This window comes from Prunus mume, linkage group LG5, assembly GCF_029339155.1.
Source record: "Prunus mume cultivar Tortuosa linkage group LG5, ASM2933915v1, whole genome shotgun sequence".
Classification (NCBI taxonomy): Eukaryota; Viridiplantae; Streptophyta; class Magnoliopsida; order Rosales; family Rosaceae; genus Prunus; species Prunus mume.
Genome location: NC_142702.1, coordinates 24,261,704 through 24,512,360, shown reverse-complemented (window position 1 = coordinate 24,512,360; position 250,657 = coordinate 24,261,704). Strand labels below are relative to the sequence as shown.

General features: G+C 36.7%; 22 protein-coding genes, 5 long non-coding RNA genes and 3 pseudogenes across 42 annotated transcripts; 13 read left to right on the top strand and 17 right to left on the bottom strand.

Moving 5' to 3' along the window:
- Positions 1 to 1,785: 1,785 nt before the first annotated feature.
- On the top strand, positions 1,786 to 4,035 carry TET6 (tetraspanin6). Its single transcript, XM_008235118.2, has 3 exons — positions 1,786 to 2,335; positions 3,029 to 3,345; positions 3,785 to 4,035. Exons 1-3 carry the CDS (start codon positions 1,844 to 1,846, stop codon positions 3,822 to 3,824), a joined length of 849 nt encoding a protein of 282 aa, XP_008233340.1. The 5' UTR covers positions 1,786 to 1,843; the 3' UTR covers positions 3,825 to 4,035.
- Positions 4,036 to 6,723: 2,688 nt separating this feature from the next.
- Positions 6,724 to 10,746, top strand: LOC103332384 (MLO-like protein 6). The gene is made up of 15 exons (XM_008235117.3): positions 6,724 to 6,947; positions 7,243 to 7,300; positions 7,415 to 7,638; positions 7,723 to 7,839; positions 7,945 to 8,005; positions 8,222 to 8,304; positions 8,458 to 8,532; positions 8,636 to 8,730; positions 8,815 to 8,864; positions 9,006 to 9,046; positions 9,176 to 9,349; positions 9,480 to 9,515; positions 9,649 to 9,716; positions 9,836 to 9,896; positions 10,051 to 10,746. Exons 1-15 carry the CDS (start codon positions 6,825 to 6,827, stop codon positions 10,498 to 10,500), a joined length of 1,716 nt encoding a protein of 571 aa, XP_008233339.2. The 5' UTR covers positions 6,724 to 6,824; the 3' UTR covers positions 10,501 to 10,746.
- Positions 10,747 to 11,402: 656 nt separating this feature from the next.
- LOC103332380 (uncharacterized) lies at positions 11,403 to 13,587 on the top strand. Of its 2 annotated transcripts, none has more exons than XM_008235113.2 (5): positions 11,403 to 11,686; positions 11,772 to 11,799; positions 12,378 to 12,608; positions 13,265 to 13,328; positions 13,407 to 13,587. In XM_008235113.2, the coding sequence occupies exons 1-5, from the start codon at positions 11,550 to 11,552 to the stop codon at positions 13,469 to 13,471; spliced, it is 525 nt and encodes a 174-aa protein (XP_008233335.2). In that variant the 5' UTR covers positions 11,403 to 11,549; the 3' UTR covers positions 13,472 to 13,587. The 2 variants fall into 2 exon arrangements, with proteins under 2 accessions (XP_008233335.2, XP_088908798.1); XM_089052672.1 differs by having other exon boundaries at positions 12,378 to 12,417; positions 13,407 to 13,466.
- Positions 13,588 to 33,414: 19,827 nt separating this feature from the next.
- On the top strand, positions 33,415 to 36,299 carry LOC103332378 (zinc finger CCCH domain-containing protein 40-like). Its single transcript, XM_008235112.3, has 4 exons — positions 33,415 to 33,677; positions 33,980 to 34,359; positions 34,468 to 34,691; positions 35,229 to 36,299. The coding sequence occupies exons 2-4, from the start codon at positions 33,985 to 33,987 to the stop codon at positions 36,124 to 36,126; spliced, it is 1,497 nt and encodes a 498-aa protein (XP_008233334.2). The 5' UTR covers positions 33,415 to 33,677; positions 33,980 to 33,984; the 3' UTR covers positions 36,127 to 36,299.
- Positions 36,300 to 42,138: 5,839 nt separating this feature from the next.
- Positions 42,139 to 43,926, top strand: LOC107881194 (uncharacterized). Its single transcript, XR_016127434.1, has 2 exons — positions 42,139 to 42,977; positions 43,301 to 43,926. It is a non-coding gene; the product is annotated as an uncharacterized LOC107881194 (long non-coding RNA).
- Positions 43,927 to 45,801: 1,875 nt separating this feature from the next.
- LOC103332494 (putative serine/threonine-protein kinase) lies at positions 45,802 to 48,332 on the bottom strand. Its single transcript, XM_089052427.1, has 5 exons — positions 48,094 to 48,332; positions 47,551 to 47,877; positions 47,079 to 47,319; positions 46,812 to 46,962; positions 45,802 to 46,170 (listed from the first exon to the last, which is right to left on the bottom strand). The coding sequence occupies exons 1-5, from the start codon at positions 48,158 to 48,160 to the stop codon at positions 45,802 to 45,804; spliced, it is 1,155 nt and encodes a 384-aa protein (XP_088908553.1). The 5' UTR covers positions 48,161 to 48,332.
- Positions 48,333 to 51,789: 3,457 nt separating this feature from the next.
- On the top strand, positions 51,790 to 60,285 carry EMB1997 (para-aminobenzoate (PABA) synthase family protein). The gene is made up of 14 exons (XM_089052974.1): positions 51,790 to 52,546; positions 53,225 to 53,614; positions 54,023 to 54,154; positions 54,620 to 54,687; positions 55,165 to 55,229; positions 55,420 to 55,486; positions 56,230 to 56,490; positions 56,578 to 56,710; positions 56,842 to 57,164; positions 57,476 to 57,555; positions 57,766 to 57,868; positions 58,139 to 58,221; positions 58,788 to 59,405; positions 59,593 to 60,285. Exons 2-14 carry the CDS (start codon positions 53,284 to 53,286, stop codon positions 60,071 to 60,073), a joined length of 2,745 nt encoding a protein of 914 aa, XP_088909100.1. The 5' UTR covers positions 51,790 to 52,546; positions 53,225 to 53,283; the 3' UTR covers positions 60,074 to 60,285.
- Positions 60,286 to 61,400: 1,115 nt separating this feature from the next.
- On the top strand, positions 61,401 to 67,968 carry EMB1144 (chorismate synthase, putative / 5-enolpyruvylshikimate-3-phosphate phospholyase). Its single transcript, XM_008235110.3, has 13 exons — positions 61,401 to 61,845; positions 62,400 to 62,550; positions 62,935 to 63,011; positions 63,135 to 63,193; positions 63,449 to 63,532; positions 63,622 to 63,714; positions 64,667 to 64,747; positions 65,414 to 65,545; positions 65,613 to 65,715; positions 65,880 to 65,974; positions 66,081 to 66,146; positions 67,260 to 67,344; positions 67,551 to 67,968. The coding sequence occupies exons 1-13, from the start codon at positions 61,698 to 61,700 to the stop codon at positions 67,706 to 67,708; spliced, it is 1,332 nt and encodes a 443-aa protein (XP_008233332.2). The 5' UTR covers positions 61,401 to 61,697; the 3' UTR covers positions 67,709 to 67,968.
- A 4,234-nt stretch (positions 67,969 to 72,202) lies between these two features.
- LOC103332375 (patatin-like protein 6) lies at positions 72,203 to 78,616 on the bottom strand. Of its 2 annotated transcripts, XR_016127350.1 has the most exons (4): positions 77,065 to 78,616; positions 75,166 to 75,461; positions 72,996 to 73,333; positions 72,203 to 72,296 (listed from the first exon to the last, which is right to left on the bottom strand). XR_016127350.1 is itself a non-coding variant. In XM_008235109.3 (3 exons), exons 1-2 carry the CDS (start codon positions 78,193 to 78,195, stop codon positions 75,192 to 75,194), a joined length of 1,401 nt encoding a protein of 466 aa, XP_008233331.3. In that variant the 5' UTR covers positions 78,196 to 78,616; the 3' UTR covers positions 72,342 to 73,333; positions 75,166 to 75,191. The 2 variants fall into 2 exon arrangements, 1 of the variants encoding a protein (XP_008233331.3); XM_008235109.3 differs by lacking the exon at positions 72,203 to 72,296 and having other exon boundaries at positions 72,342 to 73,333.
- Positions 78,617 to 93,142: 14,526 nt separating this feature from the next.
- Positions 93,143 to 94,213, bottom strand: LOC148917401 (uncharacterized; annotated as a pseudogene).
- Positions 94,214 to 104,849: 10,636 nt separating this feature from the next.
- Positions 104,850 to 105,296, top strand: LOC148917400 (uncharacterized). The gene has a single exon (XM_089052426.1). The coding sequence runs from the start codon at positions 104,850 to 104,852 to the stop codon at positions 105,294 to 105,296; it is 447 nt and encodes a 148-aa protein (XP_088908552.1).
- Positions 105,297 to 106,315: 1,019 nt separating this feature from the next.
- On the top strand, positions 106,316 to 112,162 carry LOC148917399 (uncharacterized; annotated as a pseudogene).
- A 6,459-nt stretch (positions 112,163 to 118,621) lies between these two features.
- Positions 118,622 to 121,091, top strand: LOC148917398 (uncharacterized). The gene is made up of 3 exons (XR_016127257.1): positions 118,622 to 119,239; positions 119,563 to 119,910; positions 120,641 to 121,091. It is a non-coding gene; the product is annotated as an uncharacterized LOC148917398 (long non-coding RNA).
- A 3,830-nt stretch (positions 121,092 to 124,921) lies between these two features.
- LOC148917397 (B3 domain-containing protein Os01g0905400-like) lies at positions 124,922 to 130,003 on the bottom strand. Its single transcript, XM_089051602.1, has 7 exons — positions 129,865 to 130,003; positions 128,623 to 128,786; positions 127,125 to 128,208; positions 126,891 to 126,998; positions 126,629 to 126,709; positions 126,362 to 126,507; positions 124,922 to 125,273 (listed from the first exon to the last, which is right to left on the bottom strand). Exons 2-7 carry the CDS (start codon positions 128,752 to 128,754, stop codon positions 125,019 to 125,021), a joined length of 1,806 nt encoding a protein of 601 aa, XP_088907728.1. The 5' UTR covers positions 128,755 to 128,786; positions 129,865 to 130,003; the 3' UTR covers positions 124,922 to 125,018.
- A 510-nt stretch (positions 130,004 to 130,513) lies between these two features.
- Positions 130,514 to 132,125, bottom strand: LOC107881462 (uncharacterized). The gene is made up of 3 exons (XR_016127328.1): positions 131,777 to 132,125; positions 131,075 to 131,171; positions 130,514 to 130,942 (listed from the first exon to the last, which is right to left on the bottom strand). It is a non-coding gene; the product is annotated as an uncharacterized LOC107881462 (long non-coding RNA).
- A 908-nt stretch (positions 132,126 to 133,033) lies between these two features.
- On the bottom strand, positions 133,034 to 138,600 carry LOC107881223 (ABC transporter G family member 24-like; annotated as a pseudogene). The gene is made up of 8 exons (XR_016127296.1): positions 138,132 to 138,600; positions 137,843 to 137,919; positions 137,670 to 137,704; positions 137,428 to 137,501; positions 136,873 to 137,220; positions 136,065 to 136,360; positions 135,033 to 135,533; positions 133,034 to 134,882 (listed from the first exon to the last, which is right to left on the bottom strand). The product of XR_016127296.1 is annotated as an ABC transporter G family member 24-like (transcript).
- A 6,271-nt stretch (positions 138,601 to 144,871) lies between these two features.
- On the top strand, positions 144,872 to 147,833 carry LOC148917396 (uncharacterized). Its single transcript, XR_016127302.1, has 4 exons — positions 144,872 to 144,924; positions 145,003 to 145,084; positions 146,603 to 146,647; positions 147,757 to 147,833. It is a non-coding gene; the product is annotated as an uncharacterized LOC148917396 (long non-coding RNA).
- LOC148917395 (uncharacterized) lies at positions 145,500 to 161,803 on the bottom strand. Of its 5 annotated transcripts, none has more exons than XR_016127301.1 (8): positions 161,565 to 161,803; positions 158,406 to 158,467; positions 150,731 to 151,357; positions 150,441 to 150,517; positions 150,026 to 150,302; positions 149,423 to 149,828; positions 148,683 to 148,978; positions 145,500 to 148,579 (listed from the first exon to the last, which is right to left on the bottom strand). It is a non-coding gene; the product is annotated as an uncharacterized LOC148917395 (long non-coding RNA). The 5 variants fall into 5 exon arrangements; XR_016127299.1 differs by having other exon boundaries at positions 145,500 to 148,978; positions 150,026 to 150,154; positions 150,268 to 150,302; XR_016127298.1 differs by having other exon boundaries at positions 145,500 to 148,978; positions 150,026 to 150,098; positions 150,268 to 150,302.
- A 2,279-nt stretch (positions 161,804 to 164,082) lies between these two features.
- On the bottom strand, positions 164,083 to 168,156 carry LOC103332492 (WPP domain associated protein). 4 transcript variants are annotated; one of them, XR_016126724.1, is made up of 6 exons: positions 165,376 to 168,156; positions 165,162 to 165,288; positions 164,969 to 165,070; positions 164,756 to 164,824; positions 164,428 to 164,672; positions 164,083 to 164,220 (listed from the first exon to the last, which is right to left on the bottom strand). XR_016126724.1 is itself a non-coding variant. In XM_008235234.2 (4 exons), the coding sequence occupies exons 1-4, from the start codon at positions 167,991 to 167,993 to the stop codon at positions 164,759 to 164,761; spliced, it is 2,913 nt and encodes a 970-aa protein (XP_008233456.2). In that variant the 5' UTR covers positions 167,994 to 168,156; the 3' UTR covers positions 164,300 to 164,758. The 4 variants fall into 4 exon arrangements, 1 of the variants encoding a protein (XP_008233456.2); XR_016126725.1 differs by having other exon boundaries at positions 164,428 to 164,650; XR_016126723.1 differs by having other exon boundaries at positions 164,428 to 164,824.
- A 150-nt stretch (positions 168,157 to 168,306) lies between these two features.
- Positions 168,307 to 169,627, bottom strand: LOC103332374 (caffeoylshikimate esterase-like). The gene has a single exon (XM_089051732.1). It carries the CDS (start codon positions 169,471 to 169,473, stop codon positions 168,478 to 168,480), a length of 996 nt encoding a protein of 331 aa, XP_088907858.1. The 5' UTR covers positions 169,474 to 169,627; the 3' UTR covers positions 168,307 to 168,477.
- A 350-nt stretch (positions 169,628 to 169,977) lies between these two features.
- Positions 169,978 to 172,212, bottom strand: LOC103332373 (uncharacterized). Its single transcript, XM_008235108.3, has 2 exons — positions 171,743 to 172,212; positions 169,978 to 170,163 (listed from the first exon to the last, which is right to left on the bottom strand). Exons 1-2 carry the CDS (start codon positions 172,032 to 172,034, stop codon positions 170,129 to 170,131), a joined length of 327 nt encoding a protein of 108 aa, XP_008233330.1. The 5' UTR covers positions 172,035 to 172,212; the 3' UTR covers positions 169,978 to 170,128.
- A 4,584-nt stretch (positions 172,213 to 176,796) lies between these two features.
- Positions 176,797 to 180,086, bottom strand: LOC103332372 (putative aquaporin PIP2-5). Its single transcript, XM_008235107.3, has 4 exons — positions 179,661 to 180,086; positions 179,148 to 179,443; positions 177,408 to 177,548; positions 176,797 to 177,297 (listed from the first exon to the last, which is right to left on the bottom strand). The coding sequence occupies exons 1-4, from the start codon at positions 179,965 to 179,967 to the stop codon at positions 177,178 to 177,180; spliced, it is 864 nt and encodes a 287-aa protein (XP_008233329.2). The 5' UTR covers positions 179,968 to 180,086; the 3' UTR covers positions 176,797 to 177,177.
- Positions 180,087 to 184,812: 4,726 nt separating this feature from the next.
- DCP2 (decapping 2) lies at positions 184,813 to 189,279 on the bottom strand. Of its 2 annotated transcripts, none has more exons than XM_008235105.3 (9): positions 189,140 to 189,279; positions 188,348 to 188,456; positions 187,891 to 188,042; positions 187,491 to 187,618; positions 187,139 to 187,234; positions 186,257 to 186,409; positions 185,762 to 185,865; positions 185,605 to 185,672; positions 184,813 to 185,245 (listed from the first exon to the last, which is right to left on the bottom strand). In XM_008235105.3, exons 2-9 carry the CDS (start codon positions 188,425 to 188,427, stop codon positions 185,061 to 185,063), a joined length of 966 nt encoding a protein of 321 aa, XP_008233327.1. In that variant the 5' UTR covers positions 188,428 to 188,456; positions 189,140 to 189,279; the 3' UTR covers positions 184,813 to 185,060. The 2 variants fall into 2 exon arrangements, with proteins under 2 accessions (XP_008233327.1, XP_008233326.1); XM_008235104.3 differs by having other exon boundaries at positions 188,968 to 189,226.
- Positions 189,280 to 189,950: 671 nt separating this feature from the next.
- Positions 189,951 to 192,262, bottom strand: LOC103332370 (CASP-like protein 5A1). Its single transcript, XM_008235103.3, has 3 exons — positions 191,762 to 192,262; positions 191,076 to 191,208; positions 189,951 to 190,273 (listed from the first exon to the last, which is right to left on the bottom strand). The coding sequence occupies exons 1-3, from the start codon at positions 191,983 to 191,985 to the stop codon at positions 190,073 to 190,075; spliced, it is 558 nt and encodes a 185-aa protein (XP_008233325.1). The 5' UTR covers positions 191,986 to 192,262; the 3' UTR covers positions 189,951 to 190,072.
- Positions 192,263 to 194,256: 1,994 nt separating this feature from the next.
- On the top strand, positions 194,257 to 200,658 carry LOC103332369 (Zn-dependent exopeptidases superfamily protein). Its single transcript, XM_008235102.2, is given in 14 exon segments — positions 194,257 to 194,650; positions 194,742 to 194,980; positions 195,274 to 195,430; positions 195,894 to 195,971; positions 196,616 to 196,690; positions 196,783 to 196,902; positions 197,260 to 197,424; positions 197,550 to 198,072; positions 198,194 to 198,350; positions 198,743 to 198,852; positions 199,062 to 199,174; positions 199,696 to 200,053; positions 200,185 to 200,355; positions 200,358 to 200,658. Coding segments are annotated over 14 exon segments (2,733 nt in total). The 5' UTR covers positions 194,257 to 194,338; the 3' UTR covers positions 200,513 to 200,658.
- A 386-nt stretch (positions 200,659 to 201,044) lies between these two features.
- LOC103332367 (Acyl-CoA N-acyltransferases (NAT) superfamily protein) lies at positions 201,045 to 203,692 on the top strand. The gene is made up of 3 exons (XM_008235101.2): positions 201,045 to 201,321; positions 201,679 to 202,075; positions 203,209 to 203,692. The coding sequence occupies exons 1-3, from the start codon at positions 201,132 to 201,134 to the stop codon at positions 203,495 to 203,497; spliced, it is 876 nt and encodes a 291-aa protein (XP_008233323.2). The 5' UTR covers positions 201,045 to 201,131; the 3' UTR covers positions 203,498 to 203,692.
- Positions 203,693 to 204,438: 746 nt separating this feature from the next.
- LOC103332366 (phosphoglucosamine mutase family protein) lies at positions 204,439 to 210,208 on the bottom strand. 5 transcript variants are annotated; one of them, XM_008235097.3, is made up of 18 exons: positions 210,070 to 210,208; positions 209,108 to 209,332; positions 208,838 to 208,904; positions 208,529 to 208,712; positions 207,902 to 207,954; positions 207,647 to 207,735; positions 207,223 to 207,459; positions 206,898 to 206,962; positions 206,698 to 206,758; positions 206,489 to 206,606; positions 206,335 to 206,416; positions 206,166 to 206,238; positions 206,032 to 206,093; positions 205,629 to 205,724; positions 205,308 to 205,462; positions 205,114 to 205,210; positions 204,932 to 205,009; positions 204,439 to 204,863 (listed from the first exon to the last, which is right to left on the bottom strand). In XM_008235097.3, exons 1-18 carry the CDS (start codon positions 210,074 to 210,076, stop codon positions 204,753 to 204,755), a joined length of 1,860 nt encoding a protein of 619 aa, XP_008233319.2. In that variant the 5' UTR covers positions 210,077 to 210,208; the 3' UTR covers positions 204,439 to 204,752. The 5 variants fall into 5 exon arrangements, with proteins under 5 accessions (XP_008233319.2, XP_088907856.1, XP_088907855.1 ...); XM_089051730.1 differs by having other exon boundaries at positions 209,082 to 209,332; positions 210,070 to 210,203; XM_089051729.1 differs by having other exon boundaries at positions 209,909 to 210,094.
- An 8,273-nt stretch (positions 210,209 to 218,481) lies between these two features.
- On the bottom strand, positions 218,482 to 221,895 carry LOC103332365 (auxin response factor 18-like). Its single transcript, XM_008235096.2, has 4 exons — positions 221,585 to 221,895; positions 220,055 to 221,233; positions 218,961 to 219,844; positions 218,482 to 218,837 (listed from the first exon to the last, which is right to left on the bottom strand). The coding sequence occupies exons 2-4, from the start codon at positions 221,153 to 221,155 to the stop codon at positions 218,798 to 218,800; spliced, it is 2,025 nt and encodes a 674-aa protein (XP_008233318.2). The 5' UTR covers positions 221,156 to 221,233; positions 221,585 to 221,895; the 3' UTR covers positions 218,482 to 218,797.
- A 9,054-nt stretch (positions 221,896 to 230,949) lies between these two features.
- On the bottom strand, positions 230,950 to 234,260 carry BME3 (Plant-specific GATA-type zinc finger transcription factor family protein). The gene is made up of 3 exons (XM_008235094.3): positions 233,706 to 234,260; positions 232,745 to 233,002; positions 230,950 to 232,174 (listed from the first exon to the last, which is right to left on the bottom strand). The coding sequence occupies exons 2-3, from the start codon at positions 232,982 to 232,984 to the stop codon at positions 231,359 to 231,361; spliced, it is 1,056 nt and encodes a 351-aa protein (XP_008233316.2). The 5' UTR covers positions 232,985 to 233,002; positions 233,706 to 234,260; the 3' UTR covers positions 230,950 to 231,358.
- A 9,287-nt stretch (positions 234,261 to 243,547) lies between these two features.
- On the bottom strand, positions 243,548 to 249,793 carry LOC103332362 (protein ENHANCED DISEASE RESISTANCE 2-like). The gene is given in 22 exon segments (XM_008235093.3): positions 243,548 to 243,801; positions 243,905 to 244,006; positions 244,130 to 244,225; positions 244,319 to 244,462; positions 244,552 to 244,602; positions 244,742 to 244,843; positions 245,204 to 245,379; positions 245,484 to 245,547; positions 245,734 to 246,047; positions 246,143 to 246,289; positions 246,548 to 246,577; positions 246,580 to 246,618; positions 246,709 to 246,773; positions 246,851 to 246,946; positions 247,310 to 247,410; positions 247,496 to 247,542; positions 247,620 to 247,750; positions 248,271 to 248,332; positions 248,413 to 248,478; positions 248,559 to 248,612; positions 248,725 to 248,799; positions 249,326 to 249,793. Coding segments are annotated over 22 exon segments (2,208 nt in total). The 5' UTR covers positions 249,479 to 249,793; the 3' UTR covers positions 243,548 to 243,708.
- Between the last annotated feature and the right edge of the window lie 864 nt (positions 249,794 to 250,657).

The following is a 250,657-nucleotide window of genomic DNA, read 5'->3' as shown; positions in this document are numbered from 1 at the left end:
TTGGTAATTTCATTATCTGACGACTTTGACTTATTGTTAAGTCTAAAGACGAGAAAAGTCTGTCAGTTATAGATACATACTGTAAAGATTTATTGAACTCGTTAATGTTCGTTAATGTGAGGCCTAAACTTCTAAAGTTGACTGGGAAATTTTGAATTTCTGGACCTGAAAATACCTAGCCAAAAAGGTTGTTAACGAATTGATGAAGCCGCTGGTTGGCTACTATAATTTATACTCAACTTAAGTGGAGGTTCTATGGTTGGCGCTGTCCGCGGATCTACTCAACGTGAGCCGCTGGTTGTGGGATAACCCTCAACATTTATGATGGACTACTTAGCAAACGAGTAAGTCAAAAGCTTTATTTATTGTTCTTCATTGTTTTATCAAGACAGCGATTGATTTGCTTTGTAAGCACAAGACCACTTGTGATAACGAAACCATTGAAGTGCTAACATATTGTAGTGTTAGTCCATCAAAGACTTGCAAAAATGAAATTAAACTGTGCACAGAGTACACAAGTGTGTGTGCCTGCGCATTTACTCTCAGAGAGAGAGAGATCAATGGCCTATCTTACATTATTGTTATTTTTATCTTACTGTAGATTAATTCTTTAGTTATTGAAGTTATATTGCTATATTTGGTTTTCTGACAAACGTTAGAGGAGTTTCATCATTGACTCATCTTTTTAATCACTCACTAAGGAGGCTTGTTGTTCATTCCTTGTCACAAAAGTCTATTGGTCTAACCCTAGGCTAGTGGAGCCTGTTATTTGTCTTAGTTGTGAAAATTGAAAATAATATTTTATTATAATATTATTGAGTATCAAGATGGGAGCTTCAGTATTAAGCCCAATATTGGGATCCATACTACAACAAAACTCAATATTACTAAAGGATTAGAAACTTAGCGGGAGGCTATGATGAGGAGTTTAAAGTGAGAAGGTTATTTGAGGAGGTCAATCTTACCATCAACAAATGTAAAGAAATCATGGACCTTAAACATTTTAAATGCTTTGATGAGGGGATTAGCCTCCTCAAATAGCTTCCTCACTTTAAGCTCCTCTTCTAGCCCTAGAAACTTAATGGCAAAGTACATGTATTATTATTCTACTATTGACGTACCAAATAATTAAGGATTAGAAACTTAATCGGAAACTTTTCCATTAAGAAAACTGGTGTCTAGTGGAGCCGTAAAGAGAATCAAACAAAGACACTGAATAACTACAAGTCTAATATATATTGGCTGAGACTGAGGAGGATAAGAGGGATTGCTAGGCAAACCCTCCATTCTCTAATATTCTAATGTTCTATTCTAATATTCTAGTATTCTAATATTCTATTCCCTCCCGCCAAAAAGATGGCCTAATATCTCCTGCAGCTGTTGCTCAATGTGATCACCATGCTTCAAAAAGAAGCTCAAATGGGGTCCATTCATTCACCACAAAAGCAAAAGCAACTCACTTCTTCTCTGAACAACATTCTTGCAATTACCCAAATTGCCTATCTAGCCACCATATTCTTTTCTTGCCTTGAACAATGCTTAACGAATCAAATTCAATCCAAGGGCATTTTGGTCATTCAACCACTCAGAGTGTCAATAATTTAGTAATTATCATGCACATACAGTACTTCTATTAATAAAGTTTATGAATGAATATCTTAATCTATGGAAAGCAAATAGGGTAACAAAAAAAAAAAAAAGGGAGATAAGCATTTTGAATTCTTGAAGCTTTCAGCAGCACCAACACAGAGTAAAGCATTGCCACCCATATAAAGAGAGAGAAATTAGGAGTTAAAAAACACAAGTAGAAAACAACAGAGAGAGAGAGAGAACAGAGAGAGAGATGTATAGGTTCAGCAACACAGTGATAGGGTTCTTGAACCTTTTCACTCTCTTAGCATCAATACCCATAATTGGAGGAGGTCTATGGATGGCAAGGAGCAGCACCACATGTGAAACCTTCCTCCAAACCCCGCTTCTGGTGGTGGGTTTTGTTGTGCTCATCATATCTCTAGCAGGCTTCATTGGTGCTTGCTTCAATGTGGCTTGGGCACTTTGGGTGTACTTAGTGGTTATGTTGCTCCTAATTGCAACCCTAATGGGTTTAACTGTGTTTGGGTTTGTGGTCACAAGTCAAGGTGGTGGAGTGGATGTGCCTAGTAGGGTTTATAAGGAGTACCATCTTGAAGATTACTCACCATGGTTGAAGAATAGGATTAAGGATCCTAACTATTGGACTAAGATTAGGAGTTGCATATTGGGGTCCAAGACTTGTGCTAAGCTTATTGCTTGGACACCTCTTGATTATCTTGAGAGAGACATGTCTCCCATACAGGTAATTAGTACATATGTGTTCTTTTTGCTTGGTAATTTACAATTCATTGCTGGCTACATATTCAAGTTCATTTGGGTCTTGTATTATATGTGATTGTAAGCCTCTACCTATATAGGATTGTTTTTCTTCTTCTAAATTTTCCTAAACATCCTCAAGAAATCAATAGAATTGCAAATATGATAATAGAAGCTCCCTTCTTACAACTTTTCTCCTTTTTTTTTTTCCATGCTTAAAAAAAGAGAGTAGTTGAAACAAATATTAGAAAAGGATACTTGTTAATAAAAAAATAATTTTGCTTGTGTTTGTTTTCTTAAAAATTCGATCGATTCATTCACGTTTCTTAATTAGGTTGATGTATTGTAATTTATAATTAGATAGAAGCATAATATGATAAGGAAAATACTTAAAATCCCAACTTTTTCTCTAAAACTTTCTTTCTTCTTGTTCAATTAAGTTTACCCTCGTACTCTTCTCATGTATGAACCATAGAATTCTTCCCATTGTATGTATTTCAAGACGGCTTTTCCCAGCAAAAGTAAAAAATAAATATAGCAAGAGCTTTTCTTTGGATGATAAAGTAGAGAGAGAGATATATATGTATAAAGTTCATGTCGTGTGTAAAGACTTATTAGCTCATTCTAAAGCTTGTAATAATTTAATGATTTGGGGTGCATATATGTATATTATATGCAGTCTGGTTGTTGCAAGCCACCAACATTATGCAATTACAACATGGCAACCACAGTGAGTCAAGACCCGGACTGCTACCGGTGGAACAATGCGCCCAACTTGTTATGCTACGAGTGCGATTCATGCAAAGCTGGAGTGCTTGAAGACATCAAAAGAGACTGGCACAAGCTCTCTGTCCTCAACATTGTCATGCTTGTGGTCCTCATTGGAATCTATTCAATTGGGTGCTGTGCTTTCCGGAACACCCAGAGAGCTGAAACGGACCACCCATATGGTCAGAACCGGATGTCCAAAGTTCGACCCAGATGGGATTACTATTGGTGAGTTACGTGTTCATTAGTAAAATGTTATCTTGTCAAACTGTGAATATGAGTTGTTGATCACATTTATTTTGGTTTTAGAGTTATAGTACTCCTCCACCTAACTGTTATGCTTTTGATTTTGAAAATTATAAACAAAGAATGTGAAAAATTATGTAACAAGTCCAAAAGAGCCTTTAGTTGGCCAATAAAAAAAAAGGTAAGATAAATTAACCATCAAAGTTAGGCTGAAAAAGGAGAGTGGTAATTCTGAAACTTGTAAGAGTGTGGTCTAAAGTGTTTGTCAAGACAGCTTTAGATGTGGAGGACCAGTTATATTAAAGATTTCAATCTCTCTCCCTCTTATTAATGCTTTTTTTCTTAGGTCATAAATCTCTCTCTCTCTCTCTCTCTCTCATTGCTTAATGCTAAGCCAAGCTTTTTTGGTTACTTTTTGCAGGTGGAGATGGTGGCATCACAGAAAAGAACAGCTTTATTAGTTGAAGAAACTCTATCTTCTTTCTGTTACTGTGAATCTTGTTCTTAGGTGTGCTCTAAAGATGGGACAATTCAGTTGTTTTTTCAATGTATGGGAATTGGAGGTCTCAAATCCTCTTTTTGGATAGACTTTTTATTTTTATTTTTATAAATGTAGTTGTGTTTTTTCTGTACAAAGATGGATTTACTTTTATTTCAAAGATCATACCTCTATCTTTTTCTTCTTTCTACTTTTCTGCCATGTATGGATTTACACAACTTAATCTACATACTTATAAACAGACATAACCAAATCTACAGAGATATTACACCTCTAACATAAAAACAATGATCAATGTAAGATTCCTCTACCTTTGCACATATATAATATATCAAAGACTGAAAATTGGGTGACCTTAAATTGGGTCAGCCTAAAAAACCAGATATGTATGTGTTCAGCCAAATTTCAGACTACACATATGTATATATAGCAGATATGCAATTCTTAATTTAAATGATGAAATCTTGATACATTTTATATATGACAGAAAATAACAGTTTTATTAGCTTGAGATGGGTGCTCTAAAGAGATGGGACAAACTCAGTTGTATATATAATGTTCTTGCTTTTGAAAATCTCATGGCTTCATTTGCTGCTTTCTCTGTACAGAAATGGATGATGCCATTACCACCATACCTGCCTTTTGACTGGTGTAGTTTTTAATACAGAAAGCAATAAAAGCAGAATGAAGTACATATATATATGTATATATGCAACTTGCTCATAGATCATAAGTTTGAATATGAACAGAAATGTAGGAGAAAAAGGGCCCTGGGTTTGGTCAGACAAAGTAAATCGAATATGATTATGCAATGTTAATTAGGTTAACGAGTCTGGCCTTTCTATAAGGAATATATTTTTTGATAAGACCATTATATGATATGGAGCATAAGAAATTTAGTATGATAAATTTAGGTTAACGAGTCTGACCATTATATGCAACAAGGATGATAAATTTTCATCACCAAGCAAAAAAATTTAATCTCATTAAAATAAATCACATAATCACATTCAATCGTGAAAGGTCTATTCCGGTGAAAATTTGTCTGGGAAAGAACAAAATTTGCCAGATCTAGTTTTTAGGCCGTTTCAACAAGTCTCAGGCTTCAAAATAACAGTATGTCTCTTTGCCACAACTGTAAGTTTGATATACATTGTTGGCATATTCCTACGACAACTTAAGTTTTTTAAGTTAACGATTGTCTAACAAGATCAAGGGTCTTTTTTCAAATAAAATCAAAAGTGAGAAGAGAACAAATTTGACATTAATGTCTGGATGACTGAACGAGTATGCAAGTATAAATTGACGTAGAGATTGTCTTGAAAAGTTCTAAATTAATTTCCTGAATTGATTTGTTTAACCGTACTAGTTATATCTCTTCAATGCAAACAAAAATATGTGATATAAGTATGATGACTTGGTAATGTTTTGAAAGGTGAGGCGTTTTATATCTCAAAAGCGAGGCGTAAGCCTTGAGGCGATAAGACGCAAGCCTTTTGAACATTCAATTATCATAAATAAAAATATATTAGTATGTTAATAATATGTAAAACATATGATCCATATATGTTGTGAGGTCATTGATTCATAAATTGAAACATCTCAAGCCTTTCTTTAAGCCCTAAATTGATTTAGACTGTTATAGACTGGATATGAATTCAAATTGATGCAGCCTGTTCGAATATATTGAAAGAGAGGCTTCCGTTAGAAATATGTGGGTGGATATGGCAGAGAGCTAGTCAAAATTTAAACAGAGGGAAATCTGATTTTTGTGAACCTTGTATTGGGTGAGGTGAGAGCAGAAGATAAAAGGCACATGAGGGACTAATTAATATAATAATTTTTTATTGTGAAGGAATAGAGGAAGTGGGACCTGAGCTTATGTTATGTTCTTAAACTTAGAAACCATGGATGTTGAAACGCTGGCGTTTTGCTTGACTCTTTAAACACAAAAGCTGTACCATACGGGATTGTTTTGAGAGAAATAAAGTTAGGTTTCATCGTGTTCTTCTCCGCTCTGCAACGCCTCTGCAATTTCAAGCGTACGCTTTTGGAATTTGGCGTACGCCTCCGTAACTTGGCGTATGCCTTTAACAACAATCTCTAAACAGAGGTACGCTTGAGGCGTTTTACCATCGCCTCACGCTCTCAGTCGCGCTTAGGCATGCCTTTCAAAACATTGGGTAAAACACGTTTGTGTATTGATGAAAATGCCAAGTTGCAAATACCAAATACCTGTAGGTCCTCAAGATGATTAGTTTTGTCTAGAATATCAAATACCATGAACCATTGCAAGGTCTTATCCCCCGTGGGCTTTGTGGATTATTGTTTAGTTCATTGGCTCTTTCAATCATATCATTTTTTTTAATTATGAACTGACAAAGGAGAAATTATACAGTAGTCTGGTAGTACATCATGGCAATTGACATATGGTGCTACGTCCATTCAACTTGCAAGTTGCAACACATGGTACTACCATGCTGTATAATTTCTCCTGACAAAGACCCGTTTGAATCTTGTAAATGCCCTTCATTTCAGTTCAGAACAGGAAAAATCTTAAGCTGTCTCTTCACCACGAGTTCATGATCTTAATCATTCGTACCAGCAATTGAAAAGTATAACGACCCTATGAACTAGTAGTGGTCTTTTTGGCAGTGTCCATTTGTCCCATTTCTCATTCCAAAGGATACGTTAATTATTGAAAATTATTTCCAAGTTAATTTGCTGATTTGCTTAATTTTGATAAGCTCTTGGCGATAAAGTCGGCATAGAATGACAGAGACTGCTACTTAAAAGTCTTTCATCATAACTGGTCTTAAACAATATCTTGAATTTCTTGTCCTGCCCTTTCCCTTCAACACGCATAATTTCCCTTATAAATAACAAAGAGAAACACATTTATATACATATAATATTTAGATTCACAGGAATATCTTGGTAGCGCTTTTGGGTAGAAATTCGAATGGCCGAACTAAGTAAAGAGCGTTCCCTAGAGGAAACACCAACATGGGCTGTTGCTGTGGTCTGTTTTGTGTTGCTTGCAGTTTCAATCTTCATTGAACATATCATACACCTCATAGGAAAGGTAAGGCCAAATTGCTTAGTTAACTAATTGGCTTCAAGCTGATTGGCCTCATTCCCATAAAAAAATATTGTTCAGTTAAAGATCATGCATGCAACCAAATCCAATGTAGTTGGGATGAAGGCTTTGCTGCTGCCTTCACTTTATTTGGGTTTTCAGTTTATTAAACTGGTGCAGATGAATCTGAGTGCACCAGAATTAGTGTTCTGGGCATTGGCTGCCTGCTTGAATTTACTTTCTTGTCTTTAAACATCAATGTTGATCATTGCACCTGACATTGTTCTTGCACCATTTTCAGTGGTTAACAAGCAAACACAAGAGAGCTCTAGTTGAAGCACTTGAGAAGATTAAATCTGGTACCCCATCATCTGGTCATTTAGTTTTTTTTCTTTTTTTTTCTTTTGGAATTAAAGCAATTTATGTTTGTTCAAAGCCTAACAATTTGTTTGTTCTCTTTGATTTCTTTGAAGAGCTCATGCTATTGGGATTTATATCCTTGCTCCTAACTGTGCTGCAAGATTATATCTCTGATATATGCATACCAAAAAGTATTGGAGACTCTTGGCTTCCCTGCAGTAAGGAAGCACGGTCAAAATCTGAAAACAAGGGTAGGAAACTTCTTTATTTCTCAAATCCTGACTTCAGTTACAGGCGCAGATTAGCAGTAAAAGGAGATGATTATTGTTCAAAGGAGGTAAAAAGCAAACGGTTCTGTTTCCGTACTGATATATAACATCCTTTGGCCACTAAAATTCTAATTGACTGTGAATTTTTGCAGGGTAAAGTTGCCTTTGTGTCTGCCTATGGGATTCACCAACTGCACATATTTATCTTTGTGTTAGCACTTTTTCATGTGCTCTACTGCATCCTTACCTTGACTTTGGGAAGATACAAGGTAAAGTAGCAAATTAGTACAACTTTGGAGACTCACTCTCTCTCTCTCTCTCTCTCTCTTTGTGTTTCATCTTTTCAGTGTATTTTTTATCTTTTTGGATTACAGATGAGAAAATGGAAGGTTTGGGAGAAAGACACAAGGTCAATTGAACATCAGTACTACAATGGTTTGTAATTTTGCTCCAGGTTGACTTTAATACATCATCTTGCTGGAACTTTTCTGTTGACTACTATTATTATTTTTTTCTTGTAAATTATAAAGTTTCTTCTTACAAACTTTGTTCACAGATTCAGGCTTCTCATGATTAATTATAAGAATATTTTCCAATTAACCATCAAGGGCACTTCTTGGATTATAACTCATTAAATTATTTGTATTGCAGATCCAGAAAGGTTTAGGTTTGCAAGGGACACATCATTTGGACAGAGACATTTGAAATTCAGGTCACCATTGACCCTTTGGATTGTAAGTAACATACTTCCGTGAAGTTGATCCTTGTTCCCAAGTTCTGTCAGCAAGAAACCTTGATGTCAACTTCAGAAACACACTCCTAAGTTTCTCAACTTACATAAAATTGCTTGACCAAATGTCTCAAAGTTTCTCTTTTTTCCCGTCCAGGTGTCTTTCTTCAGGCAGCTCTTCCAGTCGGTTACTAGGGTTGATTACCTAACCCTGAGGCATGGATTTATCATGGTAAGAAAAACAGTTGCCTAATTCATTTGCATACGCAAGGCCTTAAATGGGATTCAAGATGCAGGTCATAAATGGACTCAAATTCTATGCTTTGTGATTTCAGGCACATTTGGCACCAGACAGTGAAACGACATTTGATTTTCGGAAGTACATAAGCAGATCACTTGAAGAGGATTTCAAAGTTGTTGTGGAGATCAGGTTGGTGTTCTGTAGTGTCTAAAGTTATTAGGTTCTTTGTTTAACTCTGTCTTACAAACTTAACTTTATACTTCATGGATGCAGCCCAATTATATGGTTCTCTGCAGTGCTGTTCTTGCTTTCCAACACATATGGTAAATGAGATATTCTATTAGGTCTTATCTGTTTCTAGTGTTATTGTAAAATCCTTTATTTTTATTTTTATAATTGATTCCGAAAATTGTCATGAAAAGTTTGGGAATTTACTGACAAAGAAATGTTTCCTCTTTGGACAGGATGGTATTCTTATTTCTGGCTACCATTTATCCCTTTAGTTGTAAGATCAAATTCATCATCCAAGTGTCATGCATTCCCTTTTTACTATGGCCATTGCAGTTGCAGGCCACATAAATTTAAGGGTTGTGAGCAAAACAGAAAATCCTGATAGTGATTAAAAATCTTGTAGATAATCCTGTTGGTGGGAACAAAACTACAAGTGATTATATCAATGATGGGGCTGAGGATTCAGGAGAGAGGGGATGTGGTGAAGGGTGCCCCTCTTGTTCAACCCGGCGATCACCTCTTCTGGTTTGGAAGCCCTCGCTTCATGCTCTTTCTCATCCACTTCGTTCTGTTTCAGGTACTTCAAAATATGCATCCAGAATTCATTTGTATAGCTTCAATTCTCGGATATTATATAATCATATACAGTCATACTTGTTTGTATTTTTACATGCTGCTCTTTTGTTATTTCTTTCTCTTCATTGCAGAATGCATTTCAGCTGGCCTTCTTTGCATGGAGTACAGTAAGTAAAAATGACCACGTTTACAAAGATCTGCTTATACTTAGATTAGATGTTAACCAAAAGATACTTTAACCATTGAAATAGAGCTTTCTTTAGTTTTCATAGCCTAAATAATTGATTTTCTCTACTTCAGTATGCGTTTGGGATAAAATCTTGCTTCCACGAGCGCACCGAAGATATCGTGATCAGGATCTCAATGGGGTGAGCAGTGTGCTTTACACACTAAAACAAATTTTGTACAAATCCATATGTTAATCATTCAATGAGCACAATTTGTTTTGCTAATGCACACAATTCCTTTTTTTGGGTGATCTCCTCAGGGTCATTGTACAATTTTTATGCAGTTATGTGACTCTGCCTCTCTATGCTCTAGTGACACAGGTGAAAATGATCTCGCTTTCAATATCAGATTTTAAATTGTGCACATGAAAATTGAAAAAAAAAAAAAAAAAAAAAAGAGTCCCAGCAGGCTACAAGTGAATCCCAATTGATTTAACATCGGTTAACTTTGTTTTGTTTGATCAAACTCAAACAGATGGGTTCTACCATGAAACGCACCGTTTTCAATGAGGAAGTGGTAAGAGCACTGAAGAGCTGGCACAACACAGCCAAAAAGAAAACAAAACTCGGCCCTCATTCACACTCAAACACACCATTCTCAAGTACGCCGGGAACTCCCAGCCACGGCTTGCGCATGTCCCCGGTCCATCTGCTGCACAAGCACAAACGCAGCGATGCTGATGGCTATTATGTATCTCCAAGAGCATCAAACCTTGAATTAAGTCATTGGGAAATTGAAGGGTCATCACATTCCCTAAACAATAACAATGCTGGACCCAGTGACCCAGAAGAGATTAGGGAACTGGATCAAGAGCCTACTTCAACAACACAATTGCCTCCGGCACCGCCTGGGATTCATACTCAGCATGAAGTTAACATTGGTCTGTCTGAGTTTTCATTTGGCAAAGGAAAATCAAGAAGTTGATGGAGTTGGATCATATGACATGCTGCCAACCATTTTCTTCTTCCTCTTCTTCTTCTGTGTACATCATATATGGTTGAGCATTTGCAGCAACAGGGGATAGGATGATTTCATTAATTTGTGTTGCGTGTAGGATATTGTGTGCTGTGCATGATGGTAGTGTAATTTTTTGCTTTGTTAGGCATCACATATTGTACTTTACATATACAATTTCATTTTTAGAAATATAATTATACCCAAGAGACAAAAGACTACAAATGAATCCTACACAGTTGGGGTGTGAGTTCACGAGCATTGTTAGGATCAGTCGCGCATATACTCTTTTATTCATCCTAATCATTAATATTTACTTTAACGTTCTTTATGAACTTTGTAACACGCAAACACTAGCTTCTACTAATTTGGCTTGCCTCCCAATAACGAAAGAAGATCATTCCACTACTAACTAAGATGCTTGATTTTTTTTGGTTGTCAAAACAAAGACGCTTGATTGATTTGATGTTCGGATTTGTAATATGTGGTTTTGTGTGAGTAAGATTCCTTTCTATCCCCTTAGATCGTGTAGTGTCATTGTTGTTCACAATTATTTGCTAATGCTTCAATTTCAATCTTTAATAAGAACCCTTCTACACAAATGGCATCAAAAGATTCCTATTTTCCTCCATTGCCATCTTCTTTCATTCTCATTCCAGCTATGTGATTGCTATACTTGTACACTAACCTACAATAAATATTTGATATTATCTTCTTATTAATTTAGTCCAGCTTATTCTATAAAATAATTTACACCAAATTACATTATCACATTTTTTTGTTTTTTTATTATTATTATAAAAATTATAATATTATGATGATTTTATGAGTGATTATAATCAGTCACACCAACAGCAGGTCGTGCCCCCATTATAGTTCTCTCATTAATAAATTTAAAAACAAAAATAAATAAAAGATAAAACAAAAAGACAGCCTCATTACGATTTACCACCACCGCTGCAGAAACCGTTAAGTTGAATAGCAACCGTCGATCGGATAGGCTATTGATCACCGTGAGCATGGAGGTCCGCCCCAATCCAACGGCCGACAACTCGTCGGTCGCGCAGCCCCAGCGTCAGCGCCAAACACCCGCAACTACTCAGAAAAAGCCCCCTGCTTCTCCCATCCCCGTCGACACCACCTCCGTTTCACAAAGGTCAGTCCTTTTCTTGAATTCGCTGTTTGGATCCCGAGATAATTCAATTCGCAACTAAACTTGGTTTGTTTCAATGCTGTTGTAGGCTTCAGAAGGAGTTGATGTCTCTGATGGTATGTATGTTTCTCTCTTTTGTTACTTTGTTTGGAAAAATTCTTTGCTTTTGATTTTGCCTGAATCTCTGTTAATCTTTCATTTCTTGTTGTATTTGTTTATTTTTGTCTAAATCTTGAACTGGGTTTTCTGTGGGTTCAATCTTAATTTCATAAGCTGAAACTTGAAGCATAATCTAGAAGGAAAAAAAAAAAAGGGGGGACTTTCTTGATTCTTGATAATCCTGGGATGATGGGGATGTGTGGTGCAGAAGTTAGGTAGGTAGTTGTGTGTGTGTGTTCTCTAGGAATTCAATGCAAAGCATCAGATTATGGCTGCACTGCGTGTGTGGTTGTCTGAGAAGTCTTAACAATTATCACACTTCCACTTGTAGGCTTTACACACTGGAAGGATATGTTGTTCTGTCATAAAATTTTCTATGCTGAACAGTATCTTCTTGAAGTTTAATGTCTAATAGGAGTCCATTTGATGAATTGATGACCTTATTTCTTGTTACTTTTCATTTCAGTTATGAGACAAGTAACTCTTGGTTTTACTGACGTTTGTCCGTCCAACATCTATTGGTCCTTGTTTTCAGATGAGTGGAGGAGATCTTGGAGTATCGGCTTTTCCTGAAGGTGAGAGCATTTTTACATGGCTTGGCACAATTGAAGGTGGAAAAGGAACTATGTATGAGGGTTTATCCTACAAACTTTCTTTGCGTTTTCCTCTGGACTATCCTTTCAAGCCACCCCAAGTCAAGTTTGAGACAATGTGCTTCCATCCAAATGTTGATCAGTTTGGCAATATATGTCTTGATATTCTGCAGGTATTTATCGTTGTGTTAAAGAAACTGATATCAAGCTTTGTGCTAGTAAGGTCAAAGAGGATAAAGTGAGAGAAACAGCCTGTGTGTCTAATATGGAGAAGTTATGATTGACCATTATGATGGTGACAGTGTCTCTTGTATCAAGGAGTTTGCTCCACCATATGATGATCTTCACTCTATAGTACTTGAGGTGTCTTATAGAAAACTAGAATTGGTTGGATAAATCTAAATGTTTGTACACATGTCAATGCCCCTGACTTGGGGATGCTGGTAGTGCCCCTTAACCGGTGGTGCTGCAGTGCCCACATGTCTGTGCCCTTAATCCAAGGGCACTGCAAACTCTGATAGCGTTATAACAGCACTATTGCTGCCGTGGCCATCTTCATCCAGAACTAACAAATACAAAAAAAATGACAAAAAACAAAAATGTAAGATCAGTATTTATGGGTATTTTGAGAAAAATTGATGGAAGAGTTGCATGATAAGAATGTTACTTTTGTTGTGATGAGGATGGGGAAAACAGATGTAGGGCAAGCAATTGATTGGTGATAATAATGTCATTCTACGAGTCTTATATTAATATTGGATTGAGTTTCCTTTCTTTGACTTTCATGTACTCTTAAAAGCTTATGTTGTTCTTGCTATACGTGGCACAGGACAAGTGGTCTTCAGCGTACGATTGCAGGACTATACTTCTGTCCATTCAAAGTCTACTGGGAGGTAAACTTGCTCTTCTTTGCATGAAATTTCTTGTAAACTTCATTCATTATTTTCTGACATTTTAGTTCTTACATGCAGAACCAAACCCGGAGAGTCCCCTCAACAGCTATGCTGCTGCTCTGTGGAATAATAAGGAAGGTTAGAAACTTGAGCTTTAATATTAGATGTTCTTAAACCTTCAACCACCTTGCAATTCATGCTAAGTTCAAGACTTTGTAGCCTACGAATGCACCATGAGATTAATTGCTTTTACCACCTTAAGCTATAAAATGTTGTCTTGGTAAACTAATGTTCCAACTGGTATGCCATGGAATATGATGCCGGCGGGTGAGAAAGTGCCAATTCTTCCTCAGTTCGACTGTGCAAACCTCTAATGCAACTTCTGTTTATTTTCTTGTACAGAGTTACAGAAAAATGGTCCACAAACAGTACTTTGCCGGAGAATCACTTGAGAGTTGATTTGTAGAATTCGCAATGGATCACAAAATGTCATGTGGCCCCTGATTTCTCTGTACAGCTCTGTGGAGGGGAAATGTTTGCAATGAAAAGTATAGTTTCTTTCTCATTGAATCCCAAGGCAACCAAATCCTTCCTGTTGGCCAACTTTGTTTATATTCCTGTAATGTGATTGCTAAATAAACACAATAAGAAGTTGTAAATTTGTTGAAATGAAATGAAGGTGACAATTATTTCTTTCCTAAAAACAATTTAATCTGAATGTTAATTTCCTGTTGTCATCTGAAGTACTGGCCTTGGACAACTGAAGATGAATAAAAAGTTCTTATAAATTCCTAAAGGTGATGATCCAAGTTCTTAAACATAGTCAAAAGGCGAACAAGCCTATAATTACTGCATGTCACCCTGAGGCTCGAGATTGCAATCACATATGTGATCGAGTGTTCTCAACCTGACTATATGTGTGTCCAATCCAAACGGTGGTGGGTTGGGCTGGTGATGTTATTGGGCACTAGTGTTGTGTTGGAGAGAGAATGCCTAATCTAAATGGGTTTCCTAATTCCCAACGGATGAGACCAATTTCCTAATCCTTCGGGAATTAACTCTTAACTGATCCAGGTATAGGTAGGTCTCTCAATTAACTCGCTTGCACTAACTCCTAGTGGTCTTGGGTTCGAAGGTTGGTACCACATTATGGATATCCTAATCTCCAACGGATGAGATGGGACTAGTCTCCTAATCCTATGGGCATTGTAATTCTATTCCTTAATTAAGGAGGATAGAACACGAAATCAGGTATAAATAAGGGTAGTACGTTACGTTCAAAGCAACGTCTTTCAGCAAATAAGAAATTTTGGTGATTAATGGGCAGCTTCTTTCAATCTTCTTGGTGATTATTTTAGCAAATAAGAAAATTCTTCTTCTGGATTTTAGAGTATGACTTCAGGTAAAATTTTCTCAAACAAATTATTGTCTTCTTATATTCCTTATTTCTTTTAGTTTTCTTAAACAAATTCTTACGTAGCTATTGCAATTTGTACTCATTATTAAGTGAATAACACGGTTTTTATTTCAAGGGTGTTTTAGTTAACACATAAACCAAAACCTAGTTTGGACCGGTTCATTCTTCTTCCTTGTTATCTCTCTAACGTTATTTATTTATTTATTTTTTGGTTTTTCTTCTAGATTGGGCAGGATTGCCTCACCATCTTTTGAGTTCAATTTTTGAGAGATTAGCGTCACCATTAGACTATCTGCGATCCAGTATTCTTTGTATGTCATGGCACTGTATGGCAAAGGCTCATGAAGAACAATTTGCTAAGATGCAAAGTTGTCATCGTTCTCCTCCATTGCTCTTGCTTCCTACCGGCAAACATAATGTATGGAACGTCTACAACGTCATGAATGATAAGCTACTGGATTTGCAAGTAAGAGTCCCAAATAAGAGATTTTGTGGTTCTTCAAAAGGTTGGTTAATAGTTGTGGAGAGCAATTATGCAATAACCCTAATAAATCCATTCTTCAGGGTTATAGGGCGGACAAAGAAAGAAAAATCCATCATTCGTCTTCCTCAATTAAATATTCCGCACTGCGAGGTATGGGCTGCAGAATGTAACAATTTTGTCTTCAAGGCTTCGATTTCAGCAGACCCAATATTAAATGCAAACGAATGCATTGTTACAGTCATATACCAAGATAAATGTCAAGTGGCTTTTATTAGACTCGGTAAAGACACGACGTGGACTTTAGTTGATGAAAGGTATCAGTTGATTGAAGAAGTTGCTGCCATTGAGAATAAATTGTACGCAGTCGATTATTTTACCAGACTTTTATCTTTCGATATCACTACTCAGTCATGCTCAGATGTAAAGATTATCGCACAAGGAATGAAACTACGATTATACGATAAGAAGACATATATCGTGAATTTAATCGAAGGAGAAATTATAATGGTCATAAGGTATTTTGACTTTGACTTTGACTCTGAAGCGCACAAACGTGTGACGACAAACTTCAAGGTTTTCAAATTGGATTTTGAAAAATGCAAGTGGATTACGAAAAAAACATTGGGTGATGCTGCTATCTTTTGGGTGATAACCTCAATATCTGTGTTAGCTTCAGAAGTTCCAGGATGTCAGGCAAATTGCATATACTTCAACCATGACAATGAATGTGTGTTTGATGAAATTCGTAAACCTCATGATTTTGGTGTGTATAATGTCAAAAATCGAAGCTTTTCGCAACCTTACAACACATATGTCATGACCTTAATGAAGATGGTCAATCGACCCCCAATTTGGATTGTGCCAAGCCTTCAACTGTAAAAAGCTAGCTTATTATCCTCATATTATTTCTCTTACATTGTACTTGAAAATTTAATTCATATCGATACTCTCATCGTATATGCTTGTTTAGTTTGATGGGTAGGGACTGTTGCTCTAGGTTCCGGTGGAATCTAGCTATATATGTCTGACCCTGCTTTTGTTAGTTTGTTCTTGTGTTCTGTTGGCTCCTCATGGCTTTAGCCTTCTATTTGTATCTATATTCCCTGTTTTGGGGTTTTATGAATACAACATGAATTTCAGACCAAAAAAAAGTTTTGGTTCAAATAGTGAGTTTGGAATGAAAAATTCATAAGGTCAAACGGTCACAAGTACATTGGATTTCAAGAAATTGAACAAATTGAGCTTCAGTGAAGTTCACGAAATAATAAGATGGGTGGAGTTGAGAGGGAGAAATATATTAAGGGAAATTTTTGAAAAACTAGCTAAAACTTGCACATCCTAAAAGACTTCTAAACCTTTTTTCTCAAAATATAACCTTAATATAGTGCTCAAATTCCATTTCTTTGATACAGCTCGAAACCGAATTTTGGTTGAAATTTCAAGGGTCTGAAATTTTGTGGCATAAATAAGAAATTAAATGCTTTCCTGGCTTTTGTTCATTTGAAAGGATATATATGTTTCGGGTGCAAATAGGTACCAAATCTTAAAAATAAAATAAAAATGGTGCATTGTATATCATCTTATGATCCATAAATGCATCCAAAGATAGTCATGATCCATAAATCACATATTCTTCAAAGATTATTGTTACCTTCCACAGGGATTCCTTAGACACCAGGGTTTTTGTTAGTGCATGATTTGTCTCCTTATTTTACCTCTCCGTACTAAATTTCAATTTGTGTTTTTTCCTTTTTGTGTGGATTTCGTAAGGCTATAAAGTTTCGGGGTCAAATAGTGACATTGTGATAGAAAGTTGAAATGGTAACAGGTAATGCCTTTCTATCTTTAGGTGCATTGGGTTTCAAGAAATATTGAAACAAGTTGATCTTCTGTGCAGTGGGTGGATTTGATGCAAAGTGAGAAATTAAATGCTTTCCTTGGCTTTGGTTAATTTGAAGGATATGTTTCATGGGACCATTTACAAAACTAGGAAACTGAATCACACCCATCTTTGGTTTCAAAGCAGGTAACCTCCTTCTTTAAGAAGTAAGGGCATGAGACTTTCAATGGTGAACATTCCCAAGATTTCCACTCATACTCATACTATGTAGTAACATGCATTCATCTAATTGGCCTCCGGCCTTCAAATATTCCCAAAAGATCCAACAAAGTCTTTAGATGAAATTTCCTTAAACATGGCAAGAACAAGCTCAAACACACTTATAATTGCAAAGCAAAACTCATTTCCCCAATCCAACAAGCGAGGTTTTAACATGCATAAATTATCATCTATAAATTATCACCATTTATTCTCATTATATCACACACTTTATTCAATAGTACACCTACACAACCCTCCCTTAGCTATGAACAAAAATCTAAACATACCTCGATTTCAAACGAGTTTCAGGCCAACAAGGTCCGCATCACACTCAACAAAACACATAATTAGAGTTTAACTCAGTTACTTCAATTCAATCTAGTTCTTTCATATCAACGTCACATCTCCGATAATATACAATTAATTAGCAGAACCAACAAATCACATTTCAAATTTATCACCAATCAATTTCCCACTAAACACAATGAACACATTCTCAAACTCTTCCTTTACATCAAATCAACCTGCAACCATACCCTATCCAAGGCGTATGTTGCCGAACAACATCTCCCAACTAAACATTTATACATGTACAAGGTCCTCTCAAAGGACAATCTCACGATTTCAATCCCGAATCAAAAACCACATATACACATATATAACACACACCTCTCACCATCATCATGTACCAGAGGAAACAATCCAACAGGGGATCGTTTGACTAGTCCACATGGCAGAGCAATCCCTTCACCATGATCCTCAGCGGACTCTCTACCTGTTTAAGATCACTTCATCAACTTCAAGGGTCTTAACACCGTTAAGGTATGCCCGGGTATCAACACATTCATAGATCCATATCCATTTCATGTATCTATCAAGGGAGGTACATGTGATGCACATCATGTAAACAATCAGGTTGTTAACTAGCTCACAATGGTCAAGCGGCCATGTGAAAGCAACTCAGCCATCAGCGATAAAATCAAAGCATGCGTCAAAACCAATCCTACACGCGCAGACTACCACCCCTCAGGGTCCACGGCAACATCTCGTCAAGGATGCCCCGTATTTCAACATATCCAAACCATATCATAATATTCCCGGCATCCCACAATTCCGGATGTAACCCGAAAGAACAGCTGTATGATGGTGGAGTTCGTAACCCTTATCACAACATTATAAAATGATATTTTCTTCCTTAATTCAATTGTGCCAAACCTCTATATCTTTTGGATATATCATAATTCTAAATCAGATAAAAACACATTGAACTAGTAACACTTCCTTTCCAAGGCATCGTATTAAGAAGACATCCGAAGGGCTGGGCAAACTGTAGGCAAAATAAATCAATCTCCGATAATAAATCTCAAACATAAAACCCATAACCGAAGAGGTATTTAAGATAGTGCGTATAGCACTTCAAACTGACAATCTATACTCTTTTCATACCTTTATAAATACATACAAAAATGCATATATATTAATTTCTAATATTGTAAGCACCTCAACGACAATTCACAGGGTGGCACTTATAGTGCCCTCAAGCATCTTTATAACATACTAATATATATTTAAATATAATCCACTATTGCATCAACCTCAACCCCAAAATATAACATCCAATAAACCCCCAATTTATCACCATAAATTGATATCCTCATCCCACATAATCAATATCACTCAACAACTCCCAAGACCTGTCACTAGGGTCATTATAATCTTCCTAGGAAGGTAACACTACCTAGGAAGTCTCACGGTCAACCCAGGGTCAAACTACCCAGGCCATTCAATTTCCGATCCAACAGTTCCTATAGGTCCTACAAGGTCTAGGACACACGTGCTCCAAGTTTAATCCGGATCGGACGGTCAGATCGCCACGATCGGACGATCGAACGGTACTAAAACCTAACCCTAGATCCGGAGTATCAGGGAATCCGTGATCCTAACGTAGTAAACACAAAGCCAAGACACAGTCGAACAGTAAGGTTAAGTAAAGCTATGACAATTATCAGAATCTCATTTACCCTTAATGGGTCACTTTTGCATACCCCAAAAACTGACCGGAAGTGGCCGGAAATTAATTTGAAAATCCAAACCTAATTCCAAAATCGGTCTATCCAACAGGTAGATCAGAAAAATAGTCAGAATCATACCTCATTTGTCCAATTTGGTGGAGAAATGAGAGAGAACGAAGACTTGGAAAATCTGTCAAAATCTGTCCGGATCATTTCTTCAATTTCCGGCCATACCGGCAGTTCCAGAAATTGGTCGGGATGGGAAGAGGAAGGAAGCCCGGTCATTTTGGTACCGGCCCCGTCGAGTTTGGTGGCCGGACGAACGAACGGCCGGCCAAAACGTGGCCGGCTGCGCTGCTGTCACGCGGAGAAGAGACAGCACGCAGGAGAGAGAGAGAGAGATTTTCAGATTTTATTCAAAACCCATTTCGAAATATTTACAATTATGCCACTGAAGGTATTTTGATCGTATCTCTCTCGGTTGCAGATTGATATTCGGTCAACTCTAAACCTCACAAAATAATCTAAGAAAATGTGAAAATGGTGGACTAAAATAAAACAAATCATACTCATACTCATACTATGATCCATAATTCGTATTCTCCAATACAACCAATCTCACAACATGGTGTGCACTGTATATATACTCATATCCATTGCCTTCTCTTCTCTCATCATTTACATTTTCTGGTTCTCAAAATTCAACTATTTGTTCTCCTTTACAAATTAGCACATCACATAAATAAATTTGAAAGTTGAACATTATAAGCCTTATGCTCTAACTACCCATTATAAGAAAACATATACAAGTCCTACATGATTACATCCTGATCCTCAGTCTATGTTTAAGATCACTTCATCAACTTTTTTTCGCTCAAGGCTATAAGTTTGGTCAGAGGTTTTGCTCAATCCCAACCCAACAAAGATATATGGGTTAAATATTTTTACAAAAATTGTGCAGACAGAGGACCTTACTTATGTTATTTTCACTCATACCAAGTGTTTCCATTTTGCTCGCACAAAAGTTATGTTTTTTCGCAGTCACCATTTCACTCGGTGTTTTTTCACTCGCCATTTTCACCATTTTGCAAAAAGAAAAGCCAAACACTAGTGTTAATTAAAATTTCAAAGTTAAACTTATAATTTTCAAATTTTGAAATTAATCTTGTATCACCTTGCTGTTCTTGGTTGGCAGGTGATTCCCATAATCCACAGCTGTGAAGAAATGTGCCTTGTTGGTGAAGCATACAATGGTGTTATTCTTATGAACCTTGTTGGAGTGATCCTCAAATCCACCGATTGTATGAAATAAACGGATGCAATTGTTGCATGGAAACAGCTCATTTTCCCTACCCATTTTCTTCTCTCTTTTTCTCTCTCTTGCTTTTTCCCATGTTTGCTCACACAGTAAATTGTTGTTTGGGGACTGAGAAAATAGGGGTTCGGTTAAGTGATAATGCTATGTTTATATAATTGTAGCATGGCCGGAAAGAATGAAGTATGGCGCTCTGTTTTTTTCGCTCGCCATTTTGCTTTTATGGCAAATAGACAGACCTTGCTCGCGCTATATTTTTTCACTCGCCATTTTGCTCGCGTTATGTTTTTTCGCTCACCATTTCACTCGCACTGTGTTTTTTCACTCGCCATTTTCGCCATTTTGCAAAAAGAAAAGCCAAACACTAGTGTTAATTAAAATTTCAAAGTTAAACTTATAATTTTCAAATTTTGAAATTAATCTTGTATCACCTTGTTGTTCTTGGTTGGCAGGTGATTCGCATAATCCACAGCTGTGAAGAAATGTGCCTTGTTGGTGAAGCATACAATGGTGTTATTCTTATGAACCTTGTTGGAGTGATCCTCAAATCCACCGATTGTATGAAATGAACGGATGCAATTGTTGCATGGAAACAGGCTCATTTTCCCTACCCATTTTCTTCTCTCTTTCTCTCTCTCTTGCTTTTTCCCATGTTTGCTCACACAGTAAATTGTTGTTTGGGGACTGAGAAAATGGGGGTTCGGTTAAGTGATAATGCTATGTTTATATAATTGTAGCATGGCCGGAAAGAATGAAGAATGGCGCTCTGTTTTTTTCGCTCGCCATTTTGCTTTTATGGCAAATAGACAGACCTTGCTTGCGCTATGTTTTTTCACTCGCCATTTTGCTCGCGTTATGTTTTTTCGCTCACCATTTCACTCGCACTGTGTTTTTTCACTCGCCATTTTCGCCATTTTGCAAAAAGAAAAGCCAAACACTAGTGTTAATTAAAATTTCAAAGTTAAACTTATAATTTTCAAATTTTGAAATTAATCTTGTATCACCTTGCTGTTCTTGGTTGGCAGGTGATTCGCATAATCCACAGCTGTGAAGAAATGTGCCTTGTTGGTGATGCATACAATGGTGTTATTCTTATGAACCTTGTTGGAGTGATCCTCAAATCCACTGATTGTATGAAATGAACGGATGCAATTGTTGCATGGAAACAACTCATTTTCCCTACCCATTTTCTTCTCTCTTTCTCTTTCTCTTGCTTTTTCCCATGTTTGCTCACACAGTAAATTGTTGTTTGGGGACTGAGAAAATGGGGGTTCGGTTAAGTGATAATGCTATGTTTATATAATTGTAGCATGGCCGGAAAGAATGAAGTATGGCGCTCTGTTTTTTTCGCTCGCCATTTTGCTTTTATGGCAAATAGACAGACCTTGCTCGCGCTATGTTTTTTCACTCACCATTTTGCTCGCGTTATGTTTTTTCGCTCACCATTTCACTCGCATTGTGTTTTTTCACTCACCATTTTCGCCATTTTGCAAAAAGAAAAGCCAAACACTAGTGTTAATTAAAATTTCAAAGTTAAACTTATAATTTTCAAATTTTGAAATTAATCTTGTATCACCTTGATGTTCTTGGTTGGCAGGTGATTTGCATAATCCACAGCTGTGAAGAAATGTGCCTTGTAGGTGAAGCTTACAATGGTGTTATTCTTATGAACCTTGTTGGAGTGATCCTCAAATCCCCCGATTGTATGAGGTGAGCGGATGCGATTGTGAGCCCACTGAAGATCACTACAGTCAACACCTACTCTCTACCCTATGCCTATCCTCCTCTCATGATAACCTAGTATCTCTCTCTCTCTCTCTCTCTCTCTCTCTCTCTCTCTCTCTGCTTTTTCTCATGTTTGCTCACACAGTAAGTTGTTGTTTGGGGATTGAGAAAATGGGGGTTCGGTTTAGTGATAATGCTCTTTTATATAATGGTAGCCTAGCTGTAAAGAATGAAGAATGGCGCTCTGTTTCTTTCGCTCGTCATTTTGCTTTTATGGCAAATAGACAGACCTTGCTCGCGCTATGTTTTTTCACTCGCCATTTCACTCACACTGTGTTTTTTCACTCGCCATTTTAGCCATTTTCGCCATTTTGCAACAAGAAAAGCCAAACACTAGTGTTAATTAAAATTTCAAAGTTAAACTTATAATTTTCAATTTATTTCTCTTACATTATACTTGAAGATTTTAAAGGTATTTGGTTTACTTAAGCTTGTTCTTTCTCAAATTTGTGTTGCTTCAATCTTAATTCACGTATAAACGTCTTTTGAAGATTTATTAAAATTCTACATGTGTTTTACATAGTTAATATCATTTCATTTTGAAATTTAATTCATATTGATAGTCTCATCGTATTTCCATAATTTTGAAACATAATGTGTACGTATGCTTGAAGATGTTAGTGGAATATTGGACCTAATATGAAAATATAAAAATGAAAGTCTGACGCTCTTTTCAAATTGGCGTTTGTAGCGAAGGCGTTAATCCACCTCAGCTTTTGAGGGCGTGAAGGCTTCTTGCTCTTGAAAATAAACCTCAATCCCCTCAATGTATTGCAGTGTTCCTTATATTTAATCACAGAAGTGTTTTTTTACCCCTAAAAACAGTTTAATTTGAATGTTAATTTCCTATTGTCAGATGATCCAAGTTCTAAAACATAATCACAAGGCAAACAAGCCTATAATTAATGCATGTCGCCCTTAACTGAAGTGAAAAACTAAAACACAATCACATATGTGTCTCATAACACACATTAACGTGTTGTTGGGTGCACCACACCAGCTCTGGGGTTGACTTTGTGGTCAAGTGTTCTCAACCTGACTACAACCTTATTTCTGCTACATGTGAAAGTGGTACCTTTTATTTGTAAATATAAATAAATAACACAAAGTGTGTCAACTAATATGTACAATGGAATAACATGAATAAGAACAATTGTTACCCTCCCAAACCATATTTGGATAATAAATTCGACCATCTCTCTCTTGATTTTGAAATAACCATGAAGTCTTATCACACAATAGTAAAGTTGATTTTCTTTTTTCATCCTTCATGTATTCATACGTGGATGAAGTTTCAATTGTTAATTCATGTCAAATTTATTGTCAAATTATATCATTCAACAGTTAATACACTGAAATCAACTATTGATTCTTGTATTTGTCTTTCTTTTTTTAATAGTCTTTCTTTTTCAGTAAATTATTTGGCATGCCATATAAACATAATTTCATTACAAGTAGACTACCTTGATAAACCATATAAACATAAGAAACCACTCATCGGAAATGGTCAAAAAAAAAAAACAAAACAGCATCCATTTCTTTAAATTTAAAAATATAATACATTATATATCAGCACAAACCTTCGTGTTACTGAAGATGGTCAATCGACCCCCAATTTGGATTGTGCCAAGCCTTCAACTGTAAAAAAGAAAGAAAATGAGTAACTGCACTGAAGTCCATTGGCTTGTCAATAACCTAGAACATAATGTGAAACATATGCGGCCATAGAGAATCTGTGTAATGAAAGGAAGAACAGCATGGTTGTCGATTTGATCATTGTCACCAACATCTTGGCATTGAACCAATTGCCCCCAATGCACCAAGCTCAAAGCTAAGATGCCAAGTGAAGCAAATGTGCGAAAAGTGGTGCCTTTGAGGCTCTTGGAGCTCATTATGAAAAAGAAATACCAAATTTCAAATGGGTTTTGGAAATTTAGTGGAAAAAAGTGAAAGAAAAAAAAAATTGAATTCTGGGTTTAACCCCTTTTTCTCTGCTTAATACATTGACCCAAAATAAAAAATGGAACTTAGTGTGAGATCTGAATGTGGGCTTGGAAACAAACTGAAAGGGGTTTCTGGTTAATGGGTGATAGAGAGAAAGAGAGAAATAGAGGCCAAGAGCTTTGGGGTTGAGTTCAGAAGTCAAATGGAAGATAGCTTGAGAGAAGCAAAAAACGTGGGTGAGAGAAGGAAGAAGAAGATGCAGCGGGTGGGGCCTGAGAAAGAGTAAACAAAAGCACGTCCGAACTAGTTTGGTTCGAGCCGGCTTTCAGACATGTCTTGTCTTATTGTCTCTGTCTGAAACAATTCCGCAGGACAAAGGTTTGAGGGTTTTGTTAAATCCACCGATTGTATGAGATGAACGGATGCAGTTGTTGCTTGGAAACAACTCGTTTTCCCTACCCATTTTCCTCTCTCTCTCTCTCTTGCTTTTTCTCATGTTTGCTCACACAATAAGTTGTTGTTTGGGGACTGAGAAAATGGGGGTTCGGTTAAGTGATAATGCTATGTTTATATAATGGTAGCCTAGCTGGAAAGAATGAAGAATGGCGCTCTGTTTTTTTCGCTCATCATTTTGCTTTTATGGCAAATAGACAGACCTTGCTCGCGCTATGTTTTTTCACTCGCCATTTTGCTTGCGCTATGTTTTTTCGCTCGCCATTTCACTCGCGTTGTGTTTTTTTGCTCGCGATGTGTTTTGTCGTTCGGTAGGCAAATAAACAGACTTTGCAATGCTTTGTGAAGCTTTTGTATGAGGCAAGTCCCACTCTAAGTGAGTTATTTATTTTCTTTTAGAAAACTTGTAGTATGGTAGATGCGTAATATTGCCGTGGAATGGTCCAAGATTGGATGTCATTCAATGTTTCTTATTTGGCACGTGATACTCATAATCCACCGAGTTGAAGAATTGTGTCACAAAAAATATTATTTTTCATTCCATGGACTATCTTTAAGTGATCCTCAAATTGTAAATCCTCTTATTGTATGAAATAAACTATTGTAGTTGTTGCATCGAATGATCTCGTTTTGCCTAACAACTTTTTCCACTTACAGTTGTAGTTGTTAAATCACTTAGGTTAAATTATGGAGAGTGCCGCAACTCCTAAGTCACCCAACCTCTGCCATATCACGAATTCTCATTTCACTTTTCGCCTCCACATTTGTGCAACAACAAAAACCAAACACGACAAGTGTTAATTAAAGTTATTAATTTCAAAGTTAAACTTATCATTTCAAAGTTATTAATGCAACAATACAATTAGCATTATGATATATATATATATATATAATGAAACAAATTGATGACAAAATCACAAATATCAAAACAATTTGCAAATTCACTCAACATCTGCCAGAAAAGTGTGAAAGGCAAAGATGACTTGATTAAGCATCAAAAGATGAGGCATAGAAAAGTTTCCAAGTTGATGTGGGATCTGGTTGAGCATAAAAAGAAGTGTGCCTTGCAGCTACAGCAAACAATGGTGTTATTGTGCATTCCATGGACCATCTTTAAGTGATCCTCAAATGTTAAATCCCCTGATGGTATGAAATAAACGATTAAAGTTGTTGCATCGAATGATCTCATTTTTTCTAGCAATTTTCCTCTCTCGCTTAGTTTTTCCCATTGTGGTTTGTTTGCTCTCTCATAAAGTTTTTGTTTGGTGCCTGAGAAAATGGGTTGGGTGAAGTGCTTTGAGTTAAATCCTTTGTTTATATAGTGGGTAGCCATAAACAATGAAGGGCCACGCCATGTTTTTTCGCTCGCTGCTTTGCTTTTATGACAAACAGAAAGACCTTGCTCGCGTTGTGTTTTTTCACTCGCCATTTTCGCCATTTTGCAACAAAGAAAGCCAAACACTAGTGTTAATTAAAATTTCAAAGTTAAACTTATAATTTTCAAAATTTGAAATTAATCTAGTATCACCTTGTTGTTCTTGGTTGGCAGGTGATTCGCATAATCCACAGCTGTGAAGAAATGTGCCTTGTTGGTGAAGCATACAATGGTGTTATTCTTATGAACCTTGTTGGAGTGATCCTCAAATCCACCGATTGTATGAAATGAACGGATGCAATTGTTGCATGGAAACAGCTCATTTTCCCTACCCATTTTCTTCTCTCTTTCTCTCTCTTTTGCTTTTTCCCATGTTTGCTCACACAGTAAATTGTTGTTTGGGGACTGAGAAAATGGGGGTTCGGTTAAGTGATAATGCTATGTTTATATAATTGTAGCATGGCCAGAAAGAATGAAGAATGACGCTCTGTTGTTTTCGCTCGCCATTTTGCTTTTATGGCAAATAGACAGACCTTGCTCGTGTGTTTTTCACTCGCCATTTCGCTTGCTATGTTTTTTCGCTCGCCATTTCACTCGCGCTGTGTTTTTTCACTCTCGATGTGTTTTGTCATTCGGTAGGCAAATGGACAGACTTTGCAATGCTTTGTGAAGCTTCTGTATGAGGCAAGTCCCACTTTGAGTGAGTTATTTATTTTCTTTTAGAAAACTTGTAGTATGGTAGATGCGTAATATTGCCTTGGACTGGTCCAAGCTTGGATTTCATTCAATGTTTCTTATTTGGCACATGATACTCAAATCCACAGAGTTGAAAAATTGTGTCACAAAAAATATTATTTTTCATTCCATGGACTATCTTTAAGTGATCCTTAAATGTTAAATCCTCCGATTGTATGAAACAAACGGTTGTAGTTGTTGCATTGAATGATCTCGTTAAATCACTTACAGTTATAGTTGAGAGGTTCATGAGGGCCCAATGAGTAATATGGAGACCCATTAGCCAAGTCACTTTCTTGGTGGTGAGATGTCATCTTTTATAAGTGAGGCGGACTCCCTTCCTCTTGTATTTTATCGCGGTGGGACTCCTTACCCTTGTTTGAGTTTGCTTGGAATTGCTTGGCCAGATATGGTACAAACAACATTCATAGAACATAAACATATATACCAAATCTAAGAACATACATAGATAGAAGAATGAAACAAACTCAACAAACCTATTTCATCAACTTATAAACCATATATGGAAAGAAAAATTCAACAAATTGTTGAACTAGAAGCAGATAATGATCCTCTGAAGCCGCAACTCCTACGTCACACCTTCTAAGTCACCCAACCTCTGCCATATCATGATTAATTGTTTGATGTATTATTTTACATTTGCTTGATGTTATTGCTTCTATGGAAAATGTGCATTCCATATTGTAAATTTGCTAGGAAATTTTTTTCCTTAGAAATAGACTCTACTCCTACCATTAGCTTATCATATGTACATCACATTTTCTCGATACCTATGCTAAGGCTTGGGTGACCATATTTTTCTACTTCTGCCATATTACATGGCTCCCATTTTTAATGCAGAAGCCCATATGACTTGGTAGGAGCCTCATTGAATATGCGTGGTGATGAAGGTTGCTCTTGCACAAATCCATCTTGAAGTGATCCTCAAAATGTTACATCCTCCGATGGTATGAAACAAACGGTTGTAGTTGTTGCATAGAATGATCTCGTTTTACCTTCTAATTTTCCTTTCTCATTTACTTTTTTCACTTACGGTTGTAGTTGTTAAATCACTTACAGTTAAATTATGGACAGTGCCGCAACTCCTAAGTCACCCAACCTCCGCCATATTACGAATTCTCATTTCACTTTTAGCCTCCACATTTGTGCAATAACAAAAGCCAAACACTATAGGTGTTAATTAAAGTTATTAATTTCAAAGTTAAACTTATCATTTGAAATGAATCGACTATCATCTTGCTGCATTTCTTATTTGGCATGTGATACTCATAATCCATCGAGTTGAAGAAATGTGTCTTGCACGTAGAAAAAAAATATTATTGTTCATTCCATGGACTATCTTTAAGTTATCCTCAAATGTTAAATCCTCCAATTGTATGAAATAAACGGTTGTAGTCGTTGCATTGAATGATCTCGTTTTGTCTAGCAATTTTCCTCTCTCACTTACTTTTTCCATTTACGGTTATAGTTGTTAAATCACTTATGGTTACTTTTTCCAAATCACTTTCTTGGTGGTAAAAGGTCACCTTTAATAAATGAGACGGAGTCCTTTCCTCTTGTGTTTTGTCGATGTGAGACTCCTTACCCTTATTTGAGATTGCTTGAAATTGCTTGGCCAGATATGGTACAAACAACATTCATAGAACATATATATATATATACCAAACCCAGCAACATATAGACAAGAATAATTCAAAAAATTCAACGAACATAGTTCATCAACTTATAAACCAGATCTAGATAGAAAAATTCAACAAATTGTTTAACTAAAAGTAAGGAGATAGTGATTTTTGGAAATGAACTGCTTCATGGACGATGCCGCAACTCCTAAATCACCCAACCTCCGCCATATCACAGATTCTCATTTCACTTTTACCCTCCACATTTGTACAACAACAAAAGCCAAACACTATATGTGTTAATTAAAGTTATTAATTTCATAGTTAAACTTATCATTTGAAATGAATCGACTATCACCTTGCTGCAATTCTTGCTTGGCACATGATTATCATAATCCACCGAGTTAAAGAAGTGTGCCTTGCAAGTACAACAAACAATGTTATTGTTCATTCCATGGACCATTTTTAAGTGATCCTCAAATGTTAAATTCACTGATGCTATGAAATAAAACGTTGTAGTGATTGCATCGAATGATCTCGTTTTGCCTAACAATTTTACTCTCACTTACTTTTTTCACTTACGGTTGTAGTTGTTGAATTACTTAAGGTTGTAGTTGAGAGGTCAATGAGGGGCCAATGAATAATAAAGAGACCCAAGAGCCAAGTCACTTGCTTGATGGTGAGAGGTCTCCATTTATATGTGAGGTGGAGTCTCTTTCTCTTGTGTTTTGTCGATGCGGAACTCCTTACCCTTGTTTGAGATTGCTTTGAATTGTTTGGCCAAATGTGATACAAACAGCATTCATAGAACATGAACACATATACCAAATCCAAAAATATATAGACATATAAGAATTCAACAAATTCAACAAACATAGTTCATCAACTTATAAACCAGATCTAGGTAGAAAAATTCAACAAATTGTTGAACTAAAAATAAGTAAATGGGGATATTTGGAAATGAACCGCTTCATGGACGATGTCACAACTCTGAAGCCGCAACTCCTAAGTCACCCAACCTCGGCCATATCATGAATTCTCATTTCACTTTTACACTCCACATTTATGCAACAACAAAAGTCAAACACTACATGTGTTCATTAAAGTTATTAATTTCAAAGTTAAACTTATCATTTGAAATAAATCGACTCTCACCTTGTTGCAATTTTTGTTTGGCACGTGATTCTCATAATCCACCAAGTTGAAGAAGTGTGCCTTGCAGGTAAAGTAAACAATGTTATTGTTCATTCCATGGACCATCTTTAAGTGATCCAATCCCCTGATGGTATGAAATAAATTATTGTAGTTGTTGCTCGAATGATCTCGTTTTGCCTTGCAATTTTCTTGTCTCAATTACTTTTTTACTTACGATTGTAGTTGTTAAATTATTTACGGTTATAGTTGTAGTCTTCAATGCACTGGGCGCTCAAGATTTTAGATTTGCTTCCATATAGCATAGTGCATCACCTCCAGTCTGCCAAAAGTAGAGTGCAGAGCGACATCGTGCTGCTGGACATAGTGGCGAATTGCATCACAGCATACCGTTGGGCATGGTACCGACAACGCAACACACCATAAGGGCATGGTGCTGATGGAATCGTAATGCGATATAAGGGTGGTGCCGATATCACGTGCCGTTGGAATTATCTCGTTTGGCAAGCTCCTGCTGGTGAGACATTTTGGTGTTGAATGTGTACTGATGATGTTGTTGTATGTGTTGTTGTTGTATGTAGAGAAGTGTTACCTAGGGTGCCATTATGCAATTGGGGAGGTGTTGTTTGGAAATTGGGGTGAGTCCCAGAGATTGAGGTGTCATTTGGTAATTGGTGGGATGTCATTCAACAATTGACGTATAAGGAATATTGTATGGAAGTTCTACTGGTACGTTAAACAAGATTTCTTCGATTGCAATAACGCAAGGTTAATCCTTATATATGAGGCATCATGGTTGTCTTATGGATGTGTAGTTGGTCTCTAATTGTATCATAATGTTGAGTGTACAACAAAGGATTTTGACTTCCAGTAAGGGGGAGATAATGTTTTGAGATATGATTCACGAATCTCCGGCGGAGTCGGAGCGCAATTAAGAAAGAGTCTTCTAATTGTGCTCATATTCAATCATATAGCCAAGAGCAATCACGTTAGAAATTTAACTTGTGTTAGTGCCCAAAACTAGACTAGTAATAGTGGGACAAACTTACAATTGAGGTGGATGATCGAGGTATCGAATCTACCTTCAATAAAGGCTTCCTTTCAGTAAGTAGAGCGTGATCTACGCAAAGAGATAGAAGAAAGTGGTTGGTAAGACCTAAGGCACCAGCGTGATACTAGCCGAATGCCCTCTGATGCTAAAGTTAGCCAAAGGAGAGAAGAGTTGACTATTGACAATGCAGGGGCATAAGTGTCAAGTAGAACTTTTATCTTGTACCATGGGGCAAATGGTTCTTTTATACAGGTTTTTGGTGTCCTATTGGTGTGAAGTTTCGATGTAGGACTCGTGGGAGTAGCATGAGAGGCTGCCACATGTCTGAGCGAATATACCAGTGAAGAACTCATGAAATTCCTACAAGATACCTTCTGGGAGGCTGAATAGGCAGGGGTGCTGAAAGCGTCTACCAATTGCTAGGCTAGGCTTGCCAGCGTGGGCTAGATGGCCTTGAGAGGCTGGTCAGTTATGGTACAAACAACATGAATTATGTATCCTAGAGGTCCATTGATCATTCTATCTCCTAAATGGCTATGATGAAGACAATATTGATGAATGGTTTGAATAGTTAGTGGGCTCATATTGGGCCCGTTGGTACAACAATTGATATCATAGCCAGGTTTGGCTAAGATGCACTTGGTTATAGGTGGAGTCATTGACATTTTCAAGGACGCGACTCAAGTTAAAATTCTTAGACGGGCATAGAAATGTGGAGTGGTCTAGTAGAGCAAAGGCTCAAGGAAATCATTATAATGGCTAACTAGGTGGAGCAAGGACTCCTGACAAAGCTCAAGAAAATCTTCGGCGTAGTTGGAGTGCTCCTAGTAAGGGTCAAGAAAGTACTTGTCAGAAGAGGTGAAGTTGTGGGGACTCACTCTTGAAAAGCGGGGGGATTATGGACGGGTGAGTTATCTTGGCTTAGATCTCTCAAGGTGGAGATTGTTGGTGTAGATGGCTCGATATAAGCCATGATGTGTAAGTTCCACATCGAAGAATACAACAATAATCTACAGGTTAAATATATGTGGTCCACTCCTAATTGCATCGAGAACTTTTATGATAAAACCCAACCTAGAGGTTTATTGGGCCTTCTCTTTCTTGGGTGGTTAAGGTAGGGACAATATCGATGCATTGTTTGGACAAGTAGTGGACTTCTATTAGGCCTATTGGTACAACAATTGGTATCAAAGTCAAGTTCGGCTAAAACACATTTGGTTCAAGGTGGAGCCATTAACATGTTCAAGGAGGCAACTCAAGTAAAATTTCCTGGACATACAAGGAAAGGTGGAGCAGGCTAGTGGAGCAAACGCTCCTAGAAAGACTCAAGAAAATCCTTGTCGAAAGAGGTGGAGTTGTGGGTGGCTCATGCTCAAAAAGTTGCGGGTGTTGTGAACGAGCGAGTTACATGGGCTGGAATCACGCCAAGGTGGAGATTGTTGGTGTAGGTGGCTAAATATAAGTCATGATGTGTAAGTACCACATCTGAGAATACAACAATAATCTACAATTTAAATATAGGTGGTTCACTCCTAATTGCACAGAGGCCTTTTGTGATAAAACCTCACACCTAGAGGTCCATTGGGCCTTCTCTCTCCTAAGTGGTTAAGGTGGGGATAATATCAGTGCATTGCTTAGACAAGTAGTGGACTCCTATTGGACCCGTTGGTACAACAGATATTGCTAGTAGGAATCAAGAGCAATAGAGGCGAATTATGACAACTTGACATCTTAGCAAATAGTTTTTCATTCGCCTTTGCCTCAGAATGCCATCTATGTTGCACATACACAAATATGCACAAAAATTTACAAATATATTTAATAATACTTATATAGATATATATACAGTTCCCTTCTATTGAGGGATCTCTCAAATAATTTTATTTGAGGGACGCCCTTTAGGGTACCTTACAATTTTTTTCCCAAAGATCCAAACCATCTATTTTTTAGGTTTTCATTCATAGATCATCCTTACAAAAAATTAGACAAATCGGAAACTGTTTCAACATCCAATTGTGTCTTACAAAATCAATGAACACAGTGCTTCAAGAAAGTACTAAAATTTGAATAACTCAATTAAGTGGTCAAATGATATCGGATTCAAGTGATTTTTTGTAGAGGTGATCTTTGAATGAGTATCTACAAAATAGACTGTTTGGATTAGTGAAATACAATCCGGAGTTGGGCCTACAATGGGCGTCCCAAATAAAACTTATTTGAGGGATCCCTCAATGGAAGCTCTTTATATCATGTGATGACTAAAATTAAAAAATTAAAAAAAAATTATAAGGGACTCGAAAAGCAAATGGTTAAGAACGTTTATCTATGCATATTGTGTTCTATTTCGCCTCCTCAATATCGATTGCATATCAAAATTTGAGATTTTTTTTTTTTTTTTACTTCTCTATCCATGATCAAATATGCAGATTGCTGAACGGTTCATAAGAGAAATTTCTCTCTCTTCTTTTTCCCTTTCGAGTAAAAATAAAAATAAAAAGAGAGCGGTTTGAACACTTAAACAAAAAACAAAAACAAAAATATAATTTTTTTTTAAAAAAAATTATGTGAAATCTAATGGGCTTCCGAAGGATTCAAAAGGAAATAAAATACACTGGGCCGTTAAGTCCTGGGTTCCAGCGAACGAGCCCGCGTCATCTCCGAGGGAGCCGAAAGCGCGAAACAGCGAGAGCGGAAGAGCTGTACGTTTCGGCTTGGCTTGTGAGTGGACCATCGATGATCTCCTTGTTCGCACCTCTGAAATTTTATAACCCTCACGCTTGAGCTCGCACCGTTCGGCCCTACCCAAGCGCGCCAACCTCCAGCGGCGACCGGTGGTCTTATCCGGCTATCTCATCGCGACAGCAGTCAGACCATCTCATCTCCAGGTAAATTAGGGTTTCTATTTGGTTCATATTGGTTTGCCTTCTATGTCTGTTATTCATTGATTTTTTATTTTTCAGTCTTTTAAATCCAAATAGAAGCAATGTTTGATGATGTCGTGTGTGAGAGGGATGTAAATGATTACCTCATTGGTTAAGGATTTAGTATCTTTTTCTAGCATTTGGCTTTGTATTTATATTGTGTGTGAGAGGGAAAAAGAACAGTTATATTCTGTTTTAACTCAGCTGAATTTGAGACCAATAAATTGACGAAATTCTAAGTGATTTTGGGAAATTTTGTTTGCTAGGTTATATGGCGCACAGGTTGCTCAGGAATGTGGAGGCGGATGGTTGGGAACGTTCAGACTTTCCCATCATCTGCGAGTCATGCTTGGGCGACAATCCCTACGTCCGGATGACACGAGCTGATTACGACAAGGAGTGCAAGATTTGCACTCGGCCATTCACCGTTTTCAGGTGGAGACCTGGTCGTGATGCTCGATTTAAGAAGTCAGAGATTTGTCAGACGTGCAGTAAGTTGAAAAATGTTTGTCAAGTTTGCCTCTTGGATCTGGAATATGGCTTGCCAGTTCAGGTTCGAGATACTGCTCTGGCCATCAGTTCCAACGATGCCATTCCAAAGAGTGATGTAAATAGGGAGTTTTTTGCTGAGGAGCATGACCGAAAGGTAACTTTTCTGTCTTTGCCTTGAACAACCAGGCTTAGTTAGGGTACTAAGTTATGTAAATCTTTTGGAATCCTTTAGTGACTAATTTTAATTTTGATTGGTGTGCAGGCTAGAGCTGGTATAGACTACGAATCTTCGTACGGAAAGGCACGACCCAGTGACACTATTCTGAAGCTTCAAAGAACAACACCCTATTACAAAAGGAACAGAGCACATGTTTGCAGTTTCTACATTCGGGGTGAGTGTACACGAGGTGCTGAGTGTCCTTACAGGCACGAAATGCCCATAACTGGGGAGTTGTCACAACAAAACATCAAAGATCGTTACTATGGGTATGTCCAATGCTTCATATTTCCTGTTCTCAGTATGGCAATGAAGCATGAATTTCCAGTTGCATGTTTTTTTCTTATAGTTACAGTTGGCTACGAAAACTTGTGAATTTGTTTGTTGATTAGCATTGTTTCTTATGTTTAGTATTTTCCACTCTATTATTTCCTCATATTAAAGTCTACTTTTTTCAGTTGGGAATGAAATTCTTGTCTGAAATATTGGTAGATGTAATTTCCTTGCAAGTAGTAGATGAAGCCCCCTTTTTTCCCCTTCTCCTGTTGGTTATTTTGTTTAAACATTTTTTCATGTTCCTCTTTCAATATTTCATAGTTCAAGATATTTATTCTGAAGATTGTAGCTTCTTTTTCAGTTTGGGAGGTGATAAGAGTACTACTGCAGCCTCTAGCTAGCATTTTCGGCCAACATTTCACAAACCTATATCCCTAATCTTTCTGTTGCATGTTTTCACATGCCTGTGTACTGTAATGTACGGATTTCTGAAGTTTGTGACACTCACATCTCATCTTAATTATCTGCAGAGTCAATGATCCAGTGGCGATGAAGCTGCTTAACAAGGCTGGAGAGATGCCCTCCCTGGAACCTCCTGAGGATGAAAGCATAAGAACTCTATACGTAGGTGGGCTTGATGAGAGAATTTCTGAGCAGGATTTGAGGGATCAATTTTACGCTCATGGTGAAATAGAATCTGTTAGGATGGTACTCCAACGAGCATGTGCTTTTGTAACCTACACAACAAGAGAAGGTGCAGAAAAGGCTGCAGAAGAACTCTCTAATAAACTGGTAATAAAGGGTTTGAGATTGAAGTTAATGTGGGGTAGGCCCCAAGCACCAAAACAGGACTCAGAGGGCACAGCTGAAGCTAGGCAGCAGGCAGTGGCTCATAGTGGGTTGTTGCCTCGAGCAGTCATATCTCAACAGCAGAACCATTTACAAGACCAACCTGCACCAGTGCACTATTACAACATGCCACCTCCACCCTCACAGGAGAGATCATTTTATCCGTCAATGGATCCTCAAAGAATGGGGGCTATAGTTCCATCCCAGGAAGGGGCTCCTAGTGGGCCTACAGGGTCAGGCGAGAACAATTTGAGTGCAGAAAGGCAGCAACGCAGTCAGCATTATGCTTTTCAAAACATGCCTCAACCACATGGCCAATATCGGCAGCAGTTTTATCCTCCTCCCTACGGGTATATGCCTCATCCACCAGCACCGTACCAGCAATACCCTCCGCAATATCATGCTGGAGTGCGGCCACCACCATCCTTGCCAATGAACCAACAGTACCAGAATTCAGCAACACCAGGACCTGCACACTCGGGCTCTACATCATCAGGATCTGCACCATCAAATTCTGGACCTTCGGGGTCCACACCATCTGGTTCTGGGTCTGCGCAGACGGGGTTATCACAGCAGTGACACTATGAACTATCCTTCTGTTGTGATTTTGTAAAAGTAATATCTTGGTTTATTAATTAAATGATTTTGTTCTTTATATGTTACGCGTTGCAATTATATTTTTGAAATATGTTTTCTTGAACCATCTGTAATGAAAATGATTGGTCGTCTCATAATCTTTCTCTAGCTTCAAAGATGGTTGTCTCAGCATCATTTTGAAACTGACCAAAGAAAAATTATCTTATAGCAAATAAATCCAGTGACATTTCCTTGACCAGTTTAAGAGGGTGTTGACTTTCCTAAACGTAATAGTTTGATCAATCATCTTGTGAATGATCGATGTTTGATGTGATTTTGACTGTCAAGAAAAAAATTGTGTGATTCTGACTGTCATGAAATAAAAAAAAGAGAGGAGAGGAAAATTTACGTTTCCTTTTGCGCTAATGGGCTTCCATGGACCAGCTCCCCAACGTGGCTCAACAGTCTTGTCTTGAAAATTTGGGCTCCCATAAACCAATTTTTTTGTTTTTTTAGCACACGCATAGTTTAAATTATAAGGAATGAGGGTTACTCACACACACACAACTAAAATGTCATGGGGTTCAAACCTGAGACCTCAAGTTTGCACACCAAGACCATTTTCCACTCTAAGTTTTTATTTGGACATGTTGAAGACCTCCAGTTTAGGGATGAAGCATTGCTCGACAAGGCCTCGAGTGATTATATTGTTAAATTCAGAAGAAAAACAAAAACAAAAACAAAAGCCTTAAAGTTTTTAATGTATTAGAGAAAATGTTAGCTTTCCAAATCTCCCATATAAATAGGAGGGTATGAACATTCTTTTTTTTCATATTTTTGTTCATGGTATTTTATATAAAAACTGTTTTACTTATAAAGACTAGAACTTTGTGGGAAAGACTGAAGGAGTTCACCTAGCTAGCTGATAGCCCGAATCTTTCCTTCTATTGTAGTTCATAAGCTGCAAGTCTATAGAGTTGTTCAGTTATTGTCTCCCTGACCAGAAACTTCATCACTGTTTGAAACAGCAAACTGTTTGAAAGAAATTTATCATCTTCTTTTTATACCACAGGATTAGAATTTGATTCTCCTACCTCCCCTCTATTGGGTCCTAGGCCTTTTCTGAACCATTTAGAAAAATAAACGTAATTCCCTTTCACAAGCCTTGTAAAAGCCAAATCTACTATTTAAAAAAAGGTTCTGTTTCTTACTAAAATTTGCTTTCGGTTGATTCTTACTTTGTTCTTAAATTAATTATGAAATTTGGTTTCATTATTTTTGTTACCATTTTACTATTTGGCCCCATTTTTTATACACACCATCAACATCTTCAGATTCTTTACTAGGAATCCAAAATAATATATTTTTTTTCAGTACCAATTTCCAGCAACTTGCACCCTTCTTCTTTTGCTTGGAATATTTCTCATGACACCACAAAGAAGAAAGAAACTAGGATACGCATTATCATGTCGGAAAGTTGCATTGTTATGACTGAAACTTAAATTACATAATTGGTTTGGGATACTGCCACGATCAGTGGCGGAGCCACCTAAGGACCAAGGTGGGCCTAGGCCCTCTCTCATATTTTTTATTTCCGCATATTTTTACTTATATGTGTTGTTATATGTTTGCTTCTTGGAGTAAAAACTGTGTTTTTTTTTTCCCTCTCATTCTCTTCCTTTTTGATTAACTTAAGCTTTGTGAATTCCCATCTCCCCCATTTTACATGTCTAAGTAGGGCATCTTAATATTGGGATTTATGAACATTTTTTGTATTTCTTCTCTTATTGAAGTATAAATTATTAAATTTTGAGTCTTTAATAGTGTAGATGATGAGATTAATATTCACCCATGTTAAAATATGAAATTCGGGACAATTATGATTGTAATAAGTGGATAAATTATTAATCAATATGAAATGATATTATTAATTTATTAATCCAATTAAAGCTTGAGGGCTCCTATTCGAATTATTTTTAAAATATTTGTGAATAGCTCTCTCTAATTTGAAATCCTGACTTCACCACTGGCCACGATGGCATTTTGATTAGATGTAAGTTTTTCTCATCAAGCTTTTGCTTGCGTGCTGAACATTATCAAATAATATATTGTAATATTGTAATATTGCAATATTGAGAATATATATATATATATATATATGTGTGTGTGTGTGTGTTTGGTAGCTAGGGTTTTGAGATTGCAGAGAGAGCCGGATACAAATACAAAGCGTGCTGATTAAGAGGAATAAGCGCGGCGGAAGAATATAGACATTCTCAAAAGGGGAGAAGAGAAGGGCAACAGGCCATGTATATACATATATTCACAATATATAATATGGGGATGAGGGCAAAGGCTAAATATAGTACAACAATAACAATATGTCCATAACTACGACTACAACATGCGTACCAGTCTTTGTATCGCGTGTTAAATTCGAGAACAAACAATAAAAACACTTTGGTTTTATTTTTTTAATATTATATTTTTCATAAAAACAATATATATGTATATATATGTATTTCATAGATAAATTAAATATATGAGAGAAAGAGAAGCACATGCATGACACTCTGCATCTGCAGCAGGAGGAGGAGCAGGCTCATGATGATGATGATCCTCATACACTAAAACCCAATAGCTGCGTGCGTGAGTGAATGTGTAAGTGTGTTTGCGTGTACTTCGAGGCTTTTAGAAGAAGCACAGATCATCTCACTTCACTACCTTACAAATTAATCCAACCCAGTCAAGTCCATGCCATGCCGCCCCACTACTTTAATTACTTGGTTTTAATATTAATATCAATATCATCAAGGGCGTGCTACAAATTTTGTATTTCAATAGAATATAAACCAATCTAATAAATTGTAATTAATTTATATCTTAATGAAAAACAGAAAATTTATCGTTTCAACAGCTACAACCGAGTTCGCATACAATAAGAAGAACACGATTAGGAATAGCAGAAAACTCCACTATCAATATGAATGGTGTGGTTTTGTTGGGCAAGGGTACATGCATGTGTATGAAAATTGAAATTGTAAAAAAAATGTAAGAAAAGAGTTGGAGTAGAATCTAACCGTGAGACGAATAGAAACACACAGTACATACAAACAGCAAGAGGCAAGCAATTAAAACAGAGACTAGGCAGGCAAAGGAGTGAAGGAGGGAGGGAAGGAGGGGGCCTGTGGGTCTGATGAGTGCACAAAACCAAAGGCCCCAATATTTCTGACACCAGGATTCCCACACTTGTTGCTTCCAACACTCTACACGATAAAGTGAATTTTTTTTCTTTCCATTTTTAATATATGGGTTTGCTCTCCTTTTTCCTCTTTTCTTTTTCTTCGTTTACCAACTTCTCCATACAAGGAAATCAAAGCCTTTAAAGGAAGAAAATTCTTGCAGCCTTTCCTAGACATAGAAAGATAGATCGCTCTCCCCACCCCCCGTCCTTCATCACCCCACCCACCTTCTCCTTTTTTGACTATCATCTCTCTGTCTCTCTCTCTCTCTCTCTCTCAATAATACATTCATTTTTGTTACATTGCCAGTGGGCAAATGGGGGTGCTCCAGTTACTAGCTACAACATTTGAATATGCATTTTGCCACCCCTAGCTTAGCTAGCATTCTTTTTGATTTGTCCCTCAAAGCTTTGTAACACCTAATTTATTGTTCTAATACTATTATATGGTTTTGTTTAGTGTTCCCAATGGCATGTTGTGCATTAACCGCTGTCTCTAGGGTTTAACTTTTTGTGGCGGTCTTGTATACTGAAAGAAGCATCTGTAGTAACTAGAAAGGGGGTACAGTTTCTGCTTTGATCTTCCCCATTTCATGTATCCCGCTGGCTTACCAATTTTGAATTCTCTAATATTTTTCAGGCAGAGCCACAATTGGTCAGATTTCAGGTTTTATTAAGTAAACAATACAAGATACTTATTGCTTAATGTATATTCCAATCTAGTAATAAAACATTGTTAATTTCAAAGGATTTGTAAATTGATAAAGGTCGAATCAAATGCAACACTGCGCGCCGGAGTCACCAATAATCTGACAAAGATAGATGGAATTTGGAAGAGTACAAATAATTATAAGGAAATGCAATTACTCTTTCTTGTCTCTTGATTTTGTACCCCAGAAATTACTGTATGAGATTACGATCTTCCTCCGATGTGAATATGTTTTGCAATCTGTCTGTTATCTGCTCTTACTTTTGGAATTATGCTTTGATGGTGTCAATGTCATGCACAGATGCTTTGTATGTGAATGCGTCAATCCCTGTCCCCTTTTAGCTACATAGTTGCTCATCATCTATATGTAGCGCAGTTTGGTTGGACACTAAGAACACCGAAAAAGTAATTAATTAGTTAAATTGAGAAGATTAAATATGCTAAATAGAGTTTTCCAACTTTTAATTTCGCTAGAAGAATCTATTTGAATGAATATAACGTTTCCAAGAAAGAGCCAATGAGATTGCTAGAAATTAAAGTTCAATTTCCATCATGTGTTTCACTGGATCTTTAGAATCAAAATCTTATCTTTGTCAGAGTTTATTGACGAGGACTCGTTATCCTCGTGGAAAAATTTCTCCTCCCAATTAGCCTACTGATCCTAATTAATTGGTTTTCAATTCAATTAACTATATTTGTGAGGGCCAATAAAAACCCTCCACACAAATTCAAAAAGAAAAAGGAAAAAAGAATTGCAGGAAGATTATTTTCTTGAAAACCATATGGTTGTTGTTCTTGATCATCTTCATGATGTTTATCTACAATCCACATCAATGGTAATATCAGGTACTCAAATAAAAAGGAAATCCTTTCCTCTTTCAACACTTGGTCCTTTTGAAAGGTCGCATCATTGTTCGTCCATTTGTGGGCAACATATATACAAAGCTCTATTAATGTAATTATATAGTTTACAGTAATACAATTTCAAGGCTGGAGCTACGGATCTCAGTTCTTAACCCTAAACCTTAGTGAGATTAATTGGAATATCTATGCGTCTCGTGTCGGTGTTAAATTCACCAGATTTTACTTGATTGAGGTTTATTAAACAAATTAATGATAATGGTTTTAGTGTATAATTGAAATTAAGATCAATGATGATCATAAAGTAGAAATACAAGACCATAGATTCTGACAAGGCCTCTGCTTTTATATGTCAACCCTAAGATTTATTGTGTTGGTGGCCAATTTGGACAGCTAAAGAGATTCTTTGTTAGATATTGACTATTCGTAGAAAAATCGCATAAGGTTAGAATATCATTGCGAAATTTGGCCTTTGGTCTTGTGCAAATGAGGACATTCCACCGTGCTAAACCTTAACCCCATGTCTACACAATTGCAAAAGAACAAGAACAGGAAGAGAGAGAGAGAGGGAGAGAGGGAGAGAGAGAATTAATTATTTGCTATCAAAATCAAATGTCATGGTGGCAAGGTAGGTATATATAAGATATCTATGAGATAAAAAGGTTTCATCTAATCAGAAAATTAATTTATTAAAGTATGTATGAGCTCAGTTTTAACATATTCTGATTAGTTAATAACATGTGATTTAGATTAATATTAATATTAAAAGGGTTTTTTAAGTGGGATTATGGGATGCAACCTGTATGGACAGAAGTAAAGGTGGAATTAGGTAGAGCTATAGCTAGCAAACATATGTCATGGATTATTCTAAATTGAATACCTAAACAAAGAAGTTGGGGGCTAAGTACAAATCTATGTTGGTGAAGCAAAATAGTATAAGATAATGATTTGGTAATAAAATATGTGTGAAGGGCATGAAAAAGGAAAAAGCTAGGAAAGATAAAGATTAAAAGAAGGAAGTGATGGAGCAAAAAGGAAAGAAAAAAAAAAAAAAGAAAGAAAAAGATGCATCGATAAATTATGGTATTTTCTCCTTTTTCTCTTTTTGATCACTTTAATTATTATTTTTTTAATTTAAAGGGAAGAGAAAGTAGAGGAGGGGGATGAGGGAATCCAAGTGTTCCAAGCACTCCCAGACAAAGTGAGGTTCAGAGAAGAGAAAAGCAACCTCTGCTTTACGACCCAGAAAAGGAGATTTCAAACACCATAAGGCCTTGGAGCTTAGGAAATTGCGTGGTTATTAACCCTACCCAACTCACTCAACCCACAAACAATCCAATTTTTTTTCTCTCTCTCGCTCTCTCTCCCTCTTTGTGATCTCTTTCTCTCTCTTGGCTGGCTCTTGGTGCCTATATTTAGAGGCAGTAGCTGGGGGTGCAAATCCAACCCCACATTCTCCTCCTTTCACTCTGAAAATCACAACACAAAAATAACCCCGCAAAAAAGAAATTTTTTTTTTAGGCTCTATCTCTTGAAACCCTTAAGTTTAGGTCACTGGTTTGCTTGTTTTGTGCCAATTCAAATGGGTCTGAGCTGTGGGGCTTTGAAGCTCCATTTTGATTATGACCCAGCTCCCATCATTATCCCGTTTATCACTCTACCCTTTTGTGTGTGTGTGTCTCTCTCTCCCCCTTTTTATCTCTTTCTCTCTCCCTCTTCAATATAAAACCCCCTCTCTCTCTCTCTACCGCTCTTTATACCCCTCTTCCACTTTCCCTTGTCTTGCACACTATAGCCATGCCAAAGCTTCTCCAGGATACCTACTAGCTAGCTCTACAAAATCTCATTTGCTTCAAATCCATGCATTCTTAGTTCACTCTCTCACAAACCCATGTCATATCAACAAAAACCATTCATTCTCACATCACAGATATATATGTGTGTGTGTATCCACAAACACACACCTAACTAAATTCATGAAAGGTGGGATGTTGGGTTGGCGTGAGATGAGGTCTTAGGCTAGAATATATTGTCCAAACCTAGCTAGTAAGTTTGAGAGAGAGAGAGAGAGAGAGAGAGAGAGAGATATATATATATATATATATAAGCTTTTACATCAATTGATCTATGTCGTTTGTATATATTATATATATAGCATGAACATACGCATAGATATACAAAGTATATATGTGCCTGGCTCCCTGTATGCCATTTGCAGAGTCCCACCGAACATCGATGGCCTCCGTGGATGGCGTATGAGGAGCCATGCATATAAACCCATGTGTTTCCTGCGTGTGTTTCAGTACTTTTACATTCATTCATTCATTCATTTTGTTCTATATTTTCTTCCCAACATGCCAATTCTGCAGTCTTCAGGGGTATTACGGTCATGTTGGGCAGCATTGTAATTTCCCATGTTTGCAGATAGCTAATGTGTTTGAGAAAAAGGTACTTCATCTTCTTCCTTCTTCTTCTTCTTCTTCTTCTTCTTCTTCTTCACATGGATGTTAGGGCTCTTCGTTCTCTCTCTATGAAAGTGTGAATATCTGTGATGACATGCTTTACTTTTGCAGAGAATAATTATGGCTTCTGAAATATAAATTTGGCATTTTACTCTGTCACATGTATTTTCCATCATTTCACCGAACACATGTAACGAGGGCTTATGGCTTCGGCCCAAATTCCGGTAAAAATTAGAAGCAGCTGGTTAAGAACCTCGCTTGGTCCCTGACAACATGGAAGTTACAACTTTCCTTACATGTTGCCCATCATGACATCCATCCATCCATCCATGTCCATCGATCATGTTCCACGCTTATCTCATGGACACTTCTAATGACCTCTGGTCCTAATCTTGTTGACTCACCCCAAAAAGGAGCTAATTGTTTTTCTTTTAATCTGTTTTGTTTTTATCTTCAAGTTTTGTTCATCGGATTGCTCAGTTTTAAACCTTCTTCTTCCAAATTAACATGGTGATTCTCCCACTTGCGTACAATGGACAAAACTCATTCATTTTAGGCCGTTGGTTTATAAATCAAAGCCAAAAGGTTTTTTGTTTTTTATTGTTTTTTTTAGGGTGTAGATATATAATAAAAAAATGAGTTGTGTTGGACCTGTTGGAGATTAGATTAGCTAGATTACATTACCAAATAAAAGAATGAAGCTAGATCTTTGATTTGATTTGAGGGACATGTTCAATTCAAGGGCTTCAGATAAAAAAGGAAGTGAGAAGGCAAAGAAACCAAAAAAATAAAATAGAGAAAAAGAAAAGAAGGTTTGCCTTATCATCAGTAAATAAATAGATAAGATTTTGATTTTCCTAGTTCCTAGACAATTTGATCATATTATTCCTTGTCCTGCATGCGTACAGCTAGCAGATGCTATACAACGAACGTTTAGAGAATATGCATTTAGCCTCATCTGCCTGCTTGCTGCTATGTATCTTATAGCACATATCATATCATTTTGCCCATTTCCCCATTCACCCTCCCTCTTTGTAGTCTGTATAATAAAATTTATTACCTTGGAACTTTAGCCTCGGAGTATATGGGCCGGACCGTAGCCCCAGTAAGATTGTAGGGAGCAAACGACCTGGCCAAGATTGTAAAGCCGCTAGCTTATGATTTGCTCAACTCTACAATCTTAGTCGGATTCAAATGTAGCCCGGCCCAAGTTCTCCAAAACTAAAGTTCTTGTAACGCGGCCCAAGTTGTCGGAGACTAAACTTGCGTGGCTTGGTAGTTGGTATCTTCATCTCTATATAAAGTATGAACAGATAGGTAGCTAGAGAATCAGAGATCTAGAGTGATACAGAACCGTACGACTGGGCAGGGCTTCAAGAAAAGAAAAGCAAAAGTGTTTAGGGCAGCAGCAGGAGGATGATCATCATAATGGCTATTAGGAATCTCAAACACTGCAAACAGACTGGACCACATCTCTTCTATGTCTCTCTGTCTCTCTGTCTCTCTCTCACTCAATAATTTTTTTACTCTCTCTTTTCATCAATTGGCTAGCAGGGAATATAGTATACGGTCAAAGCAGGTCAAGAAAGGACATTTCGTCAGGCAAAGAAAATGGACCACCTTTGAGATCTCCTGGGAAATAGAAATCAATTACTTACTGCTGGCTGGGTGGGATTTTTAAAATTTCAAGTTCACTCTCTCCATGCCCCATGCCCTCAATTTTCACACCCCCAACATTCTCCTTGCGATTGGCCAGCCCAGGGGCGTAGGGCTTAGCTTAATTTGTTATAAATAAATAAATCAATGAATCTTCATATGCTTTAAATTTTTACAAATTTTAAATAAACTCAATTAGCTTGAGGACATAGATATAGTCAGATGTGCATGAATATGTACCAGCTAGTGTAAGTGAGGTCCAAACTAAGCTACCTTCTGGGTTATATGTGTATGTATAGATTGTACACTCCAAGTGTCTCAGGAATAGATTCTTTCCCAATATATCTGATTGAATTTCAAATGATATTCTTGCTGAGAAATAATATATATCATATGACCATTTTAATGGAACTGATATATGCTAACAGTAATGGAAAAATTAAACATTCTATGATCCAGCTGTGAATATATGGGAGAAATAATGTTTATGATCTCCCCAGCTATCTCACAATGTAAGATGTTTATATTGTAAGACCCGGAATTTGAACTAATTTCTTCTCTTTTGTTTCTAAAATGTGTGATCTAAATATAGAAACTTGGAATCCCCTGAATTCACATACCCAATTACATTGTATTACGAAATGTGAGATTTTATTATCATAGATATTCTTCATGACTACATGACAAATTTTGCACCACTACTTCCGTAGTTGCTAGGCTTCTAAGTCTACGTTAATGAATAATAATAATAATTAATAGATTCTAAAAGGGTAAGGTTGGGGGCTTGGCATGGTGAAGATGCTAAGTGGTGAGCTTCTATCAGTCCTGTGGGCTATTTTTAGGTCCATCTTATCAGTAATAACTCCTGGCTCACAAATTTCCACGTTCATAAACAAATTCATGTTCATCTCATCCTTCATGTTCACCTCATCCTTGATGTTCATCATCGTCATGAGCTTAATGGCTGTCGACATGCGGGGCCGGAGGCTGCATTTCTCTTGTACGCAAAGCAGACCCAACTTTAAGAACTCGATGGCTTCTTTTTCTGAAAAGTTTCCATCAACTTCAAGCCTAGAGTCCACCAGATCCACAAGCCTCTTGCTATTGTACATTTCCCATGCCTGCATCCATCATCCATGACTCACTTACTTTATTTATTAATTCACATTTTAATTCATTAATTGCATGTATAATTAACATATCTATATTATTAATTAGGTTAATTTTATCCAAATTCGGTTTGTTTTGTTGTTTTAGGTATTACGTGTACTTTTATTTTATGTGTTGATGAGATGACAGATTTATGTGTATGCACATGTATCACTTTCTTGTCGGAAAACCAAAGTTGATTCTAAGTTCAAAAATGGGTTAGGGCTCTTGAGCTACTGTTGTGAAGAGACTCAAGACTTCCATCCATTCAAAAATGGGTGAGGATTTAATCTTATTTAGTAATAAGAAAAATCCTCATTTTGTTTTTAATACAAGCAATACTCGAGGAGTGTGGATTCAAACATATTGAGTTAGATACATTAATAACTTACTTGAGCTATAAGTCCCCTACAAAAACCCTCATGATTTAATCAATCGATCATGGATATAAGGTATATAAATGTTTAGCGGTTTTAAATGGAAAAAGTCCAACTTATATAAATAAATAAAAAGTAGATAATTACAAATATATGTGCTATATATTGACTTTTTCTTTCTCAAACAAGCTTAAGATATGATGGATTTTCACATATAATTAGAGTTACATGCCTACCTTTTGGACAAGATAATGTTCTCCAAATTCTAGATCAAAGTCAATTGCAGATCTTCCACTGACTATTTGTAAAATCAACACTCCAAAACTGTATACGTCTGACTTTCGAGTTAGGTGTCCAGAAATGGCATATTCCGGAGCAAGATAGCCTCTAAATTAATGCATCAACAACAAAATTCACCAATTAATAATATTAATAGCAATCAAATTAAACCATGCAAAATGAATCTATTGGGTTGGAGCCAAACTTGGACATGTTTCACTTACAATGTTCCAGCCACTCGTGTACTGATCTGAGTAATGTTTTCTGGGAATAGTTTTGACAATCCAAAATCTGAGATTCTTGGATGAAAGTTCTTCTCCAAAAGTATGTTGCTGGCCTTTATATCTCTGTGCACAATGTGTGGTTTTACCTCCTCGTGAATGTGAGCAAGCCCTCTAGCAATTCCTAGACAAATTTCACGCCGTACCCTCCAATTCAATTTTGACCTAATTTTCTCCTCTCCTGCTTAATTCAACAATCAAAGTGATCAATTACGTATTTTCATGGTACTCGTGTATTGATATGTAACAACTTTATCATATTATTAATTTGGATCACACATTCAAATATAATTCTACTATAATCAAGTGCAAATTGATAGTTTAACAACATAACATGTCAAATTGTCCGATAAGAGAAGATTTCTATCTGTTGCCATATATAAAGTGAAAACAATGTAGCTTAATATATTTTTACCTTGCAACATGTGTGCGAGGTTGTTGTGCTCCATGTAATCATAAACAAGAATTCGACGGTGGCCTTCGATGCAGCCACCACGCATCTTGACCAGATTTTGATGGCAAATGTTGGAGAGTGATGCTAGCTCAGACATGAACTCCCTGTCTCCTTGCTTTGATTCAGCTGAAAGCACTTTCACAGCCACATCTACTCCGTCGTTAAGTCTTCCCTTATAAACAGATCCAAATCCACCTTCACCAATTTTATTGGATGGATGGAAATCATTGGTGGCGACTTTCAATTCTTTGTACGTGAAGGCGTGGGCATTTTGAAGAAATTGTAAGCCTAATTTAATGAGAAGATAGCCAAGACTTCCATATCAATACATGTGTACATTATTACAGGTACTAATTAATTATATATGTAAAATATAAAAATATAAAAAATTATTTGATAGTTGATAAGAAACCAAAAAATGAAAGCAGAAATAAGAAAGTGGAATTGGATTATGATTAGCTGATGAAGGTTAATTTTACAGAAAACATCGACGATTATGCTTACCGTGTGTGCTATCATCGACGATTCCAGGTGAAGAGAAACATTTTGTGCAGGGAAAAGAGAACTTCATGATTTATGGTTGCAGGAAAATTGAGCTGAAAATGTATGCTGTGTCCTTAACAACTGGGTTTGATTTTAGGAAATTTGCAGACAAAATCACTTCTGAAGTTCCATGTATTTGATTCGAAGGAAAAGTTGCACTTATATATAATTGTCTTATGAATCCAAATGAGAGGGAGAGAAGTGAGATTGTGTTTACATAAACATAATAGTAGTCATTGACTGCAACAGATTGTTCTTTCTTCTTGGAATGGATCGATGAAGTCACCACCAAATAAACATTGAAAGAAAAGAAAAGAAATGATAAGTTATAATGTCCTAAAATTTGGAGCACTTAGATCTCTTTCCATGATATTATTGTTTACATAATTTAAGTTTTAATTCCATGGAGATTGCGGGCGGCTGCAGGCGGAGGGAGCGTTGGAATAAATAATGCCTACAATTAAAGTCTATGAATTGTTTAACCAAAACCTTATGAAAGGACAGATTTTAGCCTCTTTGACTTCAAAAATAAGACAAATTAAATGGGGATTATGACTCTAATTCTTTGTGTATGTGTGTGTGTGAGTATGACTACATACAGTCGAGTGAGTGTGTGAATAGGGTTAAGTGATTTCTCCATCTAGAAGGGAAAGCATTATTCTTATTAAATAAAAAAATTAAGACAACCCAAATGAGCCATGTCACCCCGTTAAAGTTAAATGATCACATGGTCTATTTTTATTATTAATTTATTTAAATCACATGGTTAATAAGCTAATCAACGGTCTTAACAAGTTTCTCTAATAAGGATTTTTGTTAACAATTAGTTAAGGAGTTCTAATATTAACCATCTATTAGATATGTTGACGGATTAAATAATTTTTTAATATAACATACATACAATCCGATGGCTGCGATTAGAAGTCTTTAATAACAAACTCTTAACATATATATATATATATATTTTATACAAGCGATATTGAGAGAGGAGAATTGAACCTAAGACTTAGGGTACATAGGTAAATACTGTTAACCATTTCAGCTACAAGCTCATTTTCTTAACATAAAATCTTTAATGAAATCAAATTCTATGATAAAATGTGGGCAAACACACACTCTCAACCATAACCGAACATTTATATATAAAAGTTGCATACATTTTTATAGAGAAAAGGTTTGGATTAATAAGATTGAAGAGATCGAACAATCCTTCTCATTGTTAATTGGCTAGCAAAACAAAGCAATATTACATACATAAGTTGTTCTTGATGTTCATTGGTAAATGAATGAATGGAACTTCAAACTACAAGTTAAAACATTTGAAACACTAGATGATTAAGACTCAGAAACCAACTCACCCAAATCCAAATGAGTAAAATAGACCGGCGTGGGTTTAGTTTATTGCTCATCAACATGCTCCACCACCATTAATCAAACAATATAAAAATATTTAACTCAAAATATACAGTGACTGCACAATAATAATATCCGAATGTTCCCATAGAGAATTTATATATATATATATATATATATGCATGCATGGTGAAGGTCCAAGCGAGTCCCCCAACTTCGATTTCAGACAAATTAACCAAGACTTAATCAGATTGCAACTGAAATGTATATAGAACTAGCTTGATTATATCAATCGAATATTCTATTGATCTAATAAAACTTTGTACCATTTTTCTGCGCATGCAACTAAGAAATTAAATTTGTATAGTCCAGGTCAAATTTTCCATAAAACATCATTTCGTGGAACCCGTTGCGTATATATATCAATGCATGCAGGAAAGCCGCCTCAGCTGATGCTCATATATATATATATATATATATATATATATATATATATATATAAGCCTTTTATTTTATGAGTAATTATAGTGTGGTACTGAAATATAATTATATGATATATATATATAATTCATTATAAAAATAAAAAATTATGTCGTTTATTTATATTAAAACACGTGATCGTATTTAAGTATCATATAATAATTTATTCACTTAATGAAAATAAGTCACCCATTACGAATCAAGTTATTGGTCAAACTCCACAAATTTCTTCCTTGTTGCGGAGCTGTCGATTCTTGAACTTACAAAATAATGTAATTATTGGTTGAATTAACCTTGAAAAGGAGATCATATAATCAGATAAGTCTCAATCTTGACCTTGTGAAGTTTGTGGCCGCCATCTCCTTTCTTGTTCTTCTTCTTAATGTATTAATTGGCAAAATGAGACATGAATGCCTTTCTTTGTACGTCATTTATAATACTATGGTAAAATTTTGGATAGAATTTCCGTCAGCAATGATGATTATAACAAAACCAAGTTTTAGTTTATAGTGTTATAATAAGATGGATAAATTCAAAATATTTATATTAATATTCACAATATTCCAATGTAGTTTCCAAGCTGCCGAAAAAATAAATAAATAAATTGTAGTTTCCAAGATTTGCATAGGGTTTCAGAAGGGGCCAGCAAGCTAGATACGAGCTTTACTATTTCTAACTATGGGATTGCTTCAGGCATTTGGACCTTTGTTTTTAACAAGCCCCCTTTCCCTTTGGAAAACTACATTGGAAATATGGCGAGATACATATAGGCAGATTATGATTAACTTCTTTTAAAAGAAACAGACCATACAAAACTAGATTTTATATGTTCGATATATCACCTAATTGTTGGGATACCGACTAATTAGTATCATTGTTGAGTTAGAAAGATTGGGTTAAGGCATTCTTCTCTTGCTGAATTCTCCATGATTTTAGTGAAACTAATTATGTGGCTCATACATTTGAGTGACAAACTTATTCAAAACCAATAAAACAAGGCTGCTCTTTGTTAACTGGCATAACTCACATCTGTAATATATATATATATATATATATTTTTTATCAAAGAAGATGAATGATTTAAAATTAGAATATTTTTCAACAATTTTTTGTTTTTTGATTTGTTTTGTTTTTTGTTTTTAAATACAAGTGATATTGGGGGATTGAACCTATGATCTCAAGTGCATGAGTAAATGTTTTTTCTTTTGTGAAAAAAAAGTTTAGAGAGCGGGGAGGCTACCCTATTCCAAAATCATGGCATACCAATGCCTCTTTGAAGATTTATAGATGAGCTCTTAGCCCATTTTTAGGTTTTTACAGATTATCCATCAAAAGAGATTATTGGCAGTAGGACTCGAACCTAGGCCATGATAGTGAAGAAAACGATCTTTACGAACTCAATCAACTCTCGTTGATCATAAATAAATACATTTAACCACTTAAAAAAATACATTAAGCTTTTAAATGTGAACATTATAATAAGGGGACGGTCGATGTCATGTCGAAATCTAAACTAAAAGAATCTCGCATATATATTTTTTGATGAAGAAAGAGAATCTCACATATTAATTTTTGCACAAAAATACTAATAAGGTACAGTCCAATCCTTATCATCCTTAAAATATAAAATTAAAATTAAAATAAAGGGGGACAGTCCAAAAATTATGATAAATCAAACAAAATAGTATTTACCGGTAACGAATCTGCTGTCCCTCCATGTCTCCCCAATAGTTTGTTGACATATTTCATTCAACTTAACTTAATACACGCGTTCAGACCAAAAAAAAAAAAAAACTTAATACACGCGAGTCTTCTTCACCCTCCAATTTGGGGCCTCCTCTCCTCTTTCCCTTCCAACACCCAAATCAAGTATGGGTTTTCTCTGGGACAAGACCCCAACAAAGTGTACGCAAATGCCCTATGCAAAGGGGACCTTGCACTCAAAGATTGCCAAACCTATTTCAACGACTCTGTTTCCATTCTCTTGCAATGCAGAATTGCACGAATCAGAAGGGAAGCAATCATAAGGGCACAGCGCTGTACGATACCATACTCGAACATCTCAATTTTCGGTGTCGATGAAGATGAGCCTGTTAAGTTTGTGCTGAGCGTTTTGGTTTTTTTTCTAAAGAAAATTGCCAAATAAAAAAAGTTGAAACTCTGTTAAGTAAGATGACATGTGTCAACAAATTATTGGGGGATATGAGGGGACACACAATTTGGGGACAGCGGATCCGTTCCCAGTTTGCTCTGCGCCCTTTGAAGTCTTGAACTCGAAAGGAAGGAGGACCAAGCAACCCGCGATATGCGGCCCAGGATTCCTCTAAAGTATGAATCTTGATTCTGGGCTCGACTGCTTCTGTCCGTATCGGGTCATGGTGGGTCCCGCATCCCTCTTTCCATTTCCAAGTTTCCATGGGCAGTCTTCGCCTCTCCTCAAACCTCCACCACCACCAACCATGGCCCATTCAATACCAACCCACCACAACGTATGCCTCTCTCTCTCTCATCTCTTCTATTTATAAAGCTATAAATAACCCAACAAGCTTCACACGTCTCAGCTGCTTCCTCTGATTCTGAGGTTCGCTTCTCACTTTTCTTATCCTTTTTTTCCTTTTTGTTCTGTCCGCAAGTTTTATGCTTTTCAGTGTGGGACTTTGAAATATTTTATATGATTATGGATTAAGATTTGACATTTTGTTTGTTTCCAGTAATTTCAGCTGGTAGCTGTATGTAGTTTATCTTCTGTTTCAGTCTAATAGCTAATTCTGTAGCATAGTGATGGAAGTGCCGAAGTGAATATATTGATACTTGGTTGAGGAACTGAGTGAACCCATTTCCTCATTTAAAACATAGTTAGTATCAGCATGTATCTTCTGTAGGCCCTGCACCTCAGAAGTTTATATGTAAGGTAAATTTAGCCCACGCTATGTCTGTCCCTGCTCAAAAGTTCCTGTTTTGTATTGTTCTATTGCAGTGCAAAGTCTAGAACTAACCCATTACTGATTATAGTAAACACATGTGGATGTCTTTGTTGCAAAAATCTAACCATAGTTAATATATATTACACAGAACACACGTTGACTGAAGTGGTAATGCTATTGCATACTTAAGGGTGGTGAGTTATGTGGTCATGCTGGAATGACCACATTAGTAAATTCATATAGGTGTATAGAAAGAGACTTAAATACCATATTGCTTTGCATGGCATATTGAACTGTAGGTGGCACATCTAACTGTGTACATTTCTGTGCTGCAGAAGCTCTGTTTTGGGCGCTTGTGTACAACTTTTGACAATCTCTATCATAAGTAACAAAAATGAATTTCACTTTGTGTTCGTCTTCTTCTGAGCTCAGATATCCTTTTGTTGAGGGGTTACCGTGCACAAACAAGAATATGCTAGAGTCTGAACTTTATGTGAAAGTTGATAATTTCAATAACAAGGACAAAAATCGAGCATCTAATCATGATGCTAGAAAGCTGGTGATGTCTAGCAATTTGATGCCTCAGCCTTTAAAAGGATCCTATGCGGGAAAGAAACACCTGCAGGAACCTGGTCAGAAGCTGGAATTTGTGAGGACATTGTTGATTGACAACTATGACAGCTACACATACAACATATACCAGGAGCTGTCTGTCATTAATGGGTGTACGCTTTTCTCTTCCTCCCCCTCTATCTCCTCCATGTATGCCACTCATTATTTCCCAGGGCTATAATGTTTTCTTCATCTATAACCTGCTAAGGAATAACAAAATGTAATGTCTGCGTACTGAAGTGTTGGCCGATTATCCCCTGGTGAAGTACACTTAAAAGTATTAAAGCATGTGATTCATGCTACCAATATAGCCATAAGGACAACTGGACATTGCTTCTTATATGGGAAAATTTCTGCCTTGGCTAGATAAAGTGGTATATTTCTTCATGAAACCATATTGATAGATAAATAGGGCTGGGCCATAAGAGAGCAATAGAGTTGACTGACGGTTTATACAGATGTGTTTTATTGAAAATTTAATTTTGACTTGATTCTGACATTTTAGTTTCTGATTGTGCCAGTGCCTCCTGTGGTGGTGCGAAATGATGAATTGACGTGGAAAGACATCTGCTATTACTTGTATGAAGAAAATGCATTTGATAATGTTGTTATATCACCTGGACCTGGTTCCCCAACATGCCCAGCAGACATAGGTGAGAGGGAGAAAAATGAATTTATCTTTTCTGTTCTAGTTCCATCCTTATCATCACGATATACAGCAGAAAGAAGTATTGACTAGAAGTAGAGTTGAGATATTTAAGCCACCATCTTCTTTTTGCATTACTTGTTACTTCTAATTGCATCTCGGCCAAAAATAGATATATGAAGTCTTATTTAGATAGCCTTTATTCTGCAGAGCTAATAAGATAGGCCACTCTCAAGAGTTTTCAACCTTTTGGATTCTGTACAAGCACACACATTTTTGTTCTCTTGAGTGGTTTACTCTGGTATTCTTATAGATGACTTCCATTGCATTCTGTTGCCGTTTTTGAATGAAGTTTTACCTGGAAAAAAAAAATAGCTCTCTAGACTAGTGTTTGCAGCCCTTTTTTGCTATCTGCTTTAGGTGTTAAAGTTTATTTTGATAATTTCATTTGGAAACTATTTGAATCTGTCAGGAATATGTCTTCAGGTGCTGCTTGACTGCTGGGATATCCCTATTTTGGGTGTTTGTCTTGGACATCAGGTATTTTGCTTTACACCTTTTTTCTCTTCTGATGTAGCCTAGATGCTTAAGTTAAAATTCCCTAGTTACATTCATAATGATATTTTTAGGGAGAATTACTGACTACCCTTAAAATGGTATATACAGGCAGTGGTTTTGACACATTGTTCTAAGAATCTTATATACAAAGTTCCATGCCAAAAAGAAGAATATACGTACTACATACGTGAATACACACACGCACAATATGCTTAATATAAATAAATACAAGTGTTTTTTTTGGCTTGTTCTGGTGCAGCATGTAGACAGTTGTATTTATAGATTTATATCTGCATATATGAATCTTTGCATTATGTAGTGTATTTCACATAAACAGCATGTAATCTTGGTCTTAATAAGCAGGTGATATTAGAATGCATAGCCTCTCTCATCAAGAATGATAGTTCTCTTAATGTGACTTGGTTTTCACCCTTCTCCTGGATGACTTTGATGAAACAGGCTTTAGCTTATGTGCACGGTGCTAAAGTTGTCCATGCATCTGAACCAGTCCATGGACGGTTGAGGTATAGTTGTATATTATAACAAGATTTGGTTTTCATGGGTGTTTATTTTCTCTACTAATTTTATAATTATTAATGTGATATATGCTTTACAATTAAAAGGATTTTGGATTGAAGCTTTGCTATTGTGATTGTTTGGTTTCCCCATAAGTTCTTCTATTAACTTTATACTCTCCTTTTTTCCTCAATACAGCGAAATTGAGCACAATGGGTGCAGACTTTTCAATGACATCCCTTCTGGCCACAACTCAGGATTCAAGGTCAGTCTTCTCTTAAAGTTTGAAGTTGAAATTTATGCTTGTAACAAAAGAATAATAAGAAACTTAGTTGTCTTATACTGAAATCTCTTTGGTTTATTGCAACCTTTGTAATTCGTTTTACCATACCATGGAAGGGTTATCCTTGGAAGATGTCAAATATATCAAGGAATCTCTATGACACTGATCAGTTTCTCTGAATTTTCATATCTTGCTAAAGTTATTCACATCCTAGAAAAAATAAAAATAAAAGAACATTGCCAGTGTCTAGTTCACTTTCAGTTTGCTTCTAAACAATAGGCGATTGAGATTCTGACTTTTCATGTAGAAATTATATTCTGTATATTATGACAGTAAAAACTCTACTTGTGGGACGAAAATGTGATGGTAATTAACTTGTAAATGGGCAATGATTTTTAAAATTTATTAATATTATAATTTTCATGGGAACTTGAGATTGCAATCATTTACTTGAATAATGATTAATATTATCTAAGTCACATACTTGCAAGATCTGATCTTTTTATGTAGAACCGAAGTTGGTCATTCTTGAAATTTCAAATAGTATATCTACACTTGCTACAAAAAAGAAAAAGAAAAAATTTAATATTACAGAAGGTCAAAGATGATTTCTTGGAACTTTAATGTTTTAATTTGGTTTTGCAGCAAGTGCATGCTGCACCTACCATGGACCTTTAGGGTGATTCTGATAGTTATTCTTAACCATGGACTATACCTAATTGCAGGTGGTGCGGTACCATTCACTTGTTGTAAATGTTGAATCACTCCCAGATGAACTCATTCCTATAGCATGGACTTCCTCCGTGGATGCACTTTCTTTTATTGAAACCCACAAGTGTGATGTTCCCTCAGAGTTTGCTGCTGGATCTTTTTCAAGAAAAGTGAAAAATGGAAGTTATTCGCCGTTCAGCCATTCTGGCAAACTGCAGAGCGAAAAGGTTCTCATGGGCATTATGCATTCTACCAGGCCTCATTATGGTTTGCAGGTGTGTTGCATGTTCATTGCATTTGTGATTGTTGGGCTCTGGTTTCCAGTGCAATACCCTCTTGACTTTATGTGTTGAGCCTTACAGTTCCATCCAGAGAGTATTGCAACCTGTCATGGAAGGCAGATATTCAAGAATTTCAGAGAGATCACAGAGGAGTACTGGCTGAGTTCGAGGGCATCATTCCTCCAAGAACGGAATTTTGATTATACAGGTAAACTGGGGCTCTTTTCTAGAATTACCTGTTCATCATTCTTCTTCCTTGTAGTTCTATATATTTTACAACTATTATCATTTTCTCTGAATAAACTGCCTCTAATTTCAACTGACCAATAAACCTCTTTTAGCATGTGCAGATTCCCCATGTTAGTCGACTGTTCACAGAAGTTCCTAGACATAGGCATCTGGTAAATAATGCAAATGGTCAACTATATAGGAAGGCTTCAAGAAGTAACTTATTAGAGAACAGTGAAGGTAACAGAAGTTGTTCTGGTATGGTCGATATGGTTAACCTTTTGCATCCAAGCAATGGTGTAAAATATCTGAAGCTCAAATGGAAGAGATTTAAGAACTTGGCTGGTCAGGTTGGTGGAGCAAAAAATATATTTTGTGAACTTTATGGACATCATAAAGCTGAAAACACCTTTTGGTTGGACAGTTCATCAATAGAAAAGGTTTGTTGATTGTTCAGTGATTTCTCTTTCCAATTAAACAACTCAATATTACTTCTTCTACTTTCTTATGTGGCGTTGGATTTTACATTTTAATTGCCATGCATATGCCCATCTTAAGATTGATAATTTTTCCCCATCTCGTTTTATAAGTTGTTTGGTAAGTTTCACTTGCTTCTGATTGCTAGTTACAACTCTTAGCATGAGTTTTCCTTCTCTCATAGTTCTTGGTGAAGGTTTTAGTTGAAACATTTGGCATTATCATAGTCTTTACTTTTATGGTGCTTATTTTCTTTGTTTTCTTGAATGTTCAGAGAAGAGCACGCTTTTCATTTATGGGAGGAAAAGGTGGAACTCTTTGGAAGCAATTGACCTTTAAATTGTCTGATAGAAGGTTTGACTGAACAGTGATTTGGGAAAATTTTAGCATCAAATTTGTAGTTTTGTATGAATATTTGTTTAACCGAGGCTTCAAGTTTGAACATATAAGTATCATCAGATAACTAGCTTGTCATTCATAATGTTTTCTTATAAAACTAATCATAATTTTTTTAGAATAAAGCTTTTGTGAGTATTTCTAAGTTATATATACTGCATTTTTCAGCGATATGACTTTGAAAGGCAGAGGTTTTCTATCTGTTGAGGATGCTCATGGCTCTACCAAAAGCACCATTTTGGAAGAAGGTTTTCTTGACTTTCTGAAAAAGGTATTAGTGAAATTACAGGTTGTGTTGTAATCTTCTTGTATGTGCGACGATAGCTTCTCAAATGCCCTTATCTCCTTTTATTTCTGTTCTTGATATATTTGGGCTTCTATGTTTTTACATGTGTTATACTTAATATAGAGATCATCTCAATGGCCATAATGTCAGAATAAACTTTCTTCTGTTCGTTTGGAAATAATTATGTTTGTGATTATATTACTATGTTCAGTCTTCCAGCTTGAAGTGATATTTGCTGCTTGATCTGTGTCTCAGGAGCTCCTGTCGTTTTGTTATGATGAAAAGGATTATGAAGGACTTCCATTTGACTTTCATGGTGGATATATTGGCTACATGGGGTATGCAGTTAAGTTTATTTGAATGTAACATTCTTGGACAATCTTTTCCTTCTTATCCACTACTCCTCAGTGTATGGATTCAGTTTTGTTAATTTAGCTTGTGGAAAATCAGTTTCTCAGAAAGTTGGTCTCTTGTAAAAGCATGATTGGTGCCGTCAAACTCTACCAAGGTTTCATTAAGGCATAGAGCGTGGATCATTCCCTAAATAAGTTTTATACTCTGTCAAAAATTTAAAAAGAAAAGTTGGAGCTGATGCTTCAGTAGTAAAGGACTGTCATCTCCCAATATGGGATACTTGACCCTGAAGATAATGGACTGTCACCCCAATATGGATTGATTGACTCTGAAGATAATCAATTGAATAGTAGACATCTCTTTACTTTTTAGCTATCCTGATTCCTGATTGCTGTTCCGTCATAAGAAGTCATCATCACTCTCCCTTCGGTTTCTGCTTTTTCATATTTATATGCTTGGATTGAATGTCTGTCACTAGCCAAAAATAGTTCTTCTTCTTCTTATATGTGTCTTAAGTTAGCTGAGCGTTCACTGATTTCATGTAATGCAGATATAGCCTTAAAGTTGAATGTGGAGCATTATCTAATCGCCACAAATCCGGGACTCCAGATGCTTGCTTTTTCTTTGCTGATAATCTTGTAGTTATTGATCACTCCTCCAACGATGTTTATGTACTGTCTATAGACGAAGGATGCACAAGTAAGACACCATGGTTGGATGATACAGTACAGAAGCTTCTCAGCTTAAAAACTTCTGCTACTAAGGAGGGAGAGGAGCCAAATTTACAGGCTTTAACATCTTCGCAATGTCAAGCAAGTTTCCTTGCTGATAAATCAAGGGAGGAGTATATAAAAGATGTTGACAAGTGTATGGAATACATTAAAGATGGTGAAAGCTATGAATTATGTCTCACAACTCAGATGAGAAAAAAAATCGGGGAAATGGACTCATTGGGACTTTACCTTCACCTTAGAGAGAAAAACCCAGCACCATATGCTGCCTGGCTTAATTTTTCAACGGAAAACCTATGCATCTGCTGTTCTTCACCAGAGCGGTTTCTACGGTTGGATAGAAATGGTATACTGGAAGCAAAGCCCATTAAGGGTACTGTAGCTCGCGGTGCAACACTGGAGGAAGATGAACAACACAAACTACAGCTACAATACAGGTAAAATGAATCTCCTGTCTTTTTTTTTACAGGAGATTAAAACCATTATAGCATATTTTTCCCTCTGATGTAAACATGTTACTATAAATGACAATTTGGTCAAGTGAAAGAGCTGTTATCAGGATCTTAGTTTTCTTGTATTGGCTAAATTTATTCTGACTCTGAGCACTCTGCTATCTCTCTATAGTGAAAAGGATCAAGCTGAAAATCTGATGATTGTTGATCTTCTAAGAAATGACCTTGGTCGTGTATGTGAGCCTGGCTCTGTTCATGTGCCCCGTCTTATGGATGTGGAATCATATGCTACTGTCCATACTATGGTGAGCACAATTCGTGGGAAGAAGCGTTTGGATGTAACTGCAGTTGACTGTGTGAGAGCAGCATTTCCAGGTGGTTCAATGACAGGTGCACCGAAACTGAGATCTATGGAACTTCTTGATTCAATTGAAAACAGTTCACGAGGAATTTACTCCGGCTCCATTGGGTTCTTCTCATACAACCAGACGTTTGATCTGAATATAGTTATTAGAACTGTTGTTATACATGAGGGTGAAGCTTCAATAGGAGCAGGAGGAGCCATTATTGCTTTATCAAATCCTGAAGATGAGTACGACGAAATGGTTTTGAAAACACAGGCTCCAGCAAAAGCTGTCATGGAGTTTCTGTAGGAAGGGATTGACATATTTTGCACTCTATTTTCACATTTTTTCCCATTGTGATGATTATTTGTAGTGTCAAAGAAGAAACTCATACAGGCCCTGTGGAAAACAGCAGGCAATATATATATAGCTTTGGTTTTAGTTACCATTGAATTCATGATTCATTTGTGAAAACAATGAAAGGATGTTTCTTAATTATAATCTCATTCCAATTTGACTTCTTGGCAGACTGGTACTGATATTAATCTTTATGCAACTCCATGGCAAAGTCAAAACATACTAGAGGAATGTCTGATTCCGCCTAACCACACCTCACATTTCACCCCGACCGCCACCTACCTTTTGAACCAGCCCAGGTACCAGACAAAAGAAGATAAATAATCAAGCAAAAAATATAAAAATAAACAAATAGAAAAGACAGAAGGCCTCAGAGAGATATTTTGAGTAATGAGTATTTTGTGTCAATCTTTATAATCATGTGGCTAGTTTTAGTTTATATATTATTCAAGGAACGCTTAGACCAGTCCTTCAAATATGAGTAGGTGATTCTCAACTATTAATGCATAGGGAGCTCTCAACGATCAATGCTTAGCAATCGTCCATGTGGGCAGTACCAAAAAATACACCATGAGCAATGGATATGATATATGAAACTCATGACAGACATAGAGGGAATGTGATGTGTCTGTCTGTAGGCTGAATTTGAATTAAAATGAGTTCAGAATTAGGAAAACGCAATTGAGTTGAGTTAATAAAGAATACGCGTGCAAGGCAGCACACCCCATGTTTTTCATGATTTTCACTCAAAACACGACGAGACCCTGATGGCCACTACACAGAAATGCCACTCTTCAATTTGGCAGCACAACCACTCCATGTTTTTCTTGATTTTCTTGATACAACAATAATCAATTGCTTCAAAATTTACTTGACAGATGCTTTTAAATATTTTGACTCTATAGTTCTTCTGGCTTCAAAGCCACGTTGATATATTTGTTAAAATAACTTGAACACATCCTCTTATTTTATTTCTAAAAAATTTTGAACAGGACAATTCCCGACTACAATGCATCAGCAATAAAGAACCGTCCCACTCAACAAATAAGCGACTGTATTTTAGCAAAATCCATTTAATTTACTTCTAGCCCATTATGTGCCAATTGGGATTTTTTTTTATTTAAATTTTCTATCTTAAAATATTAGTAATTCAATTTAAGTTCTAAAAAAGAAAAATAAGGTGTAATTGTGCCCAAAGAAAATAGTACCCATGATCTTATTTTATTTTTTATTTTAAATATTTTGGTATTTTGAACTTCTTATCTCATTTGTATCTCTCGGTCTCGCTATCCGCACCCACTAGTACGATTTGCTACGTGTAGCAAGCCACCAAACAAAGAAAAATAAATAAATTGAAAGCTCGAAGGTGTGGTGGTGGCAGTGGTGGGTAGGTGAAATGAGTTGGTGGGTTCTAACTTCCATTGCATCTAAATTCGACCACCTTATTATTTACTCGAACCAAATCCAAAGCACCCACTTTTTTTCTTTAGTTTCTTCAAAGCTTCCATCGTTTTCTTCTTTCTCTTCTTCCTGGGTGTTGTGGTTGGTGGGCTGAGGCGCAGTGAGTTCAATTGAGATGGCTTCGTCTCTCTCATCCAAACCATTTCTCGGAGCTTCAAGGACCGATGGGCTTTCTGGGTTGTGCTCTATCTCCTCGGATCTTCGAAATCTATCGTCCCCCTCCGTACAGTTTTTGATCCGCCCTCGTACTCTCAGGAAGCTCCGTAAGTCTCTCTCTCTGATTGTTCAAATCATTTGCTTTTGCTTCTAATACAAACACTGTACAAGTTCCATATGTCTGCTTATGTTCAATTGCTTAAAATTGTTTAGCTACATCAATGAAGGCTGTATATGCTGTGTGTTAAGTGGTCAAATCTACTATTTGCTTCCCCTGTCCAATGTGTGAGAAGTTTGTTATGTGCAATGTAGCTCTTGAATTAATTGTCTGCTTAAGGTTATAAATCCCTATACTTTCCAGTGAATTTCTTTTATGCAATATTCATGGTTCGTTCTTTTAAAAGATTATTAAGTCATTGGGATTGTGGGGACTTTAAGTAGCTTCTGCAAGCACTACCCAATTTGTAAAACTTTGTTTTTGGTCAAAAGTTGTAAAAATTAAGTTCCCCTGTTATCACTCAGTCCAATTGATAACGGGATTAGAAGAAAAAAATTAGTACTTTCGAATGCAAGTTTTAAAATAAATGGGAATTTATATAATGTAAGGGATTGTAGTAAGCTAGGACTTCCAATTCTGAATTTTTTTGCTGTTAAATTTCAGAGGTGCAGGCAGCTGGGAATACTTATGGAAATTTCTTTCGTGTAACAACTTTTGGAGAATCACATGGTGGTGGTGTTGGTTGTGTAATCGATGGATGTCCTCCTAGGATGCCCCTCTCTGAAGCTGATTTGCAGGGCGACCTGGACAGAAGGTACTTGATACAGGGCTTGCCCTTGTCATGCTCATTTTAAAGTTTTTTGGGGAGTTGGAAGACTCTCCTAACTTGCGTTGTTGAATTTGTAACGATTGATATTTCTCATTTCATGTTCAATTGAATCTAATTTTACTAGTATATTTTCATGTTCAATTGAATGTTATTTTACTAGTATGTTTTAATGTTCATCTTAATCTTAAAGTCTCTGAGGTATTTTGATCCAGGCTCATTGTATGCTGACACAGTTAGTTTCCATGGATATGTAGACTGTTTATATTGTTGATATTAGTACAATGCGTTCCCTGTGATAATCACGGAAAGCTTCCTTTATTATTGCTGGTTTCTGATTTGTTTTTGTGTGAACTTTTTATGGGTTGTCAGGAGGCCAGGTCAAAGTCGGATTACTACTCCTAGGAAGGAAACTGACACGTGCCAAATACTTTCTGGAGTTCATGAAGGTTAGATCTTTTTGGAATTTTTGTTCAATGTAACAGGGTTCCTTTTGTAGTTTCCTCTTCAGCTAGGAAAATACTTCTCAACACATTTGTGTGCACTCTAAATGATTTTATAATTAACTGCAGGAGTGACTACTGGGACCCCAATTCTTGTGCTTGTACCCAATACTGATCAAAGAGGACGTGTAAGTATCTAGTGCTAGAGGGAATATATGAAGAGTAAAGAAAATGGAAGGGTTAAAAAACTGATATTTCTTTGCAATGTGTTTTTTTTCTTTGTTTATGATTTTTACTGATTCGTCATTTATACGGGAATTTAAATTGACGATCACATTTATGCTTTTTACAAGTCAATCACTTGTTCAGTGGAGCATTGTTATACTGACGATATTGTTTATCGTGCATAGAAAGTTTCCAATAATTATGTTGGTGGTTTTTAGGATTATGACGAAATGTCAATAGCTTATAGGCCTTCACATGCAGATCGAACTTATGACCTGAAGTATGGTGTCAGATCAGTGCAGGTACCATCTTTAAGCTTAATAATTAAAGGTTCATGATTACTTGTTTGGAATTGCAGATATGTAGATCTTAACCTAGTTTGTTAATGAAGGGTGGTGGTAGATCTTCAGCTAGAGAAACAATAGGAAGAGTTGCTGCAGGAGCAGTTGCCAAGAAAATCCTTAAGGCCTTTTCAGGAACTGAGGTGTGTGCGTACTTCTGTTTGTAGGTGTGTGTGTGAGTGTTTTGGTGCGAGGTGGAGAAACTTTCTCCCCGGGATTTTGTTTCTTTAACATGATGCAGACACATTTGCTAAGGCACATAACTTTCCCCCTTGTTGGGTTCTTGATTTTATATCTGTATATTTCACTACCTGTGTATCTGTGAATAGTTACATGATAATGCCAGAGACTCTAGTTTGTTTAATCATTGTGTTGCTGCTTATTTATTGAAGTTGATTTACCTTGAAGAATTGTGAATGTATCAGGCTAAGAGCAGTTTTAATTTGACTGTTAAATTCAAAATTGAGAGGTAGTCTTATCTTACTATTACTTGCTACTGAGAAACTTATGATTTGAGGATGCTTCTTTCATAAAATTTTGCTCTCTTTGACATCTAAGGACACAAGACTAGTATCCACCCATGTTGAACATGTCTTTGGACGCCTAGGAAAATATATATATTCATTTGCCTATAAATCAAGATCTTAGGATTTTTTTTTTTCTAGAAAATGAATCGCGATTATTATTTTCATAACTTTCTGTGGCAATATGATTCTTTTACAAGTAAAGATATGCTCAAGAATATCAAGAATAGATGATATTTCTAAATAAATAATTAAAAATAAACATGTATTGGCATGTCCACATGTCTAGATTTTTGGAAGTGGACTTGCCGGACACACCATGTCTGTGACAGTACATGACATTCATGTCTGTGTCCTCAAATCATAGTGTATAAGTAATTGGAATTTGGAGCTATTAATATCTGTTGTCCTTTATGTTAATTGAAAAAGTTTCAGAACTTCTCTGGCCAATCTTGCTGTTCATAATCTTATAAGATACAGTCTGTACATGTAGTATTATCTGCACTTATTTCTTTTTCTTTTTCTTTTCATAATTTCTAAACCTTTTCCCTTATGCTTGTAACATCTACAGGTTCTTGCTTATGTTTCACAAGTTCACAAGGTTGTGCTTCCAGAGGAGTCCGTTAATCATTATACACTGGCACTTGATCAGGTGGGATTATGGATATTAATTTAAATTTTTGTATAATAAGCTCTGCACAATGCATGTCAGCTACAAGGAACAACATTCAATATGCAGACTAGATATCTGAATGATTTAGGACTCTGGAGTACCTAATTTTGTAGCATAATCTCTAAGACAATGATACTGTTCTTACTCTCCAATTATATGATTTATCTGTGGTTGTCACATCCAGTAACATTTCATGAGTTATTATTGGCTACAATAGTACCCACACCCAAATGTGAAACAAAAATTACCCTCTTCATAAATATGTTTTTCCTAATTGGTTTCTGACCTGTAGCTGGCCATACAAAGCTCTACATTCCCCTTAGTACCTGATGGAACAGTATGAAAACCCAATAATTCAATGGAGTTGTTACTTGAGGTTTCAAGTTCTTGGAGAATCTTAGATGTAAATTGGTTTTAGAAATTTCAAAGTAAGGAACACAAGTATTACTATGTAGCTTACTCTTTTTTGATTTTACACATTCCATGTTCTCAATCATATGGATTATTGAAGTACTTTTTGACACAGAATTTAACTTTTATTATTCATAAAAAATTGACTTAATCAGTGGTGCCCTTATGATGCTCCGTTTTTAGCCATTCTACATGCTCATTAACTGTCCTATTATTTTATTTAAATATTGTCAGGTAGAGAGTAACATTGTTCGGTGCCCAGACGCTGAATATGCAGAGAAGATGATTGCTGCCATTGATGCTGTTAGGGTGAAAGGGGAATCCATTGGTGGTGTTGTCACGTGCATCGTTAGGAACTGCCCACCGGTAAAATCTCTCTCTCTCTCTCTCTCTCTCTGTGTTATGGAGTATTGACAATGCAGTTGTATCTCAGGGGCTTGGTTCACCAGTCTTTGACAAACTTGAAGCTGAATTTGCTAAAGCTGTTTTGTCATTACCTGCAACAAAGGGTTTTGAATTTGGAAGTGGATTTGCAGGTTAAGATTCACAAACTTATGATACTTTTGGGCAGTTGCCTGTAAAGTTCTTAACTTGGAATTGGTGACTAGAGAATGATTGCTAGAAATCTTATTGTCATGGTTTTTCTTTTTCCTCCCACTATATTATCAGTAAGATCTTACTGTTCACAAATAACTGGCAGGTACCTTTTTAACCGGGAGTGAACACAACGATGAATTCTATTTGGATGAACAAGGAAAAATCAGGACAAAAACAAATCGCTCTGGTGGGACACAGGTATTTGTTCTAGATTTCAATTTGTTACTTCTAAATGTAGAGTAAGTTGGTAAATATTTTTCTTGAGCATGTCTGGTACACTGAGATTGTATTTGCTGGCAATCAGGGAGGAATATCCAATGGGGAAATCATAAACATGAGAATAGCTTTCAAGCCAACAGCTACTATTTCAGTAAGTCTAACATCGACCCACCTCTCTCTGTCTCTCTCAATCCCTCCTCTCTCATAACTATGACACTGGAATACCAGTCTACTATTTTCAGCTGGCACTGCTCACTTCGTGAGTCATTTTCTGTTACTAATGTGTGATAAATCATGTTTAGGGCCATTAGAGTACTAATTTTAAAGGACTATTGATTCCCCTGGCCACATGTCCATTATCAAGGACTTGTCTCGTTTTATTCCTATTGTGTATATGCTTAGTAATTTATAAAGTATACAACTTTGGGTACAAAGCTAGTTAACAACGTGTGCTTGACTTAGATGATAAAATTAGCTCTGCTGTTTTTACTTGCAATCCTGGGCTTATAGGACTTTGAATACAAGTTTAATGTGGTTTTTTCTTTTGCATATTTGCATATTTAGTATATCATCTTATATAGATGTTCAAAAGCTATAAGCTTATAGCTTAAAGCAGATTCCTCTAAAAAGCTTGGTCATCAATGGTTGGAGAAAACAAACTAAACTTTAATTTGCCATGGCAACCAAACATTGTGCTAGATAGGTGACTAAACAATTGCATCTAGGCAAGCTTTTTCACATTTGAAAAAAAGAAGTAACTCAATTTTTTTTCTTTAGAAGGAAAAACCCCGACAAGAAAGAATATTATTTACCTTTAGCAAGGATTTGGAAACAGGTAAAATTTGACCTATGGTAGGGAGAATAGCTTTCAAGCCAACAGCTACTATTTCAGTAAATCTAACTCTCTCTCTCTCTCTCTCTCTCTCTCTCTCTCTCTCTCTCTCTCTAACTATGACACTGGAATACTAGTCCACTATTTTCAGCTGGCACTGCTCACTTCATGAGTCATTTTCTGTTACTAATGTGTGATAAATCATGTTTTGGGCCATTAGAGTACTAAGTTTAGTGGACTATTGATTCCCCTGGCCACATGTTCATCATCTATATTATAGCTCGGTTTCATTCCAATTGTGTATATGCTCAGTAATTTTGAAAGTATACAACTTTAGGCGCAAAGCTAGTTAACAACTTGTGCTTGACTTGGATGATAAAAAAAATTGTAATTAACTGACAAAACTGTCATGGTTTTGGGATATTTGTGCAGAAGAAGCAGAATACAGTGACTAGAGATAAACATGAGATAGAACTTATAGCCCGTGGTCGCCATGATCCTTGTGTTGTTCCTCGAGGTATGTCTGAATGATATGTATACTGTCGTAAAGCAATCCTTAATTTTAACTGCCCGCATCATAGCGATTTTGGAACCTGTTTTTTTCTTTTCTGCCATTAGATTACAATTGGTTAATAAAAAACGAGACAAGTCGTTGATTAATGTGATTTTGGTCTTGAATGGTCTTAAATGGTCTTACAAGTTTTGTTTGGTGGAATGGTGCAGCGGTGCCGATGGTGGAAGCTACGATAGCCCTTGCGCTTGTGGACCAACTAATGGCACATTATGCACAGTGTCATATGTTTCCTATCAATTCCGAGCTACAAGAACCCCTGCGCGTAACCGAAGTTGGAGCAGCTGAGGAAGCTGCTCTGCACAGTTGAAAGTTGACAAACTTTCTGTATCATTCAGTGTAATTCATTATCATAAAACGCGCTCTGTGGGAGTCCAAGAGGGCATTGTTTTCTTTTCCTGTTTGAGTTGTGACTATTTAGAGGATTTGTTGACATTGGTTTACCATTGTAGTGAGACACTAGAATATATGTTGTCAACCACTTCCTTTTTGGCCCAAGATGAGCTAACTTCAACTATTCAATTTGTATCAATAATTTTAAGCCAATAAATGTTTCAAATATTTATTTTATATATGGTTGTGAATAATTGGTTGCTTTGTTTCGTTTGAGAATTTCTAAGATTTTTTTGAAATTGAATCAAAGCTCATTCATTCCAAATGAAAGTGCGGCTCCAAAACTTTCCAGATTCACAAGACAGTGGATTTGTTTTTAACCCGCATATTCATTCTTTGGTATATATCATATACCAGAGCTGATATTCTTATTGTACTTTTAATAATACCATCTTCACCTCCTACTTTTTCTTGCTGTTTACTTGGTTCACCCTTTAGTCATATACAAATTCTGTTATCTTTCATTTTCATTTGGAAAAGTATCACACTTGTGCTAGCATTTTTGCCGATAGTTACATATGCCCGCTCAAATCCCATCAAGTGGTGAAAAACCCGTTAACTGAAAATTACTCACAACCGATTTCGAAAGTGAAATGAACACCATGACATCAAATATAGTATTATATATACTTAGTGGGAGTAGTTTTTTGTCGGGGCACTCGAATTTCGGTGCAAGGGGCGAGCTCACCACCTTGGCCAACTAGCCTAACTCACGTGTGCTCAATTATTTTAACTTTATTATTTTTTTCAAACTTTTCTTAACCCCATGCTAACAACATGTCTGCAACCATTGTATAATAATAGGAAAATCCCAAATGATTATTGTTGTCAATTTCGCTTAGCATCCCAATAGACTGGTTAACCACCTAATTTGATCTACAAAAACCATTCTCGTTTATAATAAGATGTTTTCGTCTTTAAAATAAGACTTTGCAGACATGGGGTGTTACGAAAAGGAATGCATAAAGCAGCAAGTATAATATGCACATTGTCTACATAGATATATGGATTAAATCATAAAGATGAGAATAAAGAAGCAGCATGGGTGATCACAAACCATTATTTTAAGATCATCAGCACCATCGACAATTTGTTTTCTACTAGTTGTCGTCACCTTCACATCCTAATCCATAATGTGAATCTTTCTCCAAACGAAATTATTAATTAGATGAAAAGGGGGACGAGATGTTCAAAAGCTATAAGCTAATAGCTTAAAGCAGATTCCTCTAAAAAGTTTGGTCATCCATGCTTGAAGAAAACAAGCTAAACTTTAATTGTGCTAGATAGGTGACTAAACAATGGCATCTAGGCAAGCTATTTCACATTTGAAAAGAAAAAAAAAGTAGTAGATCAATTTTTTTTTTCTTAAGAAGGAAAAAAAAAACATCGAAAAGGAAGGCCGAAAGAACCCGACAATAAAGAATATTATTTACCTTTAGCAAGGATTTGGAAACAGGTAAAATTGACCTATGGTAGGGAAAAAATGAAAATATATTGCTTATATAACATATATATATAGCCTTTATTCCTTTTATTTTCCTTTTTAGAAAAAGTAACTTCCTTGTTATTTGTATGAATTTGTTTTTTATATGACTACCGACAGATGCTATTATTTTCTGTAGGTGGTGTCAAATTTCTGATTTTGGTAAAAGAGATTGAGCTGCTTTAGCTCTTGTGGTGGAGTCATTTTCTGCCTAAGTGGTAAGATCCCCTTCGAGTTTTCAACCATACGCATATGCTCTCTGAATCTGACTGTTCAAGCATGCAAGCATATGTAAAGCTAAATTAGATATCATGTAAGTTACGTGAAAGAGGTTTAAGAGAATCTACTCTTTTCAGTTTTGAGAGTGCATTTTGGTTTCAATTGAATGTGAGACTAGACCACGTTTTATCTAAAGAGTAGTCCTGCAACTGAAGTTCTGTGTTTAATTCCGTCTTTTAGAACTTTGTATACTTGACACGGAGAAAATGCATGCATCTCTACATATGGTAGTGTTTTATCTTTCATTTAATTAGGGCTTCTCTCCAATATACGTAAGGTCAGAGTCTATTCCAAGCTTCTTTTTCAAAATAAATTTGAGATATTAGTGCCTTAATTATTATTGAATTGACGTGTTTGTTTCATCAACTAAATAATGATTGTATATAATTGTTTAACATAAATTTTTAGCGATACTGACGTATACGCCAAATACATCAATATATATATATATATATATATATATATATATATATATATATATAGTTGGATATATTATGGTTCTAATTCTAGATAGTTCCTTGATTATTTTTTCGGTCACAAGTATTGATCATCGACCGACAACACAACACAAACTTAGAATATTTTATGACTTTTTTTCTTTCGTGATTATTGAATGAGGGGGATTTGAACGTTGGTCATTTCCCAACGTTTTGAAGAGAAACACCATTGAACCGAGAACTATATACCATTAATTAACAACTACGATGTATACCTAATTAAGAGGAAGATACAACATATCTATCTTCTAGGTACGACCACAACCACATGTTTCTCATGTTTATATAATGTAATTAATTTGTTGTTGTGGTGAGATTATGAGCCCGATCTTTTGTTTAATTGTTCTAGGTCAAGTTATGGTCGTTCTCATCTTTCAGTTAACATATATCTTTTCAACTAATCAAATCACTAAAGACACATAGGGTTTATGATTGTTAGGTAAGCAAAAGGGCATAAGGATGATGATAAAAAAGCAGGAGCCTGGATTACATCAGCTTGTTGTCATTAAAATATGATATGTCTCTACTCTCTAAGCTAACAAATAGTATGTGGATAGGGAATGAGATCAGGCTCTAATAATTGATGCCAATTAGAAAGCTCAATTATAAGCAAATTCCATTATTAGTTAGTATTATATTGTCTTCCTAGTCCACTAATCTTGGGCTTTCAGGATTATATTATGAATGCATGCATATGAGAGAGAGAGAGAGAGAGAGAGAGAGAGAGAGAGAGAGAGAGAGAGCAATGCATCATCATCATGCATGTATAGAACACCAAGCATAAATTACAATATTTGGCAAAAGGAGAAAGAGCACATCATAGATGGGTTACCAACCAATCCCAAATAGAAAAGAAGAAAAGAAGAAAAGAAAACAATACAAGAGGGAAAAAAGAGCTGAGAAGAAGGTGACAAAAAGGAAACATCTAGCGTACTTTGTATTTTGCTTGGAAAAAAAAAGGATATTGCACCAAATGTTATATTCATCAACCCTTTTAAATTTTATTATTTTTTATTAATTGTTATTTTAGTTTCACTTTGATTTGATTTGATGAATAGGCCGGAAATGGAGGGTCAAAAAAGGTTGTGGAAAAGGAAAAGTGGGATGAAAAGAGAGTTTAGGCCGGAAAGGATGTTTTACCATAGGCCTAGGGCAGTAGTAGGTTAGGGAAAATGCACTTTGATGAATATATTACCCACCCAAAACGCAAAAGGGGAGGAGGCAGCCACTACCAACTAACCAACCACATGCATAAAGAAACCAACTAATTTTGTTGGTTTAGGTTTAGGAGGTGAAACTTAATTTGGTGGGTCATGAACCATGATTAGGTAAATCTTCACAAAAGTAAAAGCCTGCTTATGCGGAGTAATCTTGCTCTAATTAACCTTTTTGCTTCAATTTGCAGTACTAATTGTGCTTGAATTTGGGCAAATTGGATTGGATGCCTTGCTTGCTTCAACATAAATCCTCTGCAGTTGTGAAAACCCATTATGACCACAGTAATAAGAGCAGTGGTAAAAGAGGGCAGTAGAAGCTACCAACAAGAAATTATTTACCCCCAGATAATTAATCGTGGGCAACTATTAATTTTCTTGGCATGCCATTGGACATCATTTTGTTGGTTCTGAAAAAGATTTAGACAAGGCATGGAATGAGCAAGCATTAACAATTGTCCCCATGGCATGCATATATAATAAAACAAGTAAACTTTTTCCAATTGAGGAAACCCCTTACACAATTTGGCTTACTTGGTCATGACTCATGATAAAGTGGCAAACAATTTTTTTCTTTTGTCATTGTTTGCTTTTTGGCCATTTGATTAAACAGCTGGCTCCTCCTCTATAGTTTGGAAAACTATTTAAAAGCCAAAAGTCTATTTGAAGAATGACTGTTTATACATTTTTATCCACAATCACATAAATATATATATACACGTTCTTATACAAGTGATATTCTATTTTAATCTAAACTACAGGAAGGGAGATTCGAACTTGAGTGCAAAATGGAGAATACATCCGCTCTAACTATCTACTCCACAATCATATATTTTAGGATTTTGAAATGATGACTCATCCATGAATTTTGAATGGGGAGCATTCTGATGTGGACTGGGCATGGTGATGAATATTTGGGTGTCTTAATAGAATCATTCTTTTTATGAAAAAACAGTGACTTCTCATTGATTTGGTGTGCAGCAGCCGCGCTGACCCTTCTACATGAAGATACAAGTCATGCGCAGCAGACACCTCATTTGTAGGAAAAGTTTCAATAGTCAATAACAGGCAAAGAAAAAGCGAAACGCATGAAAGCTACACTCGAGAAAAAGTGAAACCGCAGCCATGAGAGAGAAGAGAACACCCACCACCAATCTCTCAAATTACAAGCATGTACAAAAAGAAGTTGGAATTTTTTCTCTCTTTAAACAAATCATGGAACTTCAAATAGAGGACCCAAAATCCTATATTATACACTTCAACATGAAGGAAAAAAAAAAAGACTACTTTTTCTTCTACCTCTAGAAAGGCTCCAAGAACTGGCCCCTAATATGAAGGCCCCCACTCTGGAGAGAAATGGTCAGTTGCTTGAAAAAGATAACCCACACTCTGAAAAACTTTTCTGCCAACACTACAAACATTCTATATTCAAAAGAAAATATATTGAAGAGGTAAAAAGCTAAAAGCTAAAAGCTAAAAGCCAAAGACAAACAAATAGCTTTGGCTATTTTTTTAATTCTGGGTTTTCATCATAAGCTTTAGCTAGCCCACCACCACCTACCCACCCACCTTCTCAAGTTTCTTGAGAGTGAGGATGAAAAGACGGATATTGGACAACCCATTTGGGGGAAAATTGAAACATATAAAACTGAAAAAGGGTAGGGGAAGAAATATGGAAACAGTTCTCTTCCTACCCCCTGAGTACTCAATCTGAAATCAATGGATTCACACCTGAATATCTGATTCTTGTTTGTTTGACCTCAAAATATTTTTGATCTCGCTTTTGCTTTTTTCTACCACCCTTGGTTCCTTGCCATTGTAGAAAGGTTAGAGTGGAGACCACAATGCATGTCCTCTGGCAGGCAAAGAATCCTATTATATCTTCAACCCTTTTCACAAACTACTAGTCCTTTTCACTCAATCCAATGACCCCCACAATCCCTCCTCTTCTCTTACTATCTCCACTTACAAAAGTAAAGCTGTTTGCTACATTACTTCTCTTTTCCTCTCTCTTTTTTTTTTTTTTTTTGGTGGGTGGATTTCCCTTCCTTTGATGTCTGTCTATTCACCTGCAAAATTTGGGAAAAATAATTTGCTGTTATATATTTCAAGCTACAAGTAAAAATGTACATTTGAGTTGCAGAAGATAAATGAAGAACTTGTAATCTACATGTATGATTTTGAAATTTTGAAGTCACAGTAAGATTAGAACTATAATGAGAGAAAATAGTTTGAACAAAAAGAGAATTGCTTAAAGCAACAATGTAAAACTTTAGAAATTTGACCCCTTTGGCTTTTCCAGGTTTACCCCTTGTCTGTTAAAAAGTTAGTTGGGAAGGAAGTGTTAAGTGCCAGTCTCTATCTGGTTACAAGCTCTAAACATTATTTTCTCCAATCTATTATAATGGATGATGCATCCAGCTTCTTGTGGACAGGAAAACCATCCAACACAATTTTTTTTAAAAAAAATTCTTTTATGTATAAGACTCCTTGTATGTACCTACAATTCTATTCACTAGGCTTTTACCTATCATATAGGTCTTTAAGGATGATTAAACAAGGCCTCAGCATGGCCCCAGTGATTTGTGTACACCAAACAACATTTCCCGTGTTTCAAGAAAAGACAGTTCTCCTAGAGCATTTAAAAAATCATGGACCGCAAGGCACTACGTGTACAGATAATGGTGCATGAGAGACATAAATCAGAGACTTGATTATTTGAAGGAATATGCTGCTTATTTCAAGCAAGGCATCTAAGTAATTTAAAGAAGATGAATGTTTCAGTGCCAAATGAGCTAATAGCTAGATAGTGTGGATGTGGTCTTCGCTCAAATAGGCATGTGTGATTCAGTAGGCCAATGCCATACAAGCAAAGCAATAAAATTTTGCCCCTAACATTCAAAAGAAACATGCATGCTCTCACAAGGAGAACCTTTTTTCCGGACTACGGAATTGCCTTTAGGACCACAAGGATTTGATTCTCTTCTAAATGACCACAACACCCCTCCATGCCTTTTTCTCATTTTTTGTTCGCTAAAAATATCCAAAATGTCCTTAAATATATTCCAAACTAAGTGTCGGTAGGCCGACAACAGATGGGGCTATAAGCAATCATCTAGTTTTACCTTCTTCTTTTTTTTAGTGTAATTTTTTTTTGTTTGTTAAACAACAACAAACTGGTTGTTATAAAGGAGGAAGAAAATGACAAGACCAGCCCACGGAGAAACAGAGATTAAGAAATTTCAATGCCTGCTCGTGACTACGTGTCAAGACACCTAATTAATCAATGCCACCATATTTGAAGGAGAAAGTCTAAGAAACAGTAGTTGTATACATGCCATCATGATAACATGTTGTAATTAATAAAATCAAACAATAAGATGACATGTAACCATTATTAGTGGAACCCCCCATATGATTAAGTAACTCATGCCATGTAAGTTTCAACAAATTCCAACAACATATCTTTATTAATTTGATATACCATGCTAGCATGATAACATAACATAACATTTGTGCCTAACACTTTCTCCATTTGAATTTTAATAAACTTCTGACAACTAATCATAGCACTGACAGGAGATCTAACCTAAATTTGAGGATTAATTAAAAAAAAGTACAAACATCAATGAAAACTACAGGGATGCACAGACATGTTTAGTCAGAATGCGTCAAACTCAAATGTAATACATTAGTGCCACTTGACCAATGTTGTACGAATCGAAAAAACAGTGGACATGGTATGTTCTTAATTTCAATGGACAGAATTTCACTGTAGTTTAATGATTAAAGGGGGAACATTGTTTTGAAAAGAAAAGTTGTTTTCTTTTTCTCCAAATTTCTGAGGTATGAACATAGTATAGAAGATGAGTGAGGTTTAAACATAACAGAAAGCACATACCTTTTGGTTTTGTTGCAGGTAGTAGGCTAAGTGGTTTTGGCAGCAGCTTGCTTGAAGGCAACAGTGGGAGCTATTCTGCAACTCCTCCTCTGATGCTCCAAAACCAGTTCTCCGGCAAACCAATCGAGCTTCTCGAAATTGCTCTGCTCACCAATTCTCTTACCACCGAAGAGTACTGATTCAACATTCTTCTGTTTCAGCATTTCCTCTGCCGCTCCTACCAGCATCTTCACGTTGTTGGGACTTGGGTCTGTATCTACATTTGGCCCGCACCGTCCCAAGCTTGTCCCATTTGCCTGATAAACACCATCCAATTATTAGCTATGTTCAAAAACTAATTTCCAGTTAGCATATTGATTAAGAACCTAACAAGCGAACCCACTTAGAATTTATAAACAGCCATGCATATTAGTCACAGGTCATATTCAAACCAAGCAACCCACAAATTGGGAAAGATCCAAAATTTATAGGATATATTTCTAATAAATAAATTGTTTTTTACCTAACAGCTGAAGCCATTGGGATTTGGGTGACAGCTCTAATTTAGGACCACCTCAGAGATAAAATAAACCGTAGGAAAACAGAAAATGACAAAAAGTTGTGGGTCAATGATAGTAACCTTTTACCCAGGAGTAAGAAAATAGATTAGAATAGTATTCATTTTGCTAAAATGGAGAGAAACAACGACAGTCAGATTAAAGGTAATAACCCCACATTCTTTCTACAGATATTAAGATTTTAAGAGCCTCAGACAGAGATATGTACTGGAACAGGAAAATCAGAGCAGTAAGTTCTGGTACTTTGACAGTACATAAAAATTGTCCTAGTAATAAGGGCTACACCTCTAAATTATAAGATACTTGTTTATTAAGATCAAGCAATTTGTGACCACCCCTAGCAACTCCATACCCCAGCTATCCAACCATTTCCATCTAATTACTACTTGCTGCAATATTACAGGGTCAGGAATCCACAATCAATAGCTACGTCCTTTGAAAAGAAGATTGGTAAGACAACAATGGGCATTACCCTCTTTTTAAAAAAAAAAATACAGGTCATGGTTTCCAAGTTTCCACACCAGGGGGCAAACCAAAGGCTAATAACTAAGAACAAAGAAACATCATTCTAGAGCCTGCCCCAAGAAGCAAACTTCAAAGGTATCAAATTGAAATCCAGCAAAGAAATAAAGATGAGAAAGTCTTTAATTTATCAGTGAAATCAATAGAATGCAATGCAGTGGGACCAAAACTTTAAAGCCAAGAACCCAAACCAATTTACTGAGACAACCCGCCAACTGTAGGCTTTAGGCCTAGTTTGTGTAAAAGACAGAAAGTCCTAATCAGCTAACCTACGCCGGACCAACCAAAATCTCCATTCCTTCTCTCGGTCCCAAAATGAATTGAGAAAAAAAAAAATCAGAGCTCACAGGCTCACAGGCTCACAGCCAAACCCAAAGCATAATCACGTGCAATCAATTCAACCAGGGAAACAAAAACCAAAGGTCCCCCATTTTGCTTCACTTGGTCTGTGCACTTTGCAGCATAGAGCAAGCTATAAAAAAAACTTGCAACGCTCCCCACTCCACTCCACACCAGGCCAAATGTTTTTACGTTACAAAACACCCGCATTTAATTGCATGAAAGCGAAACCTACACCCCCAGCGCAAGTTAGTACTGACAATACGTGTGCAGTCTGTATGTATGTACACATTTTACATCCTATTTCTGAACAGTACCAGCCTGGCTAACTAATAACAATGTCTCGTTGCACAGTTGGACTTGCCCAAGAAACGGCAAAAAACAACCAAACCCAAAAATTAACTCTATGCCAAAAAAAATTACACAAATTTAATTAATTGCGCACGGTGCGCACGTTAGAAATAGCCTAGCGTACACGTACCTGAATGCGCACGTAGTTACTGCTTCCGCACTGACCAAACGCCATGGCGACGGACTGGTCCACCAGGTCCGCTGACCCGTCGCCGGCAATTTTGGCCATGGGCCGGACCCATTCCTTTGCCCTCCACCTCTTCACCTGCTCGTACTCGTACCTCGCTTCTTCCAGAAACTGGCCGGTCCCTATAGAAAGGACCATTATGTCCTCGACCCCTCGCACGAACGGAAACTCCTGCTTGTTGTGCAGCACGTGCGTGATCGCCGAAGCCGCCGGGTTGCTCATGGCCAATCCGCCGTCCACGGCGAGGCACCGGGTCTGGTTGTTGACCGACCGCATTTGAACCGGTTCGAAGACTCCCGGCTCGGCTGACGTGGCGCGGCAGACCTCCCAGAGGCGGAAGTCGTAGCTGTCGGTTTCGAGCGCGTCGGCGCGGGAGAATAAAAACGGCGCCGTACTGGAGAGGTCGTAGCAGGGGATTAAAACCGGCTTGAGCGTGTCTTTTAGAGTCAGGGTTCGATCGTTATTGGCGAAGGCCTCTTTCATCGCTTTTTCCAAACCGGCCGTGGCGCTCAAACCGGAACCCGAACCAGAACCTCGGATGAACCGGCGGAGGAACCCGCCCGAACCAGCGGAGGAGGAGCGGTTGTTGAAGAAGCTCTTGCCGTGATCAGCGAGGAAGCGCCACGTGTCGTCGGCCTTGAACATAGGCCGGGCCTGGTCTCTGCTGGCGAAGAGCATGGCGGCAAAGATGCCTCCGACGCCGGCGCCGGCGGCAACGTCGAAGTAATCGGCGATTCTGGCGTCGGGATTGCCCGATTTGAGCTTGAGCGCGTGCTCGAGATACGCGAGGGCCTTGCCAGAGAGAATCCCCCGCATGCCTCCGCCCCCGTCGATGCTGAGTATGCAGATTTTGCCCCTCTGGTTCTTGATTGCCGAAACGGGGGTTTCGGATTGGGGCTGGGTTTCGAGTTTGGGGTCGGAGGGGGGCGGGGACGGAGAGACCTGCTTGGGGACCCAGAGTTTCTGATCGTCGTAGCCGAAGAGGAACTTGCTCTCCAATATGGAGAATATCTCGTAGCTGAGCTTATCGGTGTCGATGCTCGGCTCTTGCATTTCGGACCGAGTCGAAGTCATCTTTTCCCCCCAAATACAAAACTTCGGATTAAAATTTCGGCCACCAAACACCAACACACACACAGAGACACAGTCCTCACTTGGTTTCGATAATATCCATGAAAACACAAAAATGCTTATATATAGGTTAGACAAAAGGAATTTCAACTCTCATTTTAGTCTCCGATAAAGAAAAAGAGGGAAAGAGAGAAACGGAGTCGTTTTGGAGGTTAGTCTGTTTTCTTTTGACAGAGCACGCCACCAAAGCCAGCTAAACGCACAGAGAGGAGTAGCATGAAAAGCTCAACCAACAAAACCAACCAACCAACCAAAACAAACGCACACCAAAACCCGAGAAAGAAAGAAAGAGAGAATGGCAATGAAGAACGCAGAGGAAGAAGAAGAGGAGGTACAGGCAAACACACAGACTCTCTGCAGAGCATGTCTGTTTCTTATATACCCTTTTATTTTATTTTAATTAAAAAATACCACTCGCTCTTTCTCTCTTTTTCTCTGACATTAACTAAACGACGTCGTTTTTTAGTTTTAACCGAGTTTAACCCGGGTTAATGGTTATTAACTTTTTGTCTTTTACACAGTTTACCAATGGGTACACCGACGGGTGAGGCCGTTGGTTTACCCTCCTCGCTCAATCCGACGGTCAGGAGTGGGCGCTTGCTATTCGTCCGTGATCAACGGTCAATTAGGGGGGTAAAGAGAGAAAAATTTCTATATTTCGCGCCTTTGTCGTTACCGCGTGGGGCCCAGCGCGCCACATCCGTCGGTGAGAGAATGGAGACGCACTACTTCTACATGTACTAGTCCGCCTCTCTCCTTCTTCTGCTGCTCTTTGGTCTAAATTAGAACTTTTCTTAGTGACGAATTTGACCCTGATTAGACTAGATACGGTTAAAGGTCGTGGGGCCCATTTTTGCGTCTTACGTGGTGACGTTTAAGGGTGGGTGGGCCCCGGGTGTTGAGTCAATTGGCCTGGAACAGTGAGCTCTGCTTGCCGGTTGGGTTTGGACTCGTTCTCGGCTCTCATAGGTGAAAGGTGAATTTTACAACTGTCATTGTAATAATAAATAAATAAATATATGGATATAGTAGTGGATAACATTTGTTGGCCAATAGCAATTAATTAATTAATTTAAAACAAAACACAGAGAGTACTTGTTTTTGTTTTTGTTTTTTTGGTGTCATTTGAGATGTAGATGATTTTGGTGGCACATTGGTGGAGGGAGTTGACTGAGCCACCTTGTAAGTTGTAGCCCATGTAGGTGTTGTCCCTTTAGTTTTGCCACAATCCTCTGGGATTTTTTTTGCCACCAGGGGGCAATTGTAAAAAAATAAAATAAAATAAAATAATTAGAAATTATCCTGAAAATTTCTTAGGAAGAAGAAGCAGACGCGTACGTGTAGCCAAATTTATTGCAATTATTCTTTCAATCTCTGTCATGTTCTAATTATAGGTCTTGGTTGCTTCTTTAATGGTGTTATTAGAGTAGGAGGGAAGTTGTCAATCCTTTTTCTCAATTTAAACCTGGTTTGTAATAGTGTTAAGAGTATTTATACGATATTCTAGTTTATGAAGTGAAGGACTTAAATTTGGATATAAAAAAATATGCTCATGATTCTAGTTAATTGATCTAACCCACGTTTATTATGTAAACGACCAAACCAATAAACAAATAATGCCGGATTTCCATTTTAACCTATTATTTACTCTCTTCAAATGCTCTTCTGACTTTTCATCATTCTCCTGTTTTGTCTCTCTATCTATATTTAGAGACCAGAATATGTAAATTTTTAATTATGTCACAAAAGATTAACATTTATTTATTTATTTAAAATTTTTTTTTAAAAGGCAGTGTTTTTAAATACAAGCACACGTGTTCAAAAAGTGAAGTTGGTTAACGAAACTGTAAATAAGTGTAAACCTTTAGGAAGGTGAATCAATTCAACGCAGAAAAATGCGGGAAAATTGACTATTTTTTGTGTTGAGGTAAAAAAAAAGAAAAAGAAATTTGTTTATGGAATTGTTAGGCCAAAAGCCTGATTTGAAGATTTGAAGATTATTAGATTGATTGATTGGCTAGGTAGGGCATGGTGGGCACCTTTTTATTTGTCAAAGAGTTGACAATTATATATCTAATTAGCTTAATTTAATTACTTAGGGGTGGTTGATTCGGCAGTTTCATTATGTCTCTCCTCCTCTCCTCGAAGAGTGTTGAGATTGTTTAGAGATAAGAAAGGGAAAGTTGATTGATTGATGAACGCATGAATTGGAAAAGATTGATTTGAAAAGCCTCTAAAAATTCACAAACCATCGTTTTAGTGTTCCACTAATCTTTATTGCTTTGCTAGTGCTTATAAACTACTCCCACCATGTCGTTTCATCAAGCATACCGTACAAGATTTCAATTCAACAAAACAGACCTATATTGCGTTGTGCTAGTCCATGTAGAAGGGTGAGTTCCATAATTACTCAATTTGAATCTAATTTAAATTAAAACACCCAACGAGCGTTGATCAATTTCCGAATTGGTAAACGGATGTAATGGGTGCACCTGTGTCAAGTACGAATGTGGCTTGGCCTCTAGTGAGTGAGTATAGGGCTGTCAAGACATGAAATTGAAGTGAGTATTCATTCAAGGGGGGGCAAGAAACACAAAGTTTGTAGAAGCTCAAAGCTGCTAGCTTATATGTGTCCCAATCTCATGTCATTTTGGTAGGGGCTAAATTCAGGCACACCATACAACACACAATGACATTATGGCCCAACCTCTACCCTGCATCTCTCAATGGCCCAACGGAAGACTAAGGCTCAAACTGGCTTGAAAATCGGCAACACGGGTTGGCTTTCCTTTGTGCCTAATTCCTATTCTTTCCTAAAGTATATATGATATTTCCTAATTCTTTCCTAAAATATATATAATATTTCCTAATTCTCGTTGGAAAACTGCTTTCCAAATCCTTGTAGGGTTTGTAATCATATTCTTTGTATGTATAAATAAGAGGGTGTAGTTTCGTTCATTCTTGTTTTAAGTGAATTATACTCGTCATTGGTGATTAAGGTGCAACAACCCTAAATCTTCTTCGAAGAAAACAAAATCATGAATTCAGGTATATTTGCTAAACGAAGCTTCTTTTTTTTCTTTTTGGTATTACACGTTTGTTTGCTAAGTTTGAATAGATCAAATATTATTAATATTTTTTTAATTAATCATACATGATTCTTGCATGTTGTATCAAGCTCTTTAATTTATATATTTTCATTTATTCAATTTTCATTGGAAACCACCTCCTTCATCGTTCTCTCTCTAATTACTTTTTATTTTTTTATTTTTTATGCCTTTTGTTTTTAGATTGGGCAAGCCTGTGTCACAATCTTTTGGACTTAGTTTTACAGAGATTAATCTCTCCAACTGACTATTTGCGGGCAAGTCTTGTTTGCAAGTCATGGTATGGTGGAGCAAAGAATTACAAGGAACAATTGGCTAAAATATCAAGTTGTGATCGTTCTCCTCCAATGCTCTTAATTCCTACCGGCAAAAATGGTATATGGAGACTATTCAATGTCATGGATGACAGGTTATTAGGTTCACAATTAAAATTGGGGAAGAGGCGCTTTTGTGGGTCTTCAAAAGGATGGTTAATAGCAGTAGAAAAGGATTTCACAGTATCCCTAATAAATCCCTTTTTTAGGTACAAAGGTACGAGGATGAAAGAAAATTCAATCATTCGCCTTCCTCCAATAAACCCTCCAAATTTTAATAAACACGTATGGGCTAAGATAAGTGACCATTTTGTGTTCAAGGCCTCAATTTCAACAGATCCCATATTAAATTCAGCCGATTGTATTGTTGCAGTCATATATGAGGGGATGAAGCGAATGGCTTTCATTAGACTTGGTAAAGAGAGAACATGGATTTATGCAGATGGAAGGCATTTGATTGAAGAAGTTGTTTTTGTTGAAGACAAATGTTATGCTGTTGATAACTGGAGCAGATTGTTATCTTTTGATGTTACTACTCGCTCTAACCCAAATATAAAAGTGGTTGCAAAGGGCATCAAACGAACAGGTAATACCACAAGATATCTTGTGGCTTTAAATGAGGGAAAATTTTTGATGGTCCACAAAACATATTATTTTGATTATGAGCGTAACAAACGTGAGACAGGGAATATCAGAGTTTTTGAATTGGATTTGAAAGAGTGTAAGGCCCAGTTTGGGATTGCTGTCACTTTTAAAAAAAGTTGCTTCTGCTGTGCTTTGAAAATAATTAGCTGTAAAGTAAAGTAGCTCCGTGTTTGGTAAACAATATTTTTAAAGTGCTGTTAGTACAAAAAGCAGTGTCAAAACCGTTTGGTAAGTTTTAATATAAAATTGTTGTAACTGTGAATAATGACTAAAATAGACATGATGTTAAAAGTGTTATGTACTAATCATGTGGTAGTAGTGGTAGTGATGGAGTGGAGGTGGTGGTGGTAGGGATGGCGCTTGTAGAGGTGGTGGTAGTGACAGCATGGTGGTGGTGGTGGTGTTGGTTCTGGAGATGGTGGTGGATGTGGAGGTTTTGAAGAAGGTGGTGGTTGTGGAGGTGAAGGTGGAGTTGGTGGTGGTGGAGGAGGTGGTGGTGGTGGTGGAGATGGAGGTGAAGGTGGAGTTGGTGGTGGTGGTTGTGGTGGTGGTGGTGGTGGTGGTGGTGGTGGAGGAGGTGGTAGTGGTGGTGGTGGCGGTGGCGATGGCGGTGGTTGTGGAGGTAGTGAATGTGGTGGTGTAAGTGGTGGAGTTGGATGTGGAAGTGGAGGTGGTGTTATTTTTTAAAATGAATGATGGTATTTTGGGAATTAAAAAAATTCATTAAAGGTTCATCTCTGCTTCTTTTGAAAGCAGCTTTAAAAAGCAACCCATAGCCGCTTTTAAAAGCTGTCAAAAGACCACTGCTTTTAAAATAATCGAGATATTTTATTTTTACCAAACATCTAAAACTGCTTAACTTTAAAGTGAAGCAGGTTTTTTGTGAAAAAAAGCAATCCCAAACGGGGCCTAAGTGGATTGAGAAAGACACTTTAGGTGGTATTTCTCTTTTTGTGGGTGATAACTCTACAATATATGTGTTGGCTTCAGAGTTTTCAGGATGGCAGCTGAATTGCATATACTTGAACCATGATAATGATTTTGTGAGCAATGATTTAGGACCAAATCGACCTTGTGTACCTCATGATTATGGCGTGTATAACGTCGAGACACAAAGCTTTTCAAATTCGTATGGTGCACGGGCTAAGACCCAGATGGAGAACGCCCATAAACCAGTAATATGGATCGTGCCAGCGTCTCAATTGTAAAAAGCTTGTTGTATTTTTTCTTAATCTATTCTTACTTTGTTGTCACTTAAAGATATTTGGTATTCTCAATATTTGATATTATTGGTATTTTATGTTTGTCGTAATTCTGTTTGATTGGGTTTTGTTTAATGCACAGATTCCAATTATGCATTTGATTATTCATTGAATATGTCTAGTTTTTCTGACCATCTATGTATCTGAATGCTTCAGTGGGAATTGCCTACTTATGTAACAACCCAAAATAATATATTTGCATACAGGACAATGGCATTAGGTGTGGTTAGTTACAGGACATTGGCATGCTAATATCCCAAGCAGAGGTCCTATGGTCATAAGTTTCAGACAATGTAATATAATCTGGCAAATGCCCCAACTCTAGACTAAGGCCCAAAAATTAACACAAAAAATATGAATCATAGTCACGTCTAGAAAACACAAAATATATGAACACAAGGTCTGAAATAATAAACAACCAGTTTTGCATGATATGCTACTATAAATAAAATTCGTGATGCTCCTTGGGATTGGGTGTTAGAGCAAAATATTAATTTTGATTCTTTCTTGCACTAGATAGGTACAAATAATACTAGGAACTTTTTTTATTAAGTTAGATATCATAACTTAGGTAAGGTATTGGAGTGAACTAAATAAGTACACTATCATTTTCTTTGTTCTGTTATAATGGCTAACCAGAAGAGTGACGAACCCTCCAATAATAACTTAGGTAAGATATTGCTTGCTGCTTGCTTTTTAATCAGTTTTATTCTTACTGACTTTTATTTTTCTTTTATATTTTCATGCAATTTTTCCAACTTTCTTGTCATCCAAACACAAAGTCCAAGCCCAGTCTTTTATTTTTCTTTCTTTTTTTTTCTCTACCAAAATACGGCTTTCTTTTTCTTCTTTGTCCTATTCCATTTATGATATGCTTGCACCCCAAACAAACAAAACCCACTCGCCAAACACCCACCACCAATATCTCCCAAACGGCACCGCCTATGCACACCTCACCACCACCATCATGTTGTGATCGTTCTCCTCCAATGCTCTTAATTCCTTCCGGCAAAAATGGTATATGGAGACCATTCATTGTCATGGATGACAGGTTATTAGGTTCACAATTAAATCCATTTTTTAGGTACAAAGGTACGAGGATGAAAGAAAATTCAATCATTCGCCTTCCTCCAATAAACCCTCCAAATTTTAATAACACACAAATGGGCTAAGATAAGTAACCATTTTGTGTTCAAGGCCTCGATTTCAGCAGATCCCATATTAAATTCAGCCGATTGTATTGTTGCCCTCATATATGAGGGGTTTAGACGATTGGCTTTCATTAGACTTGGTAAAGAGAGAACATGGATTTATGCAGATGGAAGGCATTTGATTGAAGAAGTTGTTTTTGTTGAAGACAAATGTTATGCTGTTGATAACTGGAGCAGATTGTTATCTTTTGATGTTACTACTCGCTCTAACCCAAATATAAAAGTGGTTGCAAAGGGCATCAAACGAACAGGTAATACCACAAGATATCTTGTGGCTTTAAATGAGGGAAAATTTTTGATGGTCCACAAAACATATTATTTTGATTATGAGCGTAACAAACGTGAGACAGGGAATATCAGAGTTTTTGAATTGGATTTGAAAGAGTGTAAGGCCCAGTTTGGGATTCTTGTCACTTTTAAAAAGTTGCTTCACTGTGCTTTGAAAATAATTAGTAAAGTAAAGTAGCTCCGTGTTTGGTAAACAATATTTTTAAAGTCTGTTAGTACAAAAAGCAGTGTCAAAACCGTTTGGTAAGTTTTAATATAAAATTGTTGTAACTGTGAATAATGACTAAAATAGACATGATGTTAAAAGTGTTATGTACTAATCATGTGGTAGTAGTGGTAGTGATGGAGTGGAGGTGGTGGTGGTAGGGATGGCGCTTGTAGAGGTGGTGGTAGTGACATGGTGGTGGTGGTGGTGTTGGTTCCGGAGATGGTGGTGGATGTGGAGGTTTTGAAGAAGGTGGTGGTTGTGGAGGTGAAGGTGGAGTTGGTGGTGGTGGAGGAGGTGGTGGTGGTGGTGGAGATGGAGGTGAAGGTGGAGTTGGTGGTGGTGGTTGTGGTGGTGGTGGTGGTGGTGGTGGTGGTGGAGGAGGTGGTAGTGGTGGTGGTGGCGGTGGCGATGGCGGTGGTTGTGGAGGTAGTGAATGTGGTGGTGTAAGTGGTGGAGTTGGATGTGGAAGTGGAGGTGGTGTTATTTTTTAAAATGAATGATGGTATTTTGGGAATTAAAAAATCATTAAAGGTTCATCTCTGCTTTTGAAAGCTTTTGAAAAAGCAACCCATAGCTTTTAAAAGTCAAAAAAGACCACCGCTTTTAAAATAATCGAGATATTTTATTTTTACAAACATCTAAAACTGCTTAACTTTAAAGTGAAGCAGGTTTTTTGTGAAAAAGCAATCCCAAATCGGGGCCTAAGTGGATTGAGAAAGACACTTTAGGTGGTATTTCTCTTTTTGTGGGTGATAACTCTACAATATATGTGTTGGCTTCAGAGTTTTCAGGATGGCAGCTGAATTGCATATACTTGAACCATGATAATGATTTTGTGAGCAATGATTTAGGACCAAATCGACCTTGTGTACCTCATGATTATGGCGTGTATAACGTCGAGACACAAAGCTTTTCAAATTGTATGGTGCACGGGCTAAGACCCAGATGGAGAACGCCCATAAACCAAGTAATATGGATCGTGCCAGCGTCTCAATTGTAAAAAGCTTGTTGTATTTTTTCTTAATCTATTCTTACTTTGTTGTCACTTAAAGATATTTGGTATTCTCAATATTTGATATTATTGGTATTTTATGTTTGTCGTAATTCTGTTTGATTGGGTTTTGTTTAATGCACAGATTCCAATTATGCATTTGATTATTCATTGAATATGTCTAGTTTTTCTGACCATCTATGTATCTGAATGCTTCAGTGGGAATTGCCTACTTATGTAACAACCCAAAATAATATATTTGCATACAGGACAATGGCATTAGGTGTGGTTAGTTACAGGACATTGGCATGCTAATATCCCAAGCAGAGGTCCTATGGTCATAAGTTTCAGACAATGTAATATAATCTGGCAAATGCCCCAACTCTAGACTAAGGCCCAAAAATTAACACAAAAAATATGAATCATAGTCACGTCTAGAAAACACAAAATATATGAACACAAGGTCTGAAATAATAAACAACCAGTTTTGCATGATATGCTACTATAAATAAAATTCGTGATGCTCCTTGGGATTGGGTGTTAGAGCAAAATATTAATTTTGATTCTTTCTTGCACTAGATAGGTACAAATAATACTAGGAACTTTTTTTATTAAGTTAGATATCATAACTTAGGTAAGGTATTGGAGTGAACTAAATAAGTACACTATCATTTTCTTTGTTCTGTTATAATGGCTAACCAGAAGAGTGACGAACCCTCCAATAATAACTTAGGTAAGATATTGCTTGCTGCTTGCTTTTTAATCAGTTTTATTCTTACTGACTTTTATTTTTCTTTTATATTTTCATGCAATTTTTCCAACTTTCTTGTCATCCAAACACAAAGTCCAAGCCCAGTCTTTTATTTTTCTTTCTTTTTTTTTCTCTACCAAAATACGGCTTTCTTTTTCTTCTTTGTCCTATTCCATTTATGATATGCTTGCACCCCAAACAAACAAAACCCACTCGCCAAACACCCACCACCAATATCTCCCAAACGGCACCGCCTATGCACACCTCACCACCACCATCATGTTGTGATCGTTCTCCTCCAATGCTCTTAATTCCTTCCGGCAAAAATGGTATATGGAGACCATTCATTGTCATGGATGACAGGTTATTAGGTTCACAATTAAATCCATTTTTTAGGTACAAAGGTACGAGGATGAAAGAAAATTCAATCATTCGCCTTCCTCCAATAAACCCTCCAAATTTTAATAACACACAAATGGGCTAAGATAAGTAACCATTTTGTGTTCAAGGCCTCGATTTCAGCAGATCCCATATTAAATTCAGCCGATTGTATTGTTGCCCTCATATATGAGGGGTTTAGACGATTGGCTTTCATTAGACTTGGTAAAGAGAGAACATGGATTTATGCCGATGGAAGACATACTTTGATTGAAGAAGTTGTTTTTGTTGAAGACAAATGTTATGCTGTTGATAATAGGTAATACCAAATGTTATCTTTTGATGTTACTACTCGCTCTAACCCAAATGTAAATGTGGTTGCAAAGGGCATGAAACGAACAGGTAATACCACAAGATATCTTGTGGCTTTAAATGAGGAAATTTTTTGATGGTCCACAGAACATATTATTTTGATTATGAGCATAACAAACGTGCAATAGGGAAAAATAAAGTTTTTGAATTGGATTTGAAAGAGTGTAAGTGGATTGAGAAAGACACTTTATGTGGTATTTCTCTTTTTGTGGGTGATAACTCTACAATATATGTGTTGACTTCAGAGCTTTCAGGATGGCAATTGAATTGCATATACTTGAACCATGATAATGATTTTGCAAGCATTGATTTAGGACCAACTCGCCCTTGTGTACCTCATGATTATGGCGTGTATAACGTCGAGACACAAAGCTTTTCAAATTCGTATAGCACACAAGTTAAGACCCAGATGAAGAACGCCCATAAACCAGCAATATAGATCGTGCCAGAGTCTCAATTGTAAAAAGCTTGTTGTATTTTTTCTTAATCTATTCTTACTTTGTTGTCACTTAAAAGATATTTGGTATTCTCACCATTTGATATTATTGGTATTTTATGTTTGTCGTAATTCTGTTTGATTGGACTTTGTTTAATGCACTGATTCCAAGTATGCATTTGATTATTCATTGAACATGTTTACTTCTTCTGACCATCCATGTATCTGAATGCTTCAGTGCGAATTGCCTACTTATGTAACAACCCAAAATGTGAATTGCCTACACGGGTTGGCTTTCCTCTACCCTTCGTTTCTCAATGGCCCAACGGAAGACTAAGGCCCAAGCAGGCTTGAAAATCAGTAACACGAGTTGGCTTTCCTTTGGGCCTAATTCTTATTCTTTCCTCAATGGGGGCACTGTCTAAGTCCCGCATAAAAAGAGAACAGGTTCCTATAGATGCAGGGCTCAGAAAGGAAGGAAAATCATTGCAACCCTGAATTATTGAACGAAGCAGCCACTACTATAACCGACGCTAGCCCCTCTCTCAACTTCTCTCAAAGCAAGATAATAAAATTATAGTTTTGAATGGAATGCTACCAATTGCTACAGTAAGAAATAAAACAATTTTTACATGATGCCTAGTGCAAGTATATCTCGGTTGGTCTCCAAATCGAGATATTCTTTACTCTGATTGCATTTCTTTTTAAATGATTTCTAAATGATTTTAGCAGTGTGAACAACAACTCTGTCAACTATTTGCCAATGCAATAGGTTACTCTCTCCACTACATATCATATGGAAGTTACGTCCTAATAATTCTTAGTTATATTTTCAATATAATTAGCTTCTACTGTCTACATGTATGAACTAGCTCAACTATTATATTTTTTGAATTTCTTATTGTAATGTTTTTCTACACTAATGCATTGATAATTGTATATTAATTCATCAAGTGCTTATGTACCCAATTTGAGTCATGCAAGAATTCATTCTTCATTCCGTGGAAGACTCTTTTTTTTTTTGGGGTCAATCCCAAGTTCGTTTTTTAATTTGCGTGAAAACTGATTAAAAATCTAAGAAAATTATATTCTATGCTTCAATCATTCAAATGCTCTTCCCTTCCTCCAATAAACCCTCCAAATTGGGTTGACAAACATAGATGGGCTAAAGATAGTAACCATTGTGTGTTCAAGGCCTCATTTAAATTCATCCGATTGTATTGTTGCAGTCATATATGAGGGGTTGGGGCGATTCATTAGGCTTGGTAAAGAGAGAACATGGATTTATGCCGATGGTAAGCATACTTTGATTGAAGAAGTTGTTTTTGTTGAAGACAAATGTTATGCTATTGATAACTGGAGCAAATTGTTATATTTTGACGTTACTACTCGCTCTTGTTGGAAGGTGATGGACCCTCGCTCATAAAACTCACAATCATCAATATTTGGGAGAAGATACTTTATTTCATATTTCTTGGGTACAACCAACCGATTACATGACTTAGACATATATAGCAATTAAAGCCCCACTACTTCCTAGTCTTGAATACATGCACCCAATCAACTTCTAGAGTCTTTTCAAATACTTATACATTAACTAAATACATAACTCATGAATCTAATTAATAAAGCATGTTTATTTTCAACATTCCCCCTTAAACATGATTTTCTGGTTTGAAACAAACTCCAAGTGATCCTCGCAATCTTCTGAATGTCTCAAACTTCAAAGGCTTGGTGAAAATATCTGCAATTTGGTCTTCAGACTTCACATATTTCAGCTCTATCTCCTTCTTGCTTAAGCGCTCTCTTATGTAGTGATATCTTGTATCTATATGCTTGCTTCTGTGATGAAAAACTGGATTTTTGGCTAAGGCCAATGCAGACTTGTTATCAACATAAATTTTAGTAGCTTTCTTTTGTGGTAGAGTCAATTTACTCAACAAGTTTCCAAGCCATATGGCATGACAAACACAAGATGTTGCAGCAACATATTCAGCTTCACAAGTTGAAAGAGTCACAATGGGTTGCTTCTTTTGAGGGCCATGTGAAAGCAGCATCTCCCAAGTAAAAAACAAATTATGTAGTGCTCTTTCTGTCATCTTTATCTCTAGCCAAATCACAACCACTATAACCCACAAGCTTCAATTCATTAGATGCTGGATAAAACAAACCAAAATTAAGTGTACCTTTGATGTACTAGAGAATCCTTCTAGCTGACTTCATACGAGTGATTGTTGGCTCCTCCATGTGACGACTAACTAGGCCAACTCCAAAAGGTATATCTGGCCTTGTGCAAGTTAAATATCTCAAACTTCCTACCAAACTCTTCTCCTTTTTAGCTCCATCTTCAAATTTGGACAACTTCACTCCACATTAATTCAATAGGAGTACTCACTGGATTGCAATCACCCATCTTGAACTTCTTGAGGACTTATCTTGTGTAGCCTTCTTGTGAGATAAAAATTCCTTCTTCCATTTGCCTCACCTCAATGCCAAGATAATATGCCATGAGCCCAATACCAGTTATCTCAAATTCTCTTGTCATTGCTCTCTTGAACTCCTCAAACATTTGTGGATTATTACCTGTAAAAATCAAATCGTCGACATACAAGCAAACCATTAACATATCACCATATTCATTCACCTTTAGATAGAGAGCATGCTCATAGGGGCATTTCTTGAAACAATTTTCTTGGAAATACTTGTCAATTCTGCTATTCCACGCCCTCGGTGCTTGTTTAAGCCCGTACAAAGCTTTCTTGAGTCTCATAACTTTATCCTCATGACCTTTCACAGCATACCCCATAGGTTGATCAATGTAGACCTCTTCTTCAAGAACACCATTCAAGAACGCAGACTTCACGTCCAATTGATAAAGCTTCCATATGTTTTGGGCTGCCAAAGAAATCATCAATCTTACAGTCTTCGATCTCGCAACTGGAGCAAACACCTCTCCATAGTCAATTCCAGCTCTTTGGTTGTATCCCTTGGCACCCAATCTTGCCTTATACCTTTCAACTTCTCCTTTAGCATTCTTCTTAGCCTTGTAAACCCATTTTACTCCAATTGTTTTTTGGCTTTTAGGTAAGACAGCAGGCTCCCATGTGTTGTTCTTCTTGATTGCACCTATCTCTTCATCCATTGCTTTTCTCCACATGCACTGCATCTTCAAAGCCTATTGGTCAGCAAATAAGCAAAACAAGGTCAAATCATTTTGATTACTTGTGACGTCATAAATTTCACTTAGGTCTCTGAAGTGTCGTGTTTTTTCATTTGAGCTTTCACTTGATGAGGATGACGGGGATGAGAAATCTCTATGAACTGATGGTGGTGATAGAGGTGGAGTTTGTTGCTGCTCTTCAAATGTTTGCTCAACATTGTCTTTTTCTTCCAAGAGAGGAAAAAAGTTATAATCTTTCTATGGAGCCTCCCAATTCCATATGTCTTCTTCATCAAAATGAACATCCCTGCTAATAATAATTTTCTCCTTATCTGGATTATAAAGCTTGTACCCTTCGAAGGAAGCATCATAGCCAACAAAAATGAATTTCTCACTTTTTTCATCTAGCATGGAACGATTCTTATCTGGCACATATGTGTAGGCAATGCTCCCAAAAACTCTTAAATGAAACACGCTGGGCTTTCTTCCACTCCATGCTTCTTGGGGTGTTTTGTTCCAAAGGCTTCTAATTGGACATTGATTGGACAAATAAACAACACACTCAACAGCTTCAACCCAAAATTCTTTTGGCATATTTTTGCTCTTCATCATGCTTCGAGCCATATTGAGAATTGATCTATTTTTTCTCTCCATCACTCCATTTTGCTGCGGGGAGTAAGAGACTGTCAAGTGACAACGGATCCCATGGTCTTCACAAAAATTCTGAAATTCTTTTGATGTAAATTCACGTCCTCTATCAGACCTCGAAGCCTTGATCTTGTAGCCACTACATTTTCAACATAAACTTTGAACTTTTTGAATGACCCAAACACCTCAGAATTTTCTTTTAGAAAATACACCCATGTTTTTCTACTATAATCATCAATAAAAAGAAGAAAATAATTATTCTTACCAAACGAACTTGGTTTTATAAGGTCACACACATCTGCATGACTGAGCTCCAATGGCTCTCTTGCTCTTGTACTTGCTTCTCTAGGAAAGCTTCTTCTAGATTGCTTCCCACGTAGACACCCTTCACATAATTGATCTGGAGAATTGATAGATGGAAAGCCCTTTACCATATCTTTCTTGCACAGCAAAATCAAATCACTAAAATTCACATGCCAAAATCTCAAGTGCCAGAGCCAAGAAAGATCTTTGAAACAAGCCTTCGGACAATTTGCAACTTCACTTTGAATATTCAGCAAAAACATCCTATTCTTTGTCATTGAAACTTTAGCAATTAACTTGTTTTGTTCATCTTTAATTGAGAGACTACAATCAATCAACTGCATATTGTAACCTTTCTCCAGCAATTGACCCAAACTCAAAATATTACTCTTTATAGTAGGCACATAATAAACATTTGAAATAAATTCATGGCTGCCATCCTTCAAACGAATTAATATTTTACCTTTGCCTTGAACTAAAATCTTCGAATCATCTGCAAAAGTGATCTTGCCACCCAACTTTTCATCAAGGTCAACGAATAAATCTTTATTTCCGCACATATGGTTGCTTGCTCCAGTGTCCAAATACCATAACTCTCTATTATGTCTAGTTTTTTCTTCACATTTGTAGGCCAACATCAAAGTGGCTTCTTTGTCTGCTTTTGCATAATTAGACTTCCCTATGAAATTTCCACCACCACCTCTGCATTCAAATGCTTTATGCCCATAGCCTCCGCAGGAATAACATTGGATTTGTGATTTATCATACCAAAAATTTCCTTGCTGATTTGTATTGCTCCATCTTCCACGTCCTTTTGACGAATACTAATTTTGTTCATTTCCTTCATTGTGACTTGACTTGAAATCGCCTCTGCCACTTCTTCCTCCTCTTCCACCTCTTATTCCTCTGTCACCTCTTCCTCTTGCACGACCACGACTTGTTCCACTTCTTGAGCTTTCTTCATCATCTAAAGTGAGCTTCGTTTGTAAGACTTTCTCTACAACTGGTTCTTGAGCTTTCTTCTTCAATCTTTCCTCATGAGCTTTCAATGATCCAGAAAGTTGATCAACCGTCATACTGTCCAGGTCCTTGGACTCTTCAATAGCAACAACAATATGCTCAAATTTTGAATCTAATGAGCGAAGATTTTTCTCAACTACACGGGTGTCACTAATTTCTTCTCCATCTCTTCTCACTTGGTTGACATTCGCTTGAACTCTTGACATATAGTCTGAAATTGATTCGGATTCCTTTTGATGTAGGCTTTCAAACTCCCCTCTAAGGGTTTGGAGCCGCACCTTCTTTACTTTATCAACTCCTCTATAAAAATTCTGCACAATCTCCCATGCATTTTTTGCCGTTGTCGCATTTGCAACCTTCTCAAATGTGTTGTAATCCAAGGCTTGATGGATGAGGGTGAGTGTCTTCTTGTCTTTCTTCCTTGTTTCCTTCAATGCTTCTCTCTGGGTATTAGTCAAATTCATCTCCATGTTCGCCAATTCCTCTCTCTACGACCTCCCAAGCATCATAGCAGCCAATCAAGGTCTTCATTCTAACACTATAATTGTGATAATTATCTTTGGTCAGCAGAGGAACTTGAAATGGAGCCATCGAATTGTTCGCCATCTACTAAACTTCTTCTTATGGCTCTGATACCAATTTGTTGGAAGGTGATGGATCCTCACTCATAAAACTCACAATAATCAATATTTGGGAGAAGATACTTCATTTCATATTTCTTGGGTACAGCCAGTGGCGGACGCACGTTGGGACAAGAGGGGTGGACGACCCTTGTAAGGCTGGAAAGTTGGCAAGGGACTCCATAAAAGCCCCCTTGGACAGCTGCTGGAAGCCCTCTTGTATGCACACCAAGTGCTCGGCGAAAGTCTCAGGCGAGCTCTGCACTGGGCCTTCTTGCGCATTGTGCATCTTTTTTTTTTTTTAAATTTTTAAACGAGCCTTGCCAAGCGACGTTGTTTGGTCAAGGCTCACCAAATTTTTAATTGACTGGCCTCAAAGCAGCCGCTTTGGGCAAGGTGAAAAAAAAAAAACGACATCGATTCGACTTTGCCTCCAAACCCTTCATTCCCAATTTCACAGCCCCTCTTCCCATCCTCTCAAACCCTAACCTCTCCCAACCTTTGACCACCTCCATCAACTCTTCGCCGGTGGCCCATTGCCGATCACTACCACCTTCTGCCGCCCTCCACGCCCTTTTTTTTCAACTACAAGTAAGCATGGCAAAATTTATATTAATAATTATAGTGATAATATATTTTGTTGATATTGATATTTTTTTATGTAATGAAATTTATGGATATGAATCATATTGATTGATGATTGAGTTTATGCTTGAAATTTATGGATATGAATCATATTGATATATTTTTTTATGTAATTAAATTTATGAATATGAATCATAGTGATAATCATATTAATGTAGATTGATTGAGTTTATGCTTGATTGATAATATGAATTGATTGATTATATTGAATATTGATTGCTATTTGATATGATAATTTGGTATATTGAATATTGATTAATATGGGTTTAGGGAGTATATTGAATATTGAGAGTGGGTTATTAACATTTTCATATTCATATAATAATTTGGATAAAAATTAATGATTGATTGAATTAATTGATTTGTAGATTTATAGAACGATTCTTTAAAAGAAAATTATCTACGGGTAGTCCTTCTCCGTCTAATCCGGGTAGTTCAAATGCAAGACCAATTGAAGTAGATGAGATCTTAGCTAATCTTCAGGCAGACCATGCAAGGAAAACCTGCAATTGATGAGGGATAATGAGTCTGAAGAATTGTTTGAGCAAGCATATTCGTTTTGTTGCAAACATGATGAAAATACCTGTAGGATGTCTATATATGCCTAGAGAAGGTTAAACAGGCTAATTCGAATTTTTTGCAATAAATAATAATTAACTTTTGAAGCAAGATTGATATGGCCTATCAATCCTGTAACGTGCAGAGCTTAAATTAAAAGAACACACAGAGAATTATTTTACGTGGTAAAACCCCACCTCTGGGGAAAATCCACGGGACTTCTTAGTCCAACACAAATCCACTATAGAACGATGATTACAAGAAGTACTCACACACTTATCTTAGACACACTCTAGATAATGTTTACCGACTTCTTCATAACTCAACTTCGTCACAGGATGATCTTCTATACTCCTTCATTGAACGCACATACTGCCACGATTGCTTCAAGCTCACCGGAGAAAAACCGCCACCACGGTCTTGGTGCCCTCAACCGTATGAGTCACCGACATGCATATGAATGCAATATGAATGATTAAAGTGTTTAATAAATCACCAAGTAAACATTGAACACTTGATGATTTATCTCAAAAATCCGTACAATAGCTTTTCTTAGAACTCTATATGCTCAAAACAAATATCTCAAAAAGCCATTCAAGTAGGAGATGCAACCTTGGCTTTATATGACTATGTTGCTGTGTAGCAAGAGATGATTCAGAAGGCTAATATATCACCAACGTGCCAAATCAGTTTTGAATGAAATAAAGTCCTATTCTATTTCGTCATCTTTTGTACTATAAGGGATGATTATCTAATCATCAATTGATATCCAACAAAACAGTGTATATCAATATGTAAACAACGAAGCCAAATAGGATATTCATTCAAACATCCTTTCCAAGTCCAAGATGATGAAAACTTAATAATTTTAACTTAAACCAAAATAGAGTTTAACTAGGAAAGTAATCTCAAGAGATAAAAACTAATCCTATTAAAAATAAGATCAAGATAAAAATACTTTAAGTGAAAAATAACTCCAATTAAGAATCCTATAATGAATGCATGATTATGTCATGATTTACCTGAGGTCAAGATTCTCATATGGTCAGGGCATGCCTCGGAAGTGTGGGGTTTGAAAGAGTAGTGACAAAGCATTCAATAACAATTCCTCACAAACTAATTTTCACCCTATACTAAAATCTAGGAAATGCCAATACGAATTTCGTACTAACAATCTCCCCCTTTGGCATTTCCTGGACAAAACACTGGATTACATTTCAAATACGTTTACAAGAAAAGAAACCTACATATCCTACTTTGCTTTGTCAGACAGATATTCAGTTCTTGCAATGTCTGCACACCAACAACCAGACGACCAGTGAAGCATAATAGAATTGAGATAATAATAGCCAGAACTTAGCACAGTTAAATATTTCATATGTCAGGAGGTTAAGCAGAGTACCACAAGTTCTGATCCCAAAGACAGAAAACATTAACTCCCCCTAAACCTCATATGTACCACAAAATATTTACTCCCCCTAAATTTCATATGTACCACAAAATATTCTCCCCCTTTTTGTTTAGGAAATCCAAAGGGACACAGAGAGGACCTCAAAAGAAAAACAACCAGAAGCAGAACAGAAGAACCTTAGATGCTGCGAGCCCGAGGAGAACGGGAAGGAGCAGTAGGCTGAATGTGCCCAGCAACAGATAGCAACAGCTCACTATAGGTGTCAAGACGATTCCAGATGCGACGAAGAAGTGCATGCGTCACCTGATGGGATGCAGAGAGCGAATCCAAAAGAGCCTGTTGCGCGATGGAGAAACCACCAGAAGTACAGTGAGCATCGCTGCGGTGTAAAGTGAATTGGTTGTTGACTTTGATGGAGTCGGAGGAGCCAATATCATCTGTAGGGAGGGCCGGCACACGAGCATGAGCGGCCAAGGCAGTGATAATCCGAGGAAGAACAAGACTGGATGTCGGAACTGTGGCATTGGCAGCACCAGCGACAATAAGGCTTTCACGAACATAGAACTCAACACTGACAGATTGCTCAATCACGAGCTGGAAGAGAATATGAGCAGCTTTCCAACTCACTTTCCCATGTTGAGAAGTGGGATTCAGATAGTTTCGCACAAGCATATACAGAGTACGAGTCCACTGAGACATCATACCAGAGGAGAGTTCATTGGGGAGCACCTCCGGTGGTGACACATAGAGGCGATTCACCAGCTGACGACGCGGAAGAAAATCAGGAACTGGCTCACACGAACTGTCGGAGCGAATAGGAGGCAGACCCAGGGCAGCCGAAATAAAGTGGAAACTGAGCGGAATCGCAACCCCACGCACACGCACAACCAAACCAGACAATGCAACAGAGGCAGCGGATACATCAGGAAAATTTGCATAAAACTCCCGAACGATCTGAAAATTCGGTAGAGGCAACCCACGAACTAAGGGCAGGAGACGATGCCTAGTGAGAAAATCAACAAAAGTGGGGCCAAAACAAGAGAGGTCGAAATCTTCTTCGATTAACATAGGGCGATGATAGATTACATCTGTATACCGAGTAGCACACACCGGAGAAACGAAGTGGGAGACCGGTGGATGAGGGGATGCACGAGATGTTGTGCTGGAGCGCGAGCGCCGGGAGGAGGACGGCCGTGATGGGCTTGCAGTCGGCGTGACACCCGAGGGAGGAGAAGCAGCAGTTCGGCGGCGCACGGAGCGGGAGGGGCTGTGATCAGTGGCAGCGGATGAGGAGGTACGACGGCTCCGTGTGGTGACCATGGTGATGCGACAGAGCAAGACACGAAGGAGCAGACGCCGTGACCCTTGGGTGACAACAATGGGGGCTGAAGAGAGATCGAATCTGATTGAGGAAGAGGATGACCTAATCTGCACAGTTTAAGCACACAGAGTAAAACGCACCGTGTGGTTGCAAGGTTTTTTTTTTTTTTTTTTTTTTTTTTTTTTATATAAGAAAAAAACTGTCTAAACAAGAAGAAAAACAACACAACAAAAAAAAAAACAATCAACAAAAACCGAAAAGAAAACTAGGACACACTAAAGAAAGAAAACCAAGATATATAACACACATGGGATGCAGCCACAAAGCTCTCGGGAAGATGTAATTATTTTTCATTCAAAAACATGCCAGGTAAGTGAGCAAGACGAGACAGGAGGAGCAGACCCATTGTTGTCTGGAACGCATAAGAAGCAAAGCATAGCAGGAACAAAAGCAAGCCACTGAAGGAAACGCACAAATTCACAGATAATCAAGGAGGCAGACCACATGCAAGATGAAAGATAAACAACAAAAAATGAGTCTACCATCAGGAAGCAAAAGTGTGAAGTGAACTCCTTTCAATGACGCACAAAAATACAGCCTCCCAAGACTGATCCACCAAGGATGACACATACACTAAGTGCATTGTAAGTATAAGACGATTGGTTTATTTGAGACTTGAATTGTAAATAAAATTTTTTTATTTTTATTTTTATTTTTGGAGGGCTTACTTTATTTAGCTTTCGACATGATCCATGTAACGGATGGTCAATCAGTATGCTCACGTCAGATGATCTGGAAGCAACTGGGTGATAAAGCACCGGGGAAATATTGATCCGAATCATGAAGGCTCCAAAGATAAGCAAGGATAGGAGACCATCACAGCCTGTTGACTCGAACCTCGACGTTGGTTAGACAAGAGGCCCGGTTACTGAGCAATGAGTGGTCAACACCTTTTTTTTTTTTTTTTTTTTTGGTTATAAATAATATATATATATTTTTTAAACCAGATCAAGAACTTGCGCACAATAGTGTGAAGGCAATCCAAAGAGAGACAAGTGCATGAGAGGAGATATTCAAGGACTTCAAGAAAAAGAGTGTGGTGTGCAATATAAAGCTAAATAGATGGATAGATCATTTAATGAAGTTTATAATGCACCAAGACAATGGAAACCTCTGTGGAAAGCTGTGAGTGTGTGGCTTCAATAGAGTGCTGTACCAAAGCCCAATCTAAGATCAGCAAATACGTTCAGACAACTACAGGATTGATGCAGCCTAACAATCCTTGCACGAGCTGGACAGAGTTAGAAAAATAGAAAATAATTTAAACAGCATACAGCAAGAATAGGCTTTGGCATGCAGTAGACTCCGAATCAATCAAGAGCACAAATACCTAATGACTGTCTAAGGGTTTCAAACCGTAGATTGTCTAGAGGTTTTGTGAAAATATCAGCTAATTGTTTTGCAGTAGAAACAAATTCAAGTGAGAGCACATTCTCTTCCACTAATTCACGAATAAAATGGTGACGAATATCAATGTGTTTTGTGCGAGAGTGTTGAACCGGATTTTTCGAGATATTAATTGCACTCATGTTATCACAAAACGTGACCATTTTACCTTGTCGAATGCCATAGTCATTGAGCATTTGTTTCATCCATAACAACTGTGTGCAGCAACTCCCAGCAGCGATGTACTCGGCCTCGGCTGTGGAGAGAGAGACACACTGCTTCTTGCTAAACCAAGATACAAGGTTGTTGCCTATGTAAAAGCATCCGCCAGTTGTGCTTTTTCTATCATCAATGCTCCCAGCCCAATCCGCATCGGAATAGCCTGCAAGTTCAACATTTGAGTCAAATGAATAGTATACACCAAAGTTTGTGGTACCACTCACATAGCGGAGAATTCTTTTCACAGCAAGTAGATGTGATTCTTTGGGATCGGATTGGAAGCGAGCACAAAGTCCAACACTGAAGGAGATGTCTGGTCTACTGGCAGTCAAATATAACAAGCTGCCAATCATGCTTCTATATAATTTTTGGTCTACACTTTTGCCATGGAAATCCTTGGAAAGTTTGGTGCTTGTGCTCATAGGATTTCGAAAGGGCTTGGCAGATTCTAAACCAAATTTGGACACCAAATTTTTGGCATACTTTGTTTGAGAGATGAACATGCCTCCATTGAATTGTTGGACCTGCAAACCAAGAAAAAAATTAAGTTCACCAAACATGCTCATTTCAAATTCGGTTTGCATTACCGCATGAAATTCTTTGACGAGGATGTCTGAAGTAGATCCAAAAACAATATCATCCACATATACTTGAGCAACCATTAAATCTTGTTTGGTTCTTTTGACAAAGAGGGTCTTATCAATGCTACCACGTGTGTAGCCTTTTTGAAGAAGATGTGTGGATAATCTATCATACCATGCTCTCGGGGCTTGTTTGAGTCCATAGAGAGCCTTTTTCAGACGATATACATGATTGGGATGGATAGGATCTTGAAAACCTGCAGGTTGTTCCACATAGACTTCCTCTTGTAAAACTCCATTTAGGAACGCACTCTTGACATCCATCTGATAAAGCTTGAAACGAAGATAACATGCAATGGATAGCAACAAACGAACAGATTCTAAACGTGCAACCGGAGCAAAAGTCTCATCAAAATCCAAACCTTCAATTTGAGAATAACCTTGGGCAACAAGTCTAGCTTTGTTGCGCATAATTTGTCCTTTCTCATCTGTCTTATTTCGAAAGATCCACTTGGTACCAATTACATTTGAGTCTTTGGGACGAGGAACAAGATACCACACATCATTTCTTTCGAATTGATTTAATTCATCTTGCATAGCCAGAATCCAGTCGTCATCTGCAAGAGCATCTGTCACACTCTTAGGTTCAATAAAGGATACATAACATAAATTGGTTACCTCATTACAAACTTGCTGTCGAGTTCTCAATTTATCATTAACATTCCCAATAACATCTGAGGGTGAGTGATCTTTCTGAACTTGTTTTGCGCCAGGTCTGCGTATCACAGGATTGATAGACTGGTTACAATCCTCGAATTCAGCTTCAGTGCCATCTGCAGATTCGTGAGTTTCCAGATCAGTATCTTCACTCCTAGGTTCAACCTGCAATATAGAAGTGTCATTTACAACCACATTAGCTGATTCCATTATTATTTTAGTGCGACTATTAAACACCCTATATGCTCGACTATTCATTGAATAACCAAGAAATATTCCAACATCACTTCTTGCATCAAATTTTCCAAGATACTCCCTGTCTTTGTAAATGTAGCATTTACTACCAAAAGTCCTTAAGTGCTTGACATTTGGTTTCTTCCCTTTCCAAATTTCATATGGAGTGCTCTTGGTATGTGGCCTGAAAAACACACGGTTAGATGTATAGCATGCAGTACTGATGGCTTCAGCCCAAAAATGATCCGCCAATTTGGCACTTTTTAACAAGACACGAGCCATGTCAAGAAGGACTCTATTTTTCCTTTCAACTACCCCATTCTGTTGGGGAGTGATTGGAGCAGAGAATTCATGTTTTATTCCTTGTTCAGAACAGAAATCAGAGAAAGCTCGATTTTCAAATTCCATCCCGTGGTCTGTCCTAAGTCTCATGATACAAGAATTAGTGTCATATTTTTCATTCATGATTAGCTTGTACAAAACATAGAAGGAATTAAAGGCTTCTGTCTTATCATGCAAAAAAATGACCCAAGTAAAACGTGAGAAATCATCTACTAAGACAAGAATGTATTTCTTTCCTCCTAAGCTAGCAACTTGAATTGGACCAACCAAATCCATATGCATCAGTTCCAAAGTTTTAGAGGTGGAGATTGAGTTTGTAGCTTTGTGAGGGTTTTTGGTTTGCTTCCCCAGTTGGCAACCTTCACAAACACCCTCACGTTTACCTGAAAGATTTGGCAAACCTCTTACAGATTCACAATTTGACAATTTAATTAGGTCTTGATAGTTCATGTGTCCCAAACGTTGATGCCATAAATCAAGATGATCTTTACTTGTCCTAAAACACACTTGAGAAACTTCATTAGTGGAAAAACAATAACAATTGTCAGGTGATCTGTTTCCAATCATCACATTTGATCCATCTTTATCATTAACAAGACATTGGGTTTTAGTAAAACTTACCTCACCTATTTCATCACAAAGTTGACTTACACTGATGAGGTTTGCTTGAAGATTTTCAACTAATAAAACATTGTCCAAGCTAGGTGTACCAGTTGCCATAATCTTTCCTTTGCCCAAAATCTTGGATTTTCTTCCATCTCCAAAAGTAACCATTCCACTCACGCATTCTGGAGAGATTTCTGAAAAATATGATTTTTCACCACTCATGTGTCTCGAACATCCACTATCAAAATACCAAGATTTAGATTTAGAGTCAGAGAGAGCAGTAAGAGCAACAAAACATTTCACATCTAATATTTCAGGAGAATTAATTTGATGTGTATCACTTGAAATTGCCAGCAAGCTATTTTGATTATCCTTTCTTCTCCATACTAGATTTGAACTTGGTAAGGATAGGGAATGAGAGAGTTTTGACAGCCTACTTACCTCTTTTACAAGATATGCAATCTTGTTTCGAATTCTTACCTGTCCCTCCTTGGTGGACTTTTGACTTACAAACATCTGTTGAAACAGTTTGCATTTCGGTCGAATGTGTCCACGAGCTCCACAATAATGACATGTGGGTGTAAATCTCCAAGTTGTTTGATGAGTTGGAATACCAGTAGAAAGTGATGGTTTGACAAACTTTGTAACAGATACAGCGGAAGACTTGTTGAGTGAATCAAAACCTAAGCCACGTTTGTCTCCATCCCTTCGACCCATGCTAATCATTTTGTCAACCTTTTCTGCACCAATTGTCAAAGCAATAATCCTTTCCCTTGAACTTTTAAGCTCAATTTCAAGAGCTTGGTTGTTAGAGGTCAAAGAATCAATTAATTTATTTTTATCAAAGCATTTTTTCTGTAAGAATTCCAATTTTTCGTACATACCTTCACACATACCTTCACCAATTGTTTCTGGTTCAGCAGCAGAGGATTGTAATGTCCTGGCAATCCTACTGTTTTCAAGCTCCAGCACAGCAACCTTTTTGGCAAGCTCTTTGTTGTGTTGATTCAGTTTCTGAGAGGCAGCTAGAAGATCGTCATATTTTTCCAGCACATAACCAATATTTGGTTCTTCATCATTCCCTTTGTTTTGCTGTGCCTTATCCAAACTAACAGTGGTGATTAACGCAATGGTATTTTCTTCACTTTCAGATTCTGAATCGCTGTCACTCCATGTTACATTCAATGCTTTGGCTTTGCCATTTTGCTTCTTTTGTGTGTTGGCACATTCAGTAGAAATATGTCCATATCCTTCGCATTCATAGCACTTGACTCTGTCTTTAGTGGTCTTCTTCTCAGTAAACCTGCGAGATTTTAAATTACCATCAGTGTAATCACCATGCTTAATTTTTGAATTTATACCTGAGTGATTTTTGGAATCATGACTTCTCGAATTTTGATGTTTGAAAAACTTCTTGAATTGTCGTGACAGATAAGCAAATTCCTCCCCATTGAATTCTTCAGATTGGTGTTCACCATCTTCATTATCAACTACTTTAAGAGCAACGCTTTTATTTTTCTTAGGAGCTAGATGCTTCATCTCGTAGGTTTGAAGCGACCCTATAAGTTCACGAACTTTTAGAGTGTTCAGGTCACGAATCTCTTCAATGGCTCTGATACCAATTGAAAATACCTGTAGGATGTCTATATATGCCTAGAGAAGGTTAAACAGGCTAATTCGAATTTTTTGCAATAAATAATAATTAACTTTTGAAGCAAGATTGATATGGCCTATCAATCCTGTAACGTGCAGAGCTTAAATTAAAAGAACACACAGAGAATTATTTTACGTGGTAAAACCCCACCTCTGGGGAAAATCCACGGGACTTCTTAGTCCAACACAAATCCACTATAGAACGATGATTACAAGAAGTACTCACACACTTATCTTAGACACACTCTAGATAATGTTTACCGACTTCTTCATAACTCAACTTCTGTCACAGGATGATCTTCTATACTCCTTCTGTTGAACGCAATACTGGCCACGATTGCTTCAAGCTCACCGGAGAAAAACCGCCACCACGGTCTTGGTGCCCTCAACCGTATGAGTCACCGACATGCATATGAATGCAATATGAATGATTAAAGTGTTTAATAAATCACCAAGTAAACATTGAACACTTGATGATTTATCTCAAAAATCCGTACAATAGCTTTTCTTAGAACTCTATATGCTCAAAACAAATATCTCAAAAAGCCATTCAAGTAGGAGATGCAACCTTGGCTTTATATGACTATGTTGCTGTGTAGCAAGAGATGATTCAGAAGGCTAATATATCACCAACGTGCCAAATCAGTTTTGAATGAAATAAAGTCCTATTCTATTTCGTCATCTTTTGTACTATAAGGGATGATTATCTAATCATCAATTGATATCCAACAAAACAGTGTATATCAATATGTAAACAACGAAGCCAAATAGGATATTCATTCAAACATCCTTTCCAAGTCCAAGATGATGAAAACTTAATAATTTTAACTTAAACCAAAATAGAGTTTAACTAGGAAAGTAATCTCAAGAGATAAAAACTAATCCTATTAAAAATAAGATCAAGATAAAAATACTTTAAGTGAAAAATAACTCCAATTAAGAATCCTATAATGAATGCATGATTATGTCATGATTTACCTGAGGTCAAGATTCTCATATGGTCAGGGCATGCCTCGGAAGTGTGGGGTTTGAAAGAGTAGTGACAAAGCATTCAATAACAATTCCTCACAAACTAATTTTCACCCTATACTAAAATCTAGGAAATGCCAATACGAATTTCGTACTAACACATGATATTACAGTTCCTACCATGGATGAAGAATATGTAATTCCAGGAAGATCACGACATAATGCTCCAATGAAGACAAATTATCATCGTTATCGTGTGGAGATCTTTATTCATGTAATTGATGGGCAACTTGCAGAATTAAATGATCGCTTAAACGAGGTAAGTACTGAGTTACTTACTTGTTTGGCATGCTTGAGTCCGAAAAATAACTTTGTAGCTTTTGACAAACGAAAGCTAGTTTGTCTTGCTCAATTTTATCCTTATGATTTTTCGGATAGAGACTTACTGATGCTTGAAGATCAACTCGGTGTTTATGTTCATCATATGCGTTCGAGTAGTGATTTTTCTCAATTGGAAGAGATTAGTAGTCTTGCGGAAAAAATGGTGGAGAAAGGAATTCATGAAATATTTCCTTATGTGTATTTGCTTCTTACATTGGCTTTGGTTTTACCGGTTGCAACTGCTTAAGTGGAGATGACATTTTCCGCCATGAATATTATTAAAAATCCACTTTGCAATAGAATGGGAGATCAATGGTTGAATGATGGCTTGATTGTTTACATTGAGAGAGATGTTTTTGCTTGTATTGATAACGAAACTATAAGGCAACGTTTTCAGAATATGAAAACTCATCGTGGACAATAGTATCTTGTATTATTGGTTTTGTTATGAATTATGAATGGAAGTACTATCTTTCTATCTTTTTAGCATTATTTTCTTTGTAGAAAAATTTCGGAACTTTTACACTAAGCCCCCTTGGCCACATAATCCTGGATTCGCCACTGGGTATAGCCAACTGATTACATGACTTTGGCATATATAGCAATTACAACCACCGAAGGTAATAAAGCCCCACTACTTCCTAGTCTTGAATACATGCACCCAATCAACTTCTAGAGTCTTTTCAAATGCTTATACATTAACTAAATACATAACTCATGAATCTAATTAATAAAGCATGTTTATTTTCAATAGCTCTAACCCAAATGTAAATGTGGTTGCAAAGGGCATGAAACGAACAAGTAATACCACAAGATATCTTCCGGCTTTAAATGAGAGAAATTCCATGATATCAAACTTACAAACTGCACACAAATTTGATTAACAGGTTTACTACTAGCAATAGAGGTGCTGACTATTATGTTTGGAGGATAGTCAGGACTAGAGGGAACTGGAGATTGGGGCATGATAGGAACCCAATGGTCTCAACCTTGACTCGTGTAAGCAAACGAGTAACTTTATTGACTCAGAACTTTTACAATACAATTTAACAACAGAAAACTTTACAAAACCAACTTACAACTGAATACAATTGAAAGGTGAGAAGCTGCCACTTGGACCACTATTCTCTTGCCAATTGGGCCAATGACATGAATCCAACTAAACCAGCACCTATCAGGGCAAAGTCCCTGCTACAATACCTGTGATAATCTTTTCTTTGCTGTATCATGACCTTGCACTTGGTAAAGGAGGGCATTATTCGATGAATTAAACTTGCCCTTCTTGAGCAGCATAGACAATTTGGAATCTCCAATGTCATATTATATTTGACTCTCTTTGCAGTTCTTTGTGCTTATTTGGGTGGTGATCTTACACGCTTAAGGATTTTTCGGTATTTCTTGGTAGCCTTGTTCCATTGCTGGCATTGCTTTTTTGGGATGCAATTGCACTTTGCCTCTCTGCCCATGTTGATCAAGTTGTTGACCCTATTGAATTGCATATGAGGTAACCCAATATCTGCAAACTGAGTCAATTGAACATAGTTCTATTCATGGAAACGTGATCATGTTTTGACACAACTTGGTTTAGGGTGAGATGTAATAGGGTTTCATATAGGCTTATTTATGTATATGCCTCATGTGCTTTCAAACTTATCTCAAATTGCCACATGTGTTTGAAAACATCTCAAAGTACCCTCTAACCTTTTAAAAACCGTCTCACATTATCCCTTCCGTCAGTTTTTTTGACGCCGTTAACATCGCTTTTTCATCGCCTCCCTATTCGAACAGCAACCCCTCCCCTTTGTTACTGTTCATCACTTATTTACCCTCCAAAATTCAGAAATTTCTCCTAACTAACACAACTAGCAGCAAGAATAGCTCGAGAGATTGAAAAATCATACCTGGATCGAAGCAAATGGTGCTCGGAATCGCCCGAACGAGCGATGGAGATTTTGGGTAAAAACCGGCCAATTTCTTGCGTTTTCTTGCGATCCAAACGGCGGTTGGCAGCGGTTGAGATGTGAGGCTAGTAGAGGACAACGTGCTGGTTCTTTTGATACCCATGTCGTCGCTTGGAGTGGCCGGAGGAGGAGATGGCTGCCCAAAAACTGATCGGATGAACAGTAACAAAGATGTTCGGATTACTGTTGCTGGAATTGGAGGGGGGAAGGAGGAGAAAAAAAGAAGAAAAAACTGACGGAAGGAGTAACGTGAGATGGTTTTTAAAAGGTTAGAGGCTACTTTGAGACGTTTTCAAACACAGGTGGTAATCTTAAACAAGTTTGAAAGCACAGAGGGTATGTACATAAATAAGCCTTTCATATATGGTATAAGCTTTATCACTCCTTGCAATTGAAACATCACTAATTGGGACCCTTCTAGGCTTCTCTTAATTTTTCAAGGAACAGCTTAATAACCTATCATGGAATTCTCCCCTCACACAACCACCTAATCAACAAATAAGCAAAAACTTCATCATACATATAAATCATAAATTTCATCCAAGCAATTACGTATTTGATTTCCATTAAATTAAAAACAACACACATCATCCTTATTTTGATTTTGATTTTAAGATTTAGAAATAACTTGAAATGAGAAATATCACGATAACAATAATAGGTGGTGATTGGGGAGCTTTGGGTTTGGATCTGAGAAAAGAATAATAGCAATTGGAAGATGGGAAGGGTTTTTGGGATGGGTCGAGTGGTCAGTGGAAGGGTACGAAAGGCATTTTTATTTTAAAATTTTCCCCGGGCCAAAACGACTCGCAAACATGTAGAAACTGCAAGGTGGATTTATGCAAGAGCAACCTTCATCATCACGCAGATTCTATGAGGATCCTACCAAGTCATATGGACTTCTGCATTAAAAATCGGAGCTATGTAATATGGCAGAAGTTGAAAAATATGGTCACCCAAGCCTTAGCATAGGTACCGAGAAAACGTGTTGTACAGATGATACGTTAATGGCAGGAGGAGTGTCTGTTTCTAAGGAAAAAAATTTCTAACAAATTTACAATATGAAATACACATTTTCCATATAAGCAATAACATCAAGCAAATGTAAAATAATACATCAAACAATTAATCATGATATGGCAGAGGTTGGGTGACTTAGGAGTTGCGGCTTCGGAGGATCACTATCTACTTACTTCGAGTTTAACAATTTGTTGAATTTTTCTATCTAGATCTAGTTTATAAGTTGATTAACTATGTTTGTTGAATTGTTTTAATTCTTCTATGTATGTATGTTCTTGGATTTGGTATATATGTTTATGTTGTATGAATGTTGTTTATACCATATCTAGCCAAGCAATTTCATGCAATCTCAAACAAGGGTAAAGAGTCCCACATCGATAAAATACAAGTGGAAGGGAGTTTGCCTCACTTATAAAAGGTAACATCTCACCACCAAGAAAGTGACTTGGCTAATGGGTCTCCATATTACTCATGGGGTCTTCATAAATCTCTCGACTATACCGGTAAGTGATTTAACAACTACAACAATAAGTAGAAAAATTAAGTGAGAAAGGAAAATTACTTGGCAAAACGAGATCATCCGATGCAACAACTACAACCGTTTGGTAGATTATGAGTATCACATGCTAAATAAGAAAAAGTGAATGACATCCAAGCTTGGACCATTCCAAGGCAATATTACGCATCTACCATACGCCAAGCTTTCTAAAAGAAAATAAAAAACTCACTCAGAGTGGGACTTGCCTAATCAGAAGCTTCACAAAGCCTTGGAAGTCCGCCTATTTGCCTACCGAACAACAAAACACCACTGAATGAAATGGCAAAAATGGCGAGCGAAAAAACACAACGTGAGCGAAATAGCGAAAATGGCGAGTGAAAAAATACAGCGTGAGCAAGGTGTGTCTATTTGCCATAAAAGTAAAATGACGAGCGAAAAACATAGCGTGACTCATCGACGGACCGATTGAATCCTGTAGGGTCATAGTGTAAATGTTCCAAAGAAAATTTAAGAATGGGTTGTTTTTCTTATCTATTTTTTCTCTTCCAAATTTTATTTCTTTCTTGATGCAGCTTTCCTTTCCTAGCACACACGAAAGTCAATTCACAATCTCCTCATAGCAATTAGCTTTACTGTTGTAAATCAAATTGTATTCATGTCTATATTATTTTCTACCTTAAGTAGACTTCCTGTATTTGTATAAATAGGGACTTTGTGTAATTTGTTTAACACAAGGAAATATATTCTCTACATTTCAAGTCTCCAACTCATTCATAGGTTAAAGCATATCCCTAGGAATAGCAACACTAACTTATATGCTACTTAACCCTAGCAGAAACCAAACATCTCCTTTGAGCTGAGAAAATGATGGGGAAGGAATAAAGTTGGCTTTACAGCAGTGGCAATGGTTGTTGGTCCATCTCTTATCGTGTTAACTAGCGTTCCAAATGCATTCTCCACTGCCACAGACATTGTTGTAAGTATAAAGGAGGAGAGATTAACAGTTGAACCACTTGCAAAGAAAATTAAGCAGACAATAGCTTATAATAATGCTAACCTTAAATGCTGGGTTTTTCTTTTCTGTTTAACTGACTTTTATGTAGACTAGGGAGACTACTGTATGACAACACTATATGGAGTTCTGCCACCATCAATTGCTTGGGCAATGCACAATAAAGAATGTGAAAATGGTGAGCAAAAGACTTTATCAAGAGCAAGGCCTGTACTTCTTGGGGTAGGACTATTCACTTGCGCAATAGCAGCCGAGCAAGGCCTAGTGGACTATTCCCTTGCCTAATACAGAAGCTTCACAAAGCCTTGCGAAGTCTGCCTATTTGCCTACCGAACGACAAAACACCACCCGAATGAAATGGCAAAAATGGCGAGCGAAAAAACACAACGCGAGCAAAATGGCGAAAATGGCGAGCGAAAAAATACAATGCGAGCAAGGTGTGTCTATTTGCCATAAAAGTAAAATGGCGAGTGAAAAAACATAGCGTGACCACTGACGGACCCAGGATTCGAATCCTGTAGGATCATAGTGTAAATGTTCCAAAGAAAATTTAAGAATGGGTTGTTTTTCTTATCTATTTTTTCTCTTCCAAATTTTATTTCTTTCTTGATGCAGCTTTCCTTTCCTAGCACACACAAAAGTCAATTCACAATCTCCTCATAGCAATTAGCTTTACTGTTGTAAATCAAATTGTATTCATGTCTATATTATTTCCTACCTTAAGTAGACTTCCTGTATTTGTATAAATAGGGACTTTGTGTAATTTGTTTAACACAAGGAAATATATTCTCTACATTTCAGGTCTTCAACTCATTCACAGGTTAAAGCATGTCCCTAGGAATAGCAGCACTAACTTATATGCTACTTAACCCTAGCATAAACCAAACATCTCCTTTGAGCTGAGAAAATGATGGGGAAGGAATAAAGTTGGCTTTACAGCAGTGGCAATGGTTGTTGGTCCATCTCTTATCGTGTTAACTAGCGTTCCAGATGCATTCTCCACTGCCACAGACATTGTTGTAAGTATAAAGGAGGAGAGATTAACAGTTGAACCACTTGCAGAGAAAATTAAGCCGACAATAGCTTATAATAATGCTAACCTTAAATGCTGGGTTTTTCTTTTCTGTTTAACTGACTTTTATGTAGACTAGGGAGACTACTGTATGACAACACTATATGGAGTTCTGCCACCAGCAATTGCTTGGGCAATGCACAATAAAGAATGTGAAAATGGTGAGCAAAAGACTTTATCAAGAGCAAGGCCTGTACTTCTTAGGGTAGGACTATTCACTTGCGCAATAGCAACCGAGCAAGGCCTAGTGGACTATTCACTTGCCTAATACAGAAGCTTCACAAAGCCTTGCGAAGTCTGCCTATTTGCCTACCAAACGACAAAACACCACCCGAATGAAATGGCAAAAATGGCGAGCGAAAAAACACAACGCGAGCAAAATGGCGAAAATGGCGAGCGAAAAAATACAGTGCGAGCAAGGTGTGTCTATTTGCCATAAAAGTAAAATGGCGAGCGAAAAAACATAGCATGACCACTGACGGACCCAGGATTCGAAAACTGTAGGATCATAGTGTAAATGTTCCAAGGAAAATTTAAGAATGGGTTGTTTTTCTTATCTATTTTTTCTCTTATTTTATTTCTTTCTTGATGCAGCTTTCCTTTCCTAGCACACACGAAAGTCAATTCACAATCTCCTCATAGCAATTAGCTTTACTGTTGTAAATCAAATTGTATTCATGTCTATATTATTTCCTACCTTAAGTAGCCTTCCTGTATTTGTATAAATAGGGACTTTGTGTAATTTGTTTAATACAATGAAATATATTCTCTACATTTCAAGTCTCCAACTAATTCACAGGTTAAAGCATGTCCTTAGGAATAACAGCACTAACTTATATGCTACTTAACCCTAGCAGAAACCAAACATCTCCTTTGAGCTGAGAAAATGGTGGGGAAGGAATAAAGTTGGCTTTACAGCAGTGGCAATGGTTGTTGGTCCATCTCTTATCGTGTTAACTAGCGTTCCAGATGCATTCTCCATTGCCACATACATTGTTGTAAGTATAAAGGAGGAGAGATTAACAGTTGAACCACTTGCAAAGAAAATTAAGCAGACAATAGCTTATAATAATGCTAACCTTAAATGCTGGGATTTTCTTTTCTGTTTAACTGACTTTTATGTAGACTAGGGAGACTACTATATGACAACGCTATATGGAGTTCTGCCACCAGCAATGGCTTGGGCAATGCACAATAAAGAATGTGAAAATGGTGAGCAAAAGACTTTATCAAGAGCAAGCCCTGTACTTCTTGGGGTAGGACTATTCACTTACGCAATAGTGGCCGAGCAAATCCTGGAGGATATCCTCACATTTCATTCCTAGCAGACACATAAACTTAATCAACAACATGATTCTTTAGATTCATGAGGCTTTATGGATCTATTATTCAGCTAGCTAGAACCAATACCAAATTATAGCTAACTAAAATTTAAGGATATCATGTAATCAATAGCTTTCTTACAATTCATGCAGCTATCAACTTTTGAACAAAGAAACTGGAAATTGCAAGTAAAGTAGGGACAATTAAGTTTGGTTCTTGTCGTTTAGATTGTTATTCATTTTGGTTTCTATATATTCATTTTTGTTAATGATATCATGATTGTAATTAAATCCAATAAGGATTTCTGTCAGATTAATTTGCCCAACAAGTGTTGTCACACATTAATGAGAACTGTCTTTTATAACATTTGCATTTCAAGAACACTTTAATAAACACAAAATGAATTTCAAATCTTATTGGACATGCTAGGTTTTCAATATTAAAGAACAATCAAATAAAAAACCCCATGCCGAAGACATAAAACAAGACAAAACTTGAATGAACAAATGTAGATTCATTCATGGTCTCTTAATTTCCTCTCCTATTTCAGTTTCCAATTAATCATAAAGATGTGTCAAAATCAAAGAAAGGTTGTGCTGGCTGCAGCTCCAAATCGGCCTCTTCTCATGTTATCCTTATGTTTCTTGTACACGAATCCGCCAAACCCAATCAATCCTGCCCCTATCAGCACTCCAAACACTATCCCTACCTTCTGCCCATCACTTAGTCCTCCTAAAGACCCTTTCTTATTGGGAGGTGGTGGTGATGGCGGTGGTGATGAAGGTGATGGTGGTGGTGGTGGTTCATAGGGTGCAGGTGCCCCCCTAGTGAGAGACTAACGTGGTTATAACAAGTTACAAAGTTAACAAATAGGACCAAAACTAGAATATAATATGAACTTAGGTGAAGCAGCATGGCCATGAGAGCTTTTGATGATGCATAAACAATCAAGAACTTGAAATGCATGTTTATATATGCTATACGACAAGCTTTCTAAAAGACAATAAAAAACTCACTCAGAGTGGGACTTGCCTCATACAGAAGCTTCACAAAGCCTTGCAAAGTCTGCCTATTTGCCTGCCGAACGACAAAACACCGCCCGAATGAAATGACAAAAATGGCGAGTGAAAAAACACAACGCGAGTGAAATGGCGAAAATGGCGAGCGAAAAAATACAGCGCGAGCAAGGTGTGTCTATTTGCCATAAAAGTAAAATGGTGAGTGAAAAAACATAGTGTGACCAGTGACGGACCCATGATTCGAATCCCATAGAGTCATAGTGTAAATGTTCCAAAGAAAATTTAAGAATGGGTTATTTTTCTTATCTATTTTTTCTCTTCCAAATTTTATTTCTTTCTTGAAAAATATACTTTGAATGATTTCAATTTGTCATTTTTTTATATATGTTTTTGAGTGATTCCAATTCGTAAAATTTCAAAGCAAACCTATGCCAATTAACCAAAAAACAAAAAAACCACAACCACCTAATCAACAAATAAGCAAAAACTTCATCATACATATAAATCATAAATTTCATCCAAGCAATTACAAATTTGATTTCCATCATATAAATACTAAGTCTTAAGAAGGAGGTGTGGATCGTGAAAAGGTCCTAATTTTGCATCATATAAACTATTCTAGTACAAACTGTTGTCATCCACAAATTTGTTAAGGCCATGTGTTTTTGTCCATGGACTAAATACTAAGTCTGCAATAGTTAGTTTCGATAGCACAAGATTTTTGTATTGAAATTCTATTTGATTATCTAAATACTAAGTCTGCAACAACTGAGTCTGCAATAGTTGACCACCATTGAAACTCCGTTTAATTTTTCTATTGAAGAACCCTTGTTTTCTTGTGTGAGGCTGCAAATCTTAATTATTTTCCATCACTATCTCAAGTTTTATTTGAAGCCATTTGATCATTAGTGAGTTTTTCTTTGAGATTATGGAATCTTATGTAACTTGATTCGTGTGTGTGTTTGCTATTTGATTATGTAATGCCTTAAGAAGCACTAATCAGGATCTAATGCTCAATCTGATTTTGTGAGTTTCCTATACTTGTACATTGCTAATCATCTTCTGCTGCTCTGGAAAATTTACATGCTTGTCTTATAGTTGAACACCTTACAACCTAACATGCTACTAAAATTGTCTTTACAGGTTCTAGAAAATTGTTTATGTTTGCATGAATATAATCTGAAACTACTATTTGATGCAACTTTGCAAGTATATTTTTCTTCAATCTGCAGCTCCAACCTAGCCCAAAGCCCTAATTGGGAATTTGGAATGGTTAGAGGCCCCGAAACTTGTTTTTATTATTATTATTGCTTTTGCTAAGCTTGTAACTAGAAATCTATTAATAATATCCATATGATACTTATGTTTTTTTTTATGCAATCTGGATATATTGCTTCTTCAACAGGAACCTCACCATTGCCTGAGATGGCACCACCACCAACACAATTTGCACCATATCCAACCCAATTTGCAGAAGGAGCAGTAATGCTAGTGCTATCTCAAACTGAAGATGACGATGATGACTCAGTAAGTGAAATCAACTTAGAAACTAAATATAGAGGTGTGAAAAGTAGTTGGGTTTGTGATCATTTTATTACATATGAGGACAAGAAAAAGGAAAAGAAAAAAGAAGAAGATGCAACATGGAAGATTATAGAAGTTGAAGTGGTTCATAAGAGAGCAAAATGTGTCTATTGTCCTAAAGGTTCTTTAGGAGATTATGCTGTGGATAGTGGGAAAAATGGGACAAGTGGAATGTTTAACCATATTAGAAAGTATTGCAGATATTACCCTGCAAATGTTGACAAAAACCAGAAGATAATTAGTGGTGATAAAAGTCAAGGTAACAAGCTTGTAGTCAGGGGGTTTGTGCAGACTGATGTTTTGGAAGCTTGTGCTGAGATGATTATTATAGATGAGCTTCCATTTAGTTTTGTAGAAAAGAAAGGCTTTAGGAAATTTTGCAGTGTTGTTTGCCCTTTGTTCAATGTTCTTAGCAAGAGAACAATTGTAAGACAATTTCTGAAAATGTATGATGAGCATAAGTTGAAGTTGAAGAAAGATTTGATGGAAACTAGGGTTTTCCTCACTACTGATACTTGGACAAGTGTCCAAAACTGTAATTATATGGTGTTAACTGCCCATTTCATTGATTGTGAGTGGAAAATGCACAAGAGGGTTTTGAACTTTTGTGTGATTTCAAATCACCGAAGGCCAACAATATGGAAGCTTATTGAAAATTGTTTACTTGAGTGGGGGATAGAAAAGATTTTGGCTATAAATGTGGATAATGCATCTGCTAATAAAGTTGCTATAAATTGGGTTAAGTCAAAGTTGATTAGAAGTGCGAAAACAGAACCTGTTTTGCAAGGGAAGTACTTACATGTGAGATGTCTTGCTCACATCATAAACCTAATTGTAGTTAGTGGTTTGAAAATGCTTTCTAAGTCTATTTTGGCCATTAGAAATGCAGTTATGTATCTTAGGTCTTCTCCTCAAAGGTTGGAATTTTTTAAAACCTGTGTGGAAGCAGAGGGACTGTCCATCAAAGGTTTGGTTTCCATGGATGTCCTCACAAGGTGGAATTCGACATTTATAACGTTGGATGCAGCCTTAAAATATAAAAAGGCTTTTGTAAGAATGGGGGAGGATGAGGACATCCCTTTGTTGGCTTACTTCAAGAAACCAGAACATGAAGTTGATGAGGATGGTGTGGTTGTGAGCAATACTAACTAAGCATATTAGGGTTGGACCGCCAAACAAAGATGATTTGGAAAATGCTACTGTTTTTGTGAAGTTCTTGAGGGTTTTTTATTAGGTCACACTAAAGGTAAGTGCATCTTTGCACCCCCACTGTCAACAAAGTTTTTCATTCTATTTTAGCAATAGAAAAAGGGATTGGTAAATTGTTTGTGTCACCTGAGATGGCCACTGGTTTAGAAGCAGAAAGAGTGTTGGTTGATATGGCAAGCAAAATGAGAGAAAAATATAACAAGTACTTTGTCAAATTTAAAGATATGAATGTGCTATTGGTTGTTGTTATTGTTTTGGACCCTAGATTCAAGCTTAGGCATGTGACACATCTGTTTAAGAAGGTGAAGTTTGATGATGCAGAAGTGGAAAAAAAAAAACACAGAGATAAAGGATGTGTTGATGTCTATGTATGAAGAGTATGCACCTAGAATGGATGGAGGTGTTGATGTCTATGTATGAAGAGTATGCACCTAGAATGGATGATGGAATTCACATAAGAAGTGGAAATGTGAATTCTACTCCACAGACAGTGAATGCAAATTCACAAGATGTTGATGATATAATGGATGATTGGATAAAGATGGTGGAAGAGAGTTAAGAGGCTGTGGTTGCACATGAAGTGGATACCTACTTGCATGATCCTTTGGAATTAACAACCAAAGAGGTCTTTTTTGACATTTTGTTGTGGTGGAAGCTCAATGGTCCTAAGTACCTTGTGTTGGCAGCTATTGCAAAGGATATTCTTGCCATTCAAGTATCAACAGTTGCATCTGAGAGTTGTTTTAGCACTAGGGGAAGAGTAATTGATGCATTTAGGAGTTCATTAACTCCTAGATCAGTGGAGGCATTGATATGTATGCAAAATTGGTTGAAGGGAGATGACATTTTCATAAATTTAGAAGATGAACCTACTCCTGAAGAATATGAGTTTTATGAGAGTGTTAAATTAGGTATGTTTACTATGTTTATTAATTATTACTTAATAATGTTTAGGCTTTTTAATTGTTTATTAGTTTATAATGGTGCATTTGTTTATAAGAACGTGTGTGAATTTTTATTTTTTAATTTTTTTGCAGAATATGCAAGTACTAAAGTTGCTGCCACTAGTACAACACATTAGGGATTGATCCAAAGGGAAAGGGACATGCCATTTAAGATTTTCATTTCTTGCTTTGAAGTTTGTACTTAATTTGGCTTTATTTGTTTTCTAAAAGCTTATGTGAGATTTCCAATTCTTGCTTTGTAATTTGACATGTCTTGCAATTGAACTCTTGATTGATTGTTTGTTTTGTTTGTATTAGGCTTGATTTGTTGTCAAAGCCTATATGAGATTTGATTTCCCTTTCACTTGAATTTATATTAGGCTTGATTTGTTGTAAAAGCCCATATGAGATTTGATTTCCATTTCACTTGAACTTTGTATAAGATTTCCATTTCTTGGTTGGTCTTGAATCAAGACTCTTGAATCTTGATTGAGGGTTTTGTTGTATTATACTTGATTTATTAAATTTTGCAGATTTTTTACGGTATCAACATTGATACCGAATTATACCGATCCCGTTTGGGTCCGGTTTTGTTTGAACGTGTTTTCAAAAACTCTCATCATGTGTCATCCCATCCTGATTCCCTTATTTGGGTTTGACACTAGGATGACCTTCATCCCGTGTCATCTCATACTGTGCCCAACCCTAGTTAATATCGAATAAGTGCTCATCAATGAACCAACAGCAAGTGAGCCAGCCAAAATAGTAAGATAATTACTTCAAAGATGTGAAATTAATATTCACCATATATATGAAATCAAGAATTTGAAAAGGGCTGAGGCAAAAAGAATAAAATTGGAAATTTAATACGAGGAATTTTGGTTAATTTTGTGGCTCATTTAAACAAGCTAAGATCTTGGTTGATGAGGAATTTAATACAACTCCATTCTCTTCCTTTCAAATGTTTCGCTTTAAAATATACGGTAAATTCTGTGGCATATGACTTGGCAGAGGATGCTGTGCTAAATTCTGTGGCATTCTGAGAATTAGACTCGGAACCAGATTTTCTTGGGTCACGATCAAGTGAAAAGAAAGGGGAAGTAGAACGAGTAGAAGTAGACTTCGTAGTCTTTGCTTTCATCATTCTTCTCTTTGTTTTCTAGAAATAAAAACACTTCATTGCCTGCAGAAAGCTGATGGCCTCACTGCATTAGACAAACACAATTGTTGTCATATCTTAAGAATTTCATATATAAAAGAGAAGAAAACCCCCGGGTGTTTATGAAAATTCAAATGGACTATACCCAAAATTTGCTCTTCATACATTCAATTAGAAAACAGTCATATCTTAAACTTAAATTAAATGTTTCAATAATTATTTCACCATAAAGGTAGAAAGGGCTTTGAAAACTTTGACCTGCCAGTTGCTCTCACAACTCTCTCTTTTTCCTATTTATCCAAAATATTTCCCCAGAAATTTTATATATTTACAATACCTAATCAAACAGTCTAATTATGAAATCAATACCTAACACAGTCTAAATTTTCATCTCATATACCAGAAACTTCCTCAGACTTTAAGCATTCATGTACTAACTCTGGTCAAATTTGCACAAATCCTTTATTTGAGACAAAACATTAACTAAGATGCCACTAAAATTCGAACTTGATACTCTGATTCTACCTCTGGTATGCAAGCATAGGCGCTTTTTTATTGGGCAATAGTGATGAACTATTTTTAATTTATACTTGAAAATTTCTATTAAAAAAACCAATTATAATTATGGACTGGACTTGAGTACCTTTTTCTTGACTCTTGATCAAAGGCCTATTAGTGAAACACGCTTTTGCCTCCCAAATGGCGCATGGATTTAACAAATCCCTCAAACCTTTGTCATGCGGAATTGTTTCAGACAGAGACAATAAGACAAGACATGTCTGAAAGCCGGCTCGAACCAAACTAGTTCGGATGTGCTTTTGTTTACTTCTTTCTCAGGCCCCACCCGCTGCATCTTCTTCTTCCTTCTCTCACCCACGTTCTTTGCTTCTCTCAAGCTCTCTTCCATCTGACTTCTGAACTCAACCCCAAAGCTCTTGGCCTCTGTTTCTCTCTTTCTCTCTATCACCCATTCTGGTAGTTTGTTTCCAAGCCCACATTCAGATCTCACACCAAGTTCCATTTTTTTATTTTGGGTCAATGTATTAAGCAGAGAAAAAGGGGTTAAGCCCAGAATTCAAATTTTTTTTTTCTCTCTCACTTTTTTCCACTAAATTTCCAAAACCCATTTGAAATTTGGTATTTCTTTTTCATAATGAGCTCCAAGAGCCTCAAAGGCACCAACTTTTGCACATTTGCTTCACTTGGCATCTTAGCTTTGAGCTTGGTGCATTGGGGGCAATTGGTTCAGTGCCAAGATGTTGGTGACAATGATCAAATCGACAACCCTGCTGTTCTTCCTTTCATCACACAGATTCTCTATGGCCGCAACAGCAGTTCTCAGTCGACAGACAGATTAGCAATCGTTCCAGCTTCTGCGTAAAGGACCCGTAAGCTTTCTTCACTTTACTCTCTCTGTTTTGTTGCTGAGAAAATGCATGTAAAAAAAAAAAAAAAAGAGGGTGACTGAATTATAAGAACGGGTTGTGAGAAGTCAACTGAACTTAACCAATGGCCAGTTTATAGAAACAAAAACTCAACAGGGTTCACAGTCTCACATGATTGATCTTTCATCTAAAGCACACTCTGCTCATCCTAATGAAAGTGCCTATCTGATATATTCCAAAACTCCAGTTTTTTGTCTTACTGACTTTCTATATTATACATATTTTAATTTTGTGAAACATACTTACGCTCCTCATTTCTTATGCAGGCAGCTCTGAGTACTCTGCTACTTATTACTTACAATTGTTCTGACGAAGTTCTCACCACTAGAGAGAGGAGACCGGCCAAATGCCGAGAAGCAGCAGCCAGAAGTAAAATGGTCAGGCCTGGCCGCATTACTACTGTCATGGGTCCATCAGGGGCCCGAAAAACAACTTTTCTTTCTGCCCTAGCCGGAAAAGCAATTGGATGCAATATGACTGGTTTAATTCTTATAAATGGAAAGAATATATCGATCCATTCGTATAAGAAAAATCAGAGGTTTTGTGCCACAAGATGATATTGTGCATGGAAACTTGAGGGTGGAAGAGAATTTATGGTTCAGTGCAAAGTGCAGGTATGCCACATACAGCTCTTTACATGTTCCACTCCAACAGAAAATATTCTATTCACATGTTAGTCATCTTTGCTACAATTTTAGAAATTTATTGTTATAGTTTACTGTCAAAATGCTACTGAAATGTTTACAATGAAGTGATGATGCAAATTTCATGAACCCCACACAACCTTTGTAGCATTTTTTGAATTTTCTGCAAACATGTGTGTTTCCTGCATCATGTTCTGAATGCCAGTTTGTAATTCACAATAACAAATCTAATAGCCCATAAAAGAGCATGGTTTAAACTACTAATTTGAATAGTTAGTACTGGTTGAAACCTTTTCCTTTCTGATATAGCTAGAGGTATAGAAAGTGGAACCAAAAGAGGGTCATTGTTTGGATATTGTATTTGTATGTCCAAAAATTTTGTATGTCAATCTTACTGTATCGACTGCTGCTACTTTCTGATGGTGAACTTCGAATTTTTGAAGGTAAATGCGCCACCGACTTTGAGACCTGATAAATTAACAAAATTTAGCAATTGGTTATCCATGTTAATTTGTGAACTTGCTGACTGTGTACCAAAATCACAGTGCAAAAACTATGTAGTGATTCTAATGAGTGAATGCATGTATGTATGTGAGTATGCATTTAATTGTCTGTAGATGCTTGAGTTAGTGTGCTTGTATGCGTGTTGTGTTCAATTGCATGCCCTTTCTCTTTATTCCTCTTTCTTTTTTTCAAACAGATGATAGGACCTCACTTAGTCTGACATGCAAGGACCTAAGATTATCAACTGAGTAACCGTGGGGTGCTGGAAGAGAAGAATATTACACCAAATTATGTAATGATCACAGATGCATGCAGGATGAATAAGGTTGATAGGGTTAACCTTCCTATACAGATTACCAGTGGGTTCCCACCCTTTTGCTTTACGGCAAAGACTGCAGTTGCAGATGCCCCGACAAGCAGGGCAAACCCAATCAGGATTTTGGTTAGCTTCAATCACATTCTCTCCATATCTGTTGAAGACAGTAAAGTTCAATGTATAGGACCATCAGCGCTCATTACAAAGATATAAAATTGCAACACTAGTTCTTTGAATAAACATTAAGCTAGTGACATGCTTCTGAGGTGTTGTCAGTTGTTCTCAAGGTACATGTACAACCTTTCATGCATTGCATGTTTTTGGTAAGAATTGGAGCATTAAAATAATAACCAAAAAAAAAAAAGTTACTTTGAACAGTTAACTTATGAAATAACTTACCTCGTGTATATGCAATCTCCACATAACTGCCTTTGGACTAAGTCACATTTGCAGCAATGTGTATGCTGGCCAAGAGTTTTCTGCTTGCAAGGAAGTGTCATCTCTAAGCATAGTTTACCAAGTGAAAGGACACCTTTAATTAATAAGTAAAAAGTAAGCTCAAATAATGCATGATGAATGTATTGTACGATTAAACAATGAACCCAATATAACAGTAAATTTAGGCACTTTTTTATACTCTTGAGAAGGTACCATCTTTCGTTCAGTTATAAATCACATGAGCTACGCCAATCATCATTAACCCTTGAAATATTTTTTCCACTTTAGATTCAGAAAACAAATTACTTTGAGTATAAAAGATTAACACATGCACGAATAAGAATGCTGCAACAATGAACCAATGCACTGCAAAACTCAAGGAAGAATAGGAAGGGACAACAATTTATATCAGTTTGAAACTTGAAGAAATCCTTTTAAGGACAATGATTCAAATGTCAAACAAGCCACGTGAATTTTTTCAGTGTAAAGATGAATGGGCTAAGCTTGCGGACTTAGAGTTAAATTGTATCTAAAATCTTAGAATGTTCTGCATAAGTTGACATGTTAAAATCTGACAATGTTGTTAAGAACATCATTATTAGCTAGTCAAGTAAAGCTGGTTCAACGAATCTGTTTAAAGTATGAAATTAATACATGCACAAATAAGAATGCCGCAACAACCAACCAATGCACTGCAAAACTAAAGAAAGAATAGGAAGGAACCAAAAGGCAACACAACAATTTATATCAGTTTGAAAATTGACGAACTCTAGTGCTCAGAGAATCCTTTCAAGGACAATGATTCAAATGTCAAACAAGCCACATGACTTTTTTCTATGGAACATGAATGGGCTAAGCTTGCGGACTTACAATTAAATTGTATCTTAAATCTTAGAATGTTCGTCGGCACAGGTCTATGCTTTGGCGAAATATGCCAGATTAGCAGAATAAAAAGGACCAGCCTAGCGTATAGTGTCCACCCACGTGTCAAAAATGTATAGCCGCGCGGCTATACTATTTTTAATAAAATACTCGTTGTATAGCCGCCCGGCTATACAAAAAATAATTAAAAAAAACCCTTCTAGTTGCAGTAGCTTATTCTTTAAACGTGAAAATGCTAAATTCTTTTTACGGTTAATAACTCTGGAAAAGTAAAAACTCAAAAGGGGACAATAAAAACTCGGGTAATGGCCTAATAGTAATGAATAATGCTCTAAACTATCGATTGATAAACAAAAGTCGGGGAAAAATAATTTTTATTTTTATTTTTAAAACATAGTATCTATGTCTAGAGTATAGCTGCACGGCTATACGATTTATACCAAAAAACAAAAACAAAAGGACCCGCCTATCGTCTAGCGCCCAACTAGCAATTTGGTGCCCACGTGTCAAAAACAGTATAGCCGAGCTGCATTAATAATAATAAAAGTTAGTATAGCCGAATGGCTATACATTTTTTTTATAAGTAAATCCAGAGTATAGCCGACCGGCTATAGGATATACTATTTATAGGAAAAAAAGAAAAAGGGACCCGCCTAGTGCCCACGTGTTTAAAAAACAGTATAGCCGCTATACTATTTTCATATATAAAAACCGTAGTATAGCCTTATACTAAGTTAGCCTCTCTGCACGCGCTTTTGCACTGCGAGAGGCTTTTTTTTAAAAATAATTAAATTTATTTTAGAATTAAAAAAAGATAATGGCGTAGTTGTGTTTCATAAAAATAGGATCCATTATCTGATTTTTCTTTTAATTTTTTTTTTTTAAATATGTAAATGTGTGAATTTACCATATTATCCTCATTTAATTAATAATTTCAATTCTTAATATTTGCATTAACGGCATTTTTTGGTATTTTGAATGTTTCACCATTCTCTACTTTTTGCTTTATATATTGATATTCAAAAGGAGTATAGCCAAGTAGCTTTACTATTTATTTATAAAAATTTATAAAAAAAGGACCCTTCTAGTTGCATTAGTTTATACTTTATAGATTTAATTTTTTTTTAATATATATTACTTTTATTCAATAATATGTGAAAATTATGTGTAAAATACGTGAATTTTGTGTGTATTATTGAAAATTTTGTAAATAACATGTATTAAACATGAAAAATACATACGTATATGTACAATACAAGTATTAAACATGAAAAATGCTAAATTCTTTATGACGGTAATAACTCTGAAAAAGCAAAAACTCAAAAGGGTATAATAACGACTCGGGTAATGGCCTAATAATAATAGATAATGCTCTAAACTATCGATAAACAAAAATCGGGGAAAAAAAATTAAAAGAAAACATCTCAGTATCTATATTTAAAAAAAAATTCAAAAATGACCCCAGTAAAGCCAAGCGGCTATACGTTTTTTAATAAAAGAAAATCCCGAGTATAGCCGCCCGGCTATACTATTTTTATATATATTTTTTTAAAGACCTGCCTAGCGCCCAACTAGCGATTTGGCGCCCACGTGTCAAAAACAGTATAGTGTTTGTATTCACCAATATGTGAAAAATATATGAATTTTACTTGTATTATTCAACTTTTTGTAAAGAAAACATGAAGAATTAATACATAAGTACATATATAATAATTATAAAGAACATGTATTTTACTGTATATTTGAGAAGAGTATGCCAAAAAAATTAATATTTTTGAAAATATATAAGTACGTTGCACGTACAATATGATACGCGAATCTACTAACTATGCTAGTTGCTTGTTTACCTTTTTTAGTTTCTTATCAAATCATATTTGTATCATAATGAAATTCATCAACTAGAGAGATCTCTTAATCGATCCAATTTATTGACTTCACCTATGAATTTAGGTGAATTGAATATATTTGGTACCAACAAATAATTTCAATATCCATTCATAACTTTTCACTTTCTTCCAAATCCATACATTTGAAATCAAAGATTCAAAATTGACTTGCATGTGCACTCTTTGAATGAAAACACATCATATACTCACAATAGGGTTCACATATCCAATGGAGCTTCCCCATACTCTTGCCTTAAATGTATATTTGATGGAAACCAAGTAATTGAGAAGGCCAGCTTGCTAGCTGTGTGTTGGTGTCAGCCAAGATTCATTTTCTTTTTTTGTACATTGCTTGGTAAAATTGATTTGCTCAAAAATGGAGAAGGAAATTGAGATCAACATCAACCACAACCAGCATGGGATTCTTTTAACACTCATCACCTCATGAATGCTTTCATCATGTTAAAATATCTCATCTATGGTCTAACTTTTGGAGAAAGAAATTTTAAAATACATAGCTCCCCCTGCTTTCACGAAGTATATATGAACTTTGATCATACATAGCTGCCTCTCTCTCTCTCTCTCTCTCTCTCTCTCTCTCTCTCTCTTACTAAATTCTTCTAACACATTGACTCTTGGGTACTTGTTTGTTTTATATAATTTGGACGTCTTTTGGGCATTTTGCCTCAGCAAATCTTGTTGAGAAAGAGAAGTAGGGTCGGTAAATTCAGGCAACAGATGTAGTTTATCAAATTTTAACATTTCATGAACATCCTTTTTACGAAATTTATCCAATTGCTCAGACCAGCATCATGTAACAGACAAGAACTACTGTAAAAGCATCTTAAAACACAAAAAGCAGGGCTGCTTGCTCATGAAAGGAGCACCTAAACTAGGCCGTACTATTTAGAACCTAATGCATGTTCATAACATAAGTGCTGGTTTTGCAGCTGTCGAACATAAAGAATTTTCTTAGGATCACAGGATGGTAATTGAAATGGTACAAATAGTAGTAATTACGCGTACATACAAATCAAAAAGTGTTAAATCTCTCATTTGCTAATTATCTGGACAAGACATATGCCTTCAACTCCATTTTCAATCCCAATAACACACTCATCTCCTGTTTGAATGTTGTTTGCCTTGCTGAAAGCTTCCCAACCGCTTGCCAATGTTTTGAAGTAATTTCTTTCAATGTAGAGGACTGGCCACAATCTCATTACTGGGTCTCGAAGGTAAATTACCCTCCTATCCGTTTTACGCCTTCCTCTATAGGTCATGGGTATTGGCAACCTCATTGGCAACTCCTGCAAATGTATCCAAGGAAGGCAAAGCAAGTTAAGCAAAACCAAAAGAATACTCGGTATTCAGTCAACAACAATAACACGGGGAAGGTGAATACAGGGTTAGGTCCCCAATCAAAAAGAGCAAATGATCTGTCTAGTTCATAAATCAAAGACAGGGTTCTCCATCAATACCAAATTTTCTATTTTTACTACCAAACAGTAACAAGACACGCATGCACACGCGCACAAACAGTTAAGACTTTCAAGTGTTCTGCATATAATGTTAATCAAGTCTTTAATTTCATGTTTCGATATTGATTTTTCTTTATAACCATAGTTCCCATATATTGATTGAAAATTAAAACTTCAACCACCAATTGGTTGAATTTTACAAGGTTATGTCAAACTAGTAGAATAGAGATATGTAAGCACTTCTTCTTGTATTAAAAAAGTGATAATATCCTCAAAATTTTCCTGATTTTTCTCTTTTAAACTATGACCAGTATCAGATACTGTTTTTTTCCAATGTTTTCTTTTAGCACATTCATTCCAAACTTCCATATAGCTTCTCCTGCACTTTTCAGATCCTCAATAATCCAGTTAACGTCGATATTTAATACCATAGGGATTACTATACAAACATACAATTATCAGATGCGCCCTTCTGCACATGTATACGGCACACAATGATAACTAAGTCTTCAAAGTCACACATTGATTATTCTTTATTGGTCCCAATTCCCATAAATTGATTAAAAAGTCAAACTTAATTGTCAGTTGGTTGATTTTTACAAGATTGTGTCAAACAAGCAGAAGCCTGAAGAGATAATATGTTGCGCGCATATCTTGGAGAATAGAAACGTTCTATAGAAGAGTATAATTCTCAGATGCAATTTTCTCACAAAATGAAATTACAGAATTTGGAAGACTAACAAGATTATTGAAACAAAAACATGCAGTGAAGGAGGTACCAATACCAACAAATGGTCAATCACTAAATCTATCATAAAATACCAGACTAAAATTCAATGCAAGCAATGCGTATAAGAGACAAAATATATATAGTGCAAAAACTAGCATACAAGAAAAGGTTGACTGCCTGCTTTCACCTGACAGGAGAAACTGGATGAGATTTGCAAGGTTATGACTGGATCAACAGGTACAGATTTTACCACAGGAACAGCAGAGTCATTTTCTGTTCTAATCATATTAGAAGTCTTACTACACACTGGGTTGACAACCTTTACTGATTCCCCTGCATTTAGTTGCATTGTAGTTAAATCAGAGTAGCACACAGCAACACACTCTCATGCATCCAAACGCACAAACACAAATAGAGATTTCCTGCACAAAATGATGTGAAAGTACAGTTTTACCATTTATTTGTGGAATGATTTCTGACTGCACGGGTTGGAAGTCAACTCCAGACTCTATTTTAATGGCCTTCATTGTTTTATCTGTTCAACAAATCAATTTTTTTATAATCAGAAATATTACATAAGATATATCAAATTGTTAAACAGCACTTTGCCAAAAACTGAAAGGCGCTCCAACAATAGTGCAGGGACATATAGCAACTGAAATGAAGACAAGCCAGAGTGCTATGAAAAATTTGGGATCCAAAAGTAATGGGAATACCAAGGGACTCTGAAATTTCAGAAATTTTTTTGTTAGCTCTTTGGCAATTGTCATCGATCAAATCATGTTCCTTTCCGGAGATTACCACCTCATTGCCTGATAATGATTCTGAGAATACATAACAAACAAAATGAAGATACTGAACATAAGGAAAGCTGCATATACTACAGACATTATTCACTCAGGAAACCCACAATGAAACACACAGGAGCTTGGAACTTAATTGTGTCTTGCCTGATCCATCAGCAGTCAGGCATTTATTTATTGCTCTGTTTGAAATATTAGAGATGTTCTCATTTTCTTCAGGTTTTACGGCAGCTTTTGGAAAGAGATGCCCAGAGGTCTTGCAGATACATAAACCTTCATGAGAAGGTGATGCTGTATTTTGGACTTTGGTTTCAGAAGAGTCATTTATCTGACTCCTATCAAACTTGGATGCATATGAAGGAATTGCTGCAGTCACTGCTTCTTTAGCCACTGGACTTTTATCAACTGAGCCAGCCTCATTTATCAATCTTAGCAATGAATCATCATGATCTGCGCATGTTTCATCCATAGGAATTGCTGTAGTCACTGCTCCTTTAGCCACTGGATTTTTGTCAACTGGGCCAGCTCCATTGCTCAATCTTAGTAATGAATCATCATGATGTGAGCGTGTTTCATCCATTGCAGTTACTTCATTGCTTCCATCAGTGCCAGAGTTCTTTTTCAACATTTCGAAATCAGACAAATCAAAAATATAGGTTCTGTCCTCTTCTTGTTTGTCCCCCACGTCTCTATCAAACATACAGATCATTTCTTCAATGTATTCTTCTTTGGGATTGAGCTTTGACCTTTCATTACTATTATCACGGTTTGGAGCATTTTCTGTGACAATTAGAGCTTCCCCCATGTCATTCATCTCATGCAGGTGGTGACCTATATCTGCATCTGAGCCAGACACAACAGTGGTTCTTGAATCCTGTTTGTTCATTGAACTTTTATCAATTGTGCGACTCGGACCAGCTTTGAATGTATAATTTCTGTTATCCCTTGTCCTTTTCTTCTGATTTATGGCCTCAGGAAACTTGAGTTTCTCACACCCAGATTTGTCATAAATGTTAACAATAAAATGTGAACTTGTGATGTAATTGAAGATCAGAAATTCTCCAATCTTCAGATCATGGTCTAATGAAAACGCATTCCATCCTTGTTTAAGAGAAAGGGAGCCATTAATTCTGGATATTATAACTTCCCATTGCAGCCCCAGTGAATCTTCAAGAACAGCTTTTTGATTAATGAATGCTGACACAGTACGAGCAAATTGAGGAGGCAAGAACTGCAATGAGATAATGTAGTCAGCTTAGAAGAGGCAATCTCTAGTTCATCATAGGGAAAAAAAAGGGAGTTGCAGAAATTACGTATTACTAGTAAAGTATACTTATCATATTCGTGAGAAAAGGAAAAAGTAGTTAAAGCTTTTGCAGGAATTTCTCCAGAGTCTACTACATCACATGGTTTACATAATTCTAGAAGAAAAATACAGAGTAATATTGATGTTTAAATAAGGACTTCCAATGGGAATGTTATCTCCACAAAAGAAGAGATACAATCGAATTTGTTTATCATCTCGAAGCCATTAATTAGGAAGCTCATAAAATATATAGCCTAGACTAATAAAAAAAGACAGGTTATAGAAATAAAAATGAAATAGAATAGGATTTAGGGGGCTAGGGAGGACAATTGATCGTACCAAATGTTTAGAAAACTGATCTCCAATCATGATTTTGAAAAACGAGGCAACATCAGGTGAAGCTTTCTTCTTGTTCCCATGATCCAGCAAACACTTCTGAGTGCATTCTACACAAGCTACCTTACCATCCATCTCTTCTCTTCCTCTGTTGAATACTTTTACCACTACAAGAAATAAAAAAATATAAATTACTACGGTATTCTAATGACACAATAATGTCATTCAAAGAAGGGAAAAAGAAGCACAACCCCAAAGGAGATTATTTCAAAGAGCTCAAGAACAAAACAACTAGCATGCAATGCTTCAAAACTTTAAGGGTTAACTGCGGTGTTGCCCCTGAACTATCACAAATTGTCAATTTACCCCTTGTCACTTTTTTTGGGTAAATTAACTAAATAAAAGAGGTCAATCTCCCCCTCACCGTTAGATTTTTGAACTCCATCCCATTTTGTGTATAAATAAAAAATGTCACATATTCACGTGAGAAAGGAAAAAGATTTTAGAAAAAGAAAAATTAGCAGTTAAATACAAAATTAATTTAAAAAATCTTTAAATTGAAAAAGAAGTATCCAGCATAGCAAGCAACAAACCCCCAAAGAAAACAAAACCCCAACGCCTCCCTCCCGGGACTCCCTCCCCTAAAAAAATTTCTTGATCTCCCTCATACCTCTCTCTCTCTCTCTCTCTCTCTCTCTCTCTCTCTCTCACACACACACACACACACATAACAGATACAAACTTAATATATATGAAGAAAAAAAATTGCCGACAAAATCCAGGTTTTCAATAAGCTACAAGGATGCAAGGAGAGACAGGAGCAAGAGCATCAAATTTTTTGAAATGTGTAGAAAGATGGAGCCAATTTAAGCAACATAATGAAGAAGAAAAAAAATGAAATTTGCACCTCAACAGCGTTCTTGAGCAAGATGACATCCTCAGGAATGTGAGGGGATAATGGAGCAAGAGCACCCACGGAGATAGCGTTCACTAACAAATAATTTTTTTCAAGAACAAAAATAAGCAATGTACCTTCAAAGCTTCACGATCATGACTAAAACAAACATATATGGTACCAGAAAACCAAAAAGGAACTTTCTTTCGCTTAAAGTTAGGACCTTTTTCACTAAACAAACACGATCCTAGTATTAGTATAAACATCCCTTATTCTAGTTAACGAAGCACTTAAATTCACTAACAGATTTTGGAAGAACAAAAATGAGCTAAATTGCGAAGCATACTTACCACCAGTACTAAGAAGCTCTTTCGAAAGAAGACTTTTTGAGTGATTTTGGGTTCAGTCCTCTCTGAAAAACTTTGTCTTTGAAAGGTCCGGCTAGGGCTCAGCTTGCCACTCACCAGTCACTCATTATTAAGCTTCTTCTTCTTTTTGTTTTTATTTTTGTTTTTGTTTTGTTTTTTTTTAATGCTGCTTTATTTAAAGGGTATTTCAAATTTTTAATTATTGTTAATTATTGTTTACATTATTTTTTTAAGGAGCTTTAGTTTTGAAACACAATATAGTTTACTAATTTAGAAGATAGGAATATAATTTCATCTAATTAGTATAAGGCCAAAGACCAAAATATAGTACCTAACTCTCATTGAAGGGACTCGTCCAACCTTAACTCTCAAAGAAGGAAGGCTCACTCACAAACCACTACATCAAGCTTGATTTTGTAATATTTATTTAGTTATACACTATTTATATAAACAATCAACGGCTTTTAAATAAAAAAATCATTTCAACATATATTCACACAAAAATTGCAAATAAAAACAGAAAATGCAACAAAAATACAATGTAGATATCAATTATGTTAAAAAAGCAAAAACCAAAACAACTACAAAAATTAAAATTAATTTTATTGACCTTGACTCTTATCACGACTAATTATCTTCTAGTTTTTGTCAACATTTAGCAGGGTAATATCTGCAATACTTTCTAATATAGTTAAAAATTCCACTTATCCCATTTTTCCCACTATCCACAGCATAATCTCCTAAATAACCTTTAGGACAATAGACACATTTTGCTCTCTTATGAACCACTTCAACTTCTATAATCTTCCATGTTGCATCTTTTTGTTTTTTTGTTTTTTGTTTTTTTCCTTTTTCTTGTCCTCATATGTAATAAAATGATCTCAAACCCAACTGCGTTTCACACCTCTATGTTTAGTTTCTGAGTTGATTTCACTTACTGAGTCATCATCATCATCTTCAGTTTGAGGTGGCATTGGCACTACTGCTCCTTCTGCAGATTGGGTTGGATATGGTGCAGATTGTGTTGGTGGTGATGCCATCTCAGGTGATGGTGAGGTTCCTGTTGAAGAAGCAATATATCCATACTACATGAATAGAACATAAGTATCATATGGATATTATTAATAGATTCCTAGTTACAAGCTTAGCAAAAATAATAATAATAATAAAAACAAGTTTCGGGGCCTCTTACCATTCCAAATTCCCAATTGGGGCGTTGGGCTAGGTTAGAGCTGCAAATCGAAGAAAAATATACATGCAAAGCTGCATCAAATAGCAGTTTCTAGAACCTGTAAAGACAATTTTCGTAGCATGTTGCAGGTTGTAAGGTATCTAACTATAAGACAAGCATGTAAGTTTTCCAGAGCAGCAGAAGATGATTATCAATGTACAAGTATAGAAAACTCTCAAAATCAAATTGAGCATTAGATCCTGATTAGTGCTTCTTAAGGCATTACATAATCAAATAGCAAACACACTCACGAATCAAGTTCATAAGATTCTATAGTCTCAAAGCAAAACTCATTAATGATCAAATGGCTTCAAATAAAACTTGAGATAGTGATGGAAAATAATTAAGATTTGCAGCCTCACACAAGAAAGCAAGGGTTCTTCAATACAAAAATTAAACTGAATTTCAATGGTGGTCAACTATTGCAGACTCAGCTGTTACAGACTTAGTATTTAGGTAATCAGACATAATTTCAATACAAAAATCTTGTGCTATCGAAACTAACTATTGCAGACTTAGTATTTAGTCCATGGACAAAAACACATGGCATTAACAAACTTGTGAATGACAACAGTTCGTACTAGAATAGTTTATATGATGCGAAATTAGGGAACTCAAGGCACATATAAAAAACAAAAAAGGAAAAACAAGGATGTGTTGTACCTTTTCACGATCCACACCTCCTTCTCCTATGGAATCCTTAAGTTCCTTTGAAGCAAACAACTATATAACACCCAAATCACCAGTATGAATGCTCAAGAACAATACCAGCAAATCAATGATGTTGGGGACTAAAATCAAAATAATTTCTCAAATTTGAAAACAAATAATTGCAAACCAAATGAATACTTGAGAATATGAGATTAGATTGAAATTGGTAGCAGAGGGAAACAGGTTTGAAGAAGTCTACAACCAAACCAACAATACGATCTTCAACAACCCCCTGATTTTTCTACACAGAAACTCAGAGAGACTTTGGGTTGGGGCTTTCCTTTTCCACTGATTTGGAGAAGTATAGAGAGAGAGAGAGAGAGAGAGAGAGAGAGAGAGACAGATGCATGCATGCATGCATGCAGAGAGGATGAGGAGGAAGAGGAGGAGGAGAAGAAGATGAGATCGATTGATGGTGGAGGATTTGGAAATTACGGCTTCAAATCGTGATTGAGAAAGGAGAAGAAGAGAGATGAGAAGAATTTGACAGAGGAAAGGAAAGGACACACGCAGAGAAACAAAGAGAAAGAGTCGAAGAAATATTTGTGAGAGTAAGGTTGGAACTAAAATTAAATTAGGATTAATAAAAATAATGTATTGTTCGGTACGGTATGACACCAACTGGGATCACAAATGTGGAACCGATGTCATGCCAAATAGTAACGGGATGACACGGTATCATCCTGTTTACACATCAACACCAAACGGGACAGCACAAAATTGGCACGGGTTGGTACGATTTCGGGATGGTTTCGGTATTCCGGTTTCCAAACGTTTAACAATTTACGATCACATACATCTTTATGCTAATCTGTCATGGAGATGTGACTTCAATTAGAAAACCTACTCTACATTTGCTACTTTGATATGTACTTTAATTGTTTTGTGTTGTAACGGGTTTCTATAATTTCGGCCATGCCATGTTAGTTTTTTGGGTTTAGAAAACTCTTTAGGCCCTATTTGGTGGGCTGGGTCATCTTGGAGTATTTAACTAGGTTGGCTTGAATTTGGTTGGACTTTAAGTACCATAAGTTGTTTGAAATATCACTAAAGTGGGCCAGACTGCACTATACTTAAGTCCAGTTCGTTGTTTGGTACATTGGACTGGACTGCATTGGATTTTTTTATTATTTTATAAATAATTAATTTTAATGTTTATTAGATTATTTAACATCATAAATAATTATTTTAAAAAACATTCACAAAAAATTAAAAATAAGAAATTCATATGAAGATACATCCATAAAAGTGGTCCAAAAATCTCAAAATTAATAATAAACACAAAAATTATTTTTTGTACATTCAAATGATCAACAAGTATTTATGGTGCTCTATTTTCTAGCAGTTGTTCCCCACCGACTATCCACGTAGAAAGCTAGGATAATGAAGGGGGAAAAAACCATGTTAGCCAAATGAAAATGCAAGGGCCTTATGCATCCTAATCAAAATCTGCATGAACCTATAGCATTGAAAGTAAAGTCTAATACTGAAATTCTAATTGAGAAAGCAACAATTTGTCAAAAGAAATCATGATATCATGGCATGCAACTTAAAAAAAGCAATGAAGTGAAAAAATGTAAATATTAAAAAAGAGCATGCTGTCATGAAAGCAAAACCTCGGGAACTCAATCAGCAAAGCTTGCTATATATGACTGAGGCCAATGTAGAACCAATTGCTAATTACAACACCTCTGATGTTTGACAAATAGCAAAATTATCACACAGAGAATCCAAATTGATTTAGTACGTTCAATGAGAACACTTTTAAAAGAAACCAACAAGAATTTGCGACTATTCATGCAAATTAAAGTCAAAATCCTAGAAGAGGCATACACTTCATATTCAATTGAAATCAGATGAGTCCCAAAGCATGTTGTTAATTATAAATCAAATGAGTCCCAAAGCATGTTTTCTTCTTCTTGTACACTACTTTTGAATTGTGATTTAATTACAAGATTGTTTCAACATTGGCAGCTTTTGAACATTTGTTTGGAATATTTATTTGGGATATGTGTTTTCAGAAATGTTGCTGACTGCAAAAGTAGATGAGATACCAATAGAATTTTGCTAGATATGAGTTATATAGTAAAGTTATAAATGCATTGAACTTCAGGAGAACTGAAAAGATGTACCTCAATCCTGAGTGAAAACTTAGCAAGGAACTTTTCACTTAGAGTGTAGGTAAAATATACTGCTGGATTTTCTCGTGATTTTAGCAACTTTGCAATTATTTCTAGTGAGAAATGTTTATGATTACTTATAGTAGGACATTTTCTGTTGGAGATCCTTCATTCATCCATATACATTCCATGAGCCATGTGGCTTGATTCTACTGCCTAGACAACTTAAATTCTATCTTTCTTTTTCTGTCAGCTGGAGATCATTGAGCTGCTTTTGAAGGCATGCAATTCTGTGGAAAACTATGCCAAAAAGGTGAGGACAATTGAGAAAATTAGTCCACTTCTATAGACTGGTATGTATTCATGGATAGTGTGTTTTCTCCAGAAAGTTAGTTTTACTGAAAGATATCGGCCACACAATGTTGAACTAGAATAAAAGCTAGAAGAGAGATTTTCATGCGGACATCATTAGTTAGTTTCCTGATTTATTAGTTTCCTAGATTCTCTAGTTTTCCAGATTTCACTAGGATTTTAGTTTCCAGATTTTAGTAGGATTTGATTTAAATTTCCTAGTTTATTTTTACTAGTTCCTTGGTGGATTAGGATTTCTTTTTTATTAAGGGATTTTTATCCTATTGTCTCTAGGTTTGAGTTTGCCATAAATACCCCCCAATGTAGCTCTTTAAAATTCAGTTGTTGTTGAGATATAAAGAAAAGCTTATTTTCCAGAGATTGGAGACTACTTGGTGTGAAGCCAAACCCCTGGAGTGATTCCAGACTTATCTCTTTTTCTGTTTTCCCATTGTTTTCGCTTCCGCTAAACTACCTAAATACCCAATTTACCCATATCCTACATCACTAAGCAGGCTCCAGCAAGTAATAAAATCAAATAATTGACTGCTTGTATACGAGCTTCCCGAAGTCTCTGCTTACCAACTCTGACATGACATCAATATAGAGAATGTCAAACTCTTGGCAATAAAAGAAAAATTGTAATAAAGAAATTTAACGAAGATTTCAATAAACCAAATATCTGAAGAAAAAAAATTGTAATATTTGAATGCACCTGTACTATCTTGATTGTTTACCTTGCCATGAAGTATCTGTATTGTTGAAATAAACCTGGAGTTCTCCGGTTTGATAAATCCTTGGACTTCAGGAAATTGAGCTGTATCTTATCACGACGCAGTTCCACAGTACCTTTCACATCTTGCCATAACTCTCCAGCAAAAGCAAAAGACTGTTCCGCCGTTCCAGCACCAGAAGGATTTGTTTCATGATTTAAATTTTCATCCGTTGAGAACAATTCAAGTCTAGTGGCATTATGTCTCATATCAGGGGGTACTGAGTACCCATTATGAAGCATCCATCTGACGGGAAGCTCTTCATAACTAACTCCCGAGCTTCTTTCCGTTGCTACCATGCCCTCCAAAATGTCCATGAAGTGGTCTGGAGGGTTGACACGGCCTGGGACTTTGATCCCAAGGCCTGCAAAGTATTCTTCTACTTTCTTTGCTGATCCATGATGGACAGTAAGACCACCTTTTGCCAGGAGTACCAAATCATCAAACATCTTGAACAACGCATAGCTGAAGCAGAAATTTTTTGCATTAATGAATTGCAGAGAGTACTTATCCTATGAAAGAACACGCTTGATCATATACGATGAGTTCTATATCTCTTTAACCCAAGGGTATGCATTAAAGCTTCTTGGAACATTCAAGAATCCAACAATAAGTAGAAAGAGTAATTTTATACATGCCTCAACTTTACAGGGCATGTCAATTCATGCTGTAAAATAAATCCCAGTAGCTAGCACTAAAACTATTAAATTGGCTTTCGGTTTTTTGTACTCATATGTGCTTGCATATCATCATTGAGAAAGTAGGCCCACCAGCGTGACAAACATAAAATATTGCACAATAATTGATAGTATTTTTATAAAAATGCTGAACAGGTAAATTTTGCGATTTTTAGTAAGACCCAAAGGCCCCATTCCACCGACCTTCTTTTGTTCCTATACATTATTCAAGCTAAAAATATCAAAGAATACAAGAATGCAATGCACATTGAAAGATGGTGAATTTTCAAAGCATAAAGACCTTGTTTGGAAATGTTACCTAGGTTGGTGAACCACCATGCAGATGTTTACCCATCAAGAGCTTCCCGTCTAAGTGCTCTAGGAAGCAGCTGAGAAGAAGCACTGTCTAAACCAGATGTGGGTTCATCCAGAATCAAAAGTGAAGGTTCCATAACCATTTCTAAGCCAACATTTACACGTTTCCTCTGACCTCCAGAAATTCCTCGCTTCTCTACTGTTCCAACCAAAGAACCACGCACTTGCTGAAGCCCCAAGGACTCAATAACTCTTTCAACTGCTAAAACTTTATCCGGTTCTGGTAAGTCCGCAGATAACCTTCAAAAATTCGAAGTTCACCATCAGAAAGTAGCAGCAGTCGATACAGTAAGATTGACATACAAAAATTTTGGACATACAAATACAATATCCAAACAATGACCCTCTTTTGGTTCCACTTTCTATACCTCTAGCTATATCAGAAAGGAAAAGGTTTCAACCAGGAATAAATAAAAATGTGAAACCTTTTTTAACATTGAAAGTACTAACTATTCAAATTAGTAGTTTAAACCATGCTCTTTTATGGGCTATTAGATTTGTTATTGTGAATTACAAACTGGCATTCAGAACATGATGCAGGAAACACACATGTTTGCAGAAAATTCATACAATGCTACAAAGGTTGTGTGGGGTTCATGAAATTTGCATCACCACTTCATTGTAAACATTTCAGTAGCATTTTGACAATAAACTATAACAATAAATTTCTAAAATTGTAGCAAAGATGACTAACATGTGAATAGAATATTTTCTGTTGGAGTGGAATATGGAAAGAGCTGTATGTGGCATACCTGCACTTTGCACCGAACCATAAATTCTCTTCCACCCTCAAGTTTCCATGCACAATATCATCTTGTGGCACAACACCTATGATTTTACTTATATGAATGGATTGATATATTCTTTCCATTTATAAGAATTAAACCAGTCATACTGCATCCAATTGCTTTTCCGGCTAGAGCAGAAAGAAAAGTTGTTTTTCGGGCCCCTGATGGACCCATGACAGCAGTAATGCGGTCAGGCCTGACCATTTTACTTCTGGCTGTTGCTTCTCGGGATTTGGCCAGTCTCCTCTCTCTAGTGGTGAGAACTTGGTCAGAACAATTGTAAATAATAAGTAGCAGAGTACTCAGACCTTCCTGCATAAGAAATGAAGAGCATAAGTATGTTTCACAAAATTAAAATGCGTATAATATAGAAAGTCAGTAAGACAAAAAACTGGAGTTTTGGAATATATCAGATAGGCACTTTCATTAGGATGAGCAGAGTGTGCTTTAAATGAAAGATCAATCATGTGAGACTGTGAACCCTGTTGAGTTTTTGTTTCTATAAAGTGGCCAACTTACAATAAGCATTATTCCATATGCATGCATATTTTGATTTGCAGTGCTTGGATTGTAGGAAGTCAATGTGAAGCAGCCTGTAACATAAAACAACGAATGGTCAGCTGCTTTAAGCAGAAAGTACTGGATAAACTACAGTCCAAATTCCAGGTTAGAAGGAAAAGGGGGCGCGATCGCTTACAAAAATGCTGCAATTAGGAACATAATAAAATTTCATTTGAGAAATAGATTGAAATAAAACTTACGTTTCTCAGATGTAGAACCCATTATGCAGTAGTGTCTGCAATTGGATGAACAAATATTTAATGGGAAGAACATATAATACGAAGGAAGTAAGGACAAATTGCATGCGTCGTATATAATTCAAGAATATGATGAGCACACAATTAACTAAAATTTGAATTACAAGTACTTATACCTTTAGTCTTTTGAATGCAAGAAGATAAGAATTCCACATTGGGTGAAAAATTAAAAGCTTGGTTCCAATCAGCTTCCCTGAAACACAAATTTTATATCAAACTCTAAGAATAGTCTAACTAAGCACTTGCAATAAGTAAAAGAATAAACATTATGCTTCCATTGGTTAGGTTCAGTTGACTTCTCACAACCCATTCTTATAATTCAATCACCCTCTTCTTCTTTTTTTGCTTTTTTTACATGCATTTTCTCAGCAACAAAACAGAGAGAGTAAAGTGAAGAAAGCTTACGGGTCCTTTACGCAGAAGCTGGAACGATTGCTAATCTGTTTGTCGACTGAGAACTGCTGTTGCGGCCATAGAGAATCTGTGTGATGAAAGGAAGAACAGCAGGGTTGTCGATTTGATCATTGTCACCAACATCTGAGAAACGTAAGATGCCAGGTGAAGCAAGTGCAAAAGTTGGTGCCTTTGAGGCTCTTGGAGCTCATTATGAAAAAGAAATACCAAATTTCAAATGGGTTTTGGAAATTTAGTGGAAAAAAGTGAGAGAGAGAAAAAAATTGAATTATGGGCTTAACCCCTTTTTCTCTACTTAATACATTGACCCAAAATAAAAAAATGGAACTTGGTGTCGCTTGGAAACAAACTGAAGGGAGTTTCTGGTTAATGGGTGATAGAGAGAGAGAGAAACAAAGGCCAAGAGCTTTGGGGTTGAGTTCAGAAGTCAAATGGAAGAGAGCTTGAGAGAAGCAAAGAACGTGGGTGAGTGAGAGAAGGAAGAAGAAGATGCAGCGGGGTGGGGCCTGAGAAAGAAGTAAACAAAAGCACGTCGGAACTAGTTTGGTTCGAGCCGGCTTTCACTTGTTTGAGATCATCTTTTTATTCTGTTTTTCCCGTTGAGTGGATTTTCTTTTTTTCTTTTTTTTTTCTTTTCCCGTTAATCATTTTATGAATTTTTGGATTTAAGGTTTTCAATTTTTTTTATTATATTAGTTTGTTTTTTATTGTGTGCAGTGGTTAAAGAAGACTAGGAGGAAAGCGTTAATTGCTTCTCGGGCTCAGATACATATTGTGTGCAGTTATAACAGCAAATTTCTTTTTGTTCTTGTTTGCTTTATGAGATTCTTGGCTCACAATATCCTTCACATTTTGGGTTGTTACATAAGTAGGCAATTCCCACTGAAGCATTCAGATACATAGATGGTCAGAAAATCTAAACATATTCAATGAATAATCAAATGCATAATTGGAATCTGTGCATTAAACAAAACCCAATCAAACAGAATTACGACAAACATAAAATACCAATAATATCAAATAGTGAGAATACCAAATATCTTTAAGTGACAACAAAGTAAGAATAGATTAAGAAAAAATACAACAAGCTTTTTACAATTGAGACGCTGGCACGATCCATATTATTGGTTTATGGCCGTTCTCCATCTGGGTCTTAACCCGTGCGCCATACGAATTTGAAAAGCTTTGTGTCTCGACGTTATACACGCCATAATCATGAGGTACACAAGGTCGATTTGGTCCTAAATCAATGCTCGTAAAATCATTATCATGGTTCAAGTATATGCAATTCGGCTGCCATCCTGAAAGCTCTAAAGCCAACACATATATTGTAGAGTTATCACCCACAAAAAGAGAAATACCACCTAAAGTGTCTTTCTCAATCCACTTACACTCTTTCAAATCCAATTCAAAAACTTCGATATTCCCTGTCGCATGTTTGTTACGCTCATAATCAAAATAATATGTTATGTGGACCATCAAAAATTTCCCTCATTTAAAGCCACAAGATATCTTGTGGTATTACCTGTTCGTTTGATGCCCTTTGCAACCACTTTTACATTTGGGTTAGAGCGAGTAGTAACATCAAAAGATAACAATCTGCTCCAGTTATCAACAGCATAACATTTGTCTTCAACAAAAACAACTTCTTCAATCAAAGTACGCCTTCCATCGGCATAAATCCATGTTCTCTCTTTACCAAGTCTAATGAAAGCCAATCGGCTCAACCCCTCATATATGGTTGCAACAATACAATCGGCTGAATTTAATATGGGATCTGTTGAAATTGAGGCCTTGAACACAAAATGGCCACTTATCTTAGCCCATACGTGTTTATTAAAATTTGGAGGGTTTATTGGAGGAAGGCGAATGATTGAATTTTCTTTCATCCTCGTACCTTTGTACCTAAAAAAGGGATTTATTAGGGATACTGTGAAATCCTTTTCTACTGCTATTAACCATCCTTTTGAAGACCCACAAAAGCGCCTCTTCCCCAATTTTAATTGTGAACCTAATAACCTGTCATCCATGACATTGAATGGTCTCCATATACCATTTTTGCCAGTAGGAATTAAGAGCATTGGAGGAGAACGATCATAACTTGATATTTTAGCCAATTGTTCCTTGTAATTCTTTGCTCCACCATACCATGACTTGCAAACAAGACTTGCCCGCAAATAGTCAGTTGGAGAGATTAATCTCTGTAAAACTAAGTCCAAAAGATTGTAACACAGGCTTGCCCAATCTAAAAACAAAAGGCATAAAAAATAAAAAGTAATTAGAGAGAGAACGATGAAGGAGGTGGTTTCCAGTGAAAATTAAAATATATAAATTAAAGAGCTTGATACAACCCTGCCGGAACACCCAAAAAAAAAAAAACTAGATGCATTTGATCCTTGGTAATTTCAAACACTTTATGAGAAGATAAAAATTTTAGAACCCAAAACAGTAAGGTACACAAGCTCATCAATCTGGAAATATTTGTATTGTTGAGATGCAATATACAAGAATCATGTATGATTAATTAAAAAATATTAATAATATTTGATCTATTCAAACTTAGCAAAAAATGTGTAATACCAAAGAAAAAAGCTTTGTTTAGCAAACATACCTGAATTCATGATTTTGTTTTCTTAGAAGAAAATTTAGGGTTGTTGCGCCTTAATCACCAATGACGGGTGTAATTCACTTAAAACAAGAATAAACGAAACTACACCCTCTTATTTATACATACAAAGAATATGATTACAAAACCTACAAGGATTTGGAAAGCAGTTTCCAACGAGAATTAGGAAATATTATATACATATATATATATATATATCAGTCCCCTTCTATTGAGAGATCCCTCAAATAATTTTATTTGAGGGACACCCTTTAGGGTACCCTACAATTTTTTTCTCAATGATCCAAACCATCTATTTTTTAGGTCTTCATTCATAGATGATCCTTACAAAAAATTAGACAAATCTGAAACTATTTCGACATCCAATTGTGTCTTACAAAATTAATGAACACGGTACTTCAAGAAAGTACTAAAATTTCAATAACTCAATTTAGTGGTCAAATGATATCGGATTCAAGTGATTTTTTGTAGAGATGATCTTTGAATGAGTATCTACAAAATAAACGGTTTGGATTAGTGGAATACAATCCGGAGTAGGGCCTACAAGGGGTGTCCCTCAAATAAGCTTATTTGAGGGATCCTCAATGGAAGCTCCCTATATTAGGAAATATCATATATATTTTAGGAAAGAATAGGAATTGAGCCCAAAGAAAAGCCTTTTCAAGCCAGTTTGGGCCTTAGTCTTAAGTTTTGTCATCTCAATCCATTAATGTGTGCCATTAATTTCAGAAGTGAGCCAAAAGTTGGTGACAATGTGTGCCATTAATTTTCTTCAATTTTAACTGAAATATTATTAGTACACACGGTTTCCTACCTACATAATAAATGAATAAATAAAACCTAGTGAAGAAGATGCATTAATTGGCATAAAAAAGTTCCAAAGTTTCAAATTTCTCATAGAAGATTATGCACACAATAAAACTAATGAAGATGACCCCACCGTCTTAATTCAACAATTCAAAACAAATTAATGGTGTTTTAGCTAAATGAATAAACCCGGTTTAGCAAAATATACAGCCCTTATAAAATGTAGACTAGTAGTGACTTCGCCTACTAGGACCCAGCCCAAATTGCCGATGAATTTTCTTTGCCTCGCCTAACAATTAACAGAAAATTATACGAATATTGTTTAGCATATGATATGATATGGCCGTGTTAGAATTTAAAGTAGCCAATTTTTCAAGCAAACTCTTGGATTCTTGAATTTAGAGATCCAATTCTTGTCATCAAAACGTGATTAAATTAGAGCAAATTTTACACCTCCATATACTTTGTTTTATTTTTATCCTTTACTCTGAAAGTTGAATTTTCCTATTTTACTCTTCTTAACTATCAAATTGTTTTAATAGCTAAAATTACTAAATGTCCATGCCACGTCAACAACTCAATAGTTTTTTGGACGGAGTTGATGACACAAAGTAAAAACCTTAGATTAGGCTCTCACTAAAGAATGACTTTGTGAAGTTAATGATTTGAATATATGAGAATTTATTTTGTAATTGTGCCAAATATTTAAATTTTGTAACACGTTAAGCTTATGATATGGCCATGATCTAAGCTTAGTACATATGCCCAGAACAATAATGGTACACAAATCAAACAAAGGAGGTTACAAAACGTGCTCTCTCTCTCTCTCTCTCTCTCTCTCTCTCTCTCTCATTTGATTAGCTAATTGATACTTAAGCTAATTAAAACATTATGCATGCATGCACGCATGTTGTTGCCTTTCACGTAACACTTTGCTTGTGTATTCAATTCCATTACTTAATCATTAATGAAATGGAGCAGCCCCTACTCTTATTATTATTTTTAACCGGTGGACCAGTCCTATTTATACTGTATAAATTATACACGTGCACAGGTCCCACCATGGTAAACAGCCTCCAAGTTCCCAATGGGGAGGGGGAAGGTATTGTAGAACGAGTTTATAATTCATAAACAAGCAGCACAAATTAAGGGACACCAAACAAGTTATGGGGTGTAGTACAAAACTCTCAGGTTCGAACCTACATGATATCTTAGTTGTGCGTGTGTTAGACTTAGAACTCTATTGCCTTGTAATTTAGACTATCACTTGTACTAAAAAAAAAAACACCAAGCAAAAATTTGGGTTTAAAAAATATGGAAACTCGTTATAATAACCAATCTAAAAAGGGATTATGTGCGTGGACCCAATATGGGGATTTTGCATATGAAGTTCCCAAACCCCCGTTTAGCATATGATATGGCCATGTTAGAATCTAAAGCGTTCCCAAGATTGGTTAGTATGGCCTGCAAATAGTAGCCAATCACAACAATATTGTGCGACAAAATCCAATTCTTGAATTTCATTTGATTTTTTGAGACAATATCTGAGTGAGTGACGTGTATCCAAGTGAATTATTGGATTCTTGAATTTAGAGATCCAATTCACGTAATGTAGTCGAGTCATCAAAACGTGATTAAATTAGAGCAAATTTTAGACCTCCATGTACTTTGTTTAATTTTTATCCTTTACTCTGAAAGTTTCAATTTTCCTACTTTACTCTTCTTAGCTATAAAATTGTTTTAATAGCTAAGATTGACTAAATATCTATGCCATGTCAACAACTCAATAGTTTTTTGGACGGAGTTAACGACATGGAGTAAGATTTTGTGTTCCTTTTTGGTTGCGATACTAGCTACAGTAAAAGATTTAGCTACTTGATTTTGATTCTTGTAGGTTCAAAAGACAAGCAAAGCAAAAAATAGCAAAACAAAACAACATATTAAAAATATGGAAAGTACACATTTTATAAACTAGTTCAGTTTCTTGAAACCCAAGGTACCATTAACGTGGGCATCTTCCTTTTCACAAGTGTTATGTGTTTTCAACATAGATATAGATAAAAGAAATTGCGATGAGTTTCAGCAATTTGTTCTTCAAATTAAAATAAAAATCTTCAACAATTTGTTCTTCAACTACATTTTCCAGAAAATATTTATGCCAAAATCCTTTTAGATTTTCAGCAATTTGTTCTTCAAAATAAAAATCTCAACAATCACCACATAAGACCAAACCAATAACAAGAATGTAAATACATATAAAATCAATAATTTAACTAATGAACAAAGAACAAAAAACCTGAAGTTTGAGCATTTTTCTTCAACGTGAAGCAAAGAACAAGAACTCCAACTCCAATAATAATTTAACAAATATTGGCATAAAATGCGAAGATTTTGCTTATCTAATGATACATGGCCAGATGAAAGGGGATATGGTAGGATAACACGCTTATGGCATGGCAAGGATGATATGTCTATGGGGTGATGATGCAGAAGAATTTCGGCCAGAGAGATGGCTTGACGAAAATGGCCTTTCTACCTTTAAAATTTCAACCAAAATTCAGTTTCGAGCTCTATAAGAAAGAAGAGATGAAAGTTGAGCAGTATATAAAGGCGATTCTCTACAAAAGAGATTTTGAGTATATACTTGAGGTTATACTTTCAGGTCCCTCAAACCTATTCGTCATAGGGGTGGGAGGTTCGGTTCGGTTCTCACCTTAAACTGAAATCGAAATCGGTACTATTTAACCGGTCCGGTTTAGGCAAAAAAAATTTCAAAAACCGTCCGGTTCGGTTCTAGTTCGGTTCCGATTTTGAACCGGATTATTAATTTATTCTTTTTAATTCTTTTATTTTTTTTAATTAAAAAAATTATAATCAATAACTTATTTTTTAGGCTTAAAAATTAACAAATAATCCAATTCATATATTTAGAAATTTTTTGAAGTTGAACTTGGAAAAAATAGTGATTATAACATTTAAAATATGGCATTGGATTTTAAAAATTTGTAAAAATAAAAAATATATATATGACCGGTCCGGTTCCGATCCGGTTTGTTGACTTTTTGGTCAACCGATTTTTTCCGGTTTTTTTCACCAGTTCAATTCAGTGTTTCAGTTTTCCAGTCCGATGCCCACCCCTAATTCGTCATACAGGGCATGGCTGTGCATACCAAGGCAGTTGACAATGTTAAACGTATGCCAATTTCTCCACCATCCTCATCCCTTCTTAATTTTACAAACATTCAAAATAGGAAATTAAGTTTGTTGTGGATTTTTTATTTTTTATATTCCTTGGCATAGATGCTAGGTTGTCTGCGGTTTTCTACTACACTGCACCCGGGTGCCGGGCTAGTAAGATCTAACTTCTAATCAATGAATTTTCTTTCATCAATCAAGTGATTTGCAATAAATTGCTCTCTTCTTGTGCAGCCCGTAAGTGGATAACTCCAATCTTTGATGAGTTGTTGAGCAATTCCAACATATAAAAATGTATAAGTTTTACATGGATAAGGTAACTTTCTGAAATTTAATAAATTACTGTAATTTTTTAAATTTTAAAGTGGTTTATGGTTTATTGGAAACAGTAGTTTGGCAACTTTCTTACTCCTAACATTGTTCTCTCCTTTAAATCAGATTGTTTGGGCTGCAGCCTAAGTTTGGCTTGGAACCTGAAATATGGATTTAATGATTAAAAGAGTACTGCATAAGTTCAAGGAAAACAATTGCATAAGATGTGAAAATCATTAAAATAATCTTGGTATACTGTTTACCCATATAAGATCAATGAAATGCTTGAACAATGCATGTGAAAAGGTTTTGTTGACAATTAAATCTTGTTTTGTTTTTCTTGTGCGTGGGTGGGATGCTTGGTTCTGTGAAATAGTTCATTGTCTTTGAAACAAATATTTTCTTTGGTTGATCGCATATAGAGGAAGTTGCTTTAATCAAACTGATAGTTTGAATACATCACTACAGACAAGAAGTCCCCGCTTGCGACATTACAAATATAGTCCCACAAATCCTGACAATTTTAGACCTTTTACATTCCAAATATTGTGTAGTCTGTACTACACTTCACCTTGCATCTTGACTGGATGCATTAGAATATGGTTGGGAAATATTGTTGGTGAATAGATTTTGACAGTCCACGATCCTGAGAAGAAATTAAATTTTCTTCTTCTAGTTGCCCTGAACAGTTGAAATGAAATAAAAATGTATACATCATCAGTTTGGTATCAGAGCATCCTCCACCATGTTCTTACATGGTGAGAGATCCTGTGTACTGGGGGCAGATGGTCACCTTGGCAACCAACTTAAGGTCATTCTACCCCAACATGTCAAACTCGAGGTCGAGTTTTCTGCAACGAAGGGAGAATGATGCAGGAGCAAAGTTCAAGTTTAGTAAATAGGAATCTTTCTAGTTTCCTATGTAATAAATATGCAATTTTCTAAGGTTTACTGTCTTTGAGTCTCCCTATGGGACACGATTAATGTATTAGGTGTAATAATTATGTCTTTATAATTCCCAAGTGTGTTAATGTGGATCTTTCAAGATTGGTGTACCAATTACCCTATAAAAGGGGCTACTTTGTAAGCATAACATCAGAGTTAGTGAAAGAAAGAAAAAAAGTTCATATGAATTGTTGATTGTGTGTGAGGCACAGGTTGTCGTGGAGTGATTCCAAGGCACCTTCGGTGTGATGCCGGAATTTATCTAATTTCTCAACTGGAAACCTTTGGTGTGATACCAAAGGCCACAGTGAGTCTGGATCTCTCATTTCTTCCTATCTTCCCTCATTTTCCTACATCATGTTTTTTCTGGGTGAAAGATAACTTAATCTGGTGCATGATAAAGCAAATGTCTTTTTCATTAGCCATGCATTATTTGCTTTCTCATGTCATGCATTATTTTATTTTTTCCCATACTCTAATTATGATCCGACATGCAGCTCCTCATAGAAGAATCATGATATTATATGTTGTTGTGCCTCTAAATTAGTAGGCCTGACGTTGTTTATTGTATCTACAGAATGGCCCTAACTCATTGGACATATCGGGAGATCCTTACAAGAGGGTATATGATGCATTCCTTCTATTTTGTTTAATCAAACAGATAAGATCAATACATCATTATAGTTTATACTATTCTACATTTCACTTTTCATCTTAAATTGGTTGGGATTCAGGGGAAGATGTTGCCTTTTCTTTTGTAATAACTGTAGAAATATTGTTGGTGAATATATTTGACAGTCCATGATACTGATCAGAAGTAATCAAAATTGTGTTTTGAGAACTAGTTCATTGTCTTTGGAAAAAAAAAGTGTTCTTTGATTGATATGATGTAGAGGAAGTTGCTTTAATCAAACTGATATCATGAATGCATCACCATGGACAAGAAGTCCCCGTATACAACAATACAAATGTAGTCCCACAAATCCTGACAAATCTAAAGTGCTAACAATTTTAGACCTTTTACATTCCAAATTTTGTTTTGTCTATACTACACTTCAGCTTGCATCTTGACTGGATGCGTAGAATATGGTTGGGAAATATTGTTGGTGAATAGATTTTGACAGTCCATGATACTGAGAAGAAATTAAATTTTCTTCTTCTAGTTTCCCTGAACAGTTGAAATGAAATAAAAATGCATACATCAGTTTGGTATCAGAGCATCCTCCACCATGTTTTTCGTAGTGTTTCTCAGATTTGTGTGGTGAACTCATTTATTGTGATATTGTGGTAGTGTTTCTCCTATTTGCATCTCCTTCTTTGTTTTTCACATTTTCCCCCTCATTTTCTCCACTGTTTTTTGGGGTTTTTATTAGTTTTTTTGGTTCCTCTCCCCTTTTTCTCCCTTATTCCTCTAACTTTTCATTGCTGTGCATCTCCTTCTTTTTTTGGTTTTTATTTGTTTGGGTTTTTATATATATCTTTTATGTTTATATGCCGAATTTCTTTTGTGGGTTTCATTAGATTCATGTTTGTTTATGATTTCTGATTTAGATTCATATATAAGTATAAATGAAATATTTATTTTTTCTTTTGGGGCAGCTCCTGAATTTGAGACATGTTGTTTTTCACCAAAAATTCATCAAGGTCAAATATTTAACTCTTCGTTTTTGTTATGTAATTGAATGCTGTAATTTTAATTTTTCACCAAGAATTCTCTTTTTCTACATGCAGGGGCTAGGAGAGCTTAATAGAGAAGGTTTGAAGAAGATGCCTCTTTGTGTTGCCCTTGCCTCCGAGAAAGAACAAGGGGAAGATGAAGCTTTTTTTTTTTTTCTTTTTTTTTGTCTTTTTTTTCAGTGGAAGATGGACTAGTTTAAATGTTATTTCTATAATTTTTTTACTAATTTTGTTTGCAATTATGTGTATTTGTTTTGTTATTGGCTTGTAATTTTAAATTTATTGTTTGGGATGATTGGGTGGGAATTGGGCTAATTGTGAATTTGTAAGCCCAAATTTTTTAAAAACTTCAGTTGGGCTTAAATCTCTAAATATTTATAATTAAAAAATCAATTTGGCCCAAGGGCCAATCCAAATTGGAAAACCGGAAACCTAACCGGATATAAACCGGTTCGGGTTGGTGCGGTTCTCTTAGGTGTTTACTTGAAAAACCAGACCGAACCGGACTAGATGAACAGTGCCAGTTCCGGTTTCGGGTTTAGGAGAGAACCGGGCAGAACGAACCGTGCCCACCCCTAGTTTAAACCAGATGTGGGTTCATGCTGTAATTTTATACATGCCTCAACTTTATAGGGCATGTCAATTCATGCTGTAAAATAAATCCCAGTAGCTAGCACTAAAACAATTAAATTGGCTTTCGGTTTTTTGTACTCATATGTGCATGCATATCATCATCATTGAGAAAGTAGGCCCACCAGCGTAACAAACATAAAATATTGCACAATAATAGGTAGTATTTTTATAAAAATGCTGAACAGGTAAATTTTGTGTTTTTAGTAAGACCCAAAGGCCCCATTCCACCGACCTTCTTTTGTTCCTATACATTATTCAAGCAAAAAATATCAAAGAATACAAGAATGCAATGCACATTGAAAGATGGTGAATTTTCAAAGCATAAAGACCTTGTTTGGAAATGTTACCTAGGCTGGTGAACCACCATGCAGATGTTTACCCCTTCAAGAGCTTCCCGTCTAAGTGCTCTAAGAAGCAGCTGAGAAGAGGCACTGTCTAAACAGATGTGGGTTCATCCAGAATCAAAAGTGAAGGTTCCATAACCATTTCTAAGCCAACATTTACACGTTTCCTCTGGCCTCCAGAAATTCCTCGCTTCTCTACTGTTCCAACCAAAGAACCACGCACTTGCTGAAGCCCCAAGGACTCAATAACTCTTTCAACCACTAAAACTTTATCCGGTTCTGGTAAGTCCGCAGATAACCTTCAAAAATTCGAAGTTCACCATCAGAAAGTAGCAGCAGTCGGTACAGTAAGATTGACATACAAAAATTTTGGACATACAAATACAATATCCAAACAATGACCCTCTTTTGGTTCCACTTTCTCTATATCAGAAAGGAAAAGGTTTCAACCAGGAATAAATAAAAATGTGAAACCTTTTTTAACATTGAAAGTACTAACTATTCAAATTAGTAGTTTAAACCATGCAATTTTATGGGCTATTAGATTTGTTATTGTGAATTACAAACTGGCATTCAGAACATGATGCAGGAAATGCACATGTTTGCAGAAAATTCATACAATGCTACAAAGGTTGTGTGGGGTTCAGGAAATTTGCATCATCACTTCATTGTAAACATTTCAGTAGCATTTTGACAATAAACTATAACAATAAAATTCTAAAATTGTAGCAAAGATGACTAACATGTGAATAGAATATTTTCTGTTGGAGTGGAATATGGAAAGAGCTGTATGTGGCATAGCTGCACTTTGCACTGAACCATAAATTCTCTTCCACCCTTAAGTTTCCATGCACAATATCATCTTGTGGCACAAAACCTATGATTTTTCTTATATGAATGGATTGATATATTCTTTCCATTTATAAGAATTAAACCAGTCATATTGCATCCGATTGCTTTTCCGGCTAGGGCAGAAACAAAAGTTGTTTTTCCGGCCCCTGATGGACCCATGACAGCAATAATGCAGCCAGGCCTGACCATTTTACTTCTGGCTGCTGCTTCTCGGGATTTGGCCAGTCTCCTCTCTATAGTGGTGAGAACTTGGTCAGAACTATTGTAAATAATAAGTAGCAGAGTACTCAGAGCTGCCTGCATAAGAAATGAAGAGCATCACAAAATTAAAATACGTATAATATAGAAAGTCAGTAAGACAAAAAACTGGAGTTTTGGAATATATCAGATAGGCACTTTCATTAGGATGAGCAGAGTGTGCTTTAAATGAAAGATCAATCATGTGAGACTGTGAACCCTGTTGAGTTTTTGTTTCTATAAAGTGGCCAACTTACAATAAGCGTTATTCCATATGCATGCATATTTTGATTTGCAGTGCTTGGATTGCAGGAAGTCAATGTGAAGCAGCTTGTAACATAAAACAACGAATGGTCAGCTGCTTTAAGCAGAAAGTACTGGATAAACTACAGTCCAAATTCCAGGTTAGAAGGAAAAGGGGGCGCGATCGCTTACAAAAATGCTGCAATTAGGAACATAATAAAATTTCATTTGAGAAATAGATTGAAATAAAACTTACGTTTCTCAGATGTAGAACCCATTATGCAGTAGTGTCTGCAATTGGATGAACAAATATTTAATGGGAAGAACATATAATACGAAGGAAGTAAGGACAAATTGCATGCGTCGTATATAATTCAAGAATATGATGAGCACACAATTAACTAAAATTTGAATTACAAGTACTTATACCTTTAGTCTTTTGAATGCAAGAAGATAAGAATTCCACATTGGATGAAAAATTAAAAGCCTGGTTCCAATCAGCTTCCCTGAAACACAAATTTTATATCAAACTCTAAGAATAGTCTAACTAAGCAATTGCAATAAGTAAAAGAATAAACATTATGCTTCCATTGGTTAAGTTCAGTTGACTTCTCACAACCCATTCTTATAATTCAATCACCCTCTTCTTCTTTTTTTTGCTTTTTTTACATGCATTTTCTCAGCAACAAAACAGAGAGAGTAAAGTGAAGAAAGCTTACGGGTCCTTTACGCAGAAGCTGGAACGATTGCTAATCTGTCTGTCGACTGAGAACTGCTGTTGCGGCCATAGAGAATCTGTGTGATGAAAAGAAGAACAGCAGGGTTGTCGATTTGATCATTGTCACCAACATCTTGGCACTGAACCAATTGCCCCCAATGCACCAAGCTCAAAGCTAAGATGCCAGGTGAAGCAAATGTGCAAAAGTTGGTGCCTTTGAGGCTCTTGGAGCTCATTATGAAAAAGAAATACCAAATTTCAAATGGGTTTTGGAAATTTAGTGGAAAAAAGTGAGAGAGAGAAAAAAAAAATTGAATTATGGGCTTAACCCCTTTTTCTCTGCATAATACATTGACCCAAAATAAAAAAATGGAACTTGGTGTGAGATTTGAATGTTGGCTTGGAAACAAACTGAAGGGGGTTTCTAGTTAATGGGTGATAGAGAGAAATAGAGAAACAGAGGCCAAGAGCTTTGGGGTTGAGTTTAGAAGTCAAATGGAAGAGAGCTTGAGAGAGAAGGAAGAAGAAGATGTAGCGGGTGGGGCCTGAGAAAGAAGTAAACAAAAGCACGTCTGAACTAGTTTGGTTCGAGCCGGCTTTCAGACATGTCTTGTCTTATTGTCTCTGTCTGAAACAATTCAAAGGTTTGAGGGTTTTGTTAAATCCATGCGCCATTTGGGAGGCAAAAGCGTGTTTCACTAATAAAAATCATTATACAATAATTAATTGCATTAAGTTATTAAATATTAGTTTTATATATAACTTAAAATTTTCTTTTTCCTCTAATTTAGAACTTCTGAATTACTAATGGAGTTCCCAAAACATGGGGTTTACAGCTAATACACATGCATCTTTCATAAAAATGGAACCTACTTTTACATGTGTGTCATCATCCTTACTTGTGGTACAAATAATAGAATTATACAAGAAAAAGAGAGCCAATCACAGTAGTTTCTTTTGCCCTTTTGATATAAAATATTAGAACGGGAAATCAATAAAAATAAAATTATTACCTGTTAAGAATATATTTTCTAAGAAAAAATGTGAACTATGGGTTTTCCTTTTGGCACAGGCCTGTGTTAGTTGCGATAAAGCCTAGCTTACTTTTGTTGGCCTGTATATTAGGCCTTTGATCAAGAGAATAGGACAAAGACGTGGAGAAAATAGTATAAATTAAATTTTCTCCTGTGCTATATAGGCTATAAGAGAGAGAGAGGGATAGTAGGTAATCATGGAGGAGGATAGGCATATCTCTCTCTCTCTCTCTGGTCCCGGGGTGGGAGTCTGATTCTTTTTGGTGGGGTAAAAATCCCAAAAAGTTCATACGAGGACATTTTTGTATATCAATATTCTCATGGTACCTCACTTCTCTGGGGATTGATGGGGATCTTTGGTGGGGTCCACTTTTCCAATATAGAAAACGTTCTGGTCTCTCTCTAAGCTTGTTTCGTTTTCTTCATGTTGGGCCTTAGTCTATAGTTGGGCCATTTACATTAATTTGTTTGAGTTCGTTGTGGCCGTACGTACTGCATGGCAAGATGCAACAATGTATTTGTACGAAAATAATGGGTTTTGTTTGTTTTGTTTTTTGTTTTTAATTTTTGGACGAAAATAATGGGTTTTGTTTGTTTTATTTATTTATTTTATTTTTGGACGAAAATAATGGGTTTTGTTTGTTTGTTTTTTTTTATTTAAATTTTTGGACGAAAATAATGGGTTTTGTTTGTTTGGGGAGCAAGCATTTCATTAATGAGAATAGGACAAAGACGTGGAGAAAAAAAGAAGAAAAAGAAAAGACCGGTCTTGGACGTCGGTTGGCAAGAAAGTAAGCAGCAAAGATCAAAAACAAGCAGCAGCAAGCAGCAAGCCAACTATAGCAAAGGATTAAACCAACAACACCCAAAAGATCAAAAAGCAAGCATTTCATTAATGATAACAAGACAAAGACGTGGAGACCCGTCTTGGACGTGTGTTTAGTTGGCAAGAAAGTAGCGCAAAGCTTAAACCAACTACAGCTGACCAAGATCAAAAAGCAAGCCAACGTAATGAAAAGCAAGCAAAGCCAACTATAGCAAAGATTAGATTATACCATATATAGAATGGATCTCATATAACAGTTTCATAAACCTAAGTAGTAGCCAAAACCTAAGTGACTAAACCAGGACCAGTCCCACCGAGCTTGCATCTTCGGCCAAAGTTTCCCATCTTCCCTCTAGGGACTGCAGTTTAGATGCCCCCACATCAGATCTTTCTCATCCATAGTAATTAAAATGAGATAAATATGAAATTATTTAATAAACCCTTACCTCACGATTATTATTCTGCTGGTGAGTTGCCAGATCTGGACCAAAGAAGAATAGCAACCCGCAGGCACGCATTTGAACTTGGCCACCTTGCCATGGACATCCTTCTGATGCTTTTTCAGCCTCTCCTTCCCTTTCAAACACTTTTGGCACATGTTGCATTGCCTCTTGTCAACAACTTTGGCCTTAGGCTTGGATGGGGTTGGGGTGGGGTTTGGGTTCTGGTTGTGGGGTGGGTTGGCGTTGATCGACCATTGAGGAGAGAGAGAGAAATTGAAGTGAAGTTGGGTTTGGTGTGTGTGTGTGTGAGGTGAGGAAATATTATATATACTAAAGCTCAAAACACTGTTCCTAAGGGCGGTGAATTTGAACAGATACAATTACGATTTTGCCCTTGGCGATGGTTTTGTGTTTTTCCCGTTTTGCCCTCTCTTTCCTTGGGATGTAACTAGCGGATGTTTAGGGTTGAGAGGCGTCTGGTTGGATTTCAACTAGTGGTTGGAGAGCTTGGGGTAAAAATGGGATAGCTGTTGGTTCTTCACCGACTTTGAGAAAATAAAACTTGAAGAAGAAAAATATTGTATGAAGTCGGGCTTTGAGAATTAAGAGATGGTACAAGATATCATTTGAAAACCAGTATTCCAAATTGGGGGTTCTTGGAAGTTTGAGAGTATGGAGATCACAAGTTCAAAAAAAAAATTAGATGGCGGCATTAAAAGTCATCTCGCTTAGCTGACCCAATTTCGTAGCCCATACAGTTTTTCTTTCTTTAACTGTGTTGAAATTGGGTCAACTAAGCAGAGACAGACTTTTAATGCCGGCCATCTAATTTTTTTTTTGAACTTGTGATCTCCATACTCTCAAACTTCCAAGAACCCCCAATTTGGAATACTGGTTTTCAAATGATATCTTGTACCATCTCTTAATTCTCAAAGCCCGACTTCATACAATATTTTTCTTCTTCAAGTTTTATTTTCTCAAAGTCGGTGAAGAACCAACAGCTATCCCATTTTTACCCCTAAAGCTCTCCAACCAGCTAGTTGAAATCCAACCAGACGCCTCTCAACCCTAAACATCCGCTAGTTACATCCCAAGGAAAGAGAGGGCAAAACGGGAAAAACACAAAACCATCGGCCAAGGGCAAAATCGTAATTGTACTGTTCAAATTCACTGTCCTTAGGAACAGTGTTTTGAGCTTTAGTATATATAATATTTCCCTCACCTCAGCGTACACACACACACACACTGAAACCCAACTTCACTTCAATTTCTTCTCTGTTCTCTCCTCCAATGGCTGATCAACGCCAGAACCCACCCCACAACTAGAACCCAAACCCCACCCCAACCCCATCCAAGCCTAAGGCCAAAGTTGTTGACAAGAGGCAATGCAACATGTGCCAAAAGTGTTTGAAAGGGAAGGAGAGGCTGAAAAAGCATCAGAAGGATGTCCATGGCAAGGTGGCCAAGTTCAAATGCGGTGCCTGCGGGTTGCTATTCTTCTTTGGTCCAGATCTGGCAACTCACCAGCAGAATAATAATCGTGAGGTAAGGGTTTATTAAATAATTTCATATTTATCTCATTTTAATTACTATGGATGAGAAAGATCTGATGTGGGGGCATCTAAACTGCAGTGCCGCCCCTAGAGGGAAGATGGGAAACTTTTGGCGGAAGATGCAAGCTCCGGTGGGACTCAGGGTCTGGTTTAGTCACTTAGGTTTTGGCTACTACTTAGGTTTATGAAACTGTTATATGAGATCCATTCTATATATGGTATAATCTAATCTTTGCTATAGTTGGCTTGCTGCTTGCTTTTCATTACGCTTGGCTTGCTTGCTTTTTGATCTTGGTGTAGCTCAGTTGGTTTAAGCTTTGCTGCTTACTTTCTTGCCAACCAAACACACGTCCAAGACGGGTCTCCACGTCTTTGTCTTGTTATCATTAATGAAATGCTTGCTTTTTGATCTTTTGGGTGTTGTTGGTTTAATCCTTTGCTATAGTTGGCTTGCTGCTTGTCACGCTTGTTTTTGATCTTTCGCTTACTTTCTTGCCAACCGACGTCCAAGACCGGTCTTTTCTTTTTCTTCTTTTCATTTGATTAATTAGATCAAATAGTTTAGCAACATAACTAGAGAATGACTCACTGTCCTTCATACGAGTGTATTCAAACTCTCTACGTAAGCCTTGTAGCTTCACGCCACTTACTGTTTATCGCCTCTAAACTCCTTGAATATCCATGCACCTTTTGAGGTTTCTTCATTCACTATTCAGGAAAAATTTGTCGAGACTGCACCTTGGATCAGTCAAGTGCACGAGCATCTTTCATCAAAATCTCGGCCGTTATAGACTTCTCTTCTTGACTTTAGATCCTTCTTCCTTTCCTTTTTTCTTTGGATCTGAAGCATCAAAACCATTTTCAACCAAATCCCACAGTCCATGAGATTTCGAATGGTCTTCATTCGAATGCTCCAAAACTCATAGTTTTCTCCATTGAAAATCGGTGTCTGCTTCGAAGAGCTTGATCTCGCCATGTTAGACATCGACGCAGCTAGAAAGCTTCGTGAAATTTTGAGTGAGCTCAGCGTCAGACCAAACACCAGCTCGATCTTCACAGATTCACGCCCAACAAACAATCGAACATGGCTCTGAGGCCATGTTAGAATTCTTAGTTTGTATATGTATTTTCAGATTAGGAAGAGATGTATTTTACGGAGATTTACTAGAGAGAATGAAGAGAAATGAGGAAGGCCTTTGTTCTATTGAATTCTTACAATTTGCGCTTACATAGTGTGTCCGAGAGAGAAATGTGATTCTCTTCTAGAATTACAATCTGTCACCTATTAGGTGCTTACACGTGTCATACCAAATCTAAGCTAGAGAATCCACCTAGACTATGATCTAATGGTTCTCATTACATCATTTAAAATAGACAGCAGAAAATAGAAAATGACTTCGCCTAAGAAATCAGGCAGAGCAGGATTATATTTCAACACTCCCTTCTAATCCTTTAGCTGATTTCACTCCAAGCAAGCTTCTCAACCTCACAAACCGATCCTTAGGCAGAGCCTTAGTCAAAATGTCTGCTATCCGATCTTGTCTTGCAGACACCATTCGATTTTCTGTTCTGTCTATTTTAAATGATGTAATGAGAACCATTAGATCATAGTCTAGGTGGATTCTCTAGCTTAGATTTGGTATGACACGTGTAAGCACCTAATAGGGTGACAATTGTAATTCTGTTAGAAAAGAATCACATTTCTCTCTCTGTCAGACACACTATGTAAGCTGCAGATTGTAAGAATTCAATAGAACAATGCCTTCCTCATTTCTCTTCATTCTCTCTAACTAAAATCTCCAGAAAACACATCTCTTCCTAATCTGAAAATACATATACAAACTAAGAATTCTAACATGGCCTCAGAGCCAGGTTCGATTGTTTGTTGGGCGTGAATCTGTGAAGATCGAGCTGGTGTTTGGTGACGTTGAGCTCACTCAAAATTTCACGAAGCTTTTCTAGGCGTCGATGTCTAACATGGCAGGATCAAGCTCTTCGAGCTGTACACCGATTTTCAATGGAAAACTACGAGTTTTGGAGCATTCGAATGAAGACCATTCAAATCTCATGGACTGTGGGATTTGGTTGAAAATGGTTTTGATGCTTCAGATCCAAAGAAAAAAAAAGGAAAGGAAGAAGGATCTAAAGCTTGAAGAAGAGAAGTCTATAACGGTGAGATTTTGATGAAAGATGCTCGTGCACTTGGACTGATCCAAGGTGCAGTCTCGGACCAAATTTTTCCCAGAATAGTGAATGAAGAAACCTCAAAAGGTGCATGGGATATTCAAGCAGGAGTTTAGAGGCGATAAACAGTACGAAGTGTGAAGCTACAAGGCTTACGTAGAGAGTTTGAATACACTCGTATGAAGGACAGTGAGTCATTCTCTAGTTATGTTGCTAAACTATTTGATCTAATTAATCAAATGAAAAGTTATGGTGAAGAGTTACCAAGAGAAATGAGGAAGGCACTGTTCTATTGAATTCTTACAATCTGCAGCTTACATAGTGTGTCTGACAGAGAGAGAAATGTGATTCTCTTCTAACAGAATTACAACTGTCACCCTATTAGGTGCTTACACGTGTCATACCAAATCTAAGCTAGAGAATCCACCTAGACTATGATCTAATGGTTCTCATTACATCATTTAAAATAGACAGAACAGAAAATAGAAAATGACTTCTGCCTAAGAAATCAGGCAGAACATGACTTCGCTCTAAGAAATCAGGCAGAACAGGATTATATTTCAACAGTGAGCAACTATAATCCAAATGTTACATAACCAATCTTGTCCATTGACAACACATATTACCCTTCATGCCTATAAGCATATTGTTACTCACTAGCATGGCCAAAACCAAACCAATAACACACTGGCTCCAGCATTCTGGTGGTAGCGAAGCCCTAAATCTCTAATGTTTCATCCAAACATTGCCTTACACAGAAGGCCTTGGTGCTAGTAATCTGTATTGCCGACACTGTCCATTATGCTTCCAGCATTCGAGAGACACTAAACTCCTCTCATTATTGCCTAGAGTCCACCCTGATTCCAACATTGCCTCAGGTATCTTACTCAGTGCACATAAGTGACTGCATGGGTGATGGAAAAGAGTAGTACGCACCACTATGAGAGTTTTTTAAGCTATCAGCCTTCTTCCTTGAAGGAAACATTAGAGTAACCATGTTGGAAAATAATAATTGAAATACGTAAATTGTCAATTGCCAATTTTTCCCCATTACCACTCACCACAACAGTCGCTCCATTTTTACTAGATGGCCGCGCAATCTTTGACACAAACCATCAGCTCATCACCCGTTTTGAACCATGAAATTTTACTACCTAACCTAGCTGGCAAAATTGAACCCTTCAAAAAACTACAGTAGTTATCATCACTCTTCCCGAAATGAAATTTATTCCCATCCATACCAAAGTCGCTCTACATCAACCATTTCTTAAGCATTTTACTACACTGCCATAGAATAAAAGAACAGATAGCAACCAAATAAATGTAGAAAATTACCAGCATGCATTGCTAGAATTAATTCTAAAGCATTATATAGTCAGTAAGAAACATCCAGGCTAGCATAAAAAATAAGTAGGGCAGTATAATTGGACAAGAATTTATGGGACAATGGAAAACTAGGTTACTTGCCAATACACTTTGAATCTTCACATTAGTGTTGGAAACCATACAAACAATAGCAAACAACCAACATATATATATATATATATATATATATATAATTATCCAATGTTCCAAATACCCATACACTTGAAGGTAGAAATGTTTTGACAAGGTATAGAGACTTGAATTAACATACCGTGAATATGACATGGATTTTGAGCTTTTGAGCAGCAACTCTTGCATGACTCGTATGGACACCTGAACATTCAATCCAGCTCAACAAAATGATCATAGAAAGAAAAGGATATTATTCTAAATGTAGAAACAAAAACAATAAATATTTTCAACAATAAAGGTGAGGGAAAAATACAAGAGTCTGTATGAAGCAAAAAAAGAAACTTCCTAAAACATCTTCAACAATATCAAGGTACAAATCAATCCACTATGGCCTATCTCCTAATGGGCCACAAAGGAGAAGGATCATAACTGATGCTAACAAAGAAAACCATATTAGGATTTGCCTTAGTGAGAGCTGTGAACAATACCCTCACATAGTCACTTGATTCTTTCTTGCAGATGGTAATGAAGATGGATTATATCAAGTTTTTAAAAGTGCCTCAAATGGTGGTTGAACAAATTTCAGGAATTGCTGAAAATTAAAAACTTGAAAATGAAAAGAAAAAAATAATAATGTTTTTTTTATGAAGCAAAATTTTATTAAAGAGCTCAAAACACAATACAAGACACAGTGAGTGAATCAGAGGTCCGCCATCCCAAGGAAACAACATGGACCCAAGAATGCCAGATATAGAAGATAACAACACTGTGATAAACTCCAAGTAATTTGCTAGAAGAGGGTACACCTCCTTTCATCTTCCATATCTAAGTGTATTTCTTGTTCTTTTGGTCCAAACAACTAACTTTCTGAACGTTTCTTCAAGTCTGTTTAGGATGCACTCTAGTGAAAGATCCCGAATCTTATCTAACAATAACTACAGCAGCATTCTTTGCATACATGATAGATAACTTTCTAATTGCAGAACTTATTTAGTATGTAATGGTTACTGGATCACCTATATTAAAATAATGCTTGACGCACCACAATTTTATACCATAACCACCTTATGTGGCAGCTAAGTTATGCATGCCACATCAATTCAGGGCTCATTTGGTGCCTAGGATAGGATTGGATTGGATTAGATAACTCACCAGATTTAAGGCATGTTGAATGAATAAATTTTGTCCAAGTTGAAGGTAGAAGATGGATCACTCATGAAGGAAACTTATCCCATCGAATCCCCACAAAATGGTAGGATATTAACATGTCATAACTCATCCCTTCTAATGCCCACAAAATAAAAAATCATTCACCTCTACCTTCATTTCCTCCTTCAACATGCCTTAAATCTAGTGGGTAATCTAATCCAATCCAATCATAGGCACCAAACGAGCATGAGACAGTTGAGTGAGAACTAATTTCATGCTATAAGAAAAGACGGATGAAAAGAAAAGAGATCTAATGTGAGAAAAAGTTGAGACTTGGATCTGCAAAAGGAAAAGAGATCAGATGTCTAATAAACATACGTGAATAGATCTAATTCTACTGGTGTGAAGAGACTAGTCATGAACTTCCAGAAGCAACCGTACTTGGCATCAAGAAAGCATGAGTTCCGATATGGAAATTCATCAGTGAAAATGAGATATGATCTGCAAATCAGATCTTCAGATGTACAGCACTGAAACAAAGGGTATATGGATCAGACACAGAATCCAGAGGTAGAATCCTCTTGTTCTTTACCACTTTTTATATTTGTTTTCACCGGTAACTGATACCGTTGATGGAAGTCCGACCAGTGGGGGGAGTGAGAGAGGGGATGGATAGGAAGACACTTGAATGTAGGCCTGAAAATTAAAAATTAATACCTAGCAAACTCATTAAGTACTTAACTACCGTGGCATGTCCAAGTCATCTGCCACATAAGGTGGTTTAAAAATATGGCATAAGATTGTGGTATGTCTAGCAATATTTACAATATTATGATTTCACCAAAAATTTCCAAAATTTATTCTTTTTATTATTATCACAGGATTCCAAATAACAGTCAGAAGCATTTTTTCTTCATGGCATTTGCACAGCTCATGAAAGTTTACCCCAATTACCTTGTTTTCAGACCAATAAATGAATGTTGTAACTTGCTTATCTTCCCTACACCTCCCCTACTTCATTGAGAAGAAGGGGTTATTCTGTCAATTATCAGCTTCATCAATGTAAAGCCCCTACTCATTTCAATCACGTCATAATTGAACCAGAAAAAGTTGTGAACTCCCATCAAGTTAACCTTGTGGGCACAAGAATAGCATGGCAACAGATTCTACCAAGATCTTCACTTTCCAAAGTTGAAAAGAGGTCTAATTCTTCTTGCAAAGATGCCGTTCAGATGTGGAACATCTGTTGTTTTTTACATTATAACAGTCACCTAACATGTGAGCCTTTCCGCCACTAGAAAACCTAACACGTAGAATTAATTCAACATGCATTGAAAGTTTCCAGATGCATGGATCTGAATTCAGCATCTTCAGCTCTAATACAATAATAAGTTACATTGGTTAACTACTCTTCCTAAAGTCTAAAGCTTAAAGGACGTAGACCGACTATAATTTGCAGATTCTACTAACCATAATGTGAAATTGAAACCACGACTCCAAGACGCCTTCTCATTACACCGTGAGGCATAGTTACATTCACTCTTTTGGGGATGATGATCCTTTCTAGAAAGTTTTATGGAAATTGAAGATTCCTCCTAAACTGCACTTCTTTTTCTAGCTTGCTTATCGGGGGAAAATACCATCTGATGAGCAAAGAGTTAAGAGGAATCTAGCTGTGGATTCTTCTTGTCAAATTTGTGGGTGGCATACTGAGTCTGTAATCCATATTCTCAGGGATTGTCCTAGGGCTATGGAGGTTTAGGATACTGTTTTGAGTCTTCACTCACCTGCACACTTCTTCCTCTCTGAGCCTAAGCCTTGGCTCTTAAGTAAATTGCTTTCCACGGTTAAAGGCCCTGATGGTATTGGCTGGGGTGTCCTTTTTGCCTTCAATAGCGTCAATAACAACCAAAAAAAGAATCACATATTTTAAGCTGCAAAATGCAATTAGACCACAATTCCAATCCCAACTAATCAACAATACGACCAATACAAATATGAATATAAGACATAAATATTTTTCTTCTACTTCCCCAATTGCGATTCATTTACAAATCATAGAAAAAATTAAAAATAAATCCAACGAAAAAAAACAAAACCAAGTTCAAAGAAGCAATAAAGGATGAACTATAAAGCTAGCAGAGCTTACCTAAACAGTGAGGTGAATCAATGAAAGCCTTAAGATTTGCACCGAGTAAGAAGTAACCCCAATTGTTAAATCTGCACAAAATCAAAATTAAACTCCGTGGAAAAAGTAGAGGAGAGAGGAGAAAGGAAAGAAGAGGAGAGATTGAGGCAAACTAGAGAGGGAGATGAAATTGGAGAAGAAGACGAGAGCTCCAGACCAGAGCGTGAAAACGAAGACGTGCGTGTATTGTTTTCGCGAGAGATGGGCTTGTTATTTGGGCCGCCTTATTTAAGCACTGCCTTTTAAATGGCCTAAGATAAGCCTAGTTAGTGAGCCTCTTAAATAAGCCCATGTTTGGTTCATGACAGGATTCTTAGTGAGTTCTCCGTCGCGCATAGAACATAAAACAACCGAAAAGAAGCCAAGCGGGAGAGAGTACCGAAAAGAAGAGAAGCGAAGCGAGAGAGACGAAAATGGCGAGGAATTTAGGGGTTTTGATATGGCAGTTGCTTGGCAATCGCAACAACCCGTGTGCAGCAGGTCTTCATCATCTTCACTAAAAACCCATCCAAAACGTAACTTCGGTACCAAATACCACACCATCTTCACCACACCATCAGAGTCAGATTCAAATTCAAAACATTTACTTTCAGGTCCCTCAAACCTATTCGTCATAGGGGTGGGCGGTCCGGTTCGGTTCTGTTCTCACCTTAAACTGGAATCGGAATCGGCACTATTTAATCGGTCCAGTTTAGGCAAAAAAAATTTCAAAAACCGACCGGTTCGGTTCTAACCAGTTCTAGTCCGGTTCCAACCGATTTCGGTTTTGAACCGGATTATTAATTTATTATTTTTAATTCTTTTTCCAAAAAAAAATAATTTTTTATTTTTTTATTAAAAAAATTATAATCAATAACTTATTTTTTAGGCTTAAAAATTAACAAATAATCCAATTCATACATTTAGAAATTTTTTGAAGTTGAACTTGGAAAAATAGTGATTATAACATTTAAAATATGGCATTAGATTTTAAACATTTGTAAAAATAAAAAAATATATATGACTGGTCCGGTTCCGGTCCGGTTCGGTTCGGTTCTAGTTCGATTTGTTGACTTTTTTTGTCAACCGATTTTTTTTCCAGTTTTTTTTCACCGGTTCGGTTCCGTGTTTCAGTTTTCCTGTCCCGATGCCCACCCCTAATTCGTCATACATGGCATGGCTGTGCATACCAAGGCAGTTGACAATGTTAAACGTATGCCAATTTCTCCACCATCCTCATCCCTTCTTAATTTTACAAACAGTCAAAATAGGAAATTAAGTTTGTTGTGGATTTTTTATTTTTTTTATTCCATGGAAACATGTTCAACAAGTATATTTATACCATCCCTCATCTTGTCCAATCTGCAAAGGAGTAGGCGTGCAATCTGCTTAGTTTACATAAGTACAATCTGAGCTTTGGTGAGAAGTTATTTGTATATAGAACAATACCTCAAGAAGTTTATTTCTAACTTTTATTTTGTTGTGTGCTCTTACCTCAAGAAGTTTATTTCTAACTTTTCTTTTGTTGTGTGCTCAAAGTCCACAAATACTTCTTGAAATCTGAGGACAAGTGTAAACACAAAATCAGATGAGTTCAATTGAACCTCTTTGTAAGCTTTTGGTTGGCAATAAGACGGCTCACTGCTATGTGCAGAACCTACTGCAGGACTCACTTGATCATAAACCTTTTGTAAACCACAAACTACGATGTCTAAACTAGATCCTAACTCACTTCTTAGAGCCTTACTTGCTAGCTTGCTGCTCACCGAACTGAAAGTGTGGAATTTAGTTAACAACTCTTTAGAACTTTCACTTGACATCAGATCTTCCTCCATACGTATCTTTTCATTCAAATTCTCCTCAGCACTAACCTGTCTATCATTATGTAACTTGTTAGCAAAGAGCATGCCTTTTGGGAATTTGTCATGAGTCCCAGAATCAGCTTCGCTAAACAGGTCAAATGCATCTCTCAAGCGTTGTGGTTCTATAGATTCATTTAGTGTTGTGGAATTTGTCATTAAGTTATGGTTCTTGTCATTTAGATTGTTATTCATTTTGGTTTCTATAGATTCATTTATGTTAATGATATCATGATTGTAATTAAATCCAATAAGGATTTCTGTCAGATTAATTTGCCCAACAAGTGTTGTTACATGTTAATGAGAACTGTCTTTTATAACATTCGCAGTTCAAGAACACTCTAATAAACACAAAACGAATTTCAAATCTTATTGGACATGCTAGTTTTTCAATATTAAAGAACAATCAAATCAAAAACCCCATACTGAAGATATAAAAAAGACAAAACTTGAATTAACAAATGTAGATTCATTCATGGTCTCTTCATTTCCTCTCCTATTTCAGTTTCCAATTAATCATAAAGATGTGTCAAAATCAAAGAAAGGTTGTCCTGGCTGCAGCTCCAAATCGCCTTCTTCTCATGTTACCCTTACGTTTCTTGTACACGAATCCACCAAACCCAATCAGTCCTGCTCCTATCAGCACTCCAAACACTATCCCTGCCTTCTGCCCACCACTTAGTCCTCTTGAAGACCCTTCCTTATTGGGAGGTGGTGGTGATGGTGGTGAAGGTGATAGTGGTGGTTTATAGGGTGCAGGTGCGCCCCATGGTGAGAGACTAATGTGGTTATAAGAGGTTACAAAGTTAACAAAAAGGACCAAAACTAGAACAGAATAGGAACATAGGTGAAGTAGTGTGGCCATGAGAACTTTTGATGATACATAAACAATCAAGACCTTGAAATGCATGTTTATATATGCACAATGTATAGCCGTTTATCCTTCACTTAAACAGAAAAAGACAAGAACTAGACAGCAAACAAACCTTTCGAAAGCTTCAAGATAAAATCAATGACGAGAGCTAATTGCCAGCTTAGTTTTGGTTTGCTCTTTGGGCTCCTCAAAACATAGTATTGTTCGCCAGCCTATTGAGGAATGATGTTTCCTTTTTTTGTTTTCTTCTTTTTCCCTTGTTGGTTTCCCACTTGTCTTCTCCTGCAGCCTTGTGTTTCTGTTTGTTTTGGTTGACTTCGTTTATTTTTCCTCAGCTAAAACAACATAGATAACAAACTAGATCCATTTCTGTAAGCACATTTTATCTTTTTCTTCAATACAAAATAAAAGGATGATAGGCAGAACATGGTTTCACGCACATGTCAATTTTTAGATGTATTGACAGCTCCAGTTAGTTCTTTATTGATCAACTGTAAGATGTCCGAGACCTGCAAGAAAATCGAGTAACTATAAACTATGATAAACAATTCACATTTCAGAGTAAAACAGAAGGTTGCGTACAACAGAAAGGATTAAGCATCACTAAACACAGCACCTTGACACGAGAAATGTGAAAAGAAAACATTGCTTACCTCAAAATACTGCTGCAGAACCAGCGAATGATGACACAATATGGTGTAAATTTTCTCAAGAAGGCCTGCAAGAACATCCACTTGATCACCCAGAAGATCCACCTATATATGACACACATCAAAATTCCAACCAACATATAAACTCAATATGATTAGTTCACAAAGCCAAAAAGTTATCGTTGCAGCGCATAACCTCAGTCTCAGCCTTCCACAGATCTTGACATCTCCTAGTAAAAGCGTTCCTATAAAGTGATTCTTTTTTTCTCAAGGTGGAAACATGTTCAACAAGTATATTTATACCATCCCTCATCTTGTCCAATCTGTAAAGGAGTAGGCATGCAGTCTGCTTAGTTTACAGAAGTACAATCTGAGCTTTGGTGAGAAATTATTTGTATATAGAACAATACCTCAAGAAGTTTATTTCTAACTTTTCTTTTGATGTGTGCTCATGGTCCACCAACACTTCTTGAAATCTGAGGACAGGTGTAAACACAGAATCAGGTGGGTTCAATTGAACCTCTTTGTTTGTTTTTGGTTGGCAATAAGACGGCTCACTGCTATGCGCAGAACCTACTGCAGGACTCACTTGATCATAAACCTTTTGTAAACCACCAACTACGATGTCTAAACTAGATCCTAACTCACTTCCTAGAGCCTTACTTGCTAGCTTGCTGCTCACCGAACTGAAAGTGTGGAATTTAGTTAACAACCCTTTAGAACTTTCACTTGACATCAGATCTTCCTCCGTACCTATCTTTTCATTCAAATTCTCCTCTGCACCGACCTGTCTATCATTCTGTAACTTGTTAGCAAAGAGCATGCCTTTTGGGAATTTGTCATGAGTCCTAGAATCAGCTTCGCTAAACAGGTCAAATGCATCTCTCAATACCTCAACCATGACAAATTGAAAAATTTCTTCCTTACTGAGACTCTCCATCTTCCATTCCTTGATCGTTTCTCTGATGAAAACCATACAGATATCCTCCCTCACAAAACTTTCTGTGATCTGAAGAAACTCCCTGGTAACAATATCTTGATATTGAGCCAATGGATCACCGGCAGTTTTTACAAACTCTTTGATTGTCTCATTACAAATAAGCCAGTCTACCTCTTCTCTAAGAAGGCTCTCAGTTTCACAACCATATATGCATTCATTCCACTCCTTGAGCATTTCATGCAAAAGGGTCCAGCATACATCCTCTCTTATTGTTCCTTCCAAGTAACAGAACTTGTCTGAGAATGCTGAGTCGTTCAAAGAATTATTTTCAACCCTCAAATCCTGACACTCTACTAATGCAAAGTTACCATTTGAGCTATAATCCTTGATTGCCTCACGGAGGACGGTGCAATATATCTCTTCTCTGGTTCGAGATTCAATGTTGTTACCTTTAATATTCTCCATCCATTGATTGACCACTTCTGTAAGGAGAAGATTACATATGTCCTTCCAAATCAGGTTCTCTAACTCAAAATCATGTAATTCAATGCGATTCTCTTTTATTAAACTTTCAAGAAGAGTAACATAGGTCCTTTCCATTATCACAGATTTCAAATTTTCTTCTTCTTGGTCTTGTTTCAGCCTGCTGCCTTCATTTTGTAGCTCTTCATTTATTGCGTAAGGTACTTTATCCATCTTCTTCCATACATCTTCCAAAGTATCAAGTTCCAAATTGTCAATATGATTTGCATCAGATTTCAGGAACCTCTCCTCTGAAAGAGTTTCTTCCTCATGATTACACTCATAATTACCAAAAGTTTCATTAAGCTTAACATCCCAATCTCTTAATTTGTCTAGTTTTAAAATAATTTCCTGGACCCTTCTTTTCAAGCTGTTTTCTTGCATCCCGATCTCTTCTCTCCTGCTAGACAAATTCCCTTTCTGTCGAAGAATTTCTCGCTTCAGCAAATTCAGCTCTTCTACCTCTGCACTTTTCTTCCGGATGATGGATTCATGATTCTTTATCATCTTGGAAACAAAGTGGCCTCCATCCTCTCCCCTTTCCTCTTCATGGACTTCTTGCATAACCTCTTCAGCCTTTAAAGACAGCTGATATTCAGGCTTTCCATGATTAAAATCTTCTGGTGAATGCTTTTCATTTGTTCTGTTTGAAACTTTGCCTCCAAGGCTTGTTTGCAATGGATCAGTACTCTTCACTTGCACCACCTCATTATCACCAACGAAAGAATCTAGTTCATGGCGCAAGTTCACAACCTCATCCATCAAATCATACCAGTACTCCTTCAAGCCAAGACAAACGTGCTCCTCTTCCTTCCACACTTGTGCTTCAACAGTTTCTTGGAAATCACTCATGAACCCTTGAAGCAAAGCAGACATTGTGTCTTTCTCAACATCCCATCTCCATTGCTGCTCAATTGGCCCAACCTCAGACCTGAAAATGGCATTCTGCATTTTCCCAAAAGCAAGATCCAAAGTTTCTTTCAAAATCCCCATGTCTGAACCCATCTGCTCAATCTTTTTGTTGTTGATCCCTTCAACGACTTCTGAATTTCCTTCCTTATCTTTGAACCTGTAATCAGGCTGAAGCTTCTGTCTGATATTCAAAACCTGCTGATCCACTGAATTCTTCAACTCACAAAAAAGTTCATTATCTCTATCATCATCATCATCCTCCTCATCATCCCCACCCATCCTATTACTAAAAATGTATTCTTCAACAGGCTCACTCTTCGTTCTTCTTTCAAGCTTGAGATTCGCTGTGCTGGAACGCAGCGAAGCCAATTCTCTATCCTTAGCCATGATTGCCATCTCAGACTCCTTGAGGCGCCCTTGAAGGCGGTTTCGAATCTCAGTCAAGTCTGTCAGCACCTGCTCATGGCTGCTCTCAAGAATGCAGCTGTCGGTCTCTTGCCGAACAAACTTCAAACACCCTTCCAGCTGCATGACAGCCAACTCATAGAATCTGGATATCTCATTCAAGCGCTGAAGAACACCTTCTTTGCTCTGCATCTTCTCATGCGCATTGTTCATTGCTTGGTGCACGATCCGCATCATGGTTGAATCCATTGTGTCTCAGTTTGGTATGTTTCAATCAACAAGCAACTACAAATAAAAAGCAAAACAAGAATCTCATCTTCTATGGTGGAAACAAAGAATTACTAGCAGAAACCAGTCTCTATTTTCTCGTAATTGCCCAAGAAATGTGGGTTATTTGTTGTATGATATGATGACCTATTCTAAGGTATCATTTTCATTCTCTTCCATTTTTATTCTCATATTCATAATTTTAAGTTTGGAAAATTGCATTATTTATTTTTATTTATTTTTTGGTATGAATCATAAGGGTGGGTGGTTGAACAATTTAAGAATGTCACACATATTTGCTTTATCATATTAATTCTATATGAATTAATAATTTTTATTTAAACTTCAAGTGACATGGCATGCTTCCATTGGCTGCTTATGCTGCTTCTTCCTTCTCTGTTCCAACTAAGTTTAACTTAACACAGTGATCACATCACTAAAACCTTACTAACCCCTATAGACTAGACTAGGCAGCACCACCGCTCGCGACGGCAGCCGGGGAGGCGCGTTCAGCTCGAGTACGAAGCCACGCCACCATTTCGCCGAACACCAAGTCGACGTCCTCCTGGGTTTCACCAACCAGCTGGTGCCACATGCCCTCGTGGATCCTCAGCGTCTTGTCCTTGCTCGACGCGCGCCCGTGGAGCTCCTTGACGCACGCGGGGTCGCAGACGAGGTCGTCGCCGCCGTGGACGATCAGCAGCGGTACCTCCACCTCCTCGAACCTCGCCTGAAGGTCCTTGCACACCCTCAGCAGCTCAAGCGCCGTCGCCGCCCGCGGCCTCGCCACCGTCCTCCTCGGGCTCGCCAGCGCCAGCCTCCGCTTCCAATCAACCTTGAACGACAGGTCCGGCAGCGACCCCCGCGTCGGAACCACGCGCCACGTCGGGATCACCGCCGCGACGAGGAAGAGCAGGTGCTCAAGCGGCCACGGCGGCTTGATCTTGGCGCTGATCCCGCACATGGCGCCGTTGAGGATGAGGCCGTTCCACGCGCCACTCCCTTGTCTGAGCGTGATGAGTAGGGCTATCGCGCCGCCGAGGGACTCGGCGTAGAGGAAGGCGGGGAGGTTGGGCGGCGCGTGGCGGGCGCGGAAGGAGTCGAAGAAGGAGATGCAGTCATCGACGACGGGGTTGATGTCGGGAATGTGGGCGACGAGGCCGTCGGAGAAGCCGTGGCCCTGGTGGTCGATGGCACAGACGGCGAAGCCAGACTTGGCGAAGTGGACGGCGGTGAGCTGGACGAACCAGCTGGTCTCGCCGGTGTAGCCGTGGACGATGGCTAGAGTTCCGACAACAGGAGTGGGAGGGAGTGGGGTCCACCACTGGGTGAAGAGCTTGAGGCCTCTGGGATTCGTGATGTACTCGGAGGCGTGAGAGACTTTGTGGCGGGAATAGAAGGCGTCAGGGGTCAAAGAGCCGAAGGGGCTTTGGTCGTTCGCCTCCGCAATTGGGTGCGCCATTTTGTGACTATGGTTTGGTGAAATGCGCCGGGTGGTGAAAGTATCCAAAGACACTGAAAAGAGTGTGGAAGGGGAAGTCGTTGGAGTTACTTATTGCTGCTTTGGTTTGGGTGGTTTTGGTAGTTGGGGATGGATTGGGTGTGAATATTAAATGGGGGTGGGCATGCAAATTGCAATTGAATGAGCTTTAAAAACTTTGTATTTACCGCCCATTTACCCTCGTATTTAATTACATAACCAATGGGGTGTTGCCACATGTCTTCCTTCCATCTTTACTCTGCTCTTCCCTTCATTATACTGTGTCTTGTGAGGGAGAGAGAGAGAGGTGGTACAGTGGACTGCACCCAATCTCACAGAGCTCAATCAAGCTATCAAATGGTATTTGTCAAAATTGCAAGAAATAGCTCGACCTAACTTTATTCATAGCAATATAGCATGTAGTGAGGAGCGGGGTAATTAGGCATCCACCCATCAATATACAAGTCCAGACATACTACACCATACTTGAAACAAGAACTAAAATTTTCCTCGAATCATCTTTGTCTGAACAATGAAGATTGACGTTCTATTAGTGTAGACTGTACATATCAGACTAAACAAAGAAAAAAAGACTACATAATATTTTCCTTGAAATTCAATTCCTAAATTCTTGTCATCAGAAGACAGGATCAGCATCTTCCCCTGCACAAGCTGAAACAAGAAAACCCTCATATCAGAATCATGACCAATTTTTTCTGATCAAGTCAAGAAAATGCGACTTAACAGTGCCTGTTGTAAGATGAAGAGACATGTAAGGCAAACTGAAACATATTAGTGTATGATCTCAAAGACAACTGCTGGGAATAAAAGTGGGCATGAGAAGGCATCACCAACCCGAATGTAATGGGTGTATGATTATATTAGCTAAAGAGATCATCCTCTAGTATATTATCAGCATGAAACTGATTAACCTGATCACTGGCTCGCTGTCACAACTCTGCCAATACTATGATATCTTCACAGAAAACCCCCCCACCTACAAAGCAGTCTTTCCATGACATGCAGACTTAGAGAAGCATGCATATGATGCTCCAATCATTACAGCCTTTCAGAACTACTTTTGCCTGTTTCATTTACAACATCCTATCATATTAGGTAAAGGGTATCATTCATATTGTTTTCCAACCGCACCAAAGATATATCACTAGGCATCTTGGGTATTCAATCTTTGCATATATGCAGACATGCTTTAGAGCATAGATTAATGGGAACAGCAACAAGTTTCGTGAGAATATATGGATAGCCTTCCACTTTCTTGGGCACAACCACCCTAAGATTCATATCTAAACAGAAATCCAACCTATTCTAGTAGGCTAATACCTAAGATGGTTCTAGGTCCAGGACCATGATTCAGGTAGTGAAGAAGTGTGCAGAGTTCTATGTTCAAATATTTACAATTTATTTAATTCAAAAGTTCCTGATAGGATCCTTTGGGGATCCTTTGGGGATCCTTTGGGGTCAAAGGATTCGCCCCGTTCTCAGCTCAACAAGACAATTATAGATAATTCCCATGTTCAAGCATAATTAGCTGCACATGCCATCCTATATGAATCTTTAACCAGCTCTCCGTAGAAGCAAACAAACTACTCTTTTTTCTCTTTTTCCTTACCAGACACAAGAATCCTTGTCAAACTGCAACACCCACCTCTTACAGGCTCACAAAAGCAGGCAGAACTGTCTAACTGATAAATTCCTAGAACTAGAAGATTGGCCTTTGATCTTACTGGGTATTTCACCAATCACCTAATGATTAAACTACATGAAAAGGTATGAGAGAATTCCAGCAGCATCTTCTATTCAAACTAGAAATCAAACCATAAGAGCACTGCTTGAATCTGCAATACATTTTAGTTATAACGCAAGCAAGGTAGTTCCATTCCCCAAATCAAACACCCTATGTGATAGGGAAAAATGATTCAAATACCCATTCTACAGTTATGTGCTCAACAATAGCTTAGTATTAAGACATGTTTCTCACACAGCACATAACTAAGAGAATGTCACATTAAAGCCCCTAACCAAAGATTATTACAAGTTACAAATTTGATTGCTAAAGAATTTAACCCAATTTTTTAGAGACATGTTAAAACACTGGTCTCCAAAATTTGGCAAATACCCTACAAACCAATGGCACATATAATGAAAACTCATATCATAAAACTTCATTTCAAACACAAATTTTGAAACAAAAGCATGTGAAAGTACAAGGGTTTGAGATGAAACAAATTACCTCCACAGCAGAAACAACAGAAGCAACAGGAGAGAAGCATCAGGATCTCTCTGCAAAGTCCAAGGACCACTCCATGAGCCTTTGGATTGGGCACTTCCGCCACTTTTCCATTGACTTCACCTTCTTGGCTATTCGACTGTTGGACTCCGCCTTCTTGGCTATCTAACAGCTTCTGATTGACGGAAGCTGATGATTCTTTTTCGCTTTTCATTCTCTGGAGGTTCCATTCGAGCTTTCTCAGGTAAGCAAGCTTGAAGGAGTCTCTGATCGTCGCTGAGGGCCATAGATGCATCTCTTTCTCTCTCTTTTTTCGCGCGGTGATCTTCAAGAGACTAGAGAATGGAGAAGATTATTTCAACAAGAAGAGAGGGACGTACTAATTCGGGACAAGTTCTTCCTCGAAACGGCGTCGTGTCTTTGATTATGGACTACGTTGAAATGAGAAGAAATGCCCACCGTCTCTAGAAACTTCGTGCGTGAGAAGACATGGGCTCTGTTTTTTATATTCTTTGATTATGATTGTTTCTATTTGATTTAATGCAAAACCTACAAAATTCAATTACTTAGAAGTTGTGGGTTTTATTGGGTATGGTTGCATTGCATGTGTATGTTTTGGGTTTGGCTAGTTGGACTTGGAGTTGAAGTTGTGGGTTTGGGTGACATGTCGTTGGGTTCCTGAGAATATAATTCTATAATGAGGGGCTTGTGGTAGAGGTTCAATGATTGGATGGTTGGATTAAGCCCCCGTTCAACTCTCTCACCCAAATCCCCTCATTATAGCATTTTCTGATAATTGTCTTTGGAAAGTGTTAAAATTTTTACAAGTGGCTTAGAGCATCTCCACCCACAAGGGCTAAGTCTAAGCAAGAAGTGCAACTATTCACGTGAATAGTGTTAGCCTGCATTTAATTCCACCCATGAGCAAAGTCTAAGGCAAGTCAAGGGCAAGAAAAAAAAAATATATGCAACAAAATATAAAATTGTTATGTATTTATAGGGAAAATATCCATAATTTTTCGGTATTTTTTTTAAAAAATTGAATTTTTATAATTTTTTGAATTTTTTTTTTCTTGACGTTAACATAACACCACGTCAGCGCCCTCGGGCTGAAGCCCAGGCGAAAGTTGCCCTTGGGCCTGCCCAGGCTGGTGGGACCCACCATTGCCCGAGCTCTTTTCTGCGCGCTGGAGGGGAGTTGGGCTGCCAGAGGGGGCCTTTTGCCCAGGTTTGGGTGAGCGCTGGACTTGCTCTTAGAGTGGTTTAAAAGCCACACCTATTACCTATCACCCAATTTAATTGTTCACGCGTTAGGTGTTCAGTCACTCTCATCATTGTCAAATGAAAATTTTTCTTTAACAAATGAATTATTGAGTGAATGAGGCTTGAGGATGGTGTGTAGTGGCAAATGATCCACTAGTGTAGTGGTTTGGAGTAATTGCTCCCTCGCATAAGGTTCTGGGTTCGAGTCCTAACATCCATGTAGTGTGTGTGAGTTTAATATATTATCGCCCCTCTTAATTGGAAACTCATTATAAAAATTAAAATTATAAAAATAAAAACAAAAGTTAGAGGGTGATGAATGGTGACATATGCTAGAGAGTGGGTGTGTAGTAGTTATGCTCTAATTGCTTTTCTTCTGGGCAACTCCGTTCTCTTCCATGCTTAAAGCAAATAGTCGTTCTAAACTCACAATTGTCAAACTTGGAATCCACATATCTTCAAAGTTAAATTAAACAACACTGCTACAGTAAAACTTAGGCTGAAAATGTAGTACAGACAACGGAGACTGATTAGCTTAATTTGTGAAAATATAAGGATATATGGTGCATAAAACAAATCCTACGCATATATAATACATTTACATGCTAAGCAATTGATATTTGCCTAAATCACAAGTTCAAAACACCATGCCATCGCAGCTCCAAAACCAAAAGATTAGCCTTCTTCGAACTTGAACTTGAACTTGAACATACCCAGGTGGAACTTTGAACATATATATGAACATTTGATATGGTATCTCGAACAAGAATGCAGGTAGCTGAAGAAGATTACATGATGGTTGCAAAACCATAAGTCAAGGGGGAGAGACCAACGAGAGGAGGGAAGAGACCAACGGGAGGATTTTCATACCTGAAACTGTGGAATGCGGGTGTCCAAGGGCTCAAGAGAAACCCAAAATGAGTGAGAAGGAAGGAGACAAGGGTGGTGATGGGTGCCATATATGATAGAGAGTATGGTATGTTGTGATCACCCTTAATTTGTTGGAAAAAAATTGAAGTGTAGATATCTTAGTTGCTGAAATGGGGTTTTTTTATTAGGACTGATGAAGAGGAAGTGGCAGTTGTTGCTTGACTTTGAAGTATAGATAATATGCATGTCGTGCTATTGGAAGCAATCATAGAAGCGTGCACACCACTGCACCAATGCTTATAAAATATGCTTATTGAAATAGGTATGTCTATTAATGTGATATACGGTGGAATGCATTTGCGGATAACTAATTTTGTGTCTAAATAGTCGCTCGACTAGGTCAAAAATGAACTATCCATAAGCGTAGCTAATCGTAATATAGAAAAAGTATATGCATATATGCATGTAGCATATGTTTCTGATACGTTTCATCCATAGATTCTTACCACAAAGAATGAGAATTTTGACATTTTGGCTAATCTTTTGTCTAAAGGGTGGTGTGAATAACGGTATATATATATCTTATCTTCTACGTCATTTTTTGGCCTTTTGAGGAAGAGCTCTTGGATTGTAGCCAAGTCTCTAGCAAGAGATCCAATGGCAACTCGAACTCGAAGTGGGTGAGATCAGGGGAGGTAGGATAGGATAGGCTTTTTCAGCTAGCTAGCTCGCTTGACCCAGAAAACTGTCTTCTAGCTACTTAGGCCATGTTCAAAGTAGTTGGGTTCCAGCCTTTTCCAGCTGCATACGAAATGGAAGATATGGGCCAACTCCGATCATGTTTTACTTACCATGATTGGGAGAAATTATGAATCAGGAAAATTAGATAGGGAATCAAGGAATTGGAGTAGTTGGATCTCATTCTTGACTTTGGGGGTTTTTGATTAAAAAATTTAACATAAAATTCACATAAATTTTAACATTTTGGGGGCATTTGATTATAAATTTTAACATAAAATCCACATAAATTTTGATTCATAATGAATTAGTAAATACATAAATTTTTATTCATTATATGTTAGAAAACGCATAGAAGTCAAGAATTCCAATACACATGATAAGTAAACATTAGTGTGCTCAATGCCCTCATCACTCATATTACTTATATCAAAGGTCTAAAATATTGATGGTTTCGGAAAAATCGGGAAACTATTGATATCGGTAAAATTTGAATAAAAACCACATAAATTGTAAGAAAAACTTGGAAATTTTTATTGAAACTTTGGAGGATATTTATTTAGGCAATTATCTATTATTTTATCACCAAAAAAAAAAAGGAAGAAAATTCATTGCATGATGGGTTTAAATGATTTAAGTTGATTAAACCTGACAAACAATGCGATTGTAGAAAATATGTAGTAATTAATGAAAGAAGATTAAACACGCCATAATCATTTATTTATAATGATTTATTACAATATTTTACACTTTATACATTGCATGGTAAGATATATGAGTGACTTAGTACCACATAGAATTCCTATGAGGTTCAATTTGTTTATTATCTTCATCATCTCTATGTATAAAGTAAGTGTATTGTGAAGAGTATTCATTAAATGATAAATTCCCAAAATAGTTTTGCATGTAGTTGTTAACATGTCATCCATATGGATCCAAGATTGGTTGATTTTGTCCATAAGCAAAATCATTTGAAGATTGGGTCTCGGATTATATTCATGAGCCACTCAATTCCATCCCAAAAGACATGAGATATGAAGGTTAGGAAAAAGGATTGGTTTTGAGTTTAACCATGGTTACTATTTACCACTCCAATAGAATATGAAGTTATAGATAACGAGTAATCTTCTTTGCGTGAGTGTTGTTGCTTTTTTTGGTCCTTTTTTCCATTGCATGCACATATAATGTTATTTTCGATATTTATCGATATTATCGAAATATTTTGGCCAAATGTTGTTGAAGTGTGTAAGAAATTATCGACGTCGATATTTTTCGATATCATCCTCGATATTATTGATAATTATACGATACGTGTATGGATATATTCCAAAATATCCTAGACCCGAATAAACGATAATATCCTCAATATTTCGTTGATATTATCAATATTTTATACTTACTTATATCTAAAAATATGAAGGAAAAAAAAAATGACGGTAACTAACTGATCAATCACACTGAATTACAAGCCCTCACATTTATCAATTGAACTTAGACAAAGCATATTGTTTCCACACAAAAAAAAGCTTAAATAAGTATTCTTATTTGAGCAAGAAAATATTAAAAGATCCCCACATTCATGTTTTCGAGGTTCCATAAGCTACTAAATTCTCATATACTCTCATTGTTGTCGCAAGTATATAGAAAGAAAAAAAAAAGTTCGATATATTGTCTTGTCTAAGAAGGTATCATTATATAAAAACTTAAGAGTAGTTGGGCACAATTTGCGGAGAGATTGAGACAAATTTGGGATTTGATTGTGTTGTTGGGATAAGGGTTGAAACTTGAAAGTGGTAGTGTGTAGAAGGAAAGAGAAGCCAGCGAGGTCTAGTATTTTGGGCCAACAAACAAATGGAGCCGAGAGAGAGTCCATGCGGGAAGTATTAGGCTCCCAATGATTTGCAAGCTTATGCTTTGCACACATCTCAAACGTAAATGTTTATCTGATTATATATTGAGTTGTTATTATAAATATGATTTTAATTTGTTTTCAATACAAGCGATAATCTAAACCACAATAAGCTTCTTCACACACACTATGAAGGTGCTTTATGAGATTCGAACTTGAGACCAATAGTATGTAAATCAAGGTCCTGTTGGTGGTGTTATTATTATATTTACTTATTTTTTGGGTGCAAATTATTCTTTTGTGCAAGCTAATTGAGACATCATACAGCAAGCAGCAGTGACCAAATAAGTTTGAATTTTTCTTGAAAGCATGATGACTACAAAGAAGAAAGGAGGAGAGATGGAAATGAAAATGACATTTAAGTAAATTCGAAGGCAAGTGTTTGGAGAAACAGTAAGGGGTACAAAAAGCTCTCCCTTTTCAGCCTGACTATATCTACAAATTAATGGCCCTCTCAGCCCCTCTTTCTAAAGGAAATTGAGAGAGAGGAGCAAAAGAAACCTTCATACACACGCAGAAGCTAAAAGCACGAATAATAAATACTAGCCGTTATAACTTATTCTTTTCCAAATCCCATGATATATAGCCTTCTTCCATTGTTTCCCACCCTAACCATGACTAAGGAAGCATCTTCAATTCATGGAGTCTCTGAAAATATTCAAACATGGGGGTTGCTCCTGAATGATCCAAGGGCTTTGACAGCTCCTGCTCTCAAGATGAATTGGTGGTAGAAGGCTGCAATGGCTGCACCAATGAAGGGTCCAACCCAAAAAATCCACTGCAAACAAAAAGAAACAGGAAAAGTTTACACATAAGATACAATATCACACAACTAAAATTAGAAAAACAGTAATAAACAAATAAAAGTGATTAAATATATATACATACTTGGTCATCCCAAGCCTTTTTTTTGTTGTAGATGACAGCAGCTCCAAGACTCCTAGCAGGGTTGATGCCAGTGCCAGTGATTGGGATCGTGGCCAAGTGAACTATGAACACGGCAAACCCAATTGGCAGTGGAGCCAAAACCTTTAAAATTTCACAGCAGAGTACAACTTTATCAGCTTCATAAACTATAATATTATTTTTCTCATTTCATATTTATGAAAACAAATTCTGAGTGGATGGATGTCTATTCTTCCAGTCAAATCTACAAGACCAAAATCAGCAACAAGACACTTGGAACAGAAAATGGACTAAAACAGTACCAAAGGACCTTCCCGTGAAGCTAAATAAAAACAAAACTCGACAACCTTTCATTCATAAATGGGACTCAGCATATCATGTGGAAACTATTCTGAACTTTGTCTTTGTGATATTTTACACTGTTATACAGTAAACAAATTAAGACACTGATCTAACTTTAACTATTAATATAATACCTAAATGGTCCTCAAACGGCACTCAACAGACGTTTTACTTTACAGGAATAGTAGGAAGAACCCACGGTTTGACGTTAAGGTAAAGACCATCTTGAGAGGGCAGAGCACGTCAAGATGAATGGAAAGGCTAAAAGGTGGGCAGAAGAAACTGAAAAAGTAGAATCAACTTGTTGAAAGCAGACAAAATTAGGTGACCTCCCCTTGGCATCTATTGTGTTGCCCTAAAATTCTAGCCACAAAAACTACTTTGGCAGCGCACAGTATGAACCTACTCATTAGAGACATGGTGGTGTTTAGAAATGTTACTTTTCTTTCACGGATTCGCCCTTTAAGAAATTTGGGTTTTTCTAATCATTCCAAGGGCACTATCATTTATATATGTAATAAGGAGGACCGAAAACAAAAGTATACAATGTTATTTTGATTTACACATTTTATAAAATTAAGGAAATCACATGTGTTGATTAGACCAATTTGTGGAGAGTGTTCGCCTCCAATTTGGTCCTACTTCTAGTTCATTCATTTTGTTACTAAAAACATAGGAGGAAACTCAGTACCAAATGCTTGGCAATCCTTAGTAGAGCTTATTTATGATTTTGTACCGAACTAGAATAATTTAGACTATCGCTTATATCAAATCATATAACTACTATTGTACCGTGTAATAGTGTGTGGGAGGGCACCTAAATTTGTCCCAAGGGTAATTGTTTTCCAATGAGGGTATATTTTTCCACAAGGTGTTAAAGCACATACAGGCTCGACAGCCAATGAAGCTTGGAGTACTTGTACCAAGTCAATTCAATAATGCAGTCCAACATAAAAATACATATTCAATAATGCACTCAAATTAAGAACACAAAGGTATTCTGTTTTCCTATGCAATAATACATCTCATAAATAACGCATCTTCAGAAGGAATTTTAAATCTCAAAAACTAAAACATGTGGCCAAGTTTTCTCAATTCTCTTACACAAATAACTATGTTCTCCAAATTAATATGGGTTAAAAAATAATTTATATCAAAACAAAAATGAAAATCCCAGAAACATATTTATAGATCTACAAAGCAGAAAAAGTTTTCTACAAAACTAAAAACCATATGATACTACTACACTAATTTCTCTCTCTTCTTTTCTCAGCTACCCTGTGTTTCTTTTTCTTATGTCTAATTACCATTTTGTAGCACAAACCCGAGAAGCTATCAGAGAAAAGAAATAGTAAATGGTGATGCAAGAAAGGTATGTACCGGAACATGGGAGTCTCTAGCACTCCTCTTGGGGTCAGTAGCAGAGAACACAGTGTAAACCAGCACAAAGGTCCCAATAATCTCAGCACCCAACCCAACTCCTGTGCTGTAGCCTTGACTGAGCTCATTGGCTCCACCGCCATACTCGGTGTAGTAGCTCTTTTGGAAAGCCTTGACCAAAGCAACACCGGCTATAGCCCCCAAAGACTGAGCCACCATGTACAAAACAGCTCTGACCAGCGACACCTTGCGAGCCAAGAACAGCCCAAATGTCACTGCAGGGTTAATGTGACCTCCTGTTCACAGAAAACCCACATCAAAGACATCAGCTTTTAAATTAATTCGTGTATATACAAGCGAAACCACACAAAACCCTCATCAAAGATATTAGCTCTTTAGCTAATTTCTATATAAACAAACAAAATCACATAAAACGCACTAGCAAAGACTTCAGCTTTTTAGCTTATTTCTGTACTTAGAAGCAAAATGATGAACTTAGAAACGAAAACTGACCTGAAATCCCAGCAGTGCAGTAAACAAGGACAAAGATCATGCCCCCAAAGGCCCAAGCAATACCCAGAATCCCAACCCCACCACAAGCGTCAGCATTGACAGCTGTATCTGTCTGGCTCTTGTACCCAATCACAGTAAGCACAGTGACATAGAGGAAAAGAAGAGTGGCTATGAACTCAGCTATGAGAGCTCTGTAAAAGGACCATTTGGTGAGCTCCACTGCATCGAAGAGTGGTGCAGGAGGTGGGTCATGGTAGTCCTTGGCTGAGAAAGAGCCTCTCTCTGCAACTTCAACGTCCTTGGCCATTAAGCTTAATTAGCTAAAGCTTCACAGAGTTTGGGAGAAACAGAGAAGAAGCAGGGGAGCTGAGGCTAAAGAAAAACAGAGTCTTCGCTTTTGAAATTGAGAGAGAGAGAGAGAGAGAGAGAGAGAGAGAGAGAGAGAAGGGTGTTGGTGTGCGAGAGAGTGAGGAGAAGGGGGTATATATGGGGTGAGGGATTAGGATTAATTACTGCAATTTGAAATTTCTGGACAGAACCCACCTACTACTATTTTAGTGTGTTCTTTGGCTTTCACCGACTATGTGGCCTGACTTTTTGCTGGGGCCACCTGACCTCCCACTTACTTCACCTCTCTCTCTCTTGTGCTTCCCACTAACCACATTCTAAGATTTTTCTTCTTAAAAGATACAAGAAATGTTTAAACGGTGAAACGTAGACTATTTATCAAGTTAATTATCGTCTTAAATTGTGAATTGGTGTGAGGTTTCGTATGTGGCTTTTTGTTTTTTGGGGTCTAATTCTTTATTGATAAAAAAATAATAATAAATAATAAATAATAATAAAACCTCATATGTCATTATAGCTAGCGATAAGGACCAAAAAAAAAAAAATTATGAACCTTGTTTTTCTTTTGTGTTTTTAATGAATTATGTTTGTTCATGTATTAAACCGTGATTCACAAGAAAAATGAGTATCACCTTCCAAAATCCTTTATTTTATGTGTAATACTTTTATTCGAATCAGAATTGGAAAAAGAAAGACATGCACGATTCAGAATTCAATGATGATAAAGAGAATTTTTTTGCAAGAGGGCGTGGAGCACGTTCAAAATGACTCAGTGAGTAGTAGTGAGTCGCAACGGGCCAAAACCCAACAGTAGTCGTTGTATTTGACAACCGACGCTGCAGACAGCACTGTTGTTGTCCTTCGGACTCAGCTGCTGTGCGCAGACGGCCCACCCCCACGCACGACCAAAAATGTCGACGGCCAAAATAAGCTTCGAAATGGAGTGACACGTGGGGGGCTGTGAGTCACACGTCCATAAGCTGATCACGTGGTGATGGACCGCTGGATGGTCGTCTTGCTTCACCGCGAAATCGGCTAAGTTGGGCCGAAAAATGGGTGGTTGGAGATGGCTTGGCGGTTCTTCAACGTTAATAAAACACAAGCAGCGGGAGAGTGGGTCCCATTCTTATGCTTTAGTCTTACTGCTGGATATTTGGGTTGGGTTGGGATCAGAGGCACACAGACACACGCCATACCACGTCACTTTCCAGTTCATCATATAACATGCTCTCATAATTCTCCCCACAAAACAAAAACCTCATAATTAATTATACACGTGGCAACATGATACGTGAAAGGATTTTCTCCATCCAAATTATAACATGTCTTCTATTACCAACATCTTAATCTCAAAATTTAGACAATTTACCTGTTATAATTTGCATGGACATATACTAGTACTTTTTAATTTCAAAAATTTATCGTAACACTTGAAAGACTTTGATTTTACCATTTCGTGCACTTTTTGTCTTTGTTTCTCTCACTATGCGATACAAACGATGACAGAATCAGTGAAAATAAATACGTGGAATATGTTTTATGTAGATTCATCTTTTATACGCAGATACACAAATGATAAAAAAAAACATGTTATTGGTATCATATATAATGCTTTTTCTCAAATATATGAAAGGAAGATGTGTGTTTAGAGACATAGAACAAGACATGACCAATTGCCAGTTATGATGGTAGATAGAAATATCGTATTCAATGAGAAAACGACATTTCATGACCGTTGGGGATGAATTTTGGAGAAATTTTATTTACGTCATACGAAAGAAACTATAATAATAAGAAATTAATGTAAAAAATGATTAGTAAAAAATGATTAAAAGAGCACCTCCTTTCCTCGCACATTATTTTAACTTTGTTTCCACAATTTATTTATTAAATTATTCGGCTCGTCAAAGTGGGTAGGTAATGGGACTAATATCCCATGTTACCAGAAATAGAAAACACTAATTTAATAAAACGGCGTTAACCAAAAAAAAAGAAGAAGGTTGATGACGTTTTTTTTCAGTGTTTAAAGAAATGAGCACAGCGTACGGGATTGTTTATTGATTATGATTAGTAGACTTTTTTGGCCTCTCACACTAATTAGCCATTATCCTTTCCTCCATGATTGTTTATTGATTATGTTTAGTAGACAAAGCGTACGTGGATTCGAATACGAATCAGAGACAGACAACCACAGAGGAACAAATCAGATCAAGCCATATGTCATTGGCCGGTCGGCCAGCGAAGCAATTTCAGATAGCCTCAACCTCCAGCACACTTGCCATTACATTACACCAAAGCAAACGTTAATAACAGGTGTATGAGGGGTTGTTTTGACTCATGTATGACTCATGTTTTACTGTCTCATTATCTCTCTCCTGTTATGATAAGTAACATAATTGGTACTTAGAAAAAGAAGTAGATAATACAATGGAAGTATGTAAGTTTTTCTCCTTACGGTACAATTTTAAAGCCAACGTGTTCTTACTTTTAAAAAAAAGAGTAATCGAAGGATTAGGAGTCCGTGATTTTTCTTCGAACTTTATGTGTTTTATTCTGTCAAAAGACTAGAAAGGAAAAATGACAAGATTGAAAAGAATGAAGCTGGATATGGATGTGAAGTGAAGGAGAAGCCCCCCCACCCCCCAGCGACATGATTGAAGCCCAAAGGAGAAAAAGGAAGAGACATGACTTAAAGGCATTAATTTTATTTCTTTTCATTTCGTAGAGAGACATATTGTAGTAGGCACTGATTTAAATTTGATTCTCTTTTGTTTGGTCGAAAAATCGTGTTCAATGAACATTAATAACAGAACAAATATATATTTCTTAAAATAAATAAATTTCTATTGAGTTGAGAGTGAAAGATTAAATATTTTTTATTCTTTTAAATCCTAATAAAATTAAAAGAGCACAAAAATCACGTTTATGATGTGATGATGGACTGACCGACCATCACCGTCGACCGCACCAGTTTTCTTCAAACTAGTAGCCAAACGAATCAAGGCATGCCACGTATGAGGGCCCACTGGTTTTCCCGTTATTCCTTTACAAGACGGCACAGCCCATATTGGTTTTCCTTTTCTATTTAATTTTTTTCGTTTCAAGACAGTGAGAGGAAGAAGGTCGTCCGACCACGTGTCCAGACATATCCCATCAGCCGTCCGATTTTAGGTTTACTTCGTCATTGCTCGGGAATTGGACGGTTGTTTTTCCTAATAAAATAATTCAAGTTGATTTATGGGCCGTTGGATATTTAATTTCACTTCGCAATGAAATGCAAGATTTCACATCGTTCAATTGGAGAAATACGGAAGTAATTTCTTCATATGTCAATTTGTGATTGGTCGAAAATAACAAAATAATATTTTTTTCATTTCATACAAATTCTTCTGTTCTTCTTTTTCAATTGATCTTGTTTTGTCATGGACTTTTACATATTATTTATTGCAATTAGGTCTAAAATCAATGAATGATTTTATAGATAATGACTAACGGCTCTTGCAAAGCCATAAGAAAAATACTAGGTGCCTCTTTTTAGCTCTTTTGACGAAAGTGTATAGCACTTGGGAAAGAAACCTCAATAAATTTCAAGCCAACCTTTGAAAAAGAAGAAGAAGAAGAAGAAGAAGAAAAAGGGGGGATGCATCGAAAATTCAGATAAATTTGCAACACAAATTAAGTCCCTTGTGAAGAAAGCAAAGCAAACCAAAGAAAGCCAAATGGGCATCTTCAAAATTCATCAAAGGATCCGTACACATAATAATTCATGCCTATACAGAGTCCAAAAAAGCTGCACTCTTCATGCATGGTGGGGCATCAACTGATAGGAAGGACTATGATTTGCCCCACTAATATTAATACGTGAACATAAATTTTTGGACCTCTTGTAGATTCTTCTAGGTCATCTTTCTTTGTGGTGGTCGAAGATTTAGAAAGGGCTTTCTTGACAGTCTAATCTTCGGACTAACACTAGAGAATAATATCAAACTGCATTAATTAATCCTTATGTAGCACGGGTTTTGCAATTCATGTACTTATTTTATTCTGCTTTGAATCATCTGGAAAATGGATCGATAAAGACTTTCCATGGGACAATCTCATGAGTCATTTTGTGTCTCTTTCTCATCACGTGACTATAGTGAGTGAGGCGAGCGCATTATTGCTATGGGCTGCCTTATAAGCATGTTCAAGTATGTTGGGTCCATAATGCTGATGATGACATGGGTATAGCATCTGCAGTCAATTCTATATAACAAGAGGATCAAACCCAGACAAAAAATGAATGGGAAAGGAAATCTCAGATAAATCTTGTTCGATGGAAAAGCCAAGAACTTGGTCGAAAATTGAGGTAAAAGCAAATCCAAAAAGGAAATATAGTGTACAGGAAGAACATGAGCCACATGGCCAACACCACAACTCCAAAGCAGCTAAATAAACCATTCAAAAAGTAGTCCAGGGAGAAGGTATGCCACAGAAAAACAAAAAAACAAAAACAAAAAAACCCACCGTCGCTTGTATTTTGTCACCATATGGGTCACATCATAAACAAGCACATAAAAAGCTCATTACAAAGTTCAAACATATACAGAAATGCGTATCTACAGAACGATACAAGAAATTTTCACAGCTGTCGGCACCTTCATTATGGAGGTAAACAAAAAAGCTATTATGAACAGTTTTCGATCTAATGGCTATTGTAATTCAGAAAGCAGTAGTCTGGTTTAAGTGAACACAATTCATAGATGTAATATTTCTAGAAGACAAAGCAGAAGACCAATCTGTCATAGTGAGAGAGCACAAATCATTTTGCTTCAGAAATCTGGTTTTCTCATTTATCCATCTGTCTCTGAATCTCTGATCCAATCAACTGAAAATTCTGTCCTTCGAAACACATGGGTTTCTATACAAAATATACATAAACCCACAACTGAAAACCTAACCCAAATGATGTACATCTGACATGAGCGCAACTCTATAGTATTTAGTAATACATGAGAAATGGGGAAACCCAGCTATGTGAATTTAAACCACTTTACAAGAAGCAAGTTGCGCTTAAGCACGGAAACCAGCTTCAATGGCTTGAAAGATTGGAGCAATGTCAAACCTGAAGTTTCTGAAACTCTTGCCAAGTCCTGTGTCAGGAGGATGAACATCAGGTTCGGGTTTAGTTGATTGGCTCTCCACTATCATGTTGCTACTCCCTATTGAGCTGTTCTTTGCTTTCCACATGCTGATTCCTAAGGAAGATGAAAACAAAGTTCATCAGGGAAGCAGAAATAAAAAAACGACAAATCCAGACTTTTATAAAGATCAAAGACAACTCACCATCAAAACAAAAATGTAAACGTGCATATCATGGAAACATCAGAGCATTCAATTTAGGTGCTCAACTATGACAAACTGTATACTAAAATATACCACTGCTATTGTATCCTATATGGATAAGAAAACCAAGATCCATTTGCAAACTATTCATGTTCATATGCTTTGGTTTTCCAAGCTTTTGTATAATTCATCTTTCTTTTTTTTTTTCCTTTTTTTTTAATCTCACGAGAGCTTATAGGCTACCAAAAGACTTCAAAGGGAGGTGAAGAACCTTTGAGTGGCATATCAGTTCTTGGAGCAATTGCGGACTGATGTGCTAAAATCCACGATTTCAATGATCTGTAGGAAGAAATTGGTCCTATTAGACATTATAAAAAATGTTGAAACACTTGAGAAAGTAATTAAATTTATATACCAAGACAACTTACGCTAAAAAAGGGGACACCATGTAAAGCTTGAGGCCAGTGATACCACGAGATATCACATCATTACTTGCAGGCTGAAGTTCATCCAGTCGGTGCCATGCAATTTCCTGCAAACAGATAACAAAAGCTGTGCGCTTAACCTATGATAATGTGCAGGATACAAGAGTTATGTAGTCTATCTAACGATGATGATGTCATTTATTAAAAACTAAGAGGTCACAGAGCCAATAAAAAGAAAACAAATTAAAATTTTAATTAGGAGACAAAACTCTGCAAGTTGTTCTACAAACTCTATGAAAATGTTAGGAATACAAATTTCAAAAATCCAGACCACCATGATGGTATACCATATTTTGAGTGATCAATATCTTATCCCCAAAGTATAACCTACAATGAAAACTTCAACTGGTTTTCCCTTCGAATAAATTACACCAAGAAATGTAAAATCTATGCACACAAAAAAAGTAGATAAACATTGATGCATTATAAACCCCATACACTGATCTCCTTTTTGGTGAGTGGTGCAAAGGCAGTATCCTCCCTCACACCGGCAATAATGTAGAGCCGCACCCTTTGCTGTCCAAATACGGCTTCAATGTACTCATCTTTGTTAAGTAGTTTTGTCACATCAAAACCTGTTTCTTCAAGGACCTGTGTTCACAACAAAAAAATCAGGTTATTTATAATAGAAGGGGAAGATCTGTCCAGGTTGTGCATGCCTTCAGAGGGTAAAAAAATGACGCAACAAGACCTACTGGTGTAAAGTTTCATTCATCCAGTAACTTTCCTAGTAAAATATGCAATAACCGTAGGATGATTATGTGAAACCAAACTATTCTCTCAATCCTTTCCCCAAATCTATTGCATAGAGTGAGTCCCACAACATCATCGGTCGGTCCTACTACAGGTGAGAGAGTTAGGGGAAAAGTGGGGTTCTAAAAAATTTCCTGTCCCATACAAGCTCCTAATGTGTCACAAAAGTATACAGCAAGAACATTGTTATTGAATGATATAAATCCCCAAGCCATATCACATGTAGTTTATTTTGTCAGCTCTGACTAACAGAAGGAGATCTTATTATATCAAGAAGATGAACATGGATATGCATGCACATATACGCAACATTGAACATACTAGTTGTGCACAGACCACCCACCTCTACCTTCATGACACATCGACAGTGGCATAGAGAAACATAGAGATATATCATCTATTATCTGTATAACAATTATTACGCACCTAAATAAGAACTTAGAGAGCTAAAAAAATCATTTACAATATTGTCAACTTCACTGGAGAGGGCTGTGAAATCTCACTGTAAATATCGGGAAGAAAAATTGAACTGGATTAAGAAAGAAAACTCATAAGAAATAATCTTACTTCTCGGATGGCACATGCATGGTCTTCCTCATCTTTATTCTTTTTTCCGCGTGGGAAACTCCAGCTTGATCCTTTCCATCCCTTCACGAGTATGCACTGTCAATTGGACAAATGTAAATTAGTACAAGTGAAAAATTCATACTGCTTCAAGAAAGCTCCAATAGTTGACCAATATTTTCACCTCACACACAAGTTTGTGCATGCACATAACAAGAACTTATGATATCAACCAGAAGTCATGTTTGAAAATAGTAAATGGTTAACCAATTAGGAGAGTATCCTTATGAAAACTCGTTGTGTCTAAAAAAAGGTCAATTTTTGGATTTATAGAATCATTGACAAAAATCCTTACCCTTTCATAGGTTTCATCCAAAATAATGGCTCCAGTTACAGGAACCTTAACCTTGTAAGAAGTGAAGTCCTTAAATATGTCATCTATATGGGCAACATAAGGTTTAAGAACATCACAGCTGTTAAACACTGCAATATATTAAGGAAAATAAGGATGTACTAATGAATGAAGGAGTACCAGGGGAATAACAAATAGATAAGCATGGATAAGGGGGTATGAGAGACTGAATGAAATAAACAATATGAGGTCATGTACAAAAAAACTTCAAGAGTAATATGAGAAATTATGCAAGTCCTACAAGAAATCCAGGAATAGAATGTTTTTGGTTTAGTGTGGTGACATATAAAAAACAAAAAGAGAAATTTTGACTCTGATAGCATTAATAGACTGCACAGGATACATAAGGAAGTGAATTCCTTCAAGTTAAATGACTTCAGCGATGGATTTTTCTCCACTGAGTTGTCCTCATAAAACCAATGAGCATACTCCACGAGAAATAAAATCCTCTCAAATGATTGCAGGTCTTCTTTTGGAACATTGAGAACAAACCGACTGCAAGGAAATTGGTAGAGAAAAAAATTCAGATCCATATCAAATGGACTCAGAATAACAAAGATAAATTGTCAGCAACAGGAGGCAGAGAGGAAGAAATTGGTGATTTGATAATAGATCTTGTATTAACAAAATGAAATAGAGATATATAAATGAAAATCTTATTGCATTATAAATTACACAGTCCACATACTTTCAAAAATCAGCTTATAATCACTTATTCAACCTATGATTCAGCACGACAAAGAGAGAAGAGAAGAGGAAGACAATAACTGAATAGGAAAAGAGAATGTATTCTTGCACACCTGCAGAGGTCGTCGAGCAGTTCTTGGGGAGGAAGACCGTTCTTCAGTGGAGCACTGGAGGACCGAGGGAGGCCAGACATGGCTTCCCTGTTTGATCCCTGTTTGGTTTCTGATAGTCACAAGCAAACCAAATGTAAATGTGAGTAAATCAGGCAATGCTCCAAGTTTCAAAATAGGAAATGCGCCCTTAATTGAAGATACTAGTAATGGCTGATGGGCATTAGGCATACTTCATATTTGCCTTGGTAAAAAAGAATTGTTTGAAAAAATGCACTAACACCCTACAACAACACACAAAATCATGTTTACCATCTCTAGAAACACTCCCTCATGACATTTATGAAATTACTGGCAGTTATTTTTTTTTGGGTATAAACCAATTAGCCTTTTCATGCATTCATCATACAATTATAGACCAAATTGAACAATTATAATACTGGAGATCAATTTTCGTAATGAGAAACAACATTTTTACTGCCCGGAGCCCTAGATTTCAGTACAATCACCTAAGTAAGCTAAGCCAAGTGAAGCTGATTTATACAACCAAGATTCAATCAATATATCTTTATCATCAAATCGACTTGGCAAAATATATGCAATGGGAAGTCTCGTTTAATCACCTCAAAGCCACTCAACCTAGAATTCCCATCTCTCAGAATCGTAAGAAACTTCTACACCACCAGCCCAGTGCTTATGAAACGTCGACGTTACAGTGGTCGAGATCTCGCTCCAGTAAACGAACCCAAATCGAACAGAGAGGGATTAAGGGCATTCAAGGAAAAAAGATTATACCTTGCTCAGTTTCTTCGAGGGACTTCTGGTCTCAATTGTTCAGTTTCTGCGAGGGACTTGAAGAAGATTTCTGAAGCTGGAAACTGTGGGAGTGGTAAAGCCCAAAAGACTACACTTTACTATGTCCCCATTTTTATTTTATTTTGCGTGTTAATTTTTTATTGTCTAATATTTTTGTAATTTTTAAAACCAAATTTATTCTTTAAAAATAGAAGAATCCACCTTCTACTTCCCTCCCTTCAAATTTCAATCATGGCCAAGGGCAGCAATGACAAATAAAAAAATAAATAAAATTATTTTTATATTTTTATATTCTTCTATCATCATTATTTGTTTATAGTGAATCATCCCATTTTTATGATGGAAACTGTGTATTCTTTATCGACATAAAAAAATAAAATAAAAAGTTTATTCTTTACAATTAAAAGAAAAACTAAAAACATGATTTTATTGTAAGGCTGGCATATTATTCTTTACAGTTAATCGTGTTGGGTTGTAAACAAGTTATTCATGTTAAACCCAAACAGCACCAATTCAATCTGATTAACAAATATATTGCACTTGTCTGATTAATAAACAGATTATATTTGTCATGTAACGTTACGCGTACAATAATCATGTCGTGTTCGTGTTGAAAATTGTTTATAACTTGATTGTCTTAGGTGGCTCATGACTCGGTTGGGTTCATAATCGTCTTGAAAAGCTTGACATGTATGTGAACAAGCTTGACATTCTTCTGTATTAAATTTGATCTGAAATAACTTAAAAAGCAATAGGTTCAGCAGAGTCATGTATGTAAAACTAATTATGGTGTGCAAAAGATATAATTCCATATGGAAAATCTATCATGCGTATACAAAAGATGATGAAACAGCCAAAAACCACCTGAAGAAATTCTGCCAAAAACCTAATGGGAAAAATCCCTTTGAACCTTCAATGACTTGACTTGGATGCCAACGTCCAGAAATTCAGAACAAATGATGATGAAACAGCAAACCAACTCAGAAAGGCCATAGCTATAGATGCCTGATACCTTGTGCAACGATCACGTACACAAGAGTGAAAATCATTGCTGTCGAGGACTGAGATACCAGCAGATGCAGAAGCTGCGGCAAATGTGATTGTGGAACTGATCTGCAGTTTGGATTAAGAAAACGTAAGAAATGAGTTGATACAAATATGCAAACGGCATGTGCCAATGCATTTGTCGTTGGCTCAATAGTTCCTAAAGCCATAGCTATATGGCCCCTTCTGACCAGAGATATCATTTCAAGCCCGAAAGAAAGAACATGGAAATCATTTCCCTCTTACCTTTCCCAAACAAAGGGAGTTGACCCCATTAAACTTGTCATCCATTCGAAACTACGATATCAATTCTCAGAAGTAACACTAGGTTTACACATGATAATTAGTTAGAAAGGCTATCAAATAGTATCCCTCTCTCACATTCAACGGACCTTTGAATCATACCATCAGAAATTTAGTCTAGCACTTGTTAAGCTTATTCTTCTACAAGGTGCCTCCCAGATGCACAACTAGTGACCTGAAAAACCATAACTGAACATCTATATCCATGCACAAAGACTTTTGATGCCTGGAAAATAACTTAACTAGTTCCATTCAATTTGATGCAGAAGCTGGTAAAGCCTGCATTTTAAAACGAAAAGTATATTTTGACTTTCTTCTATACTAGACAACACGACCATAGACGACTAAAAATAGTCCCTAATTACCATTTGGATGCAAATAATTTCCATTATCCAATTCCAATATGTATAGCATCGAATATAATTTGAAAAAAAGTAGAGACAAGACATGATTACAGTAGTTAGTATCAGAAAATTTCCATGGTTTCATAAGCCACTCAACCATGGCTTCCTCTCCTTTTCATAATAGAAGCTTAATTTGTTAAAACTCCAAAGGAACTGTTTCTTACCCCATCACCAACGGCAAACAAGCTGACAACTTTGGGATTTCGCAATCTGCGCTTCACTAAAATGGCATATAAATCAACGAAGGCAAGAGAAAGGCTCCATAAGCATTGCCAGCTGACAGCATTAACAAAGTAGCTGAAACACCAAACGCCAACCATGGACATGTTATGATACGAAAACGGAGAACAGAGACTCAAGTGATTCCACTCCCCATTTAAAACTAAAACAGCATAATATTACTTCTCCGGGCATCATGAAGATATTTTCAGCGGCAGAAAAAAGTGTAATTAAAGTAACTGGTGGCTTCAGAAACATTAGACATAACAGAGAATTAATGCATACCAATTCCTCTTTTCTTTCTTTTCATGAATCAAAGCGTTTTGACAGGAGTTGTGGTGTGTTTGATTGAACTGTAAATCACCCTTCTCTCAAGAAAAAAGTTACCGACTTTAATATTTGTAAAAACGAACATAATGCATTAAATCCACAACAACAAGCAATTTAGCATTTGGCAGAAATCCCACACTCCAAAAGCAGCAAACCAAAAAAGATCACAACAAACCCAATGAAGCAAAACAAGGAAAATCCATGGCAGGAGCAAAATCAATGCATCATACGACAGAAGCAGGAGAACCCAGTAAAAATTACACATTTAAAATCGAATAGAACCAGAGAGATCGATAGATACCGCAAGATGGTGTATTTGGAGGTTGCATGGGTGGAAGCCATGACGCAGCCGGCGACGAGTGCGAAGACGAACTGGTTGAGGCGCAAGGTCAGGCCTCCACGTGTCCCCGGCATGCCCGGTATGTCGTTCATTCTTCCCTGAGGCATCGGGTTTTGGGGCTCTCCATGGGTCTGCGGCGGTGGCGCTTCTACTGGGTGCACAGAAGGGCAAGTGGCGTTCACCATATTTTGCTTTTAATTGTTCAGTCTTCAGAGTAGCCAAAGCTCACTCCTTTACCGTTTCAGACAGGACGGAGAGACGACAGGGTTTACAAGCGTCCTCCTTTTTCTGCGTCTTGTTTTCTCTGCTTGCTTGTGGAAGGGTTTAAAGCTATTTGACAAATGAAAGAGAGTGTTTCTTTTCAATTGCTTTGGCTATAAAAGTGCTTTTTTTTAGAGAAGCACATTTATGAATCAATTTCTAGAGATCACTTGTATTTGTAATACCAATTTCAAAAAACATTAATAAAAGTGCTTATTCTGTAGAAGCAGTCCTAAAGAGGAATTTCTTAACCTAGCAGTCCTATATATGGATATATTCAACATATCAATTCATATCCAATTACCATTAAATTAAAAGTTTGTCCCTTTATAGACCTAGACACGATTAAAATGTTGTCAATATCAATTATAGACCTACGCACACAAGTTTGAATCTCCTCCCTATAAATTAGATTAGTATAAAATTATTTACTTTTAATTGTATAAACAAATGCATACTAATATGTAAGTTCATAAGGAATACATCAAAATTTTTTTAACAACACTCATTGAAGCCTATAGTATGTATAAAACTAGAGTACTACTAAACGAACCCTAAAATTAAATAAGTACACCTACTACCAATGTATTTATTGAATTACTAATTTACCCTAAAATAAAATGACTAAAAATGATATATTGAATTGTGAAACAAATAATTTTAATAAGTACACTATATCCAACCTTCCCTATCTAAATGCTCGAAAATGAATCTTGAAATCAAGGTAAGATGATATGATATTTATTGAGCTTTTACAAAATCGCTCTCATCAATCCTCTCCTCTCCTCTCCTCTCTAGCCACATTGGTTTTTTTCTTTTGCTTCTTGTTTTTACGACTAATATTCAACTTGCAAGAAGGATGCCTACTTATCAAGGATGCCTATTTCTATTATAAACTCATGGTATCAAAGTGAAGGCTATATTAAGTCAATGGCTATAAACTCATGGTATAAACCCAAGGCATTGAGAATTGGGGCCAAGTGCCACTCCTGGCTATACTCCTTCGTTTATAATGGATATGGCAGATGCAATAATAGAAGTCGTACCACTGGCAAAAACCATGTCAACCCCAAAGATTGGCTCAGAAGAAGTTGATCACGACCTTGCGACATATGCCATCAAAATTGTCTTTGGTTCCTTTTTGGCATTTATTTTGTTTTTTTCACCAAAAATGATTAAGGCATTTAGCAACCACCTGATTTAAGGAATATACAATATTTTACCAGTCTTAACTTATATATCTTCCTTCTAGTGTTGATGGGTTAATAAAGTCGATCTTCTGAGTTTCATCTCTCGGATAACAAGGAAGCTAAATATAGAAAACAAAATCAACTAATTAGATCAAGCCCATAACCTAGACATGGTAACCATTAACATGTAAATCCTCGACCTACAATCTCACCAACACAAAACCAGGCAAAGCATTCCAAGTTAAACAGGACAGCTATCCCGGCATCCTCCACCCTCAACTCCTGCATGTTTTTCCATAGTTGTTTAACATAATCAACCTCGGCGGCTTTGGTGGGTTAAGCAGCAAGTTTGGCAGCAAGGTGGGTTTGGTGTTTGTGATAAAGTGTATTAGGGTGTTCCAGGGGTATCTTTGGTAGTTAAATAGGATATACTTACTTAATTTTTACATTTTGATTAAAATATTAGGGTGTACTTAGATCATAGGGTGTACTCAGTTAATTTTAAAGTTCGTTTAGCCACACTCTAAAACTATACAAAAAAAATCGTATCATTATCATCCAATCAAATTAACTTTACCTTGTAATAACTTTTTCTTTCTTTTGAGCAAGGAATTGCAGGAGAAATAGGAGTTACTTTAAACCCAAAAAAAATGTAGTTCAATTAAGTGCTTCTTTTTTTAGCTCAAATATGCAACTGAGGAGATGAGTGCTCCATTCTGCCTATTCTTGATCACTCTTATAATAAAAAAAATATTGATGACATATTTATTAATTCGTAAATGGGTGAGAAGTAATTGAATTGATGAGGAGTTGGATTGAAAAGAAAAATATAGTTGAAAATCATAGAATACAAATCATAATCAAATTATGAAATTGATATCGTAGTTCATATTTCACTAATTAAATACATCGAATTCGGATCTTATAAGGATTAAAATCCTGTCCGCTTGAAGAGTGTCACGTTCAATAAAAAAAAAAGGATATCTGACTTTTAGATTTATAGAGAGTACCGAGTAGAGTACAAAGTAAAGACTGCATTCAAAAGTTCCAATCACAAAAATTCTAGATATTTGGACGAGAGTTCACAATGCGACGGAGGCCCCAGAGCACGTCAGCAGCGACCACCAAACCAGAAGTGAGTGAAGAACCAATTGCCCCTTCATGGGTTGCACAGAGGCCTCAGAGATCACCCTTTGTTTGGCTCACCTTGTTCTTGGCCATCGCCTACGGCTCTTGGGGTGTTTTTCATTACCAGTTCGAGAGCCTGCCTGCGCCTCTGACAGCTGAGCAGGCAGGAAAGAGAGGCTTTTCTGAGTTTTCTGCACTGGAACACGTCAAGGCCTTGACCCAATTGGGTCCTCACTCTGTTGGCTCTGATGCTCTTCATCTAGCTCTCCAGGTTCTTAGTTCTTATTGCCTCATGAATCCCATAATTATTGAATTATTGTGAAAAAAAAAAATCTTGGGTTTAACATGGGTTTTCACCACAGTATGTTTTGGCAGAAGCTGAGAAGATCAAGAAAACTGCTCACTGGGAGGTTGATGTCGAAGTGGACTCGTTCACTGCCAAATCAGGAGCAAATCGTATGGCTGATGGCTTGTTTAAGGGCAGAACACTTGTTTATTCGGATCTAAATCACATAATTATAAGAATTTTGCCAAAGTATGCACCGGAAGCAGTAGATAATGCCATTCTGGTATCTTCTCACATTGACACTGTCTTCTCAACGTATGCTCTCTTCATCTTATTGAATCTCTAATTACATTGCTTTTTTGGTTTCTCCGTATCAAAGTGATGAACTTTGTTGCTAGCTGAAATACCATGTTGGCAAATTGTGTGAATAAGAACTACATGGTTTGTTGGATTTTCAAGTCAATATAGGTCGTAAGTTTTAGGTTCAAGTCATGGCCCTTGAGCATACTTTCACTAGCTGAATTTGATGGCATCCCTTTAAGCTCCCACAATAACAAGTCTTAGAGTCTTTATTTGACACTTGGAGGAAATTACCATACACGTTTCAGGGGAGGAGCTGGAGATTGCAGTTCTTGTGTAGCTGTCATGTTGGAACTTGCTCGTGGAATTTCCCAATGGGCTCATGGATTTAAGCATGCTGTTATATTTTTGTTTAATACTGGGGAGGAGGAGGGTCTAAATGGTGCTCATAGCTTTATAACTCAGGTAAATATGGACTCTCTCTCTCTCTCTCTCTCTCTCTCTCTCTCACATCTTCAGCAGCCGAGCGGGGTTGTTCTATGCTTTAGCCAAATACTTTATATGAAGAGGTTATACAATCATTCTATTCCATTTTCTAGTGTAAGATGCCTAATGTTGTTTGATTTTGAAATTTAGTCATTTGCGAGACTTAAATCTCTCTTTGAATGATTAAAATTGATTATCTACTTGTATTCTAAGAAACACAGAAACAGACAAGCACACAGTGAAAAAGTTGTTTAGTTCATGCATCAGTTTCTAAGATACAGAAGATCTAAATTATGAAGTTCAGTAAGCATATATATATATATATTTTTTTTCAGTAAGCAGTTTTACTCTGTGTAAATATGTTGTATCTCCATCTGTTCTGGAAAATGGTATTTTTTAAAGCTTATCTCTTACACATTTCTTTCTGACTTTATTGGTGCAGCATCCATGGAGTAAATCGATTCGTCTGGCTATTGATTTGGAGGCCATGGGTATTGGAGGGAAGTCTGGCATATTTCAGGTAAGGTTTGTAATGAGAATTCACGTATTGTTGCAATTTTACATGTCCTATGAGATATGATTTATGTGCTTGATACTGTATATTCTAGGTAAATGACCTCCATAGAAGCTGTCAGGTGGGGCGTGTTAAGGTGTCAGATTTTTCTAGTTCCACAAACTGTAGGACATGATGAAATTGCAATTTTTTCTAGTTTCATGACATTATACATATAAAATTATATTATCACTGTGTCAAAGTTGGGTTCTCTTTTTGATTTGTGCCATCCATGTATCTGAGAACCTAATAGAGAAAATAGGGACTTGTAACTTAAACTTGTTTTCCAATTTCGATGTCAGCAAGTGCCTTGGTATTGGCAATTTAAACACAATTACCTATAACCGTGTTAGGCTGCGTCTAACATTTGTCATGCAGTGTAAATTTCAAAGTGCTTCTGCATCATGTTATGAAATTGATCAGATCGTTCACTTGTGGTTGTCCTATTACTAGGAGTTTATAGCATACTCTACTTTCAAAGAAGTATTGTAAATGACTGATGTGATCTTTTTACTTTAAATCTATCTCTTCTTATTCTTTTGAAGTGAGTCTACATATCAAAATGTGTTTAAGCTTAATTTTTCCCTTATGAATATTCCTTCATCTGATAGGCTGGTCCTGATCCTTGGCCTATCGAGACTTTTGCTGCAGTAGCAAAATACCCATCTGGCCAAATTATAGCACAGGTTTGTAATTATTTTTTTGATATTTTTGATATAGTTTTTATGTGTATGTACTTGGGAAAAATACTCAAATCTCAGTGACTTTAGTGCTGCAGGATATATTTTCTTCTGGAGCCATAAAATCTGCAACAGATTTCCAAGTATACAGAGAGGTTGCTGGTCTTTCAGGACTTGACTTCGCTTACGCTGATAATACTGCAGTATACCATACAAAGGTTATATTTATCTTCCCTTTTGCCCCTTTTTTTTTTTGGAATATCTGGAAAAGTTCTTTTTGCATTTCATATTTTAAAAAGGAGATCCCAAGTCTATTCTCATTAGCTGTGTGAGATTTACAGTAAGGAATTAGTACGTTAGTTAGTGCTTAGCCCACATGTCCTACATTTAGCTTTATCTGCTTTTGAAGACGGGAATGGCTTTAAGATTCCATCTATTTAATTATTAATGTTAACCAAGAGCTTGCAAAAATGGACACCAACTAACAACCTGCCAATGGGGAAAGGCACTGGGACTTAAGTTGGTTTTCCAAGTTGAATTCATTGTTTACTCTCTATATTTTTCTTATCTTGCAGAATGACAAATTAGAGCTTCTTAAATTAGGATCTCTTCAACATCTTGGAGAAAATATGCTTGCTTTTCTGCTTAAGATTGCTGCATCCTCTCATCTTCCAAAAGTCAATACAATGGTAGAAGAGGATAATAAGGGCCAGAGCACTGCTGTATATTTTGATATTTTGGTATTTTCTTTACTTTCTTTTTCTTTGTTTCTTTGCTTAGATGGTTTTGGTTTTAATCATGCGGCCTCCTGAGACCTTAATAGTTCAAGTTTGCAATGTGATTCTAACCCTTGTGGAAATCCCAGGGGACATATATGGTCGTCTATCGTCAACACTTTGCAAATATGCTTCATAAGTCAGTGATAGCTCAATCACTTCTAATATGGACTACATCATTGCTTATGGGTGGTTATCCTGCTGCAATTTCATTGGCCTTGTCATGTTTTAGTGTTATCCTTATGTGGATATTCGCATTGAGTTTCTCTGTTCTTGCTGCTTTCATTATACCCCTAATATCTTCTTCACCAGTGCCATATGTTGCAAACCCATGGCTGGTAGTCGGGTTATTTGCCGCTCCTGCTCTTCTTGGGGCATTAACGGGTCAATATTTGGGTTATCTTATTCTGCACACGCATTTGTCAAATGTATACGCCAAGAAGAAACAGATCTCACCTGTTATTCAAGCAGATTTGATTAAATCAGAAGCTGAAAGATGGCTCTATAAATCTGGATCTCTTCAGTGGCTCATTCTCCTCATTTTGGGAACCTATTACAAAATTGGATCGTCTTATTTGGCTCTTTTTTGGTTGGTTCCACCAGCATTCGCATGTGAGTTTATATTTACTGCCATCTTAGCTTGACCCATATTCGATTTAACCATGCGTTTGATGAGAAGCATGTTTGTTAGTTTAGGATTTGCTTTCAACTAATTTTGTACACTACTATTCAGATGGCTTTCTTGAAGCGACTCTAACTCCAGCTCGATTTCCCAAGCCACTCAAACTTGCAACCCTGCTGATAGGATTAGCTGTACCAATATTAATTTCTGCTGGCGGATTTATTCGGCTGGCTGGAACAATAATTGGGACTGTGGTTCGACTTGACAGGTAAATTTTGTGGTTCTCTAGTAATCCACAAGCATGGATTAACTCTTAAGAAGTGGATTTATTCGAAGTCACGTTTGTGAGAAGTATTTTTGGACAATTTTACAGTCCATGCCACTTGAGATATATTTGGAAATGAAACAATGGTTTTTATGAAAGCCTGCAGAGCAACAACTCATGGTGTCATCGGATACCTTGTGTATGATGGAATTCCATGGTCTGTTTGTGTAAGCAATTCTTTGTAGGTTTTTGCACATTCAGCCAGATGACATCCTCAGTTTTTGTTTTTCCGCAGTGTGATCTCTCCATACCAACTTTGAAAATTGAAGTGTTTTTGCTTAATTCTCCATACATTTGGAAAAGTAACTATGTACCTTCCTTGTATTTGCTTACAGGAACCCGGGTGGCACTCCTGACTGGCTGGGGAATGTTATAGTTGCCACTTATGTTGCTGCTGTCATGTGCCTGACTTTGGTCTATCTCCTTTCATATATTCATCTTCCAGGTTTCTGTTTATCTCCTTTTACATTGTAGTTGAACTCTCAAGTGGATGGTGCAATATATCGAATTAAATAAGTTGGGTTTTTACAGTTTAGTTGAGCTCTCTAGTCGAGTGTATAATGCCATATATATTGAATTACTTTGAGGAGATAAATTCACCGCCTTGTTTTATATTTAAATTAACTAGTATGATTCGTCGAAATTTCTCTCTAGGTGCCAAGAAATCGATTGTGCTTTCAACTTGCTTGCTGTTTGGCCTCTCACTTGCTGTTGTATCATTGGGTATCGTTCCACCATTTACCAAAGACACATCCAGAGCTGTAAATGTATGTTTCTGTTACTACCTAGCTCATAAAGCTGTTTTCCTCTGTGTAACTCATGATGTTAATGAAAAAGTCTAGTTGCGATTATTTTGTTTGTCCTGTTAATTGGATATGACTCCGTTCTAACAAAGTCTCTGTCTCTTTTTAAAAGAAATTAAGATTCATAGATTAAAATATATTGAGCTGAGGCTTTCATCTTCAGTGTTTGTAGAAAATGAAAAATGCATGACCAATGCAAATAAACTTTTCACAATGGGTTTCAATAACAAAAACTAAAACAGTTGTTGGGTAAGGCAATATACTTTTCAATGAACACAGTTTTAGTGCTTTTGGTTGTTTTCAGTGAAGACAATTTTAGTGGTTTTGATTGTCATTAAATAGCTCCTAAATTGAAAAATGAGGTCGATACTGCTGGTTTGATTACACAACATATTTTAGGGTGTTGGAGCCTTCCAGCGATTACCCTGGGTATGTGAGTTTATGTCTGTGCAACCATTCATTTATAAATACTTTATTGTTCTCAGGTTGTTCATGTTGTAGATATGACAAGAAGCTTCGATGAAAAACAAGATCCTAGGTCCTATGTGTCTCTGTTTTCTTCTACTCCTGGGAAATTGACAAAGGAGGTTGAGCAAATCAATGAAGGTTTCAGATGCGGTAGAGATAAAGTTGTTGATCTGGTAACATTTTCAGTCAAATACAGTTGCTGGACCTTTGATGACACTGACAGTGGGTGGAGTGAATCAGATGTTCCCACAATGCACGTCGATAGCGATACTCGTGGTGATGAAAGAATAACACGAGTTTTAATTGATACAAAAGGTTCAACACGATGGACTCTTGCTATCAATGCTGATGAAATAGAAGATTTCACATTCAAAGGTACATTATTTTATGTCGCAATTTTGATACTCGTGTTTGTAATGGAGTGCTAAGCTGAAGAGTTCAGTTTTGTACCACTTAGTTTTATACTTCCCTCTTCTTTTAGCTCTCTCAAGTTTTTATAACCGCAGATGCAGGAAGCTCAGAGGAATTGGTTTTGGTTGGTGACATGAGCAGTGTAGATGGGTGGCACATTATGCAGTTTTCCGGGGGAAAGAATGCACTGACAAGGTTCGATCTGACACTCTTCTGGATGAAAAACTCTACTCGGTTGGATCACAAGGTGGAAGGGAAGAGAGAGGAGGCACTCCCCTTCTAAAGTTAAGAACTGATATGGACATAGTAACGCCTAAAGTTGACAGAGTTCTTTCTAAGCTTCCTCCTTGGTGTTCACAGTTCGGCAAGTCCACGTCCCCCCACACCTTTGCATTTTTAATTAACCTTCCTGTTAACTTTTAGGTCCGTTGAATCTCATACCCAAGGAATGTAACTTACAACTTTACTTACAATTACATAGGAACTTTCAGATTCAAGTAAAGAAAATGAATTATGTATAAGCAGCCACACAAGTTTATTTATTTATTGAATGGTATGGGTTTTTAATATAGTTGGTGGCGAAGAGATGGTGAATTCCATGATGCTCCAAATACACAATCATCCAAATGCCATTAAAACCTTTGATTTCCGTACAGACATTACCTGTTTTTTTTGTCTGAGTACAGACATTACCTGTTCGCATCCAAGATTTGCATGTGAAACCTACAAACATTCTTATGACACAACAATATCTTCACCATTTACAGGCTTAAACTTACGCCACAGAACATGGATTTTATCCGTTTAACAAAACAAAGTTAAAAAAACATGGGTTTTAACTTTTACCCGAAGTGAATGAAAGAAGCAGAGATTCATTTCCCACACAGCACACGTGTGGAGGGAAGGTTAGGTAACTTGGTTAATTTTGGCGTCAACAACACAGTGGTGCCCCTCAGAAGTCTCATAACTGAAACATACACCCAAACAGAAAGAATCTGCGATTGCTGATAGGGAGAGAGACACAAAACACAGAGTCCAAGAAATGCGGACCATACCGTTGGGAATATCAGTATCCCCAACCTCCATAAACAGCTCCTCCAAAACCACCTTTCTCAACAGTCTCAACCTCAAGAGACCAAACCCACTTCCTCTTACTTCTACTTCTTCTAGGGTTCCTGCCTCCACCTCCACTGAGGATGATGATTTCTCTTTTCTTTCCTTCTCCAAATCTGGTGGGTACACCCAAGTTTCTGTCTTTGTTACATATATACTTCGATTTCTATGTAAGACTATGTTGGTTTATGAGAACTATTGTTGGCAGTTTTGGGTTTTTTGTCAATTTTAGTTGTGTTGACTTCTCTATTGGGTTGCAGACACATGTACATATGAATGATCATCAGGATTGGATTTCATTTTCCTTTTGGTTTTTTCTGATTTCTTTTGGCAATTTTACAGAGGTCTAGAGCAGGGGAAAAAAGATGATATTTTTATAGTAAGAAATAGTGGAGCTGAATGATTGTCCATTATATACTCAAATTGGAATTTGGGTATTGAAATCCCATTTGGATAATTCTTGTTTTTGCTTGTAGGAGTATGCAGAGCCAGTCAAGTGGCTGATTTATTTCCAACAGTGTCTCCCGAGATTGTTGTCCGGGAGGCCAGGTTAGAGGACTGTTGGGAGGTGGCTGAGACTCACTGCAGCTCTTTCTTCCCTGAATATTCTTTCCCTTTAGATTTTGTTCTGCGGATTGACCGGCTGGTAGCGATGCTAGCCGGATTTTCTTTGCCAAATGGTTGCAAAAGGACTTGTCTCGTTGCTGTCATTGGCAACTCTATTGATGAGACTTTTCTCTTTGGGAGTGAAGATTTCAAGATTGGTGGTTTTGATGGGAAGTTCAGTCTCAATAGGAGGTATGTGGCTGGGATATTGACAGTGGATACTGTTGCTGATTTTCTTCCTAGAAAAGGACCTCTCCGGCAAAGAAGGTGAGTTCATTGCACTTTCAAGAGGTTTTCTTTTTAAAGCTCGTGCAGCCATCTAGTTTACAAGTACAGTTAAATTTTGGATGAAGCTGATGAAAATACATTTTTCTTGACCTTGTGTAACTTCATGTAGAACACCAGATGTTTATCATCTTATTATGTGAAATAACTTTCCGACCTGTAATATCAAACAATTATTAGTTAAAAGCGGAAAGAACAAGATCTTCAACTTTTGGTTAGATTATTCATCTGTTGTGTTCTTCACTGATTAGTCTGGAACCACAGATAGCTTTCGTCAGCTGGACGAAGTCGAGTCCTTGCATTGGAATTATTTGGTTCCCCATACTTCTTTTTACCTCCAATACTAGTCCCCTCCCATTACTGAGGTTCAAACCCAGGATCTTCAGCTTGCCCGTTTTATGGATGTTACTTACTGTCAAACAGAGGCTATACTCCAAAATATTCACTGGAGACTAGAGTAGTCTTATAAATATAAATATACGAATATTTTTATGCTTAGTCTTCCATTTTGCTTTTCCTTTTGATTTATGGTGCTTATGCTATATTGTAATGTTATGTGTACTAATAAGATAGTTTGATGTGGGCTTATATTATGCATTTAGGATGCGTTAAGAATATTAGAGAGAAATAAGAAAAGGTATCAGGATGGGATGGCAAGCCAAGCTCTACCTCACCCCCACCCTGTTTCCTTCCATATCCATTTATGCATGGCTGTGTCCGGTTCACTTCAGTGCATCAGCTGCTGCAGCTCAAATATTCTTTTCTTGTGTGTGTATACGTGTGGAGTTATACATCCAAACTGTCAGAACGCTAGTTGCTGAGAGTGGGAAGAACTCTCTGATTCATCTGATACATTGGAAGTGATAAGGGAGTGGCTAAACCCAATTGCCTAGAACAACCATCGGCCTCAAAAATAAAAGAGAGAGCTAAGCATGTTATTCAGTTGTAACATATGAGAGTTCAATTTTAGTTGAAAACAACCCCTTTACTGGTTGACTTTAAATGTTCATTATAAAGTATGGCAAGTTTCATTTGAGGTTAATATATATTTCTGAAATTACGTTCATCTAGCATATATTCTTATTTACACAAATGTATGGATGTTTTAATTGCAGGACTGGAGTTGCATACGTATCAAATGTTGCTGTCCGGGAGAGATTTCGACGAAGAGGTATAGCTAAGAGGCTAATAGCAAAGGCAGAAGCTCAAGCCAGGAGCTGGGATTGCCGTGCCATAGCGTTGCACTGTGACTTAAACAATCCTGGGGCTATAAAGCTGTACAAAGGCCAGGGTTTCAGAAGCATTAAGGTGCCTGAAGGAGCAAACTGGCCCCAGCCGAAGACCGCTCCGGATGTTAGGTTCAACTTCATGATGAAGCTTCTGAACACCAAGGCTGCTACTTAAGACTATTTTAGGAACATGCGAAGAACTAATAAGACAGACAAGAAAGACACGCCGAAGGGAAAAACAAAAAGAAATAGGATGTTTGAGCATAGGTTGTACATAAATTATGTAAGCAAAAGGGTGTGGCTAAAAGTCTAGTAGCATTGCACTCTGTCAATGACTCTATTTTTTGTTGGATCAACGCTAATTTGTAAAGCCCTGGCAACAAGTTCAGGAAGATGATATTTGGCGGGGCAGGTATGGGCACCCCTGCCCCCATTCTTCATATGTTGTGAAGGTATACTTCTACCACCCACCAAATTTATCTGTTACACGACTGGTTTTACATGCACCAAATGATCTTCCTAACGATGGCCACAAAATTGCCGTTTTTCTTATAATAAAAAATAATTAGTTTTCTTCAACCCCCGGCAACGGGGGACAAGATTTCAAACCAAAACCAAGGACAACCATGGGACAAGTTTCCTAATATATTTGTTAGTTTCCTAGGTTCTCTAATTTTTCCAGATTTCCAGATTTCTAGTTTTAAGTTTCCTATTTTATTTGGGTTAGGATTTCTGTTTAAGCAAGAGATTTTTATCCTATTATGTCTAGATTTTAGTTTGCTATAAATAACCCCGTGTAGTTCTTTAAAATTCAGATTTGGATATTGAGTAAACCTTCTCTTAAAACTCTGTGATTTTTGTTCTTCCTTCTCGGTTCTCTGATTTCAGTCCTTTCTTTCATCCCTTCGATCTATATTTTCACCTCCTCAACCTCCGATATTCATCTTGTTCTACCCTTTCTTTCGTCTTTCGATCTATATTTTCGTCTCCTCGATCTCTTATATTCTTCTATGTTCTAATGTTTGAGTGCTTAATCTAGTACCGAGAGCTGTACTACATCAACTCAAAATCTGAAAAGTAGAGAATAAAGGAAAAAGAGGCCATGATCACTAGACATAGAGTAATGTCTCAAGGCTCGTATTGAAACCAAATCAAAATTGCAACTTTTTACCATGGACAAGCAGATAGAAAATCTCACTAGATGCCACTTAGAATTCCACTTTATTTACGTGTTTATAACTCAAAACCTCAAAGGTAAACTCAATTTTTGTACAGTGGGCTCTAGTACCATTCGTGGACAAATGTCTCAAGATCCTGTGGTGCCTAACAAGTAACAACCAATGCCAAAGTTGCAGAACGCAGGAACAAAAGGAAGTACATCTCGAGCCATGAAGATGCCGAAGGATTCCCAACTTGAATACACCTAAGGTTTACGATGCCTGGACAAATTTGTCTAAAGCAGATGTATCCAAAGCTGAGAACTCCTTCAAAGCAGCACGCACAACATTTCCAAGTAACACAGCGTCATTGTTGCTTGGTGCCTGCAGTGTAAAAATTGTATTAGTTGCGGTACATTTAGAAATGATTGCAAGTGATGAGTTATGCCTACCTCTATGTTGAGGGGAAGTACAGGATCATGAAGTGAGAGTCTAAGAAGAAACCACCCACCATAGCCGGAAACTCGGACCTGTTTCCAAGAGTAAGTTGGGGGAGCAGGAGTGAAATATACCAAGTACTAACCAAAATGGAAACGGACGCAATAAAGTCAACGTTAACCATAAAGAAACTTACCCCTTCATAGTTAACAGGTGCTTTTTGAAGCTTTGGATTTGAGTCAATATAGTTCTCCAAATGTTTCAATACTGCTTCTCCATAGTCTCGGAAAGATCTAGAAGCATCAATTTATCAGCAATTACAAAGCAAATACCCAAGCGCATAGATGCACAGAACAAACTCTTAAAAGAGTCTCATATTTAGTAGCATACCCTGCTTTAAGATCTTGATGACTTTGATTAATCTTTAATCTCAATTCCACTGAACAAGCTGGTTCCTGAAGACCTTCTAAAAGACCAGTCAAAACTTTGCTGCCACCAGTCAGCCCTGAAGCTCGGGCTGAAGCAATTTTATTTAAAATTTTGACCTGCACATAATTCCATAGAGGGTAAATTCAAACAGCAGGAGCAGTAGCAACAAATCCCACCAGAAAGACAAAGATTTATGTGCAAATTTCATAGATCACGGGATTGTATGTCAATCAATCCAACATGTAAAGGAGGCCCTACTATAGTGTTACATTAATTGCCTACCATGAGGTATGCACCATCATCAAGCCAATGGTTTTCCTTGAGAGCTCCATGGCCACTAGTCTCAATAGCCAGATGAGATTCCTCACTGACAGAGTTCTGTAATCAATATCTACTTCAGTTGAAAAGCCAAAAAGAATACACAATAAGACAAGAATTATTAACACAACGCTCACTAGAATGAAAGGTGGGATATAACAGTTTATTTTACATGCACGTTTAGAATAAAGAGAACAATATGCATAAGGAAAATACTATGCAAAGATCAAAAGGAACAGAGACAAAATAAAAAATGAATATTTGAAAGAACATGTCTAGGGGTTGGATGCAAGGTCTTCTTCTATTCCTTATTCGTTTTTATAAATCATAAATGGTGTGAACAAGATAACTAGACACACTTTCTCACCAAACGAATAGCTTCATCAATGACATTCTTGTAGCCTCTTTTGAAACGATGGTGCTTCCCCCCTACAAGAAATTGCTAATTATCAGTCATTCAATACAATAAGAGAAGTATACCATTTTCAGTTTTCCTCATACCAAGTTTCTTCTCAATAAATGTGGTAAGACCATCTGAAGTCACACTATCTGTAACAATAGTTGTTCCAGGATGCTAGGAAAAAAAAAAAGTAGTCATAAATAGAGGAAATAGATAAAATGTCATATTGAAATACAAGAGCCTTGATGAAAATAAGAAGACAAATCTTACTTCCTCAAGAACAATGGCAGACATTAAGGCAATGAGACGATTACGATTGAACTCAAGGCCGGTTGAATCCACAGCAGCGGATCTAAAAGAAACACTTATCAGAAAGAGGCAACCAAATAGAGTAAAAATGTTTCATGGGTCAGTAGAAACTTACCTATCGACGTCTGTATCAAATATGATCCCCAAATCAGCCTTGTTATCAAGGACTGCTTGGGTGATAGCTTTCATTGCAGTTTTGTCCTCTGGGTTTGGAATATGATTTGGGAACATACCTGAACCAAGAACAAACTTTAAAATAAATAAATAAAATCCGATCCCTGAATAAACAACTTAAATATCCCAGCGTTCAATTATCAATATTACCATCTGGCTCCAAGAACTGACTACCAGAAGTGATTGCCCCAAGAGGTTCAAGCACTTTTGCCTGATATCATTGAAATAATAAACTTGATCAACTTGATAGAGAGTTAGCTCCCTTTTACCATGGTAGCAGTATAAATGGCTACAGTAGAGTGTTACAGCCATGAAGGAAAAAAAACAATATCCAAAATAAGAAAACTTACAGCAAAAAATCCTCCTGCTCCATTCCCTGCATCAACTACAATATGGAACCCTTCCAGTGGTTTCTCTGAGATTATATAACAGCACAAAACAATTGAAAGGACAGTCTTTTAAATGAAAGGACAATGAAAGTGGTGATCACAGAAAATTAAATGGAAGAATCCTAATAAAATATTAATAGTAAAAAAATTTCTATAGATGCAGGAGCTAAGGGTGTTGGATACTGAACAAACAAGTCAAGTATAACCAACATCACACTTCATGTTAGGGATGAAGTGATCATCTGCAAAATATTTCTACCAAAATCACGATTCATAGACTTGGTACCTATATTTCCTGCAGCTTTGCGAACTGCCTTTACAAGATCAGATGTATATACATTCATGTAATCAACTCTCTTTACGGATGCAAGTGCTTTTCCTTTTGAACTCGTCAACCCTTCTGCTGTAAATTTATTATATATATCTGCAGCGCGCTCTAAGATGTTTTTAATGTCAGCTTTCCCGAGCCCTCCAGCATTTGTGAAAAATTTGAACCCATTCCTGTTGTAAGGCAAATGACTTGCTGTTGAAACAATACAATATATTAGACTTTACATCAGGGGAAGCCAAACTTATAGAAAAGAAAAAATATAATCTCCAAAAGTATGCCAGAACTTGCTCCTGCGATATCTCATTATGGAGAAACAATAAGACCAGAACTCTAAGTGGCATGATATCACATAGTTTGCACATGAACATGTGTACCGTACCTGTTATCATAATAGATCCATCGACAGGACATAAGAAAGCATCATCTTCAGTTACTGTGCTATTAAACATTGCTGGTGTGGATGCCAGTCTACATAATGAAAAACAGTTTTGATCAATATCCGGAGCAATCAACACTTAACTGGTCATACATAGGCCATCTTCATGCAACATGACTTCCAATCCAAATAGTCATTACCTTTGCAGATGCAACAGAGTTTATCTACAAAATAAAATCATAGAAATGCATCACCTACCCATATTGAACAACATCCAGACCTGCACCAGCAATTCCTCGTGAAATTGCATCCTGGAAAATAATTTATCAAATTGACCCAAATTGTCAATACTTAAATAAAAGTAGTTATCAGTAAGAATTTCCAGATATGTTTTTGAATTATTTAGTGTGGAACTTTTCAATGCATCATCTTTAACACATAGAGGCCAGTAAAATATCTTTCCAAAAGTCTAATTCTGTTCAATTTCGTACAACACTGAAAGTTATCAGAAACTAAATATAAGACAGGTTACTAATCCAAAAAATCTAAGCAGTACACCCATTTTGACCTAAACAGGACAACTATGCTTGATGAACATAACAAACAAGATACTTTTACTTTCATATGGGTCCTCTTCTAATGAACCTGCAATTTCAAGTTCCCAACATTTATTTTCTCTTTGTTTTTCCAATTTGAACAATAGAGTTTACAAATATATTGCTAAAATCTTATCCAAATGAAGCACTGAAAAGACACTTGGTAAAACATATACTCAAGAAAGTGTGTAACACATAATGCATATTTAACTTATCAGTCCAAAAACTTAATAACTAGAAATATAAAACATAAGCCAAACTCCAATATAATGTCAAATTTAGGACATACCTCTAACTTTTTCGCAGATATTCGAGAATCATGGCCAACAGAAATGCTCAAACGTCGTGAGCCATCAGCTTTCTTCTTTTCCAATAGCCATGCAGCAAAACCAGCCGCTATTGCTTCTGAAACAGGTTCAGTCAGATTGAGTGGTTCTCCTTCAACACCAGCAACAGCAACACCTCGAATATCGCTGTGTATGAGAACATCAGTGCACAAAGAAATATATATCAGATCAATAATTATTAAAGCTGTGATGGCCCAGAAAGTTAGAAATTTTTTAATTGGAAGAACACTGTAGGTGGCATCAGTTGTCACCTTCCATTTTGAAGCTTCAGAAAATCAACTTTATCAAGATTTGGCACCGCAGCGGTAGATGGAGCAGCTGCAAAGAAAATCCCAAATGAATATAATAATCTTAAAGGTAACAATTATAGAACCATAATGGGAAAGTTGGTAAGAGATCCAAAAATAAAAATTTCACTTGCAACCTGGGCCGTCAAAACAACTAAATAAAAATGCCCCCAATGTCTAGAACACTAATTTTGCATCTGATATCAACCTTGATAATGAGAGTCTAGAACAGACCGTTGCAGTGAACAGTTCTTCGGTTTACAAAACTGCTCTGGTATTTTGAGAAGTTGCGCAATTGCATGGAAGGAATGGCAGTCCATGCTAACTTCCCTCGCTGGAAGGGAAGCATGTTGCGCAAAAAAGGGGCAAAGTTGTCCCTTTGATAATGGGTGTCGAACTTCCTACTTAGTTGGTAGCACTGTGACACAGAAACATTTTCGACAATCTTCCCTGACATTGCTGCATAGAAGTTTTACAATTTTATCAGTTTTCACGGTCATAATATTAATTAAGGTAGTTTATTATGTTATTTCTCTTGCATTTTTCCCCACGAGTGTAAATAAATAGCTGTTTGTCATTCATCATTTCAGACTATAAGACAGCAATCTCCAATCCTTTGATAACTACCACATAAATTACACACAAATAACGCATTAAAGGTTTCTTTGAGCCTTGAAACCCATCTCCAAATTTCATTAAAATTAGTTCTTTATCAATATGATGAACTGCACAATAAAGTTTTGTGTATCATCTGAGCAGAATATATAAACCGCACCTCATGCCACTGTCAGCCAAACACAGTTCACAACTTAAAATAACCATTGAATGCCTACTTTTGTTTTCTTTTATCAATATTCTAATTCTACTCATTAAGCAATAATCGAAACCAACTTCAGATTCAAATTTATAAAAAGAGAAAAAAAAACCAATCACCCGGTTTATGTTCAATAATCTAGCTGCTAGGATTGAACTTCAAACTATCAATTGGCAACTTAATTCCTAAAGGACCCAACTTTATATTGTCTAATTACATACATCCAGAAAGAAGTGAATTGATCCTGAATCAAAATCGTCACTGTCGTAAAGCAAAGCCACAGAGCAAAGAAGAGCTTTAAAAAAGAAAATATATTTATGAAATGGGAAAGTTATGCAATGGATACTAGATGAAATTTCACAGAAAGAAGCAAAACTTTCACCTTCCATTTCATAACCCAAACTGCGCTCGCTCGTTCAGAGAGGTAGGCGAAGAAGCCGATGGATACAAGCAGAACAACGTGGAAGAGTTGGTGAATGCATATATTTGGCCACCGCCAGCTGGCTATTGCATTTTTTTTGTTGTACTACAAGTTCCCGTCAATTATTTTATTGTTTTTATTTCAACAAATAGTAACGCTATCTACTACCAACAATCTCCTTAACTTGAAATAAAGTTGGTGTTTTATGTACCGAAAAAGAAAAATAAACTTTTGAGTTGTTTCTTGATACAAGTGATAGTTAAAAGAGGCATTGAACTTAAGATCTCGGGTGGACGATAAATACAACCAACTTAAGTTACAACCTCACATTTTTGTTGGAAAGAGGACAAACTATGTCTAGAAAAACCTTTTGTCATGTTTCAATGCTAAAACGTAGGTTTTTAACTTTAACCACATATTCTGGTTGAAGTCTGGAGGACAATTCGTGTAGAGTTATCAACTCTATCTTCTAAAAGTGTCGTCTACAATAATAAGACCATACACAAGTGGTGAACTGAACTCCAATATGCCCAGGTGGTGGGCATCAGAAGAGGGGAGGACTGAGGTTGGGTTAATCCATGAAATGAGTTTTCGCCCAAAAAAAAAGAGTTCAATCAAATGAGTCCACGAAAAGAGAGGGCCTAGATCGAGAGGTGATTCCAAGCAACATACCAAATTGGCCCAATCATCCAATGGGCTGCTCCGTGTGGTTGTTGGCTAACCCAATCATATAGAACAAAAAAGTCTTAAATTAATTGTTCCAATTAGATGTTTTGACTCTTTTGCCCAAGATAAAGGTTTTTCTTTATTTATATTTTATTATTAAATACAAGTAATAATTTAAATTACTGTAAATCACTCTAGTCTATAAAAAGGGGATTGGAACTTGGCTCAAACTATAGATTTGGGTATGATAGTCTGGCTTTTAAATTGAACCATAATTATAGTAACTAATGTTATCTTATGAACAATACGAAATTCATCCATTTAGAGCGTGCGTATTTAGGTTCCTAGAACCAAATACGAAATTCAAATCTCTACCAAGTAAACTTAGGAAGGAACAATAATGACAAAACTAATGCTATAAATCATAGAATTATATCCCATGATATATTCAAAACAAATCATAGCTAGTATGGCAAAGGCCCATCACATTGTTTTGGTAGAATATAGCACCTAGAAATTAGACACCCAAAAAGCACCGTGAAAATCTTATACGAAGAGAAAAAATGACAAAGTTTCTTTCTTAATCCTTATTAATCTTTTAATGCGATTTGATAATGAGAACCGGGAAAACATCAACCTCTCCACTCTTCCCCTAGTTGTTTATTTTTGAGTCTTTCACAAAACTCCCTCGGAATTTTGAAATTACATAAATACCCCGTAATGTTTTAAATTGTTTTCATAAAACCCATTTTCGTTAATTGTTCATCCAAGAATTGTTGCTTCCATTACAAAAAACTTATCCAAACCACAAAGTTAGCCTCAATGAATGTATGTGCAATCTAATCTCAAGGGTAACTTTGTCATTTGAAGAAATTTTTATTCTATAAAATCATAAATCTTTAGACGAAAAATCAACGAAAATGGATTTTGTGAAAATAATTTAAAACCCCAAGGGGAGTTCATGTAATTACCAACCAAAAAAATCTAAAGCATATTCTAGTTAGGGCAATTCAACTACAGACCCTGCCTGCTGGACGAGCCTTCTTTATCTATTGTGTCATGAATACATCCAAAAAAAAAAAAAGGTGTTTTTCTTATTTATTGGAAAAAAAAAAATTTGTTAGATCTAGGTCCAAAACAATTAGCTGATATTAGGTGTAGTCCACTTCTTTCTTGTTTTAGATGTAGGTCCTTTTACTTTTATTGTTTTTTTTTGGTTGCGTCGATTGTACCCTTTTAAGTAAATAAGAAAAAAAAACATTTAAAATCCAAATTTAATGCATTATTTCCTTGTAATTGAATTTCAGAAATTAAAATTTGAATTATGTTTTTGATAATATTAACCTACATATTATACCAATCACCCATATAAAATTATGTACCTATGCATCACGTAAACACTCAGACATTGAAAACATAATATGTTTAAATTGATATTGGTGGTGTTAAAGCATAACAACAAATATAAAATTTGAGAAAAAACAAATTTTTTTTTTAAAAAAAAACAGAACTATTGATGACGGTTTCTTAAACAATAAGTACCTGATATATAGTAGAACTTTCTAACGTACCTAATTACTAGATAAATATGAGATTATCTACCTGATTATTAGGTAAAATGTGAAATAATGTATTATTAGGTAATATGAGATGATATACCTGACATATATGTAGTATTTTTTAATATACTACGTACCTATATATATGTCATGATATATGATATTGTGTGGATCTGATCAATGCAACAAACAAAGACATGGGAAATGGAGAGAGAGAGAGAGAGAGAGAGAGAGAGAGAGAGAGAGAGAGAGAGAGAGAGAGCCAACGTTCTGAATTTTTTTATTTATTTATTTTTTTGGGGGCAAGTAGGCGTCTTCTTAACGCCAAAGACATGTCGATGCTTATAGAGAGAGTTTAATTTTACTCAACTGAATTCTATGTTCTGAGTTCTATTGGTTTAAAAATATGTCTTTGGCGTTAGTTGAAATTGGGGTTAAAAATAATAATTATTGTTATGCATTTTGTAATTTTGATTGAAGTATATGCCAGCATTTTAGGATTAATAAATTAAATTATATAAATTTGGTGTCTTGAGCTTGACAACATCACTTGTTGGAAGAGGACAAACTATAAAGTCTAGAACAACCTTCGTTATGTTAGAATGCTAAAACATGTATCCTTAGTTAACTTTAACCACGTATATATTCTGGTTGAAGTCTTGAAGATAAAGGAGTCTTGTTTGTGGCGAACTGAAATGGAATATACCCAAGTGGTCGACATCAGAAGAGGGAGGACTGAGGTTGGCTAATTAAGGTTTAGGTCTGGTAGTCTGGTTACTTAGAAATTGAAGAAGAAGTAAAAGTACACTATAATAACTGTACTACATTCATCTATTTGTTCATAAGTGTACATCATGAACAAAAAGATGCATATATGCCATTGACTTTACTACATTCATCTATTTTGAGCGAATCAACGGATCATCAAGCTAAGATTTTTTTTTGTTTTTTTCTTTTAAGAAAAAGCCAATAATTTTAGGTCTTGTGAAACTTTCTTAGCCATCGAAACCCTAAAGTGTAAAGCCAAAAAAATAAAACCCTAAGAGCCCGTTTGATAACCATTTCATTTTTAGTTTCAGTTTTTGTGCTAAAGTATAGAGGGACAAAAGAGTGAGAATAAGAGTGGAGATGAGATTTAGAGGGAAGATGAGAGGGGAAGATGGAAGGGATAAGTAACAAAAGTGAAAACAAAAACTAAAAACTGAAATCTATTTGAAATTTTTGATAGTTTTCACTTTCATCTTTCCATCTAAGACATGAGCAACTGAATTATTTTTGTGACATATGGGTTCCTGAAATGGATACTTGGAAGATGACCCGCTGGATTCTTCTTCCCAAAGGGGAATTTGTAGCATGGCCTTTGGGGTTCAAGGCAAATTGTAGATTTCTTATGACGATGCCTCCTCCACTCCAGATAAATGTTGGGATAAATGTCCAAGTTCGGTTTTGTATGATCCTAAGCTATACCAAGCCAGCAATACCAAAATTAAAATGGAAAGATTTGTATGGGAATGTCGATAGAGAGTTTAATTTTACTCATCTGAATTCTAATGTTCTAACTTTTGACTTCTATGTTTCAAGTTCCTTTAAATAATTTTATTTGAAAGATATCATTTAGGGTCGACTACGAATTTTTTTTTCAACAATCTAAACTATCTAGTTTTTTAAGTATGCATTCATAGATCATCCTTACAAAAAATTAGATAAATCGGAAAATGTTTCGATATCCAATTGTGTCCTACAAAATCAATGAACACATTGCTTTAAGAAAGTACTAAAATTTCAATAATTCAATTGAGTGGTAAAATGATATTGGATTCAAGTGATTTTTGTAGAGATAATCTTTGAATACATCTACAAAATAGACGGTTTGGATTAGTAAAATACAATACAGAGTGGGCCCTACAAAAATATTCCTCAAATAAACTTATTTGAGGAATCCTTAAAAAATATATATAATTATGTAGCTATATGCCTTTGATTGAATATTGATTCAACACTGCTGTTCTAAAATATGCCTTTGGCGTTATATAATTATGTTTAAATAGGGGCTATAACAATTTTTATGCATTTTGTAATTTTGATTGAAGTCCTATCATTTATATCCACACCAACATTTTAGATTAATAAACTAATCTCCGAGTTACATTTTCGTCCATAAACTCCAAAAATAGTTGGGTGAGGTCTTGAAGATAACACTTGTAGAGTTATCCTCTCTATCTTCCAAAAAGTGTCGTCTATAATAATAAGACAACAAGCAAAGGAGTGTCTTGTTTGTGGTGGACTGAAATCGAATATACCAATACCAAAGTGGTCGATATCAGAAAAGAAGAAGACTGAGTTTGGGTTAATGCATACAATGAGTCCACCAAAAGAAAGGGCCTAGCTCGAGAGGTGACATAGTTCCAAGAGAACATACCAAATTGGCCCAATGGTTGCTGTTCTAACTAACCCAACGATTTAGAACATTTTAATAAAACACTGTCAATAATCTTACGCTAATTAATTGTTCCAATTTGATGTTTTGAGCCTTTTGGCCAAGGTTGATGTTTAGTGTCTGGCAGTCTGGTTACTTTGAAATTTAGTAGAGTTATGAATAATAAGCTGCATATATCATACTAAATTACACGTGTTATAGATCGAGTTAAGATTGAATTATAAATACATTTCACTTGTACAAGAGACTTGATAACGACGTGATCCACAAATGCGGGGCAAATAGTTTATATTCTTCATAGAAAGGGAAGCTTCACAGGTCACTCCCTCATCATATATAAGATCTTAAAGTAAACTTTGAATACGTGCAATCACTCGCAAACCACACGTATGAAGTTAATTCACATAAAATTTGAATACCAATGAGTTTACAGTCCATCCAAGGTTAAGTAGCTAAGTAGTACAAGTAGGTTTATTTTTGACTTTATACGTAACAAATCAATAGAACATGCTGACTATCTACTCTAAAAAGCACCAAGAACCCTTTTGATTTGGCCTCAGATTTGGTTGTACTTATAAAATATTCCACATGCTCAACCTTCGCTTCAGAGTTTAAAAAAAAACATATTAAAAACAATTATAAGCAGCACGAACACGATGTTGTTTGACAAAGTTTTGAGTTGACTTAAGCCTTGAGTTTCTTTTCGCATGCAATGCGTGCGGTTGAATATAAAAACAGAAGCGCAAATGGAAAACAGGTTGGAGTGTTTTTGCAAAAACCTATGTCGAAAATCTGATCGATACAGTTGACTAAGGGGACACATCCATGGAAATCTTGGATCTTGGTCACTAAAATAACATTTTGAGAAAAGCACAGCACCATCGTAATCCTAAAATGAGCTCCCATTTTCAAAACTGTCTAATATTATTGTTGACCAACCTGGTTTTCATTTCATGTCATGTGTAAGTGACCAAATTTTTTTCTTTGTTAATTTGTTGTTGCAAAGACACAACCTTTTTTGTCAAATGAGGATCCAAATTCCACGCATAAAGAATGTGTGATGTTTCTGCATCTTTGCTGTCTTACCAAGTTGTTTGTCTCTTGGGTTGGTCCAGCTTGCTTGTGAGATTTGTAAATGTCAAACCAATCTTAATTTTATATTCATAATATAATAAGAATCTTTTTCCCTATGAACCATTCAAAGTAAGCAGAGGGGTGGGATTACTTGGCTCACGAATCTCTGTCTGCTTGATGCTTTTTTTTTTTTCTCTTTCTCAAAGACAAATTTCTAGGAGTGCATTTAGAAATGGAAAACAGAAATGCTCATTTGACTGTCAAAGCTAGTTGATTTTTATGGTCTCAAAGCCTTCAAATCCCAATGGATGTTAGGCCTAGGGGACCTTACCTTCCCACATTTGCGGCAGAATAGTAGACCAAAATGGTTGGGATTACCTAACTTGTCATTTTACAGTCATCAAACCTCTAAAAGTTTATTAGGGTTGATTTGTTCATCCACATATTCTGAGCCTTATAGATTGTCATTAATTTAAATACCTAAACCCCAACCCGAAGTATCAGATTATATTACATTTGATATACGATACAATACAACATATATATTTTTTGGATAAATAACAATCATTTGATTATATAGGCGCGCATTTCACAATAAATATAATGGACATTATGAGTGACTTATTCCCCATATTATTCACATGAGAATTACTTTTTCTACATATACCTCTATCATGTGTAAAAGTTATTATATATGAAGAAACGTGATTAGTTGGGGATAGCAAATAGTGATATTCCCGTGATATACAAGTTCATTTCTTCAATTTTAAAAAAGAAAGGTAAAATTAAGCTTCAATTCTCAATATGTCAGAAGAGAAGTGAAATGTCAACAATTATCAACTCATATGGGTAAAATTAAGCTCCAATAATGAACAGGGTCACAAAAACAAGCTGTTGTTTTCGCCAACAGAAGACGAAGTGGTCTGAAATTTCAATCTCTTTGAGCAGAAAAAACAATGAATGAATTTGATGCATTTCCTCAAAATATCACCCCAACCTTTAGATAGTTGCCCTTCACATAAAATAATTACAGATTCATGGAGCATTTATGAAAGAAAATAATTACATAAAATAATTACAGATAGTCGTTTCCATATCATTTATGAAAGAAAATAAAGAAAAAAAATAACAGAGACAAAGAACAAGAAATTTGCGTACTAGAATCTTGCTTTTACAAAGAATACATAAACCAGTTTCCGTTGAAAAATAACTTGAAATTGAATTAGAATATCCACAATTTAGTGGATACGGATTTAGCCAGGATTTACTACAAGAAAGTGAAACATCAAAACAAAGATCAAGAAAAGCAACTGTACAATAATATCAGACTTTCTCATTCTCTATCTTCTTACAATGTCATTGCCTGAATCTACGAGTACGGTTATGTACAAGAGAAGTTTATTTACTTTTATGATATTTTCGAGATGCATTGGTCCTGAAGGCAAGAGTTTAGGACCTTATACCATATAATTGGTATCATGCATATATACTAGGCTAACAATTTTGCATTAGTTTGGAAGCATTAGTGAAGATCAGTTTCATGCAAAATTTGGAAAGTTAATCTCGGCCTAATAAAAACTATGTAGTAGGTATATATAACCAACGTGTAGAAGACACCATGGAAACTCCTGAACATAAGATATGGTTCTCATGAACCAGCTGATCCGATAAGAACCCTCAGTTTCAAAAGGCATTTGAACCTCATTCCTGAGCATCACTGAATTTGCATTGCAACTCTAACAGCGAGGCCTTAACACAAAACTTCAGCGTGTGCTTGCACGAGGATAGTACATGATCTCAACGGGCTGGCCACCGCAGCAAGAGTTGCAGCTTCAATAACATATTCAGCCTTTATTTTTCCTCTCACCTCACCACTAGAATTTCTTGCCATCACTGGATTGCCATCGTCCTTGGAAAGCCAGAACAATCCCCATAGTAAGAGCCAGAATTTCAAGTTGCAGGGTTCCATCCATAAGGGTATTCAGGTCCACCACTAATTTCTCTTTTATTTAGCCCTTCTAATTCCAACACAAAGAACCCCACTTTCTGATATGAAAAACACAATGCAATCTCCAGCAACAAGCTTCTTCTCAATATTTAATTTACTCCAATATCCCTGGTTATTAATTGAAATATTATATTATATTACATTTGATACAACACAACACATATATATCCCATGTTATTCAGATTAGAGGTATTTTTTCAACGTAATTTCGTCATGTAGAAAAGTTATCATAAGCGAAACGTGATTGGTTGGGATACCAAAACAGTGATATCCCTATGATATACAAGTTTGTTCTCCTTCTTTCTTCAATTTTAAATAATAAAAAAAGGTAAAATTAAGCTTTAATTCTTAATAGGTCAGAAGAGAAGTGAAAAACGACATGTCAGATAAACAAGCTGTTGTTTTCTTCGCCAACACAAGGTGGTCTGAAATTTCAACCTATGTGGGCAGAAAAACACAATGAATTTGATGCCATTTCCTCACAATGAAATATCAACTTGTTTCCCATGCCCTTCACATAAAATAATTACAGATTCATGGAACACTTTGCAACCCAAGCTTTCAAATTTGTTTCCATATCATTTATGAAAGAAAATAAAGAAAAAAGAACAGAGACATAGAGCAAGAAATTTGCAGGCTGGAATCTGGCTTTTAGAAAGAATACATAACCAGGTCCCTAGAAAAATAACTTGAAATTGAATTAGAATAATCCACAATTTGGTGGAGAGGGATTTAACCCGGATTTACTACAAGAAATTGAAACATCAAAAGAAAGATCAAGAAAAGCAACTGTACAATAATGTCAATAAAGGAGAGTTTCTCATTCTCTATCTTCCTACATTTTCATTGACTGAATCTACGAGTACGGTTATGTACCAGAGAAGATCATTTACTTCTATGGTATCTTCAAGATCCATTTGGTCCTGAACATCACAGTTATGGACCTCAGCCCATATAAAGTCTTCTAGCTGTCTTCAAAAACTCACTGCCAAAGCAACCAAGAAAACACACAAAACATCATGAGTATTGCTCATACACATCTTGGAAAACCGAGAAAGAGAAAAACAAGGCACAAGATTACAAAAGCAATAAATATGCACAAAAGTACCTGAAGGGTTCATCTTCAGTGTGTTTAATAGCACCTTCTGCATCCCCGTAGAGCACATTTCTCAGCATCTCAGAATTTTCCAAGCCAAACATGTCGGCCAACTTTCCATACAATTCTTTGTATGATCCAAGGACAGAGAGATCAAGGGTCCCCACATCCCCCGATTCAATGAACACTTTGCAATAACTTGTCTCCAAACTAACATTGCTTTTCTGATGATCTTTGTTCCAGGGAGACCCTTCATCAGATGAATTTTCCACTGAACCATTGCGATGTAATGCAGAGCCAGAGCCATCAGAACAATTTCCTTTTTTTTCTGGATGCCCATCTGATGAACTACAATCACCAGAGGAGCTCTTAGACATCTGTTGCTCTGTAAGAATTAGCTGACCAAACAAAAATATGTGAGGCGTCTTTATCTCACCATTGCCCTTCAAACTCTGGGAGGGAATTCCCTTTGTCAGACAACAAGTGATATTCTCATTGCTTTCAGCCATGTGCATGAAGTTGCCCTCAGGGATTCCGGAAGGGGCAAAATGACCAAGTTTTTGAAAACCAACTGGAAACATACCCGAATGAAGTTTGTTGAAGAAAACATCTGATGAAGATAGTCCAAATTGAGCTTGCCTGGCTCCCTGTATGCCCGCTGATATTTTGTCTGATACACTACATAAGGGGTTGCTCGAATTTAGGAAGTTGCTACAAACTGAAGGCATTGGAAGTTGGCTAACAAGGGAATAGTCTGGGTTATGTTGAAGTCGCAGCTTCTTTCTTGGCGGAGAGAAGGGGGAAAGATGGATGGCTGGTATGCTTGATACCAATTCGACCAACCATGGGCTAACACGTTTCACATTTTGGAGCAGATCTGGCTCGTCCCATGAAACCTGAAATGATGATATTTTGTTTAATGATTTACAAGATGATAACTTCATATCTGTCTACTAACAGTTTTAGTATAATTGATATCATGCATATATACTAGGCTAACAATTTTGCAACAGTTTGGGAAGCATTAGTGAAGATAAGTTTTATGCAAAATTTGAAAAGTTAAACTCGATCTTATAAAAACTACGTAGAAGGTACGTGTAACCAACCTGCAGAAGGCGCCATGGAGACTCAGGCCATCGGCTGGGATCTGCAACCTGAACATAAGATATGGTTCCCATGAACCAGCTTATCCGAGAAGAATCCTCAGTTTCAAAAGGCATTTTGAACCTCATTCCTGAGCACCATTGAATTTGCATTGCAGCTCTAACAGATGTGGCCTTAACACAAAACTCTGGTGTGCTTGCACGAGGATAGTACACAACCTCAAAGGGCTGGCCACTGGCAGCAAGAGTTGCAGCTTCAATAACATATTCAGCCCTGATTTTACCTCTCCGCTCGCCACTAGAATTTCTTTCCATCAAGTTATTGCCATTCTCCCTTGGGAAGCCAGAATAACGCCCATAATGAGAGCCAGAATTTTCAGCTGCAGGGTTCCATCCAGAAGGGTATTCAGGTCCACCACCAATTCCTCTTTTAGCCCTTCTAATTCCAACACAAAGATCCCCACTTTCTGCTCTGAAAAACACAATAGAATCTCCGGCAACAAGCTTCTTCTGGTTCACAAAATTACTCCATCCTGTTGTCAAGAGGTGACGACGAGGAGTACCTCTATAAATATGCCTAAACTTCCACGTCTCACCGTGCACATCCTTTGCAAGAATGTTCTGAACAGGAGGCTCAGCAGAGTAATCCAAGCGTGGGAAGATAGTCTCTGCGCAGTAACGAGGCACGGAGAACCCTCCCCCATTGTTAGCATCAGATTGGGTCAATGTCTTGGCAAATGATGTGGGTTTTTCCGGATTCTCAACTGTTCCATTGTTTTCCACAAACCCATCCTCAAGATCAAAAGCATTCTCTCTTATTGGTATCAGCTTCATTTTCGCATAAACCTCATCCGTTTCATGATCTGCCATATATCTAATAGCAGATATCCTGGAAAGAATGAGTGGAGGAATTCTAGAATTCCCAAAATCTACTTTCCCATGGGCACACTCAGCATGTCCCTGAGGGAAGTAGAAGACTTTAGAGTTGATGTGTGGCATTTGAACCATGCCACCAGCGCAGGCATGCCAGAATTTAGAATCCAATAACCACTTCTCTGAGTTGTTGTTCATAGGGCCTCTTACAGAATCCATTACTGTAATCATAATGTCAAACAAACTATTGAACCTTTACAGCATAAAAATTCCTTGTATGGCTTATTGCTTTCCTCAGCGAAAATGCAGCTGTTAACACATGAGAATTACAAAAACAAAAGAAAAAAAACTTCAAGTTAGATATGTTATTATTGGTAAGGGAAGAAAAGCCATAATTTCTTAAAAGAAAAAAAAAACCTCAAAACAGAATTTAAATTTTAAAAAAAATAGCAGAAAAGAAACTGACAACTGAGAAGAAAAGTATCAAACTATCAATCACAAGTTAATGGTCAATGAAAAATCCAGGAACTTTTCAAGTTCAATTGCTGGGATTTATGAGAACACACAGAAAAGCCAAGAAATTTGGAAACAACAAGAACCAACTAACAGAACAGAAACATGAGATTTAAGCAAGACAAGTTAACAAGAATCAATGATTACCTCTCTTTCAGAAAAATCAGAAATATGACAGATGAAAGTCCACCAGGATTTGGAATTCCTCTGAAATATGAAGTCCAAAAAATCTAGAGAGTTGGTGTGTGCTGTGACTTTGTGGATGTGAACTGTAAAGGGTCGGCTTCTCTGTCTTTTGTCTCTCTGTCTGTGTGAAAAGCTAAAGTGGGTTCTCTCAGAGACACAGAAACAACAAGTGAAAGCAGAAGAAGAAGGCTGGAGCTTCGTTGCCGACCAGAGCAGACTGTGTTAGGAGTGTGTGAGAGAGAGATTTAGACGACAAGGGACACATACCAAAAGGCAAAAGCCTCCCCCTTTTTTATATTATTCTTATTTTATTTTATTATTATCGCGGGTCCAGAGATTTACGTGCTATTTTCGATAGTTTCGGATCGCAAAAGTCCAAGTGGCTTTGCCAAATTTCAGGTGAATTCCCTTTCTCATCTCTATCTATCTCTCTCTCTCTCTTCTTTTTCTTTTCTTTTTTCACAATTTCTGTTCCCATGATTTTAAATATTGATAACATTTTATTTGTTTTGCTTGTGTCTATTTATTTTCTATGTATTTTGATGAAACATGTGCAAGGGAAAGTCAATGTTACTTGGAAGGCACAAGGCTCATGGCACAAAGTAACCTAATTAAGTGGCATTAACCATTCCAATAAATTTAAGCTCATGCTCCATTAAAGAAGCTCATTAGTAGTAGTGAACACTTCCTACAAATTTCAAGGCCATTTATTTTAGTGTCTTACACTTTGGAAGCCATGAAAACTCATATCTCAAGTCAAAAGTCAGAGAAACTCAATAAATCCACCAGATTTCAACTTGTGTAAATTAGGCCCCAACCCAAAAGGGTAGTGATGAACACAATGTATTTGTGTTTGTGCTATCCAAAAACCACATTCTTTTTAAAACCTTTTACCTCTTCCTTTTTCTTTTGTCACAAACTTTGTGTCTTCAAAAAGTTGATCAAACGTTATTATGCTCATTGAAGAATTTAGTAAAATTGTTACGCCTGCAGGTTAATTATGTTCTCTTACTCGATTTCAAGAATATAGAAAGCTTAACGCTTGTAAATTAAATTAACGAAATTTGCAAAAGTCAACTCGTGTTTTTCACGCACAACACATCGCCAAGTTTGACTATTGGAGTAAATTAACAATAATTACTTCTCTCAAATTTTCCAACTAATAATGTGGGAAATTTTTGAGTTCTATTAGCATTATTCAATAAAATATAGAACAACAAAGTCCTCATAAAAACAGGTTTATTAGAAAAATTATCCAATCAATTGAATATATGAAAACATAAAATAATACTAATTAAAATGGGATTGGAAAAATGAAAAAATAAAATAAATTTGAGTACGCGAAGAAATCGCAAAATTGTTACAACATGGCGACATTCATGCAAGTGCTGAAATCAAGGTAGTGGTTTTAACCGAAGTACGTGGACTCCTATGGTCAAATTTTTATTGCCTGAGCCCTAACTCTTCGGGGGTAACCAAGGTTAAGCTCGCGTTTAGTGACTTAAGTTAACTCAGGTTCAGTTTGAGTTGTAGTACAATATAAACCCTGGTCAATAGTCCACAGTCAACCCCCAACGTGTGACGTGTCCATATCTCTTCACTGGTTGTTTGTTGTGTCCCAGATTTGTTGCTCCTGGACATGATCTTGTCGTGCTATTTCTGAGGCTAAGAACAGGACAAGATCATCTCAACTACCAGGTTTTTGAATCTCTCTTTTCACATTATCTTTTTCATTTAGTTTTTTTTTTATCACTTAACCAATAAAAGAAAAAAAAAAAGTTGTCATGCCCTAAATATATAAAAGTAGATAGAGTCTAACATGTTACATGTTAGGTTGTATTAAAATTCAAAATTGTTATACATTCGTGTAATTTTATGTGGTCTTAATTTTACCAGAGTATCGGATGGAATTCCTACTCATACGTACCAAGACCATTTAATTTTCTAACTAATTGATTACATGTTATGTTGTAATGAAATTTAAAATTGTTATAAATTTGTGATTTTATGTGGTCTTAATTTTATTAGAATATCGGATGGAATTTCCCATCATACGCACCACGACCGTTCAATTTTATATATAACTAATCGATTTTTACGTAAGAGATTAAGGCAAGAATTAGTGTGATTTTTGGATTAGAGAATGAACTTGATAAAAGGAGGCACCAAAAGCGACGTCTAATACATTAGGACAAATTAATATGACAAAAAGATGGGATATAAAGAAAAGCCAAATCATTCGGCTAATGACTTCGGTCGGTCTAATAAGGGATAGTTAGTTTTCTCAAATATGAAAATGCAAAAGGGTTTAGGGTTTCAATCATGTGACATGCACGTGACTTAAGTTTTTAATTGAGTTTATCTCTCTCTCTGAAATTACAATCAATTTTGCCTCCATCCAACTTGATAGAATTATAAACCCTAGCAAACATTCTAGAGAACCAAAACTGTTAAAAGACATATGTGCTGGAAATGGACGTGGAGGGATCAGACCTAACCAGTTGGAGGAGATGCAGACACCTGACAGCAACACAAATTTTGTCTAAAACTCTCATCAAAACCCTGAACATATCTTCTTCCTCACCAAACTTTTACGACTTGACCCCAACAATTTATTATGTTTAATTAATGTGGCCTCTCGTCAATGTGGTTGGGCATTTTTCTTAGTCTCCGCCATAACCACAAACACAACAAGTGCCTCCTGACCAACCCTACGCCCCATTCAAAGGGTCTCTAAATGGGTGTTGTCTTGTCACTTGGGGTTCATTGTCCTTCTCATATGGGCCTTTGATAAGGACTTTTGCCACAAAATTATTTAGAGTGATGTGAGGATTGAGGGAATTGTTTAGCACTTGGAACCAGTTCGTGAAGTTGAATTGTGATTATTAATTTCTTCTCTCTCAAGCAACAATGATGGAGATAGCATTGCTATTTTGAGTACTCAAAAGTCAAAATGCACCACTTCTTCTCGAGTGGAATGGGAAACAATTTTCACATTTCCTCCTTTTACACGTGTGATTGAACTAATAGTTAGACGGATACTTTTAACTTTGAAAATAAGGAACACTTAGAATTTCTAAAAATGTACATTTGATTAGGTATTGTGAAATACTTTTGACATTACTTTTCATGTGACTCGATATTGAAGTCGATATAAGTGAGTTTTTTACCTGGTTAATTATTAGTAAGCACATTTCAAATAAAAACAATATTATGATAACTCTAAAAGAATATTAACAATTGCAAAGGATCATAAAATGCACTTGGTTAATACAAACGTTAAGAATTATAATTATTAATTAAATGAGAATAATATCCTATTTTTATAGACCACAACTACCCATTATCTTTTTTAATTCTAAAATAAAATTTTCGCATATCAAAATAAAGAAAAGAAGTTAAATGTTAATTTTGATTTTACCGTTGATTGAATCGGCATCGAGTAAAAGAGGGAACACCGACAGCTGACAAAGCAGAGTCACAACTCAAGCAATAGAAGCAGTCGCTACCATCCACCGGATCTACTAACGTAATGTTTTCATTTTCAACGACATTTGTAAACGAGCGGGTGCACTTCCTCCACATGGCTGCATCGAACTTTAGATAGTTTCCCGATGGGCCCCACGTCCTGTTGTAAATCTCGTCAGTGAGATAGATGGGGATGGGATAATGGAAACATGACGCGTCTAGGTGACTGGGTCCCACGTCCGAATCTGTGTCGTTTCTTCTGTTGGCCCTACAACAGTAAAATTGTGAAAAACTCAGCCCGCGTACGTAACTCTAAATTAAAAAAACAAAAAGAAAGCTGAATGCAGTTTTGGAGGGTAGAGAAAAGAAAAACTTGGTTCCAACGGGGGATGGTACTATTTTGTTATGCTTTTTTAGTTAATACGGTAATTAGCATCTTGTAAATCACTATCTGATATTTGAATGAGTCAAAATTGACATATGCTACCAATTAACTATTCGCTTACTATGACATTTTTCTTCACTTTATTTAAAGAAATTCTAAATTTCAAGCGCGTTATAGATGTGACTATAGCATATTGTGAAATATAGCTTACGGATCATAATTCAGTGTTGTCAGACTTGTCATTTCCATTAAACACGAGTCTTATTGGAGTAGGTTGGGTCATGGTAACCTTCATTTTCTCTCAATTTTAATGATAAATGCAATTTCCTATAGGTAGACCGTAGACGAGACAGATTGGTGTGAACTAGTCAAGTTGATAATACAAAGTGTTTATTATATCTCGATGGCTTTGAGGTAGCAAGTTTAGGGTTTTTAATCAAGCTCTTAGCGTGGGTGAGGAGCCACAATAATTGCATTAAAAACGCATTAAGGGGTTTGCAAAGCAAAACAAATCAAAGCAATAAATTTTCTGGTCCCCAAGTTGCTGAGAGCAAAATAGTCGTCGTCAAAACATGCAATGTCATTTGCATGAACATATATATACTGTACACATTAACATCAACGACATTGAATGCTTACACATGGCGACCACATAACATACGCCGCGGCTGCTCTCTCTCTCTCTCTCTCACACATGCCGCTCTGCCAGCCATGGCCGCTGCTCTCGCTTCCACACTCAATTAAACCTTAATTAATTAGTCAACTTAGCCGCTAAGTTTTATTTATTTTTATTAATATTTATGACTGACAAAGATCAATACAATCAAGTCATTGACTCTGTAAATTAAAATGGTTGATTTATGATCCCGAGTTTACAATATTTGTTGCTTGCTTTCAGTTTCGCACTTGTTCTTCGGACTAATGTTTATTTTATGAAACAATCTTATGACCAAAACAGAAGTTGTCACACGTGAGGTTGGGGACAATTTTATCAAATTTGACTGCCTGCCGGCCATAATTTGTGAGCGAGCATAAAAGTTTACCATATGCGCCTTATGAAATTGTAACCATTTGGCTCCACCTTAACTCAGTTATGAGAAAATATGTTAAGTGATGATATGTCATGTGCGAGACTTTATTTTTTTCGCTTACCTTGAATAAAGTAACATCGCTTTCACACCCATGTGCGACCCACTCACCGACAACTAAAGTTCATAACCGGCTTGTAAACCTCATGAGTTTTATAACTTGACAGGCTCAGTTCAACGATCAACATCCATCTATTTTCTCATGTGTGCACACAACAATTCATTACAAGTTTTTTCAATGGAAAAAAAGAAGAAAAAGATATGGGCCTAAAGAAGATTAATGACGATTCAGTTGGGCCATCTCCAATAAAGGGCTTTATCATTGACAATGGCTAGAAAAGGTGTAGCCCAATCTCAAAACAACACTGCTAACGAGTCATTCTATAGTGAGGACATTATCTTAGGCCCTTAGATGAGGTCATACCTATTAACCGTTGGATCAAACAAACTAATTTGATCCAATAGCTAACTAATTTAATCCAACGGTTAAGAAATAGGACTTCGTCCAAGGGCCTTAGATAAGGCATTTACTATAGAATTCTAACAACATGAACACCACTGAACCCAAGTGTCGAGTTTTCAAGTTTGATAGACATTTCAATGACAGGGGGGCATTGTAACATCTGAATCCCAAATCTTCCATTTTTCAACTGGCACGACACCAAAAAAATAAGGCCAGTTGGTGATTTGAAATTCCAGTTTGGGTTTTATTTTAGGCCTTGGGCACCAGCTAAATACTTGGGCTTGAAAAATATCCTTTACGAAAGAAAAGCAAAATTAAGGGGGCTTAACTTCACCATAACTTGATACTTTAATTATCAATACAACAAAGTACTACAATTAGTTAAAGAAATTACCCACCACCACTCCGAGCACAATTTAAATTTTCACCCTAGGCTTTTCAAAACTCACAGTGGAAAAGAGCCTTCACTTGCAGAGGTCTCAAGTTCGAACCTCCATAGCATCTTAATTGATAATAATAATTCGCCGTAAGATGTAGAAAACTCAGGATCGAGGCCGAGTGGGATGCTAGCCCATCTCTATAAAGAAACCAATATACGAAAAATCTTTTAACATTGAGAAATTTTTTTTGGCTTTGGACAATTAGGGATTTTTTTGGGGGTGTGGAATAATGCCTCTCTTATTGTATATTTTGCTAAATTATGGAAGTTATATGGCTGTGGTTTTGCATTAGTAAATATTTACTTCTGCTACATTAATTTTCATATTTGTGTACATTGGTTTCACCCATCATTTTCTATTGTAGTGTCCACAACCACAATGCAAATGCAATACAAAGTACAAGTTGCAGGACGTAATTATGAAGCTTCACCCTTCATTTCATGGAAAAATGTTGAAGATTGAGACTAGAGCTGCATCTTCCCTTTTAATCTTAAATAATAGTTCAACACAACACCTATGATATATAATCCTAATATGTACAACACCTATGATATATAATCCTAATATGTACAACACCTATGATATATAATCATTGTGAGCTACCTCGTAGTGGTCCAATAAATAATATACATAAATTTGAACATACCATAGAGATTAAATTAAGAACATCTCCAATGGTATGTTTACTAATCCATAATCAGATTAAGAGGGAATTGAATTGAGGAGAGTTAGAATCCGGATTCTTATTGAATTTGTTTACTAAATCATATAGAATTTGGGTTGGGTTAAAGTAGATGGAAAATTTGGAATTTAAAAAATTGTGTGAGGATATAATGGGTAAAAAAGATGAATTCATAATGGATTAATTTTCTAGGAATTAGAATACCACTCCAATTCCTCCAAAATCATGAGTTGGATTCCTAATTTTTTGTGGGTCCCACAAGCATTTTAATTCCTCCATATGAATAAACTCATGAGTATACATAAGAGGAAGGAATTCAACTCCTTATTTGATTCCAATTACGGATTAGTAAACATGCCACAACAGTAGTAGCAAATTAAACTCTTAAAATTAAAGTTTATTGATCTATATGGCAATTTGAAAAAGTTTGTTTGCTACCTTAATAATAAGGGACAGGCTTGACCACACCTTTACCTTTTTTTTTTTTACCATGACTAGAAAGTCTAAAATTACCCCAAAAATGAATAAAATAAAATGTTACACATCACATGTAACAATCAAAGTAAGGTTCTGCCTTATTTTTTTTCCCCAGTGCAAATCAACAATACATTTGAACTTAAGCTATAAGCTCATCCAATCAGCATTGGGCCTATCCTATAAGCTTGGTGCCAGTCCAACTCAACAGTGACCAGTTTGGACTTTGTGCAGAGGATTTTTGGTTCAGCCTTTGGGTCGCCATAGTCAAATTTGGGGCCAACCCCATATTTGCACATAAAATCATGTCCCCCAAATGTGGCCCTATTTTCTGCGAAACATAGTCATCATTGAAAACTGAAAAACCAGTAGCATTGTTTTGCAATTAGGTTTAACTACCCAACATTATTTAAACCAAACTCATTAGGTTGCCCAGACTTTTCGTTCTCATGTCTCACACAAATTGATTATTGTTTCTTTTTGATGGGTTTTTATTTATTTTTCTAATGTCATTGCAATGTCCTATCAAACCTTCCCAATGAAGCGTTACTTAAAACATGCATCTGAGATGATATCATATCATATGATTAGCAGTCCAGTCAGCTTGAAAAAAATGAAAGTAATTATCTGAAATGATTGATGGTAATCCTGTTTGGTTTATGCGCATAATCAATACTATCAATGTTGGTAATAAAGTTGATCTTTTTCTTTCATTTGGTTTGCGTTTGGTCAGATTGAGACGTCTTGCCAAAGTCCTTGACATACAACCTTAGCTACATTAATCACGATTTCTACCCCCAAAACCCAGTTCAAAGGATATAATTTTGGGTAAATTTTTACGTGAAACTCAATATCTCGTCACATTATATTACTAGTTCATCTAAATCATAATGTGCAGTGAGCAACGAGTTTATAGTTTAAAGTTTGGTATTAACAGATATACATGTGTTATAATATAAGTGAATTGATAAGTCAAATTTCTCGTATCTTTCACATTATCAATGATGTCCTTAAGTCCGACCCAAGTTGGGTCACTTCAACTTTCAAGTTCAACTTTAACCTGCCAACCCTAACTGTGTAGCAATGACTTTGGCCAGTAACTAATGATAATAATACTTAATTACTAAAGTAATGTCCTCCTAACTTTGATTTCAATGCCATCTTAATGAGTTTGTTTCGTCAGATGTGGCATGTGAAACTCTTAACCATAATTGAAAGACGACCTTCTCTTTCTTTGTATATATATAATGACTTTTCACTGGCTTTGTTCCATCAACATCTTCATCCGAATCATTTCTCTTTTTATATTAAAAATAAAATAAAATAAAAAGAGCCCTTCTTCTTCTTTTGATCATGAGGGGTTCATTAGCCTTTAAGCAACGGTGTTGCAGAGAACATAAAGCATTATTTATTAGCGCATTCTTAGCACCACACCACACAGGCAAAATTGGCAAAGCATGCCACCTTTAAAAACTTAGTTAATCAGTTAAGGAAAAACATTACGCAATTGCCCAACTGAGCAAATCAGAATCAGATCCATGCACCAATAAAAATATATATATGGATTGTGAATCTTCCAACCTCTTACTATTTCAAACATAATTAATTTCAAAGATTAATCAAATGAGATACTCTTTCTTCCTGACGGATCACAGTTTGACACTGACGGATCACAATTTATCAAAAACACAAAACCAAAAACTTATGTCACACTGCTATTAGCAGGAATGTATGAGCTTCTTATTTCTTTCTTTTTTTGGAATAAAAAACATAGGAGCTCCTACTTATATGGTAAGAATGGAATAAATAATATGTATGAATATTAGGAAATTGACCCATGACCATATGTCATACTTCATTTCACGAGCTTGCCCTTTCAGAACAAGTGGGAAAAATGTGATAGGGTTTAAGGGATAGTAGGTTCAAATCCATCATATGCCAAACAGAGCCCTAGCTAGTAGGCCCATTTGCGTTATTGTGTCAGTATCCAAACAGAACCATGTGCCTTTTCTTAAATAATTGTAAGGAAGTCTTGAAGATTTGACATATTTTGTTCTCAACTTCTCATCAAATTGTTGATGAGGGATGATTGATGACCCTCTTCCGAACTTGAAATGTGCACAAAATTGATGACCTAAAAGCACCACCAACTGATAATATTTGTATACAAAACTGATTGATGCAACAACAAACTGTCATCATTTGATTATGCTTTCCTGCTTCTTCAAGCAAAACTTCCGGGTCATTTTGGTTGGTTCAGTAGGGCAATAAAAGGGCAAAACCCGAAAACCCAAAAATAATAGCGAAAGAAAGAAACCATAAGAAATCTTAAATTCCAGTACCCATTTCAGAATTTTGCTACTACAAATGAACTGCAAAAAGAATTCCCTTGCAAAGGAAGATAAAAGGAAAATGAATGCTGAAGGAGACAACACAGACTCAACTTCTAAAAACCTTAAAGAACTACTAGCCATCATCATCACTACATCTAAAAGTCTACCATTAAACTTGCATCTCTCTACCCCTCCCCCCCCCTCTCTTTTTCAGGTCTCTCCTCTACTAGCTAAATATATGGTCATCTAATTTGCTCCTATTTTCTCCCCCCATTCCATCCCTGTACAAAAAACCAATGAACAAAGAAATGAAATGACACTAAGACAAATAACATAACAAAGGAAGAGAGAAGGAAACTGTGTATCCAACTAGGAATATTATCCTCTACATCCTCCCTCGCATCACATGTAATCCATGGAGATGCTGCTGTTAGTATTTGGAATGAGTTCGGGAGTTTCGTTCATAGCTGTTGCAGTCTCTCCAAAAACAACCAACTCGCCACCCTTGGTTCTCATCTCAAGAACCTTCTTATGGGAATTGGAGTGCAAGGATGGAACAAAAGTAGGACTGGCAGCGGGCCGGTACTCAGGAAAGAGCCGGCCTGACTTGTAGCGGACGCCACAGGCATTGCATAGGGTTTTCGGTCCCATTGGGCCTGCCCTCCACTGGGGTGTCTTAGTAATCTCACAATGCAAGCATTTTCTCACTGCTGCCTGCGTAGGACCGGAATTTTGATTCCCCTCCAAAGGAGCCAGGGGAAGCGACACCTTGAGCTTCTTCTTCTTCTTCTGCTCCCCAGAAGCTTGTTTTGGTATCTTGATCACAGGACGAGACTCCGCAAAATTCTCAGAATCAGAAGGGACCTTTGGGGCAAGGAATGGCTGAGCCTGGGGGCCCTCTGCCTCGGTAACAGAGGAAGCGGGGGAAATGAGTTGAATTGCGGAGCGAGGGTTGAAGGTGGCCGGGCGTGGACGCTTGCTGCGAGCACGTCCACGCTTACCGGGAGCCGCGATCGGTCCAGGACTTTGCGGCACATTCTTGTCACCGGAGCAAGAGCTACTGCTATCAAGCACAGAAATTGGGCTGGAGGTCTGGAACTGGTGGTGGGATGTGTCCTTGTTGATGAAGGAGTCTGGTTTGTTGATGGTGAGGCTTCCACCAGAGAAGGAATCCTCAACAAAGTTCGAAAGCCATTCCAATTGAACTATGTCTTCAATCTGTCACAACAAAGAAATGAAATTCAGGCCAATTAAGTTCCCAGTTCAAGAAGAAGATGAAAAGAAAAAAAAAAAACCAGACAGAAAAGCATGTACAGGAAGAATATTGACCACAATACCCGCTCTTTGGAATTTGAGTGTACTCATCACATGACATGTCACATGTCACGCCTATTTCAATTTTTCACCGCGCAATTATGAAATGAAACTATTCTCACTGTAAACCCCCCACCGACACACTACGACGTCGTTACGTGGTCAAATGACTAAAATACCCTAAAAACTTTTTAAACCACATCCAATCATTCACGAACAACACTATCCTCTCAACACCACCCACCCACCACATGCGGCACCAGAGGACCATGCCCACCTTTACGCGGGCTTGCCAGCCTGGCACGTCGATTCTACGAAAATCATGTAAATTACAAATAAAAAATAAAAACTGTCCTAATTTCAACTTATGACGTCATCGTCACATTCATTTCACGCAAATCCCGTGAAACCGACACTGCTAAATGCCACGGAAGCAACCGAGAGAGACAGCGAGAGGGAGGGAGTGTGACTCACCGGAACGGAGAGCTCGGCGGAGAGGTCAGAGGCGGAGTTGCCGGCTGAGAAAACGGCATCGTTGGGAGCCGGGAGCGAGCCGGACTGGTTGGGCCAGAGGGAGTTGTTAAACGCAGCGTTGCAGTCAGAGGCGGGGCCCAGTCCGGACTCGACGTCGTCGTTCGGGAAGTCGAGGAGGTCGTCGATGGTGTCAAAGAAGCTCCCGCAGTCTATCTCGTCGATGAAGTTCGGTCCGATCATTGTCTCTGAAAAATTGTCCTGAGATACAAAAAAAATAAGAACGAAAAGCCAAAAATCAGCGACAAAATCACTCTGTAGAATTTGAATTTGAAGTCGTATTTTTTATAGGCAATGTGGCGCAGAAAGCGCGTGGCGCATTTTAGCAGCGATACGCAATTAAACGCAAAGGTTCTTCCGGTTCCACTTTACTTATTTCACACTGATGACTTAAATTTCTGGAAGAAAAAAATAACGAAAAATTCAAAAGAGGCGAAAATCAAGGTGAATTTGGAGCCTTCAGTAAAGTGACACCAACACATGGCGTACCAACTCAAAACTCCGAATTTTTCTTTTTGTTGTTTTTCTTTTCTTGAAAACCAAGATAAGGAATTTTTGGCTGAAAGAAGGAAATAAAATGAGAGAGAAATTTGAACAAGAGGAAGCAGAGGCAGAGAGCAAAAACCAGTTCAAAATGCGTTCAATTTCTGAACTGAATGCGAACGAAAGAAGAATAAAATTCTTTTTCTTTTTTTTTTAAACTCGAAAATTAGTGAAAGGAGGAGAAAATATTAAGGAGTGTTTTCCGTCATTTTCTGAGAAACCAAACAGCGAATTCAAGAGGGGTGTGAAAATAGGGGAAATGGAGCGCATCCATTGCCGACGCTACTGAAACTTTGAAAGTTGTAGAGAGAGAGAGAGAGAGAGAGAGAGAGAGAGAGAGTGCAGAAATGCAGAGCCAAACCTGTTGAGTTTTGGTTTTGAACTCAAATTCACTCCCGCCTAAACAAAAACTGAGAGGAAACGAAACCAAAGCAGCGGAGACCAAAATCCAAACGAAGCCCTAAACTACCAAAACCCTATTCCTGGTTGAATATAAGGAACGGAGAAAGAAGAGAGAGAGAGAGAGAATGGGTTTTGAATGAAGAAGTGAACTGCATTTTGAAAGGAGAGAGAGAGAGAAGGAAAGGGCTAAAAAGGAAGAAGAAAGAGAGTGATGTTGTGTAAAATGGTAGGTGAGCCTCCTCCTTCATTGCTAGCTGTCTTTTACTATCGTCATCTTCAAGCCTCCCCACGGGCCCCACACCTCCCTCTCCTCTCCCCTCCCACCGCTCTCTCACACCTTTTCTTGCCTTTTCCATTTTTAAAATTTTCACCGCGAAAATGCAAGAAAATTAAATAAAAAAACAGAGCAAAACAAAGCAAATCAACAGCCCAAAAAATACAAAAATAAAAAATAAAAATGGAGGTGGGGTTTTGGTCTTACTTTTTCGCTTTCAGCTTCTCGGGCTCTCTGCTTATCTCTTGCTTGCTCTCTGTTTCTCTGAGCGACTGAGACAAGAGATTACTTATAGAAGCCTCTCTGCGCCTTTTGTCAGCCTTTAACCGCCGTTTCTTTTTACCTTCTACAGCACTTATTTTTTACCCACCCCCTCTTCCACAAAGTGTTTCTTTAACGGAATTCCAGCCCTCCGTTTTCTCTCAAAACAGCGACCTTCTTGTCCCTTTCTTACACGCCTAAAGCGCGTTACGCCGTTATCCATCCCTCCCCGTTACGCGTCAACGTTTGAAAATTACTGCCCGCCCAACATGGCAACGTATTTAAAATTTAAAAAAATTAGTCGGTCTTTTTTGGCAGTATATCCATCACAACACATGCTTGCCTTTTTCTTTTTTTCTTTGTGTGTGTTTTTTTTTCCATTTCTTGATGGGTGTGGTTTTGGTTTTCCTTCTGTCATAAATGGTTTGTTATTACTTATTACCAGTTGTTTTGGTTTTTATTTCCAACCAAAGTTAACCAGGAACCTTCTCCGAGGTGAGAGGTTTTGATAAACTACTAGTGATTCAATGGGAACATTATTTATTAAATTTTTGTATGTGGACAAATTCCTGGATTTTCTTTTCCATATTTTTACCTAGGTCAAGATGCTATTTTCTCATGCTTGGTAAACTAATTAAAATTGCCAGATTTGTTAACCTTGTCTCACTAACAATTATGAGGATGTGATTTGGTTGTCATTAATTGCTATGGGTGTAATTACATATGTCCCGATTTAGTAACAAGTTTCGATAAGGGTGTACAAGTACGATAAGGTTAGAGTAGATGTGCTGCGATAGAGCGATTGAGTTTACTAATCGTTCAAGTTGATTTAGGTAATGAAGATATTGTTGCATAAGTTGGTATGAAGCTCACTTTAAGGAGTTAAAAAGATAGTACTAACATTCACAGAACGAATTGAAAAAAGTTAGATAATAACACATTTCAACCATTGAATCTTAATGGGTTTACATGAATTACTACAATAGATGAACTCTAATTTATTATTGAAGTTGCTTAAAATTATTCACATTAAACATTTCAAGCACCTCACATATATGTTCACCTTGTGTCAAAATCTACTCTTTTCTTCCCATTAAATTGTTTGTTATTGTCAGATTATGAGTGAATGGGATTGACATCATTCAAATTTCATCATATGATTCATATCCACCATATCCTTAACTATTACCCGAAACTAGAAAAATGCTGCATTTTAATGCATCACTGTTTAAGACCCAAATTGATGCAATTCCTGCATGTAAGTGACACCGTACCCAAAAGACTATACGTACAACTACAAGGCAATAAAAAATTTGGTGCAAATCAGTAATTTAGGGTAACTTTTGTGAGAGACTTCCCCCTTTTGGTAGAACAAAGAGTGAATGATTAGTTTTAGTGCTTTTAATTTTTGACACATAGCTTTGGTGTAGGTCCACGCGGGTTGAAATATTTGGGGCCACTTTCACCAATCATGGTGGTAATGGTACGAATTACTTGTCCGCTACCACAGAATTTGTATGCTACAAACATTTAACGACTGATGTTAACATTGTTTCAAATATTTGATGATTGATATTAACATTTGATGATTGAATTACGTTTCGTATCGTATATCGATAAATTAACACTGAAAATCCCAAAATGGTGAGATAATGGTAAATGCCTAAGTGGCATTACAACATGGACTTTATGCAAAGTGGGTAATCACCAGCTGTCATTTCTAACATAGCGGATGGGGTAGGCTATTAATCGTATTACTTTAGAATGATACCCTCAAATCTCCACCACCTAATGCCATTCGAGCTTTCTGGTCAAAATCAAAGAACAAAAAAATAAACCTATAGTGCGCCTCAAGTGTGCTCGAATTAGGAAAGTGTACCAGCAAATCAATGTATTAATGTGGAGATTAATTAAAATAATAATTTTATATAAAAAAAAAAGGGAGAGAAAGGTTAATAAAAGTGACTTCGCAGCCGAAGCATGTCTCATTTGGGCCTCATGGCAATGATGGGCTTTCTTCTGCTTTCTCTTTTTTTCTTTTTTTTCTTTTTAAAAAAAAAAAAAAACTAACTTGAGCTCTACTCTTTGCATCAATCCCTTCTAAAATACTCTGCCAAAATTTTAAAATAAAAATAAAAATAAATAAAAAAGAAGAAGAAAGAGGACCCTTTTATTCTTTTATGATTAACTTGGGTTACACTCTTTGTATCACTTCCTTCTAAAAGACTTTTCTATATTCAGAAAAAAGTGAATTTAGTTAAAAACCCATATGGATTTTGAGCCAGTCAAGGTTTAGGCTTCTTCCACCATATTGAAGACAAGTGGGATAATTGACAACAAAATATTAGGTTCATTTGCATATAAAATTGATGTCATAATTAATTAATCAACCAATTAAAAGACTTGGTACAAATTAACCCATCTAGAGTCATGTTTTTAGAGTATACCAAATCTTCCTCATATCTTTGAAAGGTTTTGGGGTGGGTTTCTTAATTAAAAAAATGCACCCACACGACCTTTCTTAATTAGTGTTAAATCAATGCAAGGACGTCCCAAGGACAATTATTTAGTAGGGTGATCACCCTCAACCAAGAAAGAAACTGATTGATACATTATTTCTTCCCTTCAAAGATAAGGAAACTAGGGATTTTTATGGTACGTAGTACCATTCTTTACACAAATATATAAGTATATATAAATATATATATATATATGTATCTTATTCAAATGTTCGTATATTATTATTAGGCTTAATTATGTACATGCCTGTCTTTCAACTTATCTCGATTACCACTGTGGTGGAAAGCGTCTCAAAGTACCCCCAACGTGCAAAAAATGTCTCACGTTACCCTTTCCGTCTTTTTGAAGTTCAATTCTGAGCATTCTTATTCATCTCCCAAAATTCGAGCAATGACTCCTCCCATTTATTATCATCGCACTTTTTTTTGGGCCATCGCCTCCTCCGCCACCCGCGGCGACATGGATATCAAAAGAACCAACACGTTGTCCTCTACCACCTCACATCTCAGCCGCTGCCAACCGTCGTTTGGATCACCGAAAAAAGCAAGAAATTGGCCGGTTTTTACCCAAAATCTCCATTGCTCGTTCGGGCGATTCCGAGCACCATTTTCTTCGATCCATGTATGATTTTTCAACCTCTCGAGTTGTTCTTGCTGCTAGTTGTGTTGGTTAGGAGAAATTTCTTAGTTTTGGAGGGTAAATAAGCGATGAACAGTAACAAAGGGGAGGGGCTACTGTTCTGGAATTTTGGGGAGATGAATAACATTCAGAAGTTTAAAAAGCGACGGAAGGGGTAACGTGAGACGATTTTTGCGTTGGGGGTACTGAGACGTTTTCCACCAGTGTAATCGAGATAAGTTGGAAAGCAGGGCATGTACATAATTAAGCCTTATTATTATGTAGATGTCATTGTAAATAGGGAGAAAAGTAGAGAGAGGTAATAGAAAATGCATATCGACCACATGATAATAACGTTCGGATGTCCTCATAGGAGAATTTATGTACATACATATATGATATATCTAAACATAGTCATACATGATACATGCGTGTGTGCAAAATACTAAAACTAAAAGCAACTTTTAAAATGATGGTATAAATAATAGAAGCACCGACGAAATGCTGCATTATGCATTTTGTAGCCATTTAATCCCTAGCACGACGTCGTTGGGTCGACCAATTAGTGGAAGTAACATCTCTATCTCACCGTGTCGAAATTACTGATCTAGATAACGTCAAATTAAATTGCACCATGAATGTATCATCATCTGTCGCTGTATTATCATAAAATAAAAGCAAATCAAACTCCATTAGTTGCTCTCTCTGCGATCGACAATGTGTCGGTAAGAAAAATGCTGAGGGAAAGTGCTCATCTGCCGCTGTGCACATGGCATTGCACCCCCAATATGCTACTACTAGATAGGGCGACTAGGTCACCATGCATAATGCAAATTTTTAAATGCCACGAATAGCTTAATGCATATCATAATAAACTCAAGTCATTGTAGCTTTGATTAGCAACAAATCCCCCAATAAAAGGGCGCTTAATTTTGATTCTTATACATCTTCAGTTTCATTAATTTTTCAATTAATAAACCTTACAAATTACTTCAAATGCAACGAATCCGACTATAATAGACACAAAATGAGACTCCGTATTATTTGGTAAGCATCTCGAATATTCTTTATTAGGGTCGAACCGATTCGTGGGGCACATAACATAATTTCTTTTAATTATGTCATGAATGGGTTTAATTAAAAAATAATTAATTCACTGTGTAGTTGATCATTCACTGTCTCTAACAAGGGCAAGTAGTACTCAGACAGAAGTATAACATTTTTCTTCCAGAAGGTGCATATTACGCGCCAACAAAACACGGTTTTTTATGCTCGATGTTAGTTGTCATGTATCCATGGAGTTGATTAGGAGAAAAGACCGCGTAACCTTCCAATTTTCCAAAGACAAATTTACCCGTCCCTTCTCCATCTTCGCATTGCTGATACACGGGCATTCACGTAAATCGACATCACCCGCTAACGTGGCGGTACCCGGCGCGACAGGCGGGGGGAAGTCATAATGTCAAAAATGTCATATGCAACGTGCGTGCGAGCATGTAAAAGACCCCATGTTAGAGCGGGGCCCGCCTTCACGATCCACCGTCAACGCGCAGATGACGTGGCCTCCGTGGATTGACTGCATAAGGTGGAGCCCACACAGCGAATCAACCGCTCACTGCCAGCTTGGCGATAGCAAGTGCTAAAGGGAAAGAGAGCACGAGAGGTGGGGTAGGGTCACGTGACTCTGTCTCGGGATTCGTCTTTCCTTGCTTACACTCACTGCTTTGGTCTACTTGGACTTATCATTGCGTGCCACGTTTCACGGTCTAACTTTTCTCAGACGAAAGCTTCCTCGTCCCGTTGGATTTCTTTCTTTACTTACACCTTCCAGTCGTGACGGAGAGATATTTTTGATGGGCGGTGGGGCCACGAGCACCAAGCTTTGTGGGGCCCTGCATCACAGCCGTACAATATATAGTTGGCGACTAAATGTGATGAGGGACTTTTGTGGGCCATAGCATGCTTGTGTGGGAGTGTTTTTAGTCCATAAATCAGTGCATAATATTGGAGAATTATTCTATTCACTTCAAATACCGTCGGTTCTAAACAATGTTCTCTGCACACCCACCCCCTGGCCCCTTTTTTTTTCTTTTCTTTTTTTCAGATTACCCAACTTGGGCATTGTTTGATTTGTTATTCAAGAAGTTCAATAAAGAAATGGTGTTTGTTTGAATGGCAACAAGTCTCTAACCATGTGCAATATGTTTCCACATTCTTCATGAAAATTATTGCATATACCAACTAGTATGTGATACATATGGTTCATAGAATGCATCATTATTTGTCAAAACTACGAAGTAGATAAATCACTTAGTATCCGTGGGTCGACAAATTATAAACTCAATTCAATTTCAACAGTTGTACATATGAGACGGTCAAATAGAAAATAGTTGGTTTCTCAAAAGATATCATTGTATCTCATTATTTATGTACGATCTTATTTTCTTTAAGAATAAGAGAAATTGAATGAGATTAATGACTAACGATGTGCGCTACGATCCAATTGTTAAATAATATGCATCTTTGGTAATACTTCTTGTTATTCACTCTATACCTTAGAACATGCATGTTTGAGTTGTACTCATCTTGAAGGAGCAAGATTTAAGATATATATGATAAGAACATTTCCCTCTTTAATTAAAAAGAGCTTATTAATCGGAAACATGAATTAGGTCAATTGATTCGGACAATATTCTCATCTTATTGCTCCCGAATTCTGTCATCCATCCTACGGCCCAAAACGAAAACGAAAACTAAAAAGTAGATGTCCATTTTCGTTGGCTGTAAGTCACGTGAGGAACAAATGGGTTCATGGTCCCCCACTCCCCACTAATGAATGCATTTATTACTAACAACCCCCACGGTATTACCCTACACCGCACCACACACAACCACTCACCCCAAAAAAACACACTCAGACTCAATTACTGGTACTTTGCTTACGACGATCCCAATAAGTGCCACCTCATCTAGTGTAAGACGTACAACAGTAAGCAGCGGAAAAGAAAGCACATTGTACCATCCGGATACGTTTCCTAAACAAAACAAAAGAAATTCGAAAGGGGGAAAAAGAAGAAAAAGAAAAATGTAAAATGACCGGGAATGAATATGGCGTGTCGGTGCCGACAGTAGCGGAGAGATGGGGTAACCGGGAGTTGGAGGTGGCAAGTGTCTGACAAAATGGGCTGTTTACCGCCTACGGAAGGGTACTGGGCCAGAAAACCTATGCACGGGGATCCTAAACGTGTCGGTGCGTTTATTTTTGACTCTCGTGACAACTCCGTATCTTTAACGGTTTTCAGTTGTTTTTTTTATGGTACCAAATTTTACATTGACAATTTCATCCCCGTATCTTTTTTTATAATCTTATTTAGTTAGTAAAAATAAATGAGATAATAACGTCATGTTATTGTGGGGAAAACTTGATAAACAAATTGGATGAGTGTCGGAGTATTATTAGTAATATGTTCCTTGATATGTCAAGGGTCATTTAGTCTGATAATAAGTATGGATATATATATATATATAGAGTTGAAGCGATCATGATAATAAAAACGTCGATAACTGCTTTAAAGTACAATAAAATCTCACATAATTATATGTTATTGGTTAAACGCATACATACAAATAGTAAAATACATAGTCAAAATGGCCTCCTAGTCTTTGTGTAAATTTAAATGCATTGATGAACCAAGACAAAGAAACCTTAAACTACGAAGAATGGAGTGGTGTTGGTGTTGGTGTTGGGGCTTCTTCTCATCACTTGACATAATAAGTAACATGGATGATCATCAACATTTGAATAAGAAAACCACATTTTTGTCAGATTATATGGCAGAGTCGTCGCAAACTTATGCCCGTTTTTGTCACATTATATATAAACAAAATACACGTTATCAGATTATTATTTCCCCAACTTTAATTTAATAAAATAACACCTCAATAATTCAGCTAACGCGATCCATCGATCGATCTTGGAACATGCTGTCATGCAACACCTTATATAAATTCATATATTCATATTCATATGTGGCAGCTGCAATTTTGCAAATTCCGAACCAGAATAAAGTTTTGACCCAAAGAAAAAAAAAAGAATAATTATAATTATAATCAGCCACATGTGGAGGTGGTGGTCGTGCTCCAGTGGCTTATATGGCTACTAAATATTCTGATATTCACATCAGAATTAGAATAAATTATATATATTAGAAATTGATATTGTGATGGAGTGATAGTGACAGAAAAACTTGTATGAACAAGGGACATCGCTGTTTTACTATTCCTGACCAATTTGTTATAAGAAAAAGTTATCATAAATGGCCTACTGTGATTGATCGAGAGTAGCAAAACAGTGCTATCTCCATTTAATGTAAATGTTTCTCATGATGGTGATGTGGAAAATTATTTATTTAAAAGCATATTGCACTATTGGACTATTGCAGCGAGCGTTATAAGCGCCGGGAACAGGTACGTGAAAGCGATGCTAACATGCGATGTGAGAGGCAAAGCCAAAATTAAATTAATACGTAATTAATTAATTAATTAAGAAAAAACACCCACAAATGTTTTTTAAAGAATAAAAAGCCAAATACTTCAGCCTTTGACTGTGGCCACGTGCCACGTGGGTGCCTCAATCAGATGACACAACGTGGGGACAACGTTTCCAAATTTTTTCTTTCTTTTCATTTCATCAATTTATCAAATGCAAGGGTACTTCGGTCATTTTTCCAATTATTTTCAGTGTTAAAAATGGAGAGTGGCAAGCCACTCCTGGATCTTTAAAGGCACTGTGTCTACTTTGTCGAGTGTTCATGGGTGAGGAAGCAGTGTAGCTATCGCTCCATCAGATTTGTTAAAAGCATGGTTCCCCACAAATTAATGGCAATTCTTCAATTATTTTTTATTTATTTAATTTTATTCGTATTAATATTTCATTGCCATGTAATTAGGGTTTGTGTGTGTGACAAAGACATAAAAAATTTGCACAAACGTATTTGTTTGGCTTTCTTTCTCTCTTTGTGTGGGCTGTGGAGACTGAGAAAAACCTGTCGGCAGAACTTGTCGATATACCATATGTATTTCTAGGGTTTTGCTTAACTCAACCTCAGTTTGAGCTTTGGTGAGATTGTATTGTTTGTATGATTGATTCAAAGATTTATTTTGGACATTACAAACTTCAATTTGGTGTGAAGTGACAGGTCCTTGCAATCATGCCATCTTGTTCCCGGTACAATTTTATCCTAATAATCCGACTGGTGTGAATAATCGAGTCGAATAATATGATACTAATTTAGACTTATTTATTTATCGGGTCGTGTTGGAATTGACAAGTAATTATGTTAATTCAATGACAAGCAACAAAATAGACAAAAGAAGAGTTAGTACTTTGTGGGATTACGGATATGTGTTACGCAATAATCAGCTGTAGCTTGATAATTTCATGTTGGATTCAAGTTGTATTAGGTAGTAATTCTCATCCCTAATCTATCATTTTAGGAAAGCCGAGCCCCATTTTGCAAGCTGTTCCAGTTAGGTAAGGCTATGACAGTGAGATGCTCATACGACAAGAAGAACAAAAACATAGGTAGGTCCATAATAAAGCCCAATTTTAAGATGTTTTAGCAGAATTAGGAGTAACTAATTCTTAATTTAGTGTTACTTGAAAAAAGAAAGTGACGAACCGGTCACATTAAACACAATGAGCTATGCATGCAAACAAATTATATGCATGCAGGGTGTCGTAATATAATGAATGATCAACAGTTTGCATGAGCAAAATGCAATACTTTGTGGCTACATTGATAGAGAGTGGTGTGAAGGACGACGATGATGGTTTTGACAAGAAGAGTATTAAAAACAGATAATTTAGAGGCAATGTAGACTTCTGATGGCAGCATTTACATGTTCAATTTTGAAACATGACAGCTAAAGTTTCTAATTTGAATTTTGTTTATAAAGCTATTTTTTTAATTTTGGGCTGGGCTGGGCTCAGTTTGAGTTCCACTTCATAATGATCTTCAACACATGTATGATGTATGTATCATAAAACAATTTTTTTTTTCTTATTTCTTTTTGGTCTGATTTATGTTATGCTATTATGTATAATTCTACAAATAATCCAATCACAGGGAAAAAAAAATATATCATTGATTGGATTGGAAAATGACCATAAACAGTCAGATTTTTCAAGAACATGGTGCATCTCTCTTTACATCAATTTTGTTCCTCGCTGGGAGTTGATATTTTTTGGGCATCTGCCTGATGATACTTGAGATTTTCTGGGTGAAAATCATGGTTTTACCAGGACTGATTTGGATGCATCCAAATGGTTGATTCTACATGTTCCAAGAAGGACTTCTGGAAGTTCCTCTTCTGTGTTGGCCTGCAAAAGATTTTCTAATGTTAGCATATATCTTCTAATTACATGTCATCTTTTCAGCTTGAAATTTTTTTACATGTAGTTTGTGGCATGATTGGTTGTTTACCTGTATCAAAAATGCCATTTCAATGACCAAATTGTTGAGGTAACCAAGAACAAGATTCACCACCCCCCTTGCCACGGTTGAAGACCCGACGTCGATCCCAAGCTGATATCAGAAAATTCATAGGTTAGATATAATACCATGATTAGGCCTTAAACCAAAACTGCCAAACATGATTAGCATTTGTAACTCTCACTTCATAACATGATAAAGGATTTGGTAACTTACCTCAAGATAGTTCTTCCCACGAAAATAATGTACTTCAAGTGCTTGACCTACCAAGCATGCTTTCTTCCCAACACTCTGCTTAACTATCCACGATCCCTAAGAAAACAGCCCCGGCAATGTAATCGATAAAAATATGAAAGACGTATGTATTATACGATTATCTGTTTCTTGAGCTAATTTGGTACTGACCTTAGAAATGTATGGTATTAGCTTAAATCTCGAATTCCTATAGGAATCATCTCCATTGACAAAGTTATATAGTAAAGGATTTTCCTCCAAAGGAGTTTTCAGCATGTAGTAGAATGCCAAAGTGTACAAGGTTGTTCCGGGGACCTGATCAAGCGTATTGTATACTCAGTAATCTGCTTCTTGATGATGATAATAATGATATTACTTTATGATATACCCCATATCAAACTTACTTGAATGTTTACAATGAAGAAAAATTCTGATCCACCTCGTTCTGCATATTTCTGCATGCATCCATCCAATAGATTGTATAATTAAAATTTCTTTTTTGAAACATATATATATGTAGGTACGTGGAATCAGATTGTCCAATAGTTCATTTATAACAACATAAAAAGTACAAGAAGAAATGAGAGTTCAAACCTGAACAATACCACCATAACGGCTGCCTAGATCATCTTCTCGCTTGTCAGATCTGAGCCAATCTACACCAACCAGTTGCATCAAGGTGTTTTTTGCCTTGATCTGGTACAAATATTATGACTCAGTTCATAAATTAGAGAAAGCAAACACCAAATTCACTTTCAAAACAGAAAAATGGTGAGATGCTCAATACATCATTTAACAAGACCATCATAAAACTCTTTAATACTATTTAAGCCATGTAAAGGAGGAGCATTAGTAAACCCATCTACAAGAGTAAAGCAGGTTTGCAGTCAAAACATGCTATATGAAATTTGGTTGGTGTTTTATAATTGAATTATTACAGTTCCTATGCAAGTCAAGTTTACTACTCATAATCTAGAACTTTCAAGGAATCGTCTTGTATTTTAGATTCTTTGGTTTCTCCTCAATATTAGGAGGAGCTGAAAAACAAACGATTACCTTCTGACGATCTTGTAAGTAACTTGGCCCACGTATCAAAAACGAAGAAGGATCGGCTGATCCCCAGCTGCAAGGTAAAGCACAACTTGGGTCCTTTTGAAGAGTTGCCCCGTAGGAGCATGATATGTTTTCTTCCCTAGACACCTCTTGTAAGTCCATATAACCCTTTTTCTGAACTGTAGTGTGAGGAAATTTTAGGCCAATCTTAGTCAAAATAAAACTGATGGAAACACCTAAATATATCCATCCAGAGCAACTCATGCTTATGAAATAAACTGACCTCTAAGTTCATGCAATTTTTTCACGAGAACTGCGGCTGATGATAGTTTGGGATGTTGTATATTCTGCAAAGTGTTGAGACCATAGTCAACAAATAATAATTCATTTTTAAATATAAAACACAGATAACAAAGTTAAAAATCATTTCCTTGGACAAACTGGCGCACAATGTGCACCCAAACATTGAGTCTGAACATTTGGTTAAACTATTTCTGTCATCTAAGGGATCAGTCTAGTGATTAGTAAAGTACCGTGGAGTGCTGTTCCATGCTCAAGTCTGCAGACCACTCATTCTCAAATTGGTCATATTCTGTTGGTTCAGGAACATCAAAGAACTCGTCTGCAGCGTCATGCAGCCCCTTTAAACTTGCACGACCTTCTGGTTTTTCAACCTCATCTTCCACGAGAAGACCCTCCTCTATCTTTCTGACTTCTCCGGGGTGCTGAACTTCAGTCTTAATATTGTTCTTTCCACTTTGAGATAACCTGACATCTCCTGTGAAGTCTCCAGATGAGAATTCAGAGGAACAATTTCCAGTTTTGGCTCCAAACAGCTCTCGTAATGCTGCAAATTACAAAAACATTGAAGGTTGTATGAACAAGAATTTAAAAATAATAAGGATAAAAAATTGCAATCCTAAGCTAGTAATGGAAAGATACCAGCAACTCTCTCAAGCATACGGATGGTAATGGATCTTGCAGATGATGGACGCAGATATAATTTCCAGAATTTCCAGTCAATAGCAAGCATGTGTCTCACAAGAGATTGTTTCCCTTGGTTCACAGGAGTTATTACATATCCTCCACCTGCATGTTTGCAGAAATAATATTCATATAGAACTTACTTAGGATGAAAAGTAAACCCAAATCCCACCCATCTCCCTAAGCACATTTGAGCTGCAGATGAAGGGAAGAAGAGAGGAACAAAAATGTATGCTGCGCAGACACATTTTTTTGGCAGTGGAAAATAGTTAATGAGCAGGAAAATAGATAATTCACTGCTAAATAGATATCAAGCCATAAATGTAAGTCAATCAGTAATATCCAGCTCAAAGCGTACATTACTTTTAAGGCAAGCACGGACATAGCCTCTTTTGGTGGACATTTCTTGTGAGACACAGAATGGTATAGAATTACTGTGACAAAATCAGATAAAGAAAGTTAGGGTCAGCTAATAATGGCTCCATAGCTTTAGCTATGATTTAAATTCTCTGCTGAATTTATACCATATGTGCCATCATCCTCTCTTCTCCAATAGCGACGCACCAGTAGATCTCTTCGTTGCATCCCCCTGGAAACCATGACGTCTCAAAAAACAGTACATTTATTTTTAATTTATTTTTAAAAAAATGAGGTTCCAAATCTAACCAAGGTAGCCAATCACTGTATAACTTCTGGTGAACAATATCTGTGTGACCATCAAGGTGCTCAACCACGCTACCCCGGTAGAAACAGAAGTCCCATCTGCAAGACACTTGGTAATTCAACCTCTGGAATGAGAACAATCCATTATTAGGAAAAAAATATAATATTTTTCTTTTCAAAGTAAGCAATTGCATCGAGGATTCAGCACTGATAGTGAATCTTGTAGTGTATAAAGCACAAGGAGAAATTTTTTTTTTCCAAGTGAAAATGGCAGTGCAAAAACATGTTCTTGCACAAAAGCATTTGTCTTTTGCATACCGTCCCCTACCATTCCTATATCCACACCCAAATACTCTTACCATTACTTGAACCAATACAATGAGGCCATGGCTACTATAGCTTCTAATAGCATCAAAGGCTCCATTTTCTAAAAAGGTTGACATAACATGTTAGTGATCTTACTCTGATCTTGAGGGACCAAGCGATAAAAGAGTCCGGAAAATGGCCTCCGAAGTTCCATCAACCAATCCTATGGCCATTATAGCCGGATGGTCGTCCCAATGCTGAGATTAAAAATGTCATTCAGCTAAGAAAAGAAGAGAACAAAGTACAACAATCAAGAGTCCATGTATCAAAAGAGAACTTCACCCTTCCACGGGAATCCCAATCTTTTGCTTCTTTAAAAAGCCGTAATCCTGCATAATAAATGATTCTTTTGATATATAGGCATTCAGTCTCTTGAAATGCGGATAAGAAACTTAAAATGTCTTACCATTCTGACAACCAAAAATTTTCCACGGTGAGGGAGCAATAACATCAGATGTCATTGATTCTGTGTGCGTCAATGAGCCTAAAGTCCAATCAACAGAGATTTTACGTTCTGCCCTCCTGGAACCACCCCGTCTGCCGAAACATAAAAATTATAAATAAAACAAGGGCAACTGTAGATTTGGAAAATGATATGTAGTTTCAACCTAACTAAAAAAAATAAGTTCAACATCAATTTTAGCTTCAAATCTAAAGGAAGAGCATGTTAATTGTACTCACTACTACATGCAACATCAATTTTATCAGATGATCAAGATTATTTTTTTTCTTCAGTAAAGCATTTAGGGTGTCCTACAAAATATGTGACACATACAAATGCACAGTAATTGTATCAGTCTATAACAGAATATAGTTCACGTTTGCAGATGGGAATAAGAATAAGAGCATCAGATGTGGCAACAAAATAAAACAACAGCATTTATGCTTCTATTGTCCTATATGCAGGTTTTAATTGTAGCTTTTAAAATCAAGATCTTAAATCCTGAAAAAATATATACCAACACAGGCATGCACAATAGTTACACAATGAAAATATACAAGTATATAAATTATTAACTAGGAGACTGGATGTGTACAAGGTGCAACTGATACATACATAAAAGATGGCCATCTGCTCTTGGAACAAGCCACAAAACCATTTGCTGTATCCGGGCACTCCTGAAAACATATAAAACATAAGGTACATATCATAAACGAAAACTGCTATACTCATAGGTTGTGATTTAGCAGCCTGAAACCTTTAATGCAGCATCCTTCAATGAACGCATCCATTTTGCTGCTTCTTCTGGACTACTTGCTCCCAACTATAAAAAGTTTAATTTCAATTATGTATCAATATATTGCAAAATCTACGTAATGATGTATAACTTGAAATGCACCCCACCTTGAGCTGATCATTGTGATTGGAAGTATTGTAGAGCGTGAAAATAAAGAACCCCTGTATGTTGGAAAAATCGTTACAAGCATACATACTAAAAAAATGTATTTCTCGCATGCCAACAAAATTGCTCCAAAATTTCTGAAAAACATAGGGTTTCCAAGGTCCATACCTTTCTATGAATGCTTGCCTTGCCATTGTCTGTGACCCGAATGCAGCTGTCTATTACTGCACTTCTAACTGGTTCCTGACAAAGCAGAAGTTTTCACTGAGCATTTCTTACTGATTTGTGCACTATCATCAACCACAAAATCCATACTGAAAATTCAAGAAATTATGAAAAGCAACTGGACGTAGTTGATAGCACAAGTAAATGGGAGGTTAAGATGCCATCCAGAAATTAATATGCATCAATCCAGTATAGCAAGCATAGTTTTATACCAACCATAAAAGCAAATATGAAATAAATCCATTAGTCCAATTAAAATTGAACAAAAACAAAGCTTGCAGAACACAACACACGTTTACATACATGGTTTCATATGAAAAAAATCAAATCAAAGCATATATGGTATCTGCATAAACAAAAAACCAAAAAAAATCAAAGCCGAAACCCAATTCCAGATTCTGCAACATTTTCACAAAAGCATAGGAATCCTAAGAAACAAGCCGGGAATGTAATGCATACGATGAGAGAGAGAGAGAGAGAGAGAGAGAGAGAGAGAGAGAGAGAGAGAGAGAGAGAACTGAGATGAAAGATGAATGCAAAGTACCTCCGAGTCCGAAGAAGGTTTGGCTTTGAAGCTCCTCAGGCAATTATCCTTAAGAATAAAGTACCTTTTGCGTGAGTATTGCAACCCAAGCCGATTGGACCCAATGATGTAAAGCCAACCCTCCATTGTACCATCATTCTGTGAGATACCCATTTGAGAAAAGATCACAAGACACCAACTTTCTGATTTCCCAAGCACTATTTCGGAGAGTCTTTAGTTTATCAACGACGGTTGTTTTAGTTTTGTTTTGCTTATTCAAAATTGTTGTTATGCTAGATGAACCAAAAAAAGATGCCAATTTGTTAAAATTGTGGATTGGGGCAGGAAAGATGATCCTCTGATCCCACCTAAGGGAATCAGAGAATCAATTACAGAAATTTCAGGGCTGGAATATCAGAGCAATGCTCTTCTCTTTTTTCTTTCTCCCTTTCTTTCTTTCTGTATTTCTTTCTCTGTTTTCTGTTCCCGGTTTTGAAAGAACTGATTTTGGCGTATATATACGATTCAGAGTTTGGTTGTGCAATTCCAATTTTACCCCTTCATCTTATTTGTTGTAATTTAAATAGTTTTATATTCATTCTCTTGCCTTTAATTTTATTTTCTTTCTTTCTAAGTGGTATGATTTCTGAACGCATAAATACATGGTGCTGCATTTTGCAGTTTTCATAAATATAAAATGTATATTAATCTTTCCAAAGAGGCTAACTACTCCTCTAATTGTTATTTTTGTTGGTAAATTCGTTTGATTAAATAAAATTGTCAATATCTTGAATGCAATCAATAGCATCTTGTACAGTCATTGTCATCATAATTATCATACAGTTGAGTGGTGTTCTCCATTTATGAAAATTTGGTAGGCTGGTTGGCAGTGTAATTGTCGCATAATAATGGTTTTTTTTTCTTTCTTCATAACTCATTAATATTTGAGATGTATCATTTTCCGCTCAAACATTTAAATCAAATTTAATATTAATTCTTCAATTAAAACTACGATATCTCAACAAATTCATGTAAGAACTCATTTTCAAGTAAGTTTCGTTAGCATTTCTCAAAAAGTAAAGGAACATGAAGGTATGATTAAGTGGGTTTGTGAAGTTATGATGCATGAATTGAATTTCCAAATAAATATCATTTGAGTTTAAGCAACCAAGGGCAAGAAGGTCAAATGGGAATACTTGATTGATCATTCTTCTCTATCCAAAGTTCCACGTAGGTGTGACACCCTATAAAAAAAAGATGATGAGTTGTAGAGTGAATAATCTTTTTTTTTTTGTTACAAGAGTGAATAATCTAGACATTTTTAAGAAACCAGCAAATAAATCTACGATTTTG

Bases quoted from the DNA above. Each gene is read 5' to 3' on its own strand.
- TET6 (XM_008235118.2), top strand. From the start codon at position 1,844: ATGTATAGGTTCAGCAACACAGTGATAGGGTTCTTGAACCTTTTCACT. The intron at 2,336-3,028 runs GTAATTAGTACA...TATTATATGCAG, and splicing joins GAGACATGTCTCCCATACAG to TCTGGTTGTTGCAAGCCACC. The intron at 3,346-3,784 runs GTGAGTTACGTG...TACTTTTTGCAG, and splicing joins CCCAGATGGGATTACTATTG to GTGGAGATGGTGGCATCACA.
- LOC103332384 (XM_008235117.3), top strand. From the start codon at position 6,825: ATGGCCGAACTAAGTAAAGAGCGTTCCCTAGAGGAAACACCAACATGG. The intron at 8,006-8,221 runs GTTTGTAATTTT...TTTGTATTGCAG, and splicing joins TGAACATCAGTACTACAATG to ATCCAGAAAGGTTTAGGTTT. The intron at 9,897-10,050 runs GTGAAAATGATC...AAACTCAAACAG, and splicing joins TCTATGCTCTAGTGACACAG to ATGGGTTCTACCATGAAACG.
- LOC103332380 (XM_008235113.2), top strand. From the start codon at position 11,550: ATGGAGGTCCGCCCCAATCCAACGGCCGACAACTCGTCGGTCGCGCAG. The intron at 11,800-12,377 runs GTATGTATGTTT...CCTTGTTTTCAG, and splicing joins AGGAGTTGATGTCTCTGATG to ATGAGTGGAGGAGATCTTGG. The intron at 12,609-13,264 runs GTATTTATCGTT...TACGTGGCACAG, and splicing joins TATGTCTTGATATTCTGCAG to GACAAGTGGTCTTCAGCGTA.
- LOC103332378 (XM_008235112.3), top strand. From the start codon at position 33,985: ATGGCGCACAGGTTGCTCAGGAATGTGGAGGCGGATGGTTGGGAACGT. The intron at 34,360-34,467 runs GTAACTTTTCTG...ATTGGTGTGCAG, and splicing joins CTGAGGAGCATGACCGAAAG to GCTAGAGCTGGTATAGACTA. The intron at 34,692-35,228 runs GTATGTCCAATG...AATTATCTGCAG, and splicing joins ATCAAAGATCGTTACTATGG to AGTCAATGATCCAGTGGCGA.
- LOC103332494 (XM_089052427.1), bottom strand. From the start codon at position 48,160: ATGAAGTTCTCTTTTCCCTGCACAAAATGTTTCTCTTCACCTGGAATC. The intron at 47,320-47,550 runs GTAAAAATATAT...TGTTGAATTAAG, and splicing joins CCTCGCACACATGTTGCAAG to CAGGAGAGGAGAAAATTAGG. The intron at 46,171-46,811 runs GTAGGCATGTAA...TGATGGATGCAG, and splicing joins AACATTATCTTGTCCAAAAG to GCATGGGAAATGTACAATAG.
- EMB1997 (XM_089052974.1), top strand. From the start codon at position 53,284: ATGAATTTCACTTTGTGTTCGTCTTCTTCTGAGCTCAGATATCCTTTT. The intron at 56,711-56,841 runs TGGGGCTCTTTT...TCTTTTAGCATG, and splicing joins TTTTGATTATACAGGTAAAC to TGCAGATTCCCCATGTTAGT. The intron at 58,222-58,787 runs GTATGCAGTTAA...CATGTAATGCAG, and splicing joins GGATATATTGGCTACATGGG to ATATAGCCTTAAAGTTGAAT.
- EMB1144 (XM_008235110.3), top strand. From the start codon at position 61,698: ATGGCTTCGTCTCTCTCATCCAAACCATTTCTCGGAGCTTCAAGGACC. The intron at 63,194-63,448 runs GTAAGTATCTAG...GGTGGTTTTTAG, and splicing joins ATACTGATCAAAGAGGACGT to GATTATGACGAAATGTCAAT. The intron at 65,546-65,612 runs GTAAAATCTCTC...GTTGTATCTCAG, and splicing joins TCGTTAGGAACTGCCCACCG to GGGCTTGGTTCACCAGTCTT.
- LOC103332375 (XM_008235109.3), bottom strand. From the start codon at position 78,195: ATGACTTCGACTCGGTCCGAAATGCAAGAGCCGAGCATCGACACCGAT. The intron at 75,462-77,064 runs GTACGTGTACGC...GGTGTTTATCAG, and splicing joins GTAACTACGTGCGCATTCAG to GCAAATGGGACAAGCTTGGG.
- LOC148917400 (XM_089052426.1), top strand. From the start codon at position 104,850: ATGGATGAAGAATATGTAATTCCAGGAAGATCACGACATAATGCTCCA.
- LOC148917397 (XM_089051602.1), bottom strand. From the start codon at position 128,754: ATGGATGGTAAGGTAGCTTGTGTAGAATGCACTCAGAAGTGTTTGCTG. The intron at 126,710-126,890 runs GTATTCCCATTA...TTTGTTGAACAG, and splicing joins TGAAATTTCAGAGTCCCTTG to ATAAAACAATGAAGGCCATT. The intron at 125,274-126,361 runs GTGAAAGCAGGC...ATACATTTGCAG, and splicing joins CATCCAGTTTCTCCTGTCAG to GAGTTGCCAATGAGGTTGCC.
- LOC103332492 (XM_008235234.2), bottom strand. From the start codon at position 167,993: ATGGATTCAACCATGATGCGGATCGTGCACCAAGCAATGAACAATGCG. The intron at 165,289-165,375 runs GTATTGTTCTAT...ACTCCTTTACAG, and splicing joins TTAGAAATAAACTTCTTGAG to ATTGGACAAGATGAGGGATG. The intron at 164,825-164,968 runs GTAAGCAATGTT...ATTTTCTTGCAG, and splicing joins TTCTGCAGCAGTATTTTGAG to GTCTCGGACATCTTACAGTT.
- LOC103332374 (XM_089051732.1), bottom strand. From the start codon at position 169,473: ATGGCGCACCCAATTGCGGAGGCGAACGACCAAAGCCCCTTCGGCTCT.
- LOC103332373 (XM_008235108.3), bottom strand. From the start codon at position 172,034: ATGCATCTATGGCCCTCAGCGACGATCAGAGACTCCTTCAAGCTTGCT. The intron at 170,164-171,742 runs GTAATTTGTTTC...TTCTTGTTTCAG, and splicing joins CTGTTGTTTCTGCTGTGGAG to CTTGTGCAGGGGAAGATGCT.
- LOC103332372 (XM_008235107.3), bottom strand. From the start codon at position 179,967: ATGGCCAAGGACGTTGAAGTTGCAGAGAGAGGCTCTTTCTCAGCCAAG. The intron at 177,549-179,147 runs GTACATACCTTT...GAAATTTTAAAG, and splicing joins CTAGAGACTCCCATGTTCCG to GTTTTGGCTCCACTGCCAAT. The intron at 177,298-177,407 runs GTATGTATATAT...TTTTGTTTGCAG, and splicing joins AAAAGGCTTGGGATGACCAA to TGGATTTTTTGGGTTGGACC.
- DCP2 (XM_008235105.3), bottom strand. From the start codon at position 188,427: ATGTCTGGCCTCCCTCGGTCCTCCAGTGCTCCACTGAAGAACGGTCTT. The intron at 185,866-186,256 runs GTATGGGGTTTA...ATCTGTTTGCAG, and splicing joins TCACCAAAAAGGAGATCAGT to GAAATTGCATGGCACCGACT. The intron at 185,673-185,761 runs GTAAGTTGTCTT...TTCTTCCTACAG, and splicing joins ATGGTGTCCCCTTTTTTAGC to ATCATTGAAATCGTGGATTT.
- LOC103332370 (XM_008235103.3), bottom strand. From the start codon at position 191,985: ATGGTGAACGCCACTTGCCCTTCTGTGCACCCAGTAGAAGCGCCACCG. The intron at 191,209-191,761 runs GTATCTATCGAT...TTGGTGTTTCAG, and splicing joins TCCAAATACACCATCTTGCG to CTACTTTGTTAATGCTGTCA. The intron at 190,274-191,075 runs GTAAGAAACAGT...TCCAAACTGCAG, and splicing joins TGTTTGCCGTTGGTGATGGG to ATCAGTTCCACAATCACATT.
- LOC103332367 (XM_008235101.2), top strand. From the start codon at position 201,132: ATGCGGACCATACCGTTGGGAATATCAGTATCCCCAACCTCCATAAAC. The intron at 201,322-201,678 runs GTGGGTACACCC...TTTTGCTTGTAG, and splicing joins TCTTTCCTTCTCCAAATCTG to GAGTATGCAGAGCCAGTCAA. The intron at 202,076-203,208 runs GTGAGTTCATTG...TTTTAATTGCAG, and splicing joins GGACCTCTCCGGCAAAGAAG to GACTGGAGTTGCATACGTAT.
- LOC103332366 (XM_008235097.3), bottom strand. The intron at 207,955-208,528 runs GTATGTCCTAAA...ATTATTTTCCAG, and splicing joins TATCTGCGAAAAAGTTAGAG to GATGCAATTTCACGAGGAAT. The intron at 204,864-204,931 runs GTAGGCATAACT...TTTACACTGCAG, and splicing joins TACTTCCCCTCAACATAGAG to GCACCAAGCAACAATGACGC.
- LOC103332365 (XM_008235096.2), bottom strand. From the start codon at position 221,155: ATGATTACAGTAATGGATTCTGTAAGAGGCCCTATGAACAACAACTCA. The intron at 219,845-220,054 runs GTTGGTTACACG...TCATCATTTCAG, and splicing joins CTCCATGGCGCCTTCTGCAG to GTTTCATGGGACGAGCCAGA. The intron at 218,838-218,960 runs GTACTTTTGTGC...TTGCTTTGGCAG, and splicing joins ACTGAAGATGAACCCTTCAG to TGAGTTTTTGAAGACAGCTA.
- BME3 (XM_008235094.3), bottom strand. From the start codon at position 232,984: ATGATCGGACCGAACTTCATCGACGAGATAGACTGCGGGAGCTTCTTT. The intron at 232,175-232,744 runs GTGAGTCACACT...TTGTTGTGACAG, and splicing joins CCGCCGAGCTCTCCGTTCCG to ATTGAAGACATAGTTCAATT.